General features: G+C 33.7%; 1 protein-coding gene across 1 annotated transcript; it reads right to left on the reverse strand.

The window, feature by feature from the left end:
• Window positions 1–6,286: 6,286 nt before the first annotated feature.
• On the reverse strand, window positions 6,287–170,548 carry LOC124535330. The gene is made up of 6 exons (XM_047111517.1): window positions 170,358–170,548; window positions 33,981–34,189; window positions 23,635–23,770; window positions 14,763–14,896; window positions 8,717–8,918; window positions 6,287–7,241 (listed from the first exon to the last, which is right to left on the reverse strand). The coding sequence occupies exons 1-6, from the start codon at window positions 170,410–170,412 to the stop codon at window positions 7,057–7,059; spliced, it is 921 nt and encodes a 306-aa protein (XP_046967473.1). The 5' UTR covers window positions 170,413–170,548; the 3' UTR covers window positions 6,287–7,056.
• Window positions 170,549–288,358: the final 117,810 nt, after the last annotated feature.

The raw sequence follows: 288,358 nt of genomic DNA on the forward strand, positions 1-288,358 counted from the left end.
CCTTATATGCTAGCCTCTTGAATAACAGAGTAGCCGTGATTCGTATTATACTGGTATATTGCTAATATGCGCAATATAAGGTGACGGGGTCAACTATTAACTATTAGCAATACTTCATTGAATTATTATTATTTTTTATACAATTTTCATGTTTAATAATCCAATAATACTCTTTTATAGTTACTATTTTCTTTAACCATTCTCAATTAAAACTGTCTAACTGTAAATACTATGTGAATAAATACGTTCTGTTTTCCATCACCTCTTGACAAAGTTACGTCAGCTGGAAAGTCATTTAAGGAATGTCGTCGAGCGTTTAAAGGACATTTAGTAAATCGAAAAGAATATACATACGTATTAAATGTATAGACTATCAATCAGTACATAACATAAAACACAGTGGCTTACCGCTGTCTGTCCTTATGCATGCTTAATATCTTTAAAATTACTCAACGGATTTTGATGCCTTTTTTTATAGAAAGAGTGATTCAAGAGGAAGGTTTTTGTACATGAATATTATATAATAAAGAAACACTGATTATTTTAGGTGTTTCTAATGTGATGTAAATAAACAAATACTGTAGAATATTTTGTATCAGTATTGCACCAGTGTGTAGCCGGGCGGTTTGCCAGTTATTTATATAAAATCATTACATAGTCTCAATGCTAACTGCCCACATACCATAGCATATTTTAATAGGTTGTACATATTACCTCGTATTGATATTGCTCTTACTTGGTGGTTGAATTTTATACAAGCCCGTCTGGGTATGTCAATTTTTGTTGGCATTGGCATTGGCGATGCAAGGAATAGAGGAATATTTCTTACACTTTCTAAGAAATATTTATTATTCCTTGCATCGCCAAACATTTACTATCAGATGAACAGTATGTCAGTCTGTCTACCTATTAATTATAATAATGATTTATACGACTAAGAATTTTATATTTCATTATTAAACAAAAAGAGCCGAGTAGTAAAAAGTTTAGTTGTCTTATTTTGTTTCATATGTGAGTTTTCATATGATTATTTTTTGTTTGTTTATAATAGACTTGGTGTTCAAAGAAAACGTGAGAATCTTTATAAAGGACGATTTTTTACCTCAGATATACCAAACCAATAGGAATAAATTCTTAACCTTTTCCTCGACAGGGCATGACTTTGGGAGCGGAATATTTACTGGCTGTTTACTTTGAAATGTATGCTGCAATATTATGCGTTTAATCTGTAATCAACGTACTATGTTGACATAATTATGTGTGCATATAATAAGTTATATGCACACATATAATATAATAAATATAATGCATATAATAAGTTGTGAGTCGAGATGGCCCAGTGGTTCGAACGCGTGTATCTTAACGGATGATTGCGGGTTCAAACCCAGGCAAGCACCGCTGTTTCATGTGCTTAATTTGTCTTTATAATTCATCTCGTGCTCTGCGGTGAAGGAAAACATCGTGAGGAAACCTGCATGTGACAAATTTCATAGAAATTCTGCCACATGTGTATTCCACCAACCCGCATTGGAACAGCGTGGTGGAATATGTTCGAAACCTTCTCCTCAAAGGGAGAGGAGGCCTTTAGCCCAGCAGTGGGAATTGACAGGCTGTTGTTGTATATAATAAGTTCCCATGACAACATTTTGGCATCAGACAACGACAAAGACTTGCTAATCGTACAACTCATATGTGCACAAGATTGTGTGTAAATTTGGAACGATATTCTGACTAAAAAGGAGACATATTAGTGTTATATGTACTTTCTAACTTTGGTGTACAATGAAAAACCTTTCGAAGATGATAAAATAACGATTTTGATGGTCGGCTCACCAGCCAAACCAAGTACTCAGTCACAAAATCAGTTCGCATTAGACACGAGTGTCGCACTACCAGTAATAAAATAAACGAGCCAAGTTTATTATGCAAGTACAGAACAATAACAGGCTGTAAATTTCCCACTGCTGGGCTAAGGCCTCTTGTCCCTTAAAAGAATATTTTAGGAGTGTATTCACATGCGGCAGATATTTCGTTGAAATCAGACACGACGACGGGTTTCGTCACGATGTTTCCTTCATCGACGGGTTCTTGTTTAATTACAAAAACAAATTAAACACAGTCATGAAAATTTAGTGGCGCTTGTCTGGTTTGAACCCGAAAACATCGGTCGGCATGGTCATCTAGGCTCTCCTTCATTATGTAAGGGTTCAATGTGTATGTTCAAGATTGTCACTTGACTCGTATAGTACTCATCCAACTCTTGGCGACAATCTTATCAACACGTTCCCAGCTCTGAAAATCTCTAACAAATCTAGACAAATAAATATTCAAAGACACAATCAGATACCAGACCTTTTATTTGATATATGAAGACGATTAATAAATAAAACAATTTTAATTACTTTATAATAATCAGTGTATTACATTAAATATTTACAATTTTTGCACATTTAATTATAATATTTCAAACCAAAATATAATTAATGACGTAAAACTTAAATACTATTTAACGTTATAGTTATAAAAATTGAGAAAAACGAGATCGTGAATTAAATGCATTAATGTTATAAAATGATACTTAACTTATAAATCTAAAGGTAGGGATATTTGCAAGCCTGTTCAGGTAGTTACCAAGACTGCTGGTATACCACAATACTAAGTATTTTTATGTAAATACAAGCACGAGGTACAAAACATCTTAGTTCCAAGGTTGGTATTGTATCGGCGATCTAAATGTTGTTTATCGTGGAGTGATGTTGTCGTTGGGTGAATATCTAATCATCAGGAGGCATAATATCTAGACTAACTCTGTTTCAGAACACATCATCGGCCTCATAAGTCCTTAGCGAGAGAGTTTGAACGGTATTGTAAATAAAACACTTAAACTAAAATGTAAACGTAATAAATAATAAGTCTAACAAATGTAAGCAATGATCGAGAAGTCACTGGCCCTGAGTACAGGGGTTATTTAATGTATGTATCATAAAATAAAATGATACGCCAGTATCATTATACTTTATTGAGTATTAGTTTTTGGTAATAGAAATTATACTGAAACCTTCTTGTACTTTGTAGTTTTTAGTCTTTTAAGTCCAATGTCTAAAACTGTCTGTTATCTGTATGTTATGTTGATTACTAAAATATTGGGATCGACTTTAAGGATTTTTGTTTGATGCGTACTTGACAAAAGTACCATCCTAGTTAATTTCCTCCTTTACGTTTAATTATGCAAATGGCAAATGAAACAGAAAACTTGGATCTGATTGAAAGTAATTGCCAGTATCCATGAACATGTGCTCACATTAATCTCCACGCGATATACAACAACAACAACATGTACAGCCTGTAAATTTCCCACAGCTGGGCTTAGGTCTCCTCTTTCTTTTGAGGAGAATTTTCGGAGCATATTCCAACACGCTGCTTTGATGAAAGGGGTTTGATGAATTCACATTTGACAGAATTTGGTTGTAAGCAGACATATATAGGTTTTCTTTCATCGCCTAGCTCGAGATGAATTATAAATCCAAATTAAGCACTGGAATATTCAGTGGTGCCTGCGTTCTCACCACTGGGTTATCTGAGCTCCTACACTCAATATATTTATATGAAATTACACACAATGGCAGTTATCGTATATTTACATTGAATTACATCGTCAAATTTCGGACAGTAAGACGATATAATAATTATATTGTCTTATGATGTTCTCCTGACAGATTTCGACTATGGTATCTCATCAAAGAAAACGACGTAAATACGCAAATATAGTAGAGCACAAATGTGTGCACTTATATACATACACTTTTTTTCCCCCATTTTTTTTAATCTGAGGGCAACACAGACAAGAACTGAAAGAATTCAAGTGCACGACCTGACATGACATAGATTTACATCATTTTCGAGGTACGGGAGTATCAGACTTCTACTTCCAGACTTCAGGCAGCTACTGAGAATTTTTCGACAAAAAATTCGGTTACTTTTTATGAATTTTAATCAGGAGTTTGAATATAAGTCTTCAGGTCACACGTTTTTGTCAACACTGTAAATTTCTACACTTCGAGGCTCGGGCTACTGAGAATTTTTTCATTCCATGTATCTTAAGCTTCTGGGTCAAAAAGGGTGTTCGTTTATTGAATATACTTGAATATACTTAAGATTCCATCATGAGCCATTTACTTATAAACTTATACAACCATAAACATACATATTGAACACAGACCTAGGTAAAACATCATTAATCATAAATTATCCAGTGCCTTCTTTGAAGCACAATTCGTTTAAAATTTTCGCAAATGGTATTTTTTAAAAGATGAAATTTAGAAGCCTACTTACAACACTCACAGATTTACTAATATGTGAGTGTTTTCGAAACTCACTTCCATTTAGCTTGCTGACGGCATTATAGGACGAATAATACAATAAATACTCGTATACAGTTAGACGAAATAAACCCAGACTGTAAAACAGGACGGCGAGCGAGCAAAGGTCAGGTCCAAATGTGGAAATTTCGAGTTGATTACAAGGAAACGATAGTGGTTTATAAAGCGAGCGAGCGTCGTTACCCGTGGATTCGCTAGCCTTTTAAGATATTAGACATAATAAAAATTTTAACAAAAAAGAAAAACCGACTTCAAACAAAACACTATTTTAAAACAAATGAATATGCACGAAAAAGTTATAAAAATAATTGCGTATTCAACATATTTTTTAGAGTCTTCCTAAGTTAAATGAAATGAAAAATATTAGACTACTTAAAAGTCGATTAACGATTATATCACGTAGTTATAATTATTGGTATATTTGGAGCCGGTGTCAGCCACGGTGCCCTTGCCCCAACCATTAAAAGAAAGAAGCGATACGAGCCCCTTGATTGATCCAGTACATTATTGTGTAAAAGGTAATTTGTAAAAAACATATTTGTTAAAGTATTGTCGTATTGTTTTTTGATAGATATACTGTAGGGTTTTATTGGCTGACACCGACTCCAAATATAACAAATTTAGTATCAGTATTGCACCCGTGCGAAGCCGGGGTGGGTAGCTAGTTGATTATAATATTCGATTATGATAATTACATAAACATAACCACATTACGGAAGGTGACTCAAATATCCAAATATGCTATAAATAAAAGATTCGACTGAGTATCGCTAACGTGCTCCTCAGAATTGTTCCGTTCCCTTCCGTTCCGTTACTTTGTCATGGATCCTGTGCTCAGAACCTTACCAAACTTTCACCAAATTACCCTTGAAGTATATATTTTATAATAAAAAAAGAATTATCAAAATTGGTTAACGTGATTTTCAGTTATTCACCTATTTGTCGCGCATATACATAATGCAAATTTAAGACTTATGTCGTTTTCATATGGATATCACCATCGGAAAAAAATAAAAAAAAAATGGGACCCCACGGGAAGCACTACCTTTCAAACAAAAAAAAAATTATCAAAATCGGTCCACCCAGTGAAAAGTTAAGAGGTAACAAACTAAAAAAAAAAAAAAAAAAAAAAAAAAAAAAAAAAAATACAGACGAATTGATAACCTCCTCCTTTTGGAAGTCGGTTGAAAAGTACCCTAAGTCCTTTCTTGGAGTTTATTGTTATTTATATGTTTTATTAAAACTCAAAAAAATGTGTACAGTAGTTTAAAAGAGCAACAGCCAAATAGATACATACTTGCCCTTTTATATAATTAGTATAGAAATTATACAAACAGTCACTTAAAACTAATAAGGGCCGAATTTAATTATAAATTAATGATTACAAATGTACTGCGACGCTTGTATTTTATACATTGCGCCTACAATTACAATTTCAATCTTTGTGAAATTATGTATGAGATTGGACTATTAAAAAATCTTAAATGAAGTAGCATTTGAATGTTTCATTTCATACATAAAATTATTTGGTTTTACTTGTCAGTTTTTGCTTAAACACACTGTAGTTCTAATGACACACAATGGCGCTCCCCATCAGGCTTACTTGGCATGCATTAGTAGTGTGTAAGATAATTTAACAGCATTCAAAGCTTTACAAAGGTTTCCACAACTTGGACGTCACTAGAAAACTTCATCTTTTTTTCATCTATGGTCACTTTCGTCATGTCAGATGATAATCTGGTGTCGCTTAAAATTAAAAAAGTTAAGTTATTTATGTACGTTCTAAACGTATTTCAATCTGTCTAAACCAATAGATGAAATCTGTCTGATAAATTTTACAAATTTAATTTTATGGGATAAACGGTCTGGTATCGTTAATACAACATTTAGTTGTTACATTGACCACAAATAATGATTTGACAGGCAAATCCTCAAATATCTTAAATTGTTACATTTTTGGCAAATGCTCGTGAGGCATTGAACTGGTAAAGTAATGAGCAAAATTGAATTACAGGTAAATTTTCCCGGTAAGGAACAACCAAATGATTTTACGTTGAATAAATTAATTTGTATTGACGGCGAGCGTTCATTGGATAGAATTGCATACCAAAGAATAACTAGAATTTAAATAACAATAAGCTACGTACATAATAAATCAAATGGATTACTTAAGATAAATATACTGTGTAATTATTTACAAGAACAAGCTTTTTCAATGAGTATTAAAAGTTATTCATATATTATATTACAGTTTTTATTCTCACTTAATTATCTTAAAGATAACAAGTATTCTTAGACGTAAATTTTACATTAATTTATTAATTAGTTTTTGTAATTATACTGTATCTCATAATGCGATTTAACAGTATCAAAATTGTTTTTTTAAGCATTTATTTAACGGTGTATTTAATTTATATTCAATTGCTAGAAACATTTTTTTTTTAAATTTTCAATTAATATTTTTTTACTTTCCAAAACATTTGGTGACTTTTAAAGCAATACTTATATAATAATAATAATTATACAAATAATGTAACACAATAACTATGTATCATATAACTTAGTAATAATATGTGCAGCTTAACTAAGATTCAATATTTAACAAATAGATTAATATTTATAGTCTAAATTCGTCCGTCTTATCATAACATTACCCTCTAATGGTTTTAATTTTCGTTTACCCACCAACCAGGGAAATGAGAGCGTTTTGGTCACTCTCCTCGTCATAGTATGAAAATTGGCTGTTAAGTTCGTCATCTAGAAGACCGTAGTCTTCTCCACTCACGAGCATCGGTAGAAAGACTAGGAACAGCAGTAGAATCCAATTCAGGAAGCACATGGATGCACCACCACCAAGAGTTACTGAAAATCAGAAATAGATATTGATTAATTATACACATTTATAGATGAAGAATAAATTGTTCCTTTCTATAAATAATGATAATGGACAAAAGTTGCCGAAGAAAATAACACTGTTTTTTGTATAGAATGTGAAGAAAAATCCTGTAATATGTATTGTAATAATAATTTAAATAACAAATCACAAAATTTAGATTTTTATTTATATCCTAATATTAGAGGGGAATCCTAATATCATTGTAATTGTTACCTCGACTTTTCAGTCAATTATATCTGACCCAATAAAAGAGACCAATGGGTACCTTAATAAATCAACTATAAATAACATAATCAAAATCAAAATAAACATTATTCAAGTGGGCTTTTACAAGCACTTTTGAATCGTCATTTAACAAATAAGTGAAGCAACCACCGGTTCGGAAAGTAGATTCAACCGAAAAGAACCGGCAAGAAACTCAGTAGTTACTCTTTATCAATATTTAGAAAATACAAAGTCATGTTATTTAATACAATTATTGAAATTAATATTACTAACTACTTAATGTGTCATTTCTAGACAAAAATCATGTAAATGAAAATATTTGTGGTAATTCCACAAAATAATATTACAAAAAAATATATCGTGGTCACAGTTAAGTAGTTAAAATTATAATATTTTTTTGTATTTATCTCAGAATGAAACACCATTGCCAGATGGACCATTTGTTGAACATATGTCATTATGGTTTTGATTGAAAAATATCCAAATATTACTTAAAGAATTAGACATAAATACCTATGGTATGTACATATTCCAACCCGTATTGGAACAGCGTGGTGGAATATGTTCTAAACCCTCTCCTGAATGGGAGAGGAGGCCTTAGCCCAGCAGTGTAAAATTTACAGGCAACTTCATTGCTGATGACCAGACCATCCTATGTTCAAAAGTCATAACTATTCGTGCATAAATCATACAGAACAAAAGCTAAGCAAAAGGCAAAATATAAGCTTATGTCTGTATTACCTATGTGGAATGCTAGTATTGTATGAAGTATATTAACTAATGTATAACGCCTGGATCAAAAGTTGCACTCAAGTTGGTACCATCTTACTCATTTCGCTAACAGCACGAAATGCTTGACGAAAATCGATTTTATAAAACAGCCTCTGAACTCAATGGCTTTGATCGACAGCGATCAAGTGTCAGTGAATTTTGATGCACAGAAATGATCAAACGATTTTTTAAAAGCTATATAGGTTACTAAAATTTCGAAGCAAAATTTTATATGACCTGTACCTTTAGTTAAAACGATACGCTCACATTTCAAATCGAAATTCCTCAAAACGGTAGCTATATGGGGAGTTTCCCAGAACACAAGTGCACAAAGCACCAAGTGCCAATTATTTAACATACTTTTCAATAATGCGAGTATTTTTACATACCCGCAGTACTGAAAAATATGCGTCTACTCTTCAGATTAATGTTCCCAGATACTTACTTCTCTCGGGCCTGGGATCTGTCTCTGGTGTCAAGAAGTCCAGCTTCGCGGATTGATTGTAAACATCGTATAAAGTCGCGTAACAGGCCACCCTCAGTCTTCCTCCAGGGAACAGTTCAGGAGTCACTTTCAAATCTACGTTGACTTTTGCATACAGTAGACCGCTGTCTGATGGATGCAGACTCGTTTCTGATGCACTGATCTGGAAATGTTTTAAAGAGCGTTATAGCAGGAATCTAAAACATAGATGCGTAGTTGACTTGTTGAGTATGTTTGGATAAGTTATGGCTGTATTTCAAGATAGTCGCACGTAATATTTTTTCATTATATCGTCGACGTGTATAAGCGTCTATATTTGATGTTGACGATTTTAATAATTTTAAGAATAATGTGTTTATTAAGTATAATTTTTTTTCTTATTGCGTTAAAATATTTGAGTGCATTTTATGTTTTATCAATCGATGGAAACTTCGCTGGATAATGTGATATCTAAACTGTATTATGTAATTTGATTATATTTTATATCTGTTTGTTTCCCAAATATTAAGTAAATAAAATAAATAAATAAGTAAATGTGTTTATGTACGTATATTCCAGTTGTCAATCGGTCGGTTTCATAAAGATATATTCAGAATTCTTCACGTGATTGACGCAAAATGAAAAACAAATGCTTATAGTAAATTTATACTGCTATCATTCTTTATAGTACACAAGATACTAATATTGTCATCAATATCAGAATCAACATAGCTTATGTTTAGTTGTGGTGATATATTCTACAGAGGACTAAGTTTACCGAACGATATACGATCCTCTTAGCGAAGTGACAGTTGCAGGTGCAATCTTGATCTCTTAGACTTTATGGATGGACCCATTTCCAGCATAAATTCAATACTGAGGTGAAAGAAAATGAATAGTAGCGACTGTTGAACTATGATTTTATTTCTTTTACTAAGCAATACATTATTTATGTGCTTTCTGTCATTTTAAATTATATCAATAAAAAAATCTGATATATAAAACTAACAATCACCTGATTATAAAAATTATTTCACTAGCGCTATAAGACTGAATATGTACCAACCATGATATCTAAGATATTATGACTATGTGTCTATAATTACTCCGGATTAATGACCGTTCAAACAAAACATAAAAAGCTATGGTTAAATAACAATTATAATTTAATAAGAAAGCAATGAACTCAGATAAAGATTAAATTTCACACAAAATAATTCTGCGCAATTAACCCAAAATTTATATAAGTAGACGCTTGAAGTATTTAAGTACAAATAACATCTTAATCGAAAGTGAGTCCGCAGAAGTATAAAACTAGGACGAAGTTTTAAGGACCAAACTGAGTAATTGCTCTTCAAGTTTAATATGGAGGAGCTCTCATATCTCGCGGCGAAATTGCCTCAATAGAACGATGAATAAATATTACGAATAATATTGCGATACAAAAGTTAACTGGCATTATTGTTGAAAAATATAATAATACATACTATGTATGTTATCAGATTTCAGAGTTTTTGAACTTTTTTATCACGATATCATCATGGGCAATCTGCCCAGCTGGAACGCGCTCATCTTAACCGATGATTGCGGGTTCAAACCCAGGCAAGCACCGCTGAATTGAAATTCATGCGCTTAATTTGTGTTTATAATTCATCTCGGTCTCGGCGGTAAAGGAAAACATCGTGAGGAAACCTGCATGTGTCAAATTCCATAGAAATTCTGCCACATTGGAACAGCGTGGTAGAATATGTTCCAAAACCTTCTCCTCAAAGGGAGAGGAGGCCTTAGCCCAGCAGTGGGAAATTTACAGGCTGGTGTTGTTGTTATCATGCTTCAGAAATATTATGACTTGACTATCTTTAGTTGTACCACGATTGTACATCATTCAATAAATGAAGTCAAAATGTTATATAAAAAAGGGGTACATAAATCTTTACGTATCATGCTTCTATGCTGCTCGTTTAGTATTTTTAAATCAATGTACTTTTATGTTATAATTTTAAATTTCGAATATATTCTTTTATACTTAATCTTAATATATTTAAAATCTCCAATGAAATACTTTTTTTATTTAAAATACCGTCGGTATATTCATAATCAAAAATATACGGCCAGTCCGTGTATTACAGTATGATACACCACCACAGGTAAGAAAAAAAACACACACATTAGAATAAAAAGTAAGAAAATCATCAATTTAAAAAGGAATGTACAGTCAGAGTAAGTAAACCTTCGTCAGTTTTCAAATTCATTCCTTTATCAAGTCGTAAACTCTTACTACATTTTGTAACTAAAGCACTAAACTGACAACTGCGTATAAAATTAAACTTACATAGTACGATAACTTGGTTCAAAATATTGTCATCTTTGGACTCCGTCTAGTTTCATGTCAACAAGAAATCTTTTTAAAGTCGTAATTAGTCATTACAAATTTAAATTAGATATGATATATTTTTTTTATTTGGATTTTATTTGTGCCAAGAGGGCCCAGACTGGTGTGACGACTTACGCAAGACGGCTGGCAGGAGTTGGATGCGAGTAGCCCATGAACGATCTCAGTGGCGTGCAATTGAAGAGGCCTATGTCCAGCGGTGGACGGAAATGGGCTGATGGATGGATGGATGGGCACAGACTATTTCGCCAATGCCACGTCCGAATGATATGTTCTACAGAATTGTCAAAATATTTTTGTCAGTGTCATATATTCTCGATCAGTAAAGCAGATTATCCCTTATACTCAGCAAACGAAAAAGATATTAAGGTGACGAACCAAAGTCAAATACAAAGTAAAAAACCTTTACTCAAAATGGAAGAGTTTACACTTTTTGATATACTGTGTAATGTGGTACTAGGTGTAACAAGTTTATTCTTGTTTCTAGTATTAAAAGAATGTACGTCACAATTTTTGGGAAAATCATTTATGTGTTGCGTATATACATAACATTATCAACAACCAAACTGAGAAGCGACAGTCATTATTTTAATTTCTTTAAATTTACATCTTAACGAATCTTTTGGGCTCAGGTTATAAATTGTATGAATAGCCCTCTTCTGCAGTACAAAAACTTTTTCTTACCCTGACTGTACATAAAACTTTAAACTCACCTAAATATTGGTTTTTTGTATTATAGCTTGGTTAAAACAAAACAATATTATCAAGTCTAAACAAGGAAAACTCTGTTATAAACTTGCTTAGACTGTATTTTAATATCAGTGCAACATATTACTTCTGTTCCACCAGAGAATATGCAAATAAATCTGTTTGACGATGACATAACCTTACGGATAATATTTAATAAATTTTAAATAAAATTGTAGATACACATTGATTTTAATATAAATTATTCCTGGAGTTTTTTCTGTATCTGAGAATTAATTTCATATTTGTATGTATGTAACTATTTTTCGATATAAATGTATTGTAAAATTATGTTAGGCCACTGACCCTGAGGGCTTTGAGCTCAAATACCAGGTCAGGAAATTTGGAAATATCTTAGTAATTGGGTGAATCTGAGCCATGATGGCCCAGTGATTTGAACGCCTGCATCTTAACCGATGATTACGAGTTGAAGCTCAGGTAAGTACCACTGAAATTATTTTGTAGTAATGTGCTTAATTTGTGTTTATAATTTATGTTGTGCTCGGCGGTTAAGGAAAATACCGTGAGGAAACATGGATGTTAGCAATTACAACTGAACGTGTATTCGCCACCCCGCATTGGAGCAGCGTTGTGATATATGCTCCAAAACGCCTGAAATCCTTCTGGTCGTATAGGATTACGAAAGAGGGGAAATAAGGAGAATGGAAACAGAAATGAGATATATCCAACATAGTTGTCATAGACGACGTGAACTAAATCGGCTAGAAATGTTGTCGACATTATCAAAAAATTGTGCACATTTATTTCTTATTCAAATCAGCTGATACAAAGAATCCTTCATTTCCGTGTACCGTAAATACTTAGTAAAAGAAACAAGAAATATCGAAAATATCGAAAGTGAAGAAAAAGAAGGGTGATGTCTTTACAAATCTGGTGTTTCCCCTTTTTCACGTTTTAGCAGGAAACAATCGTTTCTGGAATTTCTCTGAAGAAACACATAAATTTGGTCATTCTTAAGACAACTAACTTATAGATCTGGTAACATCTGTTACTGATAAATGGTAAGATTTATTATTCTTGGAGCCTTTGGAGTGACGAATAACGGTCAATGACATTTTTTTATTAAACAAGTAGGAAGGGCAAATCCAAACCCATTTGCTAGTAGGTCAACTTTGCTACAAAAAACTGTATGTATTATTCTGATGAAATTGTTTAATAACTTGGAAATAATAATTTCAATTCAAAACCAATGGAAGCTTTACCGAGCGGAGATGGCCCAGGGGTTAGAACGCGAGCATCTTAACCGATGATTGCGGGTTCAAATCCAGTCAAGCACCACTGAATATTCATGACCTTAAATTCGTCTCGTACTTGGCGGTGAAGGAAAACAAATCACAAGGAAACCTGCATGTGTCTATCACATGTGTATTCCACCAACTATGACATTAGAATAGTTTGGTAGATTATGTTCCAACCGTAAAAAGAAAGAGGAGGACTGGGCTAAGTCCAGTGGCAAATTTACAGCTGTTGTCGTTGGAAGCTTTACCTTTAATTGAGTTATGCAAAATGACGATTCAAAAGTACTTGTAAGATTATAGATGAATAAAGTGCATTATGATTTTGCAACTTTGATAATAAAATTTCGTAAAATCATTCGTAAATATCGTCCTTAGAGATATAAATCTCTAAAGTACTGACTACAGATACTAAACTAGTTCGATATCTGTATAAAATAAAAAATCATACTGATATAGAATCTGTTTGAGACCAGACACCATTTGACCGATCAGGACCGGATTATCCATTAGCGGGGTAGGCAAGCTATAAATTGAGAATGTGGTATTAAAATTCACTGTTATTGATATCGTTGAAAGTTCATATTTCACCTATTTGAACAGTATTATGGCATATTTTCATAATATAGTTGAAACATCGTTATTATTAATATTGCGTTGTGGTAGAAAATGTATATTTTATAACAATAGATCACGTCAAATTATGTACCATTCAATCGATTGCCTTATAAATTTATATCAAAACAAAACACCAATGATATGAGATCTCAGAAACAAAAGGTTAACTTGAAAATTACAATGGATTGTTACATACGACGTTACGTAGACGGTTGGTAAGCATTTTCGGAAATTTCAAATTTTTTGGTAGCTTTGTATGAATTTTGGCCATTCGAAGTTAAAAGGGGCAGCTAGTTATAGTGGTAGCGTCAGGCGTGGGCGGTGTGGGCCACCGACTACGGCCTTGCGGTGCAAAGGGCTTCGGGCCCGGTATTTGAAAAAGTACAACACAACATTGGGATCAGAGTACTGTAATTATAAAAAAAAACAAGGGTCTAGCAAATTGTATCTTGCCCAAATTAAGATTCGATCTTGCGTCGCCACTGGCTATTTACTATATACATACATCGTCTGCTGGGTAAAAATAATATCATAGTAATATTGCTGCGTTAAATTTTACTGCAAATTGTTAATATTTAATAATTAAATTTCATGTCGGCTTTTTACAGTAGTTGACGTAATTAGAAATTTTATATGAGTTGAAAATCTACTGTTTTATTAGTACAATAAGAATAAAGTCTTCTATTTTTTTCTTGTTTATTTTTACGTAAATGTATATTTCAAATAAATGATAAAAAATTTCATTTCATCGTTTTGATTTTCCGTAATATCGAAAAACCTACCTCATCATCTAGGTAACGGTGTCGTTTTGGTTGTTGTACGCCTCTTTTATTTAGGCTAGATCCATGTCGTATTCATTTATTATTTTCTGTGTGGTGTATAATAAAGTACAGTACGATAAAAAAGTTTTACGTAGATCTTTGTTCTATTCTTACGAAGCTCGGTCAGACAGTTAATGAGAAAAAGTTCTAAATCCTATTGACATTATTAACATTAAGTACCTTTAAGCACTTACCGGTTCCTCGTTGACATAAATTGTGAGATTGGTTGCTGGTCTTGACGGAGGTGATGTGCAGTTCGCTCGCAACGTCTCTCCCGGCTGATAGTGGTCTTTGTCAGTTACGAGCACAGGTAACGCGGTTGGCAAAGCTGAAAATGATGAAAACAAAAATTTATATCCTATCCCTTTCCTTATTCTTTAGATGTACAAAAAACGCTATTCGTTTCATAAACAAGAATATTTGTATGATATAATTATGATCTTGCAAAAAGGATTATATAGTTCGTCTTAATTTTGTCACTGATAACAAAACTATTACAAGAATGCCAATAAGAAATGCCAGAGAGAAATAAAGATGCTATTCAACAATAATAAGCTTTATTATTCCTGAATGACATCAGGTATAAATTTTATTCAAATCATACAATTTTCACTATTAATAAATTACACCCATACGAAGCCGTGACGGATCTTTCGTCATTAGTAAAATAATAATATAATGGCACTCTTCTTTTGATGATATTTTTTTATATAATAAATATCTTTATAATGCTAACCGTTTCAGTGTTCGTTATGTAAAAGCACAGGTAACTAATAGGATTATGTACTTAAAGCATCTTGGAATATCTTGTTATCTACTAGATAGCAGCGTAATCAACAAGACTTATTACTCAAGCAAAACTAAAGGCAACAGTTAGATTCGTTAAAGCTACAGAATACCGACGAGATATTGCCCTATTAGTACTAACTAGCTCTATCTTGTTGCTTGGAAATGCACATTTCTCTTGCGTTGATACTTATCGTAATTGTGTATTTTTAGGTACAAAATTAAAATCGAAGTAAGTTCCTGTTCACTTTGAATAGCAATTCTATTTTCGTGTAATACTGAATATTTGCTTTTTATAAAGATAAGGCGCTTATAAATGTAATCTATATTTAATATTATAAATGTGAAATACTCTGTATGTCTGTCTGTTGCTTTTTTATGACCAGACCGCTGAACCGAATTTGATGAAATTTGGTATGAAACAAGCTTGAACTTCAAGAAAGAACATACGCTACTTTTTTTGGCTAAGACGTGGCCACCAACAATCTAAATCGCGAGCGAAGCCTTGGGCGACTACTAGTATTAGTATTTAATTTCTTATTTGAATATTATATAAATTTTATATAAATTGAATGATTTACGACATTATTGCATACATAGTTATACCTTTTTATATAAGCTATATTGAGGCATTGGCGTATTACAAATACAAAAGACATTGTTAAATATTTTAATAAGCGGCAACCTTCAAAGCTAAACAAGTACAGTAGAAATTTCTAACTGCAGTATATCGAAACAAATTTGAAGTCAAGTGGAATAATTCAGCGCTCCCAGAAACATATTGTTTGTTCTCTTTGAATTGGGATTCGATTTCAGCCGCTCACTGGAATACAAATTGAGAATATTTTCCAATATAATACAAAGGAGTCTCTTCACAATGCTTAGAATGTCATAACGAATGGCACCTATTAATGCTCTGCTTGCAATTGGTTACATTTTGCATAGTTATGAACTCTGTTATATATTGCTTAAATTTATTTTAAGAAATAGAGTATTATTGAATTGAGAACTTTTGATTTGACATTTATTTTATAAATAAACCATTAGATGCTATAAATAACGCTATTAGTCATTTTAATGCGATTTTGTTCACGTTAGAATGCGTACATCTTAACCGATAATTGCGTTTTTAAGTCCTGGCATGCAATAGTGACTTTTCATGTGTGCGTGTGTGTGTATGTGTGTGTGTCAATTTGTGTTTAAAATTTATCTCGTACTCGGTGACGTGAATTTCAACGAAACCTATATTGGAGCATTGGTGGAACATATTCTTCACCTTCTTCTCAAAGAGAGAGGAGGCCTTAGCCCAACAGTGAGTCAGTTGTAAGCTGCATTTGTTGTTGTTGTATGTTCATGTCAATTATAAAGAGAATATTGCTCACGGAGTTAAGATTTTTGAGAAATAACTCGTTTGACACATAGCAAGCAGAATTTCCGCAGACAATACAGGCAGCAGCTAAACGACAAGTAAAATGAGTCAGTCAGAAACTGAGTCGGCGAAAAGTTAGCGATTCGGCTGGCGTAACTTTCGATGAAACGTCAACCTTTTCTGCGTTTCGACAAATGTCCAGAAATCCGACATTTCGATCAATTAAACGATCTTCTATAGAGTATGGACTATAAAAATGAAATTGTTCTCATCTCAATTATATTTCTCATCGACTGTAGACCATCAACATCAGCCTGTAAATTTCCCACTGTTGGGTAACCTCCTCTCCCTTTGAGGAGAAGTTTCGGAACATATTCCAGCCAGCCAGCCCATCAATACAGTATAGAGCATAAGACTCAGTAAACGGCTTTGAATTTGAAAATTTCTCGTATCGATTTAAGCATGACTACCGTGCTTGAATATAAAACATTAAATGCATCTTTACGCACAATGTTGTATGCAACATCACGCTATAAATCAGAATATAACAATGGCTGAACTCAAATCCACCGCCAGTTACTGCACGGCTACGAACGATTTATTGTGGGTCAATACTGTATAGAATGACACTAAATCTTGTGACGACAGCAAAATAAGAGAACAGAACGAAGATCTATTACTATAAAACTCTGAACGGATATGAACGATGTCGCTGTGTTTATATCTGCTATTATTTTGATTTTCGAACGCTGTGTACTTTTTAAATTGGGATTACAGATTGTATTTGTTTCTAAATTTGAAAATATTTAAGAAATTCTAAAATATTTTGAATATAAGTATTTTAATGTTTCAACAACTAACATATTTCGAGTTAATGTTTCTATGGATTTAATAATTTCAAACACATTATTTAAAATTTTTGGGGTATTCAAGTATCAAATTCAAACTCTTCAAAATATTTAGAAAACTGACATAATATGACACGCCATTTTTTGGTTGTAATTTTTTTTTTTTGGTTAAAAGACATTGTTTATGAATTCATCATAATAATATATTACTACTAGTTGCCTGCGGCTTTGCTCGCATGAAATATGGTTATAATAATAATATAATAATAATCATTTATTTCAGACCATAATTTACATAGATCCATATAAAGTTAGTAAAATTAAATTAATTAATCTTAATACCTAAATTGGTTAGTAAGTTCACAAAAGCTATAGCTTTATAAATAACTTAACGGACTAATTTAAAATATTACGTTAATTTAAGACCTCTTTGTAAAGAACACTGATGGGTCATTCATTTCCATGCAGTCGACTTTAAAGATTTGACATTGTGCTTTGTTAATTGACTTTAAGCGCAAACTGCACTCTTTTGACCTTTAAAGCTATATTACACTGTTTCTCATCTATCCATCCATCATCAAGTGATAACTGTAGCCCCTATGACATTCCGATGGAGTGCCGTAACTATTAGTATGGTATTTCATAATTGTGGAGGTCATAAATCCCTCAGTAACATTAGTTGCACGACAATCTTCTAACTTAAAAATGACGGCTCTCCAGACTAACCTATATACACAATTTCAACCTCTATTTCAACCGTGAGCTGAGATGGCCCAGTGGTTAGAACGCGTGCATCTTAACCGATGATTGCGGGTTCAAACCCAGGCAAGCACCACTATATATATGTGCTTAATTTGTGTTTATAATTCATCTTGTGCTCGGTGGTGAAGGAAAACATCGTGAAGAAACCTGCATGTGTCTAATTTCATCGAAATTCTGACACATGTGCATTCCACCAACCCGCATTGAAACAGCGTGGTGGCATATGTTCCAAACCCTCTCCTTAATGTAAGAGGAGGCCTTATGTTATTTAACTTTTTCAACCTTTAGGGGTAGAATATTCAAACGCTTAATGTATATCTACTCATTTCTAAATAGTTTGCCAAAAATATAGTTTCATGTTTCTAATTTCAAAAATGGCGGGCTTCCAGATTAACCTATACATGAAACCCTTATTTCACCCCTAAGGGCTGAAATATCCAGAAAACTAAAATACGTATCGACTAATTTTTAATCAGTATTCCAAAAATAAAGTTTCATGGGTCTGACTTCAAAAATGGCGGAATTCCAAACGAACATGTATACGAATTGGTAATCTTGTTTCTGGATGTTACATCCCATAGGGTTGGAATAATATCCCAAAAATAATCTTTTATATTTTAACTTAACAAATGACGACCTTTCACCCTTTAGGGCTGGAATATGCAGAAACGCTGAAATACGTATCTTTTTATTTTTAAATAACATCCCAAAAATAAAGTTTCATCAAAAAATGACGGACTTCGATAGAAATGTTTAACACCTATTTTACCGTCTTAGGGGTAAAATTTCCAAAATTCCTTTTTTAGTGGGTGTCTACTCAATAAATCCATCCTACTTACCAAATTTCAAGGCCCTAACTTTAATAGTTTACACTCGGCGATGACGAATCAGTCAGTAAGGACTTGTAATTTTATATATATTTATAGATTTAACATAAGATGTGTGTAATGTTAATGTATAATATAATGCGTTTAGTTGTGAACAGAATATATAAAAAAACATATAAGAAATACATTAACAGTATCGATAAATAAAGCAACCACGCAGATACTGTCAAAACGAGAAACATTTCAAGCACTCGAAAATTATAAAACAAATAAAACTGATTTCATACGAATTTAGTTCATAAAATAAAGCGCCTGAAGCACTAACCGCCTAAAAGTACCTACGCGAACAGCCAGAACTCAATACTGTTAAAGCGCTTGTTGTCCAAATCTACAAGCCAAAATAGCGGTGACCGTCTACCGACTTTAGTCCTGTAACTAAGAGTAGGGAACAATTAGGGCTACACCAATTTTACTTTATAAGATAATTATCTCATGAACTATATAGATTCACAGCTATGATGACAAAAATTATATAGTAAGATGGTCTGAAGTTGTGAGATATATTTTAGAATAATATGATTCAGCAGTTCATCATAGCTCATACGACTATGAGAATAACACGCTATTTTGATATCTGTATTCTCTAATAATTAAAGTCTTTATATAGATCAAATAACATGACTGTATTTTTTAAATGTTGAAAAAGAGTAACTACTGACTTTCTTGCCGGTTCTTTTAGATAGAATCTACTTCCCGAACCGGTGGTAACTTAATTGTTAAATGACGATTCAAAAGTGCTTATAAAAGCCTACTTGGACAAAGTTTATTTATATTTGATTTGATTGGAATTGCTTTCTCACATTTTTAAGTATTGTTCTCTGATGAAATATTTTCTTACGATCCACAATATATTGAAGATTTGATTCAAAATTACAAACACAAATTAAAATATAGATAGATATTTATCTGTGTCGTAACCATTCCACTATGACCAGAATGCTAGAATCCCTTCCCCCCTGAAAGGCATTTTCTTTTTCTCACCGAGAAACGAACTAACCTTATCCAAAGAAGGCAATTTTGATGGAATTGAATAATTGAAATATTATTGCACTATTTAAGGGTCCCAAGTATTTGCACTGCAAATGGCACAAATATAATCCATTAAGAGACAAGTATTCACGTGTAATGTAAATTCTGATACTAAACGTTTAACTGGATTATTTTACCAACAGTGTAATCTGTATATTAAACGGAACTATAATTCTGTTCCAGGATTAAGAACTTTCACGTCAATCCGCCGCGATTGGAACTTTCAGTGTAAACTGATTAATATTTTAATGGTATCTAAAGAATATTTTTTAATAATAACGTTATTAAAATTGTTGTTGTTTTTGTTAAAACTTACCACACATTTTGCTAATATCCAGGTAATAATGATTAAAAGATCAAAAATCCCATTACTTCCAAATACTGGTATATTTTGGAAAGTTGGAGGAGTGCACAAAAAATACATTGTTTATTTTTACAAATATACATACATATACAAAATTAATATTTCATGGTATAATCAAAAATATATTGTGTGCCTTGTTATCTGTATCTCATAGGTTAATTTTAATTATATTCATATTAAAAAAAAGTAAACATAAGAAGTGTCACTCTAGGCAAAAACCTTTTCTCGAAAAAAAAAGGTTTTAAGGCGATTTCGTCAGTTCCAGTAAAAACTACATTCAGGAAATAAAACGAAAAAGAAAAATATTAATACAAAAAAAACTACGTTGTAATAAATATCTGTGCAAAAATCTCTGTCTCAAAACAATAAAATAGTTCATTCGAAAATAAAAAGAAAAACATAAGTGCTTATTTTCCTGTTACCGAAAAAAAAAATATGCTAAAATACAAAAACAAATCGTCATTCCCCTAACATAATACAATAACAAGAAGCGAATAAAATATCCAAACAACGTTGCCAATATAAATTGAATATATGAAAGGAAATAATATCGGGACCAATTCCCCATCAATTTGCTCACGATAAAATGAAAAACGACCTGAAATGGCTGCCTCAATAAATTGATTAGCTTTATTTCAACTGTAAATGATAAAGCAAAATCCTATAACTTTTGGTCCGGTCAAACGAGCATTTAAATCGAAATTTGAATTACCTGAACTACCATAGTTGAGCTGAACTATTGAATAAAATATGGTTCAGTCACAAGAGCTGGCCAAACCGTCATAAATATGGAAGTTAGTTTTTTATGCTATTGATTGGCAGACAAACATATCTGCCACCTGATGGTAAGTGGTCACCACCGCCACATTTTCCATTCATTTCATCGCTAATGCGCCACAAATCTTGGAAAGATGTTATGTCCCTTGTGCCTGTAGTTGCACTGACTCACTCACCCTTCAAACCGGAAAACAACAATACCAAGTACTGTTGTTTGGCGGTTGAATATTTGATGGGTGGGTGGTACGTACCCAGACGGATTTGTACATAGCCCGAACGTCTAGATGTAATGACCCTTGTGCACTGAATGCACTGGCTTACTTAACATAAATGGTGAGTAGGTGATACCTAACTAGTCAGGCTTGCAGAAAACCCTACCATGAAGTAATTTCCAAGTTGTTTAATATATAGCCAGTTTAAAACGAAAATTACATTTATACGTCTTGTAATACGCTTGGGTCATGACGTAATGTCGTTCACGCTGCGACGGCGTTTTGCCACTGTCCATATGCAACGTAGTCTTAGCATTTATTATTTGTATATAATTTGCAATTAAGAATACAATAAGGGTCAATGACCATAGTATGTGTAAGAAGTAACGCTAAACGCTAACGGATAAGGCTTCCTCTTCCATTAAGGAGAGGGTTTGGAACATATTCCACCACGCTGTTCCAATGCGAGTTGGTGGAATGCACATGTGGCAGAATTTCGATGAAATTAGATACATGCGGGTTTCCTCACGATGTTTCCCTTCACCGCCGATATAAATATATATTCTTAGACGTAATCAAGACAGAATGCCATAAACAATAATTTAGCAGATGAAACTTGAAGATGGCAAAACTCGAACCTGCAATCTCCTAAGATCTAAGTTTTAGCTACTTCGTTCTAAGAACTTTGAAGTACATATAAAATTCCTTGTGTTTCATCATATGTGATCTTAATTTTATTTTCATACAACATTTCCATTGTCATGTGTCTTAGTAAAGTAGGACAAAGGCTCTCTTTTTAATGAGAATTGTTAGTGTTCGTGAGAAGCGAGACATGCAGACGAGATTGTAAATTACTGTTTAGATATATGATTTTGTTTCATGTCTAACCTGTTTTCGAAGTGAATATGAGAATATTATTTGTTCTGTGCCTGCGACTTCATTGAGTTTAACAAAAAGGTCACTGGTTCAGTTGGCACATTTTTCTATTACTTATTTAAAGGAGTCTAAGCTACTCCTTGATTACATGAGCTATCTGCTAGTGAAAGACCTGTTAAATTATTTCAGCCGTTCCAGAGATTAGCCGAACAAACGGGCAGACAAATATTGTGCAAAATGTTATTTTGGTGTATGTAATTTTACACAGGATTTGACTTTGAAAAGCTTGAAGAGACTCCAGCTCCTCAGATGTTTTCCCGTGAAACGTCAATAGTAATATAATTGTATTCTAGTTTGACGAATGAATGAACCATTGTAACTACAGGCATAAGGGACATAACATCTTAGCTCCAAAGTTCGCGGTGGCATTCACGATAAAAGGAATAGTGTTTTTTTTTTCGGTTATGCAATGAAAAAAGTCACAAAGGATGAATATACAAATGTATTTTTTAATAAATACTCATGTTGACTTAACATCGATACACAAACATTTCTTTACATCTGAAATTCAAAGGCATAAAGGTTTGAAGTAAACAAATTAAATATTGAGTTGATTCTTTCAGAACTGGTAATACGTTTTTGACAGTCAATAAGCAATGAATTATTATGTTGATTTGATGAAATTACAAAAGTAATGGTTTCAATAAAAGTAGTTTAAACTGTCATTCCAATTATTTCGAAAGTCGCTTAACAATGAGTTGTTAAATAGGTACGACACAACTTAGATGTAGCATCGGCAAAAATCGTAAAACCGATCACATCCGAATTGAGTACACCATCCCAAAACATCAATATCTATTTCTTATGTGAAAATGATCTTTACACAAACGTAATAACTAGTAATATCATATAAACTAATATATACGTCAATTGGACGGACGATTTACATGCACTGGCTCTCTAGGGTTGAACGCGGGAATCTATAGCGACGATTAGCGATGAATGGCGCGATAGGGAGCTATTTCTATTGGGTGTATACATTGGTAGTAATCAGTTTTATTAAATGTGCCTATGCTACATCTAAGTTGTGTCGTACTATACGCTAAATATATGAAAATTCCAAAAGAGCCCAATTATAAGTTAGTGCAATTCTTACCTATGACATCGATGAACTTCGTAGCTATCTGCGTCGCGAAGGATGGGGAGTCTGCCGTTACTTCACAAGAGAAATTCCCGGCGAGGCCGAGTTCCAAGCGCCGGAGTAGTACTTGGGTACCATTGGAGCGATTCATCTGAAAGTTTGTGTCGACAAATTTAATAGGATTGTTAGAAGCGAGCTTCATGAAACTTGACCCGTTGAAAAACAGCCAATTCTTTTCACACTGCTTAGTACGCTGAAATATTAATTAATATTTTTACAATAAATTAAATAAGTCAAAGGCTTATAATATAAGGAGTAAATTATGTAACTTTATATGTTCAAAATTTTATATTACAACGGTTTTGGATAAGTCTATGGCTACCACCATCATAGCCTACACGAAGAGATGCTGGTCACGTGATATTGATAACAACAAATCATAATGTTGTCTTAAATTTTCGCGATTACACATTGAAATAAAACTTTAACTTTACTAGTTTTATTTCAACAACAAATCAGCCTGTAAATTACCCACTGTTGGGTTAAGGTCTCCCTTTGAGGAGAGAGTTCGGAAAGACGGATGATGGTTCATAGAGTGTGCGTGTGTTTATTATTAGAGGCACAACGTTCATAGACATGAGCTCTTAGTTTCAAGGTTTTTGGTGCATATGCTTTTTTAGGAATACATGTAATTGTTCACAAACGTCCAGTCGCAGCGTAATAATCATCTTTTTGACTATTCTTGGTCTAGTAGAATAAGTGAAACAGAAAATTTTAATACTTATTTAGATTTAGATTATAAACATTTTAAAGAACATGAGTGAAAATATTATTTGACTGGAAATGAATGTTATGTAGCGCCTTCGCTTTAAAAGAATCTGGACGAATAAATTGAAAAAAGCTGCTGGCATTTTAAAAATATCACGATTTGCGCAGTAATCACTTAATGAAGTTTGCAGTTGAACTTGAACCTAGGTGAAGCAGGGCGAAAACCTTCATTAAAAGTGACTTCGTCTTATTGCCTCCACTGGTGACAGAAGGGCTGATTCATGTTTTCAGTCCAAAAGATCGGAATTTCGATTCAATGATTGGGCTTGATTTTCCATAGAATCGTGATTTGAAAAATAACTATTTTTATTTTATTCAGAAGATTTATATATGGCAGAATGTCTATGAAATTAAACACCGAGCACGAAATGAATTAGAAAGAGAAATTAAGCACATGAATATACAGTGGTGCTTGCCTGGATTTGACCCGCAATCATCGGTTAAGATACACGCGTTCTAACCACTGGCTTTCTCCGCTTTGAAAACATGTATATCCAATTGAAACTTAATATAAGTATCTGCTCGTGTCTGTATCAATGCTTAGCTTACTATATAGTATCATTATTATGAACATAACTAGTTCAGCTATACCGAAAAATTTTACTTTCATAAAATCCACAATAGTTCCACTTGAAAAACCTTAAAATATGTATCAAACGTTCTCGTATACTCGGATCCAGTCGAACGCTTTTGAATATTTCAACACAATGTTCTACATCAAAACTCGTACAGAGCCATACACACAACACAAAGCTACAAACCGTATTATCGTACATAATAATATAGAGTACAAAGCTTATATTCATAATGATACATTTAAACTTCATACATATACTAACATTGGAGTGTCTGTTTGTGATATTAAAATAGCCCTTTTTTACTCAATGCATATGTGTGTATACATGGTACATATACCAAAATAACATTTTTTACAATTTTTGTCTGTCTGTCTGTTTGTTCCGGCTAATGTCTGGAATTGCTAGACCGATTTTGACGGTACTTTCACTGGCAGATAACTGATATAATAACGAGTAACATCGGCTACTATATTTTTTTTTGTTAAATTCAAACGCGTACAAGGTCCCGACACAGCTAGTTTAAATATAAATCAAATAGTTGTATACATTTGAACTCAAACGAGGAAAGGAGTATTTTAATGATTAATTTCAAAGGTTCATACAATCATGAAACGGATCAAATAAAACCACATGCTTACGTTTTAAGGAAATCTTTATGTAATATATTATGTACAGTCGGGGTAAGAATAGGTTCGTCACATTAAGATCTATTTTCGTGTGCACAATATGAGCGATAAACTGCTTTAGCGATCGAGAATGACATATTGCGTCGCAATGATTTGATGTTTAGTTCCAAAGGGTATTAAGAGTTTACTAGATAAAGGAATGAATTTGAAAACTGACGAAGGTTTTCTTACTCTGACTGTACTTAATTTATTTGACTACATCAAATAATTTTGTATAACAGCTCATGTTTAAATGGGAATTTAGGTACGCAATATTGTTTTATATGGGAATATTTTTCTTCTGTATTGTAAGGGTATCATGTCAAATATAATTAGATAGTAAAGTAAAGTAACAGCCTGTAAATTCCCCACTGCTGGGCAAAAGCCCCCTCTTCCATGAAGGAGAGGGTTTGGAACTTATTCTACCGCGCTGTTCCAATGCGGGTTCGTGGAATGCACATGTAGCAGAATTTCGATGAAATTAGACACATGCAGGTTTCCTCACGATATTTTCCTTCACCGCCGAGCACGAGATAAATTATAAACACAAATAAAGCACATATATATATAAATATACAGTGGTGTTTGCCTGGGTTTGAACCCGCAACCATCGGTTAAGATGTACGCGTTCGAACCACTGTACCATCTCAGCTCTAATGTGTTAAATGATAGTTAAAAATCTTATCAATACGAATATAACGCAGTTGGTTAATAATTTTACATTGTAATCACATAACCTCGATGAGTAGTATACTAACAGTAGTTTCTGATACTTCGGTAGTCTAGATTACAACTGCTTTTAAATAATTTTAGCATGCATTGTTATTAAAAATATACTTAAGTACAACTTTTGACACTACTTTTGGAAAATTTTTAGAAGATAAAATTTTAACAAAAAGAAAAACCGACTTCAAACAAAACACTATTTTAAAACAGATAAAAATTTACTAAAAAGTAATAAAAATAATTGCATATTTAACATATTTTTGAGAGTCCTCCTAGGTAAAATGAAATGAAAAATATTAGACTACTTAAAAGTCGATTTACGATTATATAAGGTAGTTATAGTTATTGTTATATTTGGAGCCGGTGTCAGCCACGGGCACACGCTTCAACAATCAAAAGAAAGAAGCGATACGAGCCTCTTGATTGGCCCAGTATAATATCGTGTAAAAGGTAATTTGTAAGAAATATACTTCTTAAAGTATTCTCGTATTGTTTTTTGATAGATATAGTATAAGGTTAGCTGACACCTAGAATAGTGTTTTGTTTGAAGTCGGTTTTTCTTTTTGTTAAAATTTTATTTTTTTTTTGATTTTAAGTGAAGCTGATGTAGACTAACATTTTTTTCTTAATATGGATAGATTAAGCGTGCCGTTTATATGAATCAGAAACTACTTCGGGGACAATTTCAAAAGAAAATTTCGAATAAAGCAAAAATAGACTTTCGAAATGTGGTTTTAATACGTCATGCGGCATAAACTACAAGGTACCACCCTCGAAAGAGCTGTAATCGACCTCAGTAAAAAAACTTTGCAAAAGAGCTATTCGTATGCTATGTCGTACATCATATGACATCACATCATATACACAAAATTTGATTAAAGACAGTAAGAAATTCTGCCCCAAATCGCACCCTAACTGTAAGCCGTTTAGGAGTTCCATCAATACATAGTATATATTTAAAACTACGTAACGGATTTTGATGCGGTTTTTTTTAATAGATAGTGTAATTCAAGTGGAAGGTTTGTGTGTATAATTAATGAACAATGTAGTAAAGAAACACTGACAATTTTAGAAGTTTGCAATGTGATGTCGTAAATAAAGAAATTTCTTTAGTATATTTAGTATTAGTATTAGCACTCGTGAGAATTCGGGGCGGGTCGCTAGTTGATTATAATATTCGATTATGACAATTACATGAACATAACCACGTTCCGGAAGGTGATTCAAATATCCAAGTAACCCATAAATAAAAGATTCGACCGAGTATTGCTAACGTGCTCCTCAGAATTGTTCTGTTCCCTCCCGTTCCCTTAATTTGTCATGGATGCTATGCTCAGAACCTTAACAAAATTTTCATCAAACTACCCTTAAAGTATATTCTTTATAATAAAAAAAGAATCATAAAAATTGAATTGAATTGATTGAGTTATTCACCTATTTATCGCGCACATACTTATGTCGTTTTCATACGGATACCTACATCGGAAAAAAATAAAATTAAAATGGGACCCCACGGGAAGCTCTACCTTTCAAACAAAAAAAAATATCAAAATCGATCCACCCAGTAAAAAGATATGAGGTAACAAACATAAAAAAAAAACAAAAAAAAAAAAATACAGACGAATTGATAACCTCCTCCTTTTTGAAGTCGGTTGAAAAAGGATTTTTGTCATAATCTAAAGGCAACTTGAGCGACGCCACGGGTTCAGCTAGTATATAATAGGATACATTATATGATATTTCTATCGTAAAGAAGAAGTTTACATAACAATACTATGAATTATTTCCTTTGTATTATTAATCGGTCGTAGAGTTCATCGAACCCTGTATATCAATCAGCTCGACGGCCCTTTATTTGGAACCTAAGAAATCAAAATTCCTCTTATACCGACATGTTGCTAACTTCAATTGTACATATATTTATAACATATGTAAAATTGATTCGGGGCTTCTCATAGTGTTCTAAGAATTTATATTACGAAATTCTTCACTGTGAGTAAGAACTCCATCATTTTTCAAACATTGTAAATAAGAGCGTCGTACATTTGACAGCGAGGAAAGGAAGGTTGTTACGCGCTTTTACTCTAATAGTTACTTTTGTCGTTTTACTTCTGTTTCAATAACAATTCAATCAATAAAAAATAATACGTTTATGTGGCTTTTACTGTCGCTTATATAAAATAAAAAATCAAACTAAAAATACATTTTATTCAAATAGGCTTTTGCAATCATTTTGAATCGTCATTTAACAAGTATATTAAGTGAAGCTACCACCGGTTAGGAAAGTAGATTCAATCTAGAAGAACCGGCAAGAGACTTAGTAGTTACTCTTTTCAACATTTAAAACTTAAAAAAAATACATATTAATGTAAAATATTAATAGTGTTTATAATTCATCTCGTGCTCGGCGGTGAAGGAAAACATAGTGAGGAAATCTGCACGTGTCTAATTTTGTCCCGCATTGGAACAGCGTGATGGAATATGTTCCAAACCTCCTCTTCAAAGAGAGAGGAAGCCTTAGCCCAGCAGAGGGAAATTTACAGGCGATAATAGAATTATAGTCTTGGTCTTCTGATGAAGTACCTGAGTATCGCGCTAAATGAGACAACTTCGACAAAATCACTGTATTTTCATGTAGTCACAATAAGCTCCTAGACAATAGTGTCGTCGCTAACGCTCGCTAGGCAACTAAACAGAAAGGACGTCGAGCACTTGTCACTCATAGTCTACACAGCGACACTTGGTAACACTTGTGTTTCGATATGTGATAAGCTATATAAAGCGTCTTATGATAGCTGTATTAATGATAATAATATTAGCAGAAGCAGTTTTATTTAAAATATATACGCGTAGTAAATCAAACATTACTTAATTTTTAAAATAATAAATTAAAATAACAACGACAATAATCAAAACTTAGTTACAATAACAATAATGATAGATGTTAAACTTAGTTTGACGAGAGGTCCGCTCCACAAAGTCTCGAAATAGTAATGACCTGCCGATTTTTTTTAATTTCGAATGAAAAGTGGCTGTTGGCCAGCGTGACCTCTACAGCGTCACCGGATGGGTGGGCGAGTCGCGGAACTCTGCCGGATGTTGGAAGCCCACTGAAGAGCTCAGCAAACGCGCGTCCTAAGGATGTCTCCTGTGAGGCCGGACCTTGTCTTAGGAGGCCGTCGACGTCTGAAGGGAAGACATTGTGTGCTCAGATGTTGTGCCCCATCAATAATATAGGAAGGACCTCGACTCCGCCGGCGGGGCAGTGTCTGTTTAATGTGTAACCTGTAGAGTTAGCATTTGCCGATATGATAGCATCGACAGGAGCGCTTAGTACGTCCTTTGGACATATGTCTATGCGTCTGCGGCGTATGACTATGCGTCGGATTTGAACCACCTGATGCAATTGCACTGCTTTAGATACTTTCTCTTGTTTTTTTTTTCCAATCATACCCTCTATTGTTTTTATTCTTCCAACAATACAATGTATAATAATAGAAAATATATCAAGTTTATTATATGGAAGAAGAAGTTTTGTAGTATTTAGGTACTGTATATGTAGAGACAGCAAAAATACGTCATCGTCTGTGAAAATTTTAACCTTCTAACCGTCACGGTTCACGAGATACAGACTGATAACAGACGGACAGCGGAGTCTTAATAATAGGGTCCCTTTAACCCTTTGGGAACGGAACCCTAATAAGGACAAAAAGGTCTTCAGCGGTTAATAGAAACAATTTATTTATGCCAATTGCACATTTATTATTTGTTAATAAAGTTTTTTTTAAATATCTAAAACATCGTAAAGATCAAAAGTCAATGTTTCAAGTATCGGTATGTATAATTTGGGCAATTGTTGGCTCAAACACAAGTACAATTTTTATTCTATACGAGAGGTCAACAGAATGGAAATATGATAATATACATTTTTGACAACTTAATTCACTTGGCGGTAACGCTTCGTGCTAGCTTGTGGGAGGTACGATGATATCTTCTACCGCCAAATAGCATCACTCAGTATTGTTGTGTTCTGGTTTGAAGGGTGAGTGAGCCAATGTCCACTATAAGTACTTGTGACGTAACACCAATGTTGGTGACGCATTGGTGATAGTTAATACGTCTTACAGGGCCAATATAGTGTACAAACGGTAGTGATCGTTTTGCCACCCAATCGCTAGCACAACTACTGATTTGACATCATAATAAGAAAATCTTATAAATATGTTGAAATTATATCTATTATAGATGTAATAAAAGCTAATAATTCAAATTAAGGAAATTCGAAGTTCATTGAACTTTAATTTTGTTAGTATAGAATAACAAGCAGTAATTCCGATTTCATGGCTGAATAAATCGAGTTCATTGACCGATCCAAAGATATCTTAATGTACCAGAAATATTCGATAGCTATTACCTTGAAAATAATCATACTATTATTTTCTACAAAATTGTATAGATACTTAGTTGTAACCCGAGGCTTCGCCCGCGTTTTAAAAAGAAGCCTAAGACCACAATTGAAATTCAGAGTTCTACTAGTTTGCCCTCGACTCTTCGCGTTTATTCAAAAGATTTATTAGGAATATCCAAACATATGACACTTTTTGTTTCGATATAATTTCATTGTAAACTGCTAGTTACTTATTTACAGTTGGCGCCAATGCGATGAAACTCTATTGAAATAAAATGAAAAGGATTTTATCGATAACCGGCCAATTTTTAATTTTAACAATTTAGTAAATTGCAATAAAAATTCCTCTTTAATTTTCTACACATATAGGGCTAGAGGTCTTCACAATAACCGATTATTATGTGCAGCTATCGTCCCATAATAATGTAATACTGATAACGATGAAGCCTTTAGTTTAATCTTCATTTTAAGTAACGTTACAAAATAGTTGGATAAAATAGATCTTAATTTATATTATGTTTATTAATTTTTCATCTAGGTACTCGGTAGAGATTTTTTAATTTAACTTTAAAGTAGCTAAAATATTACACATAAAAAATGATCGAATAAATATTTATATTAGTTTTCCATGTAAATTTATATCCCGTTGTACGCAGAGACAAAGAGGCGTCGTACAATTGAAAATCAGTGTCCGGTTTCTGAACCTAACTTGTAAGCTGAATAGCGCACCTGAATATGACACATCATCATTAATGTATATATTTCTACACTCGTTCTTAACCGCGGCTTCGTTCACTTTTAAGGGATCGGTAATCAGGTATAGAGCATTAATTTTTTTGGAGTTTAAGTTTGGTTCATACTTCATATACCCCGAGAATTCTCCCTAGGTGTTGGAGGCCCGTATAGGCGGGCCGACCATCAGGGCGTCACGGTAGCATGCGAAAGCGATCCCGTGGCGCCCACCGAAAAAACGGAGAAAATATGGTTCATACCTCATTCAAGTTTAGCCGCAAAAGAACAAAATGTATTTCAAATTTATGACATTAGAAAAGAAAGGAAATAATCATACTAAAAATTTGCCTTTGTTTTATACAATTATTAATATAAAATTATAATTCCGCCAACAATACTTGTTATAATCTTCTTCATTCACACACATGTATAGGCTTAACTCACACTGTCTTACGAACACACACATCTGCGTTACAGTCTTATTATACATACGTGATACGTATATAGACATTAAAATTATATATATTCGTGGAAGCTTTATCGTTCGCCGGTAAATAAGCATTGTGTTGTGAAGTTCATTGACCGCATTATGAGTTTCGAATAATCTGTTAGGAAGTTCTTTCAATCTCATGTATTTACATATTCGAAGGTGACAATTAAAGTAATTGTGATCGCTGTATAATATTCTGCTTTTTTTTTAATGTGTATATTTCAGAACTTAATTACGGATGGACTATTCATATATGTAATTTAAAATCAGTTTTGAATTTCGACGGAAGCTGAACACCAATTTTGATTGCAGACATTGATTTTCAAACCTTCTTTTTTATTCTTTGTAAAGTAATACTTTATTTATTTGAAATATATTATACAGACACTATTGCTTATACTCAATTTATAAACTCATGATTGTCACATAAATAGTTTAAATTTAAAAGTAATGATACTACGTAGCTCACATAATAATATATACTTAATGTTCTTCAAACTGCGCTACCGCTTCTGACAAAAGTTGTATGTATATTGGTGGAGCATTTTCACTTGTGTAACATAACAAAAATATATAGTATTGATTTCGTGCGTGTTGTTGAATAAAAACATCGATAGAAAATCTGACATGTCTTGAATACAAATCTGCCACACGTGTATTCCTCAATGTGGTCAGCAGCGTGGAAGTAGCTCCTTTCCTAACCTCATCTTGTGACAAAACGAGAGGTTGTATCATCTCATCAGTGAATTATTTACATAATTTACTTTTATATTATATACTTTCAATATATAATACAAGACGATATCACGATAAAATCTTCAAGGTCTGAGGCAGGTAAAAATCGTTCTTGCGAAAATCGAAAACTTCAAGAAAATTTCATGCCCAAATAATTTCATAACTAATATAAAGGTACAGTTGGATCATTACAATAGCACTTATTATACAAGGTTTTTCATAATAATTTATACAAAATGTTCCGAGTTTTTTAAATGAACTAAAAAGTGAAACGACGACTAAACCACTCAGGGATCAAAAGTTTTACTGAACGAAATATCTGACCACGACACGTTCTAAAATCCTAGATTAATTGCGCAGCGGAAAACTCATGTCGTAGATTAGTCGAGAGCTTGAGGGAGTTGAACTTAAAATGCTCTGCGACTTATTTAAATTAATAGTTCTGATGTTTTTATATTTCTACTATATAGTGGATTGGATTGGATTTACAGCTGAGATGGCCCAGAGGTTAGAACGTGTGCATCTTAACTGTCAATTTCGGGTTCAATCTCAGGCAAGCACCACTATATACGTATGTGCTTAATTTGTGTTTATAATTCATCTCGTGCTCGGCGGCAAAGGAAAACATTGTTAGGAGACCTGCATGTGTCTAATTTCACCGAAATTCAGCCACATGTGCATTCCACCAACTCGCATTGGAACAGCGTGGTGGAATATGTTTGAAACCCTCTCCTTAATAGCAGAGGAGGCCTTAGCCCAGCAGTTTGAAATTTATAGGCTGTAACTTTACTTTTTTTTACTTTATTGTAGATTTACTTAGTAAGTCTTAATGTAAACCCGTATGGATACCATCTATTTAGTACGTATTCTACAGCTAGGCTGAATAGTGAACCATTATTATCAATACGTAGGTAATTACATGGCCAAAAGTATTGAGACAGTCAAGTGATAGTTAAAATTTTTTAAAGTGCCAATGATTTTGGGTGATTGCTGTCACTTTCCTTCAAGAAACAAAAAACTAACGATTTACAATTACATTAGTTATTTACGAGTAGTTGTCATACAGTGATACCTGATCAGTTTTTCGTTAAATCATTTATATTTATTTTGACGTAGTCCAAACTTTACTTTCTTTTTCGAATTTCATAGTAAGACATGAAGCTACGCATAATTTTGAACAGTGTAAAAATAATACTTACATCAACATAAATCCCTGGCAATCCAAATACTCTCGTTTCAGGGACCTCTAAAGGAGTGTACCTGAAGAATTCGTGGTTGCCACGATACCACTTGACGGAGTATAACGGCGCGCCTTGCATGTCTCTGTAGCAAATGAGAGCTGCTGTTCCTCCTTTGATAACGGTTGAAGGTTCCACTAGGAGTTGAACGTCTTTCAAACTGGTCACACCTATAACAAAGAGAATCACAGTCAACAATTGGAAATATTCTTTACATTTTTCACAGATAACTAGGGTTTTAGTAAATGCTCTAAGAGGTGCATAAAATGCAAAAACGCATGCGTCTGTGGAACTCACCGGCAAAGGGTGCCGGAATACCATTAAAAAGTACCCATAATATTGTCAAAATAAGAACTATATTTTTACACGTATGCCACGTAAGCCGCAAACGTAAATAATCTATGTGTATAGTAATATTATAAATATGAAAGTAACTGTCTGTTTAACGTTTTAAATTATCAATCAATTTCAAAGAGATTAAGTATTATAATAGTTTGGAGCCCGGGTCCATAGCCCGAGAATATAGGCTAGGCGATTTGAATTCAAGCCTCGAGAAGGTAAAATGTTTGATGACGTCGATGAAATAAATAGGCAGATATACATAGTGTGTCAAAATAATATGGATTTTAAAATGTGGATAGTTAATTTTTTTTTCCTTTTCTAGGTAGCAAAGAAAATAGATAAAAAAAATTAACCTTAGAAATGGTTTTTCATTACTACTCACTGTAAAAGTCATTCCATTGAAATTCCTACTGCTAGTAAGTGTAAGTTTGCAAGTATTTTTACTTCGCTTCTGCATCACAGAGTATTTTATACTAGTTAGAGATATTTTTCAACCGACTTCAAAAAGGAGGAGGTTATTAACTCGTCATATTTATTCAAATCGTCTGTATTTTTTATGTTTGTTACCTCATACCTTTTTAATGAGTAGACCGATTTTGATATATATTTTTTTTGAAAGCTAATGCTTTCCGTGTGGTCCACTCGACAATCGTATCTTTTAAGTAATATCTTTCATGTCATCCTACTTAGGAGGACTCTAAAAATATATTGAATAGGTACGCAATTATTTTTATTACTTTTTAGTGCACAATTATTTGTTTTAAAATAGGACTTTGTTTGAAGTCGATTTTTTTGGTTAAAATTTTATTTTATTAGTAATAATTTAAAGTACACAATATGTATATTAAAAAACATATGAACATTTCATAAGACTATAATATCTTTAACTTGTCATTAAAATATTACCAATTTTGCAATAGTAACAGTACTTTAATCACTTCATCAAATAAATCATAAAGTAAATTACGTCGAAAAAAAAGTTACAAAAAGGTTATTTCCAAACACACATTGATGATCAAAAGTATCGTACCGCTATGATCAATATATTAATGGAAATCAAACTTCGTCGTGCAGTCTATTAAGGTTTTCACAAAGTGAGCTGCAATATTTTGTGATAAAATTTCATATACATATTTATATTTTATTGGATATCACAGGGAACCTCTACATCCCTGATTTATATTAACTATATAGTATACTCTGCCTGCGACTTCGTGCGCCTTTTAATTTTACCAAAACGTTATTGTTCAGTTCTCAGATTTTATTATAACTTATTAATTGTATGGTAGCTTTTGTGATATTAAGTCGTTAGTGGTTTGCAATTTTACTCGAGATCGGCGCTGCATTTCTTCTCTTGAATACTTTTCTGTCGGGCGTCATATCACAAGTAACATTCTTTCTAACCATATCGTCTTTCACACAATCCATTCATCAAAATCAAAATAAACTTTATTCAAGTGGGCTTCTACAAGCACTTTTGAATCTTCATTTAACAATTAAATGAAGCTACCACCGGTTCGGAAAGTAGATTCTACCGAGAAGAACCGGAAAGAAACTCAGTCCCCTATCTCTATATTCATCCACATCCATGCTCAAGACCCTCGCAACATGGTCCTCACCCTTCCACATGATATGCCCATACCTTGACAGCCGGTTTCCACAAAGCTTCTCGAAAAAATATACTTTAATCATATTTATTGAACATATATAGGCAATAATATAAGTACTTAGATAAAAAATATTGACTCAATTTGCGCCAGGTTTTGTTAGAACTATTTCTAACTTTGAATTAAATTTAATCTTGTAAATTGACATAAAGTCTACTCAAATTAAGATTATTTTAATTTGATATGAATCGGATTCCCTGGAACAGATTACAATGGTCGTAAAATATGAAATGTTTTCTTTCAATAGTAATACTCTCATGGTCTCGTATTTTATTTTAAATTGAATCAATTTTACAGAAATGATACGTTTATTGTAGAACGAATACGAGTTGATTCGAGTTGACTTTTTGGGTCATTATGATCATTTTATCAATCAAAATTTTATATTAACGATATAAAATGTTGCAAGCAAAGAATATTCATTTATAATAAAGCGAAAGAGAGACTTCTTGAATACCTTTTTATGGATATCACGTATATATTTTACATAGTGTAAAACAAAATAGCGTATCGCTACTTATAGCTTTTAAACTACGCAATTCATTTTAAATTTCACCAATAAGCAGAGTGATTAAAAAGGAATATATATTTATATTCATATTATGGCAGAGCAAAGCGTCGACTTTAAAGTAAAGTAAAGTAAAGTAACAGCCTGTAAATTTCCCACTGCTGGGCTAATGGCCTCCTCTCTCATTTAGGAGAGGGCTTGGAACATATTCCACCACGCTGTTCCAATGCGGGTTGGTGGAATGCACATGTGTCAGAATTTCAATGAAATTAGACACATGCAGGTTTCCTCACGATGTTTTCCTTCACCGCTGAACACGAGATGAATTATAAACACAAATTAAGCACATATATACAGTGGTGCTTGCCTGGGTTTGAACCCGAAATCATCGGTTAAGATGCACGAGTTCTAACCACTGGGCCATCTCGGTTCTAGCGTCGACTTTAATTTTTTCTTAATTTGCGATAACTTTGATATAATTATGAGGACTAAGAAATAGCTACATAGCACATTGTATTATAACAAATAAATGTCATACTTTTATCATTTGTGTAACTTTTAAAGAGTATTCCAGACAAATAAACAATAATAACTATTGATTTTGGTAATTTGCAAACAGGTGAAGACAGAAAAAACGTCTTTGATTATGAAATCACAGAAAGCAATTACATTTGTCTGTATATATTTTTTACGCAGTAGCTGACTAATGTTACTTATAAACTTCAACGTTCGAAAAGTTTAAATTGCTTTTATATAATATATCAACTGCATACTTCACGTCAAACTTTGCAATTCCATTAATAAATGATACTTTGAATGTTCATCGTAAGTTACTTTCTAGGCTGACGTGTGTGTTTTTTGTGAACTAGCGTTTTTCTCCAGCGCTACATAGATTTATTTTTAATTATTATCATTACATACTCTATGTATAGAACCCGCCCAATCAGGAAGAGCTTTCGACAGTTGATAATTTCGCCCGGTATAGATTGTAATCTAACATTTTAACTTTGATAGAATACAATATAGCGAAAAATAATGCGTTAAATTGCAATCATATTTCCCAAGGATTATATAGTTTACAATCTGTTACAAGCATGTAGGCCACCTGATGGTAAATGGTCACCATCACCCATAGACAATGAAGCTGTAAGAAATATTAACTATTCCTTACATCGTCAATGTGCCACCAACCTTGGGAACTAAGATGTTGGGAACAAGGGACACCATGTGCCTGTAGTTACACTGGCTGGATTTATATAAAACTATCAAGTTCAAGATTTATACAAAAAAATATCTATGAAGCTAGCCTATCTAACATACGAAGTATCACAACAACTTTATCTGTCATATATATGTATATTAACACATTCTGATCTTTCCAGTATTCCTTCACCGGTCTGAAATAATAAACTCAAATTATGGATTTGAAATCTCAATGAATTTGCTCGGGCTAGAACCCAAAGTCATAAGATAAAATTTATGTGTTAAAACTACTGTAACTCATTTATATTTAATTTTATTTATATACATTTTATTTGACATGTATTTTAATATGTTCCGTGAAGTTTCGTTTTTCCTTACGTGAAAACTTCTCTCTGAAATCAAGCTCATGTTAACGGCATATGTGCTAAATCTAGTTTACATTGTATAAAACAAAGTCGTCTACTGCAGTCTGTCCCTATGTATGCTTAGACCTTTAAAATTACGCAACGGATTTTGATCCGATTTTTTAAATAGAGTGATTCAAGAGGAAAATCATAGACAATATAGTAATGAAACGCTGTCAATTTTAGAAGTTTCTAATATAATGTCGCATATAAACAAATTCGGTAGTATATTTAGTATCAGCATTACACCCGCGCGAAGCCGCTAATATAATACAATATGGAAATCAATTCTCATTTGTTTCTTTCATTCGCGTAATTAACTGTATTCATAATTGTGTAAGCTGTCGGTTAGTATGCGTTTATTAATTTTATTAATTGTATAATGTTACCTATTGTATGTCTATATTTAATTTTAATAATAGTGTGTAGTACGAAACAACTTAGATGTAGCATCGGCAAAATTCGTAAAACCGATCATATCCGAATTTAGTACATAACATTAACATTGTTTGACAAACTATGAAGTTGAAAATGAAATTCTTTAGAACCAAGAGAGATCTCACTTTGCATTGTATTCGTGCGAATCTGGTGATTTGACTTCATATCTTACTTAAGAAATGTTCACGACCGATTATATAATTACTATAGTACGACACAACTAAGATGTAACATCAGCAATCGTATTCAGCGATCGCGTGCGAATTAAGTACACCGTAAATCACAAATTATCAATATTTATTTTTTATGCGAATATGATCTTTACACAAACGTAATAACTTGTAATATCATATGATGTATATTCGTCAATTTGACACGTCGATTTACATGCACTTGCTTTCTCTGACGCGGGAATCTATAGCGACGAATAGCGTCGAATGGCGCGATAGGGGGCTATTTCTATTGGTTGTGTAAATCGGCAGTAATCGGTTTTATTTTCATTCCATTGCATTTTCCGATGCTACATCTAATTTGTGTCGTACTATATATACATCATACATCAAGTCCAACCACAGTTGAGGATAGACGTCGAGTGGAATCGAGGCGCCATCTTAACATTTTGACAGGTATTACGTCAATCCAATATCAAGTTCTGTCATAGATATCATAAATACTACTTTATGATATTTAATTACTGAAAAATGACAGCTAGTACATATACATAGCTATACACATTAAAATTTCTATAATTTCTATTTTTTTTTTTATAAAATAGGTTGGCAGTCGAGCATATGGGCCACCTGATGGTGGACGCCCATAGACAATGACGCTGTAAGAAATATTAACTATTCCTTACATCGCCAATGCGCCAAAAACCTTTTGAACTAAGATGCTATGACCCTTGTGCCTGTAATAACAATGGCTCACTCACCCTTCAAAATAGAACACAACAATACTGCGTACTGTTGTTTAGCGGTAGAATATCTGATGAGTGGGTGGTACCTACCCAGGCGGGCTTGCGGAAAGCCCTATCACCAACTATAAGAGTACAAGATTTTTTTTTAAAATTTTAATTTCCAACATTAATTTTCCTCTCTGTTACTCTATATAATTCATGAATGAGTTAATCACATTGTTTTGGTCTAGTTGCTCAAATCTTGAGTTCATAGCAATAAAAATTTAAGGTATTTTACTGATAATTAATTCTAGTATATTTAGAATTATTAGAATTATTTAGAACTCTGAAACTAAACTAAATTCCACGAAAAAGTAGTATCGATATTAGGCACTATAATATTTTACGCGGGGTTCAACTTACACGACGAGCTTACACAAAATCCCTCCATCGGATAAAGATCGACGAGTTTTATTCGCATGCCTGTTAACATTTTATATATTTTAGGAAGGTTACTGGACACTGGTTCAATTGTCGTTCAGTTCAATTTGTCGATAAATTAACGAATGCCACTCGACCTTCCAGAACTTTCCACACGAAGCCCTAACCAGTGTTATATTAGTTTAATAACGTTCTGCAATAAGATCTTAAATTAACATGGTTATTTTTATTACTAAAAGTATTAATTTCGGGATATTTACCATGTTTTTTATTTTTGTTCGGTGGGGCTCGATATTTCGACATTATCTACGTATGTCTTGTTCGCGAGTCTCGTGGTAAATAACCCGAAATTAATACCTTTAGTAACGTTCTACAATTTATTTATTTATTAAGAGTTACATAAAAAAAACTTACAACTAAAAACAATCCCTTAGATCTGATAGGTGTGAAAATTATCTGTCTATCATAGATAGATCATCTGCTTAAATCTATATTTTTAAATAAATCAACAATTTAAGAAACGAATATGATATTTTACAATCTTAAAAATTTACAAAATTAAAATTAAAGTAAAATTTGTTCGGAAATTACTTAATTGATATCGAAACTATATTTTGTATAGCTTTGATAGTAACTAATAATATTAGTGTCATCAAAATCAATGTGTTATACCAAGCGAATAGTAATAAATTTTGTCTGAATTATAATGTTATTAAAGATTTAATACAAAATTAGATTAATCGCTTGCAGAGATAAAGGGTGACTACTTTGACAATTTCAAAAGGCTATATAATGCAGAATTTCTAAGAAACGTCTGCAATAACAAGAAATTCTGAATCAAATGAAGTTTTCAGCATAAATTTTATTCAATAGATTTATTTCATAATTAATATCAGTTCTTGGTATCTTTAAATAGTTAAGTTATTTAAATTAACCTCATTATGTGTCGGTACGGTTAAGCGAGTTCGAGTAAGTTGGGAATAAATGGTTTTGAGTTTATTTTATCTGTGTAAATGTGAAAGTTTTTTTTGATTGATATGGCATATTGACGAATAGTCCACTTGATAGTAAATGGTCACCACAGTCTATAGACATTGGTAAGGTAAGAAATATTAAGCATAATTTATCTTTAATGTAATTGAATCTAAAATTATCCGCCATTCGCTACAGTAAAATCGGAATTCAATAGAAATGTGTACCTACCCAGGCGGACCCAACAGTACTAGTTTAAAGCAATGACTTAGATATAATTTTGAAGCTGTTAAAATTATTTATGCAAATTCTTTTTTCTACGTCTGAATATAAGAATGGACGGACGGATGAATGGATTTTTTTTTAATTATTTGGACACCATTACATATATTACTGTGATCCCAATTTAAGCAGCTAAAGAACTTGTGTTATGGAAAATCAAAAGTAACGACGGTACCAAAAACACCCAGACCCAAGACAAAATAGAAAACTAATGAACTTTTTCTACATCGATTCGGGTATCGAACTCAGGACCTCAAAGTGGCGTACCCATGAAAACCGGTGTACAAACTACTCAACCACGGAGGTCGTCAAATATTACAATATTTAGATATATACAGGGGTGTTACTTACACACAATACTACTATTATACTATTATGGCAAATAGTGTATTTATAAATTGCCTTATTTACAAACGAGAAAATGCCTCAGGGTTTCCTCATATTTAGGAATTTTTATATCAGAATATTTTTTTACAATTTCCGACTGAGATTACTTTATTCATAAGGAGTTAGAACGCGTTCATCTTAACAGATGATAGCGGGTCAAAACTACACAAGTACCACTAAATTTATATATGCCTAAATTGAGTTTGTAATTCTTCTCGTGCTCGGAGTTTAAGGAAAACATCGTGAGGAAACCTGCATGAATCTAATTTCATTGAAATTCTGCCACATCTGTAGCCACGAACTCGCTTTGGACCACCATAATAAATAGGTCCCATACCTTCCCGAGAGGGAGGATAGGCCTTATTCGAGCAGTGCTATATTTACAGACTGCTACATCTAATAATATTTAAAATGAAAATCACATTCGATATTTAAAATTAATAATAATTGGAAATTGTTTTTTTTTTACATAGTACTGCTTTTTTATTTAAATTTCAAGGTTCAAATTCTACACGCTTCAATTTGTTTCTATTCTAAAAAGGTTTTACTGCTGCCGTGTATATTGAGTTGCGAGCAATTTATATTTTTTAAACCGTGAAGCGACTTGATTCCCACGGGATGTTCAACAACTTGTATCTCAATTTTCTAGAAATATATAAGCCTTGTAAATTGAGTAGGCTTCAAGTTAATTTCATGTTAATCATTAAAAGTATATTCATCTATTTCAAGCTGAATATTACATGAACTAATATTTTATAAATGAATTAATTCTAATTACTTGCTGGCACCAACTCAAGATAAATTCTACCGTCAAACGACAGTACTCAGTATTGTTGTGTTCCGGTTTAAAGGGTGAGTGAGCCAGTTTAACTACAGGCACAAGGAACATAGCATCTTAGTTCACGGTTGGTGACGCATTGGCTATGTAAGGAATGGTTAATATTTCTTATAGCGCTATTATCTATGGGCGGTGGTGACCACTTACTATAAGGCGACCCGTCTCGTCCGCCAACCTATAGCATAAAAAATGATGAATAAATAAATCCTTAAATAAAACGTATAAGATTACATCAGTTGTATACAAAATTAAGTTTTTAAATTGTGGTAATATATAACAGAAACCCGTGATATTTATTCTTAATGAAATTAAGGTCGACTAGTAATGTAAAGGGTCGCAATATGTCAGCATTCGTCGATATCTTGGGTCCACTCCTAGCGCGAGCTAAATCAAAAGCAAAGGAGACTAATAAAAATTTCAAACCACTGATATTTACTACCTTACATATCATACGCCCTGGGATTCACAGCCACATGCTGTCTTTGAACAGCAGTTGAATATAAATAACCCACTTCTATCGGGTCATCCCTTGAATTTGAATGACTTACTTCATGATCGCGACACGGAACAGGAGGTTTTGAAATAGGCATCACAGCAAATAATAATTACACAGTAAACGAAGTCGCTTGCCGCTGTCTGTCCTTACGTATGCCCAGATCTTTAAAATTACGCAACTGATTTTGATGTGATTTTTAATAGAGTGATTCAAGTTTTTGTGTATAATACGTATAGAAATACTGATAATTTTAAAAGTTTCTAATGTAATGTCGTAAATAAACAATTTAATAGTATATTTAGTATCAGCATTGCAGTCAGGGCTATAAGGCTACGTTAGTTCTAAAATATACATATATACTTTAAGTATATTCTTTAGAGTAAATTAACTTAAGATTAAATTATCGACAATATTTGCTGAAATGGGTCTTTTTGAAGGCGCAGTAATGGATCAGTTTTGAAACAATAGGTACAGATTTCGATAATACGGGAGAAATGAAAGAGTTGGCTAGAGTTAGAGAAGGCAAGAAAAAAACAAAGAAATGAGATACATGAGTTTTTTTAGAATGATGTAATTACAATTCTATTTATAGTTCCAAATTCAAAATAAATCATTAAAATCAAATCGGTAATGATATTTAACTAAACGAACCACATATTTATAATATCAGATGTTCATTTTCATTTCAATATGGGCCTTATATATTCCCACAACTAACCTAAAATAACCTTACTTTTCAGGGGAATGTTTGCCACGCCTGTGGATGTGGCAATTATCACACGAACATGCAGGTTTGACACGAGCCCAGGATGAATAAACACAAATTGAATACACGAACAATTCACATCCATCGCTTATAATTAATATGTTAACACGGTCATCTCAGCTCAACTGTTATTTACAAACTCGCTAACATTTCGTTTAAAAAAAGTAATAAGTGAACAGAATTGCGAAAACACAAAATTGGTCTCATTGTCATTCTGTTATGACTTACTATTCTTTGAGCGCATGGCAATATTTTCTCGGTAACAACCGTGTCCCGGAGGTACAAACCTCGTTATAGATAACTTTGTGCCTAGAGATCGAGTTTCAACCCTGTCCCATGAATTTAATCTTAATTTATGAGTACAATTGACCTTATATCTTGCAGATGAATCTGAATATTTATGAGATATAAAGTTAACCAATATATTTTGAATAAAAATCGTATCGATTTATTTACAAATATGTATATTAGATTGTACGTCAAGCTAAAAAATCAAGATTATAGATAGAATTTGTTGAATTTTGATGTAGTTTTGCTTGCTTGTTTTGCAGTGAAGGAAAACATCGTGAGGAAACCTGCATGTGACGAATTTCATAGAAATTCTGCCACATGTGTATTCCATCAACTCGCATTGGAACAGCGTGGTGGAATATGTCCCAAACCTTCGTCTCAAAGGGAGAGGAGGCCTTTAGCCCAGCAGTGGGAATTTACAGGCTGTTGTTGTTGTTGTTGTAGTTTTGATAAATTTTAAAATTGGTTAATTGTCAATGCTGCTCATAAAAATTGCTGCAGTAAAGCCTACCTTGTATTTTCGATCGTGTTATATGATAAATGAAATTAATTATCTTTGATGGTAACGATCTTAACGATGGTAATATCACATTATTTTACATTAACATCCTGTAAATTTCGCACTGGTGGTATGAGGATTTCTCTCCCTTTGAGGAGAAGGTTTCCACGCTGCTCCATTGCGCGTTGGTAGAGACACCATGTGGCAGGTTTTGGTTGAAATTAGTCGCATCCTGATGATGTTTTCCTTCACCGCCGAGCACGAGATGAATTATAAACACAAATTAAGAACATTAAATTCAGTGGTGCTTGCCGGGGTTTGAACCCGCAATAATCGGTCAAGATGAACATACATACAAAGAAACAACATCATATACATTACTCTGATCCCAATGTAAGTAGCTAAAGCACTTGTGTTATGGAAAATCAGGAGTAACGACGGTACCACAAACACCCAGACCAAAGACAAAATAGAAAACTTTTTCTACATCGATTCGGGAATCGAACTCAGGACCTCGGAGTGGCGTACCCACGAAAACCATTGTACACACCACTCGACCATGGAAGTCGTCAACACTGCCTTCTAATTACTAGGCCATCTCGGTTCTTGATGATGACGTAACGACTGCTATTTTTAAGTGTAACAGCGTAACAGGAATAACTACGTAGGAGATTTATAATGGTACCAATAAATATAGTATGTTTGAGGACGAACCAATAGCGAGACTATCTAAGTATAGCGCAATTCAATCATAATTACGATGAAAAGAAACTTATTCAAAGGGAACGCCTCTGTAGCTGTACTCGGAACTATAATTGATTTCTCATACTTTTAACATTTAATTCTACTCTCTGCTGCGTCTAATTTCCAAGAAATAAAAATGTTAAATAATGAGTGGGTTGGACGTTAAAACAGACACAAGAGTCAAATGAAATGGACACTTTAGTACCAAATCCTCCCATTTCACATAAAAAAATATTATAAAATTATCATACTGTGAAAAAAGTTAGTCTTTCAGTAATATCAATTTCCTTATTCCTTAAATCGAGACCAAATCCATTTAATGGCCTGACTTATATTTTAAAGAACAAATTACAACATTACATAACTAATCATCACATAAAAACAATTATCGGTAAACTCATTACTATTTTATTAATTACAATAGTTGTAAAATCGATTTTATTAATTATTGCCAATGTCAGAATCATTCAAATGTAATATTTCCTTACTAGAAACCATTATGGCGTCTAACCACCAATTTATTGTTAATTGTTGTCATCAAATATAATAGGCGAACTTTGATTTTGAATCTGTGGTAAATCTGTTCGACCGAACTGGTCTTATTCGAATATATATATGCGTGTGTATATATAACATATACTTTATATTTTTGTTATATTATTAATTTTTTTTGGGAAATGCTGCTAGCATTCTTGCCACCATTCCACGCGGTCAAGATTTATACAGTAACTAGTTTTTGTTCATATTTGTATATACACATATATATTTAAGCATTTAATGTTGTTAATTCTTATGTTAAAAAAAAGGAAGAAATAGATTTTTATAATGTTCTATTTAATTTACTACAATCAATAACAACGCGTCAATTCCTTATAGTTCTTTGTTTTTCTCTTGTGGTTTGCTCTAGATAAAATTGTGACCTGAAAAGCATATAGAAAAATAATGACTAACATTTGTCCACTGAGTACAGTACTACCGCTACTACTAGTAGTAAAGTATTATGACGTTTGACAACTGTCAAACATCACCAGGATAATAAAGTTCCGCACGTGATATTGGCGAAATAATCTGTGCCCTCTTAGTACATATTATAAAAATCAAAAAAAAAAAAAATAATAAGTTGGCTTCGTTGGTTTGAGTTATTTTAGTGTGACTGTATTTATATATAAATATGCATCTAAATAATCTAAGATTGTGATCAAGTATTTTACATAGGTTTCATATAAACACTAACCTATTGGGTATTCCTGCGTGGCTTAAGTCATACTGAGTATGGACATCAAGGTTATACCTTCCCTAAACGGGAGTATCCTCACAGGTAACATCAGCTACCGGGTCACCATAGAAAACGCAAAGTAAAATCAAAACGAGATATGTCGCTGTAAATTAGGATGATAACGATTGGTTGAAATTTTAAACAGCTTTTATTATGGGTGTCCTTTCCGATTTCGCTCAATATCACTGTTTAATTTCATTTATCGTTTATTGTATATATAATACTACGTTATGCAAGAGCCGTTTATATAATACCTATATTAAATTCTATCGGCCAGGCACGAATTAAAGAACATATATATGAAAATTAGTATGTTAACAGAAAATCGGTTATGATTGTCTGAAATTATTATTCATTAGGAAATTGTTTTTTTTTTAATTCCAATATATAATGTATCTGTAATACAGTGCCAAAATTTTGCAGCCTTTTTACCATGGCTATGACTTTCAAGTATTCTGAAAGTGATTTTGTTCTCTGAAAAAGTTCTGTTATAAAGAAAAATATGTTTAAAGTCTATTCAAAATTACTAGCTCAATATATTATTGTAACAAATTATTAATTTCCCACTGCTGAGGTCTCCCTTTGAGGAAAAGGTTTGGAGTATATTCCACTACGCTGCTCCAATGACATGATAATAAGGTTTTCTTATGATGTTTTCCTTCACCGCGCAGCACAAGATGAATTATAAACACATTTAAGCAGATGAAAATTCAGTTGTGCGTACCTAGGTTTGAACCCGCAATCATCGGTTACGATGCACGCATTCTAACCACTGGGCCATCTCCGCTCTCATATATTATATTATATCTATTCCGCACATGAATGGTTTTCAAATAAACAAAATTTGTAACTAATATTTGTCTTAAACGAAATCTCATACCATGCTAACGCTACCACTAAATACACGCGTTATTGAATCCCACGGAGCCGGCAATTTGGATAATCCTCTATATTACCGTGAACACGCGAAGAAAATTCTATTTTCTGGTACATTAAACGGGACTTTGGTCTTCGCTCCACTTTGTAAAGGCTTTCTTATAAGTGTCGATATAAACTTAATGAACGATTCCAAATTTTAAGAGGATTAGGGCGGAATCGATTTCGGTAGTTTTTAATTAAAATCTATTAAAATATTCAAGAACTTTGTGGACGTGAATCAAACACTACTTATAAAATTTCAAAGATACTATGTAATAACAGGCTGCTACTTTTAGTCCAAGATTTTTAGATATCCGCTCTGCATAAAATCCTTCTACGTGATTTTTCGATTGGATTATGTCGGAGGGTGACAATATCAACAATAGTGGGAAAAGTTTGGTATAAAAAAGGTGGGAAATTTTGTTCTCTACAAAAAAAGATTTATTCGGTTTTTACGTAAAACTTACCGTTTCCGAGATATATGCGAAAAAACGTTTTCCAAGATGGCGGCTAACGCTCGCGGTTTCGGACGACAGAAACTCGGTTTTATACTTGGGGGGCACCCTCCGTACATAATCCAATCGAAAAATCACGTAGAAAGATTTTATGTAGAGCGGACCGATTTTTGGTGCTAAAATTCCTGGACTATTTATATTTTTGTCATTATAAAATAATATCCTTGTACACTCCCCAAGTATCACTAGCATTCTTGCCACCATTCCTCGCGGTCAAGATTTATACAGTAACTAGTTTTATTTCATATTTTGAAAATCACACAAATTCCTAATTTGAATTTGGAAGTCCCTTCTTAAAATTAAAACTTTTTAATGATACCAAAACCAGCCAGATACAAATGGTATAGCCAAAGAGATTTTATTACAAGTTCATACATACTATATGCGAAAAGACTTTTTCCCCAACCTAATATTATAAAACAAAGTTCCCGGCCACGTCTATCTGTATGTTCGTAATAAACTCGAAAATTATTGAACGGATTTTAATGCGGTTTTCACTTATAGATAGTTTAATTTATAGGTTTTCGTGTAAATAAGCTAAAATTGTAAGACAAGTGTGGAATTCATAAAGATGTTTTAAGTATACAATTTATAGGTTTTTGCGTAAATACGTTATAATAGAACGACTATTATTAAACTTGTCAAAAAAAGCAACAAAAAAAATAAAAGGTAAATCATCCTCCTGCCCTTATCCCAATATTATTTGGGGTCGGCGCAGCATGTCTTCTCCTTCCATACTTCTCTGTCAGACGTCATTTCACAAGTAAAATTCTTTCTAACCATATCCTCTTTCACACAATCCTTGGTCGTCCTCTACCTTTATATCCGTCCACATCCATGCTCAAGGCTTTTCTCACAAAAATAAAAGGCAAATTTATGAAAAAAAAACTTGGTCCATCCGTGCAAAGCCGGGACGGGCGGCTAATTAAATATATTACCTTCCTTGACTGTTGTTACCAGTAATTAATATCCTGATTAAATATTTATCACGATGGCTTATCACAATGGCTTATAAAGAAGTAATTTTATTGTCTATGTTCGCGGGTATACAGATGCACTGTATATTCTTTTGCCTTTATAGCCCGTTTGGTTCACGACTGTAGAGAGATCAGGTGCGGAACCAACATACTTACAACAGCATTGGAGTGTGACTCTGCACTTATTCTAAGGAGAAGTTAGACTTATTCTAAAAAAATATATACATACTGTAGTGGAATTAAAACCAAACTAGACACTTCTGTATATAAGTATCTGAACATCCCTACTTCATTCTTCCAAGCTAACGACACCACCAATACCCATTCTTCTCTACAAATTCAAAATTTTTGAAAATGATATCTTAGTTGTGATCGCGTTATAAATAAAACCAATATTCCAAAATAAAAAATGGCTAATTTAAAATAAGCCCATTAATAGGTCATTTGAAAGAAAGTGGTATTCACCATCCATAGACATCGGTACTGTCAAAAATATTAAAGAATCATTACATTACCGTCCGACCTTGGGAAGTAAATTATGTCCCTTGTGCCTAAATTAAACTGACTCACTCGCCCTCAAAACTGAACATAATAAGTAATATTTTGTCGTTGGAATAAGCGATGAAACGATATACCCTGATGGGTTTAAATATCACCCTACCCCCAAATTATATGTTAAATATAATATATGGAAGTTCAATAATCCGTTGCAAAATAATATTTAGTATAGATAGGATATTTGGTACATGTAATCACTGTTGCTCGAGATATAAAAGTCAACAGTAGCCGTAACATACATACAAACATATAAACGTACAAATTGAACGCATTTGCTTTGAAAAATGCCTGTTTCGTTCCGGTATCGCAAAAAGTAGAGATTCGTCAATACCTCGTCGTTGAAAAACCGGACCGTTTATTGCAAAACTTTAAAAATGGAAGCTGTAAACATCATCCGTTACAATTCGACTAATCGATTTTTAAATTAGTTTCATATACAAATAAACTTCCGATTATAGACAATAAAAAAACACATTGCATAGAATAAACAACAAACAACAACAATAGCCTGTAAAATTCCCACTGCTGGCTAAGGCCTCCTCTCCCATTGAGGAGAAGGTTTGGAATGTATTCCACCACACTGTTCCATTGCGGGTTAGTGAAATACACATGTGGTAGAATATCAATGACACATGCAGGTTTCCTCGCGATGTTTTCCTTCACCGCCAAGTACGAGATGAGTAATAAACAAAAATTAAGCATGAACATGAATATTCAGCGGTGCTCGCCTGGGTTTGAACCCGCAATTATCGGTTAAGATGCACGCGTTCTAACCATTGGGCATCTCGGCTCGTAGAAAATAAAGACGTTAGCAATTTCTACGTCGGAAATATCAACAGAGTGCATATAGAGCGTCTATACAAAAGCACTTATATAGACGCCAACTAGATTCATTAACAGTATACAAAATTAATAAATGCACCAATTCAACTAATACCAACTAAAATGTAATGAATTATATGAGTACAAGTACCCTATACGCTGTAAACAATTTCAATTTGAAGTCTCTTGGAAAATCAAAGCATTATTGTTTAACAACAACAATTTAACAAGCTATAGTTAATATTGGCGATGAAGAGCCGAGTCCTTATTACTGTTCACTGATGCATATAAATTATACGAGCTAAGCTCACTATTACGGAGTAATAAATTTTCCAATGAATATTATACGAAAATGTCAAATCTTAATAAGAATAATTAATCGTTTGAGTGTCGTGGAACATCGACGCATGTATTGGAGTGTCAGAAATATTAATGATGAAATTGCTTGAATATTATGTAAATATTGATCGTTTTTTGTTTTCTTAAATAATGAGAATTTAAATTGATTCATTGAAACTCACGCTAAGAAGGCACGTCTGAAAAAAACAAGCGAATATTTTTGGACAATGTCAGCGAAGAACATGCTATGCAAAATTTTGACAAATACTTTCAGTATCTCCTTTACCTTAGGCATTTATAAATACAGCTTTCAAATAAAAAAAATATTAATTTTAAAATAAGAATATTCATCAAGGTGTGCTCATCCTCGTGATATGCTTATAAAAATCAAAATTTTATTATTAATACGTACGAGACAACCGCCCACAAAACCATCTTTTTAATTTACAGAGCAAAGTCTTAGGATAGGTTGAACCGAGAAAGAAAAGCGCTCGGCTAATTTTTTTTCTTTTCCAGTTACGCCTGACATTACTTTCCTTTTACAGCCTAATAAGAAATTTTTGCAATTCAGAAAACATGAGTTACTCGTAAGATTGGAATAGCGCACTTGGAGGAAATGGGGTATTATTTTTAGAGTTTCGCTTATTGTTCAATTTTATTGCCTTCAAGTGAAACTGACTTCGGTTATCCAGATTCAGATCCTAAAACTGATATATACTGATCAAATTAAGATGTACCAATCTGTCTAAAGATTGCATATCCACTGGCCTCCTTTTGCGTCAGCAACCACTATCGAGTAATTACAGTTCAGGTTAAAGTAAAACTAGTACACTAAACGTTAATCAGAACTTTTAAAACAGATTTCTGAATCTAATGCAAATTGTCAAACCTGTATTACATATGGGAAAGTAACTTTGTTACATCTTCAAGCTTGAACGACTGAACCAATTTTATGAAATTTGGTGTGGAGATAGTTTTAATTCTATGAAAGGACATATGTTACTCTTTATCACAAAAATAATCCTTTAGAAGTGTGAAAGAGGAGGGGTAAATTTATATGGATAATAATTTGATGTATGATGAAACATTGTGTGCGATAATGTTTTACAAATTCCCAAGCCAATGTTTTTAAAAGCCAAGTATTCGGCTAATTATCTATAATTCACTTGTAATATAATAGCTATATATAATCAGCGATACTTCAATAAAGTAGATTTTACATAAACCAATATTTTTCTTATTGAAAAATTATCAATAAACAGAAATACAGATAAAGCTGAGCCCAAAGGAGGTTGTTGACGTGACACTATGCTTATTACTCAAACTTTGGCAATCTTAAGCAATTTTGACAAATGGATTCTCGTTACATTCGTACAAGTGCCCCGAGTATCATGTAATATTATATGACGAGCAGCAAGAATATAGCTGATGATGTTCTATCTAAAATGTCTCTAGAAACATTATCGACGATCGTATAATGTTTATTCTTGTGTAGGATAAGCTTTTTGATATTATTTATTATGATTACTCATTGATTTGTTTCATTACAATTTTCTGATTTATGTTTTCTGTTGATGTTTGTTTAAATAACTGTTTGAATCAATTGTTTAGAAATATTTGCCATCGCCCTTCATTCGCTTTCAGGTTCTGTACATACAACTATATATTAAATGTTGAGTAAATTATTTCTCAAACACATATAAAGTAAAACTTTACATATAATAAAACTGGAGTGTCTATTTGTAATGTTAAAATGGCCCTTTACTCAATGCATATGTATGTATACAAGGTACATGTACCAAAACAACCAATTTTTGTCTGTGTGTGTATTTGTTCCGGATAATCACTGGAACGGCTGGACCGATTTTGACGGGACTTTCACTGACAGATAATTGATATAATGAGGAGTAGCTTAGGCTACAATAATATTTTTTTTGTTAAATTCAAACGCGTACAGGGTCGCGGGCACAGCTAGCATTGATATAAATTTCATAAAGCCGTATTTCGTATGTTGATACTTTACGAGACATAATACATATGTTTAATTGTACAAAGTTGACAATGCCTTTTATATCTAAGAAATAGAACAAGTAACAAGTTTTAAGTCCGTTCTTTAAGATACAATCTACATTAATGAAGTTGAAGATTGACATTCAGTTTCAATTGAAACACATGATCTTCTAAAGTTCTAAAAGAAAGTTCTAAGACGATGATGAATATGTTATTAGTTTTGAAGAATGTTGATTGGTGAAAAGGGAGTATGAATATTCAAAGCATTTAAGGGAAAAATGTATCCCAATAATGGTAATCAATTCAGATTCCCATGACACATGAAACTCGTGGAATTTCCACTCTCATCATTGAATGGAACAGCAAATACGTCATAACCGGAATGGGTTAAGATGCAGGAGTAATGGTATTATGAACGGCTTTACGCAACATTAAAGGTTCTACAGCTGTTTAAGCAATTACCAGATTTTAGGCTACTTGAGTAATTCTCGACAGATAATCCCAATATCTCATACATGTATCATTATTTGTCTTTTGGATTTTGGCCCAAGACATGCCGGAATCTGCCGCTTTACATGCTATTACTTACTAGTACTCACTCACGTACTCACTGGTAGGACTTTGTGCAAGCCCGCCTGGGTGGGTACCACCCACTCATCAGATATTCTACCGCTAAACAACAGTACGCAGTATTGTTGTGTTCCGGTTTGAAGGGTAAGTAAGCCAGTGTAACTACAGGCACAAGGGACATAGCATCTTAGTTCCCAAGTTTGGTGGCGCATTGACGATGTATGGAATAGTTAATATTTCTTACAGCGTCATTGTCTATGGGTGATGGTGACCACTTATCATCAGGTGGCCCATATGCTCGTCCATAAACCTAATCCATAAAAATATATATAAACAAGACCAATATGGTGAATTGATTTCATAATTCTTAATTTATTTGCGATCTAAAAACCTTAGAAACCTGAGGTATATTTCGTTTAACCTTATATTGAAATTATTTATGTGAGTTACTCGAATATTTTTTTCCAGAAATACGCTCAGAGAAAGGCTTACTCTTCGGTTATTGACAGGATATTGGAATTTAATCTGCCTTAGTTCCGTTGGATCGAAGTGCTTAACTTACTAGAAAAAGCAAATTTTTAGTTTTTTTTTTTATTCCAAATGAAACCGCAATCCTTTTTAACATGTTTGCGTTCAGTATTTTTTTTTAATTACGTTCTAATGACAAATTGCACTTACTTTCACAATGTTGCCATTCTAAAGGTAAATTAATTATTCTTACTTTTTCAATATTTGTATTTAATTTAATTTTAAAATTCGAACGTATACAATTATTTTATTTTTTATTATTGATTCGTAATTGTTTTCTTTTTGATGTTTGACATCAATCATTAATTTGCTTCCCATAGCATATATCAATCAAAAATGAAAATGAAAATATGTAAATCATCTAAGAGCTGAGATGGCCCAGTGGTTAGAACGCGTGCATCTTAACCGATGATTGCGTGTTCAAACCCATGCAAGCACCACTATATATATGTGCTTAATTTGTGTTTATAATTCATCTCGTAAGGAAACCTGCATGTGTCTAATTTCATCGAAATTCTGCCACATGTGCATTCCAAGAAACCGCATTGGAACAGCGTTGTGGAATGTGTTCCAAACCCTCTCCTTAATGGAAGAGGAGGCCTTATCCCAATAGTGGAAAGGTTGTTACTTTACTTTAAATCATCTATATTTTACAGTGATATTTGAGGTAGAATTCAACATATAAGTAAAGCGAAAACAACATATGGTACGCAAGGTCTTATCGCTTATAGCGATCTCACAGACAGTCTTTGGTAAAAGAAGCTTTGTAAGGAAACAGGTAAGCGCGAATATCAGAGAAGAGATTAGAACTATTACTGTATTAATAAATAAAATGTGTGTACGCTTATCAAGGTGAGATTAAATATATTTATTTATTTATTCGTTTATTTCATAAAATATATATTTAAAAAGTAAATTGGTTTAATTGGCATTTGAAACACAGATTATAATTTGTGCATGGCTTACATAGGCCTTAGCCTTAAATTTACAGATTGTTGTTGTTGTTTCTGTTGTTACAGATTCAAGTCTGCGAAATTTTAACTGCCAAGCGCAACCTTTAATTGTTACAGCCAGATCTAACTACTCGTTTCGAATAATTGGGATATATTGTATTGAGACTATACTATTAAAATAAAAAAGAGTAACTGCTGAGTTTTTTGCCAGTTCTTCTCAGTAGAACACATTTTCCGAACGGTGGTAGCTTCACTTAGAAATAGTTGTTAAGTGACGATTCGAAAGTGCTTGTAAAAGCTTACTTGAATAAAGCATATTTTGATTTGATTTCATGATTAGTACTTAATTTTGATGTCAAATTTATCTAATGTTTTCTATGACATAATAGGACAGCAATTCTGTTGATTGAGTTAGCTATTTCAGGCATGACTAGTGTTCGATTGTCTATTGATTTTAGTGGCAAAGGTAATTGCATAACACCAAATAATTCACTTAATTCTAAATAATTTAATTCGGTATTGCTCATTTGGATAAAAAAACAACCAAAAATAAGTAGACTCTTATTAGTATCGTCTTACAATTTTAGATAACTGTATAATAACTGTCGACTTCAAATGGAATATTGAGAAAAATTGGCAAATCTTAAGTGAAAATAAATAGTCAAAAATTCGGCCAAGAGCGTGTCAAGAACGCACATGAAAGGGTTCCGTAGCCATAAGATGGAAATTTAGCAAGATCTATTTCTACCCTGGCCCACTTCTGTACTTTTACCATTTAGTTAGGGCAACATCACGTCATAAGTTGGTCGAGTTGTATAAAAATAACTATGCATGATACAGAGTCCGCAATAGTTTTTGTTGAAAGTACTTACTTGGAGGTATACACATTTTTTTCAGAATTATTGTAATAGTAATGTAATATAATATTTAAAATAATATTATTTTCCGATAATTTTAAAAACCAATTTTTGAATTATCAAAATACATCTCTCCACCAATTTTCGTGGCAATCGGTGCAGAAACGGCGGAAAACGAGCCAGGACAGTCAGACGGACAGACATGACGAAACCATAAGGGATCCTAGTAGAATATGGCTCCTAAAAAGGTTCAATGATTCGATTGTACTGAAAAGACACATCAAATTATAAAGTTGATTATGAACGGCACGAAACATAATGGATGAACAACTTCAATAGACCGCCATCAATATGCTGTCAGGTATCAAGAAGACTAAAAATAGTTCCTTTGCAACGTAACTTGGCAATTTAAGTTTTGAAAACTAGCCTGGAGTTGGCGTTCGCTAAAGGCTGGTTAAACTGCTAGCGCACACCGAGAGGTTTCCTATTCGGTTGTGGTACAAGTTGAAAGAGAATGCTTTGAGTGCTTGGGATTTCATAAGATAATGATGATTGAGAGAAGTAGTTCTTGTAAGTGTTCGATTTTTAAACTTTGTCCGTTGAATGCATATATTAGGAAGAAACTGCTAATGAGACTTTTAGTGGTATTACAGAATAAATAATTGATGCTAATTATTTTCGTAGAACATTAATGGGCCAGTAAGAACGAGTGCATGTTAAATGATGATTGTGGGTTCAATCCGAGAAAGGCATTACTGAATTTGTATGTGCTTTATTTGTATTTCTAATTGTTCCCGTGCGTGGTAGTACGCTTTTAAGTATGTTTATGTTTTCGTAAGTGTGGTAAATGTTACTTTATATATTAAGCAAACATAATGTCTAAAAGAAAAAATACTAAATAGACATTTGTGTCTATTTAGTATTTTTTCTGTTTTTATTTGATTAAAAAATATGATAAGTTTTAAGGTTTTTATATCTGTCAAGAGATTTGGAATTGAGACTAGCGTTCTTGTCACTCTTGTTACATATATACTATGATTAATAACTATGAGTAATTATATACTATATTTTTATCTGCAATGCTTAACTTGTGACTTTATTTATTTTTTTATTACTTTTATTAATCACATATAATTCCATTCCTAAAAAAAACTTGATATAAAATACTAGCACCCATCAAAAAAATTAAAGAAGACGGATGTTTCATGGTTATAATATAAAAGTTTATAATTATATAATAACAATTGTATCAATAACAACCCCTAAACTTATAACTTGTACGAATGCATTAGGCAACTCACGAACGCTTTTAGCTCTAATTTTAGTAATTTCGGTCGGTTCGACTCGATTCCACCCCGCGATGCGTGCTCTACTCGTGGTATCTTAAGTTCATTAATACTAATTTGCCAACGTTAGTTACATGAATTTAGTTTAAATTGCATCTGCATTTTGAATCGTTAAACCAATGACTCAGTTTTACGAATAAATAAGTAATAAGTATAACTTGTCAACTCTAATTTACTGTTTTATACATTTTTATTTAAAGAGCTGCTGAGCTTAAGTCTCCTTCATTTGAAAAGATTTTGACTGTATTCCAAAACACTGCTCCAATATGTGTTGGAATACACATGTGGCAGAATTTCACTGAAATAAGACACATGTAGGTTAACTCGCTATGTGGCAGTAACGTGTCTGTTATGGTTTTCCAATGAACCGAATTTGATGAAATAGAAGTACTTTGTAACTAACACGTATAATAAACAATCCCTAAAAGATCGAAGCTGAAGGCGACCACTAGTATCATAAATATAAATAACAAACAGGCTACTGTTTTTATTTTAAACCATGAAAAATATTTGGTGTAACTTAATTTTGATCGAGTGTTGAATTGGCAGAATTCGCAAGAAAATAGTGAAACAAAATACATATGAAAAACCTATTACTACTTAGCGTAAAAGGTCGTATGTAATTCAAAATAGAACTACTAAACGTCGTATGTCATTGCAATTTCCATGTACATAATACTTTTAAAACAATAGCACATCGTTAAGATCGTAATGTAAAAAAAAATCAGTGAATGGTATATTATTTAATTTAGTCAATTAGTGTTTATGTTCATTACATTACGCTATACGATATTTATTTTGTGATGTAATAATGTTTACAGTACATCTCGAGCTAAATGACATTTTTCTGGTCAACTGCAGCTAAATGAAAATTATAAAACAAGTTGCTTTCATAAAATATATAAAAAGTGAAATTGCGACGTTATTCAGAGTGGTGCTTGTGATTTTTAATTAATATTTACTAAAACAGTTTTTATAATAAAATGGATTACTGTTCTTTTTTTAATTATTAATGAGCTCAAATTTCAAAAATATTTATCTTTTATAAGTTACTGCTAATGTAATTTAATAAGTGTTTTTAGATACTTGTGTACTGTTTTTGCGAATAGATATAGATATTTATGTGTGCATGAATATGTTCGTATGTGTGTGTGTGTATACATAATATAATAATATAAATCTTTATTTGTATGTACTCGAAAAAAAAAACAATGGTCTTTATTAGCACGAAATTTTTTTACGTAAAGAAAACAACGTTTAGCCGTCGCCTCTCCTTCCAGTCCACCTTTCTCTCTCTGCCTCTTCTATATACATATATTATTTATCTCCCATATATCGTCTTATATATTTAAGCTTTTTGTTGTGTTTCAATTCGCTCGAAAATTTAAATATCAATTTTGTTCTAAAGCGTTGTTTATTTATTTCAATGTATTTTATTTAATACATAGCGAATATGTTTCAAGGAGTTTCTTGACATCTCTCTCTATTTTACATTCGAAATTTTACATATGTAAGAAGAAAATACAACAAACAATCATTAGATTTGTCTCATTTGCGACACAAAATTTAAGCAAACGAAGTTTTTGCAAAAAATGGTAATGCTTGCTTAGTTAGCGCGTATCTCCAGAATTTAAAAATATAATCTAATATTTTGCTTCATGAATAGTATGTCTATAATTTCATTTATTATTTTTCATTTTTAACAAAAATCAAAAACATGTTCTGATTCGGTTCTGAACAACTTTTTTACTGACCCAATTTCAAATCACAAATCACAAATCTTGAATACTCATATTGATAACTGATAATGGTTATTTTTAAAATTAAAGCAATGAAATTGAGAACATTAACTTAATAACAAATATAAGTTTAGTTTTGAGCAATAGAACGTTGCAGATAAAATTCGAATGATTTTCAAAATGTTTTAAAATAAGAACACATTAAACTGTTTCGTACTATCCGAAATTCGAAAATAAAAATTAATAAGCTTAGTTCACAGAATTTAATATATTGTTATGAAAACCTAAAACATTTTAGCTTTTATATTATGTTACAAATTGTGCAAGTGGGCGGTTTGTACAAATGTGGACGTCATACAGTAATAAATTCTTGTCGGACCCATACGACTTAAATTCTGTTGCTTGTTTGGGCACATGAAAAATTTACAGGAAAACCAATTTGTATTACGTTCGAGATGAAAAAATGTACACAAAACAAAGGACTGAGAAACTCATATAATAATCAGGTATTTTGTCCATCGTAATATTATTCTGACACTTTGTCAGACCGTCGTTCTTTTGGGTATATAAAACAGTTCTGTAAAATTACATGGCGTATACATTGCGCGAATTTACTATGTCAGTTAAAAAGATATTGTAAAGAAGACCTCTTCTCCTTTTGAAATCAATTCTCGCAGACTATACAACCACGTTGCCTCTATGCAGCTTGTATATCAAACAGATGTGTCAGAATTTCAACCGACAAAATTCCTCTACGTGATCGCTGCTCTTCCAGAGATAAATTATAAGAATCGTTTTAAACTAAATCGTGCTGTCTGGATGAAATCAGCGACTTTCTATAAGATCCACAATTTGTATCCATTGCTTATTAATGGTCAGCCAATATAAAAATAAATGAAAGTTGATCTTACAAGACATGCTCTAACATGCTTCAACTAAATGGACGTTTTCGGAAGCTGTCATCATCCTCATATATTGTCTTGTATCGTTTGGTAAAAATCCTTATATTCTAGAATTCATGCTTTAGAATGTCTTGAAAATCTATTAGCCTCATTTTATTTCCTTTCTAAAGTTGTTATTCCGTTATAGTACATATTTTCCCTATCCTATGGTCCTGAATTAACTTTCTGAATAAATTTCCATAGCTGCTGCACTCAAAGTTTGATCGTCACGAGAAACTCCTCGATAAAATTTAAGGGCGTCATTCGTCATCAGTGTCGCATTCAGTGGTTTCGGTTGAGTCCCTTTGTAAGGTCTCTAGTGATATAGGTACTACATGTAGAGCACCTGACAAATTAACTACTCGACCAGTAGCAACGAAGGCAGGAAGAGAGGGAGGGAATTCCTCAAAGGTCAATGGCACGGACTGAAAATTTAGTATATATTTGGACCTGCGGCATTAATCGCGTGTAATTTATAAAATGAGAACATTCAAGGCACTTATTACAATACAGATTCATAAAATCCACCCCTTACGAAGTAAAACATAGATGATCTCTACTCTCCATAAGGAATCGAAAAATTTCAAGTTTGTAGGTATTACAGTTGAGTGGTACTTTATTTTATGCAGATATTTTTGTAGCTGATAAAATGCCTGGAATTAATACCTGTTGACTTCCAAGCAAGATATATTACAAACATATATAATTGTATTTAACTAATATCATTGTATTTTTTAAATGTTGAAAAAGAGTAACTACTGAGTTTCTTGCCGGTTGTTCTCAGTAGAATCTACTTTCCGAAACGGCGGTAGCTTCGCTTAAGTGTTAAGTGATGATTCAAAAGTGCTTGTAAAAGTACTTGAATAAAGTTTACTTTAATTTTGCACATAGATTGAGTCAGTCACACGCTGGACTCATTATTGAAGAAATCAAACGTAGTAACAGTTGGGAACAATAACTTGGATATTCGTATAAAAATATGTCATAAGTAAGGGAATTCCTACCGCTAGACTTATAGTTCTAAAATAATTAACAATTTAACCTTTGACCTTGTTTGAAATATGATTTATTTCTAAATACAAATATAGCAAATGAATAAAATTTAAACAAAATTAATTACATCTGTTTATTACTGTTTTATTACTGTTTATCAATGTAAACAAAGTTTTAAGAGTTATATATAAGTTGAAAATAATATTACAGTTATGTAATACGGAATATTTGCCATTGTTCCCGTGAACAAGACATTCGTAAATAATGTCGAAATATCGAGCTCCACAAACCAAAAATAAAAAAACATGATAAATATTCCGTATTAAATAACAGTAATAATAAAAATAACTATATTGGAAATAATAATTTATTTTAATTATTAATTATGTCTGTAATCCTAATGAGCGATGCCATTGTCAAATGGATTGAAAAAAGTATATTATATAATCTATAATTTATTTATTATAAAGGTGATAAAATGTATGAGATTATTTATCGTTATTTTTTTTGGAAAATTTGACTTATAAGTATAATAAATTATATCTGCGTAATCAGCCTAATTACATCACTTAATCGTTGAAAAAACAAATTGACTATGTCTCTTGACGGTTCTTGGTAGAATCTAATTTCCATTATATTTCACAAAATGTATTTAAAGTGAGCTCATGAGTAATATTATAATATTGAACAAACGATATAAAAAAAAAATTGTAGTTCTATGACACTTACATAGTATGGATCTACCAGCAACAAATCTTAATAATACAATACTACAGCAAAGCAGAGCAAAGCACGTAATTAATATTTCTAGTTCAATTAATAACATCATTACAAATGAGTATGTATTCATAATTTATACATACATTAAGCGTTTCAGCTTAGTGAAATTGTATGAAATATTTAATATAGCGCAGTGCAGTGTAAGTTGCGGTGGATTCAGCATACGTTTGGGTGATTTATTTCCGACTCTAAGCCATTTTATATTACCTCCACCTATAATTCAAACAATGTATTGTATTTGTTTTAATTCGGTTTCAAATATCCTGTTTTGAATAAACACGAGAAGAGTCGAGATGGCCCAGTGGTTAGAACGCGTGCATCTTAACCAATGATTATGGGTTCAAACCCAGGCAAGCACCGCTGATTCATGTGCTTAATTTGTCTTTATAATTCATCTCGTGCTCAGCGGTGAAGGAAAACATCGTGAGGAAACCTGCATGTGACAAATTTCATAGAAATTCTGCCACATGTGTATTCCACCAACCCGCATTGGAACAGCGTGGTGGAATATGTTCCAAACCTTCTCCTCAAAGGGAGAGGAGGCCTTTAGCCCAGCAGTGGGAATTTACAGGCTGTTGTTGTTGTTTGTTGTTGAATAAACACATTACTAATATTACATTAAAGGTAAGTTAACCTTAATTAAAATTCCGTACATGTTCATTGTCACATTGCATTATTATTATATGTAATAGGTGTCAAACGAGCAGGAGGCTCACCTAATGGAAAGTGATTACTAACGCCCATGGACATCTGTAATAAAAGGAAGCAGGTGCGTTGCCGGCCTTTAAGGAAATACGCTCTTTTCTTGAAAGTTCCCAAGTCGTATCGGTTCAGAAAACTGCCTGCGATGTTTCCACAGAGTTTATTACATATAGTATTTTGTTTAATTTACTAAGGCGTGTGTCGAAGGAAGTTTTAGTGCATCATGTTACCAATAAGTAGATACGGTTTCCTACAATTTTTAATTAAGTCATTTTTCAAGCGTACTTATTCAACTTCTCTTGCGTTTTAGGAATTGATCTTTAGGACCTTCCTTCCTTGCATGGAATTCAAGCTTGCATTATAATTAATTTCAGCCATTTCGTTAATTTTGTTTGGCGATTAAAGGTCAATAGACAAACAGATGACATATTTACTTCTACATTTGTAATATTGGTATAGCAACACGTTTTTCATAACATATTTTTATCATTCTTCATTTCGACTGAATTGTTAGATAGGATCATGAGGCTTATATTTTTTCCTACATAAAAAAGAATTGGTTTACACGCGAAAATGTAATTTACTTGATGTAACTTATTATATCGACTAGGTACCTTTTGTAAATAATTCGCTTTCAACAACCACAATTCCCGCACCAAATGTGTAATTGTCATAAAATTTAATAGGATTCCGTACGTTTTGATTTTTATTGAGATTTTATTTTTACGATCACGCCCATCATGTCTGCCTACCCATATGCCACAGCTTTGTGTTATTCCAAACGCTTAAACAAAAATAGACTACAGTTAGTTCACGAGAATGAAAGTTAAACTTATCAGGATATATAAGGTCTTGTTGTTAATAAATTATGTTTTCCATCAAAAGTGTCAGCTCGCGAGCCCCAAGCCAGAGCCCAGAAAGTAAGTTGGGAGAGTGTGCAATTGTGTACCTTGGATAGCACGTAAGTCCGATGTTCCTGCACCTGAACTCTTTCGGATGAGAATTGAGGTTTGATTGTGTGCACCTACTTGTATGTATATGTAGCCATGCATCGGCGGCCGTGACCGAAATCGGTAACGACACACATAATAACAATCTTATCAATACAAGACAAAGAAACCATTAAAGTCATTATACAAAACGACACAGTTTATATCTAGGTTACCCAGTGAGCGAAAAAGCGCCTATTTAACACGGGACACAATTAAACACCTACGTATAAAATGACGAATACGACGACGGAAAGTTGTCATGACTACAAAGAGAATCGTTATTATATGTTTGTAGGGTATATAGGGTGTACAATGTACACTCACTATCTATTACAACACTTCCGTAGTTTTGGTTGACACTTATCACCACTCTATATCGACCAGTTCCAAAAATCCCAAAATTATATTTGACGTACGAGTACTCATTTCTCTCTCAGGTATGGAGATAGCAATTCCTAGGACCGTATCTTAACGCTGTGTCCTGTACGTCCGACCGTTACTACGGACGGGAATCAAGGCTGATTGAGCTGATTCCAGTCTGTGACAACATAAGTAAGCGCATCGGCTGAGAGACCGCTTAAGGAGGTCCAAGGAAGACTTGCGGTTATAGATGAACCAGGTAATCTAAACGTCAGGCTCATGGTCGGGATCCGTCAGGATATATCCCGCTTGGAAATTCCTTCAAAACTGCCGTGACGAAATGCTATTAGTACAGATTGGTTGAGACCTTATATATATTGAAACGAAGCAAACGCTAGCGCGATTCAGAAACCTACTGCTTCATACAAATCTGTGAGGACAATATTTTAAAAGTTTGAACGTTTATCAGCAGAGCTGTCATGTTTTTATCCTGTCACAATTAGGTATATTATATTTTGGTTATTTTTGATAGGATTATGCATAATCCTGAACCCAACCACAGACGCACTCAATAAATGTTAATAGTGTATATCACTGCGTTCTACTTTGAAGGGTGACTGAGTATAGGCTTTATATCTATAGTTAGCTGCGGATTAATAAGTAACGCCCACTTGGGTATCCATCTATCAGATACTAAAGCTGGACATCAACACTTTGTAGCGTTATATTTCAGCTTAAATTCAATGTACCTACTCGTAATAGTGAAAATACCAGTGGTTTTGATTATACCTATGATTAGGGCACATTAATTATCTTATAAATAAATACATTTAATCAGTGTTCCTTTCGTAAGTTATTTATTGAAATAAACGTTAATTAATTTATGATTTTACTAATCCCGATAATTTTACCAGAACTTAAAACTAGTAAAACAATATAATTGTCCCTTAATAAAGTCATATGGGAACGGTACATCATCGGTGTGAATATTATAATAATAAAATAACAAAAAGTAAGTGTCTGTCCCACGGCTGGGCTCTGTGCTGTTCCGGTCAGGTTGATGGGTAAATGAATGTCTATTTGTATGCGTATTTTCTTGAAAAAATTATATTACTTGTATGTGATATACACAATAAATTGAGTAAGTTTCTAATTACTATCTTAATGTTGTTTAACACACATCAAAGCTATGCTATAAGTCTTCGATTACTCACACTACAACACTTACAACGTAAACAACAACACGTTAATTACATATAACATTCACAAACATCAAAGAATAAACACTTAACACACAAGCATAAAAACACACACATATAAAGAAGTTACACGCAGACGGCAAATGTAAATAACCTCACAAGCATATCGCTATAAAATTTAAAAAATGATCAAACAGTAAATGGTTTTTAACTCACACATGTACATGTGATGTATATGTGTGCATATCATAACGTTTTCAAAACATTACACATCCTCAACAATGAGGATAAGTACGCAAAAAAAAATTCAATTCGTAAAGGCCGAAGCACGACTCATCTGCGGTTCTTAATTAAAACTCCGGTGAACAATAGAATAGCGGAGTAAAATATAAGGGTTGGTGCATTAACATTCATTGCTGTTGGATGTAAAAGATGTTTTTTTTTTGTATATATTCCGAAGCTAATTAATGTCGTAGAACTTTGAAATCCTTTCACGCCATTTCAAATGAAGTTCGAATTTTAAAAATGCTTTTTACGCATTTCCCCTCTTTGTTACTTTTCGAATGTTGAATGGATCCTTGTTTTTAAAATATGCTCGTTTTTAAATATGGAATTCTGAGCCATTCTTTTGCATACGAATTATGAAAAACGACATTGTTACCACATGTCTGTTAGACTTTTTTTTTTTAAAAACCAAATATCACTAAAAGTTATATGACGCATGTCTTCCATTATACAGCCTGCTCTTGTATATATTTAATTAACTCATTTCAGCCACGTCAGGCTTCAGTCCATTGTATTTCGGTTAAATAATAACAACAAAAGCTTAATAATTTTAATAAGTACGTAAAATATTTTATATTATAAATTATTATTTATCAAAAATGGTTAATATTGCAAGGTTTATTTCATTCAATATTGAAATGAAGTCCTCGCGTTTGACATTCAATATTCAATCATTCCAATGACATTCCCAACAATAGAATTAGCTTACTGTTAAAAATATATTATAAATAAGCGTGTGTGCAGGTAAACACAGATGCACAGTCTATCACAAATTGGAACCAAACGAGGTATGGATATAACCAAATTGTATGTAACTTTTCTTAACAAATATTCAGTATAAACTAATAAAGCAGTTAAAGTACACTATAACTTCATATATTGCAATTCATTGTTAGACGAAAGCCTTTACTGGCTTAATCATACTTGCTTAGACGTAATTGTAAATTGTTTTAAATATAAAATGTTGTCATTAAAAATACCTCCAAAAGTCAATTGTATATAATTTAATATATTTTCTATTAAGTTTAGGAAATAATAATAATCATTTAACTTCTTAATTAGAGATCATATTTAATTAGTGCCAGACAAGTCGATAAGTAAATTATAGAATTTGTTTTTGATTAAAAGTAAAAATTAAAAAAGAAATATTCTACGTCACTTCCAGGTGCCTTCACATCAAACGAGGTTTTTTCGTCTCATTATCTTAATTAAAGTTAATTAGCTTCTTGTTTGAATTTAATTTAAAGCCCCTTTGAATGTTCCGGACTTACAGTGTTTTGAGTTAACAACTTTTACGTCAACATTTATGTGAATTAGTAACATACATATCTGTATACTATGGGGTAAACCGTGCCCAGAGGTTAAAGACAATCTTAACTAATGTGTGGTTTATTTACAGTTACGATACCATCGTGGTGATGGTGCTTGCCAAGAGGAGCGCCATTTCTTCATCTTACTTTTAAAATGCATGTGATACTTTTTTCTTAAAATAAATCGTAAGATAATATTATCGAGCACATTGCTTGCTGTATTTCTATTCTATAATTCTCTCTTAAATTCAGAAAACACGTATCAGTATATTCATAAATCACTTCACTACGTGTATTATAAATAATTAATTGAATTAGATTTTCCAGAAAATATCATAAACTGAATTACATTTTTCGTGTAACAATATTAAAGTATTCTGAATATTATGTGTTATTTTTATTTAGAAGAGATTTTATCTTTTTACAATCTGATAAATTCCAATTTTTTTTAACAGTACAGTAACAGCCTGTAAATTGACCAGTGCTGGGCTAAGGCCTCCTCTACCATTAAGGAGAGGGTTTGGAACATATTCCACCACGCTGTTCCAATGCGGGTTGATGGAATGCATATGTGGCAGAATTTGATGAGAGTTAGACACATGCAGGTTTCCTCACGATTTTTATCTTCCCCCCGAGCACGAGGTTAATTATAAACACAAATTAAGCATATACATTCAGTGGTGCTTGCCTGGGTTTGAACCAGATATCATCAGTTAAAATACACGTGCTCTAATCACTGGGCCATCTCAGCTCTATTTGTTTTAAAAACATTAAATGCGCAAGCGGGTATTGCAGAAAATCAACATGTACCTATATTCCGTCGAACATAGTCAGATCAGAGGTATTCGAATTTACAAAAGGTAGATCTGGATCGCAAGAAGTTAGACAAATTTGGAATAACTTGCGTCCTGACTTCACTCATAGGCCTAACACCTGTTGCTTCTTCCGAACACAAGGTGTAAAAATTGACCAGTGAGTAGAGAGCTTAATTAGTGATTGGATTGTACAAACTCGTTAGGTATTTTCCTTCAAAACGAACACTTTGTTTTATTATATTCCGGTTTGAAAGGTGAGTGACCCAGAGCCACTCGGGGCACAAGGGCCATGATATATTAGTTTCCGGGGTTAGTTACGAATTGGCGATGTAAGGAATGTTAATATTCCTTATAGCGTTGATGTCAATGCTGGTGACCGCTTAACATCAGGTGGCCCGCTCATCCGCCTATTCTTTGTATAAAAAGCTATTTTAAACCTAATGGAAAACATTTTATAAATAAATTTTCATGAGCTAATACTATAAATAATATAAATAATATAATATTATTATAAATACAGACGAATTAAAGCAGGTTCAAATAACTCAGTAATACTTGACAATATGTGTCTATCACACAGTTTGCCTAAGTCGTATGCGCCGATACGCAGAATTATAAAATGTCATAATTAAGAACTGTGTCCGATGATGAGTAATTAATGAGTACACATTCAAGTAGACTCATAAAAGCACGTTTGAGTCTCCCTTAAAAGATTATATTAAAAATCGGTTACCGACGGTTCTTAATATAGACTCTTATTAAGAAAGACTTTTCCATCAATTAAGTCACGTAGATATATGTACAAATCTAATTAAATTTACATATTATTCTGATAAAAAAATTCTAACTCCATGTTATATATTTGACGGCGCGCTGATTTTCGATTAGTTTAAATGATAAACTTTACGAAATTATATTATGATTTAATGTTAATCAAAATTAGATTTTTCAATATTGTTTTAGTTTTAGTCGATTGTGTTATTGTTTGTTGTTTTTTTTTTATGAGCGGGTAATTCCGAATAGAGTAGTGGGTGTCGCCTCGATGAATAGCGGCCGTCATTCAGTGGACAGCTGCCGCAAGAGGTGTACACGTGCTAACCTATTGGCTCGTAAAGTTATAATCCAGTGTTAATTGTGTGTATCTTGTGTGTTGAATTAAAGAACAATAAAATAATAAGACTTTGGACGATACGAGTGTGCATTATTTCTTATTTTCAAAATACCTACCGTTACAACGCCCACCATGGATAACGACAGCCAAGATCGTTATGAGGCCCCTTCTGACATTCCTTTATCAGAAGTGGGATTACCTGTGACGAATCAGGAACAGAATACAGGCCAGTGTAATAATATTTCACAAGTAAATGAATGTGAACGTTGGAAAAGTCTTTTTGAAATGCAGCAACAAAACATGATGGAGTTAATTCGGGCTATACGAGAACCACGTGTGTCCAGCATGATTACGTTGCCTGAGTTTAATCCAGATACTCCAGAGCACGATGCTCGCGCTTGGTGTGAGACGGTGGACATATGTTTACAAGAAAAACCTATTTCTGGCAGTGATTTGATCATCACTATGAGCAAAGCACTCAAGGGATCGGCGTCACCATGGCTAGCCCAATCTAGCTTTTCGGGAATTACATGGCAGCAATTAAAAAAACTGTTCTTGGCTAGATTTGACACTGTTGAGACTCCAGCTGCGAGTTTATGGCGATTACTGAATAGTAATCCAAAGGAAGACGAGTGTTTGTCTGCATATGCTGGACGATTTATAAACACTTTATTAGCACAGTGGAAGTCTTTGTCGAAAGAACAGATTGCAATCGCGCTTACTCTAGCACATGCTTCAAAAATTGAGCCGCGATTGCAAAGAATAACATTTACTACTGAGATTGATACTCGTAATAAATTACAACAAGAGCTCATGGCTTTTGGCTTTAGAAAAAGAGGGCCACCGCCTAGTGAGAAGACTACTACGCCTGTAGAAGCGAAGAAGCCACGTATGGAGAATACGCGGCGATGCTACAACTGTGGCAAGATGGGTCATGTATCCAGTGATTGTAGAGGCAACCGTAGTCGTGACAGCAACACTAATACGCGATTTGAGATATCAGATACAACGTCCTCTCAACAGTCGAAGGAAGGAAGGAAGGAAGCTGGCGTGCAGAAGAAGACCATTACTCCGACCTGCTTCAAGTGTGGCGAACGAGGTCACATCGCGCCGCGATGTCCCAGTGCGGATGTCAAGGGCAGCGATGCACAGACTGAACGGCGAGTGAATACCTGTTCCATCCAACCAGCTATGGATAAGCTCATAGACGAGACCGGTGAGATGTTTTCATTTTATTTTGACTCGGGTGCCGAATGCTCTTTAATAAAACAAGTTCTGTCAAATAGGTTTCTGGGTAAACGACAATATAATGCAGTAACATTATTAGGTATAGGTAACGCTTGCCTCAAATGCAATATCCAAATTCTAGCTACAGTTTCAATTCAGGGTTATTCAGTGCAGATACTGTTTCATGTGGTGCCCGATTCGTGTATTTCCAACGATATAATGATTGGAAGGGATCTGCTTACATTAGGGTTCTCAATAGAGATTTCTGAAAACAATCTCATTCTTAAAAAGAACAGGGTAGTTTCTATTTGTGACATAGGTAAAAAGGTAGACAAATTCGAGAGTATAGAGTGCGACGTATCTGATCGCGAGAAAGAGCAATTAATAACCTTACTGAAAAATCATTCTAGTTATTTCGTTGAGGGTACCCCCACTGGTAGGGTTAGTACGGGTCAGCTGGTCATTAAGTTAATTGACCCTAATCTCACGGTTCAACGAAGACCCTATAGGTTGAGTCCAGACGAAAGACAGGAAGTACGCCGTCAAATTAAAGAACTTTTATCAGCTGGCATCATACGCGAGAGTTCTTCCCCCTTTGCAAGTCCAATTATTCTAGTTAAGAAGAAGGACGGAAGCGATAGGCTCTGCGTAGATTATAGGGAACTGAACAGTAATACGGTGCCCGATAGATATCCTCTACCACTTATTTTGGATCAAATACAGCGTTTAGTGTGTGCAAACTATTTTACTTCTTTAGATATGGCTAGCGGCTACCATCAAATTCCTGTCCAAGAAAATTCCATAGAATGTACCGCGTTTGTAACTCCGGATGGCCAGTATGAGTATTTGTCAATGCCTTTTGGGCTTCGCAATGCACCTTCAGTGTATCAACGTGCCATTAATAAAGCCCTTGGGGCATTAACCGAGTCATTTGCAGTAGTATACATTGATGACGTCATCATTCCATCACGAACAGTAGGCGAGGGCATCGAGCGATTACAGCTAGTTCTTAAAGCGTTAACTGATTCAGGATTTTCGCAAAATATAAAAAAATGTAGTTTCCTCAAAACCAGGGTTGAATTTTTGGGTTATGAAGTGTCGGCCGGTGAAATAAGACCAAATCCTTGCAAAATTCGAGCTCTTACTGAGCTTCCACCACCTCAAAATGTATCTCAACTTCGACAATTCATTGGTTTAGCTTCCTACTTTAGGCAATTTGTACCTGGGTTTTCTCAAAAAGCAGCTCCTCTTTATGGGCTTACGTCGGGAAAAGGTAAAATCAATTGGAATCCCCAACTAGAGAAGGTTCGTCAGGGTATAATAGACATTTTGACTGATAAACCCGTGTTGATGATCTTTGATCCTAATCTCCCAACGGAGCTACATACAGATGCCAGCGCTGAAGGCTATGGCGCAATACTCATGCAGCGAGTTGATGGCAAGTTGCATGTAGTCGAATACTTCAGTCGCCGAACCTCCAGCGCTGAATCAAAATACCACTCATACGAGCTGGAAACGCTTGCAGTGGTGAACGCTGTCAAGCATTTCCGTCACTATTTGCAGGGTAGAAAGTTTAAAGTCGTTACTGATTGCAATGCTGTCAAGGCTTCTAAGTCGAAGGTTGACCTTACGCCTCGTGTTCATAGGTGGTGGTGTTTCCTGCAAGCGTTTGACTTTGATGTCGATTCCCTAGTCTATAGACTAGGGAAACAAATGAGTCACGTAGATTTCTTTTCCCGTAACCCGTTGCCAAACACAGTACGTTCTGCCATCAAAGCCGAACAAAAACGTATCCATTTGACTGCGATTTCTGACCATTGGTTACAGGCTGAACAACAAAAAGATAACGAAATTAATTCTATAATGACAAAACTTCAGGCAAATGAGCTTAGTAGTGATATCGCAAAAACGTACGAAATTAGGCGCGGTCTTCTTTATCGCAAAATTGGCAGAAATAACAAGAGCTATTGGTTGCCAATAGTGCCTAGGGAATTTCAGTGGGCTATAATTAATCATGTACACGAAAATATCATGCACCTAGGGTGGGAGAAAACATTGGAAAAAGCCTATTGCCACTATTGGTTCCCAAACATGAATAAGTATGTACGAAAATTTGTAGAAAACTGTATAACTTGTAGAATTGCAAAGTCTAACTCGGGGAAAATTCAAGCTGAACTACATCCAATTCCTAAAACTCCAATCCCATGGCATACCATTCACATGGATGCAACAGGTAAATTAAGCGGTAAGAAAGACGCAAAAGAGTATGTTTTTGTATCAGTAGACGCTTTTACCAAGTACGTGATATTACATCATACACGCAGCATAGATGCAAATAGTGCCATTTCGGCATTAAAATACAATGTCTCCTTGTTTGGTGCTCCTTCACGCGTCATAGCTGATCAGGGTAGATGCTTTGCTGGAAAAGAGTTTAGGGAATTTTGCAATACACACAACATTAATCTACACCTTATAGCCACCGGCACAAGCCGCGCGAACGGGCAGGTAGAGCGAGTCATGTCCACATTAAAGAATATGTTAACCGCTTTTGAGGTAGACAATAATAAGTCATGGCAAGATGCACTGCCTGAGATTCAGCTTGCCATTAACTGTACTATGAGTAGGGTTACAAAGGCAAGTCCTTTGGAATTGTTAATAGGAAAGGTTGCTAGGCCCTTAAACTTAATGTCATTAGAAACCGATGACATAGAAATAGATTTAAATCATATTAGAGAGCAATCGACACACGCAATAGAAATTAACGCTTCCTCGGAGAAAGTAAGGTTTGATAAAAGTAAAGCTATGTTAAAAAAAATTTCAAGTAGGTGATTATGTTCTTCTTGAAAATCACGAGCGTAACCAAACCAAGCTTGACCCAAAATTTAAAGGCCCCTATAAGGTAGTTGAGCTGCTGGATGGTGACCGGTATTTACTGCGGGCCCTTAACTCAAATAGGACCTATAAGTATGCGCACGATCGTGTGCGTGCAATGCCTGAATGTTATGTGCCATTAGAATTGAGTGGCGGACTAGAAATCCCAACCAACCAAACTGAGACAGAATGTGCCGGTGACGGCCATAGTAAGTAATTACATTAGTTTTTTTTTTTAATTGTATTTTTAATCTACTGTCTAGCCTGTGTGGCAACGACTAGCCTGTGTGGCAACGACTAGCCTGTGTGGCAACGACTAGCCTGTGTGGCAACGACTAGCCTGTGTGGCAACGACTAGCCTGTGTGGCAACGACTAGCCTGTGTGGCAACGACTAGCCTGTGTGGCAACAACTAGCCTGTGTGGCATTAAATAACGAATGAGACATGTGTCGTAGGACCCTACGCTATGTGTGGTTCTTATTTAATTTACGAAACATTCGTTGTATCTGGATGCAAATAGTTCAGTCAGGGTGACCGAACGAAGTGTGCTATAAAAACAAACTATGTTTTTGGCTTACAGATGAGACTCATACACACGAGGACGTGTGATAATGCAGGACGGCCGTGACGGCGCGCTGATTTTCGATTAGTTTAAATGATAAACTTTACGAAATTATATTATGATTTAATGTTAATCAAAATTAGATTTTTCAATATTGTTTTAGTTTTAGTCGATTGTGTTATTGTTTGTTGTTTTTTTTTTATGAGCGGGTAATTCCGAATAGAGTAGTGGGTGTCGCCTCGATGAATAGCGGCCGTCATTCAGTGGACAGCTGCCGCAAGAGGTGTACACGTGCTAACCTATTGGCTCGTAAAATTATAATCCAGTGTTAATTGTGTGTATCTTGTGTGTTGAATTAAAGAACAATAAAATAATAAGACTTTGGACGATACGAGTGTGCATTATTTCTTATTTTCAAAATACCCACCGTTACAACGCCCACCATGGATAACGACAGCCAAGATCGTTATGAGGCCCCTTCTGACATTCCTTTATATTAATAGAGTAAGCAGCTTTTTGGCCCAGTGATTATGGGACGATAGCTGCACATATAAGATCGGTTACGGTCTCATTTTGAAGACCTGCAACCTTATACGTGTAGAAAATTAAAGAAGATTCTTGATTGCATTTTACTAAATCTTTTATTTTTTTTATTTATATAAAACTGTTGAATAAACGAAATGTTTCGCTTGCGACCTAATTAGGCTTTTTTATTGCATATCATATTAACTAATCTTTAATTTAATATTATGCTTTGATATTTAATAGTATTGTAACACTAATTAAACAATTCGACAGATCTCACTATTTGATATGGTAAGGTTATAAAATTATGACCGATCTCTTCACCGCAGATTCGATACGTCTCATTCATTATAAATAAGGGATGAGATGTCCGTAAATCGTGGTAAGGCAATATCATAATGGCTAATGAATCAGGTAATTAAGTGAACGTTAGGTTATAATGGTAATGGTTTGAACCGTGATCTATTCCTACTTCGATTGGAATATAGCAATCCATCGCAAATATCATAGGTAAATCAAGCAACCAATGATTTCGCGGCAATTTGCTGTAAAATGTTGTTTCTATGGCTTTTTTCTTATTTTGGTTGGATTAGAATATACAATACATATTTACCAGTTATTTTAAAGGCGAGATTATAATCTTGCATCTCTTGTCTGCGTCGTATTTCCGAGCCTCGGTTAGGGCCAAAGTATAAAAAAATATATTTTTGTCCACACATTCTCGATGACAGTAAAGTAAGTTGTATTTGCACTCTCGTTTTTATGAAAATGCTAACCTATTTATATTAATTATAATAATGTGAATTGAATTGAAAGTTAAAAAACGCTACGTGCCAATACAGTGATTTTTGAAAATGAGGCATACTTACATGACATTAAAACCCATATTCCAATTTATTCTTTCGACTGATGTTAAAAAAAGCTAATCCATTAATCTCTATCTTTTAATCAGCTATATGTATGTATAAATAGAATAATCCTGTTAAACCACAGCTTATATGACGATCCCGTCTATGTATATTATTTACGATTATTATGCATGTATTAGCGTATATACTGTGATACTAATCGTTATGTAAGCGTTCAATGAATAAGTTTTATTTTAATACGGCGATAATTGGTCACTCGCTTAAATATTAATAAAATCTGAATTTAATTAGATGAAAGTTGGTATGAAACCAGGATGAAATCCAAAGAAGGACAAAGGTTACTTTTTTATGTCTAATCTTTGACTATGTAAATATATGAAATATAATCAATTTAAAATTTTAATGATTGCTACTAAAATGGCTCAGTACAACGCTACAGGATTTGCATTATGGGACGCATGTACGCAATGCCACATTTGTTCGGAAAATTTCAGAAAACACAACAGCTTAAGCAAGCTTACAAAATTTCAAAAGTTTATTAAGACTAAATTAATAAATAAATCTTAGAATTAATTAAAAGAACACTTCTTAGTAGAAAATCGCTTGGATGTAGGCTTTAGTTTTATCACAGGACACTAATTATTGTGCAAAAACAGCATTGTAAATCTGTTTATTCCGAAAAAGAAACTATATGAGATTTTTTCTCGCGGGAGGCTGCTTTCTAAAACGGTGTTATTGAATAACAACGATTCAAAAGGCATATGAACTTTTTTTTACATAAAATTGATTTGTGTTGATTTGATCCAACATGTCATGTCATGTAATGTCATGTCATGCAGGGTCTCAAGATAATTTTATTCAAATAGTACGACATGAATTATACATAAATTAAACACATGAAATCCCAGTTGCGCATACTTGAATTTGATCCTCAAAGTTTTAGGTAATATCCACGTGACCTAAGCTTCATATAGTCTAATTAGGTTCTCGTTAATACTTCATAGATTTATTTCGTCGTAGAGTCGAGATGGCCCAGTGGTTAGAACGCGTGCATCTTAACCGATGATTGCGGGTTCAAACCCAGGCAAGCACCGCTGATTCATGTGCTTAATTTGTCTTTATAATTCATCTCGTACTCAGCGGTGAAGGAAAACACCGTGAGGAAACCTGCATGTGACAAATTTCATAGAAATTCTGCCACATGTGAATTCCACCAACCCGCATTGGAACAGCGTGGTGGAATATGTTCCAAAACCTTCTCCTCAAAGGGAGAGAAGGCCTTTGGCCCAGCAGTGGGAATTTACAGTCTGTTATTGTTGTTATTTCGTCCATGTACATAGTAAATAAGCAATTAATTCCTTCTTAAATTACATCCAGGATCATTTTATGTCCAGAAAACCAGGGCTGTATCTTCTTATCTTTATACGGTAAGGCGACAAGATTTACTTTAGACGATAAAATCGACGAAGTGGAAAATGAGATTGACAAAATATTTAGCCGTTTTTAAACAAAAATTTGATCATAAAATTTTTGAAAAAATATTTATTAGCTTTCCAATATATTAAACTAGTTTTTAGCCGCAGCTTCGTTCGCGTTTTGGCGTTTGGTTGTCATATCAGACGACATATAGACGACCTCCATGGTTGAGTGGAGTGTACACCGGTTTTCATGGGTACGCCACTCTGAGGTCCCGGGTTCGATTCCCGGCCAAGTCGACGTAGATTACCATTATTTTTCTATGTTGTCTTGGGTCTGTGGTAGCGTCGTTACTTCTGATTTCCATAACACAAGTGTTTCAGCTACTTACATTGGGATCAGAGTAATGTACGCGATGTTGTCTGATATTTATATTTATTTATATTTATATCAAGACAAAACGTAGCATATGTCCTTCGTTGGAGTTCAAATTTGCTTCAGCTAAATTCCTTGAAATTCGGTTCATTAATTTGGTAGTGAAAGAGCGGCAAATAGACGGAGTAACTTTCACATTTATAATATTACTATAGATTTAACGAAAAATAAAACATTCTGCATTGTTTCGTATAATCTATATCCCTATATATTTGAAGTGAAAAACAACTCATTGATTTTTCACGAAAACTTAAATACTATAATACTTACAAACATGAAATTGGGCAGGTAGATTCCTTGTAAGGTATAGACATCCGTTAAGAACGGATTTCAGGAAAGTCCACCCCTGAGAGGGTAAAACGGGGTTTTGAACTTTGCGTTCCATAAATTTAGTGAGGGTAAAGTCAGGGCTAGTTCAGCTAGTTATAAATAAGAGGTAAGTTTTATTTGTTAGTGTTTACAGATTCACGAAAAACAAAAAAAAAAAAAAAAAGTTTTCATATAATAATAATTCAGTTTGTAGACGTTGCTCTTTAGTTATTCAGTATGTTGCATACTTTTTGAGATACAGCTTAATATGTTGACGTAGATGCAGAGAAAATTACCCGTCTAGGCGCTTTCGAAGCGAACGTTTCTAAATAAATAACAGATACAATATAACATTGCTTGAGTGATTTGTAGATCTTGAAACGTGCATTTATTTTAGACAAATGCATCATATAAAATTGTGCAAGTTATTGTTCAAGAAATGTATGATAATTTAAACTCTATTGCACTTAGGAATAAGGTATCTTTCTACCATTGAAAAATAATTGAGAATTGTATCATTAGTTCTGGATATAATCCCCATACATACAACACAATAACTCGTTACAATATAAGTAAACATATATTTATTAATACAAAATATTTATTTACATACGAATTATTAACATAAAGTCCTTAAATGTACACAAATAAGAATTAAAAATATATTCACTATGAATTTTGACAGCGTAGAGTGATGGTGAATTTTAGCCGCTTTTCCCTTTTGAATCGCAATTCCGATCCTCTGGGCAAAAAACGAATTCATGTCATCAGTGGAAGCAATGAGGCGAGGTGTTATAATTTTAATTAGGCTTTTTGCATTACTTCTACCACGTGTTTCAAAAGCAAATGGGACAAAAAATAATTTGTCATAAGACACAAATATTTGGATCGTCAGTGAGGACGTTAAGATCGTCATCATAATTTCGTTCAAATGGCGTACATATCGGCGTTAACCCCAAGTCACGCCGACAGACGTTTTGTATTTAAACAAACAGAGACAGAGAGGCCAGATTTGTTACATATTTCCATTACGAAATACCCTATAATTACAGTATTAATGCGTTTACAAGACTATTAATAAGTACCTGATAGTATATATAAAACTGACGGATTAGTTGCACAGTAAAACCTTCATGGTAATAGGGTTCTATATAAACTCAATACTAAGGGTAGATAACAAATATCAATAAAAACATGACAGCTGAATTGATTACTCCGAAAAAAGAAAAGATTTGGGTAAAAATAATTATTTCACAAATGTCCAATGTACTTAGGTTATTTTTACAATCAAAGAGCTTTCATGACGGCCAAGCTTTAGGCATTATTGAGTCGACTTAATCGTGTTTCGAATGTCAGATTTGTCCATCACGGCCTGGTATAATAATGACTCTTTGATTATTTTGGGATATAAAGAAAATATACAATAAAATTGTTCTTCAGTAACTAACTTAAATGTTTGGTAACATACAAAGGGTGGGTGTGTTTTTTTAGTAGCATACAAAGATGGGCTAAAAAAAACTCATACCTTAAATAACCAAGTAACAGACAGAAAACATTCCACTGAGGAGAAGGATTGGAGCTTACTCCATTATGTTGCTCAAATATAGATTGGTGGATTCATGTCGCAGATTCTCATCCACCACGTGCATTGCCTCGCGATTTTCACCACAGAGTCCAAAAGGTATCAATAATTCATGGTGCTTTCCCTGGGTTTAAACTCAGAACTATCAGTAACATTTGGGAATTGTAACCTCTTTGTCATTGCGGTTTAGTCTGGCTTACCAACTGAATATCAATATCTAAAAGTAATTATTAGCTTAACATTAAGTGTCCGATTTGCCAATCAGGCTACCTGAACATACCTGATAAAAAATATTGGCTATGACTTAAGAAAATGCGATAATTAATATTGAATGGTCTGCCAAATGGCATGGCTTATGGGTACTAATTCCTTCTTCCAAACTTCAGATAAATAGATGATCACGTTTCTACTAATACACATATAACTTTATTTTAAAGTATACTTGACTTGCAAGGAATATATAGTACTTGGAAACCTTGATACAGGTTATTGAATATGCTGTGGAAACCATCTCACTTCTCGGAAAGAAGCGCTTTGAACTCGGTAGATATGTCAACAGCGCTTCTACTTCCACTGGTTGAATGGAAACTTTAGTCTATTTATTGTGTAAAAAGTTTCATTTCGAAATCTAACTTCAATCTATATGTTTATAAAAATAAATGTCTGTATGTTTATACTCTACAATGTTAAGTTACTTAAGAAAAATCTAATTGTAATGAAAACTTTGATAATATAATTTTTACAGTGTTTCAGCGAAGTAAGTAGTCCAAATCAATCTTTCTTTGGACGTTTTACTTTCTTTATGGGTAGGCAGATGATAAATATTTCACCTGACTGTAAGTAGTCACCACCACCCATAGGAATGTCATCACGTGTATTTTTTACTTTCATATTGAAGTATTCTTCCATAGTCCTATATACATTAGACGAATTGCTGATATAATGTTAAAACAGAAGCCATTAAACTTTGAAACATAAAATACATAAAGGTCGTACATCTTATATACATATTAAAAAAAAAAATTAACAGATCGTTTCGCGAGTTACTGCCTTCGAGTCACGAAACGGCTGCTCAAAGTGCGCTCAGAAAGGCCAGTATATATTTTTATGGGAGGCGTTTATGACGTCATAAACACAAATATTAGGCAAACGATGCTAAGAATCATGAAAATCGTATAAAGGTACTTCATTTACAGTATGCGGGTGACGGCAACACTGAAAGGCTTGCGGCGTTTTCACATTAATGTGAATTGGAAAAATTATGCGAGGCATATCTCTAATTTCTTATAATTTGAAAAGAAGTTGAGCTTATGAAGAAAATTTTGCAATGCAGAGGTATTGGTATCATAGATTGTAGTGTGTTCGAATATAAAAGATTATGAGAAAGTAAGTGAGCTATCAAATGGATAGAAAAGGAGTACACACACCAGTTTGATATAAAATAATATAATTTTTTAAGAAAAATATAACACTGTCTTTAAATTTAATTGAAACCAAACGGGAAGATACCATAAATTTTGCAATTTAAAAAATATATGTTATGTTAAATAACATAACAAAAGCCTGTCAATTCTACTACGCTGTTCCAATGCGGATTGGCGAAATGTACATGTGGCAGAACTTCTATGAAATTAGACACATGCAGGTTTCTTCACGATGTTTTCCTTCGAGCACGAGATGAATTATATGCACAAATTAAGCACATGAATGAATTAATGATTTATACAGTAACTAGTTTTAGTTCATATTTGTATATATATATTTAAGCATTTAATGTTGTTAATTCTTATGTTAATAAAGATAAAAAAAGCACATGAATATTAAGTGGTTCTTGCCTGGATTTGATCCCGCAATCATCACTTAAGATGCACGCGTTCTAACCACTGGGCCATCTATATTCAGATATCGTCCGATAATCACTTGGACGAAAATCGACTTACGTTATTAATATATGTATATAATAATGGCACACGTATTTTTGTGTTTTAGCTTAGCTCGAAATTAACTGTCCATTTACATCATGGCAATATTATATAATACCTTACAAAATACGTCAATATCTTGGTCTTCCACTAAATCTTTTACAGCCGGATTGCCATCCCATCAACAGATATAAAGAATCCAACTAGAGACCTATAATAATAAATCTTGTGTAGTTGGCTTGTCTTGCTCGAGAATAGCTGTGGTTGAAATCGGTTCAATGACGTCAACATATTCACACTACTGTTTCATAATAAATTAGTTAAGTCTGCCTTCAATCTAGCGCCCCTTCTGATTTATACCATGGCATGTTTCTTGGAACTGACCTGGATATTAATGGAGAATGGTTTCTGACTGAGTAAAGATTACGCCACACAATAAAGGTATAACTGACTGTCAAAACGGTCATCAGTAATTTATACAACAATCTTAACAGTTCCAACGAACTTCTTATATGACTTTTATATACTGTTGATAGCATGCATTTATCTCGAAATCAATTATTATTGCGTTCACAGTATAATGTTGCAGTGTTGTATGTGTTTCGTCGACGAAACTCTTGATAAACTCACTCATACTGGCTAAAATCGATTAAAAGTACCATTAAAGTTTTTATATATATGTTGTTTTAATTTCTATTTGTTTTTCTCTAATTCTTCTTGGTAGACTCTACATTACCATCCGAGAATAGCTTTACATTTAAAACTATTTCAGTAACCTATTACAAAAAGTCACTTGTATATTTCTATTTGGTATAACTTTACCATGTTATGAAATATTTTTTGCGTCTGTTTATTGAGAAAGGTTAAGCTGTAATTTCTTCAGGACTCATGAGAGCGAACCAGTAGCGCTTAAAGTAAGCGAAACTCAAAGTCTAGCTACTTATGTAATGATATTATATATGAAAACCTTCTCCGAAGCTCTCTGCATGTTATGGTATAGTTGTATATTTAGCTAAAACTTTATTTATGAATTCCAAAAAAGACAAAAATAAGATTATATATTTAATAATATAAATAAAAGCTTCGTAAAAATATACACTTAAGTATATGTATTTCAATACACAATTCAGTACACAATGTTTACAAACTTTTACTCAATTCTAAGATTAAAGTTTCAACTAAAAAAATACTAAGGAAAACATGCATAAAACTATACCAAAACATACAACCCTTTATGAGAATGTTTTGAAATACGATATTGTTACATAAGAATCTTTGTTAGTATTGATTATACTTTAAAAGATATAAGGAAATAATCATTTTTAATATATTTGATGATACCTTTTTATTACACACACCTGAAAATTTGATGATTCATAAGACCCATGCCCCGATCTATTCTGTCTGAGAATGAGATCATGATCATTCTTATTAGTTAGCATATAAATTAAGAGTTGCCAAATGATAATGTCATAAATTTATCAAGTAATAATAGAATATAATTAATAATAATACGAGGTCAATGACCTATCCTCGCACTGATTGGTAACACACATCACAGCGAATCAGTTCTGCAAATGACATACGATATTACTTCCAAACTTTAGGCTCTACCAATACGAGGACACATTATTGTAAGTAATGGATTGTATGATTGTTTCTTATGGAATAAATTTCTACTGAAATAAAAAAGCAAAAGTCCAGCGCTGGAAAATGTTCGAACACAGCGCTGAAATTTCATGACCTTCATTTATGGAGTGTGATTGAATATGTCATTGTGTAAAAGGTCCAAATCTTCTTAAACGTAGAAGAGGCTTTACTTTAGCAGGATCACAATATTTTAATATATTAACGCACTGACATTACGCACACAACTATATCTGTTTACTTGTGTGTGTGATGAAATGTTTGTTCCCTTACAAGCGTGTGTGCCATGTGTGCGTTTGTGATATTCTTATATTTGACAACCAATCTCCTTCGACGTTTAATTATATCCAGAAGTTTTCAATAAAATATTAATGGTAGACATAAATCAAACGTTATCTTGTCTAGACTATTTGACGACTATGATATTATCTTGGTTTTTGATCAATTAGTATAACATGTTTTTGCGCTCCACCTGAAACCGTAGCAATAAATAGAATCTTTATTCAAATGTCGATCCCGTATATCCATTAATACACTCGCCCGAATCCCTTTGAAAGTTAGAGGGTCTCGTAAAAAATGAGATTTTCAGAACTAACATTTTTCCGTGACGTCATGCATTGCGTTATTTATTGTTTGTAAAAATTCTTCTATTTTTAAAAATGGTGTTCAAATGTCTTGAGGATTTTTTTTTGATTTTGATTAATACGTTGCTCCAAACTAGATAGCTCCAAGCCAAAGATAACTATAAATAATTACATATATACAAATATGCTTATAGCATTCAACCTGTGCCTTACAATTCAAGATTTTCTTAATATGGACCATTTATTTCTGACTCAGCAACTCTTACTGATCAAATGTAAATGAAGATAATCCCAATAGACAAAAAAGGAATCCAAAAAAGAATTTAAAAATTCAGTGCCTGAACTTTATCCTCTCATTTCGGATTTATCCAACGGATTATAAGAGTGAGTGAATAGAGAATACTCTTTTCACGCACACACGTAGACTATACGAGTTCCTCATATTGATAGTATTCGTTAAGATCCCTGACTGAAATCGACCAACTGGATGTAATATTTGGTTTTGTTAAAAATCACTCACACAAACACACATTTATGTGTGTATGTGTATTCTTAATTTAAAGTAGGATACTGTTAGATGCGAATGATGTTTAATTATGTATCTCACATGAATCTTTCGTTGAAGTTTTGGCAAACGTAACCAAGAACTTTATTCTAACATTAAATTCATGAAAATTCATGAAACGAGTATGCGGTGAAAGTTACGATTCGTTATTTGAATTTAATTAAGTTTATTTGTTACAAGCCTTTATTTAATTTGCAATTGTTACTTTATCTAGTTTAGATCTTGGAAAAACTTCCTAGATGTTTCAATAACATGACTTATTGTACGGAGTTGAAATTTCACACGTTGGTTCATTTCTGATGACAATGATTTTTTTATGGTAAGCAAGATTTGATTCTTTATCCAAAATTGATTCCAGGCAAAGAAACCCTTGAATTTACAACAATATTAAAGCATAAATTCAATAATAATATGACGAAAAAATATTTTATTTAACTTCAACTGTTAGTTAATTTTGTGTCATTTGATAATTTTGTCTCTTTGCTGCCATTCTCCACTTTAACGTGTGTAAAAAATTAATGCTATGTTCATAAAACAACAAACCTGAACTGAGATGTACCGTTCTTTGTGTCTGCAGTTACACTAGCTCACTAAACCTTAGAATCAGAACACAACAATATTAGGTATTGCTGTGCGATGGTAGAATATCTGATGAAAGCGAGGTACCTACTTAGACGGGCCTATACAAAGGCCTACCACCAGATCTGTATGAGTACCATTTGGCAGGCGTTGAATGAGATAAAAAACATGCTCGGAAAATATTGGCCATACTAGTAAAGTTAAAAAATAAGGCCGTTCGTTTTACCTGATTATCTAAGGGAGAATCATATCATGCGCAAAACTATACTGAGCAGTCATTGCTTCTAGATGGTAGCACTTTCAGAAGTACCTAATTTTTCTCCCAAAATCCATTGCTTGAAATTACACTTGCGTTTCCAACAGGACACATCAATGCAAATTGGTATTGAACCAATATTCAAAATGCGTCAATATTTATGGTTGAAATAAGCTCTATCCGTCTCCAACAAATTTATTTAAATATTTATCCAGTAAAGAGGATATCATAAAAAATCCTAACCACATATTATAACGTTTGCTTTCTATATATACAGAGTCTTAACTTTGTACGTCAATGTGTCGTAATCTCGGGAGGAAATTAAATTTGCTTGCTATAATAATATTGTATATTCAGTGTAAATTTACTTCGAGACTTTATAAGGCGCGTTTATATTTACATTTGAAATATGTACAATATTTCATATGATGTTTTCACGTTAAATATTGTTCATAAACATTTTTTTTTCTCTGTATATTTAGTGACTAGATTATATAATAGATTATGAATTAGTTAATTCGTAATTCAGGTCGAAATAATTAATGTAACATAATACAATTATTGATGTGAGATACTCAAGATTCTTATCAGCAACAAATCATAAATTTGCCTTGATCATTATTCTAATTAAACTTATCAGCAATCATTACAATACCTAAAGATAAATAAATTTTAATTGGTTTCTCCAGTATACACTAAAATAAGAAATGGTCTGACGAGATCAAGTTATTGGAGTTTTTTCCAGAGAGTAGCTTAAATTAGGCAATATTGATCGCTTGATCTGTCTCCAGTCGTATTAGTTTAGTGTACTGATAGTATCAGTTTATAGTGAATTGATTGATAATCAATGTTTGAGAAAATATATGCAAACGTGAAATTTACTTTATGCCTTATAATTTGTTGGGCAGATGACTAGTTCTTGTTGATAGCTGCCGTTATAGAATTCAAGGAATCATTCGATAAAAGCTTTTTTTTAATCTGATAAGTTTCTAAAATACGCTTCAGTGTGATTTTATTAGAAAAAATTGTGACCGTCTCGGCGGATGAGCATATGGGCCACATGATCGTTAGTGGTCACCACCGCTCATAAAAAATGACAAAACATTTAATTTAATATTAATTTGACAATATTGTCAAACATTTATACTCCGCAACCGCCCATAATATAGTGGCATATCAAACCAGCAAAAGCATTTCAGAGAAAGGTATTTTTATATAAAAAAGATTGATAGGCTGGTCAGAAAATGTCCCAACACTTAACACTGGGTTAAACATTTCAACATTAGCGCTTCAAGTAAGACCATCTATTTCTAATATGTCCAATCGAACATAAACCTGAGATCTGAGAAGTTAGTGTCTATGATTTCACTAATCTTCAAGATTGATGATGAATGTGATATATTAAATCAAATGATCACGTGAATGAGCACGTGACCGCGTCTGACGAAGACTTCATACATATTTCGATACCAAGAAGCTCAATAAGTGTAATGAGATGTAATATACTGCTGACTTCCTTACTGACTAAGAAGAAGTCTTTTAACCGACATCAATAAAGAAAAGAAGTGATATAATAAAATATATATAGATACGTTCCTGATTCAATGATCCCTAAAGCTTTGAAAATCTGAGTCTGTTTTAAAGTCTATCCATACTTTGTACTCGCTATTGTGTAAAAAATATAATGGAAACTGCGCTTACTATACATTTTTACACAAAGGTAACCCGACACAAGTTCGGAGCAATGAACACTTTGTAGCGTTGGCCAAAAAAAGTATAAAGCTTAATAAATCATAGAAATACTTTCATTAGATTAATTTAATGAAACCTTTTTTGAAGTGTTTGAAAACAGAATGACCCTGTTGATATGATTTAAAAATTTAAAAATAGAATGAATTGGTATCTAGTTAATAGATATTATAAAATCTAACAAAGAAAAAACAATTCAATAACAGAATAATGATACTATTACGACTTCACAGTAGAAGCCCATTTGGGTGACTAAAACTAAACGACACATCACCTTTTCTACCACCAAACACTATACAATACTCTTGTAGTATTTAGGTTCAAAGAGTGAGTGAGTCTGTGTAAACAAGGGGCATACAATACCAGTTCTCAAGGTTAGTGGCATTGGCAATATTAGGATTGGTTAAATCATCATAAAAAATTAAATAAGACTGTCATATAACATTTCAAATTACAAAAGTCCATATACAATCTCCGTATAAACATTTATGATTATTATTTTCACCAAAGAGTGTCTAAAATTTTTTATAAGTGTAACAAAAGGTCTCTTTAATTTATTTCATACGAATCGTTCATAAGTGACTTAATCAAAGTACTATAATCATACACTTGCGGCTGGTACTACATCAGACTTTCACATGACAACCAGTTACTTACACGCCTTGCTCTAAACATAAATAGGTACCTACAGTTTCTTTTTAATTTATTGAATACCATCATACATCCTTTGTTTATACACACAACGCTAATTATTAAATCATTCATACGGCGCTAATGTTTATAAACACTGATGACAACTACCCATCAGCTGGTTCACTTGTCCAAATGCTTATCTATGTTATAAAAAAATGAAATCATTTTTTAATATAAAGAGTTATATATAAAAATTCAAATTAAAAGTTAAACACGACATTACTAATTATTCTGGTCTTAAATGACATACTACATCTCTGTGTGCGTAAGAAGAGCGTGCAAGTGTAATTACAGCCACAAACGAGATAACAAATTAGTTCCAAAGTATGGCATAGCGTTAAAATGTAAGCGCAGAACTAAATCTTAACGAGGAAATGTTTAAAATTAAGTTTTACATTGCCATACAATAATAAAAAGCGGTAATTTAATCCGAAAATGATGTTGTATACTTTTATGTATCTGGGTGTGTACCAGTCTATTATTCAAACTGACTGGTATTGTCCCCTGAAATCTAAAACGGGTGATTGTCACGGGCTTGCACTTGTTAAATAATAGTTGTATTGTTTTAATTTTGTTTAGCAAAATTACAGGACAGTGGTTAAAATAGGTTTCATATTGAATTACCATTAATGACAAAAGTAAATTATTTTCGATGATAGATAGATGTAAGCTAGAGATAATTAGACCGTATTAAGGTGATAAAAAAGCGTGGAATTAATACCCGTTGACATCCAGGCGCGATACATTACATAGATATATAATTGTATTTAACTATGACTGTATATATATATAATGTATTTTTTTAAATTTTGAAAAAGAGTAACTACTGAGTTTCTTGCCGGTTCTTCTTGGTAGAATTCACTTTCCTAACCGGTGGTAGCTTCACTTAATTGTCAAATGACGATGCAAAAGTGCCTGTAAAAGCCCACTTGAATAAAGTTTATTTTGATTTTGATTTTGATTTTGATTTTTGATGATTAAAAAGGGGTTGACACAACGGAATCCGGGCTCTGGAATTTTCTTGTTGTCTACGCACACTTGAAGAACACAAGCAAAGGGATAGATGACATTATTTATTGGCGATGTAATTAATTGTTAAGATTTCCTACAACACCAATATATTTGAGTGCGGTAACCACTTATCGTTAGGTGAGAGGTGGTGACCACTTACCATCAGATGTCTACCTGCCGATATCTAAAAATAGCCGCATATACCCATTATTCAAACACCATATCACCAATAATGATTTGTCCATTGCACTAATAAACCAATTTACCATCGAAATGTATCCCAGCAAAATATATAAAAAAAACATCGAATGCGATCGTTATTTGTTTTCCTAGTTTATAGCAGTCTGGATTAACGAACCCCAGCATTGTTTTCGTATCAAAAATAATGACTTTATACGAAAAATAAAATTGAAAACATTCCCAAAATATACCATTCGTAATAGTTTAACAGTTGTTATTCTGAAAGAACGAACGCGAATTTCATCGCACAACACGATTGTAAAATGTCAAAAAGAGGTATATCACAAGTTGTGGCGTATAGTACGCCACAACTTGATGTAGCATCGGTAAATTCAATGAAACCGATTACTACCGAATTATACAACCAATAGAAATAGCTGCTATCGGGCATTTCGATGCTATTCGTCGCTGTTGAAGCAAGTGCATATAAGTCATTACAATTGTGTAAAGATCATATTCACAAAAGAAATAAATATTGATAATTTGGGATTTACGGCGTACTTAATTCGGACGCGATCGGTTTTAGGATTGCTGATGTTACATCTAAGTTGTGTCGAACTACTTATAGTAATAATATAATCGGTCGTGAACATTTCTTAAGTAAGATATTTACAGTTAAATATCCAGATTTGCACGAATACAATGCAAAGTGAGATCTCTCTTGGTTCTAAAGAATTTCATTTTCAACTTCAGTAGTTTGTCAAACGTTCAGATTTGTTTTATTAATTTGGGTTTTTATTATTGTTATTATATTGGCATATGACTACCCTAGTTTGTCAAACAAATGACAGATGAAGGAGAATCAAAATTTGCGGACGAGCATATGGATCTAACTAATGGTAAGTGTTCACCCCCTCCCATAGACAATAGCTTTGTAACAAATATTAACCACCAACCATCCACCAACTTTGAGAACTGAGATGCTATGTCCCTTGTGTCTCTAGTTACACTGGCTCAACACAAAACAGAACAATACTGAGTGCTGTTGTAAGGCGGTACATCCAATGAGTGGGTGGAACATACAAAGATGGCTTTCACAAAGTTCAATCACCAATAAAATATATAAAAATAATATAAGATATTTTATTAACAAACAACCTAACAACGTCTTATTTAGTAAGTGGGACGTAGAGCTCCAGTAAAATGGCAACATATTCAAATAAGGCATATCATGGCCATTAAAATGTTTCATTGTATTTTCAAAAATACTCCAACATTTCTGTTACGACTGAGACAAAATAAGTGCTTGTTTCCAACTTCCAGGCAATATCGTTGGAACGAGTCTTCAAGCATTCTTATCATGATTAATAAATAGAACAAATGTTTTCCTACAAAAATATCAAAACATTAAAAAAAAACATTTGATTAAACAATAGTCTGTCTTTCTCTATTAAGTGTGAAATCAAACATAAAAGAAAGAGATGAAATCGTTTGCCCAAAAATCTGTTCAACGTCGATGATAAGTTTTGTCAACAGTTTAGAATATGTTTATCAAAAATTGACAAGTTTTACAAACGGATCGAATAACTTAACAACTTTATGTCGGACCGATCCAAGATTTCAACCTTCGACCTTGAAATCAAAACCTGTACGCTAATTCAATGAAAAAGTATTACATGGAAGTTACATATATTTAAATCAAACTAATTGTAAACAAAAACACACGTCATATACTAATAATGTTTGTAACAAATATACATCGAATGTACTTATTTTTTAAAAATTTGGTAAGCGGCCGTTCCAATGACTGGTTCATAAGGCTAAGGCTAATCGTAACTTTCCATAAAAACTGGCACAATGAGAATAAACACAAAGCCCTACCATTAAGTACCATATATAACACAGCTTTACTTGCTGACTTAAACCATTTAATGGTCATTTACCATTTTGAAGCCTTTATTAAATATAAAAAAATTAAATAAGATAGTTCATAAAGTAAATATTTTAAAAAATCCTCATGAATAACAAATACAAAAGAAATAGACGTATAAGGAAATGAAAAACATACCAATTAATTAAAAAATACGCGAAAAGAGATAAAGAAAAACAAACAAAATTAATAAATAAAATTAAGAAAATTACAAAATATAACAAACCAATTGCCTTACTTATTCATATTTCTCAAGTATTTCCTTCGTACTTATAAATGCTTACAGGTTTCGAAGCACGTGTTGTTTAATATATCGAAGCAATTTCTTCCGTAGTCATAATTTATAGCCTATCTTATCGTAAATACTTGTATTTTATGATCTCAGCAACGTTGTATAGGAATTTAGGTAAAATAAAACAGTGCGTGGTTTATCCTGATACAGAGAAGATATTTATGACCATGGTGATACCTTCTGACCGTTATCAAAGCAATCATTCCACAGTATAGTGATCAACCAAGCCAACACAGGTGCATTCATTATTCTCTTATTCGAATACATTAATAAGATTAAAGTTTCACGCGCGTAAGTGTAGCTCCATCTTCAAAACCTAGATCTGTAACGTTCTTGAAAGAAAAACTCAATAATATTTTATCGTTCCAAAGTTAGGTAACTCCTCAAATCTTTTTAATTTTTGGTCTTTTTTTTCTCGCTGAAAAAACGCCTTTACGCGTTTCTCCCACGTGAAGTGAGGTATGTGGGGCTCGCCGGCGCTGGCTATTACCAAATATTTTGTATATATTACACTTTATGTCAATATTAATTTTATATTGAATGAAATCGAAATCAAATGAATTGAATCATCACTTTACGTAACTATACTATACATGAAGTTATAATTTTGTTTCGAATATATATTCTACTGAAAAGAACCTGTAACAGTTACTTGGTTAATCTGCAGTAATAGTTACTGTCAAATCTGTATTTAGCAAACAAAAATGCAGCAGAAATAGACCAACAAAATTTCCTTACTGTATCTTTAAAAAAAATGCACACAAAACTGGCACATAATGATCCGTTTACCTCCTATTTCTGGACGTTGGACTTTAATCTACGCGCTGATTGGTCGCAAACTACGTCATCGTCTGCAACTGACCAATGGCTATCCAGATTAAATTCAAATTAGTTAATTTGACTTTGATAAACGTTTCCAAACTGGATCAAACAATATTTGAAATCAAATATAATTATTGAGTTTTATACTACATATTTTATTTTTGAGAGCTGAGATGGCCCAGTGGTTAGAACGCGTGCATCCTAATCGATGAAGCCCTCTCCTTAATGGAAGAGGAGGCCTTAACCCAGCAGTGGGATATTTACAGGCTGTTACTTTACTTTTTATTTTTTTGTTTTATTTTATTGACAGACATTCGTGAGATAAAATAGACTTAGCAAATTGTTAGACGTTTCACCAAATAAAAATGAGGTGTCTTGGGGCATTTTGTTAGGACGATATATATGTACATAGTTTACTGTTTACCATTTCATGATATCATAAACGAGTACAGCAATAATAATAATAATAATAAGTAACTTTATTCACCAAGAAGAAACATATACAAAATTAAGGTACAAAACCATAAAAAAAAGAGTTAACAATATGATATTTGATGATTTGGTGAAAAGGTCGTAGTCTCAGCTAGGCTGCTTTTCAGTCTACGCCTTGTACATATGCTGCCAACACAAACGTTACAGTCATTGCAGTAGAAGGTAAACGAAAATATAATTACCAAATAAAAAAAGTGAATACAATTTACACGCCCAATGGGCTAAAATAAAAACATGCAAGCATTATTAAAACAGAGAGGTTTGTTTTTTTTCATTGAATTTTCATATTGAATAAAAATAATAATATTTAAAATGTATAAGTAAATAGCGATATATATTTTAATAAATTACAATCAAATTAATAATCAAATATAATAAGTTTATTTACACACATTTGTCCAGACACATTGCGTCTTTTGCATAGATAGAAGCCATTGCTTGCATTGTGCCTTAAATTTACTTTGAGACGTACTATTCTTAATCGGAGGTGGGATATCGTTCCAACACTTAGAAGCTGCGAAGCGAAAGCTACCTCTAAATGATTGCAAATGTGGTCTAGGCAGTATTAGTCGCGGAACTCGGCTCAATCTACAATTTGATTCATTTGTTTCGGACCATTTAAGTTTATCCGCCAAATAATTGGGAATTTTACCATATTTTAAGTTGAAAGTGATATTATTTAATTTAAGTATACGGCGATTTTTCATATTTAATATATTCTTGGAATTTAAATAAGGTGTAATATGTGAATATCGAGGTATATTGTAACAAAATCTTAGACAAGAATTTTGTATCCTCTGTATTTTCCTTTCAGTCTTTTTATAAAGGCAGGGGCCATAAAGAATATCACAGTAATCCAAATGAGACAGAACCAAAGATTCCACAAGTTTAGATCGCGCTGATTCACTCAAAAATGGTCTAAACCTATAAATCATTTTGAGTAAACCGTAACACTTCGAAGTAACAGATGATATGTGTTCTTCAAAGCGTAATGACCCATCCAACTTCACCCCAAGGTTCCTCGCTAGCTTAGACTCAACCAAAGAATGACCATCTATATAAATCCTATGACATATTTGACCAATCGATACCATTTGTTGCCTAGTACCAAAAATTATGTAAGTACATTTTTGTGGATTCAATGACAGGTCATGGTTCTTCGACCAACTAAAAATTTGAGAAAGATCATCATTAACATTTTGGATAGTTTCATCATTATTTATATATGGATTGATGTTCAATAATAACTGTGTATCATCTGCGTACATGTGGACTAAACTAGTTTTGACACATTCGTGAAGATCTGCCGTATAAATTGAGTACAAAATTGGTCCAAGTATAGAACCTTGGATAACACCTCTATTAACTTTTATAGCGCTGGACCTTGTAGGCCTTCCATTCATGCCAGAGACTTCTACTATTTGTAATCTATCTTTAAAATAACTAGAAAACCACTTGCATACGAGATCAGAACAACCATAAAATTTCAATTTGGCCAGAAGTAAATCTATATTAAGACAGTCAAATGCTCTACTGTAGTCTAATAGTATCAAAATTGAAGCCATATTATCATTAGATGCAGAAAGAATTTCATCAACAATATGTAATAACGCTGTAGTGGAACTGTGTGACTTTCTAAAACCGGATTGACATTTCGGAATAATGCAATGTTTTTCAAAATAGGAAACTATTTGTTCATTAACTGCCTTTTCCAAAACCTTTGATAAAACAGGCAAAATTCCAATCGGTCGTAAGTCTTTAGCTGAATCCACATTTGTCTTTTTCGGAAGAGGTTTAATAATTGTAGTTTTCCACGATGTTGGAAAGTATCCCGTGCGTAAAGAAGTATTTATTATATGTGTTATAGCAACTAACGAGTACGGGAGGGTAAGTTTTACCATTTTAATAGATATGTCATCAATACCTACGGCATTAGAAACTATAGAATTAATAATTTTTAAAATGCTTTCGGTAGAAAGCTCTGTAAAATCACATCCAGAATAAATCGGTTGGTTATACTTATTTATAATGCTACTATTATGTGAAATACTAGGTACAGAGTCAAGGAATGCTTTATTTATTATATTTGGATCACATAGATGAGCTGGAATTGTGTTAGTGTGAGTGCCTAAAAACTTTTTAAGTTCACCGTGCATTTTTTTCGGATTATTAATAAATTTATTAATTTTATTTGTGAAATAAAAAGATTTTTCTTTTTGAGTTACCTCAAATACAGTATTTCTCAATTGTTTGTATGAATTTATATCACGGTCAGAGTTCGTTTTTTTAGCAATATTACAAGCCTTATCTCTGTCTATCATCATTGCTTTAATGGTATCTGTAATCCATGGGGAAGGGGGATATTTGAAGCGCTTAGTTTTCAAAGGAACAAAATGATTGAAAAGGCCCAGAATTAAAAAATTAAAACAATCTACCATAGCATCAACATGGTCAAACTGTAATATCATATCCCAAGGTGTAATAGATGATGCGAATTGGTATGTATCAAGATCAAAATTATTAAATGGTCTGTACTGAATAACTCTTGGAATTGGTTTATTTACTTCCAGAGGTATAATTGCCGTAATGAAAGCATGATCACTCAAATCATCATTATATTGAACATTAATTTCACTTATATTTAAGCTATCATTACAGCAGATAACGTCTATTAGAGAGCTAGATGAATTCGTGACTCGAGTAGGTTTGTTAACTATTTGATTCAATTTATATTCCGCTATTAACGTTAAAAATTCATTTTGAGAAATACCATGCAAATTTAAATCAATATTTATGTCACCTGTTACAAATACGTATTCATATTTTGGTGTTAAAAATGATAGATTGTCATCTAGCCCAGATGCTAAAACTAAGTTTAGGTGGTCGGTAGATGACTCCTACAGCAATTATGCATGTTTTAATCTTAATTTCAAACCACTGTTGCTCAAGTGCCGAAGAATCTACTGGCAATATTTTTACTCTCAAATTTGAACGTATATATGCGCCTACTCCTCCTCCTCTAGATTGCGAGCCTGATCGTGGTTCATGAAAAAAAATCATAGCCTGGGATATTGTAATTTTTTAGCGTGACATTCTCAGATAGCCATGTTTCCGTAATAGTAATGATGTCTGGATCAAAATATTTTATAGTGTGTGATAATTCGTCTCTTCTAGTATTTAGTGATTGAGCATTCAGCACAGATAATTTTAACCTTGTAACTTTTTTACCCATTTTTTAGAATTAAGCGTATATATAAATATATATAAAATTATATAATATAAAATAACATAACTTTTTTTCTTAAAATGTTTGCATGAAATATTTTCCTCATAATAATTGCAATATATTTATATTTTACTTGACCGACATCAATTTCGCAATTGCCTTTGAAAATACCAAAAAGATTACAATATTTTTTTATTTCTGCTATTATAGTATATTCGCAATAAACATAGATTATAAAAAATAGTCATAATATAAAACGACTAATGTCGTGTATGGAGTTTATATGAAAAACAGGTGACTTTGTTGATTTACGCACTAAAATTTTACAATCTTTAACCCAAACAAAAGAAAAGTTTCGTTCGCGAGCCTTATCCTTTACAGTACGAAGGAGACGCTGATTTGCGAATGTCAAATTATCTCTTAAGAAAATTTTATGGGAAACACCGCTTATTCCTATATCCGATGTTGTAAGAAGCCCCCTTTTATTTGATTTTTGCCATTTTTTTACTGAACTGATTACTTTTTCTTTCATTTCCTTGTTCTTAAAACGAACTAATATGCGTGATGGCTCTTCTCCTTTTGGTGTTGAAGCTATATTAGCAAAAGTCAAATCAGTTGTGGGATGTTCTTCATCATATGCAGATGCCATTTGGGATTGATGTTTTCTAGTTTTCATCCTATATACACATTCTAAGTCACTAGGTAGAATCGATATTCCCGTGGTTTTCGCTATTAGACATACAGTATCCGCTAGGTTTTCATTAGGAGTTTGTGTAACACCGCATATCTCCAAGTTATTGATACGATCTTTTTGGTCCCTTTTGTTTATTTCATTTTGTAAGTTTTCATTTTGTAACATTAAATCTGATAATTTCTGTTCTATTTTTTCGATTCTTTGTCCCTGATGTTCGACTTCTAAGACTTTTGTTTGTAATTCAAATAAGTCATTTTTCATCTCCATAACACAAGATTGTAGCTTTTTGAATTCATTATCTTGTTCATTGAGCCTAGCATTTATTTCTGCACGAAAGTTTCATATTATGTTAAAATTAAATCATTGAAGTTTTTGTTTCTCATGTCTGCTTGATCTCTTGACGTAGCTTGTGGTATAGGCGACTTGTTACTATGCAATGAAGTGTTGATTTCCTTATTACTCACTGTTTGCATTTTTTTAGAATTTGTTTTACAAGTTGTACACTTCCATGTAGATCTAGCGTTACTCGAATCACTGTTAAAATTAACGCTATTTTTAAAAATTATCGTGAAAATAAATGTGTGATATACCGGGGTTTGAACCATCAACTTCTCTTCTGAGTATAATATTAGAGCCGTTACCAATGCGCCAAACGTTAGTTAGTAGACGATGTTGAAAATATGCAATACTGTTTACTGTTCTGTCACTTATGATGTTTGCAGAGTACAGTAACACTTATATTGTGATTTATGAAGGTAGACAAATAATTATGTACACTGATCTCCGAACCACAAAACTATATGAATGTTATTTATAATGTTAATTCACAATTTATAACACTTTTTTATTAATGATTACGTGCATCACCTCACTCAATATATATAACAGCGAATTTTTTATACTAAGAGTCACTAATTTACTGGAAATATTTTTTTATTCGAGGAGCACTAAACTGCGTACGCTGTGGTGGCAGCACTCGCACCAATACAATTCTATATAAATTCGTGAAATGTTATCAATCGACTTATATTAATATGGTCAGGTGTTACATATGAAAAGCCTTATGTCAATCCTTTTGGTTCAAACTTACTTCATTTTAAAATTTAATAAAATTCTGTTACAGACAGACAGATAGAATTACTTTTCCATGTATAGGATTAGTACGGTAAGTATATACTGACGATAAAATTTATCATATATATTTTTCAAGTAAACCGCATTGTTATTCTAAGCCGGTAATATTATTATAGGCTCGTGAATCAACAACTTTAGTATGTTAAGTCTATCCCACGAATAACCCTACGGCGTATGAACTATTCATATAGATATGTAACAGCTGTATGTACAGGACCTTTTGAATAATATATTAAATTGATATCTCAAACCTAGATGGAATAAGGATAAGCTAAAATTGTTCTTATAAACTAATAAATAAAGTACAAATTTTAAGAAATTAATTAATTATAAGACATAAGGAATTGTGTAGATTTTTATTGCCTTTGGTTAAAAAGTAAAAAAGCTATAGCGCCAAAATCGTCCATCTGGAAAATGAGGTTTAAAATGTTTTACTTAAGATCTAATTTCCTAAATTAGCATCTATCACATAGAATATATTAATTTAAGACGAAAGTTGAAAAGCACCTCTTAATTTTCATTCCATGTGTTTATAATTCACGCTAGCTGACGTAAAACATCTTAAACGTTCATGTGTCAAATGAAAGTCTGCCACCATTAGAGCAGGCCTTCGGCAGCAGCTAGATATGTGATTTTTACATTTTAATTTACAGACTCAAATTCCTCACATATATGGCTGCGATTTAATACTAAGTTGATTACTTTGACGTAATAAATCTCAACGTTTCTTACAATTTTTGATGATAAAAGTGAATTTTATCTGATCTTGTTAAATATTTGATATAAAGGGTCGTCATCTCACCCCTTAGCCAAAGAACTTTCAATTCCGATTAATTATGAAATTGAAAGAAATGGTATTTTAATCGAAAATGTTACTCACAGTTTGGAGTTTAGGAACTGCCAACGTTTTGAAACATCGTTTTAAGTCCTATTCATAATAATAATCGGTATATCATTGTTACTTTTGTTATAGAAAAATAAGCTTTTTTCTTTCGAGTGAGTGAAACAGTTGGAACGATTTTGATTAGACTCCACTGGAGATCGGGTTTCTGGATTAAACAAAAGAATATATTTCCCCGTGCATAAGATGTTACAATATGGAATTAAAATTAATATTAAAAAAATACTGAATAAAATGTACCATATAGTCAATTTAATAAAAATTGAAACATTTCGTTAGATTGGCAACCCTGAGCTCATTTAAGCCGTTTGCGTACCTATCGAATGTAATATACAGCCTATAGATAATCTACGAATGATACCAATACGATTTGACATTAAAACGTAGACCTATTACATATTGCCTAATACTGAAACACCAGGCGTTTCAGTATTGTATCTGCTGAATATGCTAGTCCTTCATCATTTCCCTTATATGCGGTAGAAACATGAATAGCAGCGAGATACAAAGCAATGTAATACGAGACTGCATTATAGAGCGCTGTATTTCCGAAGATCATTATCTTTGCAGAAGATTAACTTTGAGGATCAGGTTTGTTGCCTATTCCAACAAAGTTCTATTAATGCGTCCAAATTTTTGGCAAAATATTCAGGTCTGATAAAGTGGCTTTCTTGCAAACCTGGGTAGGTAAAACCACGCCAAGCAGCAATAATCAGCCATTTTTGGTTCCAGTTTGAAAGGTGAGTGAACCAGTGTATCTAGCATAAGCTAATAGACACAAGGGTCGTAACATATCAGCTACTAAGTTTGTAAACGTATTGACGTAAGTAAATAACATGTAAAGAATGTTAACATATTTTCTACAGCCATAATGTCTATTGTCACTAATTACCACTCACCGTCAGGACCATTTCCAAATACCAATACCATAAAAATGTGCCTGGCCCTTTATGAGGGATTGTTTACTTCTCTTACTATGACGTGATATGACTATTACGACAATGCCAAAATATAAATTTACACTTTATATTTTACGGCCTAATGCATTAATACCTTGTAAAAATATATTTAAAAAAAAACAGATGATCTCCTGTTACTGTCATCGGGCTTGTATAATTTCTGAATCATAGAAAATCTGTACCTAATTTAGATTCCTTTATGTCTTGTATGTGTTATAAACCAAATTAATATTTTTCAATTCTATTAAAAAAAAACTCTTGCAACTTTAATCACACTAAGTTGAAACTATAATACAGCGATGCAAGTTTTCATATTTATTCTTAGAATAAGTGGTCGGCGCTGCCCACGTGGCAGACCTACGCAGTCTTCAAATTCTAATTGTATATTCAATAAAAAGCATTAGGGTAGCTTCATGACTTCCAATAATTTACAAATTCGGAAAAAAATATATCTGAGATTGACAAGAACACGTTGTATATTTTTTTTATACAGTGACAACCCTAATTTGACGTTATTGTATCACCTGAATAAATCTAGGTTCTGCCCGATACAGGCTTAGGTTGGGATCGATTCAATTGACATATCGAAAGAAATACACAAAAAAGGATTTCTAAATAGATGATGTACTAAGTATAGCGAGACTTTCTTAGATTGTAATATGTTTCATTTCCCCTGCCAAATTTAAGTAAAAATGTACTAAGTAATTGTAGCAATGATTAATTTTATAACGTGTTTTCATCCGCGGTTTCGCTCTCGTTTTAAGGGATATCCTTCCTTGGAGATGAACTACGTACTAAATTTCATCAAACCTCAGAAAGAAGACGCGAAAGAGTAATATATATAGAATAAATAATAATACATAGACACATTTACGAAGGTTTACAATTATAATATTTTTGAATAAGAATTCAATGTTTTTTAATTTTATTTTATTTCTGACTCTTCTCGGCCCAGTGGTTAGAAAGCTTGCATCGTAATCGATGATTTCGTGTTCAAGCCCAGGCAAGCACCACTATATGTGTTTAATATGTGTTTATAATTAATCTCGTGCTCGGCGGTGAAGGAAAACATCATGAAACCTACATGTGTTTAATTTCATCCAAATTTTTCCACATGTGCATTCCACCAACCTGCATTGGAACAGCGTGGTGGAATATGTTCCAAACTCTCTCCTTAATGGGAGAGGAGGCCTTATCCCAGCTGCTGCTGGGCAGTGGTTAATTTACAGACTGTTACTTTACTTTTGTTTCTGACTCTCTTGACTCTCTAAATGCATCTACGTTTTTTATATCTCATATGTTTTAATCAATCATTGGAAGTCTACCAATAGGTAATGTTTTGTAATACTTGTTTATTATGTAATTTTTATTTCATTCAATAAACAAGTTGATCATTATATATTATTCAACACTTTTTATTCGTGTTAAAAACTTATATCCATTTTAATTTCAAACTTCCAAAATTTTTGACTTTAACTGCTTTCGGCAGTTTCTTCAACGATCAAGACGCCATTTTTTCAAAACTCCATAATGAATATCAATGATTATTCAAGCTCTCGACTAATGTTTTTTATTTAGTTGGTTTATGAGTATAAAAGTGTTGAGTTTTTCTATCAATTTGGCAGTGTTAACGTAAAATTTTTATCACCTGTACATATCAACCTGGCGCAAGATACAAAACATATCGTTACAGCGTCAATGGGCTGCCAATCATGAGATCTTAAATATAAAATCGTGACTGTTTTTTATTTACACCGACTCATGTACCTTAAACTTCAACTGCAACACAGCGAAATGAAGTAGTATTGACTCGCGGAAGAATAAATAACAAGTTGAGACTCATCTAGAAATGCCTGCATAAAATCCTACCATCTGTAAAATACCTTCTATGAAAGCGTCAAATAGGTAGTTGATATTGACGGATGAAATCACAACTTCTTTCATCATATTTTATCACTTTTATTGTTAACATAACGACTATTTGACCTTTCAAACGTTAAAGGTTGAACCCCATCGCTAATAACCTTATTAAGAATAATCTTCCCTGGTTTACTATAATTGCCAGGCATTAGGTACCATAAAAAGGATCTTAGGATTACCATACTCTCAGATCGATAGAGGTAAAAGGATAGGTTGATGTGATATGTTCCAATTCATTAAAAATTGAATCGAAATCAAAACTCAGGACATAAAACAAATTGACAAACCATTGCCCCAGACTGTAGTCGTAACTTTGTAAAATGTATTTGAAGTCTTATTTTAGAGAGGTATCTTCGGTTTAAGTACGTCAAATACAGGGTAAGCTCAAAAACATCCACGCAAAAGCGGACTCTATTACAAATGCACTAAGACATGGTATAGTATGAAATAGTTTTACAATAGTCGAAGTTACATACGTCAGTGAGTTCTGACCTCTCCAAGTGCGTAAAGATGGTTTTATTAAGAATATAAATCTCCCTGCGGGCATGATAAAGACGTCCTATCTGAATCAGATTTTATATTTAAACTTAAGGTTATATTATGAAACTATATGAAAAGTTATATAATGTTTATTCATCTATAGTTTAGGAATTTTCTGTTTTTTTTTTTAAATCCCTCCTTCAGGTAGCCAAAATATGTTAATCATTCTATCACAGGTACCTCTAGTTACTCTGACCCACTCACCCTTCACACTTCAAACAATAGAAGTAAATATTGCTGCTTGACGGATGAGTGGGTAGTATTCACAAAGCTCTATCATCGAGTAAATATATAACAATTTTAAGTAAGATATAAATAGAATGAAACCATATTATCAAGAACTATCTCGTTTGCTGAAGAAGATGCTATGTCCCTTGTGCCTGTAGTTACACTGGCTCACTCACCCTTCAAACCGGAACACAACAATACTGTGTACTGTTGTTTAGCGGTGGAATATCTGTTGAGTGGGTGGTACCTACCCAGGCGGGCTTGCACAAAGCCCAGCCACCAAGATATTCTTATTAAGACAAGTTATCCAACGGATCATTTCACAGAAAACAATTTTTGGCTGCACATTTTTTTACCTCTTCATAATATAAGCACAGATTTGTAAAGTTATTAACACTATACCAGAATTATTAACATTAAATAATTAATTAATATATGTATATTATATAACTAGGTGGGCGGCGCATACTCAGACAGGATTACACAAAGTCCTGCCACTAAGTAGTCAAGGTCAAGGGAAATAAAAAATCAACTAGCACTACAGAGAGAGAGAGAGAGAGAGAGAAAGAGAGAGTATAGAAAAATGTATCTGATTCATTATTTTTTTACTAGAAATTAAAATTAAATTCAAAATTCCGTGTCAAACACACTTCAATTTACAAACAAAACATGCATCGGTTTCAAAGTGCTATTGAATAAACACACATCAGATTTACTCTCAAACGCTAACAAGTGGAGCAAACAATTTCAGATATTATGTTGCTGTTATTTCGGAATTCAATGCGAACTCATATTTAGATTTGATGCTTGAGTGACCCAAGTGTTAGAGTGGATCATTGCACCTACAAATAAGCGACGTATAGACACTGAAAATTATGGTTGACACCTCTAACGATTTTATGTCTATGGGGATGACAGATCAAAAATAAGTTAGTTAATAATAGGCAGGCCGATATATCGAAACTAATCTAAAATCAGATCTCATCGACACTTCAGATGCCATCAATTTGATGATGAAGAGAAACCGTTTTCACCGCATCTAAAAATCTATGAATATCGATTCGTACAATTACATTTATGAAATATTCGCCCTATCTCTCTTTAGAGTAACCCGTCTATGAGAAAGAGGTGAAGCGAATGTTAAACCAATTGAGATATCACATACATTTCATCTCTTTCTCACATATCGTACAATGTTAAGTTAAACAAAGACGGGGCGATATCTGAAATCGGATGTCAAAACTATTTAATCCAAATAAACGTTACACAACTGATGTCACAAAATTCGCATATCGACAATGCCTAGTTCTTAATGTTTCTATGTCTGTGGAATGTGATCACTTAAACTTTTTCTAAAATAAAAAAGACGTTTTGTATACAATGCCGCATCGTTAACGTTTCATTCACGGAACAATTACTATTGAACCTTCAAGCGATTGTTCAAAGGCAAAGCGATAGACAAATATTGCGTTTCCTATTGAAAATTGCCGATCGTTTAGAACGCAAAAGCTGCATTCTTCTTTATTTTTCGGAACTATTAAACTAAAATTTGAAAAAAAAAAACACTTTTCTTATAATGTGTCCTTTTGATATAATATATCCATAAATAATAAAAACAATAGTGAAAACTGGCAACAAATAAGAAGGGAATAAAGATGAATTTGGCAACACTGACAATATTATTGCGAGTTTCTCGAGTTGGATCCATTTATTTCAATATATTACCAACTTAGCAACACAATGGTAATGTTTGTCACGTTCTCAAGCGTTGTCATCGCACTCACAATTAATTACGTTGTCAACAATAATATAGCTGGCAACATAGTGCTATTATTCTTACAGCCTTAGGCCGTGTACAAAGTTTAACGATAAGTAAAATAAATGAGTAGATAAAATTGATTTGTGCGTTCGAAATTTAAAAACTTTTTTCATTTTATTTTGTTTTGGTACGTCAATAAAGTTCTTTTATTATTAATCTTTTGTACATAACTTTATTTATCAATCTTTACGTTTATGTCATATATTATGATTTAAATGATTCATTTTATATTACACGTCCGTCTTCCGGAAGAAACATGTATGTAGCTGTCCACAATTAGGTTATACAGGGGCATAAATCAAAGTAATTTTGTGACTTGTTATTAGACCCACTTTTTTATTCTTCATCTTGGTGATTACCTCGTTAGTCTAGTAGCTAGATATATAGAAGCAAATCCTTGAGTTCCGAGTTCAAATTCCAAAGAAAATATATCATCAGTCATCACAAATAGAACATACAAAATAAAATATTTATCTAAAGATTCAGAGAATACAAATTATATAATTGACAAGTAACAATTGACATTTAAAAGGCAGTCGAAAAAGATATCACAATTAGGGTAATAGCCATTTATTTTTATATCCAGCTTTTGGAACAGCGCAATGTTCTGCACCACTCGAAGCCAACGAAATTAAGGCTTTTTTTCATTAGACTACGTATCGTACAAGCGTTGGGGACCGTCCAAACCGCTTAATTCCGTACGTCTGGCATTTTTAGAATCGTTACCTCATTTAACTTTGAGCTTAGGTAGGAATTCAGGTTTAAACAAGAAGTAAAAGACTTAATTGAAGTTCCTGTGCTGTTTCGTTTTTTTTTTTTTTTTTAGATGGTAATAATTGGCGTTATCTTTTATGGTTTCAAGCTAACTTGTCGGACTGTTCTGTATTGTGTTCTAGAGGTTCAAACCACAGGAGTGACAATTTTTTTCTATTAAAATAATATATTCCGATTTTATATACAGTGAAAATTAAATAAGATATTTTGTATCTAGGCTATATTTCTATTGTATTTCAATTTTTGGGGAGAGGACTGATTATCCATAACACAGGTTATTTAATTATCCAGGCTAGGATGACTAGTACTTGATCTGAATTTCGAATTAGCCTTGCTAGGATATTTAGTACCTGATCCCTGTTTCGCTTGATGCCTATGTTGATGTGCATTGAAACTCATTGTCCTATAAACCATGTAATTGGTTATAAAGATGTTTATTTTTTTGTGAAATACAAATACTTTATTATTGTTATTATATAATTATAAAATTATCAGTCGCAAATACATAAAATCGTTAATTCAGTGACTTCTTGCACTTTCTTTGATCCATTATACAATAGAATTCATCTCTAGATGCTAATACCATAGTATTACATTACATACCAATAATAGGAAATATTTAAGCACGTAGCTTAAATAATTCCTAATTAGTTAGTGATTTTTTATCTATATATATATCGGAAAGTCATTGATAGATTCCAAAGCAACCTGATAATGAACGTAATACAAATGATAATAAACATAATAAACGTTGTTTACCCACAAAATGTCAACCAATTCTACTTAGCTAATCATGATAAATTTAAGGCTGAGATGGCCCAGTGGTTAGAACATGTTTATCTTAGCCGATGATTTCGGGTTCAAACTCAGGCAAGCACCGCTATATATATGTGCTTAATTTGTCGTGTCATATCGTGCTCGGCGGTGAAGGAACAACATTGGAACAGCGTGGTGGAATATGTTTAAAACCCTCTCATCAATGGGAGAGGACGCCTTAACCCAGCAGTGAGAAACTTAATGGCTATTACTGATAAATTTAAGGACAAATGGTACAAAAATCTTGATAGTATATAACTTGGGTACAGTAATCGCTCATTCGTCTATATGGTAACAAAACAATTCTCTATTGCTATTTGGTAGTACTATATACGATGAGATAATGGAACCTATCCAGACGGGTAGTACATGCCCAATCATATCCATCCATATAATATCTATATGATTTCATTGGAATATTCTCTCCATTTACTATTTATTAATCTCACCTTTATATATTTATCAATAACAAATATATGAGTATCATAATCTTGTTATTACGGTATAGTTTTTTTCAACTGGCATTCTTTATTTCGTTTATAAAATATATAGTATATATAGCCGATTGTTGGGTTTGAAAATAAAATCGTCTATCTGCGCCATCAGTTTTATAACGTATGTAAAGATCAGACGAATACAAAAATAATTCCGAATGAATCTGTAGTTGAAAATAAATAGCAGGCGCTTTAAGGGCATCTTGTTGACAATTACAAACATATTGCTTATAAAACGATCCATTCATCACTCACCATCGATCCATTAACTCGAACCGGTTTCTGATGTTTCAAATCAAGTCAAGGCGGAAATGATTAATATACTTTCGTCCAGCGTTAAGAGATTCTGATATTCATTCAACGTCAGGCGCAAGCCAAGCTTTTGGAGTTATGTCATTGTTTTGTTTTATTTATTTCGAATCACTATTTATCCAAGTGAAATTAATTAGTATAAATAATTTGATGAATTATTCTTATGAAAACTAAAAGCCTTAGTGATTAAGGCTATAATCGACTAGAGACCCGCCAAGGCTTTTCACAGGTACAATATATTAGTAATAGACCAGGTGCAACTGTTAGCAATGTAAGCTGTAATAATGTGTTTATTTCCGATATCTCATTAGAAAGTTCTAAAATTATTAGTTAATCTTTACTGTATTGTTCTTGTGTTTTATACAAAAACTTTATATTTAACTCACTCTATCTTTTAAAAAAGCACGCATCAAAATCTAAGCATACATAGTACTACTTACTAAGCATACATAGAGACAGACATCGGTAAGCGACTTTGCTTTATACTATGTAAAGATATAGTTCGTTTGAGTAACATAGATTACGTCTTTTTAAATTTGTTAATTTATAAGTTCAAATCAATTAAAAAGAAATACTTACATAAAAATGTATATTATTAAACATTGCATTATAAAAATGATAAAAAATCGTAAAAGATATGCCGCATATATAATTATAGTTAACTAATATAACTTTGTTTTTAAATGTTTCCAACACAGAGTAGTTACTGAGTTTCTTGCCGGTTCTCGATATATTCTTTATTCTAAATGTGATCACTTCACTTAATATAGTTTTGTAAAAAAGTGATTCAAAATTCTATATTATATTATAAAGTACATTTTCATTTTGATTTTTGATTTAACAAAAAGGTTGGTTTGGAAGTGTTTTGTCCATCATACACCGACCTTGAAATGAAATATGAACAAAATAAGGTACTTGAAAATGCACGCTGAAAATTCGATTGATTTATAAAAAAAAAAATATTATTAGACAAAACACAACTATCATTCGCTAATTATCATTATAATAGATTTAACGGCGCAGTTATTGGCTAATTATCATTTAATGAGTCGATTGATTGAATTTATAAGGCTTTTGGATTCACGGGTTTAATTTTTATTATATAAACTCTAAAACTATAGTGTTGTATGTTTTATCTTAAAATAATTTTTATACATATATTGTGTGTGATGAAACTGAACATTTAGCGTGGAAAATATATGACATTTTTAAGATCGTTTAATAAATAATTAAATTAATTATTTTATTTTAAACAAAATATTTGAACAAGCTTCTATATTTAGATTTTTTTATAAAAACTTAAGAATACTCTATTCTAATGTAATTGGGATGGGACTGTATTGAAGCTTTATTAGACATTACACAAAATTAATTAAACAAAAAGCTGTTAGTTAGTAATTAAAGATTATCCAAACGCACAGTTTTAAAGTCACTTAAAAGTCATTTATTTTTCGTACCAGTACTTACAATTATATATATTTAATATAAACACAGCCTACACTTGATGTATGTACAGACAGAAATAATTAATTCAACACAACTCCCTTCCTGAGGACGTCCTAAGTGGAAACAACATATTAAGTTTGTGTCGTATTTCCTCTCAACACTTCATACATTTTCAAGCATTCATAACGATAGTTTAGCATTAAAATATATTTATGAAGTGCTTTGTTCTGTTGATTTAAAAAAAGAACATCCGGTCCGAACAAAATTGTCTTCGCAATACATTATGTATTAAATTACAGTCATAATGAAATCAATTAATAAATGTTTCCAAGCAAACCCTTATGAAATAAATCAATAATATAAAATTAGTTTCAGAAGAGAGAGAAAGAGAAAGCAAAGCAAGTGAGTCCAACGTACCAACCAACACCCCCACTTCATTAAAAGCGATTTACAAATTTCCAATTTTGGAAAACACAAAACATCGCATACATTACACTGATCCCAATATAAGTATCCAAAGAACTTGTGTTATGGGAAATCAGACCAAAGATTACACAGAAAACTAATGAATTTTTTCTCCATCGCTTCGGCCGGAATTCGAACCCGGGACCTTAGAGTGGTGTATCCATGAAAACCGATGTACGCACTACTACGGTAAATAAAATAAATAAACCAATGTCTGGAAGATATCTTATATTATATATTTGCAAAATATATTATACTTAACAATACATAAATAATAAAACAAACTAAGTTATAATTAATTAAAAACAAAATAACAATGTTCCGTTAGAAATTTATATCAAAATATATCGCAACTTTACAATTTAAAACCCATTGAACGCACACAATTGCAAAAATTTATTTCTTCAAGTTTTATTCAAACTGAAAACTTTTATTAAAGTTATAGTTGTTGTTTATTCAGCTTAAAAACAGTTAAACCCTTTCTCTTTTATGCGAAACTAAATAAGCCTTTTAAATTAAAACGAAGAACAGCCTTTATGAACTGTAAGTTGCCGCCCGCGGCTGCGTTCGCATTTTAATGGTTGCTTGTAAAGTGTTAGACAAAAAGAGGATCATATTTTCTAGGAGTTCAAACTTACTCCATACTAAATTTCACCAAATCCTCTTCCATGGTTTGGTCGTGAAAGAGGAACAGAGATAGCAAGAAAGAAAGAGACAGAGAGAGGTTTTCTTTGGAATTTATAATATTAAGTTAAGGTTATTTCATCGTTGAACTATTTATTGCTAGGAAACAACGCCACCGCTTATGGTTGATCAACGTACACATATTAATGAATTAACTATCATTAAAGCTGGATGCATAATCTGATGAGACGAGTTTTCCTAAGGACGCTTGCTATACACATATATATCTATCTACTTTAAAACTTTTTTAAAACAAACTTTTTGGAAATATTTTGTATAACTCCAAAAAGTTCGTGTCAGTAAAAATAATTACGTTAATCAAGTAAGCAAGCCTAATTAATTACAGTAGCTATTTTTAACTCATATTTATATATATTTAGGGACATAATTTCATGATTCTTGTGTTAAAAAAGTATATGTAATAGCAATACTATTAGATCAGGCACCATCCGTTAATTATATGTTCTAGCGACAAATAACGATACCCAGTTGTTTCGTTCCATTTTGAAGACTAAATCCTGTACAAATACAAGAGATAACATCTTTTATAAGCATTGAACCTTTTGAAATTGACCAACGTTTATAAGCATTGATGACCAATTAGGTTCTTGGTGGCCAATGTACCAATCTATGTACCAATTTTAAATAAAAATAAATGAATAAAACCTACATGTTAGAAGACATTTTCAGGATAGTCATTTCTACAACATTACTAACTCTATGGTACGGTTGAACTGAAAAGTAAACGATGCCTTCACTGATTACAGGAGAGCTAGTTCATTTTTCGCCCAGATAGCAATTGGAATTATGCTTCACTGTAAGCTATAAATGCTGCTATCATTCTTACCACAATTCCACCCTATATGGATTTGTACAGTGATTATATTTCATTTAAATCTGTTTAATCCTTCCTAGGCCACTGTGTCCGCTACTGTAGTAATATTTTGTAATACTTTATCAATTCGTAAATCAATTTACCACCGATGATAATTATTTTAAATAATATTTCCATTTTCAAAAAATCAAATTTTTACAAGTGGTAGTGCCACACTGCATACCTCTCGGTTGCAGTCGAATGGGCCGGCACGCCCGGGGAAGTACCACTCTCTCACTTAAAATCGGCGTGAAGTGGTAGCTATGCTACCGCGTTTCGTCCGGTAAGTGAGAGTTCCGGAGGCCCGATCCCTCTCCCCCCAAAACATGGTTGTGCAGAATTTGGTGACATTACCCCAGGAGGGTACCATCAGCGACTACGATGGAGAATCCCTCTCTGGGCATCCATGCTCAGGACGTACACCGCCTGAGCAGGGATGCCCAGGCTGCCCTCCGAATTCTGGGGGGGGGGCAATTTTGCGCTCGCCACTGTTCGGGGCAAGCGGAGCAGGCATCATAAGGCAACCCCTACCACACTCGCTGTGGACTTCTGCAACATAAGGGGACTCAACTCCAACTTGAATGCCGTTCACTTTCACCTTGAGACGGCGAAGCCGTCCTTGCTCTTTCTTACCGAGACCCAAATATCTTCTCCTGCCGATACGTCTTTTCTCTCTTACCCCGGGTACAAATTGGAGCATACTTTTGTGCCACGAGCTGGGGTGTGCGTTTACGTCAGAGATGATATCTGCTCTCGACGCCTCGGCAGCCTTGAAGGGCAGGACCTATCAATTATCTGGCTGCGCGTAGACTGCGACGACCATCCGCGAATCTACGCGTGCCTTTATAGGTCCCATAGCGGTAATACCGAAACCGACCGACTGGTTGAGCACGTCCAATTGGCTACCGATTCCGTGCTGCAGCAGACTCCATCCGCAGAGATCATTATTCTGGGCGATTTCAATGCTCATCATACAGAGTGGCTTGGATCACGCACCACTGATCATGCGGGTAGATCTGTTCTCGACTTCGCTTTGGCTTATGATTTGACACAACTGGTCACCTCGCCAACGCGAATACCGGACGTGGAGGATCATACACCTTCCCTGTTGGACCTTCTGCTGACTTCGCATCCGGACGGCTATAAGATTGTCGTCGATCCCCCTCTGGGCTCGTCGGACCACTGTCTCGTCCGGAGTACAGTGCCAGTTACACGATACTCACGACCTCGTTTCGCGGGCTGTCGTCGCGTGTGGCACTACAAGTCAGCAGATTGGGATGGGATGCGGTCCTTCTTTGCATCTTACCCATGGGGGCGAGTTTGTTTCTCGATGGATGATCCGAGCGTTGTTGCTGACTCTGTCGCCGATGTGGTGCTTCAGGGTTTGGAACTTTTCATTCCATATTCTGCGGTGCCCATTGGTGGCAAGTCCCAGCCCTGGTTTGGTCGCCTCTGTAAGACGACTTCACGCCGAAAATGGGAACGCTACCAAGACTGGGCTAACGCATCGGCGTCTCGTGATACAAACACCAGCACATTCAGAAAGGAATATAACTCTGCCTCCAGGTCCTTCAAAAACGTGATAGCTGAGGCGAAGTCGAAGTACATTGGCAGAATTGGCGAGAGACTGGTGCGCTTCCCATCAGGAACACGTGCGTTCTGGTCTCTCGCTAAAGCTGTCCTAGGGAATTTCTGTCAGCCTTTTTTTCCATCTTTGCACAGGGACGGTGAGTCATTGGCCCATACCGCTAAGGAGAAGGCCGATCTTTTAGGGTCTCTCTTCGCGTCGAACTTGACTCTGGATGACCAAGGAAAGTCACCACCATCAATCCCGCGATGTGATACGACGATGCCGGAGGTTAAAATTCGGCAAAGTGCAGTTCGGAAAGCACTTCTTTCCTTGGACATTCACAAGTCGAGTGGACCCGATGGCATCCCTCCAATCGTGCTACGGACATGTGCTCCCGAGTTGGCACCGGTCTAAACGCGCCTTTTCCGGCAATCCTACACATTAGGCGTCGTCCCGAACTCCTGGAAGACTGCTTTGGTGCATCCGATCCCTAAAAAAGGCAACCGCTCAAATCCGTCCAATTATAGGCCTATAGCCATCACCTCCTTGCTCTCCAAGATAATGGAGTCCCTTATTAACTGCCAGCTCCTGCGGTACCTAGAGGAGAATCAGCTGATTAGTGATCGCCAGTACGGTTTCCGTCGGGGTCGCTCAGCCGGTGATCTTCTAGTTTACCTTACTCACAGGTAGGCTGAAGCAGTTGAGAGCAAGGGGCCTCCCCCTTGCTCTCAACTGCATTAGCAGCCAGCTTGGACATAGCGAAGGCCTTCGATCGTGTATGGCACAAAGCGCTTCTTTCGAAGCTTCCTTCCTATGGGCTTCCCGGGAAATTATGCAATTGGATTACCAGCTTTTTGGCAGATCGGAGCATCAAGGTCGTTGTCGACGGTGCATGCTCTGACTTAAAATTCGTCAATGCTGGTGTTCCACAAGGCTGCGTTCTATCACCCACTCTGTTTCTTCTGCATATCAATGATTTGTTGCAAATCGGGAACATTCATTGCTATGCAGACGACAGTACCGTTGACACCTTATACACCGGCCGCGCTAATATTTCTCGGGAAAACGTCGAAGAAAACCGGAACAAATTTGTGTCTGAAATCGAGTCTTCGTTAAACGAAGTCTCGAACTGGGGCCGGCTAAATTTAGTCCATTTCAACCCCAAAAAGACGCAAGTTTGCGCGTTAACCGCTCGTTCAGTTCCGCGGTCAATTGGAAGGCAAAGCCAAATTGGCTTCAAAGAAGCTCGGTGTGCTCAGCAAGGCGAGACAGTATTTCACGTCGGCCCATCGCCTATTCCATAAAAAAAAAAAAAAATCAAGCTGTTCGTTGATCTTTATATATAAATAAATACTATATTGGATATCTCATACATTACTCTGATCCCAATGTAAGTAGCTACAGCACTTGTGTTATGGAAAATAAAAAGCAACGACGGTACACAAACACCCAGACCCAAGACTACTAATGAACCTTTTCTACATTGACTCGCATGAGTCGGCCGGTAACCGAACCCGGGGCCTCGGAGTGGCGTAGCCATGAAAGCCGGTGTACACGCTACTCGACCATGGAGGTCGTCATGCATCGTTTTATGCATAATTATTAATATTTTTATTTAATTTACTTGACGCACTTAAGTAATTTAATTACTAGTTAAGAGAGACGAATTTGTTTTTTTGACTAAACCAGTTTTCTCTTCAGAATCTACATTCCGAGCCGGTGGTAACTTTAGATTCAATTTAATCTTCTGAAATGACAATTCAAACGTGCTCGTAAGAGCCTTCTTGAATAATTTATATTCTAATTCGATTTCTCAATGAAATCGATTAAAGGCTAACATGTCTGCGTACATTCAATTATAGAATCTTAAAAGTAGTAACTAGTAATTAATGTCAATGATAACATTAAGGTTATTTGGTGGTAGAGTTTGGTGTAATCTCGACAAACCCTTTTTTTATGAGACAAAATCACATACTTTACTCCGATCCCAATGTAAGTAGCTAAAGCACTTGTGTTATGGAAAATCAGAAATAACGACGGTACTACAAACACCCAGACCCAAGACAACATAGAAAACTAATGATAATCTACAATGACTCGGCCGGGAATCGAACCCGGGATCTCGGTGATGAACCCGTGAAAACCGGTGTACACACCATGGTCTTCTCACTATCTATTCTATCACTAACCTTTTAAGATTACTTACTTGGCCCACCCAAGGACCGGCTAAGTAGATATGATCGCCTCATCTATTCTACCTCTTTATATAATATCGTCCTATATAGAGATTAGAGTCGAGATGGCCCAGTGGTTAGAACGCGTGCATCTTAACCGATGATTGCGGGTTCAAACCCAGGCAAGCACCGCTGTTTCATGTGCTTAATTTGTCTTTATAATTCATCTCGTGCTCAGCGGTGAAGGAAAACATCTTGAGGAAACCTGCATATGACAAATTTCATAGAAATTCTGCCACATGTGTATTCCGCCAACCAGCATTGGAACAGCGTGGAGGAATATATTCCAAACTTTCTCTTCAAAGGGAAAGGAGGCCTTTAGCCCAGCAGTGGGAATTTGAAGGCTGTTGTTGTTGTTATTGTATATAGAGATGTGATGGCGCAGTGGTCACAAAACTGAATGCATATGTAGAAAACATCGCGAGGATCTTTTTCGCTTTGTGGTTGATGAGAATCTCTCAAATTCAAATTCTCATATTTGATATTACACTTACTTTATGATTGTCAAGTTAAGCACTACTTCCAGTAAGAAAAAGAAAATGGCGTAACCTGATAAGAACTAGGGAAGTAAACTCAGCGGATCTTTTTATCTCACTATCTATCCATGCATCCTACATTAGCTCAGCGTAGTAGACTAAGTCAAAGCCTTCTTTTCAAGATGGAGGAAGAAGGCAGCGGACTGACAGGATGTTATAACTACGTCCTATTAACCCAAATCAACGAACCATTTATTGAATTTGACAAACCAAAAATTGTTTGTTATATAAAAAAATATTTTTTTGTTATTACAGAATGGATTACGTTATCTTGCATGAGTACAATCAAGTCTGCCTACCGGCTCCCCAACGAGTTTGATTTCGATATTCGATATTTGAAATCGAATATGAAAAAATTGAATATTAAAATTTAACAATATATTCGTATTGGCATTTCGAAATTTGATTTTCAATCGACTGAATGATTCCCTGGAGTTTAAATAGTTATTTTTTTTATAGACTACACACACACCTAGATATACACTCACATACTCACCACTATTAATGATCTAGAAATATCTCCTTTTAAAAAAATAATTAAACCCAATTTCCTACACAGTTACGAATATAAGTTATTTTTTAATGTAAATTAGATGTGACAGTTACATCACCGCTGAGAGCTGAGCTGAGATGGCCCAGTGGTTAGAACGCGTGCATCTTAACCGATGATTGCGGGTCAAACCCAAGCAAGCACCACTATATATATGTGCTTAATTCGTGTTCATAATTCATCTCGTTCTCGGCGGTGAAGGAAAACATCGTGAGAAAACCTGCATGTGTCTAATTTCATCAAAATTCTGCCTCATGTGCATTCCACCAACCCGCATTGGAACAGCGTGGTGGAATACGTTCCAAATCCTCTCCTTAATGGAAGAGGAGGCCTTATCTCAGCAGTGGGAAATGTAGAGGCTGTTACTATACTTTTTTTTATTTTAGTTACATCACTAACTGTTAGTGTTGTGGTTTTAAAGATAATGAGTGCAAATATCATGATGAAAGCGGTATCGATACATCCATTGCCAAGTGATCAATCCCCTTCCGCGGTACTAATCCATCTTGTTGTTCCTCATATTTTTATCCTATGCATTTATTCATGTAATTATATCGTAATATTATCTCTGAAATTGATGGTTCCGATCGCGAAATGTATTCGCTTAATTCAAATTAATATACCGCTTATTTCAATAAGAGTTAAGAACTTTTTTAAAATTTTAGTTGAACAAACAAACAACATAGTTAAATAGTAAATACGTTTATTTCTTAAGATAAATACAATAAATGTAAATTAAATTAAATAAAGTATCGGCTTAGACTGAGTGGCTATAATTTTTTAAAAATATTTTTACTTATTTATATACTTTTTATTATTAAAGTTATTAATTTCAGGATATTTACCATGTTTTTTTATTTTTGTACGGTGTAGCTCGATATTTCGACATTATCTACAAATGCCTTGTTCTCGAGACTGAAGTTTGCGGGTAGATGTTGTATAATTAAATAACCATGTTAATTTAAAAACCTTTATACCTAAACCTTCTCTATGAATCCCTCTCTATATATGTGAAAACATCATGAATATTTTTTGAAAACATACAGACAGACGCGGCCAGGGACTTTGTTTTGTAATGTGTAGTAAACATATCGTGGACGTGTTGTAGGCGTTTCGGAGAATATGAAATTGGTCTCTCATCTTGTATATATTCTATAGTCGACAGTGTTCGATTGGGAAGCTGCAAAAATGTGACACATTTGTTTAGCTATTCTAGTGAACTTTGGTCTTTACTACTTTAACATTAATTTAATACATAATTTCTCTACCTTAGTTTAGTAGCTAGTTTAGCAACTGACCTCGAGGTCCTAAGTTCAAATATCATGACTTAAAAGGAAACCTTTTTTTGTGTCAATTCGAACGGGCAGTTGTTTCAATAACAACAGCCTGTAAATTTTCCGCTGCTGCCTACTTTCCTTTTGAGGAGAAGGTTCGTAACATATTTCACCACGCTGTTCCAATGCGGGTTGGTGGAATACACATGTGGCAGAATTTTTATGAAATTAGACACGATATTTCCCTTTACCGCTGAGCACGAGATGAATTATAAACACAAGCTAAGCACATAAGTATTCAGTGGTGCTTGCCTGGGTTTGAACACGGCATCATCGGTTAAGATGCATGCGTTCTAACCAATGGGCCATCTCGGCTCGTTTTCAATATTCAGTTATATATGAATGTAAGAAGTCTAGTTGTAGTAGTGTAGAGTAGATAAACAATGGATAGATGAAAGCAAACATTATGCATTTTCCGAATATCTGTTGGCCTAATATCATTCATTAGGGTAGAAGGATTTATGGGTGCCTTCGTTACTTTCGAATTTCGGAGAAATAAGGATTCACTTTTAGTACACATGTGCAGTATATGTTGATTTCGAAAGAGGTTTTATATTTTCTTCTTTTCACGTGTATCGTATATGCGTATATCTATGCATGTCGTAACGTCTATTATTATTAATTTTCTAATATCAGTACACTAGAAAAAAAAACAAAAATATTAAATGAATAAAACATATATATTAAATTGGCATTAGATAGAACATTACTATAGGAAGTGAAACAATATATAAATAGAGTAGTTACGACGAAGGTGGAAAAGATAGAGAGATAAATGAAGAAAGAGAAAGACAAAAGATGGATGTATATTTTCAGTCAGATATAAGTTTGCCAGGCGTCAGGCTAAAGCCGGACATACATAAACGGTATCCGGCATGTTCGACTTTTTACATTTTATTTATTTATTCGGAAACGATATACAGTCGATTTGAATTATATTTTATTAGAATTTAACAATTTTTAATGGTAATAATGAAAAAACAATCTATCGCATTTATTAATACTGAGATACGACATCTTCACTAATGTAGGATGTCCGAGCTTTATACCCAAATGTCTGGCCAAACTAGCTGGTCTGTCCGGCTGCTAGAATTGACGCCTGGCAACCCTAGTCAGAGATATGGATCTCATTGAGTGCAAAATACTAAGGAGAGAAATGTATGGTAAGGTTAAGGAAAGGTCTACGTCACAGTGACGAGCGCTACAAACATACTTTGATATTTATGTGTACATATAAACACTTATAAATTGTAAGTATATAATTTGACTACACATTTTCGTGTATTGTATGTTTTTTATGTTGCTCAGCTTTATGATAAAATGTTTGTACATCCGATCAATAGTTTCCAAGCTCTCATTAGGAAACTGTATTCCTGATACATGTAGTTTCAGAGATAATAATGATAAAGTTTGTTAAACTCACAAAATCAAAACTTCATCAAAAGTAACGCAATCTTATAATATTGGAGGTGGATCACCTTCCAGAGCTTCCTCACTCTGTTTGGCATTATTTAATTTTTTTGGATTGATTCACAAAAATCGAAGGCCTTAATGACTACTTCAACAACAAAAACAACAACAACAGCCTGTAAATTTCCCGCTGCTGAGCCAAGGCTTTTTCTCCCTTTGAGGAGAAAGTTTGGAGCATATTCCATGCGGCTCCAATGTGGATTGATGGATTCACACGTAGCAGAATTTCGTTGAAACTAGACACATGCAGGTTTCCACACGATTTCCTTCACCGCCAAGCTCGAGATGAATTATAGACACAGATTCGGAACATGAAAATTCAGTGGCGCTTGGCCACCCGTGCTTGGATTCAAACCCGTAATTATCGTTTAAGGTGTACGCATTCTAACCACTGGGCCATATGGGCTATTATTCATAAACAATATTTAAATCACACGAGTCAGATCTCACATATCACTCCTTTATATTCAGTTCGCTTTCGTCATTTGTTTCTCTCGTATATGTGTAAATCTTTCTCGATTCTATTAAGACAATACGTATTACGTAATTAGTCTTAACATAGAATATAACATGTTAGTCAAACTATTTACACAACACAAGAACTAATTTATAGTCACGTTAATTCAAAATTGTATACTGTAACAACACTTCTACGTTCTCGTGTTTGAAACCCATTAATCCTTTACGATATAGTGTGTTTACGCAACAGCTACATACATCTTAGGTATCTCAAAGACATATTAGATAGGTTTCAGCATATTATTTAGTACGTTTAAACTAATATGACATTTACAGTCTAATTATTTAAGCGTGAAGCTTGTTTGTGCTTCTCATCTATTGGTTGGACGCATGGCTGCAGATTTTACAGCCAATGGAGTTAACGATCTCGATGGTAACACGATTTCACCTAAAATATTTTGACCAATCGAAAGCAATTATTTAAAGCTAAACTTGTCGGTGTGCATTAATCTAATTTGTAATAATGTGATTTTCTCTCTTTTTTACATCATCTTACGCACACTAAGTTATTTGGGAAAACGAGCGGCACTTTACTAATAAGGCAAAAGTAAATGTCCCACAACTGGGTTAAGGGATTTTCTCACTTTAAGGATAGTTGTGGACCTTTTACCATGCTGCTCCAGTATACACGTGTGGCATTTCGTTGTAATTAGACACATGCACTGTTCCTCATGATGTTTTCCTTTATTACTGAATACGATATGTATTATAACCAGAAATTAAGCACATGAAATTCAGTGGTGCTTGAAATGAATCTCTGATTAGAAGTAGACGTCGGTAACAGTATGTTTGGTATTAATGGAGTTGAAAATCGTTTGACTGATTATCATGGCATATGACTCTACTACTTTAACTTTATATAATAAGTATATATGAACAATAATTATGAAGGTTTTAAATTATCCCCTTTGTACTAGCTCGTTACTAGATGGCGCTGTTAAATAAATTGTTATATCGCCTGAGCCATCGTCATTGCATATTAATTTGTGTACATTAAATATATATATGTAATATATGTGATATTTTAGGGCAAATCGTATGAGAAAAATGGTTAACTGACAAATTTAAAGGCCTCAGTTACGTATTGGGCATCAGCAAGTAATACACTCATACCGTCTTATAAATATCTATAGTTCTATGGAAGATTTATAACGAAACTGATAAAATGTACTCATAATATTTATTCACAATTCTTTTTATATTTTACAGAATTTTCAATAAAATTCCGCTACGTAATTGGTAGTGTTCTGACTTCCTGTACACACAAAGGATCAATAGCGCCGGTACTTAGTCTAATCTCTGTCGTATTATCATCCCAATGGATAGTACAGACACATTTTTAAATTTTGCAATATCTTACGCTGTTAGTTGGCTTGGATAGTTTAAAAAAAAACCGTAAAGTACTTGGTGTAGTTAGGAGGATATTATACATACATTTTAGCATGAATATATATTATTAGCAATAATTTATTGAATTTCATCTGAATTCTAAGGTTGATAGGACTTTGGTTGGAGATTTGTTGATATTGGCGCCGTATGAAAAGTCTATCGGTCCTAATGACACCATTTAGCCCGTTTGCCCGACCACCTACCAAAAACAGCGCCTCACAAAAATAGCGTAGTAACCTACTCAACCTACCGACCACATATTACCGATCTAGACGGTACGTACATAATAAGGCATGCACCTCTAATTTATTACTAAAAAAAGGTCTTCGTTGTCGGCCATAACATTGTACAGACACTTTTGAATTCCCAAACTATATGCACGTCCAAAAAAGAGCTGTTAATTTTGTATGCATCAAGTTTTCTTTAAACTCATCTTATACAAGACACATGATGTACCTCATGGTAACTTTTTTTAGAATGTTATAGAGCCCCGAGCTGAGATGACCCAGTGGTCAGAACGCGTGCATCTTAACCGATGATTGCGGGTTCAAAGCCAAGCAAGCACCGCTATACATATGTGCATAATTTGTGTTTATAGTTCATCTCGAATTCGGCGGTGAAGTAAAACATCGTAAAGAAACCTGCATGTGTTTAATTTCATAGAAATTCTGCCACATGTGCATTCCACCAACCCGCATTGGAACAGCGTGGTGGAATATGTTCGAAACCCTCTCCTTAATGGAAGAGGAATGGGAAATTTATAGGCCGTTACCTTACTTTACTTTAGCAATGCCCCAAGAAAATAGCTTCTTAGCGTTAGGAGAGAGGACGAACATGACCCAAGGAGTCAGAAAGGATCCTGCAACAACCTTTGCACTATCGACGCTTAACTTGTCATTGTGTTATTGCTTTACGTATCCTTAATTAAATAGTTACAATTAAATAAATAAAAATATTAACAAAAAGAAAAACCGACTTCAAACAAAATTTTATTTATAATAAATATGCACTAAAAAGTAATAAAAATAATTGCGTATTCAACATATTTTTAGAGCCCTCCTAAGATGAAACTCCTCCTCCTAAAATGAAAAATGTTAGACTACTTATACGTCGATTTACGATTATATAACGTATCAGAATACGAGATATCAGAACAGGATAAATCAATCTCGATCCACCCAGTGAAAAGTTATGAGGTAACAAACATAAAAAAAATACAGACGAATTGATAACCTCCTCCTTTTGAAGTCGGTTGAAAAAACTATTTATTTTAAAAGGGTATACATATTTACGAAATAAACCCAAATATTTCGAAAAGCATCCATTATAATTTAAAACGGATTTCTATTTGACGTTTCATTTGTGATAAAGGCCCCCTTTGCCCCGGCTTCAATTGCGCGAGTGAGATCTGAGGCTTTTTTATTTATTTTAACACCCGATTATAAGCTGTCATCGATTCCCATGAAAATTGACTCTGCCAGAAATTTCATCAGCGCTTAAATAGTATCATGAGCATACCTAAGATGGCACAATGAACTCGTGCAATTAAACCAATGACTCTAAATTCACGCTCTGAAAAGGTGCACTGAATTTTCATGTACTTCATATCTGTTTTTAATTCACATCGTACTTGTTAATGAAGAAGTTATAGCGCGGAAATCTTCATTTGTCTGCTGTCAAGGAAATTCTGCCACAAATGTTTCCACCAATAGATATTGGAACAGCATGGAAGAATAAAGATAGCCCAGCAATGAGACATTTATATGCTTTTACTATATTTCACATAGTAAGGGCAGCCTAAAATAAATGGTTTTTCAATCACAATCACTCGTTCCTCGTTTATCATCGCAGAACTCACTCTAGCCCTTGAACGAAACTCGATCACGTTATTATTCATATTCTGTCACGAGTGAAATTAAAACGAATACTAAATCACGAATGATTCATAAAAAAAGTCATGTACCGCAAAATTAAATAAATAAATATGAGACAATATCACATACATCACTCTGATCCCAATGTAAGAAGAAAAGCACTTGTTTTATGGAAAATCTGCAGTAAAAACAGTACCACAAACACCCAGACTCGAGACAATATAGAAAACTAATGGTAATCTACATCGCCTCGGCCGGGAATCGAACCCGAGATCTCGGAGTGGCGTACCCATGAAACCGCTGTACACGCCACTCGACCGCGGAGGTAGATTAATTAACAATTTTTATCAATTGGTATTAATATGCTACCTTTCAACTTCACATTTTAATTAATCATCTCAACAAATGTTTAGGGACCTTTTAATTTGGTACTTTATTTTTTTTTTCTTATATATTTTTAACTAGCTACCCGACATATAGATGATACCTGTTGACTCCCAACCAAGATATATTAATCAAAATAATTATATTAAACTAAATTGACTTTGTATTTTATAAATGTTGAAAAAGAGTAACTACTGAGTTTCTCACCGGTTCTTCTCGGTAGAATCTAATTTCCGAACCGGTATACTTGGCTTCACTTAATTGTTAAATGACGATTCAAAAGTCTTTATAAAAGTCTTCTTTAATAAAGTTTATTTTGATTTTGATTTTGAATAATCCTGTGACAAGGCCAATAACACTAAGAGCATATTAAACAGTTCGAAAAAAATAAAATATTCCGAAACATCGACGTGACATAATCTGCCAAATAATCCGTGCCCTGCCAGCGTCCGTTTTTAATGGCTTTTAGTATAAACCTAAAACAAAAATACAATTTGGACAACACACGCAGCTTGGAAAGACTTTATGAAATAAATTAAAAACCTTTTTAGGGTTCCGTACCCAAAGGGTTAAAGGACCAAGGGTGTCTATCACAAATGATAAACACTTGGAATTTTTACAAACGATGCTGTCGCCGCTAACAATATTAAAACAAACTGATTTTTATGCCGTTTTTATAGATAATGTACGGAGCCCTTTGTGAGTCCGTATCGTACTCCGCAAGTTTTTTATTTAATAATTAAATTAACATTAAGCGTCAATACATAATGGTTTTCTGGCCGTCTAGCGATGTCACAAGTTGCTTGTGCCTGATCGCTGGGGATATTGTCATGCCCACTCCTAGCACAAAGATAAAATTGATGATAGGAGTTGAAAGGAAAATTAGTAATAATTGAGCATTGACAATAAGTCTTTAAAAAAGGATAGTGTTAAATTCGAATTATATTTGAAAACAGATAAAAATATATTATATAAGACCAACTCTAAATATTCAATACACTTTTTACTATACTTAATGCTCGAATAACTACTGAAAATGTTACTAGGTAACATTTTATTGGATACAATTTAGGCATTTCAGGCGTAGATTTCATTTGAATACTGACATGCTGAAAGGCGTAGTCGTCTCTTAAGCGTTGACTTTTTTATTGCTTCATACCGTTTCTGCTCACTACGTAAAGCTTCTACGAGTATATCTACATATCAGTAACGCGTCTGACTATGTCATACATAAAAAATATCATATCCATCAAATTTTTCCTTTTCAATTTTTTGTACCCATGACCTAGTACGCGTTTGAATTTAACTAAAAATATTATTGTAGCCTATGTTACTCCTTATTATATCAGTTATCAGTAAAAGTCCCGTCAAAATCAGTCCAGCCGTTACAGAGATTAGCTGAACAAACAGACAGATAGACAAAAATTGTAAAAAAAATATTTTGTTATATGTACTATGTATACTTCCTTCATATGAATTAAGTAAAAAAAGGGCTATTTTAATATTGCAAAATGACACTCCAATTTTATTATATGTATTTTTAGAACCAGAAGTAGGAAGTAGGTTAACCTCTAAAACAATTATCTTTAATTTATAATAACAATCAATCTACCACAAAAGAAAAACATTTAGTCTACAACACAAATAACCATCAATAATCACATTACACCGTAATAATTATAATTGCAATTCTCAATGTGTCAACTACAAATCTCCCGCCTTTTTTTTTTTTTTAAATAGTGAAGTTGTATGACTTGACGCTGATGTTGCTTGTTTATTCCAACAGTATACATTAGCGATCCGCCCCAGCTTCGCAAATGTGCAATGCTGGTACTAAATATACTAGAAAATGTTTTTGTTTCTTTACTATTTTTTGTCTATGTATGATATACTTTTGTATATCCTACTCAACTATCCTACTAATCCTACTTTTGTATACCGGCATCTCGTATCATCTATTAAAAAAAGGATCAAAATCCGTTGCGTAATTTGAGATAAGCGACTTTGTTTTTTACTTTGTAATGATAATGATAACTGTTTTCACCCGCGTATAAGGTGTTTGTAGGTTTTAAGTAAAACAAAAATTATGTTCTTGCTTTGTCTTCATACTTACTACTATTAAATAGACAAATTTACTTTCACATTCATAATATCAATAAAGAATATATTTATATATATTTATGACTTTTTTTTTCGATTATAATAAGAAAGAGGTTCGATAATAATATCAATGGTACCATTTATTGAAAGCTTGAATTAAGACCAATTTTTTTAATAATATTTTTATTTTATTTGTACCAAAATAACAAACACCCAGACCTTCACTATATATCATTAAAAATTTAAAACCATTCTGTACGAATCATGACCGCGTGGAATGGTGGCAAGAATGGTAGCAGCACTTTCGAACTCTGGGTAAAAAATGAACCAGATCTATCGTGGAGGCAAGAAGACGAGGTTTTATATTTTAATTAATTTTAATTACTACTCGAATGACCAAGTATTTCAACTGTAAATACGACAAAGGCATCACATAGAATATAAAAATTAAATTAATATCAATGTTATAGCATCAGTATCGTAATAAAACTCATAACAATTAAATATATCATAAAATTCTATAAATATCCTAACAAATAACGAATCTATATAAAAGCGAGCTTACAACTTATACAAATATATTCGTGTTATTAATTTTACGAGCAATGAAAACAGCTAAAAATTTAATAAAACAGCAATCTCAGCGCTTTCAAATTAACTTTTATACAAATTTAATGTAATGACCGCACGTTATAATAATTATTAAAACGTACATGTTACGGTTTAAGTGATTACGAATTTTAATATCCTATTTTAATGTGTAATTCGTATTCATATCCTGTTTTTCATTATGCATTGAATTTCGATGTATTATTTGCTATCATTCTTGTATATGCCAACCCACTTGGGTAGATAATAATAATATAAAAATTAATTCATCCAAATACGCTCTTAAAAACATTTTAGAAAAATCACAACATGAGATAAATATTTACATAAAGAAATTCATATTAAGGCCTCGAGGATATTATGTTAGTACTAAAATACACAAAATTTAGTTTTATTTTTCATTTGAATGATGACGAAAATGCCAGAAACAATTCTAGTTCGAATCTCATTTCACTGTGGGTGAGAAATGATTTCATTCTGTTTTGTGTTGAAGCAGTGAGAGCCGACATAGCCCAGTGGTACGAACGCATGCATCTTAACGAAGAATGCGGTTTGAAACCCAGGCAAGCACCACTGCATATTCATGTGCTTAATTTGTATTTATAATTCATCTCGAACTCGGCGATGAAGGAAAACATCGTAAAGAAATCTACAACTGTCTAATTTCATAGAAATTCTGCCACATGTGTATTCCACCAACCCGCAATGGAACAGCGTGGTGAATTGTGTCCAGCAGTGGGAAATTTACAGCAGCATTGGGAAGCAATGATAGGAAGTATTCTATGTATTCACTCATATCAATAAAGATCTGTTTGTGTTGATGTACTCCAGTTTCAAGGTTGAGTGAGTCACTCAGTTTCACAAACAGAGTAATCTAAATAGTAGTATACATTGCTTAGTGTCAATGTGTGCGTAAGATTCAACGGAGCTCAGTGCTATTTGTTCGGCTGGATGCTGTAATCTCTACAAGATGGCATTCGACAATATAGCACGTTCATGAGCTCCATGCGGTGTGGAGCTTTCTTGATATTGATAATTTATATAATAATGTAGAAATTGTATTATCAGCATTTGTAAATTATGTTTTACTTAGAGGTGAAGCATTAGGTGAAACTGTATTAATTTTGTTCAAGCCTTTCAGAAATTAATATATAAGAGAAGTATTGGTAATGTTCAAATACGAATGTAAACCTATCACCAAGCACCGAAATTCTGTCACATGTGAGTCCACCAACTGACGTTCGAATAGCGTGGTGAAATATGCTCCTAAACTTCATTTCGAAGAAAGGGGGTGAAGAATGTGAGTCAAGAGACATAACTTCTTAGTTCCCGATAGTAGCAACTCAGTGGTGATATAAGGAATGCTTAATATTTTTTACAGCGCCAAAATCTATGGTTGTTATTGGTATATCCTGATGTTAAGTGGTCAAGATAAATCTATACTGACAACATAACATCAGGTGACCGATGCGTCAGTATAACTTACTTTAAAAATATTTTATCCAGCTGGGTATCCTCACCTTTACAAGATAAAAAGATTTTGTAGATGATAAAAAGGCGTGGAATTAATACCTGTTGACTTCCAGGCAGGATATATTAATTTAAATAATTGTATCAACTAACATGGCTGTATTTTTTTAAATGTTGAAAAAGAGTAAATACTGAGTTTCTTGCCGGTTCTTCTCGGTAGAATCTACTTTCCGAACCGGTGGTAGCTTCACTTAAATGTTAAATGAAAAGTGCTTGTAAAAGCCCACTTGCATAAAATTTATTTTGATTTTGATTTTTGGTTACGTATTTAGTCACAACGTTTATCATATGAAAATTCACTTTTCAGTATTCCGATTAGGAATCAGAATCGTTTTTTAACATTTACATAATGATTCCATTGCCATATCTGCACTTGATGAGACATTGACGATATGTGGTCACCACTGCCCATAGATACTGACCATAATACTACCAATCTGTGTGATGAAAATTTTAGCTGTAGATACACAACACAATATTCTTTAGTATAGCTGCTCTAAAATATATGGTAGCTGATATCTACACAGAAAGGCTTGTACCAGGTGTAAATAATAAATTTACGGATCAATGCTCAAAGTGAAAATCTTTATATCAAAATCGTTACATTTAATAATTCCATGACGGAAATCCAGTACTGTTTGTTTGATAGATATAGCAATTTGTATAATGTCTACGACTGTCTCCGTGTTTCCAATTACCCTTGAAATTTCACGATTGATTAAAATGTTCAGACATTGAATCGATATAATAAACCCAATTTAATTTGATATCTACGGTATTAAGACGATGATTTTTTTTTCGTGTAATAACATTGTTTCCGATGTTATTTTCATTTACAAAGGTTCTAATTCCGATATATTGTTACTGAGATTTTTTGCGATTCCAAAGTATCTTTATGAATGTTGCTAAGCGAATTTCGTTTTGTGAAAAGAGGAAATTAAGAATTAAAATAAACATACATGTTCCTCGTCTTATATTTTGCTTCATATAATTATTAACTGGTTTATACTAGTTAAGACGACCCAAAAGATATTCGCACGATTGGAATCATTATTATCATCATCAATATAATTACATGGTAAAACAAATTCACTTACCGCTGTCTACCCCTATGTATGCTTAGATCTTTAAAAATACACAATAAATTTTGATACTTTCTTTAAGAGATAGATTGATTCAATATTAATGTTTCTATGTATATACATGCACGATATAGTAGACAAACACAGAAAATTTTTAATTTCTAAGGTGATTTCGTAAGACGTAGTGATTTGTATTTTCTTATAACTGAAAAACTCTGAACGTTGCAATCAGCATTGCACCCGTGCGAAGCTGGGGCTGGTCGCTAGCTTACTAATAAAAAAAAATAGTTGAGCACTCAGAACTGTAATTCCCACCCACGCCACTTCGAATATTAGATCTTGAGATAAAAAGGAACACATCAATATAGGTTTTTTGTTTTTTAAGTTGTGGTTCTACAGCTTCACCGTCCTAGTGCCCACGCAGGTCTGAAAGGACCCGGGGTAGGGGCGATGGCTCCCTACAATGGTCTGCAATTACATACGGGGTCATTGGGTGGATTACTATCCTTGGTGTCTGTTCCGGGTTGGGTTCGAATTCCGATGTGATGTGTCCTTGTGTTGGCTTCGTACGGTCATCTCGACCTCGAGAGCGAGTATTATTTTCCGTAATGATAAACTAACTCTTCCTGTCCTGTTGTTCTTTTACGGCCAAACAATTGAACCGAATTGGAACTGAATGATAAAGCTTGCACTCCAAGATTACTTTGGTATCTCTTACACTTGAGGATCACACAACTAGTAGTTAATGCTTTAACAGAGCTAAGGTCGATGGTGTTCATAAGGTGGCCAGTCAGAATTCGTTATAAAAATTAAAAAAAAAACTTAAGTCTTTGACGTTGACATTTCTATAAAAATCTTCAATGTGAAAGAAATTGATAAAGATGAAATCAGCGAGCCCGTATCCGAGTAATTGGACAACAGACGTTACAAGTTCAATTTTAATCATTCGTACTTTCTTTTCATCCGTTTGCATGTAATCACGTCTGAATAATCTTTTATTCGCCTTTTTCTTGGAAATGTAATGAAACTCCTTTTAAGGAAACCTTTTTTAAATTGCTTATTTGTGTCAATGCCGGTTTCGGAACTTAAGACCTCGCGGGTAGACTGTGACGCGTCCTACACGAATATTACTATATATACCCACGTAAATATAAATGTACACTTTTTAATTCAACAATATTTTATTTCTTCTTAAATAAATATTTCGAAAAAATATTTCGTACTTTAAAATAAATATATCTTAACTTACAAATATGTAACAAAAACAGCAAACAATAAAGTAAATAATTCGCACACATACATTAAAATCGTTAAATATATTTCACATACATTTTAAAATAAAGCAAAATGTTGCCATATAACATAAGATGAGACAACACAAGACTTAACGTAGAAGAAATATTGTCAATATTAATATTTAGAAAGTGTTTTCGGCAGACTTGAAGTTTGCGACGTCAGCCCTTCATATTTGTACACAAAAGATCAATAATAACACACACATTTACATGTATACAATATACGCACACTTATATACTTTAGATATGAAAATGAAGTTCGAATTTTAAATTTAATCCGTTAATTTAAACAATCTGATGTTTTGGCAATTCAGGTTTAAAGTAAGGTTTATATAAGGACGATTTCCTTATGAGTCGGACGATCTACCATCAGCGAATCACCAGCGAACATAGAAAACCAGAAATTCTTCCAATGTACCCAACGTTTCTGATTCTCCATCTTTTGCATCCAGTGCTCTCTTTCTTTAGTACTTATTTGCTCCAATGGTCATTCAATAATTTAAGTTCAATCTTATTTGGTATTGGTCAATGATAGATAATGACGCAATAAACAACCAATTAGCTCTCAGTACCAATTCAATCGGTTTAGTAAATCTAGTCTCTACTTTATTTACTATCATATTAATAGAGCACTTTTTTAGTCCAGTAATGTGATATAACGACCACAATATTTGTATAGTAAAATAGAAATACGTCCCCTTGATGTTGATATTAAGCAACATAATTCAAAAGTCATATTTTTGCAGTGTAATAAATAAATTAAAACAACAATTTACGGCGCTATCATTATCTTTTTCATCTAAAATTTTCCGTTAGAATAGGTTCGCCATTTTTAATTAAAAGCACCTGTTGATGGACGTTTGGAAATTTAAAAACGTCTTTGTTTATAAATTAATAATTTACTTCCGAAATTTTCAATGGAAGTTTTCAGAAAATAACTATTTTTCGAATTATACGGTAAAAAAAATACCCAATCAAAGCTAAAATTAACTTTGTATCAACTGAAAGACCAGTACTTCGGAATGTGAATTCGTCTACAATTCTATATTTAGGTAAGATAATATTAGATTTCGAATTAAGCAATGATAAGCAGTTGACGGATTTAGCTACAGAACCATAAAATCATAATGAACGGTATCATTTTCTACGTTTGTGACATTTATAAATAATTCGGTAAATAAATATCATTCATAGATACATAAGATTAAACATTTATCCCACGTACAAGTTCGTCGTTAACTATGGGAAACGATGTTAGGTTGTTGGTAATAATTTTGTTACTTCTGCTCCGACGCTTCTCAAACGACCTCAGCATAATAATGTTCATCAACGCTCTAATACCTCAACAATATGAAGTCTGAGGCAATTTTTACGCTTCACGATACGATATCAAGAAACAGCCTGTAAATGTTCCACTGCTGAGATAATGTTTCATCGACCTTTAAGAGGAAGGTTTTTTTAATCTTATACGACAAACGATGACGCTGAGAAAGTGATTTCCACCGCTCATGGATATCTGCAACTATTTGCAAGTGTGTTGCCGGCCTTTAAAGAATTAAATATTTATACTCTATACTCCAATACATTTTGAATAACCATATGGCACATAATGTTGTCTTAAATTTTCGCGATTATTACACATTTAAATAAAACTAATTATAACGGATGAATCGCGTATATTAATTATTTTTAAACATCCCGACGGTCTACCCGTGACCACGAACACTGCAAAGTGCTCGAAACGTCGGGATGTTTAAAAATAATTAATATACGCGATTCATCCGTTATAATTAGTTTTATTTAAACATATGGCACATAATTTGATTGATATTGCATACTTGCAGGTTTCCTCGTAATTTTTTCCTTCACTGTTGAGCACAAGAATATTCAGGCAGGGTTTGAACACGTAATCTTCTGTTAAGATTTACAATCTTTATCAGATTCTTGTAAATTATAAATTACTTTTATAATTATAATATATTCCTTTGTATAAACCTTCAAGTTTCTTTACACGATTTTGTATTTGTTATAAACGAATTCTATAATATAAATCATTGTTAATGTGTAATTAACACTATTACAATGACGAATGAATGTCTTTTCGATGGCTGTGCTTCCATTACGATGGTATTCAAGCTAAATCATGGAAATTTAATGTTTAGTTTCATTATTTATAAAGCAATGTCGTATCGCAAGCTATAAAGTTCTTAGATGGACATACGCTTGTAACTAAGTCGGTGATATTGTAAATATTAAATCATAAAATTATTGGCAGGCTTTTATTTTGGATCATTTTTATTAAGGGCTGTGAGGAGAGACGAGAGAGAGAGAGGGAGAGATGAGAGATATATATTCAACAGTAAGATTTTGTTTTTATATGAAATACTTAGGTGATATACTATAACTATGCTCTTAGTGACAATATTTTTGGTAGCATTCGAAATTTAAAAGACGAAATTTGCAACGACAAAGGAAACGATGGATGGATTGTGTGAAAGACGATATGGCTCGAAAGAACTTGTGAGATAATGTCAGGCAGGAAACTGTGGAAGAAGAAGACATGCTGCATCACTGAAATAAAATTGGAATAAGTGCAGGATGATGATGTATTCGAAATTTAAATTTAATAAAAATGAGTGATGTAGTAGGACAACTAGTTGCTTTGTTGGAACGATAGAAGATTTACAAAACAAAATCTGTATTAGATTTCGAAATTCTAAAAAAAAAGTTTTGAATAAACGCGCAGTTTTGCAGGAGACTCACAAGTAAAGAATATTGTTTTTTATGTCTAGAAATACGTATAAGACTGCCTTGATTGCGGTGAGGATAAACTTCTTTTTTTTATACATAGGCACTAGTCTATATATGAAAGAAAGAAGCGAAGGGAAAAACAGACTACTAGACTAAAATAAGCTACTAAAGAAGAAGGCGACTACTACTTCGCTCGCATTCTGAGCCCAGCAGTCAGAATTTTAAAGGCTGCACAAATTCTTGTGCAAGCAAAAGAGGTAAGAGTCACCTGGAGGGGGCACAACACTGGTTCCTTATATGACGATTTCTGTCAGATCACTCTACTGTAAGCTGTATAAAAGAAAATTGTTCCAAAAATCTTTGACCTTTACCCTTCTTTAACAGCCATCTCCTTCGAATATCAGAGCAACAAGAACAGAATCAAAATACATACAGAGAATTCTCTAAATCCTTAAAATCAATTATGTATTATTTATTTTTTTAAGAATCTGTAACAAATATATTGAACTTAAATAATTGTTTACTTTTTGTAAACGTTAGTGCATATACATATGAATTGAAATAAGTACATGTTCTTTTAAATATAAAAGCTTTACAAACATTTATTCGTGCTGGCTTCCCCATTGGACTCGTGGTTAGGTTAAATTGCTGCAGATTATTCCAAATCGGTCAGGAGGCCATTATTATTTTTTAATGTCATTAATTGGCAATCAGTGTGCGATCTGCATTATTTATTCTCAAAAGCAGACAGCCCACGCAAATTGATTAATAATTAATTTAATAAAGTTTTCATTGCTTATTTTTTTATTTTAATGAAAGATTCCATTAATTATTAAAATTTATTATTAGACGCTCACCGCGAAGCACTGCTTATGTAGTCATATTATATTTATAATGTTGTATATTGTATATTGTTGTACATTATTTGACTTTGCTATGATATCTATCTTATGACAATTATGATAATGAGAATACTCAAATATCACCGATCGTAAGCGCGCCAAGCACTTACTTCTCAAAGAAAAGATATCGGCCACCGTTCATAACAAAACCGTCTCTGAACCTGATATTATATATATAGCTTATCGTATATCTTTTAGGTATATTGGTTGAGTAGTATTTTCTAGTACGAATTTATAAAATAACACCCCATTTATTAGTATAGACAAACGCTTAAACAACACAAACCGATAATTTAAAAATAATTACAATCCAAATAACGATTGCTCGAAACGTGCAACGCTTGCGGCATTTCGTCGTTGGATAATTATATTTATATTAATATTAACTTTTATATCTATTTTGCTTGCATTTTACTGTATCGCAAGGTTTTATTCAAGTCAATCTGGGTGACCACTAAGTATACACTCATGACATATTCTACCGCCAAGCAGTTGTCTCAGGAATAAAAGAGTGTATAAGCAAGTGTTACGACGGTAACAAAGGACATAGCAAGTTGGTTGCCAATGTTGGTGTAAGTATATTGGCGTTGTAAGGTTTGATTCAACTTTCTTACGCCGCCAATATCTACGGGCGGTGACGACCACGAACAATCAAGTGGCCAATTTGCTCGTCGGTTGTCTATATTAATGTAATAAATGTTAAAGTAACTCTGTCTGACTGTCGCTCTTTCACGACCAAACCGCTGAACCGAATTTGATGAAATTTGACGTGAAGCGTACTTAAACTCCAAGAAAGGACATTAGCTACCTTTTTTTTTGCCTCATACATGACAATCAGCCTCCCAAAACGCGAGCGAAGTAGTAGTCGCCTTCTTCTTTAGTAGCTTATTTTAGTCTAGTAGTCTGTTTTTTCTCTTCGCTTCTATCTTTTATATATAGACTAGTTTCTATGTATAAAAAAAAGAAGTTCGACCTCACCGCAATCAAGGCAATCATTAGTAGAGCTTATGCGTATTCTAGACAAAACTGCCCATTTATTCAAAACATTTTTTGGAATTTCGAAATCTATTACAGATTTAGTTTTGACTTTATTTCTTTGTAAACTGCAAGTCACTCATCTACATTTTGTTGCCATAATGTTGAAAGTTTTCAGTTCACTTGGAGTCAGTTTGTCGATAACAATTTACTTTAATTTTGTTCACGTTTTTCATTTTTTTCTTATACAAAAAGACAGTTTACTGCTCTTTAACGAGTCTTTTTTACCCTCTTTAAAATTACTTCTTTATTAAATTGTAACAATTTAGTTAATTGTAATCAAGAATGCCCTTGAATTTTCTGCTCGTCTAAGGCTAGAGCTCTTTAAAATAAGACCATGACCGATCTCGTACGCGCAGCTATCGTCTCATAATCATTTGAACAAAAATTGGCTTATGATATTAATATACAAGATTCAATCATTGATGTAGGTTTTTTTATGGAGTAGGTTGGTGGACGAGCATATGGGCCGCCTGATGGTAAGTGGTCACCAACACCCATAGACAATGACGCTGTAAGAAATATTAACTATTCCTTACATCGTCAATGCGTGACCAACCTTGGGAACTAAGATGCTATGTCCCTTGCCTGTAGTTACACTGACTCACTCACTTCAAACCGAAACACAACAATAGTGCATACTATTGTTTTGCGGTAGAATATCTGATGAGTGGGTGGTACCTAACCAGGTGGGCATGCAAAAACCCTTTTTTTTATGGTATAGGTGGCAAACGAGCAGGAGGCTCACCTGATAGAAAGTGACTACCACCGCCCGTGGACATCTGCAACACCAGGGGGGTTGCAGGTGCGTTGCCGGCCTTTAAGAAAGGAGTACGCTCTTTTCTTGAAGGTTCCCATGTCGTATCGGTTCGGAAAAACCGCCGGCGAAAGCTGGTTCCACAAATTAGTTGTGCGAGGCAGAAAATGCCTGAGAAATCGCGCTGTTGTGGATTTTCGGACATCAAGGTGGTGCGGGTGAAACTTAAAATTTTGGCGAGATGCCCGAAGGTGAAATTCAGCAGCTGGGATTAATCCGAACAATTCCTCGGAACATTCCCCGTGAAAAATTCGGTAGAAGATGCAGAGTGATCCAACATCTCTACGCAAAGCCAAAGGATCAAGGAGACCGGAAAGGGCTTGATCGTCGATAACTCGGGCCGCTCTACTTTGAATGCGGTCAAATGGAAGGAGCTGGTACTGGGGAGCACCCGCCCAGAGGTGAGAGCAGTACTCCATGTGAGGCCGAATTTGCGCCTTGTAAAGTTTTAGGCGATGGGCCATGAAATACTGTCTCGCCTTGCTGAGCACACCCAGCTTTTTTGAAGCCAATTTGGCTTTGCCTTCCAATTGATCGCGGAACTGAACGAGGCTCGAAATATCAACGTCAAGTATTCCGATACTACCTGTAGCGGCTATCGGAATGTTCTCAAATTGTGGAGATACGACAAACGGTGTTTTTTTAGCGGTTAACGCGCAAACTTGTGTCTTTTTGGGGTTGAAATGGACTAAATTTAGCCGACCCCAGTTCGAGACTTCGTTTAACGAAGACTCGATTTCAGACACAAGTTTGTTCCGGTTTTCTTCGACGTTTTCCCGAGAAATATTAGCGCGGCCGGTGTATAAGGTGTCAACGGTACTGTCGTCTGCATAGCAATGAATGTTCCCGATTTGCAACAAATCATTGATATGCAGAAGAAACAGAGTGGGTGATAGAACGCAGCCTTGTGGAACACCAGCATTGACGAATTTTAAGTCGGAGCATGCACCGTCGACAACGACCTTGATGCTCCGATCTGCCAAAAAGCTGGTAATCCAATTGCATAATTTCCCGGGAAGCCCATAGGAAGGAAGCTTCGAAAGAAGCGCTTTGTGCCAGACGCGATCGAAGGCCTTCGCTATGTCCAAGCTGGCTGCTAATGCCTCCCCCTTGCTCTCAACTGCTTCAGCCCATCTATGAGTAAGGTAAACTAGAAGATCACCGGCCGACCGACCCCGACGGAAACCGTACTGGCGGTCGCTAATCAGCTGGTTCTCCTCTAGATACCGCAGGAGCTGGCAGTTAATAAGGGACTCCATTACCTTGGAGAGCAAGGAGGTGATGGCTATAGGCCTATAATTGGACGGATCTGAGCGGTTGCCTTTTTTAGGGATCGGGTGCACCAAAGCTGTCTTCCAGGAGTTCGGGACGACGCCTAATGTGTAGGATTGCCGGAAAAGACGCGTTAAGACCGGTGCCAACTCGGGAGCACATGTCCGTAGCACGATTGGAGGGATGCCATCAGGTCCACTCGACTTATGAATATCCAAGGAAAGAAGTGCTTTTACGAACTGCACTTTGCCGGAATTTAACCTCCGGCATCGTGGTATCACACCGCGGAATTGTCGGTGGAGACTTTCCTTGGTCATCCAGAGTCGAGTTCGACGCGAAGAGAGAGCCTAAAAGATCAGCTTTCTCTTTCGCGGTATGGGCCAATGACTCACCGTCCCTGTGCAGAGATGGAAACGAAGGCTGACAGAAATTCCCTAAGACAGCCTTAGTGAGAGACCAGAACGCACGTGTTCCTGAAGGGAGGCGCACCAGTCTTTCGCCAATTCTGCCAATGTACTCCGTCTTCGCCCTAGCAATCACGTTTTTGAGGGACCTAGAGGCAGAGTTATATTCCTTTTTGAATGCGCTGGTATTTACATCACGAGACGCAGATGCATTAGCCCAGGTTTGATAGCGTTCCCACTTTCGGCGTGATGCCGTTTTGCAGAAGCGACCAAACCAAGGCTGGGACTTGCCACCGATGGGTACTGCAGAGTAAGGAATGAATAGTTCCATACCCTGAAGCACTACATCGGCAACAGAGTCAGCAGCGGCGTTCGGATCATCCGACGAGAAACAAATCTGCCCCCATGGGTAAGATGCAAAAAAGGACCGCATCCCATCCCAATCTGCTGACTTGTAGTGCCATACTCGGCGGCACCCAACAAAGCGAGGCCGTGAGTACCGCATAACCGGCACTGTACTCCGGACGAGACAGTGGTCCGACGAGCCCAGGGGGGGATCGACGGTAACCTGATAGCCATCCGGATGCGAAGTCAGCAGAAGGTCCAACAGGGAAGGTGTATGATCCTCCACATCCGGCGTATATTCGCGTTGGCGAGTTGACCAGTTGTGTCAGATCATATGCTAGAGCGAAGTCCAGAACAGATCTACCCGCATGATCGGTGGTGCGTGAGCCGAGCCATTCAGCGTGGTGGGCATTAAAGTCGCCCAGAATAATGATCTATGCGGATGGAATCTGCTGCAGCACGGAATCTGTAGCCAATTGGACGTGCTCAACCAGTCGGTCGGTTTCGGCATTACCGCTATGGGACCTATAAAGGCACGCATAGATTCGCGGATGGTCATCGCAGTCTACACGCAGCCAAATAATCGATAGGTCCTGTCCTTCAAGGCTGCCGAGGCGTCGAGAACAGATATCATCTCTGACGTAAACGCATACCCCAGCTCGTGGTACAAAGGAATGTTCCAATTTGTACCCAGGGTACGAAAGAAAAGTCGTATCGGCAGGAGAAGATATCTGGGTCTCGGTTAGAAAGAGCAAGGCCGGCTTCGCCGTTTCCAGATGGTAGTGAACGGCGTTGAGGTTAGAGTTGAGTCCCCTTATGTTGCAGAAATCCACAGCGAGGGTGGTAGGGGTTGCCTTATGATGCCTGCTCCGCTTGCCTCGAACAGTGGCGAGCGCAAAATTGCCCCCCCCAGAATTCGGAGGGCAGCCTGGGCATCCCTGCTCAGGTGGTGTATGTCCTGAGCATGGATGCCCAGAGAGGGATTCTCCACCGCTGTCGCTGATGGTACCCTCCTGGGGTAATTTAACCATATTCTGCACAACCATCAAGTTTTGGGGGGAGGGGGATTGGGCCTCCGGAACTCTCACTTACCGGGCGAAACGCGGTAGCATAACTACCACTTTACGCCGATTTTAAGTGAGAGAGTGGTACTTCCCCGGGCGTGCCGGCCCATTCGGCTATAACCCGAAGGTATACAGCGTGGCACTACCACCCTACCACCAAGTGGTGGAGTTACACTTTTGAAAAAATATTTGTACATTTATTTCAATGTAGAAGATCTCTCGCGACATAACTAACTCTCACAAGTGTCAAATTATTATTATTATTCCGGACCCAATTCCCTGAGTGTTGTTCGAGCATCCCAAGCTTGCCTCGAGGAAAACAATTCGTAGCTACCGTGCATTGAACATCTATGTAACGTTGCTCATATAAACTTTAATCCTATCTAGTGTTTAAAAAGTTGTTTAGAACAGTTTAAGTGAAATTTTAACTAATAAAACTATCTATCATCGAACTGTGAATAGGGTGAGCCACTACATAGTGTTAATTAACTATTATTTAGTGATTTCAATTAGCAATTATAAACTTATTACCGTCACAAGTGTCCATGCACAGTGATTTATAATTACGCGTAAGCGACACGCTTTACACGGCGCTTACGACGTTCTTCTCGCGACCTCGATTGATCACCGATAACGTCGACTTGAAGCGATCTCAACTTGAATACTTATTGTTTGTTATTAAAAACGCTTTAGACAACCGGCCAGCTGATTTAAATAATTATTTAAGTAATAAACATGGCATCTACCTATCTATCCTGGGGATGTTGCACAGATGAAAATAATGATAATATTGAACATGATCATTATATAACCTGTATTCGATGCAATAAACACTACCACTTTCTATGTTTATCGATCCCGGCAATACCAAGCGACTCTGACGTCTATTGCAAATGGATCTGTCCGGAATGTATGAATCTAATGCCTAGAACTGTAAAAAAAGATTGCACCCCTTTACGGAATGTGTCCACAACAAGAGGAAATAAGAGGCCGGCTTTTAACTCTCCTCCAGAAATAACTACTGTTACTGCTGAAAATGTCCGCTCTATAATACAAGACGTCATAAAAACTGAGCTTTCGAAAATGCTTCAGCAGATGAATGGCACAATTGTCAACGTCATTAATAGGGAGTTGAAACCAATAAAAAATGATGTTCAAGAGTTAAAAGAATCGCTGTCCTTCCACACCAAAAAATTTGATGAATTTCAGTCAGAACATATTGTATCATTAAATGGCATAAAAGATCTACAGGAAGAGAATCTACAATTAAAAAACACTGTCTCAGAATTGAACCAAAGACTTAATTATCTGGAACAACAGGCTAGGTCTAATAACCTTGAAATACAATGCCTACCAGAGTATAAACTGGAAAACTTGTACACCGTCGTTAAGCAGCTAGGCTCAGTAGTTGGTACCGAAGTGAAGGACAGTGACATCATGCACTGCACACGTATAGCTAAACTTAATAAAAGCAACACCCGCCCCCGGTCTATCGTGGTACAGTTAGCCTCACCGAGAATACGGGATCAGCTTTTAGCTGCTGTTATTGAATACAATAAAAAGAACCCTGAGAACAAAATTAGCAGTGCTAATTTTGGGATTGCAGGCAATAAAACGCCGGTCTATGTTGTTGAACATTTATCTCCAGCCAACAAATCTCTTCATGCTGCAGCGAGGGTCAAAGCTAAAGAGAGACGTTATAAGCATGTTTGGGTGAGAAATGGTAGGATATTTGTTAAGAAGAATGATAATACAGATCCTATTTTAATTAAAAACCTGGACTCTTTAAGTAAGATTATTTGAGTTAGTGTTTTATATCTTTATTTACAATTTGTTGCATGCTCTTTTACTATATTTATTGCTTAAATTAATTAGTTTACAAATTTACTATCAAAATGTCCGTGGTCTAAGAACTAAGACCCATACAGTGTATCGCAATATTTGTTGTAATAACTATGACGTTATAATTCTCACAGAGACCTGGCTCAATAATTCTGTACTTAGCAGTGAACTGTTTGACAACCGTTACTTGGTTTATAGGAGGGACAGAGAGACTTCTAGTTCGCGGTGTAAAGAGGGAGGGGGAGTTTTAATTGCTATTAAGAAAACCATTAAATCTAAACGAGTTAAAGCCTGGGAAAGTAGTTGTGAGGATCTCTGGGTGGTCATAGACATTCCTGGATTACGTTCTGCTTGTCATGCAGCTTTCTGTGCAGTATATCTTCCTCCACCAGTGCACCGTTCTACACTGGAATGCTTTCTGGATCACTGTAATGCAGTTTTTGAGCAATCGACAAGTGGTAGTGCCACACTGCATACCTCTCGGTTGCAGTCGAATGGGCCGGCACGCCCGGGGAAGTACCACTCTCTCACTTAAAATCGGCGTGAAGTGGTAGCTATGCTACCGCGTTTCGTCCGGTAAGTGAGAGTTCCGGAGGCCCGATCCCTCTCCCCCCAAAACATGGTTGTGCAGAATTTGGTGACATTACCCCAGGAGGGTACCATCAGCGACTGCGATGGAGAATCCCTCTCTGGGCATCCATGCTCAGGACGTACACCGCCTGAGCAGGGATGCCTAGGCTGCCCTCCGAATTCTGGGGGGGGCAATTTTGCGCTCGCCACTGTTCGGGGCAAGCGGAGCAGGCATCATAAGGCCACCCCTACCACACTCGCTGTGGACTTCTGCAACATAAGGGGACTCAACTCCAACTTGAATGCCGTTCACTTTCACCTTGAGACGGCGAAGCCGGCCTTGCTCTTTCTTACCGAGACCCAGATATCTTCTCCTGCCGATACGTCTTTTCTCTCTTACCCCGGGTACAAATTGGAGCATACTTTTGTGCCACGAGCTGGGGTGTGCGTTTACGTCAGAGATGATATCTGCTCTCGACGCCTCGGCAGCCTTGAAGGGCAGGACCTATCAATTATCTGGCTGCGCGTAGACTGCGACGACCATCCGCGAATCTACGCGTGCCTTTATAGGTCCCATAGCGGTAATGCCGAAACCGACCGACTGGTTGAGCACGTCCAATTGGCTACAGATTCCGTGCTGCAGCAGACTCCATCCGCAGAGATCATTATTCTGGGCGATTTCAATGCTCATCATACAGAGTGGCTTGGATCACGCACCACTGATCATGCGGGTAGATCTGTTCTCGACTTCGCTTTGGCTTATGATTTGACACAACTGGTCACCTCGCCAACGCGAATACCGGACGTGGAGGATCATACACCTTCCCTGTTGGACCTTCTGCTGACTTCGCATCCGGACGGCTATAAGATTGTCGTCGATCCCCCTCTGGGCTCGTCGGACCACTGTCTCGTCCGGAGTACAGTGCCAGTTACACGATACTCACGACCTCGTTTCGCGGGCTGTCGTCGCGTGTGGCACTACAAGTCAGCAGATTGGGATGGGATGCGGTCCTTCTTTGCATCTTACCCATGGGGGCGAGTTTGTTTCTCGATGGATGATCCGAGCGATGTTGCTGACTCTGTCGCCGATGTGGTGCTTCAGGGTATGGAACTTTTCATTCCATATTCTGCGGTGCCCATTGGTGGCAAGTCCCAGCCCTGGTTTGGTCGCCTCTGTAAGACGGCTTCACGCCGAAAATGGGAACGCTACCAAGACTGGGCTAACGCATCGGCGTCTCGTGATACAAACACCAGCACATTCAGAAAGGAATATAACTCTGCCTCCAGGTCCTTCAAAAACGTGATAGCTGAGGCGAAGTCGAAGTACATTGGCAGAATTGGCGAGAGACTGGTGCGCTTCCCATCAGGAACACGTGCGTTCTGGTCTCTCGCTAAGGCTGTCCTAGGGAATTTCTGTCAGCCTTCTTTTCCGTCTTTGCACAGGGACGGTGAGTCATTGGCCCATACCGCGAAGGAGAAGGCCGATCTTTTAGGGTCTCTCTTCGCGTCGAACTCGACTCTGGATGACCAAGGAAAGTCACCTCCATCAATCCCGCGATGTGATACGACGATGCCGGAGGTTAAATTTCGGCAAAGTGCAGTTCGGAAAGCACTTCTTTCCTTGGACATTCACAAGTCGAGTGGACCCGATGGCATCCCTCCAATCGTGCTACGGACATGTGCTCCCGAGTTGGCACCGGTCTTAACGCGTCTTTTCCGGCAATCCTACGCATTAGGCGTCGTCCCGAACTCCTGGAAGACTGCTTTGGTGCATCCGATCCCTAAAAAAGGCAACCGCTCAGATCCGTCCAATTATAGGCCTATAGCCATCACCTCCTTGCTCTCCAAGATAATGGAGTCCCTTATTAACTGCCAGCTCCTGCGGTACCTAGAGGAGAATCAGCTGATTAGTGACCGCCAGTACGGTTTCCGTCGGGGTCGCTCAGCCGGTGATCTTCTAGTTTACCTTACTCACAGGTGGGCTGAAGCAGTTGAGAGCAAGGGGGAGGCATTAGCAGCCAGCTTGGACATAGCGAAGGCCTTCGATCGCGTATGGCACAAAGCGCTTCTTTCGAAGCTTCCTTCTTATGGGCTTCCCGGGAAATTATGCAATTGGATTACCAGCTTTTTGGCAGATCGGAGCATCAAGGTCGTTGTCGACGGTGCATGCTCTGACTTAAAATTCGTCAATGCTGGTGTTCCACAAGGCTGCGTCCTATCACCCACTCTGTTTCTTCTGCATATCAATGATTTGTTGCAAATCGGGAACATTCATTGCTATGCAGACGACAGTACCGTTGACACCTTATACACCGGCCGCGCTAATATTTCTCGGGAAAACGTCGAAGAAAACCGGAACAAACTTGTGTCTGAAATCGAGTCTTCGTTAAACGAAGTCTCGAACTGGGGCCGGCTAAATTTAGTCCATTTCAACCCCAAAAAGACGCAAGTTTGCGCGTTAACCGCTAAAAAAACACCATTTGTCGTATCTCCACGATTTGAGAACATCCCGATAGCCGCTACAGGTAGTATCGGAATACTTGGCGTTGATATTTCGAGCCTCGTTCAGTTCCGCGGTCAATTGGAAGGCAAAGCCAAATTGGCTTCAAAGAAGCTCGGTGTGCTCAGCAAGGCGAGACAGTACTTCACGTCGGCCCATCGCCTAAAACTTTACAAGGCGCAAATTCGGCCTCACATGGAGTACTGCTCTCACCTCTGGGCGGGTGCTCCCCAGTACCAGCTCCTTCCATTTGACCGCATCCAACGTAGAGCGGCTCGAATTATCGACGATCAAGCCCTTTCCGATCTCCTTGATCCTTTGGCTTTGCGTAGAGATGTTGGATCACTCTGCATCTTCTACCGAATTTTTCACGGGGAATGTTCCGAGGAATTGTTCGGATTAATCCCGGCTGCTGAATTTCACCTTCGGACATCTCGTCAAAATTCTAAGTTTCACCCGCACCATCTTGATGTCCGAAAATCCACAACAGCGCGATTTCTTAGACATTTTCTGCCTCGCACAACCACTCTGTGGAACCAGCTGTCGCCGGCGGTTTTTCCGAACCGATACGACATGGGAACCTTCAAGAAAAGAGCCTACTCCTTTCTCAAAGGCCGGCAACGCACCTGCAAGCCCCCTGGTGTTGCAGATGTCCATGGGCGGTGGTAGTCACTTTCCATCAGGTGAGCCTCCTGCTCGTTTGCCACCTATACCATAAAAAAAAAAAAAAAAAAAAAAAAAAAAAAATCGACAGACGCTCTTATGAATATTGTGGGAGATTTTAATTTAAGTAACATTGATTGGCAATTAGCAGAGAGTTCAAGTAATAATATTGGACTATCCGGTACAAGTGAAATTTTGTTAGATTTTATTCATGTTAATGGACTCAATCAGTTTAATTTTGTCAATAACACTGCTGGTCGGATTCTAGATCTTGTCCTCTCGACGAATGCGTTATGTCATATCAATCAATCTGTTAACCCCTTAAGTAATGTTGACCAACAGCACCCACCTCTTGATATTGTAATTCCTTTGGAAATTGAGGCAAGGCTCCCGTATGAAAGCATTAAAGCAAGACCAAATTTTCACAAGGGAGATTATCTATCAATTTGTGAAAAATTAAAAAACATAGAATGGGATGCTATATTTAGGGGGCAAAGTGATGTGAATGGGATGATACAGATTTTTTATGATACACTGAACGCAGTCATCAAAGAGTTTATACCATTTCGTGTGCCTAAGAGTAACAAATATCCTGTCTGGTTTAACTACAGACTTATCAAAATATTAAAAGTAAAATATAGGATAAGAATAGGTTACAGAAAATATAAAAACCCGTTAGATGAAGTAGATTTAAAATATATTAGTAAACAATGTGATAGACTAGCTACTGTATGCTATAACAATTATATAAAATCTTTAGAAGATAGAATTAGAAGTAATCAAAACATATTTTGGACTTATGTGAAGACCAAAAGAGGAGGCACTAGTAATTATCCTATATCTATGACTGATGGAAAAACTACTACTTCAGATGCTACAGAAATTTGTAAGCTATTTTCAAATTACTTCTCCTCTATATATTGTTCCGAACATAGTCCCGATAATAGATTCAATTCTGAGTATCTTAAATTATTAGAAAATTATAGTCTGTGTTTAAGTCAGCCCGTTTTAGACGAAGAGTCTATACTTAAAAAACTAAAAAATGTAGACATCAATAAGGGTCCCGGTCCTGATGGAATTCCACCGATGTTTATCGCTGCATGCTGCTCTGAATTAGCTCATCCACTGTCAATAATTTTTAATAAGTCTTTAGAGTCTGGAGTTTTTCCTTCAGTGTGGAAAGTTGCAAAGGTGGTTCCTGTTTATAAATCAGACGACAAAGAATCTATTTCCAACTACAGACCAATCTCAATTTTATCAACACTGGCAAAAATTTTCGAATCATTAATTTGTCCTTACATCAATAGGCACCTCAAATTATATTTAAGCGATCATCAGCACGGATTTGTCGATTCTCGATCCACCAATTCAAATCTGGTTCCATTTACAGAATTATTAATTGATACAATAGACTCGGGCCATCAAGCTGATGTAATATACACCGACTTCAGTAAGGCCTTTGATAAAGTTCCTCACAACATTTTAATTTCCAAACTACGTGCATACGGGATTTCTGGTTCTTTTCTAAAATGGTTGAGTTCATATCTACAAAACAGACAATTCTTTGTGGTAGTGAATGGTTATGAGTCAAATATACAAAAAATATCTTCAGGTGTTCCTCAAGGTTCCCATTTGGGACCAGTGTTATTCAATTACTTTATTAATGATCTTCCAAACTGTTTTCTTTTCTCTAACGTATTTATGTTTGCTGATGATTTAAAGTTTGTCAGTGTAATTAAGTCAAATGAAGATTCTATACGTTTACAAAGCGACATCAATAGGCTCATACTATGGTGCAAATACAATGGAATGCACTTAAACTCTAAAAAGTGTCATCATATTAAATTCTCGCGGAAAAAGAAATTGAATGCTTTTGATTACTACATTAACAATGATAAAATAAAGGAAGTAGATCAAATTCGCGACCTCGGTGTGGTATATGATAAAAAATTAACTTTTATACCTCATATGGACACAATAATAAATAAAGGTTCTCGCATGTTAGGGTTTGTTCTAAGAAATTGTAAGATATTTCGCGACAAAAATACCAAAATATTAATTTATAATAGCTTGATTCGTAGTGTCTTGGAATATTGTAGCGTGGTCTGGAGACCACATTATGCTACACACTCACTGCGACTTGAGCGTATTCAAAAACGATTTGTATGGCACCTTGCGTTTCATAATGGCATTGCTAAAAAAATACGCTCATATAAATGTCGCCTTAAACACTTCAACATGAAGTCCCTAGCCAATCGTAGGCATATACTGGATGCAATGTTTGCGGGTAAAATTTTTTGCCACAAAATTGACTGTCCCCAGCTTCTTGGCCTATTCAAGCTGCGTGTACCCTCTAGGCTCCCTGGCAGCTCGATCACACCACTCTGTCCACCTCTTAGAAAGACTGTGTTAGGTGCCAACTCTCCCTGTTCTAGATTATGTAAAGTGATAAATGCTTGCAGTGATCAAATCGATTTACATTATGAATCCCTCACTAAGTTGAAATCAACTTGTACTGGCTTATCTTACACTGATTAATAAAATAACTACTTTTATAAGACACTTTTATGTATACATATTTTTGTTAAACATTTTTTTTTCTTAATTAAGTTTTTGTAATTAAGTTTTAGTTTATCTGTATTTTGTGTTAAATGAATTTGCTGTAGCTACTTTTTACTTTTTATGTGTACAAGCGGTGTTTACCTATAATTAGTTGTTACGCTATTCTATGTATATATTTTAAATGTTTTACGTGTTATATTCAGTGTAAACAACTGTTGGTAAACCTAAAAAATTAAAAAAAAAAAAAAACGTGAGTTGAACCCGCTGGCTAATTGCTAATGGACTTACTATTACAATGTTAATTACTATAATTTTTATATAACATCACATCCTTAGCACTATAGAATACTTTTGACAATCGTAGATAATGACTAATAAAACCACTATAACTTGAACTATTGAAAGTATGTTGTTATTTGTTGAGCTTAAACTTGACAAATGCTCATTCGTACTTTGAGACAATATCTTGTTAAAACCAGTCTATCTTGAACCGTTAAAGGTATGTAGTTCATTGTGTTTAGACTGGACAAACTACGTATTCATTCATGTTTAGTCGGATGGCCATTTGTCTGTTACGTACATATTAAAAAAAATTATGACGTCATGATTATAATTTGAGAGCTGAGATGGTCAAGTGATTAGAACACGTGCATCTTAATTGTTGATTGCGGGTTCAAATCCAGGCAAGCACCACTTATATATGTGCTTAATTTGTGTTTATAATTCATCTCGTGCTCGGTGGTGAAGGAAAACATCTTGAGGAAATCTTCATGTGTCTAATTTCTTCGAAATTCTGCCACATGCGCATTCCACCAACCCGCATTGGAACACCGTGGTGGAATATGTTCCAAGCCCCCTTCTTAATGGAAGTGGAGGCCTTATCTGAGCAGTGGTAAATGTACAGGCTGTTACTTTACTTTTTTTAATTTACTGTTATTATTATTTGAAACGTTAAACTTTATCATATTAGAATGACGTTGTATCGTATTTCGAAGAATGTGGCAAAGACTATTGAACTACTAGAGAGGACATACTATTAATGCCTGTCTATTCTCCTATAATAATTACTATTTATGTATACATATTATAAAATTGGAGTCTGTTTGCATTATTATTTTTATTAAATAACATTTTTTTACAATATTTGTCTGTCTGTCTGTTTTTTCCGGCCCATCTCTGGAATGGCTAGATTGATTTTGACGAGACTTTCACAGTTAGCTAGCGGTTTTTATTTACTGAATGGTACAAATAATGATAACAGCAAATTTATAAAAAAAAATAATAAAATAATGATTTTTTTTCATAAACACTATTTTATGAATTAGCTCTGTGAAATAATTACAGCCTAAAATTTACGATCAGGCAATTACAGTAAATTATGTCGTATCAAGTTTTTATCTGCATCAGCGCTAGGATAAGAAAATTTATCCCTTAAGAATTTCATATATATCATTCTTATCTAGAATAACAGAGCCTCAGTTACATATGTTTTCTGAAATGTCTATCTATGCTAATCCAATTATACATTTATAATTGTGATGCTAATTAACTAATTAATTAATTAAATATCCTTTATTGTACACACCAATAAAACCACATAAATCTTAGCATTAAACACAAAAAAATAAACTAATTAATTAATTAAATATCCTTTATTGTACACACCATAAAACCACATTTCAATTCTTAGAATTAAACACAAAAAAATAAAAAAAACAACAGTTCATATATTGTCACAACCACACAGGGTACCATTGAAAATCAGCGTTGGGTTCTTGGAACCCAACTTGGAAGCTGAATGGTAATCTTCAGGACACGTTGTGTATCATTGTGGTGTTTTGTATTGTTGCTGTTTTTGTATTTTTTGTATATTAAGTTTGTGGGTTAGTTAGTTTGTTATAGCTTGTTAACATGTTTTTATTTTTGTTGTTTTTCTTTTTTTTTGTTTTAAATTTTTTATACTTCTTATTCTTTTATTATGTACTGTGTCCTTATAATAGATTCCGCATTAATTTTCGTCTTAATATTTTCAAATGAAAAGTAACCTATGTGCTATACCGGTCCTTTCTGAGTGTTAATCGCATTTTCAATATTATTACAGTAAGATAGGATAGTTATGTATCATTAAATAGTCTGAAACAAAGTCGCTTACTACATATGTGTGCTTAGATCTTTAAAATTACGCAACATATTTTGATGCAGTTTTTATAATAAAGTGGTTCGAGAGGACGATTTTTGTGTATAATATATGGACAATATAGTGAAGTATATTCAGTATCAGTATTGAACTCGTGCAAAGGCTAGGCCAGTAGCTAGTATACGTATAAATCCATTAAACGCACGCCAATATAGCTCTCAGTATGCTTGTGTTTCTAAATATTTCAAGAACCATTGGTATACTTAGTCACCTAACACATTTTATGAATTATACTCTTAAACTTTATTCATAAAACACTCCATTTCCTTCTGCAAAAATGTCTAAAAATCCGTTTAAAGTTTTATTGCGCACAAATTGAGAAGACAAACACAGTGTTTTGTTTTATAATATGTAGTAATGTCATAAATAAGTCGTGTTTACAATTCCTCAATTATTACAGTTGTTTCGAAGTGTTTATCAAACACTATTTCATCTCTTTCTCTCACAATCGAAATTATATTTGAAAGAAAAACATAGCACTATTAAACTAATCACCCCGTAAACAAAATTTACATGAAAAGACAAAGTAAACAAATGAATATGTCTTGACGAGAATACCACTCGAAACTCTCCAGATTCTCGAAACCCAATAAGCTTGTATTTGCCTAACATAAAAGCGCTCTTCACAATTCTATGGACACCCTAATGGTTTGCAAAATACATTCTCAGTCTTAAGCCTCTTAAACAATGTTACATTTACAAATGAATACTGTCAAGTAACAAGATTACAAGGCAAAATCGTCATAAATTAACTCTTTGGGACATCTTAATCGTAATTTTAATTATCCTTATCATCTCTACTGAATAAAATAGTTAACTTTTACGTATAATATCTGACTTTAATTAATTTTTTTAATTGAATTTGGATCGAAGGTTATTTTTGTCACATTTGTTTTCCACGGTAATAAATATGTTATTACTTCGAGGATAGTTAAATAAATTATATTTTGACCCGTATCGAATATCATTCATCATATTGTAATGAGATAAAGTTATATTTGCTAAAGAACTTTGGAATTTAAATAATATTTTTATTCATTTGTTTTGATAAATTGGTTGAATGAAATAGAATACAGTGATGTGTTAAGTTTTCTAAATTTGTCCGAATAATCAAGACAAGACAAAGTACTTTTCATTACAATAGAAATAAATGTTTTTCCAACATACCTATTGACAAAATGCAAATACAACCCCATAAAAGAAATATAACGAAACATCGAAACAAACTGTCTTGCTTTAGTAAAGTATATTCTTTTATTTCAAAGACTTATTTGATTTGGAATACAAGCTACTTGTCCCGGCCTCATACGGGAAGAATAAGGTTCTATATAAGAAGGTAATATCGAAGGAGAAATGTAAACAAAAAAATACCTTGTTTATTTTAGTCACAACTGTTCGCGGACGTACCGCTATCAATTTTCTTTTTGTCACAAGTAGATAAATATCTTTGAAACATTTATAACCCGTTATCGTATCGCAAAGTAAAGCTCTTCAAAAATATTGACTGCATCTTATTTAAAAAAAAAAAACAATCAATAATCGTTTATGACTTTATTAAATATTTATTGGGGCTCAAAGTTACAGCTCAATCAAAGTCGGTTAGCATTTATAGCGCTTCAATAGTTCGTTGAATTGCATATAAGTAATGTATGTAATACTTAATTGCCTCACTTGATTAGAAGCTAGTTTAAATGACTGGTGTACAGGTAATATCGGGAAATAGAAATTACATTTCTGTATACACATTCCAGTTCTAGATACAGTACCGTTACTGATTTTTCTGACAAAAATTAACCAAATACTAATTTTGGCTGTACCTAATTTTGAATCCAGTTTTCGAAAGTTTCTTTATAAGCTAACCATTATAACAAAGATGCAGTCACACCATTATATTTTATTGAAAATTCTAAAGTTCCCAAGGAGTAAAGGCATAAGCTGACGTCAGAAGGTGCTTCGTTTCAAAAGGTCCTATGATCACAGCAATCGGAACCGATAATATTGTGTAACGTAAGGGTGTCGAAGCACTTGAGCTCACCGATCGATGGTTTGGTCTCATCAATAATTTCGCAGATTGCTTCTACTCAACTCGATAGAGATCCTGAAAGGAAACGTTGGTAAAGCTTATCAGATTTAAGTGTGGAGTTACTCGTTTTTGTCTCAAAATAAGCTAATTAAAGTGAGTGGTTTATTTGATTTCAAGTAATAAGTTTGTTGAAAAAATTCGATATAAATAAATATTTTTCAAACGATTCTCACTCTTGATATCTTTGTACGTACTATGACTAGAAATTTAATGATTGGCTTTATCAATTTTTTAATGATTTTACTTAACGATGATTTACAAATAAAATACGCGTTTTGATTGCACTTTTTGCACTGATAATTAACGCAAACACAAAATGACGTAACCGCAACAGGCCGTTTGTAAATTTATTCCGACAAGCGTAATACCGATTTTAATAAATTACATTTATATCAGACGAGAGATTAATTGCGTAGAGCAATGTTCATGCGTGTTTTAGATCTCAAACGTTTTGTTTTAACAGTTCCCTTCATATAACACATTTATCGAACGTTAAATTTGCACAATATTTTGTGCATAATTTATGGAAAAATAATTGAAATAAAATTTAAAAAAAAAAGTCACCTCCCTAATGCTTAACTATTTGCGTGAATTGGTATAGTGCGGTTCCGGTAGAACATGTTCATTGAACAAGACCTTGGTTTTATCCAAGTTCATCCGTGCGCCGATACGTTTAGAAGAATCAGCCAGCTCGTTCAGCATTTGTTGTAGGTCCTGCAGCGTTTCTGCCACGATGACGATGTCGTCTGCGAATCTCAAGTGAGAGATGTATTCGCCATTGATGTTGATGCCACGTGTAGGACGTCCTCGGGCACGGTGGTGTGACGACTTACGCAAGACGGCTGGCAGGAGCTGGATGCGAGTAGCCCAAGAACGATTTCAGTGGCGTACAATTGAAGAGGCCTATGTCCAGCAGTGGACGGAAATGGGCTGATGGGTTGGATTGGATTGGTATAGTGCTCTGCTACTCACGCTTTGGTGTGTTGTGTTGCTAACGAAAAATGAAGACAGCAAAAAAAAATACAAGTACATATTTTATATTTCTGAATATCGAAAATTTGAGGTGAAGCGTATTCGTGTGTGAAGACTTTTATAAGAAGACTTCTCTCCCTTTGAGAAGAAGGCTAGGAGCACACTCCACCAACTGCTCAATGCAGGTTGTATTCACACGTGGCAGAATTTCGTTGAAATAAGACTCATGCAAATTTCCTCACGATGTTTCCTTCATCAACGAGCTCGAGATGAATTATAAACACAAATTAAGCATATGAAAATTCAGCGGTCTTGCCTGGCTATGAACCCGCAATTATAGGTTAATGTACTCGCTCTAACCACTGGGCCATCTCGGCTCTAAAATGACGATGCTTTATAAAAATATTATCAAAATTAACATATCGATTTTTGTACCTAAATTAACAACAAAGCCTTTTTGAATTAAACATCACAGTTTCCGTAACAAGGAAGGAATTCGGAAAAGGATTCGTCAGACGATTCGTGATTAAAAGAAAACGACTCAATTAAAACTGAACCTTCAACCTCTGTAGTCCAATTACTCGGATACAGAACAATGATTTCACCATTTCTAGTTTATTTTTAATCTGAGCTCAGTGAATGAAAACGGTAGATAAGTAAAGTTGCACACTGCAACTTCAAAATTTTCTATTTCAGTAGGGACAAGTTTCGCTTTTTAATTTAAAAAATGTGTTTAAGGTACGGACTCGACATAGTCCAGGAGATATTGAATGGACTGACATTTACTATCCTGGACTATTTCGTTTCGGTACGTAAGTCAATACTTAAACAGAGCGAGAACCTGCGCAGGATCATGTTTCAGTGGTCGAGCATTGTGTAGAACTTCTTTGTGAATACCAGTTCACCGTTTCTACTCGTCTCTCAGCAACTAAATAGCTAAAATGCTTGGTAGTGGAATATGTCTTCTAATAACTTTTTAGATTTTTTTTTATGAGATAGGTGGCAACGAGCAGGAGGCTCACCTCATAATAATAATAATAAATATGAGACAACATCACATTACTCTGATCCCAATGTAAGTAGCTGAAGCACTTGTGTTATGGAAATCAGAAGTAACGACGGTACCACAAACACCCAGACCCAAGACAACATAGAAAACTAATGGTAATCTACATCGACTCGGCTGGGAATCGAACCCGGGACCTCAGAGTGGCGTACCCATGAAAACCGGTGTACACACCACTCGACTATGGAGGTCGTCATGGAAAGTGACTACCACCGCCCATGGACATCTGCAACACCAGGGGGCTTGCATGCGTTGTCGGCCTTTAAGAAAGGATTACTCTCTTTTCTTGAAGGTTCAAATGATAAATAGATGCCTACCTATATGTTAATTATAATTAAGTTTTGTTCAGTGGTTTAGTGGTAATAAGAAATCGAACAGACAGACTATTACTTAACATTTATAACACTATTTTAAAATACTTTACGTGTTAGATGTTGGTAACATTGAAAATGATTGTTATGTATAAGTTTAAACCAGACTGTATTTATTACAGCTGGCGGAAATCCTTCTCTTTTGTTAGAGGTAAGGTTTGGGAGGAATTTACTACCACATTGCCGTGAATACATAACTATCGTTCACATTCTTCGATATAATTCGTTGAATAAAATATTCGTGAATTATTTATTCGAAACTTGAAATTTCTTAATTAATGTTTGTAAATTTTCTAAAATATTCTATTAAATACAACTGATCTAATTAATAGTGGAAAATAACAGCTCAAAGTCTTAATTAAAATCAAACTAAAAAACACACTAGAATTGAATTATTTCCGAATGAAACGATGTGATGACTAGTAACATAAATAATCAACTCCAAAAATTTCTTGTCATAATTCGTAAAAAAATATTTATAAAGACTTTCGTTTAGAAACGAAAGTTTTTTTAAGCGACGAATCGAACTCGAGATAAACTTAAACATTTCATTAAAACAATATTGAAGAAATAAATGCTTTCCTTTATATAATATATAACGGGACTTATATACTATATCAAGATACTGTATCAAGTGACAGTGTAACGTAGTAAGTACTTTAAAGTAGTAAATGCTACACTCGAATTGTCGTTTTTGGAGTCGTTCCGTCTTTTAAAGACGGAAGCTACAGTCAACGTTATTCGAAAGCAACTGCAGCGAGCAAGAAACTTAAAAGAATAAATAATATTATGGAACGAAATATAAATTTGTATTTTTTTTTTTAAATTTATAACTAGAACAGGGTACACGAGAAATTGAGCCAGTTCCATAGAGTATCAACGTAGCCTATAATAACTCATTTTTGTTAAAATTTACATACATACAAAATTATAATTTTATTCTTAATTGTATTTAATTCCATCATTTGTTTATTTAATGAAATGTTGAGCCTTTGTTAAATTTTAATGATTATGTAATTATTATCTCTGATAACGTAGCCGATGAATGTTGTATATTATTATGTTATGAGTGTCATCTCATTGTATGCTTCTCTTACATAACCTCAAATATTTTATGTTTTTTGTCAGCACAGATTTATATTAGCTAGAAAGAGATAGGTATAAAGAAAGCAACAATGCAGTTCATTCAAAATATATTCATTCGAATAACGCGGGAAACGGCCACGCTAAATAGTCCAATTAGTTCAAGTATAATTACAACTGCATTCTATTTTACCGCTAGTGCTTATACAGATGACTCCAACGAGAATATTTTCGGTTCCTGACATGGAGTACCTAGATCTGTGAGAAACAGCTGGTATAATAAGTACATTCATTTTAATTAAATAAATAACCTACGACTACGATGCTACGTCCCTTTGCATCTATATTATAAAGGTGAAAGTAACTCTGTCTGTCTGTCTGTCTGTCTGTCGCTCTTTTACGACAAAACCACTAAAGTGGATTTGATGAAATTTGGTACGAAACAAGCATGAACTCCAAGAAAGCACAGGGTACTCTACAAAAATCGAAATAGACTTTATTCAAGTGAGCTTTTACAAGCACTTTTGTCATTTAACAATTAAGTGAAGCTACCACCGGTTCTGAAAGTAGATTCCACCGAGAAGAACCGGCAAAAAACTCAGTAGTTACTCTTTTTCAACATTTAAAAAATACAATCATATTAGTTAAATACAATTATATACTACTACAATACAATTATATACTCTACAGACTACTACTACTACTAGTTTTGCCGAACACATGACAACCAACACCTTAAAACACGAGTAAAGCGGCGGCCGATTGCTTGTGTTTTTATAATGCCCCCCCATCCTGTAGATAGAAACATACCAATACAAATAGCCCTTGTGTGGTACCATCTTTGTGAGTGAGTATGATGTCTTCTAGATTAAATTCATATAAAAACTTGAGAGCGATATAGCCAGTTAAAGAGTTGGTTATGATTACGCTAATATTATCCACCAACCACCTAAGTAGCTCAACTGTTTCAAAGATGGACCAATCAACCAACAATGGCCTCGAGTATTGGCATCTGGCTTGGAATACAATTCCCAATTTTTTCTCAAATAGTTCTCTGTTCTGAAGCCAAATAAATAGGATAGATGCAAGCAACCTTCAAATTATAAGTTCAAAAAATGTTCAGCTTAAAAATAGGTTAATTGATCTGGTTGTTGAAAGTTTATTTATTAATTGCTGCACTCATTTTGATCTTCAGTAATCATTTAATTATACACAGAATAAGTTTAACTATCTTCAAAGTAATATATCACCTATTTACTATGTAATAGAAATTGAAATGGCCCAGCAGATTGAACACGTGGCTCATAGTAGATATCGAGATATCACAGTTTCACATTCGTGGTAGCTCCAAAGCCTTTACATGTCATAATATTCTTTATTCAAGGAGGCTAATAAAAGTAATTTTGAATCGATATGTTAAGCTGTTAAATTCAATTTGGAAATTAAAACCGACAGCCGGCAAGAACCTCAGTAGTTACTCTTTTCCACAATTTTAATTACAGAGTATATCAGTAAATAGCAATTATCTTATCTTGCCCAGAAGTCAAGTAAGATGCCTTCTTTATAAATTGACTTTTGATAGTAGCCTTAAATTTTTGAATAGGCCAAATTAAGAGCCACAATGCTTGCCACAAATGTATCCACGTCCCTCGAATCTTAACATTTTGGTGGAAAAAAATACCTACAATCTACATCTTCAAAAAGAGCATAACTTATCTCTTCTTAAGAATAATAGGAAAGCAGGCGTTACGCCGACAATGGGTAATTATCTAGCTGTTACAATATTGTATGAACTATATTACTTTAATATGATCTTTAATAAGATTTAACCAAAGGATGCTCTTTTATATGTAATTTGTAAAATTATCGTTCAGCTCATGTTATAAGCCATTTCCAGTACTAGATCACGAAACTCACTCGCTCAATATGAAGTTTACAGAACTCATTCAAAGCACTTTGTGATGTTCAGCAACTAGGAAATGAGACAAACATACGCGGCATATATCTAGTTTCAAGTACTCATATCCGTAATTCCAATTAATTTGTGTTTAGTCTGTGTGTTACAACACTAACCAAATGCAGCACAACAAAGTGATCAAAAGATTTATGATCATGGAGATTTTTATCATTTATTTTAGGTCTTAATTGCTCTGTCCCTTATTAAATTACATAAACACACTTTCATTCGTACACTCAATCGTTCTTCTATACAGAACAGCAAAAGAAGTTTTAGGTTCAAATAAGTTTCAATTGTATATATACATATATTGAACCAGTGATGTAATTTTGACCAATTAAAAATAAACATTGAATTAAGATATATATAATTTAGTTTTTAGATAAACTCGTTATTTTGGAACAGAATTAAGATGGCAAGGTTAAGCACAAAATATCCTCACCAGCAAAACTGACCATCATCACTAGTACATGTGAAACTTCTAACAATTGGCAAACCATGGAGGTTAGACCATCTCCTTAAACTGTCTGATGAAACTTTAAATAAGACAAGAAAATACTAGAGAAACTTAAGCGAGCAGAGGGATTTGGTGTAGAGATGGTATGTTCCTGAAAGTACGTGGCGCGTATACCATTTTGTTGCTATATATAATAACTAAATGTTGTCCGCAGACTCGCTGTAGTGTTGTAGAGGCTTTGTTATCATGTGTAAAAAAGTATAGTAGTCTTTTTTCTTAACTTTGGAGATAAAATTTGATTCATACCAAACTTCACCGAATTCGATTCATCGGTTTGGTAGTGAAAGAGCAACAGACAGACAGACAGAGTTACTTTCCCATTTATAACATAAGTATAGATAATAATAATAATAAATCACATATCACTGGTTTTATTCAATAAAAAATGCCTTCAATAAAAATCATTTTCAAACAAATCTACCATGTTTCCAGATACGATAATTTTTTTTCCACATAATTCCCTAATAATTACATATGCAAAAATTATTTACAGTCAGTTATATCTTTGTTTAATTAATGGACTCAGCTCCGGGTTCGTTTAAACCAAACTACCGCAATTTTCATCGCACTAAATTAAACTTTACGTCCGACGTGATAATTAACTCATCTAATTGCATCCTATTGTAGGGATTTCCATTAAAGGTAGTTGTGTAATGAAATAATTGCTACTTGACTCTCATATGGGGTTTAATTTGTATATCAGTTGTTTTAGAACGAATTAGCATTAGTATCATAGATAGAGCTCAGATGGCCCAGTGGTAAAAACTCTTGCATCTTAACCGATGACTTCGGATTCAAACCCAGGCAAGCGCCACTATATATATATGTGCTTAATTGTGTTTACAATTCATGTTTCATGCATGTGTCTAATTTCATCGAAATTATGCCACATACGCATTCCACCAACCCGCATTGGAACAGCGTGGTGGAATATGTTCCAAGCCCTCTCCTTAAGGGGAGTGGAGGCCTTAACCCAGCAGTGGGAAATTTACAGGCTGTTGCTTTACTTTTATTATAGATAGATACAGCAAAGCCATGTATGTCCTTCTCTGTAAGCTAGTTTAAAAAAAGACAATCCAATCTAATCCATCAGCCCATTTCCGTCCACTGCTGGACATAGGCCTCTTCAATTGCACGCCACTGAGATCGTTCTTGGGCTACTCGCATCCAGCTTCTGCCAGCCGCCTTGTGTAAGTCGTCACACCACCGTGCCCGAGAACGTCCTACACTATGTTTGCTGAGACGCGGTCTCCACTCTAGAACACGTTTCCCCAACGGTTATCGGTTCTGTGACAAATATGGCTAGCCCACTGCCACTTCAGCTTACTAATCCGGTGGACTATGTCGATGACTTTGGTTCTTTGGCGGATTGCCTGATTTCTGATGCGATCCCCCAGAGAGACGCCGAGCATAGCTCTTTCCATAACATGCTGAACGACTTTAAACTGGTGGACCAGCCTTGCCGTGAGTGTCCACGTTTCGGCTCCATATGTTATGACGGGTAAGACGCACTGGTTGAAGACTTTCATTTTAAGGCACTGTGGGATCGACGATGTAAAGATTTGAATTAATTAGGTTTGAAGCAAGCTTGAAGTCTAAATATGGGCAGACATTTATACGACTAACATCTGATAACCAACTCTTAAAACGCGAAGCCGTGGATAGCAACTAAAACCAAATATATATAAATGATGAATAAGCTTTCATCTTTGCAGTTTCTTACAATATAAGTCTTCAAAGATTTTAAATCAATATCAGGTGTAAGTGAGGATAATCCCAACTGACATATTAGCATACTCAGAGGAAAAGCAAGGGTTGCACCCACGAGGTCAATGCCCCTTCAATACATACGCATATAAAATATGTATTCTATCTCAGTTCGCACAGGTAAGTACTGATTTAATACCGTACTGTTTTTTAAACAAAGGCTTACAAGAATCTATAGATTTTTATTTAACACTAGCTACCCGCCCTGGCTTCGCACAGGTGTAAATAAAATTACCTAGTATAAAATAAACTCACTTACCGCTCTATATGTATGCTTATATCTTTGAAATTACGCAACGAATTTTGATGCGTTTTTTTTAATAGATAGAGTGATTCAAGAGGAAGGTTTTTGTATATAATACATGGACCATATAGTAAAGAAACAAGAAAAAATCTGTAGTATATTTCATGCTGATACGGCGAGTCGCTAGTTAATAAATAAAATTACATATATATGATATAAATATAACTTCTATGTATAGTACGCAAGCGTAATGTATATTTCTACCAGTAAAAAAAATTGATATTGGATCACCGGTTCCGGTATCTCTTTATTACATTTGTACATAAAAAAATACATCACCGCTGACTTTTTCTTCCGACTTACATTTTCCTTATACTTTATCTTTATACGCCAAATTTATACAAATCATATTCTACGTATTATTATGATGTATACGGTATATTACTTTAAAGTTTCAATAAAATACATTCAGTAGTTTTCCTTCCTCACACACATTCATTTTTATAATATTAGTATATACTGGCTATTTGACCAGCTGGTGTACTGATCGACACTGCAAATGACATTGGCACTGTGTAAAAATAGATAAACTGATGATGACGTCATCACCGATATGATAACACATACATGCCCACTCTCTATCTACCAGAAAGAGGTCTGGAGAAAATAAATATGAACTATCGCCAACATCGGCAATGCGCCATCTTTGAAACTAAGATTCACTGTCTCTTGTGCCTGTAATTACACTGGCTATAATGATATTGACATAAAAAAATCTGTTATTAATAATCTTTATAAAATATGCGTCGTTCATAATGAAACTGTATTTTATGAAACTTTTATTGAAAGCTCGTCGTTGTCCATCGAATAAACGGCAAACCCTCTTTAAACGAAGATAAACTTTGAATAAAATTACGAAGTATAAAATAATTTATTAAAAACAAAATTAATTGATTTTTAGTTATGTTGTTTATTCTCCCAGATTATTCTCTAAGAACGTCGAAACAATTCGAACACGATTGTGAAATTGACGTTTATAGTCACATAATCTAAAAAAAAGTCGCTTTCTCAGTCCCTATGTCCCTTTGTATGCTTCAGTCTTTAAAACTATGCAACGGATTTTGATGCGCTTTTTTAATAGATGGATTGATTTAAGAAGAAGTTTTTTCTATATATAATACGTGGTCAATAAAGTAAAGAAACACTGAAAATTTTAGACGTTTGTAATGTGATATCGTAAATAAATTTTGACGACCTCCGCGGTCGAGTGGTGAGTACATCGGTTTTCATGGGTACGCCACTCCGAGGTCCCGGGTTCGATTCCTTCATTTTTTCAATTTTACTTGATTCATTAATTTTCATCTTTGTCTTGAGTCTGGGTGTTTGTGGTACCGTCGATACTTCTGATTTTCCATAACACAAGTGCTTTAGCTACTTACATTGGGATCAGATTAATGTATGTGATGTTGTCTCATGTTTATTTATTTATGAAAATAAACAAATTATATTTGTATATTTAGTATCAGTATTGTGCGAAGCCGGGGCGGGTCGCTAGTTTAGTTATGAAATTTTGAAGATTAATGCATCGAATCGGCGTATCACCGTAAACGTTCGATATTTCACGTAGTGAGTTCTGACAGAATATCACCGTTCACGGATGAAACTTTAGAAAAGTCGACGAAGCGTTTTTAAATCGCGTCAGCTCATACTTCCCCGAATCATTTTCTTGCTACACTGAGCATCATATATTTGTCATTGAAACATGCAAGTCTAAGTTACTACGATTAATATACGGTCTTAAACGGTCTGTAAATTAGAATTTAATTTTTTTGGTAGGGCTTAATGCATGCCCACTAATTCTTCATCCATATATCTTTTTTTATGACATAGGTGGCAAACGAGCAGGAAGCTCACCTGATGGAAAGTAACTACCACCGCCCATGAACATCTGCAACACCAGAGGGCTTGCAGGTGCGTTGCCAGCCTTTAAGAAAGGAATACGCTCTTTTCTTGAAGGTTCCCATGTCGTATCGTTTCCGAAAAACCGCCGGCGGAAGCTGGTTCCACAAAGTCGTTGTGCGAGGCAGAAAATGTCTAGGAAATCGCCCTGTTGTGGATTATATTATACGACTAAACAAAAATACTTATTACTCTTGAGTTAACGAATAGATTACATAACATCTAAATTTCCACAGTTAGTAGTGCATGTAAGGAATTAAAATGATTAATATTTCTTACAGCGGTGGACCATGAGTCCTTCAGAATAGCCCTACTAAAAGAACCCTTATATTGGCTAACAAGATCGTCCTTGTGATTCCTCCAGGTGTTTTCTTTGAATTATCGAGAGGTGAGATCAGAGAGAACACGATTTTAACCACCATCCGAAGTCCAATTTAGCCGAGCACCATTGACGTTGCCTATTACGCTGTTTATAATTCATCTCGCGCTCCGTCAACTGTCCATTACAATTCATTTAATTAAATAAACTGTAAGATTGTGTCATACAACAAGCTGTGCTTGCAACTTTTGATTTAACAAAATACTAATGCTTTAGCTTAATTTACTTCTTATTGCATCAACTGTCTGCCAGTTAAAGTCCCGTCAGAATTTGTTCAGCCGTTCCAGAGAAAAACCCAAACAAATAGATAAACAGACAGACAGATAAAAATATGCGTATAGAAAAAATGGTAATTTTAATATTACAAATTTTATTATAAATGTATGAATTATACACTGGTCAATTAAATAACATTTAAGTTTGAGGCACATCGAATCATCAATTAAATTATCCAGTATTAGTCGAGATGGTCCAGTGGTTAGAACGCGTGCATCTTAACCCATGATTGCGGGTTCAAACCCAGGCAAGCACCGCTAATTCATCGCATCAATCGCATGAGTACGAGATGATCGTACTCAGCGGTAAACATCGTGAGGAAACTCCACCAACCCGCATTGGAACAGCGTAGTGGAATATATTCCAAACCTTCTCCTCAAAGGGAGAGGAGGCCTTTAGCCCAGCAGTGGGAATTTACAGGCTGTTGTTGTTGAAGTTTAATAAATTACATACCTTTAATAGTTTAATTTACAATGGGTTTGCCAAGATCTTCAAATGTGCAGCATTTGTCAAGTTTAATTTCAACCAATAAGTACTTATTTTTAAAAAATTAATAGTTCATGTAGTATTGTTGATATTATTTATTAATATATACGACATTCACAGGTATTCTACAGTATATACATATACCATTGATAATAGTTCTAAAGATGTAATGGTAAGCCTAATAAAATATATAGTAATTAACATTGTAATAGTAAGTCCATTAGCAATTAGCCAGCGGGCTCAGCTCACGTTTTCCTCGAGGCAAGCTTGGGATGCTCGAACAACACTCAGCGAATTGGGTCCGGAATAATAATAATACTTTGACACTTGTGAGAGTTAGTTATGTCGCCAAAGATCTTTTCCCATTAAATGTACAGATGTCTATTTTTACATCAATGATATTAAATTTCCTTTTTTTTATGTAGGCGACATTTTATGATGAAATAGTTAGAGGAACGGGTTAATTGGGCACCTGATGGAAAGAAGTGACCTATAACATAAGATAACATATTTTAATCATTACATATCCAAATCAAACCACTATATATATATGTGTGCTTAATTTGTGATTATAATTCATCTTGTGTTCGTCGGTGAAGGAAAACATCGTTAGGAAACCTGCATGTGACTAATTTCATCGAAATTCTGCCACATGCGCATTCCACCAACCCGCATTGGAACAGTGTGGTGGAATATGTTCCAAACCCTCTCCTTAACGGAAGAGGAGGCCTTATCACAGCAGTGGGAAATTTACAGGTTGTTACTTTTTTAATATTTCAAACGGGATCATAACAATACGAAGTATCGCTGCTTGGCGGTAGAATAATTGGTCATTGCACTTGCTTGCACGGCTTGCTTACATCACAATATTACAGATATACTTATACAATACTTGGTGGAACGGTTTTGTGTAAGGATCAATATTTAGTAATGTTGTGTTCTGGTTTGAAGGTCGTGTGAGTCACAGTTTACTAGTTACTAAACAAAAACTTTATCATGCGCCATTGTTTATACATTACACTATACTACACTGATAGTTGAACAAGTTTCAATAATCGTACAAGGCTTCTGACGTAGCAACCAGGGTTAGGTCTTCTGATTATGGAAATAAATATTTCCAAATATATTTTATTCCTAGTTTTGTTTATGTACCATTTCCCGTTGAAAAATATGGATCTTTACAATTATTATAGAAATAATGCCATTAGTGTTACACGTGATCACTCCGGTCAGACTATGAAACATAATATGTATTTATGTACTTGAACGCTTATATCGTGGTAAGTTCATGATATATATATAAATTTGACCATTAATTTATTAAAAAAACTATAATTCTAAAGCCGAGATGAGCTAGTGGTTGGCCATTCACCACTGTATATTCATGTGCATAATTTGTGTTTCTAATTCATCTCGCGCTCGGCGGTGAAGGAAAACATAGTGAGGAAACCTGCATATATCTAATTTCAAAGAAATTCTGCCACATGTGTATTTCACCAGCCCGCATTGGAACCCAGCAGTGGGAAATTTACAGGCTGTTGTTGTCGTTGTTTTTTGTTGACCAAATCAAAATCGTTCTCAGATACAAAACTCTGTCGAAACGTAATCTTAACATACAATAATAACTTTTATGGATGAAATTGAAAAATATCGTCGATAAAGCATCAGCCGTTTTCAAATAAATGAAGGTACGGTACATCGTGTAAAAAATATAAACATCGTGGAAGCGAAAACCCTCACCAAGCACTATTTGTATCCTTTGTAAATTGTAACGGGTGACACATTTCTCGGTAAGTGAAATTGGACGTCATATTAAAAATATATTATTGTATATTTCGGCTTGAATTAACGACCTTTCATTTTTATACTTTATTAAATATGAAACGACAAAAATAAAACTAGCCGTGACAGAACCGTTTTAGGAATTGTTTTCACATTTTTGAATGCAATGTACACTGTAATATACGTATCGGTATTTTTCTCTATGATTGTAAGTGTATGTATGTGGGTATAATAGTATGTTAAATATCTATAAACTAGCGATCGGCTTCGCAAGGGTACAGTACTGATACTAATACAGATTTTGTTTATTTACGAAATCACATAAGAAACTTCTAAAATTACCAGTGTTTCTTTATTATGTTGTCCATATATTAATTATATATATACAAAAACTTATCATCACTCTATCTATTAAATAAAACACATCAAAATCCATTGCGTAATTTTAAAGACATAAGCATACATAGGGATCGACAGAGGTAAGCGACTTTGTTTTATAGTATGTAATTATGATATAAAAAATATCGATTGTAAATCAAAATTGAACATAACTGACTTTCCTCGAGCAAATCATTCTACACCTAACAGTTTCAACGGTCACAAAACAATATATCTCATACCAGAGCTGAGAATATTTAAAAATGTTACTATCAGATTCGTTTATATTATAATTATCTATTTACGTCCTTTTGAAGTCTAATAATTATTATGGAAATAAACATTGAAGCAAAAATGTAAACCAACTTTCTTTCCTCGTATCTCGTAGGAATTTCTCAACTCCTCGATGTAAAGAGATATAAAAATGAACTTTTTTATAGCAAGATTTTGAATTGAACCTTCTATTGATAAATTGGACATGATTAAACCTATTATTTAATGGTAAATAAAAAAATAATTTATACCCTATTGTTTAAATATAGTAAAATACTGTTTGATAATGGTCTGTTGCTGGTTTAAGGCTTTCAGGTAAAAGTTTTGGAGCTAATACTATCACGCTACTCCAATAAGGATTAGTGAATATATGAGATAGAATTTAATTGGAATTAGATAGGTTTTCTCACGATGTTTTCGTTTCTGAGCACGAAATTAATTATACAAATTAAGCACATGGAATATCAGAACTTGCTTGCGCGTTTTTACCACTTTCATCAGCTCATAATATGCAGCTCATAATGTGCATTAAAAAAAATCGTGTAACGAAATAAAACACATAAATTCAATACCATTATTCCTTAAGAAATGATATTCTTGAAGTATTTTTTTAATGTATCATAGCCATTATTTTTTCCCTATTTTGAAAATGGAATTCGAAATATTCTATAGCCTCTGGAATATAATTCTGTGATGAGATACTACAGTGACTTTAAAATATTTTCCTTCCTTTGTAACCAACGCCAAAGACATTTATATAAAAGGAGATAGCTCAACGATGAGATGACGTGAATCTTATACGAAGATTGCGGATCACACTTGGTTAAATAGCAATTAATTTTCATATATTGAACTAACGTTACACCCAGACTTGCTACTTGGCGGTAAAAAAGAAGCTTATCGAGGTAGATATGACTCATCATATATTCGGCAGCATCAATAATACTTTGTTTTGTCATGGTCCGGTTTGATTGTGCCAGTGTGTAGAGAAACAAGGGATATAATCTTAGCCTACAATGTCGATGGCGCTTTAGTGATCTAAGGAATGTTTCATACTATGCCAAAACCTATAGGCGATGAGCACTCCAACTCCGCAAAGTCAATAAATCCTTCTTGGGGAAAGGTATACGTTTCTATAATAAAATTCCGCAGACATTTTTAACTTTGCCGTCTTGTAAATTCAAATCTTTTATAAAAAATACATTGGTAAAAAAGGCATATTATTCGATACAAGATTTTATAGATGATAAAAAAGCGTGGAGTTGATACATGTTGACTTCCAAGCAGGATGTATTAATTTAAATAATTGTATTTAACTAACTTGACTTTATCACATAATATGAATCTTTTATCAAAAATAACTTATGATTTTTGGACGCGTTATGTTTTTAAAAATCGGCATTATATAAATGCAAATATTTTGAAATTTCAACCGTTAGATTTAGAAATACCACGACATTGAAATAAAATAAAAATATTCAGGCCGTGTTTCTAAGTAAGGGCGAATACATCTTCGTGGTCGAGTGGTGTGTACACCGGTTTTCATGGGTACGCCACTCCGAGGTCCCGGGTTCGATTTCAGGCCGAGTCGATGTAGATTATCATTAGTTTTCTATGTTGTCTTGGATCTGGGTGTTTGTGGTACCGTCGTTATATATATAATTGCTTCAGAATAGTATGAAACAAAATCCTGTACGAAATTGAGACAAGACAATATTGTCGGTTATTTAAATTTATAATGATGACGATTTAAAATGCTCATAAAGTGTTTTTTAAATAAAGAATATTTTGTGTCCATTATTTTATCATCATTTATTATCATTGAATACTAGATGTGCCCGCGACCTTGTACGCGTTTAAATTAAACAAAAAAATATGATTGTAGCCTAAGTACTCCTTATAACATCAGTTATCTGCCAGTGAAAGTTCCGTCAAAATCAGTCCAGCCGTTCCAAAGTTTAGTTTAGTTTTAGTTTAAAGGGTAACAGAAAAAAATTGTAAAAAATTTTGGCATATGTACCGTGTATACATACATATGCATTGTATAAAAAAGGGCTATTTAAATATTACAAACAGATAATCCAATTTTATTATCTGTACAGATTGGTATTATTTAAATAAAACTCTTTGGTAGACTTCTTGAGCAAAATGAATACTTTAATATTTGTTTCCACTGGTACTTTATTTAAACATCGTTCACAGATTATAAAAAGATACTATAATATATGTTCACAGACTAATTTTGCATCAAGAACAGTAGCGACATAATGACAGGAAACTTAAACATATACATTTTCAAATATACATATGATTTACTCTATAAATTTATTTATTCATCAATCATATTATAACCGATTTTATTATATAATCAATACTATTAGCGTACAACAAATCCAATTATTTTAATGGTACCCTAGAAAACAGTGTTCAGCCTGAATGTCAAAGCATATTCATTGCTGTTTTGCTCTCAATAGGATTATCCCATCGCTAAATTCAATATATTATACAGAACAGTACAATACTCTTGCAAACCTGATAACACACCGTATACTAATAACAGATATTTGATCAGTTAGTTGTCTAGACTGATAATTACATTTAATTCTAGAATGTTTGCATATTTTATATGAAGCTTAATATTCTAGAATTCATTAATACCAGATGCGAAGGTAAATAAGTATATAAATGAAACGTTTCGATTGAATACAAATTTGTAAGTGTAAAATAAAGTAAAGTAACAGCCTGTGAATTTTCCACTGCTGAGATAAGGCCTCCTCTTCCATTAAGGAGAGGGTTTGGAATATATGCCAACACGCTGTTCCAATGCGTGTTGGTGGAATACACATGTGGCAGAATTTAGATGAAATTAGACACATGCATGTTTCGTCACGATGTTTTCCTTCACCGCCGAGCACGATACGAATTATAAACACAAATTAAGCGTTTATTTATGCTTGCCTGGGTTTGAACCCGTAATCATCGGCTAAGTTGCACGCATTCTAACCACTGGGTCATCTCAGCTCCTAATTCGTAGGTGAACGCTAGTTGAGTTGTCACTTTCTCTGTTACGGTCTTATAACGGCAATGGTGTATTCTCGATGTCCTTAGATCCAACTTAGACTATTCTTAGCAAAGATTAAAATTCAGCTTAATCGCTATTGAGAAACTTTTCTACTTAATTGACAGAAAAGATAAAAATCTATATAAGACGCTGCAAAATTATAAAAAGTATAACTCAAACTCAAATTGCTTTATTCAATATAGAAGTATTACACTTCTTGATGGTCCATTGAAACAGTACCACCGGTTCGGAAAAGAAAATATCCTGATCTGAGAAGAACCAGCAAAAGAAACTTAGCGGGTTTTTTGTCTCATATATTATATAGACGTATTAATATAAAATGAAATAGTCAGGAGGCGATCGTTTCATTCCAAAGGTGTGCTATCGATCATAAACTCATTAATTGTATAATAACCTTTTATCTTGATTATTATACAAACAAATGTATAAAAAAAAGAAAATCCTGGCACATCAAAAATAAAAATAAACAAATGATATATTGCTTATTTAAAATAAAAATATATTAAGTAAGCAATGATAATCGTTTTTTTAATTCGTGTCCCATACAGCTTCCAAGTTGGGTTCCAAATAACTAAACGCTGATTTGAATCAGTATTCATATGAGTCACGATACGATCCCGATTTTATTCCGATCCAACTTTGACCGAACGCGTTCGTGGAATAGGTACACAGATGAACGGCAGATTACGTTTCGATTCGATTGCGATACACTGTTAAACCAAATCAAACCTTACTCATGAATCACTCCGGCCATTGATCAAAACCGTTTGAAAATATAGAGAGCCGAGATGGCCCATTGATTAAATCGTGAGCATTTTAACCGATAATTGCGGGTTCAAACCCAGGCAAACCACTGAATTTTCCTGTGTTTCATTTGTGTTTATAACTCATCTGGTGCTCGGTGATGGAAAACATCGTAAGGAAACCTACATATGTTTTATTTCAATTAAATTCTGCCACGCATCGGTGCAGCGTGGTAGAATATGCTCCAAACCTTTTCCTCAAAAGAAAAGGAGGCCTTAGCCCAGTAGTAGAAAATATACTGGCTGTTAATGTACTGTATGAAATTACGTTTGTTATTTTATCGCATTTAGACGTAAAGACGCGGATTACATTGTACTATAGTCTGTTCGCGTTAAGAATGCAGTGAGTTGTCATTGTTTACCGGCCTGACTCCGCCCCCTTTGACCAATCAAATATTTTCAAATTACAAAGTCAAGTTCACATTTAATTAATTATTAACTGATATTTTTATTTTTATAATTTAAATTTTGTTTATTTATATATTTATATTTAATTTATTCAAGCTGTACACGTAATAATTAATGTAACCTATAGCTACTAGATGACGTTATGTCAAAATATGTAAATTTCTACATCGCGATGGCAAGATTCGCAAACGATTGTATATATTGTTAAAAATTTTGTTGATTAAACATCCTGATTCGATTTTTTACTTTAATGTGTATTTTTTAAATTCATTATACTTAGTCTTTAAAACAAATATAATTTGTTGGAATTTTAACACAAATATGCATACACCTTCACCCTGCTGTTAAAAAAGATTTGATTGGTCAGGGGGCGGAGTAAAGCCGGTAAACAATGACATCTCACTGCATTCTTAACGCGAACAAACTATAAGTTAATCAGTTTTTTTTGCAGTAAATAGTGATATAAATATATATTAAGTATTCACAAATTTCTCACACGGAAAAAGGCCAATGACCTGTGAAATGACAACGAAAATCAATGTGTATTTTAATAGGAAAGTAACTTTTCCTCTCACATTTTATCGACTAAATCCCAGGACCGATTTAGAAATATTTAACAAGAGCCAAGTTGATTTATTTTATACCATAGAGTGAAGGAAATAATGCAGACATATTTAGCATTAATATTAATGGAATTAGTTTCTATAGCAACTATTCAGAGTATTGTAAATGTTTGCTAATAAATATTCCGACTTAAAAATAAATAACTTTACCTACTAAGTATAAGTTTTAATATGCGTTACCAGTTATTTTTAGTTATTTTTACCAGATTTTACAAAATTTATCAATCAATGTAGTAATCAATACTAATTAAAATTGTAACTTCTTATATATTTTTATATGTCACATAAACTTTATCTTGATTCGCAACAGATCATGTTTCTTTAGGCTAGAGCAGATTGAGATTAATATTTATTTTACTTAATGCTCTTGAGTTGTTAGCTGTTTAGACATCTTAACATTTAATATATCCCTCTTTTTAAGGAGTTGATGTAATGTACGTTTAAGTTCTAGTTTCCAAATTCAAAAAATGATAAGTAATAAGTGCATGTAATATGTAAGTTATGGTAAAGTAACAGCCTGTAAATTACCCACTGCTGGGCCTCTTTTTCCATTAAAGTAAGTAGTTTGGAACATTTTCCACCACGATGTTACAATGCGGGTTGGTGGAATGCACATGTGATAGAATTTCGATGAAATTAGACACATGCAGGTTTTCTCACGATGTTTTCCTTCACCGCCGAGCTCGCCTGGGCTTGAACCCGAAATCATCGGGTTCTCAAATCTCAAGTTATAGTAAATTAATTCAAAATACTCTTAGACGTTAAGCTGTAAGCATGCGGTTAATTTAAAACCACCCGAAAATACTAATAATTATAATCGCAATGAAATGGTTGCTTCCAATCTGTCCCAAATACATTTCTCAAAGAGTTTCCTTCACGGATTCTTCTTAGTTCTGTCGATTTCTTACGGAGTCGGTAAGAGAATTTTTAGAACCTTGACTTCTATAAAATTGACTTCGAGAGCACTCGACGAGACGTGACCCAAAGATTAGTGTTTCCAGCATCTAAATCTAAATCCCGTCACAGTATTACAACAATGGGAACACTGTCGGAGGAATCTGGCGGTATAAATCTGGCCCATTAGAATGGAATTCGTCTTTCACATACACGAATTCCATTAAAACGAAATAGACCTAAATGCTACATGGTAAATATATATGCATAACGGAAATTAATGAACGAATGTATGTATGACATTACTATTAATGTCGCTACGAATAGTATATTCCTATAAAGACGAATATCGAATATCTGAATAAATATCTGAATAGTTGAATATTCGGTCTAACTATTCGAGAATATTTCGACAGTGGTGTACAAAATGTTGTCACATTTATACCGGAACGTTATTTAGAACGAGAATAGTTTCATTTTATTTATAATGCTTTAAGTACTGTAAGTACTTTATGAACTAATGGCATACTCGTTTCGGGAAGTACCACCCAGATACCAGTTCTTCCAATTAGCAATATATTTCGTGCCTCGCATAACCAATCTGCAGAACCAGTTCTCACCAGCGTTTTTTCCGAATAGATCAAACTTGGTAACCTTAAAAAGGGCGTACTCCTTCCTTAAAGGCTGGTAATGCAGCTGCAAGGCCCCGTTTTGCAGATGTCTATGGGCGTTTGTAATCACTTCCTATCGGGTGAGCCTGCTCGTTGGTCAATAACATTAAAAAACTTCTACTGTTTTCCGATTTTAAAGGTTAGTGAGCCAGTGTAACACGTACCTTGCTATATCGAGAAATAACAATTTTGAAATGATTCTATAGTTCAGTTTAAAAAATATTTATTTATAAATCGAACGAATGTAATACAGCCAAATATTCTTTTGTAACTTAAATAATCCTTAAAAGTTCTGGGAATGTAATTGAATGCCTTCAACGTTATTTTTCATATATACATAAACGAATAACTCATAAAAAAAAAAAAAAAAACAAATAAATCTTAAAACTTAATTTATTGACTCAATAAGGAAGATATTATTTTGCTTAGTATATTAATCACATCTAAGCATTTTTACATGCAATGTTAAATATTATCAAATTAATATTATCTAAAAAATCGTATCATTAAAAGGTTAAATGAAGGAGGTTAAATATAAAAAAACAACTGGCATTTATCATTAAAAAAAAACAATTAAAATACGTAATCTGTGGAATTGCTATTGTAATTCTTAAATTATTTTTCTTGTTCTAACTTATATGAACGCTGAAGGCATGTACGGCACACGTTTACCTTATATCATTCTTAATACACGATCTCCCATCCCGTGCAGCGACTCTTCAATATCTCTTACGAGGCGGAAGAATTTCAAAATATTCTTTGTTCTTTTTAAATAGAGATTTTTTTTTTTTCAAATATTTTAAATATATATGAGATAACATCACATACATTACTCTGATGATGGTAAGTAGCCGAAGCACTTGTGTTATGGAAATCAGAAGTAACGACGGTACCACAAACACCCAGACCCAAGACAACATAGAAAACTAATGGTAATCTACATCGACTCGGCCGGGAATCGAACCCGGGACCTCAGAGTGGCGTACCCATGAAAACCGGTGTACACACCACTCTATATCTCAAGAACTAAAAAAATAAAAACGATTTTTAAAGATAAATTATTTTATCTATACTGTTATAAGAAACGTGCAAGTAACTCTATATACCTATTACCGTTGATAAGATACATAGGTTACTTTTTTAATTTACCCCTTGAGGGTGTAAAATGGGATGTTTTATAAATTTCGCTCGGGTAAAATCGACGGTTGAGCTAGTTAATTCTTTCAAGGCATATTCCGAAACAATAAAATGGTCTGAAATTTGCGTCAATTTTTTGGACAGACTTTTATATTGCATATAATAGTTTGAGATTTTACTAATATGAAAAACAATCTAAGATTAGATTGCACAAAAAAATATCAAAATCAAACTAAACTTTATTCAAGTGGCTTTTAAAAGCTCTTTTGAATCGTGAATTAACAATTAAGTGAAGCTACCACCGGTTCGGAAAGTAGATTCTACCGAGAAGAACCGGCAAGACACTCAGTAATTACTTTTTTTAAAAAATACAAAGTCATGTTAGTTAATACAATTATTTGACGAGCAACACTTATATATATTATATGACACCTCTATTAGCGCCCTCTTATGCCAATATGCTTCACCGTCGTCTCTCGTTCCTGTACATAATTATTTTATTAAGAAAATATATTTATTTCGATAACAAAACTTTCTATTTTATTTAATTTTTAATTAATTCCACTAGGTGACGCTGCAGCATCTGCTAAACTGTTCGCTCTGATGATAAATGGTTTATATTTGTTTAAAGAGACATTGGAGCGCACGTCTGACAATAGCATTATAACTAGTAACACTTTCCTAAAGATTACTTTAGAATAAAGTAATATTACTATTTACGGACAAAACTCATTTTGTCCATCTAGGTAGGTTCCACATACACAACTATACTGACGTCAAACAACAGCAGTCGTACTGTTGCGTTCCAATTTGAAGAGTAAGCTAGTGTAACTACAGGCACAGAAGACGTAAATTCTTATTTTCATACTTGGTGGCACGTTAGTGATTAAAGTAATTGTTAATAATTCTTACAATGCCACTCTCTTTGGCTACTTCTTATCATTAGGTGGTCTGTGTTTGTATATCTCATATGAAAAAAAAAACTTACAAACACAAAAACGCCCAGTGAAACAAAGAAGTTATTTACTAAATCGATAACCTAAAATGATTCATAAAATCAAATAATAAAATTTTGGTTGAAGAATTGACTTGACGGAGAACGTAGAGATGGAATCATCATTTTACGAACGAACCCTAAACGGCAAAAATAATACTTACGAAAGTCTTCATCGAGTTTTTAATTGACAGATCGTCTCATTAGAAAAAAATAATTAACGATTAAAATCTTTCTCTCGCTCTAAAATAAATATATATTTGTATATAAAACTGTTAAATTTTCCTAGCTTTTATTCTGTTTGGCATATTACATAATAGATAAATATTTATTATCTATATTGACTTAATATTAATTGAGGCTATCGTATTATTATTATTATCTATTTAAAGGGAAAAAAGTATTTACATATTATAACTATGTAAGATAAATTAATATGATATAAATAAAATATATTTCATTGTAATAAAATGTTTATCAAAACAAAATATTTAACGGAAGTTTGATATATTTTAAATAATTGTATCATTCATTTCGTATTTATGAAAAGAATATTTCTAATTAAATTTAAAACCCGAAAAATCGTTACGAAGTAAGAGTCGTTATTATTACATATTTTATTTTGAAGTTCATTACATGTGCTAATTTGAAATGTTAAGAAAATTTACAGCGAGTTTAAATCCAACTAAGATTAACAGACATATATGTATGTTTAGAATTAAACGTATTATGTCCATATGAAATTAAATAAAAATAGAATCGAACATATTTTATTTCGATGCTTCGATAATCGACGATTAACGAACTCATATTCCGAAATCGCAATTCGAATTTTCATCACGATAATTTTTGGCACTTACCTTGGAACAGGAACAAAAATAAAGTCGAAAACGATATTACTCCGGAAACAACCATCTTCGTCACAGCACAGATCACAACACAATTAAAACTATTATTTATTCAAAACTGTTCAAAGAATTTTCGAGATAAAAAACATCGCTGTCTCACGCAAAACAAAGTTTTTGTCGTGCAAACGCGACGCACGTCCTGCCGCTACGGAGGTTTCAAATACACTGAAAGGATCTACAGATTTCTGTAGCAGCGTAACTACGAATAACATTTTGGACGCTGCCTAATTCCGAAACACATAATGGTAGATTTTATTGTCTGTGGCGCTCACGGGCTGTTTAGGGAATGGTTCATTTGGGACTTTTAGATTATTGTCGAATCGCTTGACCGGTTTCGCTGTAATAGATTTATTTTATTTCCTTTAATTAGATGCTTTTCAATTTCCTCTAACGACATACTTATATAACGTTTTTATATACCATTATATCTTGAGCTCTAAATATTAAAATATTTATATTGATATAGAAGATTATCTAACTATTGAATCTCAATATTTAATACGAACTTATATATTACATGGGATTTTACATATTTGAACATGTAATGGTAAAATTATTTACATAAAAATATATTGATTTTAAATTAACGTGGTTATTTTTATTACTAAAATTAAAAAATATATAAATTCACGAGTCTCGTGAATAAGAAATTCGTAGATAATGTCGAAATATCGAGCTCCACCGAATCAAAATGAAAAACATGGTAAATATCCCGAAAATAATAATTTTAAAATATATTAATATTTAATCCTAAATATATATTTTACTATGAATTACTAAGAACATATTTCCATATTATACGTCGATAATATATAAAGAATCGTTTATAACGAGCAGGGTATGTAAATATCGTAAGGTCGATCCTGATACCCTATTGTGCACTCTAGAAGTAGAAGCTTAATGCTTAATTAAATAAAAAAATTAAATCTTAGTAATTCTTTGACAATAGGCAATGCTTGATAATTGCTCGTTCCGCTTTTAGACAAATACCTCTTTTTTCTCTTAGGTATGAAGTTTATGTCGAGTCGAGATGGCCCAGTGGTTAGAACGCGTGCATCTTAACCGATGATTGCGGGTTCAAACCCAGGCAAGCACCGCTGATTCATGTATTTTCAAATATTATACATAAATATGGAGTCGAGATGGCCCAGTGGTAAGAACGCGTACATCTTAATCGATGATTGCGGGTTCAAGCACCGCTGATTCATGTGCTTAATTTGTCTTTATGATTCATCTCGTGCTCAGCGGTGAAGGAAAACATCGTGAGGAAACCTGCATGTGACAAATTTCATAGAAATTCTGCCACATGTGTATTCCACCAACCCGCATTGGAACAGCGTGGTGGAATATGTTCCCAACCTTCTCCTCAAAGGGAGAGGAGGCCTTTTGCCCTGCAGTGTGAAAACTACCAATTGAATTGTGTTTTCTGTGATACCTCCACTGAGGCCGTCGTTACAGAAATTCTCGAAAACCTATCGATTCTTACCTATTTATTTAAATACGGTTCTTCTATATTCGAACGATTGACCAGAAAAAAATTATAGATTCTAAATTTAAATGTTCAGGTTTTTTTTTTTTAATTATTATCTCTTCATACTGTATATTGATTCATTTATTTAGTTAGTGTATATTGACTTAGCATGTTTTACTGTATTCTGGATGAGTATTGGTTGATTTCTAGAAATGATATAAAATATACATAAATATTAAGGTAGACTTTAATGATTTAAGTTTTATAGTTAATATGGTGGAAAGAAAAAACTACTGAATTTCTTACCGGTTCTTCTTAGTAGAATCTACTTTCCGAAACGATGATAGTTAAACATTAAATCCGTATTGTAACATGACGAATCAAAAGCGCTACTTGAGCCTGCTTGTATAAATAATACTTCGACAGTGTAAAACGTGTGTAGCGTTACAATTTTTTATGTTTATGTATAAACACATATTTTAAATACAATTCTTACTTGGTTGTCGGGCTTTGTGCAAGCCCGTCTGGGTAGGTACCACCCACTCATCAGTAATTCTACCGCCAAATAACGGTACTCAGTATTGTTGTCTTCCAGTTTGAAGGGTGAGTGAGCCAGTGTAACAACAGGCACTTAAAATGACACAAAAACGCTTATTTTATGGAACACAATATAATTGTGTTTACATCACACACACACACACACACACACACACACAATAAAAACAATTTAATATATACATATATACGATTATATAGAATGTTACTCTATAATTTTTGTTGGATGTCGCTTATATTTCGATGTAATTTGACACACTTTTCGGCTCTGAGTTAGTCAGCGTAGGACGTTCAATGTCCTCATTAATAAAACAAGGAGCTTTTGTTACCAACTGAAACATGAATGAACTCGTTACCCGAACCCTTTGTATCGAGATAACTAAAGATCTTTAATAAAGAACGGTTTAGTATACGGAAGTAGCACGTGCTAATTTTGTAATGTTACCAGTGGAAAAAATGAAACAGGTCATTAGTCCCCAGGATTACCTACACACACAAACAAATCTTACCCCTTTATTATATTAGACTTGCCTAAATTTAGGTAGCCAATCTTACTAAACGGATTAAAAACGAGGATCTTAATTAAAAAACGCGGGATCAACGTTATATAAATAAAGTTTTTTTTTTATTAAATTAGATAATAAATAAGTTTTTTATTCACGAAACTTTCATCTAATTGTTGATTTCAAAATTATACAAAAAGGATCCTTTAGTAGACTTACTTAGTTTTCTTAATTATAACATAATATTAACTTACTTAGTCTTCAAGTAATGGATAGTTGACTGCCTTAAGAGCTGTGATGGCCTAGTAGTAAGGGTGTCGGTTGTCATCTGTTAGGCAAAAAAAGCCTTTCTTGGAGTCAAGTTAGCTTCATAGCAAATTTCATCAAATTCGATTCTGCGGTTTGGTCGTGAAAGAGCTACAGACAGACTTATTATATTTTCACATTTATAGTATTGATATAGATTATTCCAATTTAATAAAACAATCAATTTTAGAAACCGGAAGAAAATACTGACCGATTGTAGAAAACGAATGTGTTTGACAGTAATAATTTCATTTAAAAACCTTTCAACTGTTTAAAAATAATTTAAAAAAAACCTGCTTTAATAAAGAACTAATAAACGCAGTCTCGTGGGCGGCCCACTTATTATTATCTAAATAAGAGCTCTTACTAATTGCTGTATCACATTATATTTAAGTACATAAGAAACAAATCAATAGATGAAATAGATATAAAACCTCCTTGCATCAGAGACGTTTCGATCAAATAAGCAACGACCTTGAAATCTCATCGCAATAAGTTTAAAGTTCAGCTTGAAAAGAAATATAACATTTATTCTTGAATTATTTTTATTGCTACGAGAAATATGAAACGAATTATTGTGATCAGTGTGTGGAAGTTGTTGGACGATTATTTTGTAATAAGTTCCTAATACCCCGGGGTAGAGTACGCTGAGAACTAATGGGAATTTTAACCTTGTTAGCTTTACTTCCAATATCCGCCACATATAATAAAACTGTAACAGTATTACGTCATAATGTGAAAATTTTTCAAAGGAAGATATCGAAATGTATTAATTTATATTGTTAGCAATTACTCTAATGATGACACAACTATCCTCCGTAACTGCATATAAAAAAGAGCAAGTAGACCGCTGGGCGCTCAGAGAGATCCGAGCGTTCGTCGTGTACACATCGCTTATATTTTTTGATTACATTGTTGTTAGACAATTCTGTTCGTCTAAATTTTGTCTTCGCCTTGTTAGATAATAGGATAATAATAATGATAGAATCCTGCATTATTCACTGTAGAACAAGCCGTGTGTGCTGTGCTCTGTTATAGAGAGTTTCCCGGATTCGGCTATTAATACTTTGTGTAGGCTATATTACAAAATGTCATATTTGTAACTTAGCTATTGAACTGTTTCTGTTTCTAAATTTTATTTTAAATTTGTATTGAGTATGTCCGTTTAATAATTAAGTTATTCCGATTGATTTGAAATAATTTCCTTCTTTTTATACATTTTTGGAAAGCTAAGAAAACGATTATGTTTTTAAATCGGCAGGCCAAGTTTCATATAGATTTTTTTAGTTTTTGACACATTTGTGAGGAAGAAAAAATCAAAAAATATTGAAATAAATACGTTTTCCGTCTCTCATTTTTAAATTTGGACCGATAATTATTATTTAAATATTGACAAATATCCAGTGTTTAATCGTTTTTATAAAACAAAAGAAAAAAACGGATTTTAATTGAAACTTTCTATTAAATAAATTTTTGAATTTTTTGACAAATTTTGAAAAAAACTATAAATGTGATAACTCAAAAATGGTTCACTTTTGGATGATGCATATGTGGGTTAAATTTATTGCAAATAGTCACCTCTATCACCTCCTAACGGATATACGTCGAGTTACCAATAACCCTGTATAATAATATCAAATAAATAATAAAGACTTTTCAATGAAAACTCCTTGATTGCCCGTGACTAAAATTAGTATCAAGGGCTCTTTTGTTACTGAAATAGTTAAATTATGTACTTATTGATGTAATAATCCTCAAATAATGCCCAGATATTATTACACAGCTAATGAAGTTCAAACAATGTTCGGAACCAGTTTAAACAGGATTTAGGCGGAATGAACAACACAAATCAGGTTATAAATATAAGTAAAAGCTAATTTTACTTTTCACACTGAAATTCATTTACTAGCCGTAATGGCAAAATGGGAGTTTCACGATAAAAGCCTGACGCTAAACGCTGTTTAGTTATACACTGATTTGTCTCTTTCTGATATCAACGATTAGGCATTCATTTGAAAGAGATGTAAAATTGTATACTGGATATTAGTGTTTTTACAAACCCGCAGTACTGCAGTACGTGGTATAATTGAGTTCCCGTTTGAAGATTCACTGAGTCAGAGTAAATACTATATATCAATTTGGTTCTAAGGTGGTGGCGGCGCATTCCTAATAGTTAATATTTCTCATAATGCCAATTTCAATGGGTAATTTTAGACAATTTATCATTACGTGGCATAGCGCTAACGTAAGTGACTAGTAGTGTCCATCGGACTCATTTATTAAATTAATTAATAAAAGAAAATAAATAATTGTAAACTTTAGAAATGTTTTTTAATTGTATTTTGCATATTTACCATTTAATTTATTTGCTTTATTTCAGAACAAATATTTCAAATAATATTTTTATAGTCTGTTCTGCGCACACATTGCGATTGCCTATGTCTCCACACGACTTAGACTTTATGGATATTTTTGAAGAGTACATGTGCATAGCTTCTTTCTTTTCAGAGAGGTTCATATCGAGAATCTTGTTGTGTGGTAGGATCAGACAGTAGACCATCCTTGACAGAAAAAAAAAACGGCACAGTTTTGCTCTGGTACCTACTATACCACATATTTATAGAAAAACCAAAGATATTAGATTCGATGTCATATGTTCTGTTGGATCGAAAACTTGGAGGTATACAGGCTTTTTTTTTCGATAGTTCCAACTACCGTGAGATCACCGCAGACACAAGAATTTTGCAACCTAAATGCAAGACAATTATATTACAAAAATAATTGTCAAAAGTAAGGTTTCTGTTACTGTGAAAGTACGGTTCCCATAACAGGTTAATCAAAGTGTACGCAAAATTTTATACTTCTTTCCCCAAATATCGTAAACTTAATAGTGTTACTGGTTTTATTATCACAGGCTCACCATATTTTCCTAACATTCTTGTCAGATTTGCTAGGTAGGTATTATTTGAATGATACTCGTCCTCGAAAATGTACCAGTTGCTCACCAATCTTAAGATTATATCCAGGCAAATGAATCGGATGCCAGTATTCTTTAAAATCGACACCTACCTGTTTATTGATAGCTATAGTCAAAAACAGACCTATAAATACTTATATATCGATTGGATTTGTTGGTTTCTATTGATTTTATAACACTGTATGTGCTTCTGAATTGGTATGTTTATATGTGATAACTGTCTGTTGGATTTACCTCATGATTACCTGATGATTTATGTTAAATGTTGTGTCGGAGGAAGAACCCCCTTATAAATACCACCGCTAAATATATTGTCTCAACTTTGCTTCTCATGTTCAGCTTTCCATATTGTTCTACCACCACCTTCATATGTCGACGAGTATTCTCGTGTCTGTTGGACACTTGTGGGTTGATAAGCTACTATTGTGCTTTATTGGAAATAAATATTAAAATATTCATGTTAAAAATATAGTTATTATGTATTTGTATTTGCGAAACCCTGGGGTTAGAATATATAAAACGATTTTTCATAAAAGTCATTAATTTAGATTTTATGAGTAACAGAACGTAAAAATGTTTATAGTATGTATGTCGCGAGACAGTTGTGGGTTGTTAAATAATATTTTAAATATAAAAATAAAATATAAAAGCTTGATTGTGCCATGAATAATCTTTAGTTATGAAATTTGATTTTATAGGTAAAAAAACTTTGGATTTTAATGTTTGCATGGACCCCCTTCAGGTGAAGGCCGCCTCTAAGGCTTTTCATTTATCTCTATTCATTGCCGTTATTAGTCAATTTATTGCTGTAATCTTTTTATGTCGTATAGCCCTATAGTCCACTCTTGCCTCTTAGGACTTTCCATGTAGGATCATTTATTGTCCACTTCTCGTTGACATAATGCGCTACATTAATATAACGATATTTATATTATCTTGTGTAAAAAATATATATCGGAAGCTGATCGAATGGAAAAGAATCCATCAGATATTTTTATGACGAAACAACATTGCTTTTCATTTAAGAATTTAATCATCAGTCAAGTAAATATTTACATAAAGGGTTCATCGGATTTTTTATAACAAATAACTTTTGATTTGAGAACTCAATCATCCACATCACATACACACGCATACAAATACGTACACCAAAAAATTTTTAAAACAGAAAATCCAACTGCAAAAAATCAACGAAAAACTTATTGGATGGGAACTCTTTTGAATGAGAACTTGAATACGAAAACGCGAGGTCGGTTACATTTTAGACAATGTGAACTCTACGAGTTTAGTTTCATTTTTAAAATATATCCTTCATTTCATTTCAAAATATTAATTGAGCATTGTAAGGTGACATGACAAGACATGACATTTTGCAACAGTAAAATATCACAATATCCTAATGTTCAGTTAACATTTTATTTTAGAAAATGTCTGATTAATAAAAGCCAGCATTTGTTTCGAATAGACTTAACATATTGATTTGTTAGAAGAGAATTCAGGTGACTTTTAAAACATACATAACATTAATCTTACATTGTTAGACAGATCCCGAACATTTTGAGCACAAAGGTTATCTGCTTTGAGATAATCACCAATATTAGAATCAATATGAGTTTCAGTGTACGATACTTACAACTCTCCAAAGCACATAGGGTCTCCGTAATTCGATTTTCAAACTTCAGTTTGCCACCGAATTTTTTGACCCTTCATTTAAATCCTTTTTAACCTCAATTTATGACAATTTTTCCAATATGCCTTTAAAGCTAATCTAGGTGAAAGTTTGTATGTGTTGGTAGTATCAAAATAAACTTTATTCAAGTTGGCTTTTATAAGCACTTTTGAATCGTCATTTTACAATTAAGTGAAGCTACCACCGGTTCGTAAAGTAGATTCTACCGAGAAGAACCGGCAAGAAACTCAGTAGTTACTCTTTTTTAACATTTAAAAAATACAACGTCATGTTAATTAAATACAATTATTTCAATTAATGTATCCTGCTTGGAAGTCAACAGGTATTAACTCCACGCTTTTTTATCATCTACAAAATCTTGTATCGAAAAATATGCTTTTTCTACCAATGTATTTTCTACAAACGATTTGAATTTACTAAACGGCAAAGTTAAAAATTTCTGCGGAATTTTATTATAGAAACGGATACCTTGCCCCAAGAAGGATTCATTGACTTTGCGGAGTCGAAAACTTGGCGTTATAAGTTTATCCTTACTTCTAGTGCATATACAATGATTATCACTGATTTTATCGAAGTGATCAATGTTACTGTGAATATACATGATATTGTTGTAAATATATTGCGACGCAACAGTAAGTATTCCTACTCTATTAAAAACATCCCGAAGAGAGTCTCTAGCTCCAAGATTGTAAATAAAGCGAATTGCTCTCTTTTGTAAAATAAAGACAGATTCATTATCTGCAGCGTTACCCCAAAGTAATATGCCATATGACATAATACTGTGAAAATAACCAAAATAAACTAAACGAGCGGTATCAATATCAGTTAGTTGTCTAACTTTTCTAACCGCGTATGTTGCGGAGCTGAGTCTTCCTGTTAGGGATGATAAATGAGAAGTCCACTGAAGTCTGGAATCCAATTCTATTCCTAAAAACACCGTAGTATCAGCTACTTCAAGACGGTCACCATTTAAAGATATATTATAATTTTGCTTGCTAACATTAGGTAGGGTAAGAACTACACATTTTGTTTTTTGAGCATTCAAAACTAAATTATTTACTGTAAACCAATTGTGTATCTGTGATAATGCACCGTTTACATCGTTATAGTCATTTTTTTCCTATCAACCTTAAAAATCAGCGAAGTATCGTCAGCAAACAACACTATATCACAAATACCCTTAACATAGAAAAGAAGATCATTTATATATACTAGGAATAGGAAAGGGACCCAAAATTGAACCTTGTGGAACTCCCATTTTTAACGTAGATCCAGAAGGCTTTATTCCATTAATGAAAACTTGCTGGATTCTTTGACTTAAATATGAAGCGATGAGATCAAGAGTTTTACCTTTAACACCGTAATATTTGAGCTTATAAAGAAGCGTTTCGTGTTCTACACAATCGAATGCTTTAGATAAATCACAGAATACTCCAATAGCGTTCTGTGATTTCTCCCAAGCATCGTAAATATGTTTGAGAAGCGCAATCCCCGCATCAGTTGTCGAGCGACCTCTTCTAAAACCGAATTGCTCACCATGAAAAAAAAGCATTTGTACCGAAATGGACGAGAAGTTGATTAAAAATATTTTTTTCGAAAATTTTACTTAAGGATGGGAGTATTGAAATAAGCCTGTAATTACCGGGATCGCTTCTGTTTCCAGTTTTAAAAAGTGGTAAAACTTTACTACATTTTAACAAGTTAGGAAATTAACCCGTGTCCAAACTCTTGTTAAAAATTACTGCTATATACGGAGCAATATCGTATATGATGTTATTAAAAAAATTTACCGAAATGCCCCATATGTCGTTAGTTTTTTTAATATTTACAGTTTTAAATACTTTTATGACATCTATTGCAAAAACAGTTTCAAATGAAAAATCAATAACGCATTTAGAAACACTATTATTTAATAACCTAGCTGCATTTGATGTAGATGATTTTAAATGAAATGTTATTTTATGGGGTACTTTATCAAAAAATGATTCAAATAAATTAGCAACCTCTAATTCAGAACTCGTTTATCTACTACCTGTGTTCAATTCTTTTGGTATCTACTAACACTACTAATAACATCCCATGTGGCTTTAATTCTATTATCAGAATTCAGGATTTTTTTCTTTAATTATAAGGACTTAGCAGAAATGCATACTGTTTTAAAAATTTTGGAATATTTAATGGCGTATTCTAAAAAGGCTTCGATTCCACCGCCTCATATCATATAAGTCGTATAATTTATTTCTACTTTTATAAATACCAACAGTAGCCCAGTCACTAAACTTTAATTTTGTGTTACTATAACATGATTTCATTTTAAATATATTGTTAAATTCTTTTAGTATTACTTCAAAAAATGAATTATAAAGCTCATTTGGATCCTGTGTCGTAAGATCTAGATTAGACAATTTATACGCCACAATATCTTTAAAACAATGTAATTTGTCTTTAATTAAGAGTATAACAATCTTTATTAACATAAAAATTAACAACATTAAATGCTTAAATATATATATATATACAAATATGAACTAAAACTAGTTACTGTATAAATCTTGACCGCGTGGAATGGTGTAATTTGTTAGCCGTTATTGGCCTGTATGTTATTTTTTTAAATGATTTATTTCTTTATGTTTTAATGAAAACTTCTGACCACAAAGGTCAGAAGTTAAATTATTTATAATTGATACTTCATATATTTCACAGTCACAGAACACATTATCAATACACGTAGAAGTACCGTCGGTTATTCGCGTCGGTTCATTAACTCTATGAGTTAAATTAAATGACATAAACAAGGCGACCAACTGAACACTTAACGTAGTTTCTTTAAGTAAGTCGACGTTAAAGTCCCTACATACAATTATATATTTATTAGTTTTACATAGCTTTTTAAGAATGTCCTCCATAGTGGTTTCAAACAAATAATAATCTCCCGATGGGGGCCGGTACACGCAGACTATAATGTACTGTGGAAATTCCACGCAGGATAGTTCGATAGTACGTTCGATAGAGAGGGCCACAATATCTTTTCGAGATTTACAAACGCTATCATTCCGTACTAATATTAATGAGCCACCACGAATAGCACTCCCTCTTACTAACGCACTTGACAGTTTAAAGTTTGAAATATTAAATATGTCAAATTTTTTTACCCAATGTTCTGTGAAACAAAATACATGTATTTTATAACACTCCGAAAATAATTCTATTTCATGATCTTTGCCACCTATGCCCTGTATATTTTGATGTATAATATTTAAGTAAGAGGGCGCAGATGTTGTCGTTTTATTTAGTTTAAACTATTAATTTGAGTATTTTTAATTTTGTCGGTGTTAATATAAATTAAATTATAATTTTAGAACTCACACATACATATGATTTAATACTTTCATTACGATTATGACGTCATACAATCCTGAATATCTATTTTTTGATTACACTTTACTTCTTTGTCAATGGAAATAAATATAGGAAATGCTGATGTACGTATAATTCGTTCGCAGAACCAACATCACGCTATCTCTGTGGCTTCATTCCAATCGTATTTTTTTTCTTTTTGTTATAAATAACACTTTATCGTTTTATTGCTTCTCGATGTAGTTGCCCGTTATTTGCAGATATTCCACATTTTTGGATAATTGTGTTCGATAATATATGTATGGTATGGAAATTGAAAATCGAATCGAAGTACTTTGGCTTGAAAAAAAGGCGCTTCTCATATTACGTATTATTCAGTTTTTAAAATCATTTTGACATACTTTTAGACAAAATACAGTTCCAGTAACATTGGTTGATAGTGATTTGTGCAAATCCACCCCTTAGGATTAAACACTCATCATAATTATAGTTGATCCAATCAGCGATTTTTTGTTTTGTTCCGGTTTAAAGGACAAGCCAAAGAAGAAGAAATGGTACAAGCACAAAGGCCATAATTAGTTCCCAAGGTTACTAAGGTTATTAAGGCTTAACCTCCCAAAGCATATTGGGACTATCATTACGAATATATATGGATCGACCAATTGATTAAAATCAGGTGACAAATTTGAACTTCCACAAGCTTTCTTACAATGAAAAAAAAAATAATATTCCTTTTTTATCTAAGCGTCACCTGATTCTACAAACAGGATTGGCTCAAGGTTCCTTTTTGTCTTGTAAAAAGTCTACGTTTAAAAATACATTTTGTGTTAATTTCATTAAATTTACAAACAGATAACTTGTATATAAGTATAATATATTGTATTTTAGAGATAAACGAAATTCCCACGCAATGTTTTCGTATGTATGATCATTTTGCAAGCTCTGTGTAAGGCTGTCTGGGTTTACACTGAGCTTCAATATTACCTGTTATTCTAACATCAACGATGAATGTTCGGTCTAGGTATGTTTTAGTATGAATGTTGATACTACATACTATCTAGTGTGTAATTACAAGCGTAACGGGCATTTCAAGGCGGTCACTGAAAACCGGCATTGGCTAATGATCGAAAATTCTGTAAACTAACAGAATACGCTGAGTCATCATTGATGCAAGTTTACACCGGTCTAGACATTTTTAGTTTTATAAAATCAAAATAAACTTTATTAGAGTAGGCTTTTACAAGCACTGTTGAATCGTAATTTAACAACTTTTTTTTATATTCAGTGAAGCTGCCACCGATTCGGAAAGTAGATTCTTCCGAGAAGAATATGTAAGAAACTTAGTAGTTACTCTTTTTCGACATTTAAAAAGACAGTCTTGTTTGTTAATTACAATTATATATTTTATTGTCTGTACAGTCTTGTATTGAATAATACGCCTTTTTTACCAATGTATTTTTTACAAATGATTTAAATTTATAAAACTATAGAGAAAGTCTTGGTCTCAAGCAAACTGTACAAAAAAAATCTTTATTGAAAAATCTAAATTACGAATTGGAAGTACAAAAATCCATTTGTGTTATTAAAAAACAAAATCACTTTAAAATTTCATAACCTTAAAGGAGTACCTTTATAATATTCAGGCAATCAAAATTCGGAACAAAGTGGCTTCGTTCATTGTATATTTCTGTTTAATTCCTCACAACGCCACTTCAATTCTATCAAGATGATCTACTACGAATTGTCGAATTCGTGAAGTTAATAAAACCGAGTGCTATCGAAAGTTAATTAATCTTTACAATATGACTTAAAATTACAAGTCAGGATATACTTTTAAGTATGTTTATGACTGTCTTTAAATTTAGTTGTACTTGGTGGTAGGGCTTTGTGCAAGCCCGTCTGGGTAGGTACCACCCACTCATCAGTTATTCTACCGCCAAATAATAGTACTCAGTTTTTTTGTGTTCCGGTTTGAAGTGTGAGTGAGCCAATGTAACTACAGGCACAAGGGATAACATAACATAATAACATCTTAGTTCCCAAGGTTGGTGGCGCATTGACGATGTAAGGAATAGTTAATATTTCTAACAGCGTCATTGTCTGTAGGTGATAGTGACCGCTTACCATCAGGTGGCCCACATGCTCGTCCGCCAACCTATTCCATAAAAAAAAACAAAACAAAAATAATATATTATATTATTTCGAATGTTTGTTTTAATATAAATATATTTTACTGTCTTTACTCATTTATATAATGAATATATTCTTGCGAGTTTTTTTAACTATATGCCTCCAAACCGTTATCTTTACTAATATTATAAATATGTAAATAAGTCTATCTGAATGTTATAACTTTGTTATCGAGCTTAGAAGAGAAAGCTTAAACCCCAAGGAAGAAAAATGTACATGTTTTTTAACGTTAAGCATATGACAAGCCGCGTTCGAAAACTAGAATTTGATAGAAAATATTCTATAATATTTATTACATTTCCCATTATAATAGACCAATATTTATTTATATATTTGGAACTCAAAAGTTCAAAGTAGCTTCATAAGCTTCAGGCCAATAAAAAGCTACGGAGTTTTTCGTTGAGTAAAGTTCCAATCATAGTTCGCATTCAGGAAGTTGTCATAATTGCACTTCCGTAACTCGAAAAGCACGTAAAAAGGCTGTATATGCGCCTGATCACCCTCCATTGAAATCCCATTGTATCGCGTAATATACGTCTGAACGTTTTTCCCTGAAAACGACGTGGCATAAATTCAGCTATTACAATTTCAATATTTTTTAGATTCCATCGATCAAAAAATTGCAATAAAATTCCGATAAAATTAATTTCTGATAAGTAACAAGCTTTTGAAGGAATAGAAAGTGAAGAGCACGAAACATACCTCTTCCTATAAGAGTTTTGGAAACTCACTAATTTGTTATGGTTCTCGTGACATATACAAAATATAGATACACAATAAACCGTTTGATTTCAAAGATTTTAAACTACAATAGTGCTTATGATTGAATTACGTAGGGCTGCCGTTGATGATGCAGAATGAAACCGAACGAATTTAACTTATATATTTAATTTTTAACTTTCGTAAATTCAAATCGTTTATAAAAAATACATTGGTAAAAAAGGCAAATTATACGATACAAGATTTTGTAGATGATAAAAAAGCGTGGAATTAATACCTGTTGACTTCCAGGCAGGACACATTACATACATATATAATTGTTTTTAACTAATAACTTTCCGAACCGGTTGTAATTTCACTTCTTTGTAAATGACGATTCGAAAGTGCTTGTAAAAGCCCGCTTGAATAAAGTTTATTTTGATTTAGATTTTGACTTTTAATTGTGAATTAAGTTAAATATAATAATTAATTATTCTTAATTTCTAATACGTAACACGCTCGATGTCAGAACAGAAATGGAAGATGTGTAGTTTAAATTACAATTAAAAAAAATCGAATTAACGCAATCGGTAAATCCCTGTGTGGTGCTCCGGGTATGGTAATCCTTGGTGGCGTTTGATGTTGGGGAGGTGTTGGGAAGCAAAGCCGCGACGATGGCAACAGGTGGTAGTTTCAAGGTACGGCCGTGAATCATGCATAGCGTGATTATTACTTAACAATTATGTGAACTCTAAATGTGTTATTTTATATTTACGTGTGTATTTTCAATCTGCTAATACATTTTCTTAATATATACGAAAACCAGAGGTAGAGTCTTCGAGTTTCAAAGAAAACTTTGTAGGTATTATATAAGATTGTACTAAAATTCTGTTCGATATAACCTTTGTTAAGCTGTAGCCTTAATTTCAAAAACATTTTGTATGTCCTTGGTACTTAGGACCTTATGAAAGAATACACATCATAATATAAAATTTTAACAAAAAGAAAAACCGACTTCAAATAAAACACTATTTTAAAACAAATGAATATGCACGAAAAAGTAAGAAAAATAATTGCGTATTCAACATATTTTTTAGAGTCTTCCTAAGTTAATCTTACTTTATCTTACTTTATCGTACAATAATATACTGGATCAATCAAGGGGCTCGTATCGCTTCTTTCTTTTGATTGTTGGGGCAAGGGCACCATGGCTGACACCGACTCCAAATATAACAATAATTATAACTACATGATATAATCGTTAATCGACTTTTAAGTAGTCTAATATTTTTCATTTCATTTAACTTAGGAAGACTCTAAAAAATATGTTGAATACGCAATTATTTTTCTTACTTTTTCGTGCATATTCATTTGTTTTAAAATAGTGTTTTATTTGAAGTCGGTTTTTCTTTTTGTTAAAATTTTATTTATTTTTTGATTTTAAGTGAAGCTGATGTTGACTAACTAATTTTTTTTTAATATGGATAGATTAAGCGTTCCGTTTATATGAGTCAGAAACTACTTCGAGTACAATTTCAAAGGAAACTTGCGAATAAAGCAAAAATAGACTTTCGAAAATGCGGATTTAATACGTCACGCGGCGTAAACTACAAGGATCCCTCGAAAGAGCTGTAATCGAACTCAGCAAAAAAACTTTGAAAAAGACCAACTATATTTCGTACATCATATGACATCACATCACATACACAAAATTTGATTAAAGATAGTAAGAAATTCTGCCCCATATCGCACCCTAACTGCGAGCCGTATAGGAGTTCCATCACTACATAGTATAAAACAAAGTCGCTTTCTCTGTCCCTATATCTTTAAATCTACGCAACGGATTTTGATGCGGTTTTTTTTAAAAGATAGTGTGATTCAAGGGGAAGGTTTGTGTATATAATACATGAACAATATAGTAAAGAAACACTGATAATTTTAGAAGTTTGCGATGTGATGTCGTATATAAACAAATTCTGTAGTATATTTAGTATCAGTATTGCACCCGTGCGAAGCCGGGGTGGGTAGCTAGTTGATTATAATATTCGACTATGACAATTACATAAACATAACCACATTACGGAAGGTGACTCAAATATCCAAATAACCTATAAATAAAAGATTCGACCGAGTATCGCTAACGTGCTCCTCAGAATTGTTCCGTTCCCTTCCGTTCCGTTACTTTGTCATGGATCCTGTGCTCAGAACCTTACCAAACTTTCACCAAATTACCCTTGAAGTATATATTTTATAATAAAAAAAGAATTATCAAAATTGGTTAACGTGATTTTCAGTTATTCACCTATTTGTCGCGCATATACATAATGCAAATTTAAGACTTATGTCGTGTAATTAAGACGTAGTGTAATTTAAGACGTATACCATCATCGGAAAAAAAAATAAAAAAAATGGGACCCCACGGGAAGCACTACCTTTCAAACAAAAAAAAAATTATCAAAATCGGTCCACCCAGTGAAAAGTTATGAGGTAACAAACATAAAAAAAAAAAAAAAAAAAAAAAAAAAATACAGACGAATTGATAACCTCCTCCTTTTGGAAGTCGGTTGAAAATCAAATATCATCATTATAACCATAAACGCTTAACAGCTTGATAATTCAATTAATTTAATTTAAAATAAATAGGTGATTAAATAATTCGATATTTATAGTATAAAATATGATGAGAATTCAAACAAATAAATTGTTTATAAGAAATAATCACTATGTTTTTAACTAGTAATCCCGGGAAACTAACATTTCGCACAACTACTCTGCGAAACCAGCTTTCGCGGGCGGTTTTTCCAAACCGATCTTGGCAATCCGCAAACCCCCGGTGTTGCAGATGTACGGGCGGTGGTACCTTTCCAACAGATGTGCCTCCTGCTTGTTTGATACATATAAAATAATAAATCGATCTCATAGCTGGCGCAATACATATTGTAGTACACAATTATAAGTATACACATATTAAACAACAACAACAACAACAACAGTCTATAAATTTCCCACTTCTTAGCTAACGCCTCCTCTCCCTTTGAGGAGAAGGTTCGAAACATAATCCACCACGCTGTTTCAATAACATGTGTTTCCTGTAACATGTTCCATCACCGCTGAGCACGAGATGAATTATAAACATATTAAACACATAAGAATTCAATGGTACTAACCAGGACTGCACCCACAATCATCGGTTAAGATACACGAGCTCTAGCCCACTAGCTCACTTATAGAAAAATATAAAAACCTTTTCCCGGCCCAATCTTGAACCCAGGATCTCAATATTTACCTTAATTCTACCTACTAAACCAACGAGGCAGACCAACAGATAATATTTTATTTATAACCTGTATTGTACTCCTCAAATGGCACACTTTCAACTTCCATAACGTAAAGTTCAGTAATTCGTCTACTGTCGAGAGACTTCAATTTTATCTGCAGTATTTTAAATTACATTTATTTATTCTGAAATAAAACACACTCACACTAACACAATTTTAATTAAACACATGTAAAGGTTCAATACGAACGTGAAAGTATATTCTACACACACATAAACAGTGACGAAAATTTATTGATTTCTAGCTGTGCCCGAAGCCTCATACGCGTTTAACTTAAAAAAAAATATTATTGTAGCCTAAGTTACTCCTTATTATATCAGTTATCTGCCTGTGAAAGTCCCGCCAAAATCGGCCCAGCCGTTCCAGAGATTAGCCAGAACAAACAGACAGACACTTAAATTTTATTATATGTGTAAATTATTTAAATCGAATTTCTAGTAGTATAACATAATATATAATATTTAATATTCTCAACAGTGAACATACATTCACTCTCGAAAGATATTTTTCTAATTAAGATATCTCGGTAAGAATGCGGGGAGTTCGTAAAAGGGATCAGATTCCTACAAATACGAATCATAAACCTCTCCAAGCTCTGAACGTTGAAAGAGATATTTGAACATTTTTGTCATTTGTCTGTCTAGACGATGATTATGATGGATTCCGTTAAAATATTGCTTATAGAAGTATGAAAACAATGGTACCCTATATATTTGTACGTTTTTGGTAGGACATTTTAATAAATAAGTAAAGTAACAGTCTATAAATTTCCCACTGCTGGGATAAGGCCTCCTCTTCCATTAAGGAGAGGGTTTGGAACATGGAATATGTTCATGTTCATTGTACCACGCTGTTCTAATGCGGGTTGGTGGAATGCACATGTGGTAGAATTTCGATGAAATTAGACTCTTACAGGTTTCCTCACGATGTTTTCCTTCGCCGCCGAGCACAAGATGAATTATAAACACAAATTAAGCACATATATATATATATATAGTGGTGCTTCCCTGGATTTTAACCCGCAATCATCAGTTAAGATGCACGCGTTCTAACTACTGGGCCATCTCAGCATTAATAAGGATATACTGATTTTTTGAAAAACAGTTTTATTTGCGACCAATTGGATCATCATAGAGGGCTTATGTATACATATATATATTACTAAATTATCAAAGAGGTCAAGCTAATTGGTCACTTTGGGAATAAAACGATAGAATCCTCGTTTTTTTTCTTGCAGTGAATATATGTATACATATACAAATTTGAGAAAAAGAACTATTGCGTTCTGCTCAAGTCAAACTATTGTTATCTACTAAACGATAGTAGTGTTCAATTTGATAATGAATTAGTAAGTGTAATTCTATATTGTAGAATGAAGTTTGATTTGAAATCACTACGCATACATAAAAGCAATAGAAATTTTAATACACTCCTGGGTTACACAAAACTTGGTAACTAAGATGGTCCCTTATATTCTTGTGTACCAATAATATAATAAATTTCAAACAAACCAATTGATCAACGACGAAATTGACGACCTCCGTGGTCGAGTTGAGTGTACACTGATTTTTAAGGGTACGCTGTGCTCTGTGCCGGGACACAGTTTGATTCCTGGCCGAGTCAAAGTAGAAAAGTTCATTAGTTTTCTATGTTGTCTTGGGTCTGGGTGTGGTACCGTTGTTACTTCTAATTTTCCATAACACAAGTAATTTAGCTACTTACATTGGGATCGTAGTAATGTATGTGATGTGCAATAACAAAAATATTCGCGTATAACATATATAACCTCTTTTTGAAGTACACTCGTATTTCATTTGTCACATAAAGTAAATATTTTAATGTTAAAATTAAATTCTTATATTACAGTTTAACAGCACGGACCCGTTAATTTCAAACTACATTCAGAACAACTAAAGCTAAAGTTTTACAATTAGTTGGATAAATAATAACTTACTTCTTGAAAATAAATTGCCTATTCTTCTAGATATTGAATAACTAATTTAATTAGAGTTTACAATGTTGTAAGAGCCGAGATGGCCCAGTGGCTAGAACGCGTACATCTAACCGATGATTGCGGGTTCAAACCCAGACAAGCAACACTGAATATTCATGAGCTTAATTTCGGTATTTACTTACTTAATTTATGTATGATTCAACTCGTGCTCGAGAGTGAAGGCAAACATCGCGAGTAAACCTGCATGTGTCTAATATGATAGAAATTCTGCCACATGTGTAATCCACTAACTCGTATTGGAAAGGCGTGGTGGAATATATTCCAAACCTTTACCTCAAAGGGCGATGAAGTCTCAGCCCAACAGTGGGAAATTAACAGGCTTATGTTTATACAATATACAATGTTTATTTTGTATTTACGTAATATTTAAGCAAGTTTGTGATTAACATTAGTCAGATTATATAATTAGTCTTGAATGTCATTTATTTAGAAGATCTTGTTCTTTTAATTTCAAATAGGTAGAGATGGTTTGGCATTAAACCACTTAAACCCAAGTATGTGCTCACTATCACTACATATTGGCACTATGAGATATATTTACCGTTACATTGTCAACTGGCCACTGACCTTGAGAATAAGATGACCTAGTACTTGCAATTACATGGATTCACAAACCCTCCAAAACGTAACATAATCATACCAAGTATTATTAGACCATAAGAATGAATAACATTAAAAGCTTACATATTACATACAAATGTGAACTAAAACTAGTTATCGTATAAATCTTGACCGCGTGGAATGGTGGCAAGAATGCTAGCAGCATTTCCCTGTTGAATCGCAATTCCGATCCTCTGGGCAAAAAACGAACCAGCTATCCTGTCACTAGTGGAGGCAAAGTGGCGAGGTGTTACATTTGATGAAGCTTTTTGCACCACTATTCCAAGGGCCAAGCGTTTCGACACCTATAGTATTATTATTAGTTCAGTAGTATCATATACGATAAGTGGATGGTCTTGGACAGATACTACCAAGTAAATGGTACCTTTTATCTCGAAACGATAATCAAAATAGGCCAAGTACAATACATAGTTAAATTCTAATTGGTGATTCTTGTATGAATACTTTAATGAGTAAATCATTATAAAAATTATACTTCCAAAAAGTATACGAAATTCTGAATTCCGAAATACGAATTCGTTTAACGTAATATCTTTTTAATTTTTTTTTAAACTGCACTTGTAACGTAAACATAAATAATTTTTACAAGCTTTTATTTCTATTTTTACTTCACCTTTTAGTACGAGTATATGTGGGTCAAAACTTGCTTTGTTGCGTGGTCAAAATCCAACTGAATTTCAAAACGGTTCACTCGACCGATTGAGCTGAAATTTTGCAAACAATTTTGGTTCTAATGACAACACGGTCTAGTATACTAAAATTTTATTCGTATTTTTAAATGGGTTATTACAAAATAAAAGCTAGACAAGTTGCCCGAATGGTTAAAACACTTAAAACTGTACAAATCATAATTGCGAGTCGAAACACAAGCAAGCACTACTGTATTATCTTGAGCTTAATTTATACTTATAATTTGTCTTTTGTTATATGAGAAAACATCACATACATTATGATTCCAATGTAAGTAGCTAAAGCACTTGTGTTATGGAAAATCAGAAGTAAAGACGGTACCACAAACATCCAACCCAAGACAATCTATATTATCATTAGGTTTCTATAAACCTAATGATAATTTACATTAACTCGGCGGGGAACCGAACCCGAGACCTCGGCGTGGCGTACCCTTGAAAACCAGTGTACACACCACTCGACCACGGAGGTCGTCATTGTCTTGTGTTTGTTATCTAATTTCACTGATTTTTTACCATAAATGTATCCACAAACCCGCATTGGAACAGCGTTGTAGACTAAGCTCCAAAGCCTCTTCAAGGAGATAAAGGAGGCTGTACCCCAATAGAATAAAAAAAGTAATATTTTATGATACTTTTCATATCTACTTATCGAAAGAGGAAATAAAATATGAGACGTTCTTCGAGCATAGGCAGCCTTTCTCGCGATCCAATCCATCACCGTCAATCAAAAGTTGAAACAAACTTAGCTTTCGAAAGTCACAGTGGCTCTTTCACAGATTTAAACTACTTTATTTAAGGTCAACGAGTTCCGTCTTCTTGTACGCGACGGAAATATAATAACTTAGTATTTAAGGGATTATATAGATGACGAAAAGGTTGGATTTCATATTGATTGATTTTATGCTTAATGTGTAGATTTAATTGTAAATAGTTATTTACGATTAATGTAATTAAAATTGCTTAAGCAGTAACCGAATGATAAACGTACTCTAGAAAATGAGGCAACTAATAATAAATAGTCCCAATTACACACCGATATACGCACTGTAAGAAATTGTTAACATGTTTTAAATCGGCAATGCACCACCAACTTTGGGTACTATGATGCTATAAGCGATAAGACCGCCTTTGCGCACCATTTGTTGTTTTTTTGTCTCTCTATTACGCATTGTCGTGTAATGTGTTGTGCAATAAAGTATTTTAAATAAAAATAAATATGATGCTATATAGCTCTTGTGCCTGTAGTTAAACTGGGTGACTCAACTTTCAAAGCGGTACACAAAGATACTAAATATTGCTACTAAGCTGTTGAATAGGTAGGTGGTACCTACCCAGTCAGGCTTGCACATAGACCTACCAACAAGCGTACTGCCCCCAAAAATAATTCTAATAAATCTTAATATACCAAAACGTCGCAAAATACAAAAAAATATATATAAAAAAGTTTACAAAAAAATTTTGCTACAATTTATTTCACACAGGAATAGAGCTTATAGTTAAACCTGCTCACTATATTTTGATTTTGATAACCGACTCGTCTATATGATACAGTAAGGACCGCGATCCTCGCTTCCAATATTTTTCAACTGTATCAGATTTATTTAGCCGGGAGGTATAAAATTGTATCAATAATGAATTACATAAAAGCCTGCGGGCATTGTTTATTATCATTGGTGTATGTTTGTTGCTTTAATAGATGTCTGATCAACTTACTTGATTATCTTATACGTAGACCAGCGTTTAGATCGACCATTAAAACATTTGACTGCACTGAATGACGATTGTCAGCTAGTTGCTCAAATAAATAAGTGGGTGAATTTCAACAGGTCCAATAAAATCTTCATTTCCGTGGATTTTTTATTCTGCAACTTTAGAACGAGAAAAAATAGTGTTTATTCAAGTTTTTGATAATATATTCTTGCTTAATATCTAGCAGATAGCTTAAAAAACTAACTAGATATACAAGATTAAAAATTTCGTGCCGCGGCGATGAAACATGGATGCACGGCAATGAAACATGTGTCCACGGCAATGAAAGAACTGTGCCACGGGAATGATAGAATCAATCCACGGTAATGAAAAAATCCAATAGCACATGATATTTTTATATGTATTTAATACTTACCTGGGATGGACACATCCATGTCTCTGAGAGGGAAAGGCATACACATACACATGCACTCTTTTTACCCTCTTCTCAATAATCTTCTTGCATAGGAGTAAAATTAAACAAAATTTTAATAGAATCAAAGCAACACAATCATTTATTTTAAGTTCTTTCACACAAAAATTAACAGAACAGAAATTAACAAATAAAAATAAACTTTTCTAAAGTATGCAATAGCTATTGCTAACAATATATACTTAACACAACATAATTTTACAATTCGCGAATAAACATTTATTTATTATGATTAAATCAAGTCTGGACAAATCGTAGGGCCTACCTAATATACAGCCTTATTATCAACATAATATTTTTTATCTTTTCTCTATTAAATTTTATATTTAATACAGACTTACAGTATTGGATTCAACAAGATTACACCCTTTGTCTACGGTTCGTTTTTAGATATGATAGATATGTGTAGTGTAGCAAGAAAGATAAACCATACAAAAGGGTGTGAACTTGGTATGTTCATCGTCATCATCATCATCACAATCAGCCTTTCTAATTAACACTTACATCTAATTAACACTAACAGTATAGCACTGTTAACAGGAATATCAGCCTTTCAAATTTACTCGTCTCATTATTATTATCGATACTTTAATATTAACTTAGATCACAAAGATATATTTTTGCACATCACAAATCAAAATAGCCTATTCATCTTCTTTTTTTAAATACTCCTCTCGTAAAACAGGGTCGCTTCTTAATTTTTCACGTCGCTTTTGTTCGGCCAATCTTCTTCTTCCCTTTATCTCCTCTTCCGATAGTTTCGGTTTAGGCATCTTGGTTTTCTAAAAATAAGCAACGCATTATTATGTTTATTACATACATTAATATATGTGTGTGTGACTGTAAGTTTGTGCGTGTGTGTGTGAGTCTTTGTGCGTGTGTGAGTGTGTGCGCGATTGTGTGTGCGTATGTTTGAGTGTCTATTGTGTCCAAATGTATATAATTTCGTAAGGTTAACGTGGAGATATATTTTTGTAGTTGAATGTACACTACAGATTGTTTCTTTCCTTAACCATACCGTGGCGATGAAAACATAAGTCACGGAAATGAAACAACTGCTCATGGCAATGAAACTAAATTGTTTTAAAAGGTATGGCAATGAAATTTCGTTTCATCACCGTATCTTTTTTTCATTGCCATAGCAAATTTTGGCCACGGAAACCATGGCAATGAGAGCACGGCGATGAAAATCAAGGCAAAAACATCAAGTAGCCAAAAATCTATTATTTATTCAGAGTAATTAACACGTCACAAATAAACATAAGACAAATGGCATTGTATCGAATGCCTAATCAAGAGGACAAACTTATTCAAATATAAGTTAGGTCTATCCACGGCGATGATAGAAAAAATTTCCAGTAACATAAAAATCGAATACTTACCTTTATGGCACGAAAACGTAGGCACGTATGCACTTGCTTCCACGTGGAGCACCGAGCGAAACTATCATGCAACGTTTAGCGCACAGGGGTGGGGCACGCAAGTCCTTAGATAAAACAATATTCTTAAATATATTTAGGACACGGCGATGAAAGGTAGTTCTAGGACAAATGTATTTTTATTAACCATTCTTTGTATTGTTTAAATATATGAATAAATGTATTCCGTAACAATACTTTAACTGTTCACGTATCAATTAAAACTTGGTTTTAATATAAATAACCAATAGATTTTTATCAATGACGTATAATACACATCTCAATTATTGATGTGATTGCACCTTATCTTGCAATAATATTCAATGATTGTGTTCAGCGTGGTATATTTCCTGACCTGATGAAACATAGTAAAGTCATTCCAATATTTAAATCTGGTAGCACTTCAGATCCTAATAACTATAGGCCTATCTCAATATTACCTACCCTCAGCAAAATATTTGAAAAAATTATTTTAAATCAATTATTAGCATATTTCAATAGACACAATCTGCTTCACAGAAAACAATTTGGATTCATGAGGGGTCGCTCGGCTACCGACGCAGGTATCGAACTTATAAAAAATATCTATGAGTCCTGGGAGGGGTCGCAGGATGCCTTGGGGATTTTCTGCGACTTATCCAAAGCCTTTGATTGTGTTCAGCATGAAACTCTGGTCAGGAAACTATATCACTACGGAATTAGAGAATGTGCACTCGACCTTCTGACTTCCTATCTTAACAATAGAATTCAGAGGGTTGACGTTAAAGGGACAAGGTCTCCTGGGGTCTCAGTTGGTATGGGGGTCCCACAAGGATCAATTCTTGGACCTTTTCTATTCCTCATATACATAAATGACTTGCCCTTTCTTGTTGGGAACAAACATGATATAGTATTGTTTGCTGATGATACCTCTTTGGTTTTTAAAATTAATAGGAAACAGGTTCAGTATGACGATGTAAACAATGCTATGTCCGATATAGTACATTGGTTTAGCGTAAATAATCTTAGGCTGAATAATAAAAAAACTAAAATTGTAAAATTTAGCACACCAAATGTGCAAAATGTAAAACCCGATGTACTTATCAATGGGGAATCGATGGATCCAGTTGAAACAACTGAATTTCTTGGCCTTACTCTTGATGCCAAGTTACAGTGGCTCCCCCACATAAACGGATTGGCGAGTAGACTGAGTTCTGCGGCATTTGCGGTCAAAAAAATTAGATTACTTACTGATGTTGATACGGCTCGACTAGTATATTTTAGTTACTTTCATAGTATAATGTCCTACGGTATTATGCTTTGGGGTAACGCAGCCGCTATCCAAACTATATTTGTGCTGCAGAAGAGGGCTATTCGCGCAATCTATAACCTAGGAGCCAAGGAATCATTAAGGCATAGATTTAAAGAAATTAAGATATTGACTGTTGCTTCTCAATACATATTTTGTAATGTTTTTTTTTTTTTTTTTTTTTTTTTTTATGGCATAGGAGGCAAGCGAGCAGGAGGCTCACCTGATGGAAAGTGACTACCACCGCCCATGGACACCTGCAACACCAGGGGACTTGCAGGTGCGTTGCCGGCCTTTCAAAAAGGAGTAGGCTCTTTTCTTAAAGGTTCCCATGTCGTATCGGTTCGGAAAAACCGCCGGCGAAAGCTGGTTCCACAAAGTGGTTGTGCGAGGCAGAAAATGTCTGAGAAATCGCGCTGTTGTGGATTTTCGGACATCAAGGTGGTGCGGGTGAAACTTAGAATTTTGGCGAGATGTCCGAAGGTGAAATTCAGCAGCCGGGATTAATCCGAACAATTCCTCGGAACATTCCCCGTGAAAAATTCGGTAGAAGATGCAGAGTGATCCGACATCTCTACGCAAAGCCAAAGGATCAAGGAGATCGGAAAGAGCTTGATCGTCGATAACTCGAGCCGCTCTACGTTGGATGCGGTCAAATGGAAGGAGCTGGTACTGGGGAGCACCCGCCCAGAGGTGAGAGCAGTACTCCATGTGAGGCCGAATTTGCGCCTTGTAAAGTTTAAAGCGATGGGCCGACGTGAAATACTGCCTCGCCTTGCTGAGCACGCCCAGCTTTTTTGAAGCCAATTTGGCTTTGCCTTCCAATTGACCGCGGAACTGAACGAGGCTCGAAATATCAACGCCAAGTATTCCGATACTACCTGTAGCGGCTATCGGAATGTTCTCAAATCGTGGAGATACGACAAATGGTGTTTTTTTAGCGGTTAACGCGCAAACTTGCGTCTTTTTGGGGTTGAAATGGACTAGATTTAGCCGGCCCCAATTCGAGACTTCGTTTAATGAAGACTCGATTTCAGACACAAGTTTGTTCCGGTTCTCTTCGACGTTTTCCCGAGAAATATTAGCGCGGCCGGTGTATAAGGTGTCAACGGTACTGTCGTCTGCATAGCAATGAATGTTCCCGATTTGCAACAAATCATTGATATGCAGAAGAAACAGAGTGGGTGATAGAACGCAGCCTTGTGGAACACCAGCATTGACGTATTTTAAGTCAGAGCATGCACCGTCGACAACGACCTTGATGCTCCGATCTGCCAAAAAGCTGGTAATCCAATTGCATAATTTCCCGGGAAGCCCATAGGAAGGGAGCTTCGAAAGAAGCGCTTTGTGCCATACACGATCGAAGGCCTTCGCTATGTCCAAGCTGGCTGCTAATGCCTCCCCCTTGCTCTCAACTGCTTCAGCCCACCTGTGAGTAAGGTAAACTAGAAGATCACCGGCTGACCGACCCCGACGGAAACCGTACTGGCGGTCGCTAATCAGCTGGTTCTCCTCTAGATACCGCAGGAGCTGGCAGTTTATAAGGGACTCCATTATCTTGGAGAGCAAGGAGGTGATGGCTATAGGCCTATAATTGGACGGGTCTGAGCGGTTGCCTTTTTAGGGATCGGATGCACCAAAGCTGTCTTCCAGGAATTCGGGACGACGCCTAATGTGTAGGATTGCCGGAAAAGACGCGTTAAGACCGGTGCCAACTCGGGAGCACATGTCCGTAGCACGATTGGAGGGATACCATCGGGTCCGCTCGACTTATGAATGTCCAAGGAAAGAAGTGCTTTACGAACTGCACTTTGCCGGAATTTAACCTCCGGCATCGTGGTATCACATCGCGGAATTGTTGGTGGAGATTTTCCTTGGTCATCCAGAGTCGAGTTCGACGCGAAGAGAGAGCCTAAAAGATCAGCTTTCTCTTTCGCGGTATGGGCCAATGACTCACCGTCTCTGTGCAGAGATGGAAAAGATGGCTGACAGAAATTCCCTAAGACAGCCTTAGCGAGAGACCAGAACGCTCGTGTTCCTGAAGGGAGACGCACCAGTCTCTCGCCAATTCTGCCAATGTACTCCGTCTTCGCCCTAGCAATCACGTTTTTGAGGGACCTAGAGGCAGAGTTGTATTCCTTTTTAAATGCGCTGGTATTTACATCACGAGACGCAGATGCATTAGCCCAGGTTTGATAGCGTTCCCACTTTCGGCGTGATGCCGTTTTGCAGAAGCGACCAAACCAAGGCTGGGACTTGCCACCGATGGGTACTGCAGAGTAAGGAATGAATAGTTCCATACCCTGAAGCACCACATCGGCAACAGAGTCAGCAGCAGCGTTCGGATCATCCGGCGAGAAACAAATCTGCCCCCATGGGTAAGATGCAAAAAAAGACCGCATCCCATCCCAATCTGCTGACTTGTAGTGCCATACTCGGCGGCACCCAACAAAGCGAGGCCGTGAGTACCGCACAACCGGCACTGTACTCCGGACGAGACAGTGGTCAGACGAGCCCAGAGGGGGATCGACGATAACCTGATAGCCATCCGGATGTGAAGTCAGCAGAAGGTCCAACAGGGAAGGTGTATGATCCTCCACATCCGGTATTCGCGTTGGCGAGTTGACCAGTTGTGTCAGATCATATGCTAGAGCGAAGTCCAGAACAGATCTACCCGCATGATCGGTGGTGCGTGAGCCGAGCCATTCTGCGTGGTGAGCATTAAAGTCACCCAGAATAATGATCTCTGCGGATGGAATCTGCTGAAGCACGGAATCTGTAGCCATTTGGACGTGCTCAACCAGTCGGTCGGTTTCGGCATTACCGCTATGGGACCTATAAAGGCACGCATAGATTCGCGGATGGTCATCGCAGTCTACACGCAGCCAGATAATCGATAGGTCCTGTCCTTCAAGGCTGCCGAGGCGTCGAGAACAGATATCATCTCTGACGTAAACGCATACCCCAGCTCGTGGTATAAAGGAATGTTCCAATTTGTACCCAGGGTACGAGAGAAAAGTCGTATCGGCAGGAGAAGATATCTGGGTCTCGGTTAGAAAGAGCAAGGCCGGCTTCGCCGTTTCCAGATGGTAGTGAACGGCGTTGAGGTTGGAGTTGAGTCCCCTTATGTTGCAGAAGTCCACAGCGAGGGTGGTAGGGGTTGCCTTATGATGCCTGCTCCGCTTGCCCCGAACAGTGGCGAGCGCAAAATTGCCCCCCCCAGAATTCGGAGGGCAGCCTGGGCATCCCTGCTCAGGTGGTGTATGTCCTGAGCATGGATGCCCAGAGAGGGATTCTCCACCGCTGTCGCTGATGGTACCCTCCTGGGGTAATTTAACCAAATTCTGCACAACCATCAAGTTTTGGGGGGGAGGGGGATTGGGCCTCCGGAACTCTCACTTACCGGACGAAACGCGGTAGCATAACTACCACTTTACGCCGATTTTAAGTGAGAGAGTGGTACTTCCCCGGGCGTGCCGGCCCATTCGGCTGTAACCCGAAGGTATACAGCGTGGCACTACCACTTGTGTAATGTTTTGTATGTACGGAAAAATATTAATGTTTTTATGAGAAAATGTGATTCTCATAACATTGGTACAAGGAACAAACACAATCTTGTTACTCCTGTTACTCGACTGCATAGAGTCAGTAACTCTTTTGTGGGGTAATGTATACGCTTCTACAACAGGATCCCAGAAAGCGTTCAAAATGCTTCTGTTGCCAAATTTAAAAAAATTGTTAAGGAACGCTTGTGTGCAAAAGGTTACTATACAATTAGCGAGTTTATGTTTGATAGCACACCTTGGGAATGAAACGATCGCCTCCTGGCTATTTCTAATCATATACTACTATGTACCTTATAAATTTGACAAAAAAAAAATAACAGAAAAAAAAGACCCGCTGAGTTTCTTTCGCCGGTTCTTCTCAGGTCAGGGTGTTCCTTTTTCCGAACCGGTGGTAGTGTTTATTTGACAATCAATAAGTAAGTGTAATGCTTTTATATTGAATAAAGGAATTTGAGTTTGAGTTGAGTTTGAGTTTGAGGTAATGTGTGGACAAACACGGCTATGAAAGATTTCGAGGTGTAACTTTTTTTTTGGAGCTTCTATTAATCCTATTTAACTTCATATTTAGTGCTACACATAGATTACTACATCACCTAACCAGAAAAAAATGTTAGAACATTATAACCATGTTTTATAGTACTGATTTCATTGATGCCACGTAATTTTTGTTCCTGGGAAATTCACTCAAGTCATTCTCATTACTTTATTATTTTGTTCACTGTTTAAGCAATACAAATTATTTATACTCAGATGTTTAGAGGTAAATATTAGTTAGGTACTGCCGTAGCCTATACAACAATATTTTATTAACGTAACCCTAGGTGAACTATTGAAATATAAACGAATTCCATTTAAATAAGTATAATATTATATAAATTTCATCAGATTTGGTGGAGAAGAATCGGAGTTACCGAAAAGGTTTCAAAATGGTTGGTTAAGTACGTATAAGGATTAGACGAGTCCAAGAGTGGACATTACAGCTTGTCAAATGAAGCGTAGGGCCTCTTTCAGTAGAACCAATGACCTTCATATGCTGGTATAACCCGACTAGATTCAAAAGGTAGACAACTACAAACTTTGACTTAACCTTGGAAGAGACCTGTGTTTATATATATTTCAGATTCATATGTTTTATATTACATTTGAAAGACATTAGATTTAATCAAGCTTAGTAACTAAGCCGCACGTATAAAACGTGTTTAATCTTGTTCTCAAATAAAAGGAAAATGTAAAATTGCTGAATACATACCAATTCAAAGGATAGACTGATTTGACGCTTTATTTCCAATGAAGAATTTCCAAGCAGGTTATAAATCCTAATTACTATTCTACTTGGTGGCGATTGGTCTAGGTACCACACCATATTACGTATTCTACCGTCAAACAACGTTGTATACTGGTTTGAACGGTAAGTGAACCAAGGTTGGTGGTGCATTGGAATTTTAAATAATTCTAACAGAGCCAATCTGTGAGGGATGGTGACCACTTAACATCATGTGGCCCATTTGCCCATTAACCTACCTATTTCATAAAATATATGCAAAATACAAAGATCACAGATCTAGACCACGAATATATAGTCAATAATAATTGACCTTTACAGGGTCTTATCAGCGTAAGTGTCAAATTCACATGTTTTTGTTGATAAGCCATGTGTTATGATCGTTAATGTTATTAGGCAGAATAAAACAAATTTTATAAATAGTACAGTAAAACATTGCGTTATTTGCAATGTTCGAAATTTGAAATAACAATAATAATATAGTCTTATATACATATATATTGAGACTAGTGCATACAACTGTATGAACTTCGCAATGCGACCGTAGTCGTCTACCATTTCTTCTTATGCAAAATCTTTCACCTCAAGGTTATCTGACGCAAATGTTGATTGAGCGATTGCCAACCTTATCACTTGCAAAATAAGATAACTTTTTGCATGTATCTGGGAAAGACCAAATATTTCAGGCTCACGACCAATGTCTTTGGCACGCCAATGATAATAATGTCAACTTCCAAACATCCAAACTACGGGAATTTGTTTAAAGAAAAACCCAATAACATTTAATGGCCCGACAATATTCAACCCAAGAAGATCTGCTTTAAAAAGTTCACATTACAAAAAAAAACTAATATAATAAATTCGAATTTCAAACGCTCGTCTGTGTTAAACCCGACGCAAGTTTGTTTGTAAGCCTAAACAAACAACATCGTTCTTTTCTCGTTTATTTTGTTATTTTGATGCTTCGATTGAAATTGCCCCTTGTTATGAGACGCTGTTTTCAAAGTAATAATTCACAATTCATCTCGAATTCGTGTTTGTTCTCAGTTTTGGTTCGATGAACTATAATCTCGCAATCATCTTGCTTGTAATGGAACTGTTATTTAGTATATAATTCCAGATCTGTGTTGTATTCAATATCTCTTATAATATTATCTTATACTGTGTTTGCTGTACCTTGATCTTTATCAATGTTAAACATTTGTGTTAAGTTATATTTATTGCTTTATGATAAATCATTAGCTCTACGAAATCTATTAAAATTACTATTTGGAATCATAAAAATTATACCTGATTCAATTTTGATGAATCTCTAATTTTATATATATTTGTGATTGATGCACTGATTAAAGAACAGATGAATTAAACATATCTTAATTTAGGTTTCTAATTGAGCGAATAAATTTACCATTGTATACAAACCATTTTCGTTTTTAATTAAATTGAATTGAGATTATTAATTATGTTGACTTTGATACTTAAATTATAATACACCATAAATATTTTATTTATTGAAAAAAAAAACAAACCTATAAGGTAAGAATTTATAACAGCGTTTAAAGTACGTTTCGATTACAAATATTAATCCTGAACGTTCATCGAAACTACGATCTCGATAAAGAAGGCAGTTACCCTAACCACAGAGTAAGTCGGTCAGCACAGTTAGACTATATTAATAGCCGTAAATACTTCGCAAAGGTCTTATAAGGACTAGCTTTCGGTGAGACTAACCACACAACTTCAGTATGCATTGCAGATGGTCGGCATTCTAATGATTAAGATCGTTAGAAGCAAATCGGGCTTACTGATTAATTTCCAAACAAAATTTAAAGTACATTCATTTCTATTTTAAAGCTGAGATATATTTTTTAGCAAGTAGATTAATTATAAATCTTATATTTATTTGTTTTAATTTAAATGGGATGCACTACTGTAAAATAAGGCGTGGAAAGGAGTTTCCAGAATTTGATGGGATGTCTCAGCAAAACACACTGCAAAATTTTCATTAAAATAAAAAGGTATCAGAGCAGAACAATGTACAGTAAAGTTTGTACATGAGCATTCCTGTCCATCAGGTGCAAACTCCACTACAGCCAAGAGCGGAGAATAGCAACAGGAAGAGGGGAATGGGTTTTGTTTACGGATATAAAGACAAGATCCCGCAATTTCATAGATGGCCATCGTAGTGGTATTTGGAATTTTACCTAACCTTGTCCAAGCAACTCCACTTGAGAGCTGAGATGGCCCAGTGGTTAGAACGCGTGCATCTTAACCGATGATTGTGGGTTCAAATCCAGGCATGCACCACTATATATATATATATATATATATATATATAAATATATATATACATATATATATATATATGTGTGTGTGTGTGTGCTTAATTAGTGTTTATACTTCATCTCGTACTCAGCGGTGAAGAAAACATCGTGGGGACACCTGCATGTGACTAATTTCACATGTGCATTCCATCTATCCGCATTGGAACAGCGTGATGAAAATTTGTTCCAAACCCTCTCCTTAATGGAAGAGGAGGCCTTTTCCCAGCAGTGGACAATTTACAGGCTGTTACTTTACTTGTCCAACCAAAGTGGTCTTTCTGAAAGTTTCCAATGCTTTAATAAGAGGAATATTCCTCTAATTTGAGATAAGAACCCATTTACCACATTGCGAAATTCGGAGATGTGATCATATTTGCGATTACAAAATATAAATCATATCCAAACAATTCTACTCGTTAATATCAAAATAGCATAGCAACGGAATTTTAGCTGGCAATGGGATATATTGAAATCAAAGCAAACCAGCGGCCTACGGACAATTTTCTACTCAACTCACTTTGTTATGGTTCCTAGAAAAAATGCTTTCATAAATTCAAATAACTTTATCACAGTGAAATGATAAACGTGAATGTGATTACTGGTATAAGTGGCTAATTTAATACGTCTTACCAGTTTTCGACCTTTAATGACTTGGTATTTTAGTTCACTGACGTCACGAAGGATCAATATTAAATCCGAAGGAATTGCTTCACTTAAAGGAATTGTTCAAGTCATTACTTAGCTAGATTATCGAATGAGGTCTGTTGGAATCGAATGGGAGTAAATTTTGAAAGTCACAAATAGCACGCAAGTAGTTTAGGCTGAAAAATAGAAAAATCTTAGCACTTATAGTGCTATCTTTTATAAAATTAAATAAATAAATATTGGACAAAACATACATTACTCCGATCCCAATGTAAGCTAAACCACTTGTGTTATGTAAAATCACAACTAACGATGGTATCACAAAGACCCAGACCCAAGACAATATAGAAAAGTAATGACACTTTACATTACATTACATCGACTCGGACGGGAAAACCCGGACCTTGGAATGGCGTACCCATGAAAACCGGCGTACACACTACCTCGACCACAGAGGTCGTCAAAAATTAAGTAAGTAACAGCCTGTAAAGATTTTAGCACTAAGGTCTCTCTCTCTCTTTGAGGAGTAAATTTGGAGCTTGTTCACTGCTCCAAATATATGTGCCAGAATTTCATTGGAATTAACATGCAAGTTTCCGCACGATTTTATTTCTTGATCACCGAACACGAACCGAATTGCAAGCTCAAATTAAACATATGAATTCGATGGTTCTTCCTTGGCTTTGAACCCATATTTGAAAAAAAAGATGGACGTTTTTTTGTCGTAAGCAAATAAAACTATACCAAAAACTTTAACGCAAGTGCCGAAATAAATGACTGTTCCAAATGTCAATTATCGTTCGTATTAAACTTGACAGTAACTGTCAAATTTTATATAAAGAATGTTAGGAAGATAATTAAGTAAAAATATAAAGCAATCTATGAATAAACTTATTGAGTTTTTAAATTTGCCTTGTTTGAATGAAATATTAAAACATTTTCCTCGCAAAATAAACGCTATTCTATTTTTACGGACAAAGTTTACTTCACGGGCTTAGCAATTTAAAAATACGAATATTATAGAGATGGTGAGGTTATTTAACGATATATTTTATCGTCCATTAAATTAAATATTATTATATAATATATCAATTTTAGTATAATTGGAATAATTTCCCTGTTGCACGTAGTCGAATTTCGAAATATAATAATAATATAATAATAAATGTTTATTTCATCAATAACCATCACAGTACATCACATCACAAAGATTGACTTCTTCTATTGAGTGCCATGACCTCCCGTGCCAGAAAAAGTCGTTCTTCCTTAACGCACTCATACTTTAATTGACGACCTCTGTGGTCGAGTGGAGTGTACACCGGTTTTTATAAGTAGACCACTCCAAGATCCCGAATTCGATTCCCGGTCGAGTCGATGTAGATTATCATTAGTTTTCTATGTTGTCTTGGGACTGGGTGGTGGTGGTACCGTCGTTACTTCTGATTTGATAACACAAGTGCTTTAGCTACATTGGATCTCATATTTATTTGTAATTCAAAATTATGAGACGAAACAAATTAAGAATTACAAAAATACAAATGAAAATAGTTAATGATAGAAACGCGCACATGTGTATTGGGTGAAACGGTTTTTTTTTTAATTAAAACCTTTTTCTATTTAAGCTCATAGTTCACTGACAAATTTCAAATTAAGCTACACACTCATAACAGAAGCATCATACTTGATTACTGATTGCCAAAGATGGACCATTTTTTTTAAATCTTATAGGTACATTTATTATTTACAAGGAACATAATATTTAGGTTTTAATTTTACCTTTGACTTAATATCAGTAAGGACTTTTTGGTCATCACTACGTTATAAAACTTTTAGTTTCCGGACCCTCATAATAATAAATGTTACCTAATGGACAACATGAAGCGAGACTCATTAATTTATTAATAGTTGAGTATAATTTACTTGAATTGCAATTATATATTCAGGTGCTCATTCCCGCTTTGGTTCGAATATATAATTTTTATTATTATATATGTCTGAGCAGATATTACGTAGTGTGTTAAAACGCGTGCATCTTAACCGATGATTTCGGTTTCAAACCCAGGCAAACACCACTATATATATATGTGCTTAATATGTGTTAATAATTCATCTCATGCTCGGCGGTGAAGGAAAACATTGTGATGTGGATGCATGCGTCTAATTTCATAGAAATTCTGCACATGTGCATTCCAAAAACCCGCATTGGAATAGCGGGCGGTAATATGTTCCAAACCCTCTCCTTAGTGGGAGAAGAGGCCTTAGCCCAGCTGTGGGAAATTTACCGGCCGTTATTGTTACTATATGTCTGCTAAGTTAATCTATTATGAAATCACAAACGGAAACCTATGAAATGATCTAAGATCCCTGCAAATTACACGTAATAGACGTTTTAATTTATGATTATATAATGTAATCTTTTCAGTTTAAATAAGGTTGATTTAATTATAATTACGATAAAGATTTTTGTATTTTTCAAAGAAAAACAATAAAGATATATTGAAATGCAAGTAAGTAGCTTGCTACTACTTTGCTCTGGTCATCAGAATCCGAAACGATCACACCATTATAAGCTTTATTTACTTTGGAAAACAAAACTGTCCAAGAAAAAATCCTGTAGGTTCCTCTACATTTTATTTTTACCGCAATTTTTGGTAAGGCATAGTTTCATTTTAAGAGTAATTCTAAGAAATATAATCTTATCTAATATAACCAGAGATGAGTGATAAACCTCAATAGCCTACGCACTAGAACAAGTGTATCTACTCCCTTAATCTTAATTTGGCTCCCAACTGAACGTTCGCGAAGTGATAATTACACATGTATGAACTAGGCTGGACAGTCATACATATTATATGAATCGTGTTATAAATATTTAAGTAGGCACATATGTAGCTTAATACTAATACATATTAAACACTATTGGAATAATTAAGGTCATAAAATAATCAATAATTAATCCTAAATATCGATACACGTTACATCACTAGACTTTCACAGTAGTCACTAATGACTGCAAACCTTTAGCGATAAAATCTGCACGACACATCATTGTCATGACGGCAAACGAATGCTTTTCCGACTTCTAGGTCTTACCGAAATATTATTTTGAACTTTATTTCAAGATATGTAAGGCATATTTTGCTTTGATATATAAGGCCATTAAATTTCTTAAATCTCTCAGTAGAAGCTAACCGTGATCTTTGTATGAATAGTTAAAGGTTGAAGGGTTTTATGCAACAATGATACACTTTATTTATGAAGCACGCTTGAGGTATGCTTCAGTGAGTGAAATTGTACTCATTTCATACATTTTAGCAAACCCTATGAACTGGTTTATTTTTGTTTCAGAACTTGCATAATACATAAATGAAATCAATAAGGTTACTGAACGAACTACAGGTATTACCTAAGCCAATATTATAAAGCGTACTTAGAGCCTTGATATATGTAGTAAAGTAATGTTTTACGACTGCGTGTCTTAGCCTTAGCATGTCCTTTATTTCCCTTATTTCTGAACTAACAGCTTGTTTCCGTTACCGAGACAGCGTTCCTAGACAAACTCACATAGTAATGTCAATGTCGTCTGTAAGAAAGGGAAAATGTTTGGAAATTATGTAATATCTAATCTATCAGGTGTTCGACAATGGCGTTGCATTAAATAATTTCCTCGAAAGCAAAGTTCAATGATGCCTATTAATACTGATGTTATTAGTCATAATTGCCGAGATGGCCTCGAGTTTAGAACACATGTACCTTAACCGATGATTGCGAGTTCAAACCCAGGCAAGTGCTCGGCGGTGGAGAAAAACATCGCAAGGAAACCCACATGTGTCTAATTCCATTAAAAATCTGGCACATGTACATTACCAACGCGCATTGGAACAGCGTGGTGGAATATGTTTCAAACCTTCTCTTCAAAAGGAGAGGAGGCCTTAGGCCAACAGCAAATTTACCATTTACAGACTGTTGTTGTTTGATCGTAATTTATTTACTAAAATTCCAAAAGTAATTGGTTATATACTTTCTTCTGAGCTACTCAATGGGTCACCTGATCAGGAATATTCATCATTGATCTTTGAAATTAGCACTGCGAGAATGATGCCAAAATAATTTATCCGTGGGTGGTATCTAAACGTGTTATCTAAACGTGTGCAGAAGCCCATCAAGCTAATAACTAGCGAAATATATCCAATAATTTGATTGGTCGTTTCAGTTTTACCAAACACATCTATACTTGCAAATATCGCTATGCATTTTACCGTTAATATATAACTTTCTATGCATGGTGTTGTATTTAAGATCAAGAACAAGATTAATTATAAATATATAACGAAGTAATCTTTTGACGACCTCCGTGGTCGAGTGGTGTTTACACCGGTTTACATCGGTACGCCACTCCAAGGTCCCGGGTTCGATTCCCGGTTGAGTCGATGTACATTACCATTAGTTTCCTATGTTGTCTTGGGTATGGGTGTTTGTGGTATGTACCGTCGTTACTCTTTATTTTCCCTTTACTTACATTGGGATCAGAGTAATGTATGAGATGTTATCTCATATTTATTATTTATTATACTATACTAGCGATCTGACCCAGCTTCGCACGCGCGCAATGCTGATACTAAATATAGTAGAGAATATATAACCACGTATTATAAACAAAAAGCTCTTCTCGAATCACTGTATCTATTAAAAAAAACACGTAAAATTAAGTGTCTAATTTTAAAGATTTAAGAATACATAGACAGACAGCGACTTTGTTTTATACTATGTAATTATAAAAAAAAATATCGGCAGGAAACCTACATGTGTCGAATGACATGTGTCATGTGTATATTGGCGATTGCACCAAACCAGCTCGAGAGGAGGGGTCTTTTATATTTTTTCCATCAGTTTTAAGTATTTCTTTAAGAACTTTCGCTTTATCCATGTAAAATTGGATTACCGTATTGTATTCTTAGTTAATCTGAAAAAGCCGTAAAGCTGTCTACTTGAGCGACATTTATTTAAAAATTCCAAATTGGTTTTAACCTAGTTTCTATGTAAATCTGCGACGTCAAAGCTGAGACATCATTTTAAGGATTATTGAATTTAATTGGAGATTTAATTTACAGCTTAATATTTTGGTAGAGTGATATAATTTGACAAATTTACTTTTAATCAAGGGATTATGATAGTCGCTGGCTTGATATTGGGAGCAATGACGATATGCCAATGATCGCTGTACGCTTAATTGTGGTAAAAAAAATAATCAGGAATGATACAAGTTTTTAGACTTTCAAGCAGAACATATTAATTCAAATAATTGTATTTAACTGACTTTGTATCTTTTAAATGTTGAAAAAGAGTACTGAGTTTCTTGCCGGTTCTTCTCGGTAGTATCTACTTTCCAAACCGGTGGTAGCTTCAAATATTTCTAAAATGACCATTCAAAAGTTCTTGTAAAGGCCTACTTGAATAAAGTTTATTTTGATTTTTTTATTTTGAAATAGTGAAATAAACATAACAAGACTGCTGGTGGTTGAAGGAAATTCGCGGAAGATTAAAATGACCTCTTATAAGAGGTATATCAATTTAGAGAAGGTTTATTCCACCACTATTTTCCATTGAGGATATGAACAGATGATTGAACTTAATCCAAAATACGAGTATTATGGTTTCTTTAACGCCAACTACTATGCCTACCGAATAAACATAGTTTTGAAAGTATATTAATTGATTTATTACAAATGTATTATTTTTTCGTAAATCTTAACAAAACAGTAAGTGACTAGTGGTTTCTGAAACGCTGATTTTGATTTTATTCATTTAACTAAATTCGCTTTAGCCTGATTCGTCATTGACGTTTGCACATTCATAGGTACGGACTAATTATCATTCCATTCATTTTTTTTATGATTTAGTTTGGCGGACGAGCATATGGGCCACCTGATGATAAGTGGTCACCATCACCCATAGACAATGACGCCGTAAGAAATATTACAATTCCTTACATCGTCAATGTGCCACCAACCTTGGGAACTAAGATGTCATGTCCTTTACATGTCATGCCTGTAGTTACACTGGATCACTTACCCTTCAAACCGGAACACAACAATACTGAGTACTGTTATTTGGCGGTAGAATAACTGATGAGTGGGTGGTACCTACCCAGACTGGCTTGCACAAAGCCCTACCACCAAGGAAAAAATCAAATTGGTTATTTTACTTTGATCAGCGTCTCGAAAGCTGGAGGTGAGATTTATATCCCAAAATAATAGAAAAAATAAAGACTATGACATGCAATTCGGACATCAAAGCTTGCTACCATTCCACAGTAACTAGTTTCAATTTATATTTGTATATATTTAAGCATTTTATGTTATTAACTCTTATGTTATTAAAGTTGTCTGAAGTAATAATCGGGAATAACAACTTGATATCAATTAGTGTTTTATTCACTTTTTTTTTGGATTTGACACAAATATTAATTTACGATTTCTACGTAATGGACCATCTTAGCATTCGAATTCTGAAAATGACACCACAATAGTATTAGATTAGATTTCACAAAGAAATTCGATATTTCGATATGCGAAACGTTACATCTATCTACGGTGTATAAACATATAAAGTTGGCGCCAAGTGTAAACGAAAAAAAAATTGGCCTAAATAATTTTCAGCCAAATTTGGTGATAAATGTTTGTTCTAAATTATTTCAGTCATGTTTACGGTAAGTTGTGTACTAAAACCGGTCATTAATAAATGAAATGCGAGGCGAATGTGTGGATTCCGTGATTGCTGTAAAACCACACCCGCGTCGAGCAGTGCTATCATAGACTGGGAATTAGGGAAACAAATGCTATACACTCAGTGATATGTTCCAAACCCTCTCCTTAATGGAAGATGCCTTATCTCAGCAGTGGGAAATTTACAGGCTGTTACTTTACTTACTATATGTGTAGGTACTTTATTCTATTGCTAAACGATACTAGATAGTATTGCTATTTTGGTTTGAATGGTGAGTGATCCAGTGGAATTATAGGTGCAATTGATTACGTCAGTTGCCAACGTTAGTGATGCTTTGGCGACGTAAAAACTGATTAATATGTCTCACATCTCCAAGGTATATCGGTGAATACTACTTATCTTCAAGAAGAAAATTGTTTAGTCAAAATTTATGTTCGAAACTAAGCAAAATATTTATTTGTTATTCTTGTTCTGATACTTGTATGTCAATGGCCCGTCCTTCAGATTTCTTTATCTAATTTATATAAGTACAAGGGTCTTGAAACTTAGCAGATGGTTAGTAGGCATTTGATGCTTGAAATTCAAAAAATATAAACCACATAATTCAAACTTAGTTCAAAGTCTGACTGACCATGAGAGTCAGTAGTCATCGTCCATTTGCTCGTCCGACAAATTGTCACCAGACATAAGAATAAATGAATTTTATTCACAATTTTAAACATTATGATTAGTTAACGTTAATAGTAATATGTATGGGTGACAATTCCAATTTTATTTTTGTTCTGTGATCTAGATTTATTTTCATATGAGAATCACGTGTAATGTCATTCATAAATGTATCATACAAACCAATTACGGTAACGCGTCCACTTTGTTGATTATACTCGTATGACTTAACATTAATGTTTGCCTAAAAATGTATTTTTAACTTTTTGTCATATTAAGTTTGGTTTCAAACACGAAATAGTGTTGCTAGCTGGTGACACGTAACTTTAAAAATAAAAATAGTAGAATTTTTAAATATGGAATTGTGTACGATTTTGTTTCCAATATAGTAAATATTGCCTAAACATTTCAAGCCATGTAAATCATTGTCTGTAGCGCAATGGTTTACAGGCTGCCTAACGATATAAAAATTGCAGGATCGATCCTGACCCCTTGGACTTTTGTCTTTCAAACTCCTAACATGAGTGATAAGCTTAAAAGGAAGGATAAATAGGAATAAAGGTAATTTCTTAATTAATTGGGGGCGCTTACTTAAAAAAATATCGTTGGAAATTTCGTATCATTGCACAGTTTTATAAATACATAATATACATATAATAATCGCCGTAGGTTTTTTTTTTATCAAATAAAGTATGTGACAATGATATTCAAGCCTTATTTATAATTGTTGAAAAATGTTACTACTCTTTCAACACTTGCGACGTTATAACTGCTACGACAAAAGACCAGCTTCACATCGGAAGGGGATTAGTAAAAAAAAAAAAAAAACTATTTAAGATGCATTCCAATTCCAGAACATTCATCACATATATGACAAACTAGCATTTAATTCACTCCATAAAGTTCGAGGAATTGATGAACGATAACTAAATAGGTTTAACATAAACGATAACCACATATCTGCCAAATTTTAAGACCTAATAATATAAAAAATAATATTAAAAATATTGACTTACCGATACGACGTTGCTACTGGAACTGACCAAACCCTTATTTAAAACCAATTTGTATTGTTAAAACGATGACGCAATCGATTACGACCATTGTTTTCACCCAATAGGATGTAACGTATTTTAATAAGCTTGGGACAGATTCGCTGAACCAGCGAACCAGTGGTACATAATAAGAACAACAAAAGATAAGAAAAATTGACAGATATAGCGTTGCCTTCAATAATCACATCAAAATCATTGTATTATTTGATGGTATCGATAGACAGTCAGCAAATGGGCCACTAAGTGTAAGTTACCACTGCCCATTGATATTGTTGCCATATGAAATATCAACAATTTCGTACGTAACTGAGGACAATAGGAAACTAAGGAGTTATGTATGACCCCTGTTCCGGCATTTACAGAAAAATTGTCATGAAGACAAAATTGAATTATCTGGAAATGTTCCACTGCGAAGATCTCTCCTTTTTAGAGGAGCTTATTTGAAGCTTGTACTATTATGGTATGTAAATCAGAATCATGTACGACAGATTTTTGCCTTTTATGTGTGAGGCATACATCGTGAGGAATCCCCTCACGATGTATGCCTTAACCGCCAACATGAAATAGATTATAAAGAAATAGTAAAGTAAAGTAACAGCCTGTAAATTTCCCACTTCTGGGCTAAGGCCTCCTGTCCCATCAAGGAGAAGGTTTGGAACATATTCCACCAGGCTGTTCCAATGCGGGTTGGTGAAATTAGACTCATGCAAGTTTCCTCACGATGTTTTCCTTCACGATGAATTATAAACACAAATTAAGCACATAGTGTATACAGTGTACTTGCCTGGGTTTGAACCCCAAATCATCGGTTAAGATACACGCGCTTTAACCACTGGGCCATCTCAGCTCTAGAAATTATATAGATTATGAAGCAAATAAAAATTGTAACATCAGGGTGAACTCGCTTTTTCGGTTTTTAAGTGATTAGTAACCCAATGTATATAAAACAAAAGTATACTGAAAATTAAAATTTTAAAGATTCTCCTAAACAATATCATCGTGTGGTCAAAACAACAATAAGGGAATTGGAAGCATTATACATCACCCAGTGGTAACATTAATTAATATAGCTAGCTACATGCTTATATGTATTGTTAGTTAATTTTTACTTGGCACTTTTTACTAATTAATATAATTCACAAATAATATTGGAGAATATTAGGCTGTTTGTTCGTATGCAAAAATTATCTTAATTCAAAAAATAACCCTTTTGTCCCGAATGCTTGCAAAATTATAATCTCATATCTTTTTAAGGGATTTGAGAAATCCCAAAAATCATTTTAATGAAAAAGGTCCTAAAAAGATCATTTGAAGCTCCTATTTATTTGCAGTTTAAAATGTTCAAAACTAGTTTAGGTTAACGCGAGGCTTTACAACATTAAGGTATGTAATACCACTTGCAAAACTATTAGGATGCGACAGAAACCTTTGTGTCAAAAAACCTATTAACTTTTTAATTTAATTTACTTTATAGGCATAAATTGATCTTGTTCTTATATTAGATTCTTCTCATATATGTTTTTGCCAGAAGTATTAATGTTCCAACTACAGGTAAACCAACAAAGTTATATACGTCAGGTTGGTTCACAGTTCTTGATCAAATTCTGGGCAGTTCATAAAAAACCAAGGTCATGACTTATAGAAAGTATATTATCATAATAATTTCAGGGACACGATTGTTTGACATATCGTCTGTTCCAGCGTACGTCAGACGGAAATCACCAAATGAGGTGTAATGAATTATTATGACGTGCCGAAAAGTTATATCCTGAATGAACATAAAATACTTTATCCAGGGAAATGAGAGAGTTCCCTGGGATGAATATAATATGCAACGTCCACGAAGTCACACTCATAAATAATATAAACGCAAAGAGGGCGTGGAAAGTTCGCATTAAATTTTGTCGGTTAATATAATAGACCATTCTTATTTTAAATATAAAATTATTTATCCAATCTGATCTTTATAATTTGGTTCATATATCCTTTTGACATTACAAGAACTATTTCGAATAGAATCATCAATCAATCATCGTTAAAAATATAAATCAGCTGTAAGGATCTGTGACAGTAAAGTTGTATTCTGGTTTGACCCTGTAAATATAATAAAATATGAAGATATAATGTAATTTGAATTTTTTGCTGTCTGTACACTTCTTCTCACACACACTAAAACATCTTGTAAGCACGAGCGTCACACACTCATACTAATGCACGCTGATAATAATTATTATTTCACCTCTAGGGCGTTCTAGAGTGAATTAAACTTGTTAGCGGCATATTAATGGTAAATTAAATTAACGATTAAAAATTTTGGGTATAAGTGGTCCCTCTATACCAAATGCCCAGTTGACAAATTGTGACCAATCATACCAACCAATCTGCCGCTCTATATATTGAAAAAAAAAACTGTGGTAGTGACAACGTACAAAATATTTGGTACCCTAAATGTTAGTTACAAGGCAAACATATTAATAAGACACGCTACGTATAATCAGTTACCAAATCGTGACAAATAAAATAAGCTGGAAAAAGAACATGACCGAACCGCGCCAATATTTTTTTAGGCATACATCATTGTGATATATGAAGCGATTAAACCAGTGAAAACCTTTGCTGAGTTACGGCAGGAGGCCTCTTTGAGGAAATGGTTTGGAACTTTTTCCGCGAGGTGATGGATTTCTAATATATAGGGCAGATTTTCAATAACAATAGGGGCATTACTAAACCAGGTTACTAAACTAGGTTGCCATCTTCAACTAACTCGATGGCATTTATGCTAACAAGAAAATTTTAAATCGTTAATGGTTTTTAAGACGTCATCTATATATGTCATATAAATTACATTATCTATAAAATAAAAAATAAAAACAAAACGTATTAACTAACAACCATTTTTTTTTTTTGTTTTAATATGATTTTAATAATGACACAAAATTTTCCCCGTTGAATCGCAATTCCGATCCTCTGGGCAAAAAACAAACCTGTCACCAGTGGAGGTATAAAGCGAGGTGCTATACTTTTAAGGAAGCTTTTTCATCGCTTCTCCAAGTGTGCCAAGTATTTTGACAGCAAATAATATATATACATACATTCATACAAATAAAAAAGTATAGCGTTTTATACTTTTTTATTTGTATGAATGTATGTATATATATTATTTGCTGTCAAACAGAAACAACTTTACTATATCCGCTACCGCTTCATTTTAGCTACAACCTAATCCATAGCAACTGTTCCTTTCAAATCTCAAATATTTGACATTTTCCTCTGCGAGTAATTTAATTCTGACATCACATAATATCGCAGGAGTTTCAACCATTTTTAATGTATTTTAGGAAAAGCATATTTACGTACAATATTTTCAAATTGCACATTTGCAAGCTTTTCTATTCTTCCATTTGATTCAAAGGTACAATGAGTAGCTTTGCGTATTATGATGGTAAACTGATTTGATGCTTATTCAGTTCAAATTTTCCAAGGTTTTAAGGAACTCACAATTATCATAACTAACGTCAGGGGATTTAATTATCGTATAATGATGTTGATGTTTAGAACAATTTCACTTAATAATAGAGTTTTTTGCAAGCACGTCTGCGTCCTATCCTAAAATGTGCTTAAATGGATAGTACCTATACTATCCCTTAAAAAAAAACAACAGCCAACTAGCACTATTGTAGTGTTCCAGTTTTTCTTAGCTTCTACATCTTACCTATTTTTGAGGAGGTATATTTCTTACAATGCCAATGTTAATTTAACTTAACTTTTATCTTATATATCTAATCCATATTAGGTTATTCTTGTCCTTAATTCATTATTTGACGTACCAAATTATTTTTCAAGCTATAGGTGGTAATCGGGCAGGAGGCTGATCTGATTATTAGTAAGTAGTGGGAGTATTAGGCCCTTTATGAATATTAATTTGCCTGCTTAATTTTGAGTGTTACTATTTACGCAGTATAGTCTTATTCCAGGATTTATTTTTATATATAAATTTTCAGTGCTATTGTTATTGCTAACAGTTGATCTTGATAATAGTGACGATATTTATTGATACGGCGAACTGGGGAACCTCATGGTGAGTACCACTTTCCAATGACATATTCCTATTGAAATATTTACCATTTTTTACATCAACAATGGGCCACTTATCTTAGAAACTAGGTTAAAAGATGACCAAAAATTCTCATACTACTAATTACAATGGCTCTTAATTATACGTTTATTATGTATTGCTGTCATTATTTGCTTCCCTTTTTATACAACTATTATTGTTGATGTATATTTGAAAACATTTATAAATCCATTGCAGGCATTATAGCTTTCATGCAAATACAATATCCTCATAGTTATTTAGATAACCCAGCAAGCGCAAATTTTAATAGGTTGCATATGGAGTGTTATATGAATGGCTTATGTTCTGCGGTGAATTCCAAGTTTGTTCTTACAGATTTGCTCTACGGAACTCAGAGCTGACGTCATCACTCTAAAATATATCTCAGCTATGATTCTGCATCTCATGTCATAACTGTTAGGTTATATTTGTCTGTCAGTAAATTGTAATTGTCAGCTATACAAAAATGTCCTATCACCTCTGTTAGAATTACATGCCCGTTATGTCTGAAATTTCTCCGTCTGCCACGCTTTTCAACAGTAATGATAAATTTAAGTGTCAATGTCTGCACATCAAAATAATGAATGAAGATAAACACAATTAAATGTGAAAGTTTATTTTTATAATAACTAATTATTATTGTTTAAATAAAACTAATTATAACGGATTTGAATCGCGTATATTAATCGCGTTCGTGGTCACGGGTAGACACGAACACTGTAAAGTGCTCGAAACGTCGGGATGTTTAAAAAATAAAAAATAATTAATATACGCGATTCAATTTCGTTATAATTAGTTTTATTTAAATGTGTAATAATCGCGAAAATTTAAGACAACATAATTATTATTGATTTTTTTTTTCTGTATTTATGTCAACGCGGAATTTGAGATTTACGCATATCCCGAAAAATCTAACATAACTTATCCTGAAGCCGTTGATCCGAACACATCATCGATCGGCCTCCAGAACTGCTCTTACAATTCATGCCAATTATAGTGAATTAATTAATTCTAAATGTAATTATAACGTTGGCAGGTGTATATTTAGATAATAGATATATTATATGCAAAGGATATTAATATATAAAGTATACTTGTATACATTTAATAGAAATTATTAACAGAGTTGATTAAAATTAAAGGTATAAATTGCACAAGATTGCAAGATTGCATTTGACGTTTATATAATGGTACCCTGTGCGGTGTCTCCTTGAAAATGAGGTCAAGAGGTCATGATCAACATTTAGTCCTAATGATGACCTTGTGACCGATTCCGGTCTCAGCGGTTAATCTCAAGGGAAATCAACCTAGTGGTAGTCACTATCCAAGGAGGTAAGTCTCCTGCTCGTTTGCTGCATAATTATTTAATTTTTTTTTTTTAATTTCGACTGTCTTAAAAATACAATACCTTTGTCAGTGTGTATTTGGACTTATTCATCGTACCCGAGAACTATCGAAATTCTTAAAATACTCCCAGTAAGGTGAAACGAGCGGAAGAATGTACATGTGCTATTTGAAACTCAGTTTCATTTTCAAAGTTCCCGAAGTGAAACCTGAAACATATTACAAAATTACGTTATTCGAATATTGTAAAACAGGTAAGTTTGGTTGTAGAATAATATGATATGAGAAATTGTTAATGAAACGTCTTCAAGTTCATGTTATGATATTCTTCGTATATTATGTCGTTTATTCGATTTTTATTGTAATATTAATTAGAGGCCTTTTCACAGCCTGATATATTTTATTTTAATAAATATCAAATCTGCTCCAAATTCACACATGGTGTCATTGACAAAGTATATTAGTTCAATTTATTTCTAGAGTAAAAGAAGTTGTCCAAAAATGTCTTCACAGCGATATACCTGTTCTGGTTAAGGTAATTGTTGAAGATTTCTTTTACCGCTCCCTTTCCTCAAAATGAGGAAAAGTGTTTCTGGTTGCATGGCCATATTTAAGCCTGTCAATATCGCCCACTGCCGAGAATACAAATAAATTATATGAAAAAGTTTTAGCCGTATTTGACCCCGATACCATCATCTTAGATCACGATTCCTAATACGCCTTTGGGATTCCTAGGACTGTATTAATACTAATAAATATATAAGACTCTAACTTATTAAAAAATGACGTCAAACTCTCTACAAAGCAGTGGAAAAATTCAGCAAAAATGTTAAGATATTTATAAAAATCTTCAAACTATCCTCGCTGTCTTCGGAGGAGTTTCGAGAAACACGTATCGTTTTTATGTCCGCAAACTCGCTGGCTGCTGAAACTTTTTAATTCCATTGTAAGTATTGTATCACGATCTTTATGAACCCATTTTGACTTTTACATTTCCGCTAGTTTGGATCAGTTTAACGCTATTTTATACGAAGAAACCTAATGGAAGGGTATCCATTAGTGCTAACAGGTCTTGGGACAACTATTAACTCATTTTCATACATTTTAGGTCTTTATTGAAAACCTTCGTAACTTCATTGCTTATAAGGTTACTGTAGTTTTGTATTAGATAAAAGAAACGAATATCTCTCCTTCTCTTTCAAAACCCCTCTCTCCGTCTCTCTCTGTTCTTCTCTCCGACGTAAAATGTTTAGTCAGTTAGTGACGCAGTTGTACTCACTACTCGACCAAGGAGATTTTTCATTAGTACGCCATTCTAAGGTTTCGTTACAGAGTCTATGTAGATAAAAGTCATTAGTTTCAATATTGTCTTGGGTCTGAGTATTTCAGGTACCGTTGTTCCTTCTGTATTTCTATTATACAAATTCTAAAGCACTAAGTAGAATTAAACTTGAAATTAATAAAGAAATGACACAAATCGACCATTTATAATTTCAAGTTTACTCGATTACAATCAAATCCATAATCTCCAATTAAAATTAACTCATTATTAAATTTAGTTAAACGTAATATTTATCTGAATAAAAATTCATAACAGCGTCCGAACGCACGTACAAAATTTAATTTATCATGTCAAATTATGTGATTGATAGGAATCCACGTCCGAAAGGGTCCTTTAAATTTATAAAGGATATAATTGCTAAAGTAACGTGCGTGCGTTTCCACGTTAGCGTAAATCAAGAGAGAAGGGCGTAATGTGACAGGCGCGGCTTAGTAATGACTGCTGTCCGCGTTTAGAACGGAACGACTGCGATATGTATCCTTTGTAATATTTGTAGATAAACAGGTTATCGACGATAAATTAATTATGACGATTTTTTTAATAGCGTTGTCGAAAATGTTAACATGCGTTATATGTTAATAAGCCTGGAATCATATTGTTTCAAATAAAATTAAATGAATTTTATTCCAAACTTCACAATGATGGCATATTGAATCATTAATACTTATTACACTACACTACTTTTGAATCGTCAAAATTAAACGCTACCACCTTTTCGGAAAGCAGCCTCCAGCGAGAAGAAACGGCAAGCAACTGACACAATATAACAAAGAAACACAATATTACTGGTAATTTTAGAGGTTTCTCTATGATGTTGAGCCGAGATGGCACAGTGGTTAGAACGCGTGCATCTCAACCGATGATTTCAGGTTCAAACCCAGGCAAGCACCACTATATATATATGTGCTTCATTTGTGTTTATAATTCAACTCGTCCTCGGCGGTGAAGGAAAACATCGTGAGGAAACCTGCATGTGTCTAATTTCATCGAAATTCTGCCACATGTGCATTCCACCAACCTGCTTTGGAACAGCGAGGTGGAAAATGTTCCAAGCGTTCTCTTTAATGGGAGAGGAGGCCTTGGCCCTGCAGTGGGAAATTTCCAGGCTGTTACTTTAGTATGATGTCGTAAACAAATGCATTTTGCACTGAATAATGTACCACAGTATTTTGCCCCTTAAAATATGCTACAGAAAAGTCTAGGATATATGTATATTTGTCTATTTCTTACGGATAGCCCACAATAACCTAAATGATCCTTAGTTTTTACAAAAAATAATGGCTTCTTTTCGAAACGATTTATGCAATACAGAATTAATCCTTATCCAAAAAAAGTACCTTAAATACATAGTGACTTTCATATAGATCAATATGACCATTTACAGAACATAATTTAAATGAATATTTTCGATGTTTTGTATTTTCTAATGACAAAAAGCTATGAAGATTGTATATAATGAGATTCTGTAACATATTTAGTTATAATATAAAAATGAAATGGCAATAGTCAATTTATAAGCTGTATTCTTCCTGCAAAAGAGGAGGAAACTATTGTACTTGAGAAATGAGGGAATTTTTCACTCGTTTAAATGTGACGCGCCAAGGAAACATAAAAAGTAGATGATAAGTTGCTCGCTAAACCGCCAATTAAGTGCCAAGTCGCTGGAAATACACAACTTCATATCTTATATAATCAATCAATGAAAATAAACTTTATTCAAGTAGACTTTAACGAGCACGTTTGAATCGTCTTTTTACAATTAAGTATAGCTACCATCGGTTCGGAATATAGATTCTACCGAGAAGAACCGGCATATCGGCAAGAACTCAGAAGTCATATTAGTCAACACAATTAAAATTAATATATCCTGCTTAGAAGTCAACAGGTATTAAATCCACGCTTTGTTATCATCTATAAAATCTTGAACCATATTATCGAATAATATGGTTTTTTTACCAATGTATTTTCTAACTCACGATTTGAATTTACGAAACGGCAAAGTTAAAAATGTCTCCGGAATTTTATTATGAAAACGGATACCTTGCCCTAAGAAGGATTTATTGATTTGTCAAAGTTTATTTTAGACTTGTAATAGCCCGCCGCTCGCAACTTATCCTTATTGTTGTTAAAGTTTGCTTCATAGCAAATTTCATTGAATTCTCTTTAGCGGTTTGGCCGTGAAAGAGCGAAACAGATAGACAGACGGACAGAGTTACTTTCACATTTATAATATTAATATAAATTTGAACTGAAGTAATGGTAAAAAAAAGAATTACATATATCATAAAAAATCTCTAATTAAATAAATATATTTTTGAATTATTTGTATGCATTTAATTTTTTTTAGTTATGCCGAAATAGCAGCTTGCCACTCATATGCCTTAAAACCTTTTTTTAACTTAATTATTTATATAATATAGTAGTCAATAATACTTGTACAAAAATAAGTCGTATCGTAAACGTTACTCGGGCATGTAAATGATGAAAAACTCGGTAAAAACTCGGATTCAGAGTAGACGGCTTTTAAAAGTGTTTCACTAATCTAATTATCACTTCGCTTACATTTTGTAAAAATAAATCGTGTCGTTCACGTTACGTTACATTTAAATGTCCAGAACTCAGAAAAATCCGCCAACCCTGTTCGCTAACCTAATTCGAAGTTGACGGCTGTTAAAATGGGCTTAGTAATCTAATTCAGTTCCTTTGATTACTTTTAACACGCGATTCGTAATTTCTCTTGTTGCTTCAGCGATGTTCGCATCTGGTATGTAGTCAGATGAAAATATAATTAATTGTTACCAATTTAAAAGTTATTATTGCTTGTATTATTTGTCATTATAAACTTTTTTTTCTTTGATAAATAGAGTCTCTGTTTCTAATCTAGGGAGATGACTTTTTAAAGTTGATTCTGATGTCTATACGTTTTTATGGAATTATTTGTAGATGAAGAAACAACGGTCAACCCTATTGAAATGTCTGTAAATGTTATATATATATATATATATATATATATATATATATATATATATATATATATATATATTTATTGCTACATGTTTCTATATAATCTTCGTACGCGATTGAATTAAACAAAAAAGTTATTATTTCAGGCTGAAATAATAACTTTTGTTAGTCCTTAGTACATAAGCTATCTGATTGTGAAAGTTCCGTCAATCGGTCTAGCCGTTCCAGAGATTATTTGGAACAAACAGACAGGCAAAAATTGAAAAAGAAATGTTATTTTTATATACGTATATACTGTATATAATACATATTAAGTAAAAGCTGTTATTTTAATAGCAGCTTTAACAAACAGACACTCAAATTTTATTATATGTATAGATTTCAGTTTAAATTATATAACTAATTATACTTCAATTGTAATTATAAAAGTGCTGCATAAGTAATAATTGCGTATTTTATCTGGAAAACAGCACCTTTTATTTAGGGTCGCCTCACACGAGCTATCGGCCGCACAGTAGCGACGGTGGCCGACACACGCTACAATCGGCCAGTCCGTGTAAAATGTCCACGTATGAAAACAACATGCCGGTCGCGGCATTTTGTGGTTATAGCCAGTTGCTAGTGTGAAGTGACCCTTATATAATCGGCCTATCAGTTTTAGCCATCAAAATGATTATTCTGATCGCAAGAATTTTTGACAATTTGACAGCAAGATAATACTATTAATAATTAATAATACTGTTTATTTTTTCGCTAATCTTAACTCTTAAAGTCAAGAATTTTGATTCCTTTTTTAAGAATACATATTTTTTTAATGAAAATAGTTAAACTGTGATCGAATAGTTCGTTAAGATTGAAGTAAGATGAGAAAAATAATGTTAAATTTAAAACAATAATGAAAAAAATAATTATATATTTTGTATGGTTGTATCTAATTATTGACGATTCAAAAACGCTTCATTGTAAAGTTTACTTAATAAAATTGATTTGATTTGATTTTATGTAATGTTGTCTTAGATTTTCGCGATTATTACATTGATTTTATTTCATTGATTTTATGTTCTGATTTTAAAAACACATCAGTATAACATGCCATATTATGATTATTTTAAAAATGTAAGCTATCAATTTTCTTGGAAATAAATATTTAATATAACCAATCCCAAAGAAATGTCTCCTTCATAAAAAAATCATTAAATTGCATAATCATTAATGTCATTATCGTATATCACATTCCGACATAACATGACCGTGTTTTGTCAGACCCAAGTTTGTTTTTACATGTACACATAAAGACACAAAAAATACGATGACGTTGAGGATATCTTTTATAGTTATGACATATTATACCTTGAAATAGATATCATACATTTAATAAGACAATCTTACCTATACAAAAAGATAAGCTTCGTCTAATAAAATATTTTTCCATTTTCCTTTTATTTCTGAAACGATAAAATTGAATTCTCCTATTATACAATCTGAGGCGTATAAATATTTATTATATCACTGTGACTTGGATTGAGAATATCCTGTACAAATAGAATTTTAACCATAGAAAGTTAATATCGCAATAACACATGCGAGATATCAAAATTAAATTCATTTATGTATTTGAAATGCAAAACTGTACATATCATTACAGTAATTGTTAGAGCTGAGATTGCCCAGTGGTTAGAACGCGTGCATTTTAACCGATGATTGCGGGTTTAAACCCAGGAAAACACCACTATATATATGTGCTTAATTTGTGTTTATAATTCATCTCGTGCTCGGCTGTGAAGGATAACTAAAAACTGTCTAATTTCATCGAAATTCTGCCTCATGTGCATTCAAACAACCCGCAATGGAACAGCGTGGTGGAATAGTTTCCAAACCCTCTCCTTAATGGAAGAGGAGGCCTTATCTCAGCAGTGGGAAATGTACAGGCTGTTACTACGCTGTTACTACAGGAATTGTCCCAATTCGATATTTAAAACATTAATATCTATGTTGTATAGGATACGTTTAGTTGTCGACCGTGACTTCGCTTGCGTTTTTGGAGTTGGGTAACATATCTTAGACAACAAGTAGCCTACGTCCTTTCTTGGAGTTCAAGTTTGCTTCACAGCAAATTTCATCAAATTCGGTTCATTGTTTTGGTCGTGAAAGAGCGACAGCCAAATAGACAGACAGAGCTACTTTCACTTTTATAATATTAGAACAAGTATAGTCCAAATACATATTCCAAGTAGCAAATATTATGAGGTCACTCAAGTTGCAACAAAACAAATCCACCCTGCCTGTTACCATATTGAGAGTACGTAACATGCATACATACATAAACAAGAAATTTAATTTATCACGTCCGGTTATTTTTTTGTTACTTTCAGCTTCCAGATTCCGAGTTGTAACTGAGTATCATTCTACTGAAAAAAAAAATCAATTGTAAGCTTAATACCTGACGACTAATCCCTAAAATGCGAACAAAGCCGAGGGCAAATAACTATTAACGTAAAGTACCATCAACAACAAACAACAACAACAGCCAGTAAATTCCCACTGCTGGGCTAAAGGCCTCCTCTCCCTTTGAGGAGAAGGTTTTTAACATATTCCACCACTCTGTTGCAATGCGGGTTGGTGGAATATACATGTGGCAGAATTTCTATGAAATTTGTCACATGCAGGTTTCCTCACGATGTTTTCCTTCACTGCTGAGCACGAGATGAATTATAAAGAAAATTAAACACATGAATTAGCGGTGCTTGCCTGGGTTTGAACCCGCAATCATCGGTTAAGATGCACGCCTTCTAACCACTGGGCCATCTCGACTCAAGGCACTCGACTCAAGGCACCATCGCATAGTTTAAAATTCAAACGCATACATAAAACAAGAACAGCAAGCCCAGAAACGGGAAAATGAAAAGTTAATAGCGTTCTAACTGACGTGGAGTTATAACGAAACGTCGCGGGGCGTTCCGGGACGCGGCGACACATCAGTCCCCTGTCATAGTATACGGGAATTCTAGCGTTGATGTCGAATTACCACGAAGTTTTCTCGTTCTGTTCACGTCTTTGAATATATTACTGGAACAATTGTTGCTTTAATGCTGCACAGTTACTTCTGAATATTTCCTAGATGTTTCTTATAATTCGTATTACAATGTAAGTTATATATGATACTTTTGAACTGTTGGATTGGATTTTTGTTGGATTCTTGTTGAACAATGCGAATAAATATTTGAAGAAAAAGAAACTTCATTTCATTTGATATTGAACTACGAGAATTATTGGTGATCTTGAATTGTGTGACTTATTAATTTCGGCCATGGCCGCTTAGGGAAGACTAGCTAACTGTGTAGAACATATAATAGTACACAAGTCTTTGCACAAACACATGTGCTGTTTTTATTCCCAAGCTCTCATGAAACAACAGGACAGCAAAACTAACATGATAGCAAATTGTTCAGAGAACCAGCATTACGTGCTCTCTGAGGCAAAAGATTGAATAATTTTATGTACTACTAAATAACAAACTCTAGTTTGAAACTAACAATGTCTAGCCAGAGAAACCCAATATACACCGATATATATCTATTATTTGTAATTTGTCTCGGTGTATATATATATATATATATATATATATATATATATATATATATATATATATATATATATATATATATATATATATTTATCCCGCAAACTTGGCCGTCCACTGAAGGCGAAAATGCATTTAAACTGACGTCCACCTGCTTTTGGCGTCCGTATACCGGACGCCACTTTTTTAGCCGGTGGCACTGAGGTCCTATTCATCCTAGCTAGCCGTAGTACAAAAATCGACGGAAGCTAAAATTCGCTTAAAATAGTTGAAATAAAATATTGAAAAGTTCCCGAAGAAATCACCGCGCGGGTGAGGCGCTGCCGCAGCGCGTATATCGCACACTGTATATCTAGGGGAATTCCTGACTACGGATTCGCTTATTTGGCGTCCAAAATTGCGACGTTGCCGTCTCGCTCATTTCACTTACGACTTGCATAATACCTATTCGGTGCTGGTTATTGTTTGTTTTACATCAATGTGTAGAAATAAACTGTTGTTGAAACTTATTTAATGTTGTATCAAATATATTAATAATGAATATATGAATTCCCGAGGACTTCGTGGAAGAAAATTTTTAAATATTTTACAATAATTAATATGTATATTAATTATTCATAATAATAACATAAAGTATGTCTGTCTGTCTGTTATCTTTTCACGCATAAACCGATTTAGATTAAATTTAGTATGGAGATATTGTAGAGAAGAACATAGGATAATTTTGTCTCCAAAATCATACCCTAACGAGGTAAAAAAGGAAAGTAGAAGTTTGTACAGGGAATCTATATCCGCTTAACTGATTTAAATTAAATTTGATATAAAGATAGGATAGTTTCCATCCACGAAATCATCCTCTAAGGGACTAAAAGGGGGTGAAAGTTTGTACAACATCTATATCAATCGTGATTGGTATCTGTACCGTTAAATCTTCTGTGTAAACAAACCGGCGTAAAGCTTAGTACTTTGTACAGGCTCTAAATAGCCATATACGGACGCCCAATAGCTGTATACGGACGCCCAATAGCTGTATACGGACGCCCAATAGCTGTATACGGACGCCCATTTGCTTTATACGGACGCCCAATAGCTGTATACGGACGCCCAATAGCTGTATACGGACGCCCAATAGCTGTATACGGACGCCCAATAGCTGTATACGGACGCTCAATAGCTGTATAAGAACGCCCAATCAAAAAAACATAATCAAAAATCAAAATAAACTTTATTCAAGTAGACTTTAACAAACACTTTTGAATCGTCATTTTACAATTAAGTGAAGCTATCAAGCTACCACCGGTTCGGAAAGTAGATTCTATCGAGAAGAACCGGCACGAAACTCAGTAGTAGTTGAAGAAGAGTATTTTTCAACATTTAAAAATACAAAGTCATGTTAGTTAATACAATTATATAAATTAATGTATCCTGCTAGGAAGTCAACAGGTATTACACGCTCCACGCTTTTTTATTATCTATAAAATCTTGTTTCGAAAAATATGCTTTTTTTACCAATGTATTTTTTTACAAACGATTTGAATTAACGAAACGGCAAAGTTAAAAAATGTCTGCAGAATTTTATTATAGAATCGGATACCTTGGCCCAAGAAGGATTTATTACCTTTGCGGAGTCGGAAACTTGGCGTTATAAGCTTATCTTCAGTTCTAGTGCACATACAATGATTATCACTGATTTTATCAAAGTGATCAATGTTACTGTGAATATACATTATATTGTTGTAAATATATTGCGACGTAACAGTGAGTATTCCTACTCTATTAAAAACACCCCGAAGAGAGTCCCTAGCTTCATGATTATAAATAAACCGGATTGCTCTCTTTTGTAAAATAAAGATAGATTCAATATCTGCAGCGTTACCTCAAAGTAATATGCCATATGACATATTACTGTGAAAATAACCAAAATATACTACTAGACGAGCGGTATCAACATCAGTTAGTTGTCCAACTTTTCTAACCGCGTATGTTGCGGAGCTGAGTCTTCCTGTTAGGGATGATAAATGAGGACTCCACTGAAGTTTGGAATCCAATTCTTTTCCTGAGAACACCGTAGTATCGGCTACATCAAGACGGTCAACATTGGGTAGGGTAATAACTACACATTTTGTTTTTTGAGCATTCAAAACTAAATTATATACTGTAAACCAATTGTGTATCTGTGATAATGCACCGTTAACGTCGTCATAGTATATTTTTTTTGTCAACCTTTAAAATCTGTGAAGTATCGTCAGCAAACAACACTATATCACAAATACCTTTAATATAGAAAGAAAGATCATTTATATATACCAGAAATAGAAAGGGACCCAAAATTGAACCTTGTACAATAGCAGAGCGATAGTAATCTTGAGGCATACAGTATTATTTGAGGTGGTACATGTGGCTGCAAGCTACCAACTATAAAATGAAAGCACTATTCCCAGTAAATTCATTTCATTATAAATACTATCATTTTATTATTGTAAATATGAAAATTGGTAGGTAGATTTTTATGACATACAGGAAAAATAAAACACAGGAGATAACAAATACAACAACAAAATAATGTAATAGAGAGGACATAATTATTCCGATGAAGTTTTATGGGCAGAGCCACTTGTGCTAAGAGCGAAAATGAGCATATTTACGCAAACCAAATATGAATCCCATTTTGAAATCGCCCAAGTTTTTCGCTGATCCTCCGTGAGATGTGTATAACAGTCGTCGGCGTAATCTAGGATAGCAAGTAAATTCGTATTTACACATTATAACATACATACAGAAGTATACATGTAGAAGTCTTACGAATATTGGAACAAAATAAACGTTGAACTGTTTGTACAGAACAGCGATAGGAAAAGAAAGAGCCGTTTTTGTTGCCGTTGCCGTTTCGCTCATTTCACTAACGACTTGCATAATACCTATTAGGTGCTTGATTATTGTTTGTTTTACATCAGTGTGTAGAAATAAACTGTTATTGGAACTTATTTAATGTTTATTAAATATATTAATAATGAATATATGAATTCCCGAGGACTTCGTGGAAGAAAAATTTTAAATATTTTACAATAATTAATATTTATATTCATTATTCATTATAATAACATAAAGTATGTCTGTCTGTCTGTTATCTTTTCGCGCTTAAACTGCTGAACCGATTTAGATAAAATCTAGTATGGAGACATTGTAGAGAAGAACATAGAATAATTTTGTCTCCAAAATCATACCCTAACGAGATAAAAAAGGAAAGTAGAAAGAAAGGATAGATTCCATCCACGAAATCATCCTCTAAGGGACTAAAAGGGGGTGAAAGTTTGTACAATATCCATATCAATCGTGATTGGTATCTGTACTGTTAAATCTTCTGTTATCTGTGATTGATAGTTTTTATTATTCGGTGTAAACAAACCAAATTGCCATATACGGACGCCCAATAGCTGTATACAGACGTCTAATAGCTATATACGGACGCAAAATAGCTGTATACGGACGCAAAATAGCTGTATACGAACGCCCAATAGCTGTATGCGGACGCCAAATAGCTGTATATGGACACCCAATAGCTGTATACGGACGTCTAATAGCTGCATACGGACGCCCAATTAAAAAAACACAATCAAAATAAACTTTATTTAAGTACGCTTTAACAAACACTTTTGAATCGTCATTTTACAATTAAGTGAAGCTACCACCGGTTCGGAAAGTAGATTCTACCGAGAAGAACCGGCAAGAAATTCAGTAGTTACTCTTTTTCAACATTTAAAAAATACAAAGTCGTGTTAGTTAATACAATTATATAAATTATTATATCCTGGTAGGAAGTCAACAGGTATTACCTCCACACTTTTTTATTATCTATAAAATCTTGTTTCGAATAATATGCTTTTATTACCAATGTATTTTTTACAAACAATTTGAATTTACGAAACGGCAAAGTTAAAAATGTCTGCGGAATTTTATTATAGAATCGGATACCTTGCCCCAAGAATGATTTATTGACTTTGCGGAGTCGGAAACTTGGCACGTACAATGATGATCACTGATTTTATCAAAGTGATCAATGTTGCTGTGAATATACATAATATTGTTGTAAATATACTGTGACGGAACAGTGAGTATTCCTACTTTGTTAAAAACATCCCGAAGAGAGTCCCTAGCTCCATGATTATAAATAAACCGAATTGCTCTCTTTCGTAAAATAAAGACAGATCCAATATCTGCAGCGTTACCCCAAAGTAATATGCCATATGACATAATACTGTGAAAATAACCAAAATATACTAGACGAGCGGTATCAACATCAGTTACTTGTCTAACTTTTCTAACCGCGTATGTTGCGGAGCTGAGTCTTCCTGTTAGGGATGATGAATGAGGACTTCACTGAAGTTTGGAATCCAATTCTATTCCTGAGAACACCGTAGTATCGGCTACATCAAGACGGTCACCGTTTTAAGATATCTTATAATTATGCTTTCTAACATTGGGTAGGGTAAAAACTACACATTTTGTTTTTTTAGGTATTCAAAACTAAATTATTTACTGTAAACCACTTGTGTATCTGTGATAACCTTTAAAATCTGTTTAGTATCGTCAGCAAACAACACTATATCACAAATACCTTTAACATAGAAAGGAAGATCATTTATATATACCAGAAATAGAAAGGGACCCAAAATTGAACCTTGTACGATAGCCGAGCGATAGTGATCTTGAGGACATACAGTATTATTTGAGGTGGTACTATGTGGCTGCAAGCTACCAGCTATAAAATGAAGCACTGTTCCCAGTAAATTCATTTTATTAGAAGTACTATCATTTTATTATTGTAAATATAAAATTTGGTAGGTAGACTTTTATGACATACATAAAACAAATACAACAACAAAATAATATGATAGAGAGGACATAATTATTCCGATGAAGTTTTATGGGCAGAGCCACTTGTGCTAAGAGCGAAAATGAGAGACACGATTATATTTACGCAAACCAAATATGAATCTTATTTAGAAATTTTTGAAATCGCCCAAGTGTTTCGCTGATCCTCCGTGAGATTTGTATAACAGTCGTCGGCGTAATCCAGGATAGGAAGCAAAAGATTCGTATTTACATATTATAACATATTGGGCATCCGTATATATATAAGCCTTACGAATATTGGAACAAAATAAACGTTGAACTGTTTGTACAGAACAGCGATAGGAAAAGAAAGAGACAACAAACCTAAAGCTGGCAACGTCGCACTTCCAAATACAGTCCATCCTGTGAGGACGCTAAATAATCGATGCCATAGGTAAATTATGATCAATATATCTAGGATGCCTTAAATGTATCATCATGGTTAGGGGTTCAAAAATGTTTGGGCATGACTGAAAGACGAATATCGCGGATTTTCTTTTTATCGGAAAACAACGTATCCCAAGGACTTGGAAATCAAAAAACTAAGCAGTATTCATTAAGACATGTTAAGTAAAGTAAGGGGAAGTTGGGGACGTCGTAATAATGCACCACGTACATGACGCCAAAAAGGTTGTAGGATGTATATATATATATATATATATATATATATATATATATATATATATATATATATATATATATATTTTTTTTTTTTAAGTTCTTTAACTTACAAATAATTTTGTTGTTACCATTTCATATCACCTATTTTGAACTATATAATGTCTGCTCTAATATTAAGTACTTTTAGTTAAGTAGATAAGCCTTTGAGTCATAAAGATTGTGAGTCAGAGCAATAAAAATCATTGAGTTTTTAGGTCAAAAAGTTTTTAGTACTTGACGAGTTAAGATTAACAGTGATACGTTCCTGTGTCCTATAAAACAAGGCAATTTCATAATTAGTATCATATTGCAGAACACAAATCGTTTTTCTTATTCCCTTTCCTGATTCGGTTTGATTAAAATTTAAGTTGGCAATATAACAATTTCAAGGCCGTCGGGACTAATAAAAATTCTGCTCCTGTTGATGAAAGGTTGTTTCCAGAATTTACTCAATTTGTTAACTTCTAATTACATTTTATAATCGGTGCGATTATTTATAGGCAAAACAATTCTGATAATCAAGAAAAATATTATTACAAAAAATACCTTGAGAATAGAAATGATCTCAACCTATTTCAAGTAAGAATGTATTGTTAGTTGATTGTGTGTCAAATGATCATAGGTAAAAATATATATGACATGTAGCTGCTGTGTCCAAACAGGCGGTAGGGTTTAGACGATCATTAAGAAAGTTTAACGCTTCTATTACACTTCGGTTGCATTTTGACTTTGTCTACGACTTTAAATGTTTTGACGTCTGCTGCCTCGCATATCTTAAACACAAATTATGATTTACAGTTATTAATTACGGGATATTTACCATGTTTTTTTATTTTTATCCGTTGGAGCTCAAAATTTTTACATTATCTACGAATTTCTTGTTAACGAGACTGAAGTTTCCAGGTAAATGTCGATAGTGTTAGATGTGTCCATATCGAACTACCTCCTTTTTTGTACGTTTGCCGCGTAAATACCGGTCACCACGGTTATTGTCACTTATGGTTTTGTTACTTATTCTATAGAATTAGATGGTATTTTTAGCGCTTGACATAAATAGCATAATCTACTCAACTTACCAACTGTTTTATACGCATGCGACCACATATTACCGCCCTAGACGGTACGCATATAATAATCAAGCGATGTACCTCTAATTCTTGTGAAAAGCTGTTAATTTTTTATGCACCGAGTTTTCTTTTAACTCATGTCATACAATACGGGTAGTAATAATATTCCTTTCTTTTTCTATTTTTTGAATTAATAAGAATAGTTTTATAATCATGACCAATTTCATAAGCAACTAAGCATTCATTGGTGATCTATTGATATGTTGAAATATACATGAATACTTATATGAATAATAAGACGCACGCTAGTAACACAACAACGCAACAAAGTTTCAAGGCAATCTTACAAACTTCCGGCGAAAGTAAAAATTTGGGCCGTTGGATGAAAAAACAATCCAATACATGATAATGGAAATTGGTAGTATGGTCAGACAACATTTTATGAATTTGCAAGCATTTTTGTTAATTAAATTTTAATTTTGAATTTATCGAATGGGTAGGGCGTTGTGAAAGTCCGTCGAGGTAGGTACACCCACTCATCAAATATTCTACCGCCCAAATAACAGTACTAGTATTATCCTAACATCTTAGCTCCAAATGTTAGGTAGCATTAAATAAGGGCCTTTGTGTATGGGTGGTAATTACTATCTGGAGTCCCATTAGCCTTTTTGCTTACGCGTATCATAAAAACTAGATTTAAATTAAACGTAAAGAAGTCACAGGACCGAATTAGATATTCGAATTAAAAGACCTGACAATGAATTTGACAGTTACACTTTTCCACCAATTAACAATGGTATGTTAACAATCTAAGTTAAATGTACTACAGTCTTCCTGTCCGATTGTCTGACAAACTCTGTAACATCACGTACCCTTTTTATGTTCGTGAACTTCTGGCTGACGAAGTTTCGAATCCCATTTAACTACATCTTTATACAGTGTGAAGCTTCCGAGTTTCATACTAATAATCTACACGTGCGCTTTCAGCGTGAAAAAACTTTGTATGGGTGAAAAGAAGTCGCGATCAAAAATTTAATAAAGTTTTACATAGTAATTAATAACTTATTTTTAAATAAGAGCCTCGGAAATGCTCTATTTGTATTCATGTCTATGCATTACAGGATTTTATTTTTCATTAACATCATAATAATTATTTTGCTAACTTCACTGAGTGGACTGGAAAATAAGCCACATTTTTTTTATAGATGCGTCGCCGGCCTTTAGGAAATGTACACTGTTTTCTTGAAGGTTCCCAAGTTTTATCGCTATGGAAAATCTGGTTGAACAGAGTTTTTCCATTGATTGATTGTGAAAGCATAAGATGTGAATAAATCTTAAAAATCACACTGTTGTGGATTTTTGGGCATCTAGGTGATGCGGGTGAAAGTTGGAATTTTGACTTGATTTTCAGATGTCCAAATGTAGAATACAGCAGCATTCGGCCTGAAAATTTTCCGGTAGAAGATGCAGAGTGATCCAACATAGAGATTTTATTTTCAGATCGAAAAAGGCTTGATCTGGTAAGTATCACCATTAGTACCGTAAGTAATTTCCATCACGTCTAGCAAAACAGATCAAAACAATTTGACACCAGCCTTAAGTACTGACATTTAAGGTCCCTTGTGCCTGTAATTAGACCAGCTCGCTAACCCTTCAAACCGGAACACAACACTACCAAATGTAGTGCAGTATAATATCTGGAGACTGTACGTATCGAAATGTGTTTGGGAAAGCCACTAATTACATGAAGTGATTACAGAATAGTGCTTAAAACATTCAAAATTAAATTATTGATGAGATAAGTTATGTCTCTAAATGGCTGATGTTGACTGCATCATGGTTATCAATTGCTGAAACACGGCGAAATATGCCTGCGTTTTTGCAATATTTCACTTGCCAAATAATCAAATTTGAATTAGCTCACCATTAATTCAATATTCAGACATATTATATCTACTCGTATGTATTATACGTCTACTATGAGTTGAGAGCTAATCTAATTCATATTCGTTACTTGGATTAAGTGATTGCTTCAACCGATTTGCTCTAAAACAAATCATTATTGATTCAAAGTAAATTCATTAAATTTGTCTGAAAGCACTTCATCAATAGTGCCAATAATTTATTATTAAGTACAAATTGCAATTATGTATTTAAATAAAACCGTTAAGGTATAGCTAAAGGCTTAAATAATATGAACTTATTTTCTAGACTAGCTGTGAACATGACCTTGTACGCGTTTGAATTTAACCCAAAAAAAAAAAATTATTGTTGCCTAAGTTACTCCATATTATATCAATTATCTGTCGTTCACTGGCTACAGTGAAAGTCCCGTCAAATGCCGTTCCAGAGATTAGCTGGAACAAGTAGACGACAGACAGACAAAAATTGTAAAAAATGTTATTTTGGTATATGTGCTGTGTGTTATGTACACACATATGCAATAAGTAAAAATGGGCTATTTTAATATTACAAACTCCAATTTTATTACATGAATAGATAAGTTAAACTTCATTTCATTTAAAATGAGTCTTAATCATCATCGTCCACAGCCCATGTTCGTCTACTGCTGGACATAGGCCTCTCCAATTGTACGCCACTGCGATCGTTCTTGGGCTTGGCTAATGCAATAACTTAACACCATATACTGTGGAACACGAGGACTCCAAGAGGCTGGATCTAGTGATTCGAAGCTGTCTGTGACGTTTCGCGCCAAATTATTCAGAAAATTCTTGTTGAGACGATCGATTTAATATCTTTATGAACACTTCATGTTGGGCTTTATGTGTAATAACAACAATAGGCTATTTGACTAGTTTTTAAAATCAATTTTATATTATTTAGTAGACGTTAAGGAACCCAGTAAAAGTTGTTTTTTTTATATTTAGTACATATTGGCCAAAAATATCATATTAAAAATTCCATATTTAGATAACGCGTGAAAACGCTACTTGGACAATGTGGCGCTGCAATGGGGTCGGTGACGTCACTTTTCTGTATTTTAACCTGTGGTAGAAAGTACAGATAGTAAAAAAGCAAGGTTTACAAGAAAGTGACTTCATCAGAAGCCTTTTGACAAACGTTTGATTTTGGATTTTTGAATAAATAAAGTATTATTTTCAACTTTCGTTAGTAAATAACAATTTTTAAACTCATAATTATCATATTACACTGATTACAATAATTTACAATTTAGTTTTCGCATTGTCAAATAGCCTATTATAGCCTTTTCAAATGGATTGGTGACCGTGAATTGATAAAAAATCATTGGTCCAGTTCTTAAGCAGTCTTCGATATTCTTGAAAAAATGGCGCTCAAAAAACTCTACGAAGCAAAATTGCTTTAAGTTGTAGCAAATGAGATGTCAAGAGGATCTTTCTAGAAATATATTCATTCTTGAAACTATTTAGAATGTAAATGTATTTGTAACTGGGAAAAAATCGTAAAGCCGTCACCAACGTAAATCAGAGTTGACGGCTGTTAAGCGACTTTCGAGAATGATGCAATTATTTTATCCTTATAATAAATTTTAAAAATGGACCATTTAAATTATAAGTGATGTAAAAATTAATATATTATTTATTGTAAAATCTCCTTGTTCTTTCCTATAACTAATGTCATAAAAATGTTTTTTTTTTTTTTTTTTAATAAAATAATCACATTTCGTACCCTCAGATATAGAGTAACAGTTTGTAAATATCCGATAACTAAGAAAGACCTCTTTTCATAAATAAACACTTATTCTATCACGCTTATCCAATTATTACATACTCGTGACAGATGTTCATCAAATACACGACTTTTTTCACATTGTTTTTTTTTTTTTAAATTGAAGTAAAATAATCGATACTTTAAAAATAGAATAATCTAATAATTAAAAAAAATATGTTCAAAATGTTAATTATTTTAAATGCACGCCTGAAATAATTCAAAGACAAACATTGAAATTTAAGACGCGTAGACGAGATCTTACAAAACGACTTCCTTTAAATTATTTAACATTTATAAAAGAGACAAACAGTTAGCTAAAACTTTGTAGAGCGAGCGATATTATCTTAGACGAGTCTTTGTAAAATTGCAATGTTGCAGAATACACCCCGACGACACGACAGATAATGTACTGAGTTTTCACTTCATGAATAATATACGAGACATTATTCAACACCCTGCAAGTATTCATTGCTGTTCTTTTAACTGAAATTGGTACAGAGGATTTCGAAAATGTATGCTCATTTGAATTCGTTCTTGCGTTTACAATTTTAGTATTAAATTTTATAACACTTTTCCAATTCAAACATATTTTTCATACCTAGTTCAACCACTCCAGTTTAGTGTTTAATCGTCGTTTGATTTTAGAATATCTGATGAGTGCGTGGTATCTAGACGGGCTAGCACAAAGCTTTAACAAAGTAAAATTTAGCAAATATGCGTGGTTATGATTCAAAATTTTGCGTAACTATAAAATTATGCATTATGAAATAATGCAAGGCGCATCACCTGGTTTCTCATATAACAGTATACAAGATAGTTAAAAATTGAGAGAAATAATGTTTCAGGTTCAGAGATATTAAATACAGCGGTCCAAAAGCGCTGACGCATCACTTCGTTGTCAGTCTCAACGGAACTGTCGCGGCGAACCATGAATTTTACAATTTACAGTTCGGTAAACCACAATAACAAAAGAAACTCAAGACAATTTTAGCAAAGTATCATATTTTAGGAACCTGTTTGTTTAGTCGGGGTATATCAAAACTAACAAGCTAATTGCGAGTATAAGTAACAGACATCCAAACATATATTTTTTCATATATCATACAGGTAAGATACAAAAATAGATACTTAAAAATAATAGAGTTCGACACCATTTAAATATAGCCAAAAATTATGTGTGGCTGGGGCGAGTAGCCGGAGAAAGACCACAATGGCGTGCACTTGGAGAGGCCTATGTCCAGCAGTGGACAAAAACGGGCTGCTAATGATGATGATGTGGCTGTATATATACATCCATGTTATATTTTGTTAAAAAATACTTTGTTCTCACGACAGATAGGGCAAGGTCAGCCTGCCAACAACAACAGCCTGTAAATTCCCACTGCTGGGCTAAAGGCCTCCTCTCCCTTTGAGGAGAAGATTTGGAACATACTCCACCACGCTGTTCCAATGCGGGTTGGTGGAATACACATGTGGCAGAATTTCTATGAAATTTGTCACATGCAGGTTTCCTCACGATGTTTTCATTCACCGCTGAGCACGAGATGAATTATAAAAACAAATTAAGCACATGAATCAGCGGTGCTTGCCTGGGTTTGAACCCGCAATCATCGGTTAAGATGCGCGCGTTCTTACCACTGGGCCATCTCGACTCTCGTAAATTATGCAATTATCTAATATTAGTTTTCGATCGCGTTCTCATCCGCCTAAAAGGATGGATTGTGTTACAAATTTTATTTAATTTTTCCAGTACGAAAAGTAAGCTGTATACTAATCCAGACTGTAATATATTTCTGTGTGATTCAGATCTGTTAAGAAGTTCTAACTTTATGGAGCAACGATAAAAATCCATCCAAATTTTTGCATAAATTGTTTATGTAAGATTTGTAGGCATGCTTATAAAATTTAAACCTTTATAACGGATTTTTTTTTACTTCTTGAGTGTGTTAAACAAATAAGTATTACAGCCAGTTACTTTGTATGGTTTTGACTGATATGTAACGTCCTTCCATGTTTAATTAACGTTAGAATTATTAACATTAAAACCTCAATTACATTAAATCGTAATTCCGAACCTCTGGGCAAAAATAAATCACCCCTGTCACCAGCGGAGGCAATAAGTCAATAAATCCTCGGCTTTACTTTTAATAGTTTATTTTCGACATAACGATTTCCATAAATTATCTATCAAAAGTGCCATAATGGTAGGCATCTGTAGTTGTCTTCTTAGGTGACTCTTGACCTAACAATTTTCGGTATTGTTTTTTTTTTGAAAGAAAAAATAAAAAAAGAAAAGATTTGAAAGGAATGGTAAATATACCAAATTCTCATTAAAATGTTCTAATTTTTTTGTATGCTGTTTCTACTCTTTCTCACAAAATCTAAACTTAGACAAGGTGCACAGAAAATGGCAAGAGGACCTTAACACCTAAAACTACCCTCCTTCTTATTTGTTTCGTTGGTCTAACGGTCCGAAATCCTGGATTGGACAAACCCCAGGGATGATCGATAAAAAGTGTTTGCACTCCTGTGCCCTGGAAAGCATGTCAAGCTGTTGGTCCTTTGCATAAACTCTTCCAGACGTTTTGGATTTCCCGTCTCACTTTCACTTTCGCACACTCTTTTTCACTATAATAAGTCCTACTTAGTTTGCTGGGCGCTTGAGATCATTATCATAAATTTTAAGCAGGTAAACAGTTCACGTATACCTAACTAGCTGTTAGCCCGCGGCTTTGCTCGCGTGAAAAATGAGAATATATTTACAAATTAACTTAAAATACTACATTGAAGACCTCTTTGTTTCCACCACTTTTTTCCAATTAAAAAGTAGACTAGGTATGTCCTTTCTCAGGCTCTAGATTATTTGTGTATCAAATGTCATTTAAATTGATCCAGTAATTTTGGCGTGAAAACGAGACATACAGACAGATGGACAGAGTTAATTTCGCATTTATAATATTAGTATGGATTAAAAAAGTATTAAAAAATTATTTGAATTTATCGACACATATCTTACAATTTCCAGCTGCAAATTTTGCTTTCGAAGAGAGCACTTCAGAAGTCGTCTTGCTGTATCAATCCTTAGCAATGTTTGAAGTGAGCCTTAAGCTAAAGTTTTGATGTTTCCGTTCACGTACTGTGAAAGTTTAAATGGATTGTCTTACCACGACACAATTTGCGTTTGTTTCGCTTAATTCCTATTGAATTCAATGTATTTAGTTTAAATGTAACAAGTGGAACTTCTTTTTTGTTTAAATTTTTTTATTCAATATGATTATAGGCGAGTCGGGTATATGTCTTGTAAATTAACTCGATCGTTTTAATTTGCTATTAACTAAAATGGTATTTGTTAAATATATTTATAATTATATATACTTTAATTTCACCTTGAGTTGACAACAGTTGTATTTTTTCATAAGTTATAAAATAAAACCTATCCAAAATCCTGCAACCGTGCAGTCGAACTTAATATTAAATTTAAACATTAAAACTGTCACTTTATTTATTTCCAAATTCACATCAATGGCGCGTTCCATATCGAGTAAGCACTCAGATTCTTCATCTGCGAATCTTAATTCCTGATTGTAATTCATTTCGTTCTCAGTGATAACATTATGAGGAAATCTGTGTGGGATGAACCGCTGCTGCTGGGATGATTCTGCCACATACGTATCCTAGCCAACAACGTTATAAAATTAGCCGAACCTTCTTCCCTGCAAGGATTATTTAAATAAAATATTCTTAATTTATGCCTTTTATAAATACCTTTAAGTTGTCATTTGTTTTTCTAGTCAAAATAATTTGATTTTCGATATCTAGTGATCATCTCTATAAAAAGCTGAAGTGTACAAAATATGTGTGAACTATACATTACATATTTGAGGTTTTTTAGTCAATATCGAATTGCCATTATAAGTTATTAAATATAAAATTAATATCCGTTCGAAATGAAGATTTTATCGAAATGGACCGACAGTAAAGTCTGTTGAAAGAAATGAAAGAATGACTTTTCAACCAATTTACATAAGACTCCCAATGACATGAACATGACAATGAAAATAAACAAAATGATTAACTTTTTTACCATCTACGAGTATATAGTGTATTCATATTTTATAGTGTAAAAATTATCTTTTATTATATAAATATTTGATAAATCCTAAAACAGAATACCAGGAAGGATGTGTTGACGTTCCGAAGTTGGAAACTAAGTGAAGTTTATCTTTGCTCCTCAATTTTCGCTCTTTCTTACAAAAACATCTACAGATTGTTACCCTATCGTCTAATCCGATAGAAATAAGAAAATATGGACACACGATACATATTGTCGAGAACCACGGAATCCACAATCAAAGTTTTGTTACATATGTTATAGTTTCGTCAGCATCTCATCTCATATCTGATAACATTGATATTGTAAATTGGACTTATGAAGTATTGACTGAAGTATCATAGCCGGTAGCCATATTGAAACTACAAACTGCAAACAACGATTTATGATATTGATTTCTCAACAATTTATTGCCCGTAACTTCGCTCGATTTTTAAGGTCAGGAGTTGGTTAAGAAAAAAAGAAATTTTATCAAATTCCGTCTTGCAGAGTTTACTGGTGGTAGGGCTTAGTGCAAGCCTGCCTGGGTAGGTACCAGCCACTCATCAAATATTCTACCGCTAAACAACAGTACGCAGTAACTACAGGCACGAGGGATATAGCATCTTAGTTCCCAAGATTCATAGCGCATTGACGATGTAAGGAATAGTTAATATTTCTTACAGCGTCATTGTCTTTGGGTGATGGTGACCACTTACCATCAGGTGGCCCATATGCTCGTCCGCCAACCTATTCCATAAAAAAGGAGTAACTTACGGTGTTTATAATATTTATAAACGATAAATTATAGTAGCTATAAAAATTAATCACGTTTTTTTTCTATGAAAAATCAGAAGTATTATTAATGATATATATTGTGTATCTATGTTATTTAAATGTACATACATTTTGTTACCGGAGAGTTCATTGGAAATTGTCATTGGCTCGAAATATGTCCTGCTCGTTAGCTTTTAACCCCAAGGTCAAAGCCAGGCTCAGTATAAAGTTATTTTTGTTATATTTTCGTATGAAATATTTCATTTTGACTAATGCCTATGAACCTTGAGATATATATATGTTATTATATTACTTATACTATTATATACGTATATATGTTATTTCTGGGCTGTACGTATTTTTAATGACAAAATATTATGTACCTAATTGCAGTGGTGTTGAACTATCTTTTGAGAAATATCCTTTAGCTATATATCTTTAGAGTGTATTTGTGTTTATAAGATAAAAGGCCTTATATACATTCCGCCTACGAACCTGCATGTAGACCAACGTACCATGGACGATGGTAGTTGTCTGGGTTGCCTCACATTAAAATGAAGAGAATGTCCAAAAAATGCACAAGCGTACACACAATTCTTGATCTTTTTACTTGTCCATTGATTTTTTTTTGTTTGGTCTTGTTCAACCAATTATAGTGCTTATAAAATTATTGTATTATGCAAATTTTAATTATAAAATTATTATAAATCTTTATGGTTGTATTGCAAATGTATAGGCTTACATAACCAAACCTAATCGATCATGATTTGAGATATATTTAATTTATAAAACAAAACTAGATCGTCTAGACGCCACGCCACACATAACGGTTGAGAACGTATCCATCGCTGCGGGTGACGAGTGGGCGTTTGTGTCCTAAGGTGATTTGAATAATAATCTAAACCAATATCAAAAATGTGAAATTAACCCCATCTGCCTGTCTGTCGCTCTTTCACTACCAAATCAATGAACCGAATTTGAGGAAATTTGGTATGGAGCAGACTTAAACTATAAGGAAGGACATAGGCTACTTTTTTTCCTAACCTAATGTGACAATCAACCCCTAAAATGCGAGAGAAGCCTCGGGCGTCAACTAGTCTTCTATGTAAAGAAAATATAGTATATTAATAATGAGTAAATTAATAATTATATCTTGCTGATTTAAGCTGTAATGGCAAAATCTTGATATAAACTAAGTGAATAACCGATGAACACTATAACCCTATAGATCAATGTATTTGAATTTTAAAAAATAAAAAACGTTTCATTCCAAATTCTCTTAAGGTATGAATTATCAAAAACTTTGTGGAATACTCATTAATAAAAACCTATATACTAATTACCAAATTTCAGATATTACGAAAAGATGAACTTCTATAAATTCTTTTAACCTCAATATCACCCAATTATGTTTATCACCCATCATAAATAAAAGCTTAAATACAATCCGTATTGATGGACTTCGAACTTCCATGCAAACTTTCATAACCTAGTTAACATCCTTATGGGACGATTAATTTATTTCTAGCATCTCAATTAAAGGAACTCCATTACTTTTTTTCCTTTTTTGACCTCTATTAGAAAATTTTAGTAATTTTCTAATAGTCTACATCTAATTTTCTACTCTTAAAAACTCCCTATTCAAGATCAACCCACGCTGCTCCTTAGAGTCAGGTAAACACATTTGGTAAATTTTCACCCGGTACATGCACTCCCTAAACTATTTTTTCTCCACCTTCGTATAAGATTTGAATTATAAGCACTAATTCAGCACATAAATAACCATGGAACTTCCATTTGGAACCCACAATATAAACGATGAGTTTTACGTATTTTAACCACTGGGCTGGTTCATGAAAATAATAGTTTTATTTAATGTAAAAACTTTGACAGGCGATAATTTAAGCAAAAACATTTTCAATGAATTTCTTCGATAACAGTTCTCATGAATTTTTAATTGAGCAATATACACTTTATCTTTCAAGTAGCTCGAAATAAAATAAGCCAGCGAGGTCAAATCACACGAACTTGGAGGCCATTTCACTTTAGAGGTTCTTGAAACTTTTTGAGTAGGTACTTATTTTCGTTACGATCAAGTTGGCTTAGTGTATATTGTTGTTTCGTATATACTGTTCTGAAATGTTTGCAAACCCTGGCTAGACGAATAACGGCCAAATTATTTCAGTCAATCAATTACAGTAACAGCCTGTAAATTTCCCACTGCTGGGATGAGGCCTCCTCATTAAGAAGAGGATTTGGAACATATTCCACCATACTGTTCCAATGTGGGTTGGTGAAATGCACATGTGGCAGATTTCGATGAAATTAGACACATGCATTTCCTCACGATGTTTTCCTTCACCGCCGAGTTGGATATGAATTTATAAACACAAATTAAGCACAATAGTTTCGTATAAAGTGTTCCTTTGTTGGCAAACCCTGGCCAAATGAATGCATAGCAAATAAACACATATAACACTTGGGTCTGATTACCAGGTACAGTATTCACAGCACCCCATCAGATGATTTAATAACGCAGGTAAATCCGAGGAGTAAAGCTATGCTTCCAGCTCGACGCCAATAAAGTTTGATTGGATACACGCTATCGCGTACACTGCACGAATTCGCTACATGCCAGAGGCGGCGCTGTATGTAGCTGGCAGCGTGAATTTTAATATATGATGCTGATAAATATATTTTGAGTGATTTGATTAAATGTTTATGTACTATCACTTGAAAAAGCGAATTTTTGATTGATAGACCACATTTTTTTTTATATTTATCAACCAAAATGCATTTAAAACATTAATAAATAATGAATTGACGTTTCTTGTTATAAGGTTTAAAAGTCACGTGTCTGTTATAATTTATTCAAAATATAAATAAAAAGATTTTTTACGATAAAGGTATTACTGTAGAGGATATAATAACTAATCGTCATCGTATCTAACTGAAGTAATAAGTATACCAACTATATTTAATATGTATTTTAATCATATTTATTTCAGTTATACATACGCCGTTGCTAGTGTATGAGGATAGGAAGGTATTAGTTATCCACCCAATCTTACTAATATACCCATATTATAATTATTCTTTTTAACGTAATACAAATAACAATGAAATACTAAAACATTGATCGCTAGTTACAATATTACTTTGGGAATAGTTCTATAAGATAAACACAACCTGTAAACAAAATATTTATTACTTTAAGAGGTGAATGAACTTTGAAGTCAGTCTTAAATCACGACGTTAATTGGTAGTCTCATTTATAAGAAAAAAGAATTCCATCATCGAACACAAAATTCAATTAAAAGTAATGTTAATGTTTTTATATTATATTGGTTTTAAGAAAAAAAAATTAAAATAATTGATTAAAAACAGAGAGTCGAGATGGCCCAGTGGTTAGAACGCGTGCATCTTAACCGATGTCAAAGTCAAAGTCAAAAACCTTTATTTAAAATAGAAGTGTTTATACTTTCTTATTGATTGTCGAAAAATGATTATGGGTTCAAACCCAGGCGACCACCGCCGATTTTTCATGTGCTTAATTTGTGTTTATAATTAATCTCGTGCTCGGCGGTGAAGGAAAACATCGTAAGGAAACCCGCATGTGTCTAAGTTCATAGAAGTTATTTCACATGTGCATTCTAGTAACTCGCATTGGAACAGCGTGGTGGAATGTGTTCCAAACCTTCTCCTCAAAGGGAGAGGAAGCCTTAGTCCAGCAGTAAGAAATTTAGAGGCTGTTGTTGTTGTTTGTTGACTAAAAACAGAAGCAATACATATTGCAACACAAAAACCAAAATACGTATGCCAGTAACATACAACGCGGCATCCATCTGCTGACATTCAAATACATTCGAATGCAGAGATAAACAACAGTTCGCAAATCAATCCGAGCTTCGTCGAAATGTTTGTTAGCCACGCGTTCGTATATTCCAATTAACCATTTGGTATATGACATATTACTTCGCGACTACGGTCATTAGGCGGAGAGCTTACATACCTGACGTACCTTAACGAACTGTAACTTTAAAACAAAAAAAAAACAAAACATTCTTTATTTGAGTAAGACTTATCGTAACATTTTTGAATATATACATATTACAGGGCAGAACCAAATAAAAATAAAAAATGAAACGTAAAGTTCGGAAAGTAGATTCTGATCTATAAGAACCAGCAAGAAACTGCTAGTTGCCTTACGGCTTCACTCGCGTTTTAGAAATAATCGTCATCTATGAGGCGTATAAAGTAGTTTATGTCTTTCTTAAGAGTTCAAGCTTGCTCCATTATAAATACAATTAAATTCGTTTCAGTAATTTAGCCTTGAAAGAGCAACAGATAGACAACAACAGATAATTTTTGGTTTCTTTTGTGTTCTTTTTTTATGGTATAGGTTGGCGGACGTGCATATGGGCCACTTGATGGTACGTGGTCACCATCACCCATAGACAAGGACGCTGTAAGAAATATTAACTATTCTTTACATCGTCAATGTGCCACCAACCTTGGGAACCAAGATGCTATGTCCCTTGTTTCTGTAGTTACACTGACTCACTCACCTTTCAAACCGGAACACAACAATATGAGTGAGTGTGAGTGAGAATGAGTACTGTTATTTGGCGGAAGAATAACTGCTGAGTGGGTGGTACCTACCCAGACGGACTAGCACAAAGCCCTACCACCAAGTGGTTATTGCAATAATGGTTATAATAGAACATGTGCAAAAAATATATTACGAAGTGCCTAGTAGTTTAAAGTAAATAATATATACATATATATATTTGTAATCAAAAAGCATCCTATCTACTGTTCCTCGACTATTTCTATAGCTTTAGAATCCGTCCAACCTTCCAACCGTTATTGAAGCTAGAAGCAAAAGCAAAATTAATTCGGTGTGAAAGTATTGTATCGGGACATCCGGATCTCGGTCAGCCACGGTGCCCTAGCCCCAACAATCAAAAGAAAGAAGCGATACGAGCCCCTTGATTGATCCAGTATATTACTGTGTAAAAGGTAATTTGTAAAAAACATATTTGTTAAAGTATTCTCGTATTGTTTTTTTTATAGATATACTGTAGGGTTTTATTGGCTGACACCGACTCCAAATATAACAATAATTATAACTACATGATATAATCGTTAATCGACTTTTAAGTAGTCTAATATTTTTCACTTCATTTAACTTAGGAAGACTCTAAAAATATGTTGAATACGCAATTATTTTTATTACTTTTTCGTGCATATTCATTTGTTTTAAAATAGTGTTTTGTTTGAAGTCGGTTTTTCTTTTTGTTAAAATTTTATTTATTTTTTGATTTTAAGTGAAGCTGATGTTGACTAACTAATTTTTTTTTAATATGGATAGATTAAGCGTTCCGTTTATATGAGTCAGAAACTACTTCGAGGACAATTTCAAAGGAAACTTGCGAATAAAGCAAAAATAGACTTTCGAAAATGCGGATTTAATACGTCACGCGGCGTGAACTACAAGGATCCCTCGAAAGAGCTGTAATCGAACTCTGCAAAAAAACTTTGAAAAAGACCAACTATATTTCGTACATCATATGACATCACATCACATACACAAAATTTGATTAAAGATAGTAAGAAATTCTGCCCCATATCGCACCCTAACTGCGAGCCGTATAGGAGTTCCATCACTACATAGTATAAAACAAAGTCGCTTTCTCTGTCCCTATATCTTTAAATCTACGCAACGGATTTTGATGCGGTTTTTTTTAAAAGATAGTTTGATTCAAGGGGAAGGTTTGTGTATATAATACATGAACAATATAGTAAAGAAACACTGATAATTTTAGAAGTTTGCGATGTGATGTCGTATATAAACAAATTCTGTAGTATATTTAGTATCAGTATTGCACCCGTGCGAAGCCGGGGTGGGTAGCTAGTTGATTATAATATTCGACTATGATAATTACATAAACATAACCACATTACGGAAGGTGACTCAAATATCCAAATAACCTATAAATAAAAGATTCGACCGAGTATCGCTAACGTGCTCCTCAGAATTGTTCCGTTCCCTTCCGTTCCGTTACTTTGTCATGGATCCTGTACTCAGAACCTTACCAAACTTTCACCAAATTACCCTAGAAGTATATATTTTATAATAAAAAAAGAATTTTCAAAATTGGTTAACGTGATTTTCAGTTATTCACCTATTTGTCGCGTATATACATAAGGCAAATTTAAGACTTATGTCGTTTTCACATGGATACCATCATCGGAAAAAAAAATAAAAAAAATGGGACCCCACGGGAAGCACTACCTTTCAAACAAAAAAAAATTATCAAAATCGGTCCACCCAGTAAAAAGTTATGAGGTAACAAACATAAAAAAAAAAAAAAAAAAAAAAAAAATACAGACGAATTGATAACCTCCTCCTTTTGGAAGTCGGTTGAAAATGAGTCGAGATGGCCCAGTGGTTAGAACGCGTGCATCTTAACCGATGACTGCGGCTTCAAACCCAGGCAAGCACCGCTGTTTCATGTGCTTAATTTGTCTTTATAATTCATCGTGTGGAAACTTGCATGTGATAAATTTCATAGAAATTCTGCCACATGTGTATTCCACCAACCCGCATTGGAACAGCGTGGTGGGATATGTTTCAAACCTTCTCCTTAAAGGAAGAGGAGGCCTTAAGCTCAGCAGTGGGAATATACAGGTTTTTGCTGTTACATCAAAATAATATGCTCTTTATGTGCATATCTCATTAGCGCGAAATATCGCATGCAAACTACCGCGTGTTTCCGCGCTCGGTGTAATTTTGATATAGTACCTTAGCGTCGCGATCCGTTGCTTAAATATTAATCTCTGAAGCGGAAACAAATATTTTTAAGGTCAATGATGTTTTAGTAAACAGATATGTTATTAACGCGCAAAGAGTGAAGACTGAAAAACGTCCTAATTGGGACGTTTGCCTTTAGTCGTTATACGTAGTAATACGTTATAATACATCATAATTACGTAGTAATACGTTTTGCGTAATTAAAACATCCCTTTTACTTTTTGTTTTTATCAAGCTATCCTTTTTACTTGTAACGAAATATAAAATAAACGGTCCCCGGCGCAGCACACTTTTTTCTGTTGTTTATTAGAATATCATTGATTAAGGTACAAAGTTACCTACAAAACTATTTTATATTTTTCGAATATTTTTGGTAACTAACCAACTTTCAAGGTATGGATTGAACTTGATGCTATAAAGAATCAGATCACAATAATAAAACTACAATTGTATCGACAACAAAAACTTTTCGAATAAATCAAGCTACTTCCTAATAAATATACTTCGATACTCGAGTTAAGAAATAGTTATTATTCATGGCGACATAACTTATTAATGTGTAAGATAATTTGCAAGTGAAACCAGTGGTAGACTTCTACTTTGTGGGTCTTGGGACTTCTCATAAGGCTATAGAGAGAAACCCCTAGGATCTGAACCCAAAATATCGGGCCTCGGAGGTCAAGTTGAAAAAAAAATTGTTTAATGGTTTCTTTGTAGAAAAAAAATACAGTAACAGTCTGATATTACATATCACAATTAAAAAAAGTATGGGCTTCGTCTTTCAAGACGATTAGCTTTAAGTGCAGCGAAGAACTGCTGATGATCAATAAAATATAAAATATACAACGCCAAATGTATTAAAGTTGAATGTTAAAAAGGCACAAGTATTTGACTAACTTGACTTTGTATTTTTTAAATGTTGAAAACGAGTAACTACAGAGTTTCTTGCCGGTTCTTTTCGGTAGAATCTACTTTCCGAACCGGTGGTAGCTTCACTTAATTGTAAAATGACGATTCAAAAGTGCTTGTAAAAGTCTTCTAGAATTAAGTTTATTTTGATTGATAATACAAGCAATACTGACATGGATGGATAGATGGATCTTGTTAAATTAAATAAAAAAAGGTAACACAGCCTGAAGTTTGGAAATTGAATGCGGGACACCTCCTCAAATGGGGAATGCCTCAGAAGCACGTGGTCCCGCGCCTCATTCTGGTCGTATCGAATTCGCCATCCCATCGGGGATGGGATAGATACTGCACCTGTGCTCCTCATACATATTAATATGTCGCTTATCACTTCAACAGTTAATATTTAAAGCGCGTGACACGACGAAGCGCAACTACTGAAATAATATTATATATTAAACCTTCTCAGAAACGTGCTGTATCTTCTGATGAAAGTTGTTTGTATATTAATTCAATTTGTTTCGTTTTATTTCCTATTTTAGTAAATATACCCCACTCATCAGATATTGCACCGCTTAACAACAGTACTCAGTATTGTTTTTTCTGATTTGAAGGGTTTTATTGGCGCGACAGTGGCCCTTCAAATCAGAAAACAGTAACAGTTTCAACACAGACAGTGCAACTAAAGGCACAAGGAAGGCATTGGTGGCGCATTGGCTATGCGGGAAATGGTTGATGTTTCTTACAGCGCCATTGCCTGTGAGCGGTGATCTTACCATCAGGTGACCCCTATACTCGTCCACTAACCTATGACATAAACAAAAATTTAGGAGAAAAATATTTTTTCAATAAATTATTCACTTAATTATTTCAGTATCATATATAGCATGGCTTAGTACGAAGCATAATGAAAACTGACTTTTAAAAATAACCCTTAATTTTGATATGAATTTAGTTGACATAGATTAGAAACCTTTTAATATTTTTCCGTCGTTCCATATAAAATATACTGTAAATATAAGTGTAGGCATCAGAGCAAGTTAATGCAGACATGGCTGCCTATTTCCCCGTGTAATGTTACAACTTGCTCCGGTTAAGTCATAGAGCCAGTAAACCAGAGATTGTAAATGTCTATTGATTTTCTAAAAAACACTCTTGCATAGTGACAATTTATTTTTGCCTCATAAAAGTTACTATCGAAGTCGAAAAATATAATTGATTATATTATTATTGTTATGAAAAGCTTAGTTTTCTCTTGTCAGTAGACTCTGCCTGTATTGTTATTAATATAGTTATAGTTTTATTGTAATATTTAGAAAATATCCACAGTATTGAATTCAATATAAAAAGATCACGGCATCTTAATATTTAATTAAATACTTTTACATGACACTCTAAAAGTTCTATCTATAAGCCTGCTTGAATATACTTTTAATTGATAAATACGTATACAACCTTAAAATAATTTTGTTCTGCATACAATCGTGTGATTGAAATATTTTAAGCAACGTATAAAGATAGTAGACGTATTTTGCTGAATACTAAAATTGTTAGGGTTCTTTAAAATAAGTAAAAATATATTACTAGAGACTTAAAAAACAAAACTGCTAGGTAGATGGAAGTACAAAAACATCCTATTGTTATTAGTTGGTACACATTTTGCCAAATAACCAGATCCTATACATAATATAAAGAATGAGCGTTACCGTCTATTTAGCAGTATTGCTATTATGTTCCGATTTTTATTGTCAGTGAGTCAATATAACTAATGACACAAGGGTTACAACTTAGTTCTCGATATTGTAGTTGCAATCATGATTTAGGACATTGCTTATATCCTAAATTCGGCCTACCTAGTTTTCATTTAAAAAAGTTTGTAATAAAATGTCAGCTGTGTCAACGAGAAACACACACAAACAAACAAACACACATAAACAACATTAATAATATAAATAATCATACAAGGATTTAACGACCGCAGTGTGCGTGGCCCAACAAATACAAGAATGGGAAAGCTGATATTTTAGCTAAAATTTATACGAAAAGATGTTTTTATATCTTGTGACAGTAGGTGTAACTGATCTCGTAGATATTGTGTGTTTACTACATTTTTAGAATTGTTATTTTCTCTTTTTTTATTACTAACGCACACATTGATAAGACTATCTTCTATTTTTGTAGATAGGTAAACGATTTTAAACGACCACATTACGAAAGTAGATTTTTATATATCCTATACGTTGTATTTTCATTGATATGGATATTGTATGGCGTAAACACCAGTATCACGAATACGGACCTCGAGGCATGCCTCCTTTCCTTGGCTTGTCTTAAACGGTAGTGAGCATCTACCGTGTCATAAATTTCTCAGCCAATGGGTCAGGGTCATATGATCCAGTGGCCCTGTCTGTTATTTATATCTAATTCCAGTGGAGGTGTTATTAGGGTGGTTGTGAGTATAGTGATTAGCGTAATTTCAATTTCAGTTTAGCGAACGTTGCCGGCGCCATTACTTGCTTAGGTACTGTTCAGTGTTTTACTCGGCTTTTAGAGACACATTGTGATTTGTGACTTTTCTACTTGAAAATAGAGGGATTATGTCGAAAACTTTCATTTTGTATGATATTCACGTTCGTCCAGCCAATGTCGTCTGAACCGAAACTTTATTACTGACCAAATGTCCTAGGAGTTAAATTACATCATTCAGTGACGCTTCGTTTAGGAACTGTTACTTCACATTAAAGAAAGAAGGTTTGTATAAAGATGGAAAGACTAACTGACTAATACAACGATGTTATAGTACAGCCAGACGATTGATTCAAAAGGAACATTCCTTTTGAATCAATAGTCTATTTGCAAGACATTATGTAGTATATTTAGCATCAGAATTGCACCGAAGTCATGTTCACTACATAGTATAAAACAAAGTCGTTTTCTCCGTCCATATAAATCCTTATGTTTAAATTTTTTAAAACCTCGCGACGGATTTTGTTTCTTTTTTTTTTAATTGGTAGAGTGATTCGAGAGAAAGGTTTTTGTAAATAATAAATGGACAATATAGTAGAGAAACACTGATCATTTTAGAAGTTTGTAGGGCAGTGAGAAGTAAGGCTGGGTCACTAGTAATTTATAAATAACGGAAAGTAAACACGAAGAAAAATGTATAAATATTTAAACAGCAATTCTTATACTAACTTCCATAATGGATGCGGTTATTAAGTGAAATTATTCATCCGCGAGTGCACAATCGATAACAGAGGATGATGGATTTATTCCAGCACTTACCTCATCCTTTCTATGAAAATGTCTTGGAAATTCTCTTGGGTAATATTTTCAGGATATGAACGATGGGCTTGTCTATAAATGGTTATCCAAAAAATTGCGTATTTCAAAGCGATTTTGCATTTTTAGATTATTAATTGTTCTAGCTGTGAATTTATTTTAAACATTTCATATTGAAAAAAATTATATTCGGTTTCGATAATGTACAAGTATGTTGTTTTTATCTTATAGTGTACTAATTGGTATTGTATGATTATATATTAATGTATAATTATAAGCACCATTATTTTAAAGATTTTTTTATACAATAGGTCGGTGCGCATATGGGCCAGCCGATGGTAAGTGGTCACCACTGCTTTTAAACATGGGCGCTGTAAGTGTAAATCAAATCAAATCAAAATAAACTTTATTCAAGTAGGCTTTTGTACAAGCACTTTTGAATCGTCATTTTACAATTAAATGAAGCTACCACCGGTTCGGAGAGTAGATTCTACCGAGAAGAACCGGCAAGAAAATCAGTAGTTACTCTTTTTTAAACATTTAAAAAATAATAAGTCATGTTAGTTATATACAATTATTTAAATTAATATATCCTGCTTGGAAGTCGACAGGTATTAACTCCACGCTTTTTTATCATCTATAAAACCTTGTATCGAATAATATGCTTTTTCTACCAATGTATTTTTTACAAACGCTTTGAAATTACGAAACGGCAAAATTAAATATGTTTGCGGAATTTTATTATAGAAACGGATACCTTGTCCCAAGAAGAATTTATTGAAATAAGAAAAAGTAATCATTATATAAATCACCAATGCGCCACCAACCTTAGATCCTTGATATGCTGTTGATACGAACCACAACACACGTATACATAAGTATTGCTGTTTAGTAGTAGAGTATCTGGTGGTACAGGTAAAAGCTCCACCAGGTAATTAATATTATTTCAATAACATCCGATTGATAAATTGAATACGTTCCAAAGCAATATAAAAAGCAATACCAAAATGTATGAAGCAATTTGTTTCATAATCATATCAATCAAATAAATAGAATTATTCGAGGGGAAAGAAACGTTCTAAGCAAATATTTTGGTTTGTAAATTTTTACCTAATTATTTACAACTCGGGTGAATAATTTCGTTTGAGTGCTTCTTTCAGCGATGTAATTTCGGAGGACCTGAAGTACATTAGCATTATAAAGCGACACATTCGATGTTCTTGGAGCACATTTTTATTATGGAGTGAATATTAATTTTTTTCAATTATTAAATATGTTTTATTTGATGCAACCTACCCCCTTGTCAAAGTCATTGAATTAGCCCACCGGATTAGTAAGCTGAAGTGGCAGTGGGCTGGCCATATTTGTCGCAGAACCGATAACCGTTGGGGGAAACGTGTTCTAGAGTGGAGACCGCGTCTCGGCAAACTTAGTGTAGGACGTCCTCGGGCACGATGGAGTGTCGACTTACGCAAGACGGCTGGCAGGAGCTGGATGCGAGTAGCCCAAGAACGATCTCAATGGCGTGCAATTGGAGAGGCCTATGTCCAGCAGTGGACGGAAATGGGCTGATGGATTGGATTGGAAGTTACCCGCTTTTGCTTGACTATATGGATATTATATTGATGTTCGGTACTCTATAACAGGGATAGTTCATCACAGGTCAGCACGAAGAAGTATTATAAAAAGGCTTAAAAGTAATCAATACGTATAATAAAATTGGAGAGTCTGTTTATAACATTAGAGTAGCCGCTTTTTACTAAATGCATATATGTACACATGGTGCATAAATAAGAACATGCTTTACAATTTTTTCTGTTTGTTTATTCTGGACAATCGCAGGAACGGTTGGACCGATTTTGACGGGGCTTTAACTGGCAGATAGTTGATGTAATAAGGAATAACTTTTTTGTTAAATTCAAAGGCGTACGAAATCGCGAGCCCAATAACAATGGTAAAGGATAAAAATTGTTAGCTAAAATGCTAATGCACTGGTTAATATGAAATCGTTTTGCTTTTAAATAGTATAAATAATAAGTAATAGCACATAACAGTGTTGTCTCTAATTATATAAGCTTTATATACCGAATTTAGAAGGAAATAAGACGAAAACAGTGCGATTTGAATTTATGCATGGTAGAAGTTCCTCTTGCATTTCCTAAGCAGCTTATTTGTATGGAAACCATAATACAAAGTATTGAATAGGACATAATTAAAAATGTTTTGAAATATTTCTTGTATAATCATATACATAATATTAAAATATAGCATTCTTGCCACCATTTCATGCGGTCAATATTTATGCAGTAACTAGTTTTAGTTCATATTTACATATATTTGACGGCGGTCGCGATAGATCAGTGGCAGGCTCGTCATCAGTAGGATATTCTAGTACAGGGTTCAGGCGTAGGTCTCAGGCAATTTATTATAAAGATACAGTATGACAATTAATACAATTCTTGTATTATATGCAGTAACAAATTATAAAATAGGTATATCACTTTAGCAGTAATTATCACAGTTGCGGTGAACCAACGGTCCCGTTTGGAAGGCCCGAACTGTATCTCTCCTTCTAATAATATTTAGCTTCCGACTCGTCGCTCTCGAAAATAATTAATAGAATGTGACAGTTGTCCCTTCAAACGATTCCGATCACGTGACTCTTTATGTCACGGCGTTCACACCTCACAGATAAAAAAAAATCATCTGAGTTTATAATTATTCGTAATCGACGACATATATAAACATCTTATGTTATTAATTCTTATGTTAATAAAATCCTTATAAGATTCAAGATACTATGGACTACCATAAAATGTGACTATACCCATCTTGTTACATATTATTCAAGAAGAAATTACACCTTAGATGGCAAAAGATATGAAGATATACTTTAGGGATTTATTTTGTTACAACTTATTCTAGAAATAATTTACATTTATCAAAAACATATATAAAATAGGTACATAGAGATGTGTTTTATAAAAACTTGTCTTGTTATTCTTAATTAAAATTAAAAGGAATTTTCCCCATTTTTTTTTAATAATTATGATTTTAATATTTTCTTTTTCAATATTTTTTTTGTGCAACTTAACTTTCGTGAGAGAGTATCAACGTCTAATAGTCCTGTACGAATTATTAATTTATGTCACCAATGCACCAACAACCATAGAAACTAAAATCCTGGATCTCATAACCTTTGTTTCTGTAGTTTAATTGGGTCACTTGCCCTTAAATGTCCTTCAAATAATGTTGTGGTGTGATTAGATGATAAAAAAGCGTGGAGTTAACACCTGTTGACTTCCAACAGGATATATTAATTTAAATAATTGTATTAACTAACATGACTTTGTATTTTTTTAAATGTTGAAAAAGAATAACTACTGAGTTTCTTGCCGGTTCTTCTCGATAGAATCTACTTTCCCAACCAGTGGTAGCTTCACTTCATTGTAAAATGACGATTCAAAAGTGCTTATAAAAGCCTACTTGAATAAAGTTTATTTTGATTTTGATTTTTGATTATTTTTCCATGTTACATTGCTTGTAAGGTAACAATTAATTATTTTATTGTTACCTATTGCATTACAATTAACCTATATATATATATAGGTATCGCTCATTTGGTTTACTTTAGGTAGTATCTAGTTTTGCAAACGAAACAAAATTAAACTATCAAAACATCGCTTAATTACAATTCAAAATATTCAACAAACATTTTAATACATATCATGATAAATTCCAACGAACCAAAAATAAACTTCATATTAAAATTTAAAGGATTTTTAAACCTAAATTGAAACTGCTGTGGTTGAATACACCCCGGAAAATATAACTTACAGGCACAAGTCGAACTTTGGCAAACTCTGCCAAAACCACGTATGAAATGTTGCTAGCCACATTTATGGCCAATCACAAACATTGTACGTCCTATAAACAGTGGATGCAGCTTCGATATTTATTCACCACTTAATATTACACATAGATTTCGTAATATAATGCAAACATACCACATTTTAGATTATATGGTGTTTATAAATTGTATTAATATCTGTTTGTATTATTATGAATCGCTCAGTGAGATTTAATTGGTGATTGGAATATGAAAATTTATATTTCGTTGACTAGTACAGAGTTTGGAAAATATTTTCACGTTTTTATTTTATAAAAGTAATTTAACGAACAATTTCGTAAGCTAAGTCTAAAAATTTCTCGGTTTTTGTAAACGGTTTTGCCAAATTTATTGTTCATAGGTTGGGCTTTAAACAATTGCCTCTTTTCTTTGGTGGACGCAAAGAAAAAAAAAACATTTTTTTTTTTTTAATAATAGATTACTTTTTTAAAATTTTTACGTTTCGGCTGAGCTCAATGTGAACGATTCCATTTTTAAATGTAGAGTTTTGACACGACGTAAGCTACATGCTAAAATTTGGATTTTTGGAAATTTTAACTAAGGAGTGATCGAATTTAACTTTGTATCTATTTATCCGTACAAAGTCACGACGGAAAGCTAGTCAATGTATAAATACGTTCTCAGATAAAGGATACTGTTAATTATTCAACTTAATATACTACTACATTCGAAAATTTAATATGACCATGTATACCTATATATATATAATGCTTAATCAATAGAATGATTGTATTATCAATTAAAATGATAACAGAACGTATAATATAATTTGTTATCTATTTAATATGTTGTTTATAAACATATTTTTAACACGACATATATTAATCTATGTTATTAAAAATATGAATACTGACCATTAAAAAACGTAACATTCAGTAACGGAATACAAAAAAATCTCTCATAAAAATAACATGCAAAGTTTTATAGATAAAAAATATTCAACTAGTTTTCTGAATTTAAAAATTAAATATTCTCGGAAACAACGACGCAATAACGCCTTTCTGTTTTCGCTGCAATCACGCGCCAACATTTTAGAAAAAACTTTGCCAGAGCACAACATTTAACCCAAAAACCCATTACCATGTTACTGGACCATTATGCGGAAGCTGATGTTACGTGTAAAACGAAAAACTGCCTACTTCAACGAAAACCTCATGAATCTGCGCACAGAAATATCAACCTTGTATATATTGTAAGAAATGATATATTAGCGTGTCGAAATTCGCTGAGAATCTATTATTCTAGTCTGTTAGGATCATCAACAAAGCATTTCATAGTAATATATATGAGCAATTATCTGCTCCTCGTGCATACGACAACGGTCATGCATATGCAAGCTCGGATAATCTCCACTACACGAGAGTTATAAGCATTGATCGTGACTGACAAGGATTTAGCGCTTGTTAGTTTTTGTTGGAGGAATTTATCATTAAACGGAGTCACTAAATATGTTTGCGATTTAATGACTTCGACTATTAAACAGAAGATCATTATCTATAGTCTTTCCTTTTTCACATTCGATTTTTTTATGTCTTGTGTGTTATTGGCTTGTAATAAATAAATAACATACACATATAATTGTAATTAACTAATATGACTTTATTTTTAAATGTTGAAAAACAGTACCTAACTATTGAGTTTCTAGAACCAGTGGTAGCTTCACTTAAAATAGTTGTTAAATGACGATTCAAGAGTTCTTATAGAAGCCCTTTTGAATAAAGCATGTTTTGTTTTGTTTTATTTTTTATAAAAATAGAACTGTTATTAACTGTAGATAAACACCTGAACTTAACAAAAGGTAAGGCAAGGTAAGGTTAGAAATGTGTTCAAATATGGTGAAGATTTCATGTGAGTTTTCACGCTTGTGAAAGAAAACATCGTAAGAACCTGTCATTTCAACTGCATATACTATATATAACTAATATGTTAAGATGAGAAGAACCTTAAAAACAAATCGTCATATTCACATAAGATTCCTATTTAATTTGATTCGAAATCTAAACAAAAACAATGTCTTGAATCCCTTTGTCGTTTGACATGAAATACAGATTCTACGCTAGTATTAAGCATTTAAAGAACTGTTTGGATTAAATATTTAGTTTATATAATGAAATTTATATAATTTTACACTTTCATGATAAGCGAAATCATAATACCTTTAAACCTAGTCACGCCATATTATGGCACGCGATCGTGCATGGTTTATATAATAAAATAAAAGAAAAATATGAAATCAGAAAAGTTTATTTAGAACTAAAAATGTATAACTTAATTTAATTACTTATGTCTTTTTATTCCACAGCACTATGGAAATATACTTAATGTAATATATATTTCTTCGTAAAACTTATTTGTAAAATAAACGATATTTTGGTGACTTTACCTTATCGCTCGATCTAAGCTCGGTTTGTGTATGTCCTCCATGACCACTATGCTCTCCTAGCTCTAGACTGAGTCATCAGAAGAAGACTAGTCAACTACATAATAATAATAAATAAATAAATATGAGATAACATCACATACATTACTCTGATCCCAATGTAAATGGCTAAAGCACTCGTGTTATGGTAAATCAGAAGTAACGACGGAATCACAAACACCCAGCCCCAAGACAACGTAGAAAACTAATGATAATCTACATCGACTCAGCCGGGAATCGAACCCAGGACCTCGGAGTGGCGTACCCATGAAAACCGGTGTACACACCACTCGAGCACGGAGGACGTCAAATGGACTTATGTGTGTGCATAAGAGTAAATGCACTAACAGAATCTGTCCAATTACATACTTTATTTCCGCACTTTCATAATTAGAAGGTTTATAAGAGTATACTCATTCACCGACGAAGGTTATTTCGACTTTTTTATTGAAAACCTTCATAATTTCAATAAATCCAGTACTTTAGCATCAAACAGCCAAAAGGGCAGTTCCTTTTTTTACAAGTAACGTATTTATAAAAATAATGCACTAAATCTTACAATTTTGATAGCTAATGTAGTTGTAAATTAAAAGTAGCTTCTATTCGAGTAATTAACATACAAAATATTTTTGTCATATTTTTGTTTGAATGTTTCGAGGAATTGTTTGGAATAATCCCTGCTGCTGAATTTCACCTTTGGACAACTAAAAATTGCAAGTTTCACTCGCCTAACCTTGATGACCATGAATCCACTACACCGCGATTAGGTATAAGACATTTTCTGCTTCGCACAACCACTCTATGGAACTAGACACAACCAACATTCAACAAACAAACAGATATTCACCGGCGGTTTTACCGAACCGATACGATTCAGGAACGTCAAAGAAAAGGCGTACCTTCCTTAACGGCCGGCAACGCATCTGCAGGCCCCCCTTTGTTGCACATGTCCATGGGCGTTGTTAGTGACTTTCCATCAGATCAGCCTGCTCGTTTGCCACCTATATCATAAAAAAGGCGCTAAGTGTACTAGCAATTGTGGTTATATAAGTGGTCTGCAGTAATAAATAATATAAATGAAATGCCTTTTATTTCTTACTTCACAGTATACAGATTTACAGTTTCACAGTTTTTTTATCACATAAAAAAAACTTAACCTATACGTACACACAAACCGTCACCAAAATTGTCACCAACATTACAAACTTCGCAATTCCAGAAAGTTATAGAGATTGTCTATTTTATTATTATCCTAATATACATTTTTTTTAATTACATTTCACTCTACTATACTATACCATATCTTTAATATAGTATATAGAACATAAATAAATAAATATGAGACAACATCACATATGGAAAATCAGAAGTAACGACAGTACCACAACACCCAGACCCCAGGCAACATAGAAAACTAATGATAATCTACATTGACTCGGTCGGGAATCGAACCCGGGACCTCGGAGTGGCGTACCCATGAAAACCGGTGTACAGACCACTCGACCACGGAGGTCGTGAATTTGAACATTTGAACATAATCTTAACCTTATTAGCAAGCAACTAAGCCTACGAGCCTAAGTAAGTCACGTTGAGGATCTCCAATGTGTCACATAAATTTAAAACAAGCATTCCTACTAAAAGGTTAACCGAGGTAAAGGCATTGTTAATCTGAATCTCAAACGTTTGCAGCTCGTTCCTCAAGGCTGCCAAATCGTTTTACAATACAAATTGGCTATCACCCTCTCAGGGAGGACCGAGGCTCACTCGATGCAACAATTCACATACGCCTTTGACGTGTTGATTGATACAATACATTGCTCGTTGAGATTGAAAATCAATGCGAGTGAATTTGCATGGAGTATTTTCTCACCTTTCAATCCTGATGGCGAATATATCATGTCGTTATTTAGTCTTATTATTTACAAACAAAACTGCCTACAAAAATATTCTGACAGATCGACTTAATACTTCTCGGTAAAGCACAACTCTTGTTACTAGTTTTGTGTGTTTCGAAGTCTTTCAGCTTGGAAACACAAAAACGTCTTCTTATTTTGGACAAGTGGTAAACCACTGACCTCTAAAACATTTTGGCTACTGGGTTATATTCTAGGGAATAGACATCTATGTGAAAAACTATTATAATGCACGAGTATGTAACATAACATTAATATTATAATAATATATACATTGTTTTTTTTCTGACTCAAGCTAAGAATACAAATATTATAACATAACCTTACAACTATAACACTACTTCAATATAATTTGTTGTTCTATTATACCGTATAAGGATACAAATCCTGAAGTTTGATCTCTTAATCGGACCAAAGCCTGCTGTGTGAAGTTTGTCAGGAACACATTATCATAATCTATGTAGAATCAAAGCAAAGTTTTCACCATAAAGTAAAACCAAAGCATTACACTATTTAATTTAAATTTTCTATTTTTATTTGTTCAATATTGTCTCATATACAAGTGATCTTACAATAATAATTGAAATATTCAACAGAAACAAACGGCTACCATTTTACCACCATTCCATGTTGTTATGATGGTTGGTGGACGAGCATATGGGTCACCTGATGGTAAGTGGTCACCATCAGCCATAGACAATGAAGCTGTAAGAAATATTAACTATTCCTTACATCGTCAATGTGCCACCAACCTTACGAACTAAGATGCTATGTCCCTTGTGACTATAGTTACACTGGCTCACTCACCCTCCAAACTGGAACACAATAGTACTGAGTACTGTTGTTTGGCGGTAGAATAACTGATGAGTGGGTGGTCATATGTATCTGTATATAAAATGTTACAATTTTATCAAAATTAACCTTTAAAAGTAATATACGTAAACTAAGGCTTACATATTTATATCGTTCCCAAGATTCTGATATAATATCAGTGGGAGCGCGATGAATTTCATAAGGTCAAATTGTCAGCTCTTTGCAACTTTTATTACCGCCGGTACAAGTTGCGTCACAGGAGTCGGTTTTCCACCGCAATATAGTTTATACAACTTGGCAAATAATAAACGCCTTATTGCTCGTGACTTGGGGTGGGGAGTCGGGGAAGTACGGTGGGTATAGCTAATAATAACTAAAGATAGTCTTTTCAAACAAATTTTGACAATGCTGATCCTATACTTTGACGTGAAACAATGGTGCAATTATTTGGCAATTCTGTGTCATCCACTATGAGAACTACCGCCTACGTAGTTACACGTGCCAAAGCTAAGAAAATAAGGCTTATCTACAGACATTTCAGGTCATTGGAGATACTAGTGTAATGATTTTAATTATGTTATTCTGATTTAGAGATGGTAACACTGTTGCGTCGTGGTTGGCTGGTTAAGAAAGCCGACTTTGACCGGCTGACCAATTGGATGACTGGATAGATTGTGAGGTGACAGGAGAAATAAAAAAATATCCGAAACCACCGAAAGCGGTCGGTGGTCAGAATCCGGGTTTTAACAGGGTTATCTTAAAAATTAAGGGTGATTGATAGTACAACTTGGAATTATGCCTGAACCTATTATGTTTAAATAAATAGATTTGTATCTAAACGAGCTGAGTTTGGATTTATAAAACTAGAGTACTCGATTCACGAAACCATCTTGTATATTAATAGCGTAAGCCATTTTTCGTTCCAATGATTATGAGACGATAGCTGCACGTACGAGATCGGTCATGGTCTTATTTTATCAAAATAATATAGGGCAACACGTAGACGAGCAGAAAATTAAAGAAGATTCTTGATTGCAATTTAGTAAATTGTAACAGTTTAAATGATAATTAATTTTAGACACTGGATTAAAGTTACTGGTTGGACAGACACGAGCAAACAGACGTTGTCAGTTTACAGTGAAATAAAATCAAAACAGAACCTGTTACCTCCCTAACTATTTTAGGGAGGCGAATAGGGGAATTTTCGGTAATACTCGAGCGTGGCAGTTTAAGATATAGGAGATACCTTAGACCTAATAGAACAACCTTGTAAAGTATTAGCTCTATATATAGTGACGCGCGCCTATGATAGACGATCAGATTAGTAAAAAAAAAAAAACGATAGTCTGAAATACTCGAGCGCGTCAGATTAAGATATTGGGGGTTGATTTTAGTGTTTTAAGACTAAATTTAACTAATCTGACGATAAGTCCTTGACGCCGCCGAGTTATAGGGTCGCGAACTTGTAAAAGAAACACGTTGATCCGGCATTCTCGAGCGCGATTTTTATTTGTTTTATTTTGAAGAATATAATCTAAAACTTACTAAAATACAAAATCTGCCGATTTCAGCATGACCGGAAGTGTGGAGGAGCCATTTCGTCTTCCGAAAAACGCGTTGCGGCATATAAGTCGCAATGAACGATACATTTTGCAAAAAAATGTTTAAATAAACAAAAAAGGTAATTTTATTTTACACAAAAAAGCTCTCTTTACATTTTTGTCCAAAGTTAAAACTTTTTGACTTGAAGCATCATAAAAACTCAAACTCCCGGTATTTTGAGTATATCTCGAAAACTGAGAGTGTGTTAAAAAAATCGATATGAAATAACGATGATTAAATTATGTGACTTTTATTATATCACAATTTTTTTTTTCTAAAGCTTCTCGACAATTTTCGTGGACTCAAAAAAAGTTACGCGTATCTGTATACAAAAGTATTATTAAAATGTCCATTTTCATGTATGTATATTATTCAATAGCCTGTTGATCCTTAAATTGTTTTTCGGACGTACCGTAAGCAAAACGAAGTGAAGAATTGAAGCAAAAAAGAGGGAATTAAGAGAAAAGAGGAGAAAGAAAGGAAAAAAAAGAAACCCAAAAACCTTTTTCGGTCAGATTAAGAGAACCCACCAACATTTTTGTCAGATTAAGAAAATATGCTTTCAGGATACCGAGATAAACCTCCCCTATGAAAATCTGACGCGCTCGATTATTAATAAAAACTTTTTTTTTTTGCAATTTCAAAAATTCATCGTAACTTATCGTCACGCCGAAATCGTCAGTTTTTTTAAAGGGAGCTTCCTTGGGGCCTACTTAACACCCCTTCCGAAAATCTGACGCGCTCGAGTAAATTTTTTTTTTTTGCATTTTTGACTACTTTATATGCCTACCCCCACCACGCAAACCGGCAGATTAGTGTACCGTTGTTATCAGAGGCACTTGGGGCATACGTAGTATGGATATCTGACGCGCTCGAGAATGCCCAAGTAACTGTTTTTTTTAACATTTTTGAAAAACAGTACACGCCAAACCTTTTTCTTTTCGAAATTATTTTATCTTTCGATTTTGATAGGTCTCGACGGCGCCGTTGAATTACGCCATTTAGCTACTTCGCCTCCCTAACTATAATAGGTTTCGAAACTTGCAAAGGTCTGTTGAAGAAACGCGAAGTTTCGCGTACAATCCACTAGTATTTGTAAATAAACAAACTGAACAAATATAGACGTTTTTTCGCATAAATTAGTATTATAAAATACTCACCTTACATTATGACACCAGGCTTACTTAACCAGAATCTTTAATGCAGAGATGGTGCGTATCACAAGCGAATAGGTTGGCGGACGAGCATATGGGCCTCCTCCTCCATCACCGATACACAATGACGCTGTTAGAAATATTAACTATTCCTTACATCGTCACTGCGCCACCAACCTTGGGAACTAAGATGTTATGTCCCTTGTGCCTGTAGTTACACTAGCTCACCCTTCAAACTGGAGCATAATACTGAGTACTGTTGTTTGGCGGTAGAATAACTGTTAAGTGGCTGGTACCTACCCAGAAGCTTGCACAAAGCCCTACCACCAAATAAAGCGCTAGTATAAATTTTGTTTAGTAATTATATAATTGTACAAAATAGTTTCGTTAATATTTATCAAGGAATATACGATATGTTTCCATGTGACGTGTTTCGTCCCCTCTCCAACGGGAGCTGTAACCTTCCCGAAATAGACGCACACCTCTAGTAAATAGCGTACAATAAACTGGGTATAACAAATAACACTACACACATTTATTCATTTAGTTGTAAAATATATCAAATCAAAATTTAATAAAACATATCACTGAAGAAGATATAATTTCTCCATTTTCTTATGCATCTTAAAATATAATAGCTGTGCGCACGTCTTGGTGCGTGTTTGAATTTAACAAAAGGGCTTTTGTTGTAGCCTAAGTTACTCCTTATTACATCAGCTATCTGCGAGTGAAAGTCCCATTGAAATATTACAGAAATCAGCTGGAACAAACAGACAGACAAACAAAAATAAAAAAAATATATTAATTTGTTATATGTACATACATATGCATTTAGTAAATGGCTGTTATTTTAATATTAAAGACACTCCAATTTTATTATATGTATAGATAGTATAAAAGAGAAACCTTAGTTTCTTAGTTTATCAAGAGATACTTACAGCAAAATTATATAATTTAATCATATTAAAATATAAATTAAATTATGAATAAGCTCTTGCAGTACCTTACAGTATGTATATTAGTAACAATAGTTCATAAGGCCTTAACAATATCATCCCACGATCCTAAGGGTCTTTGTGGGAAGTTTGTTCCGTATTAAACAGTAAGTAGCCCCGCAGTTTCAGATCCAAGACCTTGGTAACGGAATGAGGTTGTACGTAACATTTCTGGCCGGAATATTGATGTTAGTTCGAAACATTGGCATTGTGCTCAAACCGTGATATGTAGTTTGTTACTAATTTAAGCCTGTTTATATTTTCTGAAAAAAATTATTCTTAATATTATGTTCAACTAATTAATTTAGTTTCATCGATATATAACTTTTTATTTTCTATCGTAGGTAATTTAAAATTTGGAACAAGATAAAACATAGTGTAATATATTTAAGAGTGAGGCATAGACTGCACCTGTTATTTATTTTTTTAATAATTCTACTTCCACACGAAGAAAGATTGTTAGAAGATATGGTTTAAATAACACTTCCTAGTAATCAGCCAACTCGATTATAATCACTTGATTATATTCTGGACGCAACGATCACTGATACGATATTTCTGTAGGTTTGGTCATCCACTAGAATTGTAGAAACTAATAATTATCCGTTCATTCTGAGATAGTAACTATTTTTAATCCATATTTGTATTTACCTTAATTTGTGAATGAGTGTTCAATCTTTAGAAAAGCGAACTGCTTTACTAAGCAGACGCTTCGAACACATCGATGTGACTACTGCTTCAGGATCTACTTTTAAGATACTATACAAACTAACAATGTGCGATTAAAACAGCCTCTTAATGTTTTGTGAAACTTTAGATACATCAGATTGATAAAATATCTTAAAGTATAAATTCTATTGCCTTATATTCAGAATTACCAACCCTCCACAACTTTAGGGTCCATTTTTACAACTTTTCGTCACCACTGCGGGCCCGAATATTTTTTATAGATCTACCTTGCATCTGTTTTCCCGGGGTCGTAAAAAGGTGTCAATTCCCATAAAATTTTATAGCCTTCTTGTCTTTAACAACAAGAGAGGTAAAGACAAAAAAGCAACTCAAATGGAATTATTAACATAGAATCATTGTCATAATATATGAATCAATTAGAATATATGAAAAAAAATGTATGATAAACTTCGGTGAAGTTTGCTAAGGGAACTTTGCAAATGAAATTAAGTGGATATAAGTTTAGTGGAATAGTGTTATATTATAAATAAATAAATTCATAACAATATAAATAAATTTCAGGTACAAGCTGACCTAATAAAACTCTTGGTATAAAACATGAATCTAATTTATATATATTATTTTATATATATTATTTCCATAGGAATAACAATAAATGAAATAAAGTTATATGAGTTATTACTCATTATCATGAAATTTATATAAATACTAAAAGTCATAACAACCATAAATATTTCAACCATTTTAAAACCTTTTTATTATTTTATCATAAATAAACAATAATCAATATCTATTCTTCGTTAAAAGAAAAAGAAGAAACTAAATGTATTGCCTAAGTTTGTTTTCTTTTAAAAACTGCTTGCATTTATAAAAGATGTTTTCTAAAGCATCATAATATCCTGGCATCCTTTTAAATGATTTATAAGACCGCGTTCAGGAAATAAGTTCCTGCGAGAAAACTGTAAAACAACTTCTGAAGATATTCGTTCGTTTCACTAGTGATGGGACATTACCGATATCGTTAGAATTATTAATAGTAAGCAACTAATTTAGTTTTAAATACAAATTTTATGATTGGGTAATAAACAAATCACAGATAAAAAATTAATATAATTGTTGGAGTCATGCAATTTTCTCTATAGATTTTTTATAAATTATTTAAAATTTATAATTAAGTAACATACAAATTATGGACTTTATTAAAAGTTTATACATAATTAAAGTTACCTTATTAATAATTAGTAGTCGCCCTCGGCTGCACTTGCGTTAGTGCGTCGGTTTTCATGTGTCAAGCAAAAAATAATCTATGTAATTTCTTGGAGTTCAAGTTTGCTTTATACAAAATTTCATCAAATTCGGTGCAGCGGTTGGTCGTGTAAGAGCGACAGACAGACAGAGTTACTTTTACATTTATAATGTTAATATCGATAATATGCTCTTAGATAAATTCGATTATAAAAGTGCCAGACTTTAAGCAATCGATATTTGTTTCATGATATCGATACAATCTTCAACTTTACTATTTACAGCACTCATAAGAAGGCTATAGACGCGGTAAACAAGAGGAGTAGGCGTCTCAAATGTCGGCGGTGCCATTAAACATTTTTATCGGGAAATTCTTGTAGCGACAGTCTCCACGCTTTTTCCTCGTACGAACTTTTTTCCGATCCTTATCAAATTATCGATGTTATTTCTATAGTTGGACTTACGTGTTACGTCAACCATACATCGTAGCTACATGTATATTCACACAATAGTTATTGCTTGTTGTGTATATAATAGTACTAGTTATATTATTTTTAATTTATAAGAAGCTAAGTTACTTAAATATATAAATATTATAAAACAATGTTTCGTAATATTGAAGAAAGTGCAAAAATATTTATCTTTTAATACAAATTTAATTTAATAATAAATTATCGAAAGCTCAGATATTCGTGTGGCAAGGCATGTGTATCATAAAAGGAATTTTTAAACACGGGTATGCATGCTCCCGTACTTTGTGTATATAAGTCATCTCGTGGTGGGCAGTGAAGAAAACATGCACGTGTCAAAGTAAATTTTATCTCATGTGTTAACGATGTCTCCAACTGGCAGGAGATGCAGTTGCATTATCTATGTTAACACTTTATCCGAAGACACTAGAAAATACTAAAGGAGGAAGGATTTTCAATTGGCTGTTAACACTAATAACATGCAAATTTTGAACCATTTAACATTATGTCAAAACAATCCGTGATTGAACCTAGAACCTAAAGATCTACAATCTAGCAATAGCCAAATGAGGCACACAAACCTGCCTTGAAACAATTATATCTACTCGTACCTACATATTAAATTAGCCATTTAATTCGATATTACCTAATAAAATAATTATATCAAGGTACAACCCTAGCGACAATAACTTCAGTACTTCTACATAGTGATTTCTTAAAAGTACATACAAATGCGATCGAACGAGTTTTCAATGCCTCGAGAATGTTAGAAAGTTGTAAAACTGCGTTTGAAACTTATTGACGTTATATGTACTGTACAAAATGTAAATTCAATACTTTTGTGGACTCAGTCATTCTGAGTAACAAGAAGTTCATGTCGACAACTAAATGGGTTTTAATTTAAAGTTTTTATTTTAAAATAAATATTTTGAATAAAACGGCAATACTTCTTTAACAAGGAAGCATCCTTGGTGCCATATTTTACATCATGCATATAGACGATAAAATATTTTGCAAGGTAATATAGAGTTATTATTTATGAAAGGTCCAAAGGTCAACCAGATCGGTGATTTGAGAGGTCTGAAATAAGAATAAGAAGTGTATCTAATGACTTATATCAAATCTTTTCAAACGAAATCCATCAAATTCAATCTACACTTATGATTTAAAAAATCAACTTGTAATGTCTCCAACAAAGCCTTGCAGTTAGAATTGCTTCATTGTGGGTATGGGAATAATTATTGCAGCTGTGTCAAAAAACCAATTTAATATTATAAATGTGAAAGTAACTTTGTCTATCCTTACGCTCTTTCACGATCAAAACGCTTAACCAATGTTGTCTTAAATTTTCGCGATTATTACACATTTAAGTAAAACTAATTATAACGGATGAATCGTTGGCGGTAGTTGTTAATAATATTTCCTTTGTTCTTCAAATAGACAAATGTCATCTTAGTCTACCCGTGACCACGAACACTGCAGAGTGCTCGAAACGTCGGGATGTTTAAAAAAAAAATAAAAATAAAAAACAAAAATTAATATATATAATACGCGATTCATCCGTTATAATTAGTTTTATTTAAACGCTTAACCAAATTTGATGAAATTTGGTATGAAGCAAACTTGAACTCCATGTAAGATATAGTCAAAGGCTACTTTTTTTCCTGACACATGACAACCAATAGCCTAAAACACGAGCAAAGTCGCGCTTAATGATTGATTTTGGTTTTATATATAATAAACTTAAAACAAAACATATTTTTATTAGATACAAAATTAATATTTAACAAGAAATATACCAATCGATATATCTATTTCATTTTCTGACTTTTAAAAGTCAAAATAATGACTAACTCTCATTACACATATTCCTGTGGTGAAACAGTAATTGTCTAAAAACATAGTTGATGTTTATACAAAATATTTTAAAGTGTGCAATAGAAAATGTATCCATGCGATAAAAATTAAGGTTCAATTTTAATCCGATACAATCAAAAAGTACACTCGGATCTAATTGCTTTTAGTACGGAACATATTTGCCAGATGTAATTGCATTTACACCAGCCTCGAACAATTATTCGTCAGGCATTGTATAACGTCTCTATTTAAACTAGCTATGTTTGTTTATATGCTGACAAAGTCGTAATACGAAATAACCATAAGTTTTGATATTCTCCATTTGCAAAGAAAAGTAGGGTATCCGGCGTATTCACCAAAAGTCATTTTTCTTTAAAACTTTGTAATAACTGAAGCCTGGATGTGCACGTTGATTTTGATTCAGGATATTTTTTTGCTCCGATAATAATTTTTATTTGCTTAATTAGTTCCTATTTCATCTCATACTCGTAGGTAAAGAAAACCTGATAAAAATTGCCAGTTTCGAATGAAAATCCGGAAAATATGAATTCATCAATTGGAAACACCCAACTTACTGGAATGAGCTTCAAAACCTCCTTCTAAGGAGAAATATTCTGTGGAAAAGTTTTCAGATCACTAAGTGATCAATTCAATGAAATAACTATTAAAATAACTTGGAATACCAGTAGATAGATGTTGGTTAATTGTTCAGAATGTTTTATTGGCGACGACATTAACGATAATGATTGTCAATTGTTTACTATCAACGTGACTAATAAAAATCTTTTCGTGCTGAGAAATGAAAATCCTTAATAATAATCAAAAACTTTTTTTTTTACGATGAGCATATGGGCCACCTTATGGTAAGTGGTCACCATCACCCATAGACAATAAATCTGTAAGAACTATTAATCACATCCGCTCTAAAACTTTTGGACTATTGATATACCAAGCGTGACTTTCACGTAAAAAATATAAATGATGTTTATGAATGTATGATATTTCTTACTTGAATGTTTTATTTTATATTTATTAACTGCAATTGTATTCAGATGGCCAAGTTTATACTTAACTTTCTACTTTAACTTTCAAACTTTGTATCGAAACACTTACGTACTTATTATTTTTAAAGGCCGGCGAGCATCTGGCCTAGAACAGGGTAGAGTAATTTTTAGAGTTTATAGATTAACATGCATTCATGGAAATAAAAACTAAAATAAATAAACTGACAAGTCCTAAAAACTATCAAAGCAAATAATGATGCAATATAGAGTCTTTACATTCGGTGATTACGCGATCTATAATTATAATACTACTATAAAATGTATAAATCTATATACATCATCGCATCTGCATATATTCGCAAGTACATACACGCAAAGCGGGCTCGCATAAGAGTGTGCAAATATGTATTTCGCTACGCTAAGCAAAACATGCCTGCATGCTAGGAGCTTATTAACATAAATATTGCAATTAAAATTTGCTTTTTTAAGAATAGTAACACTAGCTGCTTTATTAAGATACATTTGTATCGCGAAAAGTAAAGATCGTGCAAGGAGTGAGGATGACTATAACCAAAGGGGTGAGTATCAAACTTGTTGGCCTGAAAATTTATGCACTATGAACGCCTTATTAAATCTCAGTATGTATAAATCTTCTGCGTGTAACTAAATTCGACGATTTTATTCTTTGTGTTTGTTTAAGCGGGTACTTAGATGGCGCTGCGATCGGGCAGTAAATGAAAATTATGCAACTTTTTTTGACGACTAAACAATCGAACAGAAACATATTACATAAAACAACACAATATCAATAAAAAAATTGCATCAATATTAATATTAAAAGTAAATCATAAATCAATCTAAATGCTCTCAATTGATTCAATATAAATCACTAAGGATGAAACATTTTACGAAATCTTATTTATTAGAGCTTTCACGGCCTAAAATTTGGGTACAAAAAGTGTGACAGCGAATAGTAAGTCAGAAACTAAACGAGACAGGACCTGGCACCGGTTTGGACAAAAAAGACTTGGAATGAGGCCAGAAAGGCCGACGGGCTGTGACGGAGAGCAACGTAAATATATACTCGAAATATATAACAGGGAAATTTGAAACGGGGTAGTAAGAGCTATCATAATCGTTGTTGCTACAGGAAAATGTTCTTAAAATATCGTTCCATGTTTGAAATTTTCAAAATAGTAAGGAAGCTGGGAAGTTGCGTCGTCGTTATTTTGTAAAACGATATTTAACAGTTTCAAAGTATAATCTTTAAATTTGTCATTACTGGGGGTGAAATTTAGGGCAATTTGAACCGTATTACTTACCACGTTCAACGCAATTAATGGAAAGAAAGAAGAGAGAAGAAGAAGAAGATTTAAACGTTTACTTTATACCTATAAGTAAGAGTTTACTCATAAAACATGATAATACGTATGTGTATGAATCTACTAACTAATTTTCTTGTGTAAAGTACATCCACTAATACAATGGTTTTGGTGGATAAATGTAACCTTTAGCGCCAAAAGAACCTTTGGTGGTTTAAAAGCAATAGTATTCATATATTATAGTCGACTTGAAAACCTTCATAATTTCAATAAATCCAGTACTTTAGCATCAAACAGCCAAAAGGGCAGTTCCTTTTTTTACAAGTAACGTATTTATAAAAATAATGCACTAAATCCTACAATTTTGATAGCTAACGTAGTTGTAAATTAAAAGTAGCTTCTATTCGAGTAATTAACATACAAAATATTTTTGTCATATTTTTGTTTGAATGTTTCGAGGAATTGTTTGGAATAATCCCTGCTGCTGAATTTCACCTTTGGACAACTAAAAATTGCAAGTTTCACTCGCCTAACCTTGATGACCATGAATCCACTACACCGCGATTAGGTATAAGACATTTTCTGCTTCGCACAACCACTCTATGGAACTAGACACAACCAACATTCAACAAACAAACAGATATTCACCGGCGGTTTTACCGAACCGATACGATTCAGGAACGTCAAAGAAAAGGCGTACCTTCCTTAACGGCCGGCAACGCATCTGCAAGCCCCCTGTGTTGCACATGTCCATGGGCGTTGTTAGTGACTTTCCATCAGATCAGCCTGCTCGTTTGCCACCTATATCATAAAAAAGGCGCTAAGTGTACTAGCAATTGTGGTTCTATAAGTGGTCTGCAGTAATAAATAATATAAATGAAATGCCTTTTATTTCTTACTTCACAGTATACAGATTTACAGTTTCACAGTTTTTTTATCACATAAAAAAAACTTAACCTATACGTACACACAAACCGTCACCAAAATTGTCACCAACATTACAAACTTCGCAATTCCAGGAAGTTATAGAGATTGTCTATTTTATTATTATCCTAATATACATTTTTTTAATTACATTTCACTCTACTACACTATACCATATCTTTAATATAGTATATAGAACATAAATAAATAAATATGAGACAACATCACATATGGAAAATCAGAAGTAACGACGGTACCACAACACCCAGACCCCAGGCAACATAGAAAACTAATGATAATCTACATTGACTCGGTCATGAATCGAACCCGGGACCTCGGAGTGGCGTACCCATGAAAACCGGTGTACAGACCACTCGACCACGGAGGTCGTGAATTTGAACATTTGAACATAATCTTAACCTTATTAGCAAGCAACTAAGCCTACGAGCCTAAGTAAGTCACGTTGAGGATCTCCAATGTGTCACATAAATTTATAACAAGCATTCCTACTAAAAGGTTAACCGAGGTAAAGGCATTGTTAATCTGAATCTCAAACGTTTGCAGCTCGTTCCTCAAGGCTGCCAAATCGTTTTACAATACAAATTGGCTATCACCCTCTCAGGGAGGACTGAGGCTCACTCGATGCAACAATTCACATACGCCTTTGACGTGTTGATTGATACAATACATTGCTCGTTGAGATTGAAAATCAATGCGAGTGAATTTGCATGAAGTATTTTCTCACCTTTCAATCTTGATGGCGAATATATCATGTCGTTATTTAGTCTTATTATTTACAAACAAAACTGCCTACAAAAATATTCTGACAGATAGATTTAATGCTACTCGGTAAAGCACGGCTTCTTCTGTTACAAGTTTTGTGTGTTTCGAAACACAAAAACGTCTTCTTATTTTGGATAAGTGGTAAACCACTGACCTCTGAAACATTTTGGCTACTGTATTTTGTGTACTATATTCTTGGGAATAGACATGTATGTGAAAAACAATTATAATGCACGAGTATGTAACATAACATTAATATTATAATAAAATACATTGTATTTTTTTTCTGACTCAAGCTAAAAGTACTAATATTATAACATCACCTTACAACTATAATTCTACTTCGATATGATTTGTTGTTCTAGTATAACGTATAAGGATGCAAATCCTGAAGTTCGATCTCTCAATCGGACCAAAGCCCGCTGTGTGAAGTTTGCCAGGAACACATTATCATCATCTATGTAGAATCAAAGCTAAGTTTTCACCATAAAGTAAAATTAAACCATTACAATATTTAATTTAAATTTTAGAATAATAAATTAAATATTCAACAGAAACAAACGGCTATCATTTTACCACCATTTCATGTTATTATGATGATCTGTGGAGTAGTTCGTATATATATTTTTTATTGTATAGGTTGGTGGACGAGCATATGGGTCACCTGATGGTAAGTGGTCACCATCAGCCATACACAATTTTTATTTTTTTTTTATTTGTTTATTTAAATCAGGCAACAGTGGCCCATAGAAATATAACTACATAATATACATTATCTTAAAAATATACTAATACATATTCACTTAAAAATACTATTACATAATAATATACAACATAATCATATAATATACTAATACATATTTTCCTAAATATATTATATTTAGGAAAATATGTATTATTTTCCAATGAAGCGGTAAGAAATATTAAGTATTCCTTACATCGTCAATGTGCCACCAACATTAGGAACTAAGATGCTATGTCCCTTGTGCCTGTGTACTGGCTCACTCACCCTCCAAACTGGAACACAATAGTACTGAGTACTGTTGTTTGGCGGTAGAATAACTGATGAGTGGGTGGTCATATGTATCTGTATATAAAATGTTACAATTTTATCAAAATTAACCTTTAAAAGTAATATACGTAAACTAAGGCTTACATATTTATATCGTTCCCAAGATTCTGATATAATATCAGTGGGAGCGCGATGAATTTCATAAGGTCAAATTGTCAGCTCTTTGCAACTTTTATTACCGCCGGTACAAGTTGCGTCACCGGAGTCGGTTTTCCACCGCAATATAGTTTATACAACTTGGCAAATAATAAACGCCTTATTGCTCGTGACTTGGGGTGGGGAAGTCGGGTATAGCTAATAATAACTAAACATAGTTCAAAAAATTTTGACAATGCTAAATTGACGATAATTTGATTTTTGATAATGGAAGTTACTGGGTGGTCGGAGAGCAGAGCTATTACTATATAGAAGAAAAAAATCAAATGTAAAACGTGCGAACAGACGTTGTCAGTTTGCAGTGAAATAAAATCAAAACAGTACCTGTAATAGGTTTCTAAACTTATAAAGGTCTGTTCAAAAAACGCGAAGTTTCGCGTACTATCCACTAGTATTTGTAAATGACCAGACTGATCAAATATAGACGTTTTTTCGTATGAATGAGTATTATAATACGCACACCTTATGACAGCAGGCTTTCTTAACCAGAATCTTTAATGTGTAGATGGTGCGTATCACAAACCTTACGCTGCTTTTTATGGAATAGGATGGCAGACGAGCATATGGACCACCTGATGCTAAGTGGTCACCATCACCCATAGACAGTGACGCTGTAAGAAATATTAACTATTCCTTACATCGTCACTGCGCCACCAACCTTGGGAACTAAGATGTTATGTGCCTATCCTTCGTGCCTTCAAACTGGAACACAACAATACTGAGTGCTGTTGCTTGGCGGTAGAATAACTGTTAAGTATGTGGTACCTACCCAGACGCTTGCACAAAGCCCTACCACCAAATAAAACGCTAGTATAAATTTTGTTTAGTAATTATATAATTGTACAAAATAGTTTCGTTAATATACGATGTTTGTATGTGACGTGTTTTGTTCCCTCTCCAACGGGAGCTGTAACCTTCCCGAAATAGACGCACACCTCTAGTAAATAGCGTACAATAAACTGGGTATAACAAATAACACTACACACATTTATTCATTTACTTGTAAAATATATCACATCAAAATTTAATAAAACATATCACTGAAGAAGATCTAATTTTTCCATTTTCTTATGCATCTTAAAATATAATAGCTGTGCGCACGTCTTGGTGCGTGTTTGAATTTAACAAAAGGGCTATTGTTGTAGCCTAAGTTACTCCTTATTACATCATCTATCTGCCAGTGAAAGTCCCGTTGAAATATTACAGAAATCAGCTGGAACAAACAGACAGACAGACAAAAATAAAAAATATATATTAATTTGGTATATGTACATACATATGCATTTAGTAAAAGGCTGTTATTTTAATATTAAAGACACTCCAATTTTATTATATGTATAGATAGTATAAAAGAGAAACCTTAGTTTCTTAGTTTATCAAGAGATACTTACAGCAAAATGATAACATTTCATCATATTAAAATATAAATTAAATTATGAATAAGCTCTTGCAGTACCTTACAGTATATTAGTAACAATAGTTCATAAGGCCTTAACAATATCATCCCACGATCCTAAGGGTCTTTGTGGGAAGTTTGTTCCGTATTTAACAGTAAGTAGCCCCGCAGTTTCAGATCCAAGACCTTGGTAACGGAATGAGGTTGTACGTAACATTTCTGGCCGGAATATTGATGTTAGTTCGAAACATTGGCATTGTGCTCAAACCGTGATATGTAGTTTGTTACTAATTTAAGGCTGTTTATATTTTCTGAAAAAAATTATTCTTAATATTATGTTCAACTAATTAATTTAGTTTCATCGATATATAACTTTTTACTTTTTATCGTAGGTAATTTTAAATTTGGAACAAGATAAAACATAGTGTAATATATTTAAGAGTGAGGCATAGACTGCACCTGTTATTTATTTTTTTAATAATTCTACTTCCACACGAAGAAAGATTGTTAGAAGATATGGTTTAAATGACACTTCCTAGTAATCAGCCAACTCGATTATAATCACTTGATTATATTGTGGACGCAACGATCACTGATACGATATTTCTGTAGGTTTGGTCATCCACTAGAATTGTAGAAACTAATAATTATCCGTTCATTCTGAGATAGTAACTATTTTTAATCCATATTTGTATATATTTAATGTTACTAATACTTATGTAAATAAAGATTACAAAACAATATAGTTTACCTTAATTTGTGAATGAGTGTTCAATCTTTAGAAAAGCGAACTGCTTTACTAAGCAGACGCTTCGAACACATCGATGGGTCTACTGCTTGAGGATCTACTTTTAAGATACTATACAAACTAACAATGTGCGATTAAAACAGCCTCTTAATGTTTTGTGAATCTTTAGATACATCAGATTGATAAAATATCTTAAAGTATAAATTCTATTGCCTTATATTCAGAATTACCAACCCTCCACAACTTTAGGGTCCATTTTTACAACTTTTCGTCACCACTGAGGGCCCGAATATTTTTTATAGATCTACCTTGCATCTGTTTTCCCGGGGTCGTAAAAAAAAGGTGTCAAATCCCCTAAAATTTTATAGCCTTCTTGTCTTTAACAACAAAAGAGGTAAAGACAAAAAAGCAACTCAAATGGAATTATTAACATAGAATCATTGTCATAATATATGAATCAATTAGAATATATGAAAGAAAATGTATAATAAACTTCGGTGAAGTTTGCTAAGGGAACTTTGCAAATGAAATTAAGTGGATATAAGTTTAGTGGAATAGTGTTATATTATAAATAAATAAATTCATAACAATAAAAATAAATTTCAGATACAAGCTGACCTAATAAAACTCTTGGTATAAAACATGAATCTAATTTATATATATTATTTTATATATATTATTTCCATAGGAATAACAATAAATGAAATAAAGTTATAAGAGTTATTACTCATTATCATGAAATTTATATAAATACTAAAAGTCATAACAACCATAAATATTTCAACCATTTTAAAACCTTTTTATTATTTTATCATAAATAAACAATAATCAATATCTATTCTTCGTTAAAAGAAAAAGAAGAAACTAAATGTATTGCCTAAGTTTGTTTTCTTTTAAAAACTGCTTGCATTTATAAAAGATGTTTTCTAAAGCATCATAATATCCTGGCATCCTTTTAAATGATTTATAAGACCGCGTTCAGGAAATAAGTTCCTGCGAGAAAACTGTAAAACAACTTCTGAAGATATTCGTTCGTTTCACTAGTGATGGGACATTACCGATATCGTTAGAATTATTAATAGTAAGCAACTAATTTAGTTTTAAATACAAATTTTATGATTGGGTAATAAACAAATCACAGATAAAAAATTAATATAATTGTTGGAGTCATGCAATTTTCTCTATAGATTTTTTTGATTGATTTCATACAAATTATGGACTTTATTAAAAGTTTATACATAATTAAAGTTACCTTATTAATAATTAGTAGTCGCCCTCGGCTGCGCTCGCGTTAGTGCGTCGGTTTTCACGTAATTTCTTGGAGTTCAAGTTTGCTTTATACAAAATTTCATCAAATTCGGTGCAGCGGTTGGTCGTGTAAGAGCGACAGACAGACAGATAATGACTGCTACTGTTAATATCGATAATATGCTCTTAGATAAATTCGATTATAAAAGTGCCAGACTTTAAGCAATCGATATTTGTTTCATGATATCGATACAATCTTCAACTTTACTATTTACAGCACTCATAAAAAGGCTATAGACGCGGTAAACAAGAGGAGTAGGCGTCTCAAATGTCGGCGGTGCCATTAAACATTTTTATCGGGAAATTCTTGTAGCGACAGTCTCCACGCTTTTTCCTCGTACGAACTTTTTTCCGATCCTTATCAAATTATCGATGTTATTTCTATAGTTGGACTTACGTGTTACGTCAACCATACATCGTAGCTACATGTATATTCACACAATAGTTATTGCTTGTTGTGTATATAATAGTACTAGTTATATTATTTTTAATTTATAAGAAGTTAAGTTACTTAAATATATAAATATTATAAAACAATGTTTCGAAATATTGACGAAAGTGCAAAAATATTTATCTTTTAATACAAATTTAATTTAATAACAAATTATCGAAAGCTCAGATATTCCTGTGGCAAGGCATGTGAATCATAAAAGGAATTTTGAAACGCGGGTATCCATGCTCCCGTACTTTGTGTATATAAGTCATCTCGTGGTGGGCAGTGAAGAAAACATGCACGTGTCAAATTAAATTTTATCTCATGTGTTAACGATGTCTCCAACTGGCAGGAGATGCAGTTGCATTATCTATGTTAACACTTTATCTAAAGACACTAGAAAAGACTAAAGGAGGAAGGATTTTCAATCGACTGTTAACACTAATAACATGCAAATTTTGAACCATTTAACATTATGTCAAACCAATCCGTGGTTGAACCTAGAACCTAAAGATCTACAATCTAGCAATAGCCAAATGAGGCACACTTGTATTGAAACAATTATATCTACTCGTACCTACACATTAAATTAGCTGCTATTTAATTCGATATTACCTAATAAAATAATTATATCAAGGTACAACCCTAGCGACAATAACTTCAGTACTTTTACATAGTGATTTCTTAAAAGTACATACAAATGCGATCGAAGGAGTTTTCAATGCCTCGAGAATGTTAGAAAGTTGTAAAACTGCGTTTGAAACTTATTGACGTTATATGTACTGTACAAAATGTAAATTCAATACTTTTGTGGACTCAGTCATTCTGAGTAACAAGAAGTTCATGTCGACAACTAAATGGGTTTTAATTTAAAGTTTTTATTTTAAAATAAATATTTTGAGTAAAATGGCAATACTTTTTTAACAAGGAAGCATCCTTGGTCCCATATTTTACATCATGCATATAGACGATAAAATATTTTGCAAGGTAATATAGAGTAATTATTTATGAAAGGCCAACCAGATCGGTGATTTAAGAGATCTTAAAAAAGAATTAAATGAGTTATATCAAATTTTTCAGGCGAAATCCATCAAATTTAAAAAATCAACTTGTAATGTCTCCTACGATTGCTTAATTGTGGATATGAGAATAATTATTGCAGCTGTGACAAAACCAGACTATAAAAATAATAAATGTCAAAGTAACTTTGTCTGTCCTTACGCTCTTTCACGACCAAAACGCTTAACCAAATTTGATGAAATTTGGTATGAAACAAACGTGAACTCTAAGAAAGGCATAGGCAAAGGCTCCTTTTTTGCCTGACACATGACATCCAACACCCTATAACACGAGCAAAGTCGCGCTTAATGATTGCTTTTGGTTTTATATATAATAAACTCAAAACAAAACATATTTTTAATAGATACAAAATTAATATTTAACAAGAAATATACCAATCGATATATCTATTTCATTTTCTGACTTTTAAAAGTCAAAATAATCACTTACTCTCATCACACATATTCCTGTGGTGAAACAGTAATTATCGTATAGTGTATTAGTAGGTAAAAACATAGTTGATGTTTATACAAAATATTTTAAAGTGTGCAATAGAAAAAGTATCCATGCGATAAAAATTAAGGTTCAATTTTAATCCGATACAATCAAAAAGTACACTCGGATCTAATTGCTTTTAGTACGGAACATATTTGCCAGATGTAATTGCATTTACACCAGCCTCGAACAATTATTCGTCAGGCATTGTATAACGTCTCTATTTAAACTAGCTATGTTTGTTTATATGCTGACAAAGTCGTAATACGAAATAACCATAAGTTTTGATATTCTCCATTTGCAAAGAAAAGTAGGGTATTCGGCGTATTCACCAAAAGTAATTTTTCTTTAAAACTTTGTAATAACTGAAGCCTGGATGTGCACGTTGATTTTGATTCAGGATATTTTTTTGCTCCGATAATAATTTTTATTTGCTTAATTAGTTCCTATTTCATCTCATACTCGGCGGTAAAGAAAACCCGATAAAAATTTCCAGTTTCGAATGAAAATCCGGAAAATATGAATTCATCAATGGGAAACACCCAACTTACTGGAATGAGCTTTAAAACATCCTTCTAAGGAGAAATATTCTGTGGAAAAGTTTTCAGATCACTAAGTGATCAATTCAATGAAATAACTATTAAAATAACTTGGAGTACCAGTAGATAGATGTAGGTAAATGTTTTATTGGCGACGACATTAACGATAATTATTGTCAATTGTTCATTATCAACATCGTGACTAATAAAAATCTTTTCGTGTTGAGAAATTAAAACCCTTAATAATAATCAAAAACTTTTTTTTACGACGAGCATATGGGCCTCCTTATGGAAAGTGGTCACCATCACCCATAGACAATTAATCTGTAAGTTACTATTAATCACATCCGCTCTAAAACTTTTGGACTATTGATATACCAAGCGTCACTTTCACGTAAAAATATATATATGATGTTTATGAATGTATGATATTTTTTACTTGAATGTTTTATTTTATATTTATTAACTGCAATTGTATTCAGATGGCCAAGTTTATACTTAACTTTCTACTTTAACTTTCAAACTTTGTATCGAAACACTTACGTACTTATTATTTTTAAAGGCCGGCGAGCATCTGGCCAAGAACAGGGTAGAGTAATTTTTAGAGTTTATAGATTAACATGCATTCATGGAAATAACAACTAAAATAAATAAATTGACAAGTCCTAAAAACTATCAAAGCAAATAATGATGCAATAAAGAGTCTTTACATTCGGTAATTACGCGATCTATAATTATAATACTACTATAAAATGTATAAATCTATATACATCATCGCATCTGCATATATTCGCAAGTACATACACGCAAAGCGGGCTCGCATAAGAGTGTGCAAATATGTATTTCGCTACGCTAAGCAAAACATGCCTGCATGCTAGGAGCTTATTAACATAAATATTGCAATTAAAATTTGCTTTTTTAAGAATAGTAACACTAGCTGCTTTATTAAGATACATTTGTATCGCGAAAAGTAAAGATCGTGCAAGGAGTGAGGATGACTATAACCAAAGGGGTGAGTATCAAACTTGTTGGCCTGAAAATTTATGCACTATGAACGCCTTATTAAATCTCAGTATGTATAAATCTTCTGCGTGTAACTAAATTCGACGATTTTATTCTTTGTGTTTGTTTAAGCGGGTACTTAGATGGCGCTGCGATCGGGCAGTAAATGAAAATTATGCAACTTTTTTTGACGACTAAACAATCGAACAGAAACATATTACATAAAACAACACAATATCAATAAAAAAATTGCATCAATATTAATATTAAAAGTAAATCATAAATCAATCTAAATGCTCTCAATTGATTCAATATAAATCACTAAGGATGAAACATTTTACGAAATCTTATTTATTAGAGCTTTCACGGCCTAAAATTTGGGTACAAAAAGTGTGACAGCGAATAGTAAGTCAGAAACTAAACGAGACAGGACCTGGCACCGGTTTGGACAAAAAAGACTTGGAATGAGGCCAGAAAGGCCGACGGGCTGTGACGGAGAGCAACGTAAATATATACTCGAAATATATAACAGGGAAATTTGAAACGGGGTAGTAAGAGCTATCATAATCGTTGTTGCTACAGGAAAATGTTCTTAAAATATCGTTCCATGTTTGAAATTTTCAAAATAGTAAGGAAGCTGGGAAGTTGCGTCGTCGTTATTTTGTAAAACGATATTTAACAGTTTCAAAGTATAATCTTTAAATTTGTCATTACTGGGGGTGAAATTTAGGGCAATTTGAACCGTATTACTTACCACGTTCAACGCAATTAATGGAAAGAAAGAAGAGAGAAGAAGAAGAAGATTTAAACGTTTACTTTATACCTATAAGTAAGAGTTTACTCATAAAACATGATAATACGTATGTGTATGAATCTACTAACTAATTTTCTTGTGTAAAGTACATCCACTAATACAATGGTTTTGGTGGATAAATGTAACCTTTAGCGCCAAAAGAACCTTTGGTGGTTTAAAAGCAATAGTATTCCCTAGAAATATTGGAGAGACAGGCCGTAAAAGTCAGCAAAAATATTTTTCTTTCATTGTTATAAAACACACTGCGCTGACCCCAATTAAATGAGATAAGAGCTAGCGAATGATGACTGAGAAACTCACACTTTTATATAAAGTCACGAATATTATTTTTTTAATTTACTCTCAGAGGCCTGCCGTTTGTTTTCAAAGCAAAACTCTTAAGCTAACCTCATTTAAGTCGCTCCGTATTCAAAAAGTTATCAATATCTTTTTTTTTACACTCTAAGACTTGGCGACCACAGAAAATACTCGGTTTCCATTTTCTATTTATTTAATAATAATAAGACTCTTCAAACAAATTTTGAAGCAACTTGAAAGCCGTTCTAATGGCATTATGGTGTTAGACTTAAAATCAAAGTAAGCCATAGAAAGTCATTTTGTTTTAGAAGTAATGAAAGTAATTGTGTCACTAACATCTTTCCAAAAATGGCTAAGTCTTTCAAATGGTATTTATAAAAAGTTATCATGGGTATACAAGCTTAGGAAATTTGTCAACGTTATTTTTAAGCAAAGTTTTTTTGTTTACCTATTTTGGAATTACATTAAAGCAAGTAATCGTATTTGTCCATAAAAATTGCGAGATATAATATGTATTTGTTCATGCACTACCAACATATAATCTAAGATATTCATATTCTTTATATACATTATTTTCTTGGTGGTAGAGCTTTGTACAAGACCACCTGGGTAGAAGCCACCCACTCATCAGATAATCTACCGCTAAACAACAGTACGCAGTATTGTTGTGTTCCAGTTTGAAGAGTGAGTAGGCCAGTGTAGCTACAGGCACAAGGGACATAGCATCTTAGTTCCCAAGTTTGGTGGTGCAGTGACGATATAAGGAATAGTTAATATTTCTTACAGCTGCATTGTCTATGGGTGATGGTGACCACTTACCATCAGGTGGCCCATATGCTAGTCCGCCAACCTATTCCATAAAAAAAATATACCTGTAGTTACAATACACATACGAATTATATTTGTATTCAAAAGACATATTTAATTCTGATTAACAAAACATAATACTCAAAAAATTTCAATTGTATTAAACTTAGAGAGCCTTCGTACAAACCTATATTAAGATTTCATCATGATCGATACCCGAACATGATGTTAAAATGAATTAAATTGATTAGAATCTGAAGGAGATAAAACTAATGGAAATTGTATTAAATGTTCGTAATGAAACTGAACAGGTTGACAAGATGGAACATTTCAACTTGACCCATTTTCTCTATACAATAACACGTCACGCGCTTAATTGGATATAAAATACCGAACGAAAGGTGTCTACGAAACCATCTATACTTATTTTATAAATTTAAGTAACTCTGTCTATCTGTCTGTTTTTCAGAATCAAAACACTGAACCGAATTTAATGAAATTTGGTATGAAGCAAACTTGAAGAAAGGACAGAGGCTACTTTTGTTGCCTAGCACATGTCGAATAACGACCTTAACAGCAAGCGAAGCCGCGGGCGACATCTAGTTGCTTATAATTGTCACAATTTTTATATGTAATTTTTGTTATGTAATATTATGTATGTTCCCGTGATTTCGTGCAAGTTTGATTTTTATTATTAAAAAAGTAATTATTGTTAAGTAAATTACTCCTTATTACATCAGCTATCTGCCAGTGAAAGTGCCGTCAAAATCGTTTCAGCCGTTTTAGAGATTAGCCCGAACAAACAGACAGACAAAAATTGTAAAAAAAAATGTTAATTTGGTATATGTACCGTGTAATTTTAATAAAAAAAATGTATGAGACTTTTGTAAATCATTTTTTTTGTTTTCCTTTATACATTATATTATTAATAATATAAATAGTATATAATAATTATATTAATTATTAATTAGGATACAATAAGACATATATTCGTCATAAATATTTAAAAAACTACATGCAGATTATAACACTTTTATTACATACAACATAAAAAAAATTACAGTACTAATGAAAATGAATATAAAACATAATATACTGGATACGAAACAAGGCATTACCCAAGTAACAAAATCGGAAATCGGTAAAACTAACACAAAGGTGGTTTTTCGTATGGAGTTAATCTACCGCCTACAAGCAATGCTACGCATGAGCGAGCCAGTCTCTGCTCGCTGAGATAAAGGGATTCCACAGTAATACTGTGTGGAGTGTGGGGTCTATGAACAAAGAGTAATTATGATGTAGATCTGTCCCACTTCGTAACTCGCTGACATAGACCACGAAATAATTAGACATTACTCTGCAATTAATAACTAACTTTTTAATAGTGATATTATATAATTAAAGTCGACTTATATTAACTACTTACATAAGGTGAAATATTCACACACGTGATTTATGTGTGCAGCTTAGTTCCATATTGTAAATTTTATATAAATATATACAATAACATTGGTGTAATAAAGTTCTAACTTTTAATAGTGGTCTTACTGAACAAAGGTCAGACACTGTGCGTTGATTATTGAACATTTTTTTAAATAAATAAATAAATAATGGACAACATCACATACATTACTATGATCCTAATTTAAGTAGCTCAAGCACTTGTGTTATGGAAAGTCAGGAGTAACGACGGTACCACAAACACCCAGGCCCAAGACAACACAGAAAACCAATGAATTACATCGACTTGGCTGGGAATCGAACCCGGGACCTCGGAGTGGCGTACCCATGAAAACGTGTCTACACACTACTCTTCCACGGAGGTCGTCAAAAAGGAAGTGCTGTGTTGCTGTTGATTTCGTAGCTTTTATTGCTTCCCTTTAATATTTCGCGCCCGCTATCTACCTTTTATTTTATAATCTGAGGTTCATGCATATGTTTACTTGGTCGTGAGGGTGTTTGAATAAGCTAACTACGTAACCTTTTCCCTATAAGCGCACGCATCAATCATCATTGCCTCATATATGGAAATATTTTGTATCATACTTATCTTTTTATTAATCAGCCGAGATAGTCCACTGGTTAGAGCGCGTGCATCTTAACCGATAACTGCGGGTTCAAGGCAAGCACCACTGAATTTTCATGTACATAATTTGTATTTATAATTCATCTCGTGCTCGGTGGTTAAGGAAAACTGCGTGAGGAAACCTGCCTGTAACTATTTTCAACGAAATTCGGCCACATATGTGTCCGGAAATCCACATTGAAGTAGCGTGGTGGATTATGCTCTAAACCTTTTCCTCGGAAGCGAGAAGAGGCCTTAGCGCAGCGGTGGTAAATTTACAGAATGTCAATGTTGTTTCTATTAATAGTTACTTTATTTTTTTGAAGTAAAAATACGAAGAAGCTTGTCACATCGCCAAACTTTTATTCTATGGTTTTAGAATGTGTATATGTGTGTGTATGTACGTATGTATGTATATGTGAATTTATGAATGAGAAATAATTATATTGAAACGAAACCAACTTCATCCGATATGAAATTGCGTTATAAGCACCCAATTTGTGTACCAGATTATTTTTTCATAAAATCCGATCGAGCATGACTTTTTAATTAAATAGCATATTCAATTTACCTCGGAGGATGTTAAGCGGGAAAATTATTGCTTAAAGAGTAATTTGATCAACTCGAAACTTATTTTGAATTACGATCACGTGACACATTGATTTAGATTAATGTGGACATACAAATATAAACCGACCGAATTGTAAAGGCAGTAAATATCAATGTCACGGACACATCAGTGTTGTTGAAGTCTAATTTGCATTTAGGAAGGAAGTACTTATGCATAATATTCAGAAACACTCGTACAGGCGTGATTCCAGAGAGAATGGAGGTCACTCGCTTTGTGCCACTCTGTGTGTGTCACTCACACTGACAAACGAATTGTTGAATACAATTTCGTTATCTGTGTGAGTGATGGGCGTATAAATCGCATCGAATTACATGAGCTATATATTTATTGAGCTCAATATTTTTCTTTCATTTGCATCTGAATAAACCAGTAGGAACATGTACAACTAAATGGGAGTTTAATGGTTCAAATTCGAACAAAAGAGGTTTTATTTACTTAATATGTGTTAATGTACGTACGTATATCATATACAATTTGTCACATATGTACACCAACAAGCATTAGATCAGCGGTTTGGAATAAGCCTCAAAGGCCTTCCTCTTAAAAGGAAAGAAAGCAACGTACCGTCTTATAATGATTGATTATTTGCGTTCATCTTTATCTATTTCTTCATAATCGTTACTTACTACTACATATTACATAGATTATCCTGTATAATAAAATGTAACACTTTACCCCAGCTACTCACATTTTTTGTAATGGCAATGAGGTACATTATTTTTGTGTGCGATTCAGGATTATATTTACATGATATCACTTTCTTTATTAATAAATTGCGCAATTCGAAATCTGGGTTGGGTCACTAATTTTTCATAAAGAGTTGGACAATTACGGTTATCCATCAATGGTCTCCTTAAACTCTTCTAATCTTAATACATACCAATCAAAAATACTGACTCAAACCAGAGAGTATAATTTATTCCTCATTCATCGTCTTGACGGGAAGACACAGCTCCACAGCATGCACATTTAGTAAAGTTAGACAATGATACTATTCGATGTTGATTTCGATGTTGATGCTGTAGGGCTTTGTGCAAGCCCACCTGGGTAAGTACCACCCACTCATCAGATATTATACCGCTAAACAACAGTATTGTTGTGTTTCGGTTTGAAGGGTGAGTGAGCCAGTGTAACTACAGGCACAAGGGACATAGCGTCTTAGTTCCCAAGGTTGGTGGCGCATAGACGATGTAAGTATGTTAGCATATTTATTTTAATATGATCACATTTTATTGTTTTAATGTATTAAAGTATTATCAGTATAAATAATTCGATTTAAATAGTTGTTACAATTTGCGTTGATTGTCAACATCCGGTTTTGACTAAACTAAATTGTTTTTAAAATGGATCAAAACCGGATGTTGCTACAGTCGGAGGAATGGCGTGTAAACATTAAATACTAGGAGTAAGCCTAGAAATGGTCATTCGTACTTTAATCGTCGAATTGGAAGGATTGTGAACCACTTCAGGAGAGATAGAGTATTGATTGTTAGGAGAGTTTTTGTATTATTCCAACATTTCAGAAGTGGGATCGCCCATAAGTAATAGTTAATATTTTTTACAGCGTCATTGTCTATGGGTGATGGTGACAACTTACCATCAGGTGCGCCATATAAAAAAATATTCGATTTATACATATACTTTGGTATTTTTATAGTATTATACCTTACCGTATTTTGTTTCTAGATAGATTTTGAAACTGCTTTTATTCTGCAAATAAACAGCTGTCCAGTCTATTCATCATCTTGGAACTCCAGACTCCGTTCGAGGTGTCTTTAATAAAGTGGGTATACTTTAGCATCTAAATACTTTTATACATTTTAACGTTATATGTATCTTTTATAGATTATTAGTAAAATAGATTTCTATTAAAAATTTGACAGAAATCTTTTATAGACACGAAAAAAGGTTCATTTATAACACCTAGCTTCCGACTTTGCAAAGTTAATATACACTGTCAATATGTATACTGGGGTACGTTATTAGTTTCTGTAATAAGATTATATACGTATTTTTAACGTAGCCTATTCATCTTAAAGTTAATGTCAAAAAAATTATAAATAAGGTACTTACTCAACACAATATTATGATCAAAGAAAAAAATCTTCCAAGCAGGTTTTATATAAATTAAATTATACTTTACTGACATAGTCTGTAATTAAAAATAACTACTGAGCTGCTGATTCCTCTCGGTAAGTCGACTTTTCAAATTAGTGGTTCTTTTTCTGACAATTCAACAGTGCAACATGACGAATCAAGAGTGCTTTTATCCGAACTACACTCAAGTGTAGTTTATATTGATTCATAATTATGTTATCTATGTAGATTAAATTAAGGTCAATTTTCTAATTTGCATTTTTATGGTGTATAGCAAGATTACATTGAATACTAAGCGTACAGCTCGCAAATTAGACTTTACCTTGTAGAACTAAAAAGAAATCGAACTGAAACTTTTGCTCAAATTAAATATGTAGGCAACTGTATACAATTAATATTTATAAGCCAATATCAATATTTATAAACATAAAATCTATTATTAGCTAAAGTTAAAAATATCTTGAGAATTTTAGTAAAGAAACAATAAGTAAACGAATATTTATAACTAAAGTTTCAACTTATTTAGTATACATTCAAGTCTTGTTTTTTTAATTTTTACTGAGACTTACCTATAACAAAAGCTACAGATATATATAGGCAATGGAAGTGGGAAAAAAGATCAACAAACCTTAGTTTACGTATTTCATGCAATTTCTGAATAAAAACAAAGTAAAGTAACCGCCTGCAAATTTCCCACTACTGGGATAAGACCTCCTCTCCCATTAAGAAGAGGGCTTGGAACATATTCAACCACGCTGTTCCAATGCGGGTTGGTGGAAAGCACATGTGGCAGAATTTCGATGAAATTATACACACGCAGG

This window comes from Vanessa cardui, chromosome 14 (assembly GCF_905220365.1).
Source record: "Vanessa cardui chromosome 14, ilVanCard2.1, whole genome shotgun sequence".
Lineage (NCBI taxonomy): Eukaryota > Metazoa > Arthropoda > Insecta > Lepidoptera > Nymphalidae > Vanessa > Vanessa cardui.

Bases quoted from the DNA above. Each gene is read 5' to 3' on its own strand.
- LOC124535330 (XM_047111517.1), bottom strand. From the start codon at position 170,412: ATGGTTGTTTCCGGAGTAATATCGTTTTCGACTTTATTTTTGTTCCTG. The intron at 14,897-23,634 runs GTAAGAATTGCA...CATCATTTTCAG, and splicing joins GAAGTTCATCGATGTCATAG to CTTTGCCAACCGCGTTACCT. The intron at 8,919-14,762 runs GTAAGTGCTTAA...AAACATTTCCAG, and splicing joins TTTATGTCAACGAGGAACCG to ATCAGTGCATCAGAAACGAG.